Source organism: Cricetulus griseus, chromosome 3 (assembly GCF_003668045.3).
Source record: "Cricetulus griseus strain 17A/GY chromosome 3, alternate assembly CriGri-PICRH-1.0, whole genome shotgun sequence".
NCBI lineage: Eukaryota > Metazoa > Chordata > Mammalia > Rodentia > Cricetidae > Cricetulus > Cricetulus griseus.
Genome location: NC_048596.1, coordinates 211,973,326 through 212,261,683, shown reverse-complemented (window position 1 = coordinate 212,261,683; position 288,358 = coordinate 211,973,326). Strand labels below are relative to the sequence as shown.

At 39.1% G+C, this 288,358-nt stretch overlaps 1 protein-coding gene and 1 pseudogene across 1 annotated transcript; one reads left to right on the top strand and one right to left on the bottom strand.

The window, feature by feature from the left end:
* Positions 1-50,607: 50,607 nt before the first annotated feature.
* Positions 50,608-52,466, bottom strand: LOC113834611 (annotated as a pseudogene).
* A 48,266-nt stretch (positions 52,467-100,732) lies between these two features.
* Positions 100,733-283,503, top strand: Gpr158 (G protein-coupled receptor 158). Its single transcript, XM_035441709.1, has 10 exons — positions 100,733-100,786; positions 102,600-102,702; positions 121,153-121,376; positions 152,491-152,559; positions 222,819-222,928; positions 250,845-251,083; positions 266,002-266,140; positions 272,902-273,007; positions 278,226-278,372; positions 279,130-283,503. Exons 1-10 carry the CDS (start codon positions 100,733-100,735, stop codon positions 280,600-280,602), a joined length of 2,664 nt encoding a protein of 887 aa, XP_035297600.1. The 3' UTR covers positions 280,603-283,503.
* The last annotated feature ends 4,855 nt before the right edge of the window (positions 283,504-288,358 follow it).

The window sequence follows — 288,358 nt, the reverse complement described above, 5'->3', positions numbered from 1 at the left end:
CCTAATGGGTGTTTGTCACCTGCCAAGGCTTCTGCTTCTTATTTTCCAAAGTGTGTTATCAATTTTTCACAGATATCTCCGTTCCAGTGACTCACTTCTGCTATTTATATCATCCCTGCCCCTTGTTCTGTGTTTTGTACACTTAGTCTTGCCTACCTTTTTCAACCAATTGAGTAAAGCAGACTGATCTGGTACATCTTTCAGAGGTAGGATATAGTAAACCTCACAGCTTCTGCTCTGATTTCTTAGAATACTTCTTCTTAGGGAAGACACTTGTACTGTTAGAAGTTTACCCAACCTGTGGTTGGGTAAACTTGGGTTTCATGGGTGCTCAAACAACACAACACATTTGGAGAAGCTATGTGGTATGGGGTGGGGGCAGTCTTATACACCATAATTTCTGGTTATTCCAGGTGAAATGCCAGGCACATAAGTATCATTTTGGATATCTGGAAGAGGCAGGTCTTCGTATTACTCTAGGCCCAGTTGTCATCTGTCTGCATGAATTAACCCTAGCGAGTAGCCCAACTGGATCCAGTCCACATGGAGCTAGCTATAAGAACCAGAGTGAGGGGCAGTGAAGACTGACACTGCTTGCTGCACTGTTATCAGTGTTCATCTGCTTTCATGACATCTGTATATAGTAAGATGCAGATTCTGCACATGCCAAGATGATGCTCCAGGCCTCACCACAGTGGTGCCTGGCAGGAGCCTTTGCAATTTGCAGTGCTATCTATGCTCATGTTTGATGGGGGAAGTGCTTCTGTATATGTTTGTCTTATTGGTTGATGTTGGCCAATAAGGAAGCAAGTTAGGCAGGACTAGGAATTGAGGAAGATTCTGGGAAATGTAGTAAGGAGAAGTCTTGTGATCCAGGCAGGAAGTGACATAGCAGGCAGACTCAGAATATAAGCAGGGACAAGCAGGAAATAGCTCTCCTCCTCTTCCTCTCTTCTCTGTGGAACAGCCATATGATCCTGGAAAGATGGTGCATGCCGCTGACATCCTCCATAAGATAAGTCTTTATAAATATTTAGATTAATGGCTATGGTTGATACTTAAGACAGAGCAAGCATATAAGAAATCATAGTCAATGGCCAGCAGCATTGTACCTAATATAAGTCTCTGTGTGTTACTTGGGGCCCTAACGTGGCAGCAGGCAGAACTCAGGTGGCTGGCGGAAAGTTATCATTACACATGTTTGCTTGATGGTAAAATCAAGACTGTGGCCTGGTTCTAATTTCTCAAGGCCAATCAAAATTGCTATGTTGATAAGTCAGTACAGCTGTCATGCTTCTTTGCTTCTAGGTAGAGATGTCTTAGCTTGGGTCAATCATAGAAATCACACAGCAAGACACCAAGTGAGGAAACTTCCAGTTGGCTATAAGGAAAAAGGAATAGGTCATTAAATTGGATTCCACAGAAGGTAATCCCAGATTCAAGTTTTGATGGAAGAACTAGTAATATGAGGAATCTAAAAAGAAAACTCTCTGCTTTGGTCATGCTCAGAAATGTTTCTGAAATTTTTCTTATGTCATTCAACAGTATCATCTCCACTCTAGTGTTTGAGCAGTATTTTCAAAATGAAAGTTTGTTTGTTGTTGTGTTCAAATGCCTTTGTGGTTCCGCACCACTAATGGATTTCAGATACTGAGTGTATTAAGATTAACCCAGGGATGGGGTGAGTTACCAGGGCAGCCTCCAGTGTGTCTACACAAGTGCACTGTGTGCCTGAGAATATACTCCTCACTACATGGGCTCTTCTCTTCATTCCCCATTTGTCCAATCTCATGTGTCCTAATTGATCCTTCTTAGTCTCCAGCTCCCTCTTAATCAGAAATCTTATTCATTAAATTTATTTATGATAGAGTTTCATAGATGGGTTTCTTCTTTCAGAACAATCATCTATAATTTGCATGTTAAGTGCAAATATTTAGTTGATAGTTGTCAAATCTTGTTAGTAGTTTTTAGCTTTTTTGCTAGTGTCTCAGCAATCACCATTATATAGAGGATGGAATAAATGTCCTTCTGGGCCCTTTATTGCAAAGGATCCAGATGAGAGTCCTTTTGATGGAATTAAAAAAGAAGAGGAGAGGCTATTTCATACAAATAGATTGTTGTTTTGATTGCTGTGTTATATTCTACTCTCCCTGAGCACGGCAATTCTTTTTTATTTCTGTACAGAAGTGAAAGACAAGCATAGCACATAGACTGGCAGACAGACTATTTATGCAGTAACAGTTTCCACTGAATATGTATTAAGTGAGTGGATGATGATACTTCACTAGTGCTATGAGCAGTTCATAACCTTGTAAATAGTTGGTTATGATAACTAGGGGAATGATTCTTGGAAGGGTTCTAATTGATAAATTCCTTCTCTTTGAAAATATTAGTGATACAGAATATTATACCAAGAGTTGACAAATGAGATTGCAGGAATTGAAAATCTTCAGCAAAACAAAGGAAGCAATCAGTAGAATGAAAAGGCAGTCCATAGAATGAGAGAAAATCCTTGCTAACTTTTCATCTGACAGGGACCAGTATCTAGAATTTATAAAGATATCAAAAGTTCAACACCCAGAAAATCATTCGTGGCTGGGGTGATGGCTCAGGGGGTAAGAGCACTTGCCACACGAGGAGCATGAGGACCTGAATTTGGATTACTGTCACTGTGAAAAAGCTGGAGGGTGATCATACTTGCCCACGATCCCACTACAGGGGTAAGGGAGGCAATTGTGGAGACTTTTTTTTTTATAGTTGCTTATAGTGGTTATTTTTTATTTGAATTACAAACAAGATTGAATTACATGACAATCCCAGTTCCCTTCTCCCTCCCTTCCTCCCCAACCAACCCTCCAACTAAAAACCCTACCTATCACATATCCTTTCTTCATTGTGGAGACTTAATGGCTGTTAACTAAGCAAAAAAAAAAAAATATGGTGAGAAATTCTGTCTCAAGAGATTCAAATACAGAGTGATAGAAGAGGACACTTAACATTCTCCTTTGGCCTCTGCACACATGCATAGGTGCATACATTTGTACAAACCTGTGTATACACACAACACTCACAGAGAGACACACAGAGACACAGAAACACACACACACACACACACACACACACACACACACACACACACACACACACAGAGGATCCAATCTGTAAGTAAACAAATAAATTAAACATGCAACTTCCAGAAGAATTACCTATTCATGTAGAGATCAGAGGGCCATTTTCAGGAGTCAACTCTCCTTCCACCACATGGGGCAAGATGGAACTCAGGTTGTTAGACTTGTGTGGCTCCACAAAGAGCTTTATTTGTTGACCCACCTCCTTGCATCAGCCCAGTTTTTTGACCTCTTTTGATGTGGAAAAGAGTTCTGCTAGTTCAAGGACAAAGGCTTTTACAGAAATCTAGGCATATGCTGTTTGCTGTTGACCTTGAAAAGCCACAGGATCTTTATGAAGTGTGAAATAATGCACAGCAGGTGTGCTCCACTGTAGTCCCCAAAAGGTAAAGCCTGTTACTGCTCTTCAGAGAGTAGGGGAAAATTCTATTTGAAGTTCAAGCCTTTTGTGCAAGGTTATTCTGTGTAAGAACTCAGAAGATCCCTTGAGTTACTGAAGACTAGATGGTCTTATGTCTGACCTAAGTTACTTGATTCCTATGTGTAGGGGGAAGCTTAGAGCTGGGTTGGAAAGTAGGACTGGTGCAACTGAGAAATACAGAATAAACAGGTATTTGGAATTCCTGGAAAGCATGATTGAAATATCCGAGAAAAGGAAGTAGGAGAAAAGGAAAAGAGTTGGGACCTACAGACATCTAGTTGAACGGATCATGTCTGGATACCCCAAAGACACTCCAGAGTCAACACAGCCTGAATGTCTCACACTGCCTGTCAGATCAGTCTGCCCCCTCCATGCTCTCTATCTCAGAGAGTGACATCATTCACTCACACACATGAACCTGCAAGTCCTCTTGGGTGTCTCCTTCTTGGCCACCACTTTATCCAAGTCCTGTTGTTTTAGCGCATAAATATTTCTGTCTGCTTTTCTTAGTATCTATGGAGCAACACCATTGCTCAAATGAATCCAAACTCAGCATTACCAATGGAGCTCTTCACGCTCACCCTCAGTTCTCTTTTTTGCATTGTAGTTGAGGGAGTTGAGAAGATGTTCAGTGTTTGTTCTTTCTGGACCTATCAAGCCCTGCAAGCTGGGGTCCTGACTGTTCTTGCACCTTCACCTCCTTTGTCTCACATACCTGCCCTCTGCATACTAACACGACTTTCTTTTTCTTTTTGTTATAGTTACTTGTTCATTTTATTTATTCAATTGAAAACCTACTGATTGTTACTGTGGATAAGCATAAATAAAACCTTCTGCTACTTTTGCTTTGGAACACACAATGAAACCCAATAATTAAGCATGTAAGGGTATAATTTGATAAAAACTAACGACTTTCTTTTAGTTCCTCTGCTGAACTGTGTCCCTCTTTTTCAGAACAGCAGTGTGTCCAGTTAACCGTCTAGATTTGTCTATTGCTATGCAGTTCAGGGAGCTGTTTTGACAGCATTTTTTATTTATATATTTTTATTTAAATTAGAAACAATCTTATTTTATATATCAATCCTAGTTTCCTCTCCCTCCCATCCTCCTATGCCCCCCACCAACCCCCATGCCATCACTCTTCTGTTCCATAGTAAGGGCGAGGCCTTCCATGTGTATCATCAAAGTCTTCAACAGCATTTTTTTTGTTTTTTAGAGAGACTTGTGTGGCTTTTCACTAGGTTTGGCTTTGCTGTTGTCTGTTTTCATGGTATTGTATCCAATTTTGTTATGTGGGTTATAATAATCTCTAACTATGTCTTTGTATGATATTGTTAATTTGTGCAAGTCTTTTTTATTAGACTTCTTGGGATATATGTCTGTTTGAACCACAACGTTATCTGTAGCTCTCAGTAAAATGCTTATCAAAATAGTTGCTTGAATATTGAACAGATACAGTGCTGAACATTACAGGAAGTGATCCTATTTAGATACTGCATCATTTCCAGAGCCTTCTCTGTTTCAGGTTCTGTTTCTGGAGTGTTAATGTATACATTCTGTTCCATCCCTTGACCATATATTCCATAAGACAGGTGATGGTGACAGTTTTGACTTTAACATTTTTTTATTGTTGGAGAATTTCACACAAGCATATATGTTTTGATCAAATCTACTGCCATTCCCTCCCCTCCCCCCACTTTCTCCTTTACTTCCCCTATCACTATTACCTCATAATTTCATGTGTTCTTTATAAAAAAACCCCACATGGGTATATGACATCTACTGGAGCGTCTGTAGCCTCTCGGGGGCTGTATCCCTGAATAAATCAACCCCTGCCCTCCCCACTGCAGGCATCAGTTTTCAAGGGCTCCTCGGTTAGGAGTAGGACCTCATGATCTCTTCCCACATCCATGCTTGGGATTTCCTTCTGGCTTGATTTTGGGCATGTCTTGTGCATGTTAGTTAGAAACATGAAGCCCGGCATTGGTGGCGCATGCCTTTAATCCCAGCACTCTGGAGGCAGAGGCAGGCGGATCTCTGTGAGTTCGAGGCCAGCCTGATCTCCAGAGCGAGTGCCAGGGTAGGCTCCAAAGGTACACAGAGAAACCCTGTCTTGAAAAACCAAAGAAATAGAAACATGCTATTAGAGTATTTTTATTATTATTTCATTTTATTAGTTCAAATTAGGAACAAGCTTGCTTTACATGTCAATCCCTTCTCCCTTTCCCCCCCCTCCCTCCCAACATCCCACCTGCCCCTAGCCATCCCCCCTTCACTCCTCAGGCAGGGTAAGGCCCTCAAAAGGGGCTCCCCAAAGTCTCCCACATCATCCGGGGCCAGGCCTAGTCCCTTCCCCATGTGTCCAGGCCAAGAGAGCATCCCTTCACATGAGATGGGCTCTTAAAATCCCTTCTTTTTTTTAAAGACATTACATATTTAATACAGTGCATTACCCCTGTACAAATGGAAAAAAATTAAGCTCAACATTTCTAGACCAATATGGCTGTTGATTTTTCTACAATGCCAACTCAACACAGTAAACTGGGATACATTTTTTCCAAGGTTGACAGCACATCTAAAGTTTCCAAAAATTCAAATTATATATGTATATGTATATATATTTATATAAAAAGACCAATAATGGCAGTATGTTATGCATCAATAGCAGCAGCTGCTTTTCCAGGTTCTGCAGACATTTGAACAAAATTGTATAGACATCCAGCACTCTCCATTAAAAAAAAAAGTAAAAAACAAAATCTCAGAAAAACAGCACAGTTCTGTTACTCTTGTGGTACCTGGCACCATTTTTTTTTTAAATTAGCTTCTCAATCATCATCTGGAAGGAAGCCATTCTGAGCAACAGAGCTATTAAAAACAGCTCTGATAAAGCATGGTCACTACTATGTATCATAAAGCAGGTCCACATATGAGTGAGTACATATCATGTTTGTCTTTTTGTGATTGGGTTACCTTGCTCAGAATGGTTTCTTCGAGTTCCATCAGCGCTACATGGAACCTTCTCTAAAATTGACCACATACTTGGCAACATAGCAAACCTCAATAAGTACAAAAATGTTGAAATAACCCCCTGTGTCTTATCAGACCACCATGCTTTAAAATTAGAATTCAACAACAATAAGAACTACAGAAAACCTACAAACTCATGGAAATTAAGTAACATCCAATTGCACAATTCATGGGTCCAGGAAGAAATAAAAAAAAGAAATTAGATTTCCTAGAATTCAATGAGAATGAGGACACAACATATCCAAACATATGGGATACTCTGAAAGCAGTGCTAAGAGGAAAGTTCATAGCACTAAATGCCCACATGAAGAAACAGGAGAATAATCACACTAGAGAATTAACAGCACAACTGAAAGCTTTAGAAAACAAAGAAGCCAATACACACCGGAGAAGCAGACGCCAGGAAATAATCACATTGAGGGCTGAAGTCAATAAAATGGAAACTAGGAGAACAATACAAAGAATCAATATAACAAAAAGTTGGTTCTTTGAGAAAATTAACAAGATAGACAAACCTTTATCCAAACTTACCAAAATACAAAGAGTGAACATGAAAATTAATAAAATCAGGAATGATAAGGGGGAATTAACAACAGACACAGAGGAAATCCAGAGAATCATCAGGTCATACTTTGAAAACCTATATTCCTCAAAATTTGAAAATCTAAAGGAAATGGACAATTTTCTGGACAGATTTCACTTTCCAAAATTAAATCAAGAACAGATAAGCAACTTAAATAGACCTATGAACGCTATTAGAGTATTATCATGCATTTCTTTGTGGATGGACACGCCTAGAGATGCCACTGATTGGTTCTTTGGTGATAGCACATGTCTCTTGCATCATTATTAACTGCCTCACATTCTCCTCACTATCAGACAGTTCAGGACAGACTGTGTTGCTAGTGGGCCACTGATGCTCAGAGTCCAATGAATAATTCAGTAATGCCATTGAAGATCATTTGAGTTTTAAAAATTCTTATAGATTTCTTAAGTAAACATCCTTAGAAACATACTGTTTGTTATTTGCTGTTTTAGTGAGAAGAGTTTGTTTTTGGGGCTTATTTACATAATAGGGATGGCACATAGAACTTAGCTGTCTGGCTGGTAATATATGAACTCCTCCTTTCCTGTTGTCTGCCCTTTACCCTTCTCTACTCTCTTCTCTGTCCCCTTTCTTCTTTACCCTAACTCAAGACCTTGTCTGTTGTTTACATGCTTTCATGCTAAAGGGAACCCATAAATGTAGGCATAAAGACAAAAATGTCAGCTTTCTATTTTGAGCAGGAAATTACCTTCTCAGAATATTTATAAAAATGGATGACTTCCCTCAGGAGATTCATTCATCAGGACAGAAGTTGGTCCTCCTGTGCAAAACGAAATGGAAATAGAAGCAGTCAAAATACAGCAGGGTAAACACAGCAATCAGAGACCGAGGAGGGAGGGGAAGCCTAATTTGAAAGGAAAATGTTGGCTGCTTGCAAGGCAAAGAAATAGAAACAGCAAATGTTCCTTCAAATTACAGCAAGAGAGAAATGTTATCTAGGGATGTTCTGGACTTGAACATTTTATCCAGGACTTCTTTGAACCAAGGCTTACTACCTAGAATTATATGTGAGGTTCGTGCCAACGTCACCATCTCAGTTTCATGGGATTTTGGATCATAGGAGCTGGAGGGTACCCCAAGGCATGAAAAACTATCTCTCATCCCAAATCACATAACAGACTCACTTTTAGCACAAACCACTTTTTGTGGGTTTCAATATGGACAGTGTTTCTTATAAATCATCACCTATGTAGCACTCACACCCTTCCTTAGCCTCTTGAGTTTGCTCTACGAGATGTAGTCAGTCATCAAACACCTCTCTAGTCACACCCCTGTTCTGGCAACCTCACTATAAACACCAACACATGTTAAAACAGCACAGTTGATTAGACAATCTGACTAGGGTGGTGGTATGCTCTGAATGTGAAAGGTCTCCTATAGGCTCCTGGGTTTAATGCTTGGTCACTAGCTATTGGCATTATTTTGTGAGATTCTAGAAACTTCAGAATAGGACTGGAAAGAGCATATCTCAACATGATAAAAGCTTACGTGAAATAATCCAGTTAAAATCAGGAAGAAGACAGGGCTAGCGACTATCGACATTCCTTTTCAGTGTAGTACTTAAAACACTAGCTAGAGCAATAAGTCCAAAGAAGGAACTTAAAAGATACTAATAGGAAAAGAAAAATCAAATTGTTTTTGTTTGCAGAAACCTCAATAGAAAGCTTCTAGAAATGATTAACACTTTCAGCAAAGTGACAAGATATAAAATCAATTTATGAACGTTAGTAGTCTACCTAGATGCCAATGACAAGCATGCTAAGGAAGAGATCATACAGATATCCCTATTCACCCTTGCCTCAAAAAGAAAAATATCTGGGAATAAACCTAAACATGGTTTTGAGGGGAAAGACTTATGAGGTAATTTGTACCACCATAAGTACGTAAAGATTTATTGAAAAACAGGGCTGATATAGATTATAATTTGTGAAGGAGAAAACAATTGTTTCTTAATTCATTGTTACTCTTCTGCACCTTAATTGTTCTTGGAAGAAGATGCCGTTTGCTTGATGGACTCTCTGCAGTATGGTTTGGAAAAGACTGTTGTTGTCAATGTTAGGGTTATAATTGCCCTAGGCCATTGAGGTGTTTTATTTTCTACCTGGCCCATTTATGTTGACATTGCAGTCAGCATTTTTATTAAAGTTATTTACACAATGCCCACAGTTGTTTTGGTTCTATTGTTGCACTCTACAAATGTGTTTTCTTTAAGAGGTAGTAATTCTCCCTCTTACCTTCAGAAAACACATAGATCACATATTTGATTAAAATAGTTTATTGCTTCAAGTGGTCAAATCATATTCTATGTAACATGCAGAGGGTGAAGTAGGCTTCATTTTAAAGCAATTTAGTTATCGTCTTTCCAGATAGTCATGATAGGAAAAGAACAGAAGAGAGCTTTAGGGGAGAAAAGATGCTTATGCAGATTATCATGCCTGCTCCCCCCAAACCTCCGTCATCAGTTAACAGGGTAGGTGATGCCATCTTTTGCTAAGCAGCATACTCCTCAGCATTTAAAACATGTAGGCTCTCATGGCAAAATTGATGACAGCTGAAAAAAAAATGATCAGATTGCAAGTTGAGAGATGAATGAGATTTTGAGCTCATGATGTGACCCACACATTTGAGACATCTAAAAATTCATCAATACAATGTATGGAAAAATAACTTTGCATAACTATTAGGTAGGTGTGAAGTTCTTTGTTATACCAGACTGCTATGTTATCATGAGTTAACTAAACTCCAAGTTGTGGATATAAATTCTTCATTGTCCATATTTTAAGCTCTGCCTGTTTTTGTTTGTTTGTTTGCTTGTTTGTTTTTGTGTTTGGATCTGTGTTGTCCAGAAATAGGAATTAACTGTTGGGAAAGACTACCTGCAGAATTACATAAAATTATCCTTGTTTGAAAAAGTAGCTGGGGCCATTTGAGTGCCATAGACACCATTCTTTAGCTCTATAGGAAACTGTACAAGTCAAACATCATTTAGAGTTGACTTTCCAGTGCACAGTCCACATCTTTCTTCATCAGGATTGTCTGGGACACCCATAAAAATAAAGATTTTGAAGTGCTCCCAAAATGTCCTGGATTTTGACAATAAAATCTCATGTAATTTTAACACATCCTAAATAGTGAGAACACTGTTTTATTAAGTGGTTATCATTCTTCTTTTATGGACTTCATTCATTGAATGCTTGAACTCCTTGTTTGCTATTTAGCTCTTCCTCGATAGCTATAATTACAGATGAGACAAATGAATTTCATATTAACAACTGTTTTCAACATCCTTTCCCACAAGCCTGCCAGAAAGAGCTATTTGGAAGGTGTTCAGAGGGGAAACTGAATGCTTTGAATGCTTCTGTGCCTGATTTTATTGCCACAACTCAGATATAGCACCAAAGACCAATCCTTATGATAGGTCACCTTCATACTCTGCCACAGATAAAGCACTTATTATATATTTATTTGTTAAATTTTTATTTATGTATGAATGATCATGTAGGTGCAAGTGAGTGTTCAGGTATCCATGCACACAGGTTCACACAAGTGTGGAGGTCAAAAGTCAATTTTGTTGTTCTCCAGGAACCGCCCATCTTGCACCATCCAGCTCCAGGCAGCCACCTGTCTGTGACTTTCCAGTGTTGCAATTACAAGTGAATGCCACAAACTCAGATCCTCATACTCACAATATAACAAGTTAGCCAACTAACCTCTCTCCAGTCTTCACATATAATTTTTAAAAGTACATACAATTTGTAGCCAGAAGGAAATTCAAAGCATTTTTGCACAGTTATCTCATTTCACATGAAAAGAAAGTGATGTTGAGACAGGTTTTGTGATTTGTTCAAGATCATACTTCTAATTGTTGGCAGAGCTGGGGTAGTAACCTGTATATCCGATTCCCACCTCATTTCCTGAGGTGGGTTACACATTTCTAAAAATCCGTGTAACCATTTCCTTGAAGCACAGTGTTTTATACCTGAGATATCATGTCCGTTGTTATTCTCAATAGTCTCGCTGCTTCCCAGTTTCTTTGTATTTACTGTTCTTTTGTAGGAAATACACTTCCTTTTGAGTGAGCATTTGTGCAAATTATGCTTTACAGAGAGGGATTGGTTCCTGCTGCTTGGGGTTGGATTTGGTGACACTTTATTTTAGGTGTCAGGGCATGGTACATTTAATTAGCATTCAGGGTAATAGCACTGATCCCTGTGAATTCTGTTGATTAAATGTGGATGATAGTGTTACTGTACCCTGAGCAGCATCTTCCCCACAATTACAGTCACTAGGCTCCTCTTCCTCTCATGCTCAATTTTGATATAGAGAAACAAAAACTGCTTTCTGCTTCTTCCTTTGAAGTGTTTACATTTATGGCTATAAATACACTCATGGCATTCAGTAGAAGGGGTATAAGAGTGAACTCTCTTGTCTCCATCCTTTCCGTTTTTCTTCAATTGAGGAGCTATTGAAATCTGAATTTAGGATTTGTGCAGTATACTATGGTGGAAAAGATCATACTGCTCCAAGACAAAAGCCAGATAGAGCTAAGAAACAACAACTCAGGCTGCTCAGTGGAAATCCCTATCTTTGGAGGAGGAGCCACCATGTTCTGTGCATGAAAAACAGCAGTCCTGGAAAACAGAAGGTGCTGAGTCAAGAGATAACTTTTAAAAATTTAAATTATTTAATTACTACTCATATTTACATATCCATTCCTCCCATCCTCCCAAGTTCCCCATCCCCAACCCATCCCCCAAATCATCCCCAGGGATAGTGAGGCCCTCCACCAAGGATCTTCAAAGTCTGTCATAACATTTTGGGGAGGGCCTAGGCCCTCCTTTCTGTATCTGGGCTGCGATAGTATCCCTCCATAGGGAATGGGCTCAAAAAGTCCATTTGTCTCTAGGGATAAAGACTGGCTCCAATGTTAGAGGTCCCATAGACTGTCTTGGCCTCCTAGCTGGCACCCACATTCAGAGGGCTTGGTTTGGTCCAATACTGTTTCCCCAGCTTTATGACTAGGGTCTCTGGCTCTCACTAGGTCAGGTCAACTGTTTCTTCGGGCTTCTGTAGCACCATCTTGGCTCCTTTGCTCATCCCTCCTCCCTCTCCACAACTGGATTCCAGAAGTATGGTTCAGTGCTTAGCTGTGGGTATGAGTTTCTGCTTCGATCAGCTGCTGGATGAAGGCTCTAGGAATGGTAACCAAGGTACACATTAATCTCATTATAGGGGAAGGGCATCAATGGCATCTTCTTCACCTCTGCTTAGATTCTTAGTTGGGGTTATCCCTGTGGATCCCCTAACATTTCCCCTGTGCCAGACCTCTCTAAAAACCTGTACCATCTCCCTCTATCAAAGAGATCATTTTTTAATCAAGAAAATTATGTTGCCTATAACCAACTTAGACAAGAAACTCACCTGAGTCAATTCCAGAAGTTTTGAATCCAGAGAAGGCAGGTAGAATGATCAGGGAACAGATGTGTCAAGAACAGTAAGGACCAACAAAAGAAGAGTGGAAATTTACCCAGAGAATGTTTTCATGCTTAGAGAATCATAAAAGCATCTACTTGTTAATTTAATCTTAATCAAGCCACAACACCAACAACAAAACATAAAAAGCAAAGGAGTTGTTTAGGGGCGGCTGTAATAGTACTGTTAGCTCCTCCAGGGGAAACCACCAGTACACAGATGTGTGGTCTTGGTAGAATGATAGATATGAGATCTTGAATAACTGGGTACAAGTAAACAAATATTTTCACTGACCACTGAGTATGAACTAAAACCAAATATTTAAAATGCAAAGTTTCCCTACTGTAGAAAACAAGAGGAGGACATGAGGGAGCAGAAAGGTTGAGTCGGGGGAAGAATAGAAGAAAACAAGAAAGGAGATACCATAATAGAGGGAGACATTATAGGTTTAAAGAGAAATCAGGCACTAGGGAAATGTCTGGAGATCTACAAAGATGACACCAGCTAACAATCTAAGCAACAGAGGAGAGGCTACCTTAAATGCCCTCCCCTGATAATGAGATTGATGACTGACTTATATGCCATCCTATAGCCTTCATCCAGCAGCTGGTGGAAGTAGAAGCAGACACCCACAACTAATCACTGAACTGAACTGGAATCCAGTTGCAGAGGAGTGATGAGCAAAGGGGTCCAGACCAGGCTGGTGAAACCCACAGAAACAGCTGACCTGAACAATGGGGAGCTCTTGGTCCCCAGACTGATAGCTGGGAAACCAGCATGGGACTGATCCAGATCCCAGGAACATGGGTGTCAGTGAGGAGACCTCAGAAATCTATGAGGCCTCCTGTAGTAGATCAGTACTTATCCCTAGCACAGGAGTGGACTTTGGGAGCCCATTCCACATAGAGGGATACTCCCTGAGCCAAGACACACGGGGGTGGACCTAGGCCCTATCCCAAAGGCTATGATAGACTTTGAGGACCCCCTATGGAAGACCTCACCCTCCCTGGGGAGCAGAAAGAGTATATGATAGGTAGGGTTTTAGTTGGGGGGCGAGATAGGGGAGGACGGGAGGGGGAGATGGAACTGGGATTGTCATGTAAAACAATCTTGTTTCTAATTCAAATAAAAAATATTTAAAAAGAGAAAATCTGAACCCAGAACAAGTAAGTTGAAATTAAGCTTGGTGGTGGGGCTGGAAGGCTGGTTCAGTGAATAAAAGCTCTTGCTGGGCAAGGATGATGGCCTGAGTTGGACTTGTACCATCCATGGCAAAAGTTGGGCTGGTGGCACAGGTGCCTATAACCTCCAGGTTGTGGAGACATTAAATGAGAGGCTCTCAAAGGCAGACGGTGATAGAGAAGGATACCCAATGTCCTCCTCTAGTCTCTATATGGGCATTGCACACATGGATATACACACCCCATACATATGTCCACCTCCTGCACACGTGGTGTGCAGAGGGAGGGAGAAATCTAGCTTGGGTATTTGGTCTGTTGTAGAAGGATACCAGGATGCTTCTCTTGGGTATTAATGGATTTCTAGTAGAAATCTCTATGAAGACCAGACCTAAAGCTATCCAAAAGTGGCTAAACTTAAGCGTTCAAAGAGGCAGCACTATTCAGAGAAAATGACATCAAAAAATGGTACTCGACAGGTAAATAAAACAAAGAAACCCTTCCTTGGTACCTGTATTAATTACTTTTCTGTAGCTGTGATAAAACAGCATGACAAAGGCAACTTACAGAAGTATATTAGGGCTTATAGCTCCAGGAGATAAGTGCCTGCCATGGCAGGAGGGTGACAGCCATGCAAGCTGAAAAAGAAGCTGAAGGCTCAACATCTTGAACTGCAGACATGAAGCAGGCAGATTGAACACAAGATGGCAGTGAGAATTTAAACCCTGAAAGCCTGCCTCCTGTGATGAACGTCCTCCATCAAGGCCATGGCTCCTAAATCTCCCAAACAGCACCATCAATTGGGGACCAGGTGTTTAAATGTCTCAGACTATGGGGTATATTTCTCCTTCCAACCACCATAATGCCTCTGGTTAGGGGGCAGCCAGTAGGGTTTTTCTATAGAGTTTGCAGTTGTAAGCTTCAGGCCTGTGAGTATGTAGATCTAGAGTGTTATTTAAATGGAATGACTAGTAGACGAAATTTAAACTGAGACATGATTTCAAAGTGGTCCTTGTTTGGAGAATCTTTTGTGGTACCCAACCAAGTCAACTGCTTATTTTCCCTGAAAATCCACTTATGACTCAAGATTTTGGAATTCCCAGAAACTGAATTTGGTCAAATAGTGTAAGATAAAACATGGCAAGCATGTTCGGAAATTGCAAGCTAGTTAATGAAAATAAAATTAACTGTTTTACATGCCCAGATACTCGTGAACATGATCATCAACAAAATAGTATATGTAACAAATATGCACTCCTTCATACATTTTTAATAAACTTTATTTATTCTGTGTGTTTTCACATCATATATGTTGATCCCATTCATTCTTTGTCCCTTTGCATCTGCCTTCTGCCTCTCTACCCCCCCAATGAAACAAAATTCTAGAGAAAAAAGTGAAGAAAATAAAATGAGAAAAATTTTTCAAAAGGAAAGGAATTAAAAATCTTGTCATTTAAGCTGCAGTGTGACCCAGCAAGTCACGACATATAGCCCTTGGCTCATACATCTGTACTTGCAAATGTTCATTGCAAAGAGTCCTTGATCTGGTTCGAGGCCCCTGGTCTCTACTACACGTTTGATGTTGAGTCCCCACTAGGACTTATCCTTGACATCCTGCTTGTGTCCTGTGTTGTGGAGATCATGCAGCTTTGTCTGTGGGTCAGGTCTCTTCATATGCTTCAGCAGATCATAGATAGGGTGGATGTTGGGGCAGGCCAAGTCATAACCCTGGGTCTGGACCTGGGCATCTGTAGGGTTGGTCTGCCAGATGGGAAATGGGGACAGCTGTCCCATGTTCATGATTTCGGGGATGGCTCACGCATACCTCTGCTAACAAGGTTAGATCTGTTGATTTGCCCAGGCATGGTACAGGGTCTGAATGTTGCAGCTGGTGGGGATTTGGAATGGCTCTCCCACTCTATGACTACAGGGTCAGCTCTCCTACCTGCCTCAGAAATTGATGTGTGTGGGAGAAGTGCTCCCTCGCCCATGTTGTCAGAAGACAGATGGGTAATGTGGATAGCTCTCCCATGACCACCAATTCAGGGCTGGCTCTCCCACACTTGTACCAACAGTGTTGGCTCAATTGCGCTGCCCTGGTGAGGTGCAGGGCTTGCCCTCCCAGACTGTTGTAGCTGGTGGGGGTCAGGGATAGTTCTCCCACAGTTATGACCACAGGATCAGCTCTCCTACCTGCCTCAGGCATTAACGCACAGGACATGGGTGGATTCTCCTCTGCCAGTGCCGCCACAAGGTAGGTGGGTAATAGGAAAAGCTGTCCCATGCTCACAATTTCAGAGCTGGCTCAAGGACACTTCCTTGAGGCTCTGTTGTGCTGCCCTGGTGGGGTGCAGTTCCTTCGTATTTTAATGGGAGAAGTATAAAAGTGTGGGCCATATATACATGGCTTATATTCACAAAACTTGAATGATTCACCATGTTATGATTTACTAACTGGTCTAAAATAGGGCTCAACAAGACACATGGGGGTGGGCCTAGGCCCTATCCCAAAGCATACGATAGACTCCGATGACACCCTATGGAAGGCCTCACCATCCAGAGGGAGCAGAAAGGATATGTGATAGGTAGGGTTTTAGTTGGAGGGTGGTAGTAGGGGAGGACGGGAGGGAGAAGGGAACTGGGATTGTCATGTAAAACAATCCTGTTTCTAATTCAAATAAAAAAATCTGAAGAAAAAAATAAAATAGGGCTCAAATTAGCTGTGACAGAGCTCCCATTGTAATGGTTTCCAGTTTCCTGAATCTGTCTTTCCACCATTAGGTCAGGTTAGAATGGGAAAAGAATAGTTAAAGTGTACACACTGCAAGCTTTGTGCCAAACCTGTATCACACATGTCTCCCATCTCAATGTAATCCTCAAAAATTTTTGTCTCTCTTAAGGAAAATGAGACACAATGAGAATAAATCACTTGCCTATGGTAACATACTTTGTAAATGGTAGATTTTAGTTTCTGAGTTGAGTGTTTTACTCACTGTTTTATTGCTTCTCAGGTAAAATGATAAAAGGATGATGAATGAGGGTAATTTAGAATTCTGAAGAGCACATAGTTCACTTTTTCATTTTACAAATGAGAACAGATGAGTGGAATGACTTACCCAGGGATAACCACATAGTTGTGGCTCATCCAATGTAGAATGAAGAACTTCAATTTCCCTTCCTATTTTTACTTAATAATAGCACTTGATTACAGAGTGTTAGTGTTCCAGGCCTAGAGATTAATTTTTAAACCATTTCTTATTTGTGCTGGGGTTTATTTATAGGTTCCGTTTGCACAATGGGAATGAGGGCAATTTTCAGATTGCTATTTAATTATATCACAGCCATTTATACATGCCCTAAGCTGAACATGTCCACAGTCAAAATAACCCTCTATGCTCAGGCAGGGGAAAGTTGGGAATTTCTGTTCCTTTCTGTTCCTTTCATTTATTATTTATTTTAAAAAACATTTATTAACATCAGTCTTGGTTGTAGTGATGCTTTAACATTATTTTTAACAGTTCTAAAATCCTGCCCAGTATTCCAGGTTTCTCTCATCAGTCTCAGACCAAGGCATTATAAAAAGTTTGGTAGTCATCCAAAGAAAGAGGCTTGCCATAGCAAACTGAGGTTTGATAATGGAAAAAGTTAACAACTTTCTAGATTTTTCCCACAGTTGCCACTACTTCAGGAAGTTGGTCATTAATAACCATAGTCCATTTTCTTACCTGTGCTCTTTATCAGTGACCTAGACCTTTTCCTGTTGTGATTTCTCTTGTTCAACTTACATGTTACTTCTTCCTTACCCCACTCCTGTGTAAAATTGCCTACAATTATTTTCTTTCCCATGTTCTTTTTTCTGTCTTTTAAAAATGAGTCACTGGAGAATTTGTTTCAGTGTGTTCTGTTTATATTCATGCCCCTCTGCAAGCTTTTCCAAATATATCCTTTCCCCTACTCACCTAAATTTTGTGTCCTTATGCTAACTTCATGTCTTTATGTCAACTTGGCAATAGCTAGAGTCATATGGGAAGAAGAAACTTTAATTGAGAACCTTAATGCTACCACCTGATTGGCGTGTGGGCAAGCCTGAGGTGCACTTTCTTGATTGTTGATGGATATCGGAGGTCCCAGCTCACTATGTTCAATGCCACTCCTGGACTGGTGGTCCTCGATGCTATAAGAAAGCAGGTTGTGAAAACTACAAAGAGTAAGCTGGTAAGCAATGTTCCTCCATGGTCTCTGCTTCAGTTCCTGCCTCCGGTTCCTGCTTTGAGGCTAATCAGTAAAAGGATAGATAACTCAAATTATACAAACCTGAGCCAAGTATCCACGGAAAGCAGTGCATCTGTGCCTGTCTTACACATTTGTCTGCACATGCATGCATGCACACACAGGAACATTCACACACACACATGGCACTTGCATGCACACATATGACACATGCATGCACACACATGACACATGCATGCACACACATGACACATGCATGCACACACATGACATAGGCACACAAGCGGATTCCCTAGACAAAACTCTCCAGTTTTTAACTAAACTGGATTATTCTACTCAAGAATTTCTGTATTATTTACAACACAGGTACATATTTGCCCAGAATTATGTGGTTCATGAAGAAAGTAGTTAATGAGTGACGATTAAAAGTCATAAGAATTATAATTCAGCTGGCGAAGTTGGTCACAGTGAGTTGGGTATGATTTTTTCACAAGGAATGGATGAAAGATTATATCAATTATGAAGTCTGCAGCAAAAGTATATTTTGCAATTCTTTGAAAAATTTCTTCCACCCGTCTTGACCAGGGGCACAAGTTCATTGATTTCTAAAACACATTTGAGATTTTTACACCCTTTTCCTTTGTGGATTAATTATGAAAAGAAATATCCTTTGTACACCACTGTAGCCTTAATGAGTTCATAATTCCTTTTTCTAGTAGATAACAGAAGTTTTACTTGTATTCATTCTTTTCTCCATAAGAGGGAAACATAACGTGACTGCTATGCAGAGTCGGTGGAGAATGCTCCTCTGGATTGTGCCATGACCTGACTCTGGGATAGGGACTTCAAAGAATGTTCCCTAACTTGACAACTTCTTCTGGGTTAAAATTGTGTAGATTAACTTATAAATTGATTTCCTTTATCTTGCCATTTTTTTTGTGCCAGCTGTTTTTGTTGCTACTTTATAGTCAATTCACTAATAAAAGATGAATGAGATTGAAATTATTTAAGCAAAGGGAAGAAATGCCGATTAAAGTGATTAAATGAACATGTTTAAATGGGTGACAGTAGGAAGAAACTCAAGAGCCAAATTATTGAACAGAATTTTAATCAATATTAAAATCATATCTTAATTTTAATGCTTTTAAAAATAAAAGGAGTAGAATTTCTTTTTTAATCAACTTAGTTTGCACAGCAAGACACTTTTAGTTTATAAATTCATGTTCTTTGCAATTGCATGAGTCATGCTTATGACTCACTGGGCTGACTTTGAGAATGAGAAGTCGTTTAAGAATTTCTGGGAATAAGGCTGATGACCATCATTTTTGCACTCAGTGATCAGTAGAGAAAATAGATCACAGAGATAAAATAGTGGTATGGAAAGCAAGCCATTCATGTGGATGCCTTCATTTCAGTCTGCTGAAAGGTAGGCAAATGACTTCAATGTTACAAGTGGAACTGCAGTAGTGTATCCTATAGTCACTAGGAACTTCGTGCTTTACCTCAAAAGAACACAGAAACAGAGTGCCCTGTAGACACTGACATTTTCTTTGCTGTTGAAAACATAGGGTTACTTGTTAATCCCAAGTTAATGGCTCCCTCTATCAAGGTATCTAGGAAAATTCTCAGGAATCCACAAGGATGACCCCAACTAAGAATCTAAGCAATAGTGCAAATGGTACTTTAACTGCCCTTCCGCTATAATCAGATTGATGACTATCTTAAATGACATCATAGAGCCTTCATCCAGTAGCTGATGGAAGCAGAAGCAGAGATTTACAGCTAAGCACGGAGTCAAACTCCTGTAGCCCAGTTGTAAAGAGGGAGATATGATGAACAAAGAGGTCAAGACCATGTTGGGGAAACTCACAGAAATAGCTGTCCTGAACAAGTGGGAGCTCACTGACTCCAGACTGACAGCTGGGGAACCTGCATAAGCTGAACTAGGCCCCCTGAACATGGGTGTCAATTGGGGGGGCCTGGGCAATTTATGGGGCCTCTGGCAGTGAAAGCAGTAATTATCCCTAGTGCATGAACTGGCTTTTTGGAGTCTATTCCCTATGGAGGGATACCTTGCTCAGCCTAGATACAGGGGAGAGGGCCTAAGTCCTACCACAAAGGATGTGACAGACTTTAATGATTCCCCATGGGAGGCCTCACTCTCTCTAAGGAGTGGATGGGGGTGGGGTGGGGAGATGGTGAGGGGAAATGGGAGGACAGGAGGGAGAGGGAACTGGGATTGATATATAAAATAAGATTGTTTTAAAAAGAGATTAATCCATCTGATTGGGCAAGAGATTGATTTGCTACTGATGTGATGTTTTAAAATGGAGTGAAATTGATTGCCTTACCACTTCATTTGGAAATTTATTTCCTTTCCAAATCTATTCCTTTCCCTAGTCTTCCTCATGTTTGTACCTGCTCATGTTGGCTCCCATACACCCTAACATGAAGACAAAATCCAGAGTTATCCATGTTTTGTTTCTGATTATTGACACTAATTTCACTATTAACTAATAGTTCTAAATATATCTTATATCCATCTTTTATTATGACAGTCAACATTAAATCCAGCATCTGAACTGTCTTGTGACTTGCAATCTTTTGTAGTAGTCTCCTAATTGGCCCCTTTACTTATTTGTGTCCTCTCTATGCCTCTCTCAACATTGTAAAATAACTTTCATCCTTATATAGAAACACAAAAGACCCAGCATAGGTAAAACAATCCTGGATAATAAAAGAATTGTTAGAGGTATACTGTAGGGGAAGCTGTAGCCACGCCTTCTTAGGGGCTGGCTACAAGAGTACCTGAGGGCTTGTGAGGGCGTGGTCAGAGTGAGTAGGGGGACTGCGTTTTCGGTTTCGGTTTCTCTTTGCTTCTTGCTGTACAGACTACCACCGGCTGGCTGGTTCGCTCTGTAAGTAAGGCTTTTCCCTATTAAATACCCTTATATTTCTACCTGACTCCGTATTGGTAATTTCTTACTATAGTATACCACCTCTGATTTCAAATTGTATTAGGAGCTATAGTACAAACAGCGTGACATTGACATAAAAATAGATACTATGGCCAGTAGAATCAGATTGAAGACCCAGACATAAAACTACACAGCTATGGATACCTGATTTTTGATAAAGAGGCCAAAATATATACAGTGGATAAAAGATAGCATTTTCAACAGATGGTGCTAGTCAAACTGGATGGCTGCATGTAGAAGAGATCCATACTTATCACCCCAGACAAAACTCATCTCCGAATGGATCAAGGATCTCACTATAAGATCAGATACCCTGAATCTGATAGAGGAAAAAGTAGGGATAGGATTGAACTCATTGGCAAAGGAAAAGACTTTTTAAACAGAACACTGATTGCATAGGCACCAAGAACAACAGTTCAAAAATGAGACCTCATGAAACTGAAAGGCTTCTGTATGGGAAAGGACACCACCATTTGGACAACGCTTCAAGATACAGAATTGGAAAATATTTTTACCAATTGCACATCTAATAGAGAGTATGAATCTAAAGTATATAAAGAACTAAAAAAATTGGACACCAAGAAAACAACCCAATTAAAAATGGGGTATAGAACTAGACAAGAGATGTAAAAGGATGAAGCACAAATAGCTGAGACACAAGTGTTCAACATCCTTAGTTATCAGGGAAATACAAATCAAAACTATATTGAGATTTCATCTTTTACCTGACAAAATGGTCAAGATCAATTAAATAGATGAAAGCTCATGCTGACCCTCATGTGAGGGTGTGGAGAGAGGGAAACACTTATTTAGTGCTTGTGGAGGGCAAACTTGTACAGCCACTATGGGAAGTAGTGTGGTGGTTCACCAAGAAGCTGGGACTAGATCAACATCATTACTCAGCTATACCACTCTTGGGCATATACACAAAGGAATCTACAGCCTACTGCAGGAATGCTTGCTCATCAGATCTGTACCCCATTTTATAATTGGATTATTTGGGTTTTATTGGTATCTACTTTCTTTAGTTCTTTATATATTTATGATATTATTCATCTTTTGGATATGGAGTTGGTAAAGATATTTTCCCACTTTGTAGGCTGCCACTTTATCAGACTGGCAGTGTCCTTTGCTTTACAGAAGCTTTTCAGTTTCGTGAGGTCCTATTTATTAATTGTTGATCTTGGTGCCTGTGTTATCAGTGTTCTGCTCAGAAAATTGTCTCCTGTGCCAGTGCATTCAAGGCTATTCCCCACCTTTTCTTCTATCAGCTTCAATGTATCTGGTTTTATGTTGAGGTCTTTGATCCATCTGGACTTGAGTTTTGTGCAGTGTGATAGACATGGATCTATCTGCATTCTTCTACATGCAGCCATCCAGTTTGACAAGCACCATTTATTGAAGATGCTGTCTTCTTTTCCACTGTATATTTCTGGCTTCTTTATAGAAAATCAGGTATCCAGAGGTGTGTGGATTTATATCTGGGTCTTCAATTTGATTCATTCATCAAAATGTCTGTTCTTATGATAGTACCATGCATGTTTGTTATTCTTAAATTTTTTTGTGGGTGTTGGTTCTCTCCGTTTTAAAATTTTTATTTTTTATTAATTAATAATTACTTTTTTCCCAGCCTGAAAATATTTTCCCATCCTTCCCTTCTCTCTATCAAGTCCCTCCCCCCAACTTTGGTACCATCTACTCATCCTCCTTTCTCTTCAGAAAAGGGCAGGCCTTCCATGTACATCATCCCGTCATGGCATATCAAGTTGCAGTAATACTAGGTATCTCCTCTCCTATTAATGTTGGATGAGGCAACCCAATAGGAGAAAGGGTCCCAAAAGGAAGTAACAGAGTCAGAGACAGCCATGGTCCCACTGTTAGGAGTGCCACAAGAAGACAAGTTACACAACTGTAGCATATGTTCATAGGGCATAGGTCAGTCCCATGCAAGCTCTCTGGTTGGTGGTTCAATCTTGGTAAGCCCCTATGAGCCCAAGTTAGTTGATTCTATGGATTCTCCTATGGTGACATTGGCTCTCATAATCCTTCCCCTCTTCCACAGGATTCCCTGTAGTCCATCTAATGCTTATCCGTGGGTCTCTGTATCTGTTTCCATCAGTTGCTGTGTGAAGCCTCTCTGGTGACAATTAGGCTAGGCAACCATCCATGAATATAGTCTAATACCCTTAGGAATCATTTCATTGACTTTGTTTTATTTTATTTTCCAGTCATGTTTGGTTCTATCCTAGGTCTCTAGGCTGTCCAGATGGTTTTTATTATTATATCTCTGTAGTATAACTCAGGGATGGTGATACCTCCAGCAGTACTTCTATTGTTAAGAATTTAGTTATCCTGTTTTGTTTTGTTTTGTTTTTTGCTTCCTCTGGCAGGAGATGGGTGTACCAAGTTTTTCCTTTTGGGCTGCCAACCAGCTCCAAAATCATGATATAGGCACTTGTTACTAGTTACAAATGCTTGGCCTTATTTTATGCCCATTTCTTGCTAGTTCTTATAACTTAACCTGTTTCTCTTTATTTTTGCCTCTTTTTCCCTTCCTTCCTTCCTTCCCTCTATCTTCCTTCCTTCCTTCCTTCCTTCCTTCCTTCCTTCCTTCCTTCCTTCTCTCTCTCTCTCTTTCTCTTTCTTTCTTTCTTTCTTTCTTTCTTTCTTTCTTTCTTTCTTTCTTTCTTTCTTTCTTTCTTTTACTTTCCTGCTGTCTCCATGTTGGCTGGTGGCTGCCTGGCTTATGGCCCCAGGCTTGTCCCTCTCTTTCTTCCTCATTCTCTCTCCTTCTCTCAAGCCTAGATTTCTCCTCCTACTTAATCTCTCTGCCCACCAGCCCCAACTATCCCTATCCTGCCTACCTACCAAATGTTTAGCTCTTTATGAGACCAATCAGGTGCCTTAGGCAGGCAAGGTGGAACAAATGCAGCTCACCTTTACATAATTAAACAAATGCAGCATAAACAAATGGAACATGCCATTGTACATTCAAAGTAGTATTCCACAGCATAAACAAACATAACACATCTTTACATAATTGAAGTGATATTCCACAAAGATGTGGGCAGATTCAGAGACCCACAATCAGACATCGTGCTGAGAGGAAGTCTAAATCTGAGGTCTTCATGGGGTACCTTCCTTGGGAGCTTGGGGAACCCTGTGGAAGAGAGGGGCAGAAGAATTCTAGGAGTCAAAGGAGATGCAGGACACCATGAGAACATGGCACACTGAACCAACTAAGCAGGGCACATATGGGCTCACAGAGACTTAAGTGGCAACACATGGTCTGCGCCATGTCCTTGACATATATGTTGTGGTTTTTATCTTGGTGTTTTTGTGGGATTCCTAATTGTGGGGGTGAGTGTGTCTTTGATTCTTTTGCCTGCTCTTGGGACTCTTTTCCTGGTGTTAGGTTGTGTTGTCCAGCTTCTGTGTGAGGGCTCTTGCCTTGCCTGACTTTTTTGTTTTATTGTCTCCTAGAGTCTGCTCTCTTCTAATGGAAGATGGAGGGGGAATGGACCTGGGTAAAAGGAGACATCATGGGGGAGCTTGGAGGAGTTGAGAGAGGGGGAGCTTTGGTCAGGATGTATTATATGAGAGAATAATTTATTTACAATAAAAATATAAAAAAGTACGAAACTTTCGGGTGACAATGAATAGAGCTAGAAAAAAAAATCATTCTGAGTGTTATAGCCCAGATCACAAAAGACAAATATTGTATGTATTCTCTTATAGGTAGTTGCTAACATTTAAGCCTTTGATATTTGTGTTACAATCCACATACCCATAGAGGTTATATATCGAGTAAGGTACTGGTGAGGAGGGGGATCGAGGATCTCCCAAGGAAGGGGAAGTAGAAAATACAGTTATGGAGAGAAAGCATTAAATGGGGAGGGAGATGGAAGAGATGGGTAAAGAAGAGGGTATGGGAAGGGACAACAAACATTAAGGGGCATTTGAGGGGTCCTATGGAAACCTACTATTGAAGAAGCTTCCTAAAATATATACATATATGAAGGAAATCTAAACAGAGTCACCAAATAACGGAGGTGACAATGTTCTAACTAGAATCTTTTAACATTGTGGTCGTTTGAATGATAATGCCTCTCTCCCCCCTAGATTTGTTTGTTTGAATGCTTGGTCTCCAGTGAGTTGAACTGTTTGGGAAGGAAATAAAGAGGTAAGACCTTGTTGGAGTAGATGCAGATGCAGTCTTGTTGGAAGAGATGTGTCACTAGGGGTTAGCTTTGGGGTTTCAAAAAGCCTATGCCCTCTCTCTCTCTCTCTCTCTCTCTCTCTCTGACTGCTGCTTCTGGATCGGGATGTAAATCTTGAAGCTACTGCTCTAGCACCACTGTCTGTCTGCTTCTTGCCATGATGATAATGAACTTAAACCTCTGAAAGTATAAGCAAAAAAATCTCTTCCCTGGTCATGATATCTCTTCACAATAATAGAATAGCAGTTAAAGGCAACTACCCAGTGAAACCTCTAGTGCCATGAATGGGTTATATCTAATTGAGCCATTGGTTAAAAGGACTATATGAAAACCCTCAAATATTCAGGCTATTGCCAAGTCTATTGATTACTCTCTAAAAACTGATGACAAGGCCCTATTGCTGAGGATAGCACTTAATGAACACAGAGAAGTTGTGCTGACTACTCTTCATGGTATTGGAAATTACTGGGCATGCTATCAGAGGAGAAAGGTAACCAACAACCCAACTCTAAACCCTGTGATCTATAGTGGTGACCTGCCCTGAAAAGTATGCTGGTACAATACTGGCACAAATGTTGTAGTGGTAACCAATCACTCTCTGACTGGATTTAAGGCACACTCTATGAGGTTGAATCCATACCTTCCTAAGTAGCCAAGAACTTTAGACTAGGTAGGTCATGGGCCTGGGGAGAACCAAATACAATTGTTCTGCTGATGGAACAGAACAGTAAAATGGCTCTTAATGACATATTTCATACACATAGACCATTGTCTCATTCAGCCATCATTAGAGAAGCTTCCTCTTGTAGTAGACGAGAACTAAAAAAGAGACACAAGTGGACAATGTGAGAGAGTGAGAGACTTTGCAACACTTAGTCCTAACTGGAATGTCTTCATTAAATCTTCCCCTTGGGTCTTTGTAAGCTATGTGAAAAAGTAGGTGGAAAGATCGTAAGAGCTAGAGGAAATGGATGACACCAAAGAAACAGTCTCTTCCAGACATAGCAGGACTGATGTACACATAAACTGACAAAGACTGTGGCAACATGCCCAGGGCCTGCACAGGTTTAAGCCAGAAAGGGTCCCAGTGGTGAGAGGAGGAAGTGGACACAGGCTCCAACCCCTAACTACAAATCCATCTGCAATTGACATTTTCTTGCAATGGGAAAGTTAATTTTCTCCAATAGAATCTCACCATGTATATTAACCACACCTAAGGGTAGACCTTATGCCCAGCAGAAGATGGAAAGCCAAGCTCAATGATATTTTTGTAGACATTTTGTTTCATACTGATTTGTCTGGCATTTTTTGTTTGTTCATTTCACTGGTCTTTTCTTGTAGATTATGGTTTCCTAGTTGTGTGTGTGCATGCGTGTGTGTGTGTGTGTGTGTGTGTGTGTGTGTGTGTGTGTGTATGTGTGTGTGTGTATGTGTTCCTTGTGTTTTACTTTTGTTTGTTTGCCTATTTATTTACTAATGAGAAGAGAAAGAAAACACATGGAGTTGGGTGATGTGGGAAGGACCTGGGAAGAGTTTGGAGAGGGGAAAGTATGATAAGAATAAATTGCCTGAAAATTTTCTTCTTAATAAAAATGAGCAAAAATTAAAAAAGAAAAATCAGATGCTCTTTTTCTCCTGTCCAGAACAAAGCAAAGAATGTTGCTTTTTTTCTCTTTTACTCTTCAAATAAAATCTAAATAAACTCTGTGGGATATTTTACCTCTTGAAAGTGTCAAACTCTCTACAACAGAGGCATTTATTTCCCTTTCCCCTACACTATTCTCCCAAACCTTTATAAAGCTCTCTTCTTTAGATCTCTGCTTCAATGTCATTTCTACAAAGAGATTTGCTTTAAAAAAAATGGCTTAGGTCAGGGACCATGGACACAGAGACTCCCATATATATTCTTGGAGAAATTTTAAGAGCATACTTCGAGAAGAAGAGAAATGAAACATTTCAGGGCAGAAGGCAAAATCTCAGCAGGATGTTTGCACACAGGACAATCCCTCATGCTCTTAGTGTCCAGGCCATTTGTGAACCACACTAATTAATCATTAGCTGTCCCCAGGATGGTAATGATGGGGAAGGTATCTGGGTGAGGCCATTTCTATTCAGTTGAGGGAACTCTCCAGAGAAAGGTTAGCTTTGGACCCATAGAGGACAATATAAACTAATAGTGAGAAATATCTTTGAAGTATTATCAGTGTTTACTGCAAGTATTCTCCCCATTGAGGAGTCCTGCTTAACTTTCCACTGTGACATGTAAGTTATTGTGTTGTTGTTTAGCTGCCTGTCATCTGTATATCATCTCTGTCTCTCTGTCTATCTATCTATCCATCCATCTATCTATCTATCTTCCATCTTTATCATCTATCTATCTATCTATCTATCTATCTACCTATCTATCTATCTACCATCTGTCTACCTACCTATCATCTCTCTGTCTCTCTGTCTATCATCTTTTCATCTATGAAAAGTTCTTTTCCAAGGTTAAAGTGAAATTTTGATAAGGAGAGAGATTTTTTTCTGCTGCAATGTTCCTAACAGAAGATAAATACCTGTATATTGAAAGTATCAAATAAAGATTCAGACTGAAAGTTATGTGCTTACAACATGCCGGGTGCCGAGAATTCTAAATAATCTTACCAAGTAGCACTTCATCTAATTGTCAGAACAGTTTACAGGAAATGTATCATTACTATCTCTTCTTAGCAGATGAGAAAATTGAGATGTGGGCTAAGTTACTTGCCCATGGTTACATGTAAGGAATTGTGGGTCTGGGATTTAGCTCAGGATGGGTTTTCAACCTCCACATGGAAGCAACTGTGTTAGTTAGATTCTTCAAGTATTTCATATGTAGTCCCATTTTTCATTTGTAAGATTTATTTTAAATTATGTGTCTGTGTGTATCAGCTAAGCTTCTTTAGAGGAACAGAACTTACAGCATGAATCTCTCTCATGCTCCCCCCCTCTATATAAACACACACACACATACACACACACACACACACACACACACACACACACACACACACACACACACACACAGTTATTTAGTTAGTTCCAGATGTAGTCAAGTTTGTAACTTTACTATGTCTATGTCTATGTCTATGTCTATGTCTATGTCTATGTCTATGTCTATGTCTATGTCTATGTCTATGTCTATGTCTATATGTCTATGTCTATGTGAATGTGAGTGTATTCCTGAGAAGGACAGAGTTAGAGGTCATTGTGAGCCAACTAATGGGGTTTGGGGAATCAAATTCTGGTCCTCTGCTGGCATCTGTGACCATGACCTGTATTTTAATTAGTTTTCCATGACTTAGTCTTTTGTCGTCACCTGAAGAATTCCCTTTCATACAGATACAACCAAATTTCGAAAGTTTAGATTCTGCTCTACATCTGACATCTTTGTGGACTGGAGCAGTTTTCTTACTCTGTGTGAGCCTTCTGTTCCTTGAATTTTAAAGTGAGGGGTTTGGACTAGGTGAACAAATTTATAGGCCTGCACTATAGTAATGCTTGTTACTAATCTTAAGATGGTATTATATGAAAGAATCAAAATGTAAGTAAGTGGAGCAAATGTGTAAGTAACCCAGCTACCTAGGAACTGTTTGAAAAGCAAACATAGACACAGCCAGAAAAACGGATATTTCTGTTATATTGCTCTTAATAAGTGGCACCTGTGTTCCAGTCCCGTCGTCACTCTGGAAACAAAATGTGTCCATTTTGTCTTTTCCCTTTTTTCCCTTCCGCACACGTGCACACTTGTGTGTGTGTGTGTGTGTGTGTGTGTGTGTGTGTGTGTGTGTGTGTGTGTGTGTGTGCATGTGCGCGTGTGCTTTCTCTCTCTCTCTCTCTCTCATGAAGTAAGAGGACCACCTCTTGTGTTGCCTTGATTGAGACAAAGCCTCTCTTTTGTTATGGTTAATCACCAAATGCACACCAGCCTGACTGTCCTGTGTGCTTCTTGGGATTTCCCTGTCTTCACCACCTATCACATCATAGGATAACAAGGATTACAGCTGCATGTGTGTGGTTTTGCATAGGTTCTGGGGATCAGAACTCAGGGCTTCATGCTTGCACAGTGAATGCTTTTACACCAGGCATCTCACCAATCTTCTCTTTGGTCCTTTGCTCTGCACTTCCTCTGTTTACCATGCTTGATAAGACTCAAATGGAGAATAGTTTCTTGGTTGAAATTAGTTAACCATCAGGCAACACAGATATTAGATGTAGTTTTAAATGCTATAATCCCTTGAAACAATCCTGGATTTTGGGGGTGAGCTATTTTGAGGCTGGGTGGACTAGAATATCACTGCAGAATCTGAAATCACCCCAGGGTTGGGAAAATGTACTGATTTACCCTGAGAGTTTGTAAGCACTCTGGAGCTGAGAGCATATGCTAACTATTGATTGACTGAGGAGCTAAGCAAGGTGCTGTGTGTTCTGAGCCTCTGATTTCATATGTCAGTATGGGAATCTGATGAGGCAGTTGAACAGATGGACACTGTACAGATACAAGTTAATGGCAACATCATGTCGTCCTGGCATGTTCATGGGTTACATATGCCTGGAAATCTTCCTGGAGTTGCAATTTGTTTTAATTTAGCTCTGATTATTTTCTCTAACTTGTTTATTGTAATATGGGATATTGGGGTTCAAGCTGGAGATCAGAAAAGCAAAGCAGCCAAGCTATCAGAGAGCTCTTACCTCTACTAGGGCTGGAGCTATCCTGAACTCAATGTGGCTGGAGACTAATTGCCCAAATACTGAATGCCCTGCTCTTATCTTATATACCTCTCTAGTGCTGGGATTAAAAGTGTGAGCTCTATTTCTCTTTTAGATTGATTCACTCTCATGTAGCCCTGGGTGGCCTTGAACTCACAGAGATTCATCTGCCTCTGTCTCCTGATTCCTGGGATTAAAAGTGCATGCCACCACCACCCAGCTTCTATGGCTGTGACTAGTTTTGTATTCTGATCCCCAGGAAAACTTTTATTAGATCATAAACAATATCTCACTACAGTTTATTACTAAATACTTTTAAAATAAATGTCACAAGCTTCCAGCCTTAAATAAGATTACTCAGCAAAATACAAAAATTTCAGAGCAATTTTTAAATGGTTATCTTCAGAGATATTTAAAATTCTTTCACTAGTTTACAAACAGTAGAATTTGTGACTATACTGGCAAAATATATTTTAGAAAGTTTGCTTTATTAAAAGAGAGTCATTATAATGCAACACATCAATGTCTATTTTAAGTCTAAAATGCTGTTCCTAGTTTTCAGTGTGAGCTGGTCCTCCTACACATCATAGACTCTATTCTTATCTTTCCATTACGTTTTCTTTTACTTTTGCCTTTATTAATTCATCTTGAATCCTGGCTTTGGATGTGAAAGATCTTTTGCCCACATCTCTCGATGAATCATATCTTAAGCACTCTGGTTCTTGTGTTCACAGAAGTTTTTGTTTTTGTTTTTGTTTTAATTTTTCAGTTACAAGTCTTCCTTTTCCTTGCTTAAGCATCTGAACTTAGGAAAAAGCCTTGGTTGCTTCCGTTTCTCTGTCACACCCTTTAATAAAGCAGGTTAGGAGGTGAGCCCTGCATCTTAAATTACACTGATCATTTTGCCTTCTGTGTCCACTCTTGGCTTGGACTCTTTGATGGGGCTTCTATGTGACTGCGTGTTCAGACAGTTGTTCATTTTTCAGACTGACTTGTCAATAATGACTTGATGCTGTGATCTTCATCATTTGTTTGTTTTCTAAGATTGTTTAGAAGTTTGTTTTCTGAAGTTTGTTTTCTAAGAGAGCTGTATTCTTTCCTTAGACTAGATTGAATACATTTCCAGAACAATTTCTAAATTTATTATTGTATATTTTAAAGTGTTCAACATGATATTTTGGTGTCTGTTTACAAAGTGATCACTAGAGGCAAGTACATTAATACCTCCATCATTTTAGTAGTTTTCTCTGTGTGTGTTTAATGTACCTCAAATCTATTCTCAGGATTCAATACTATATTATTATCCATTGCCATTATGCTGTATGCTACATGTCTAGATTTATTTATCCAAGTACTGTTATCTTTGTGCTGGTATCTCTTTATTCTTGCTGTTCTCTTTCTCCTAGCAAGACATTTCTATTCTACAGTCTGTGTATTTAATTTTCTTTTTAAGATTCTACATGTAAGTAAGGACATGAAATGTTTTCTTTGTGTAGTTTTTTCATTTAATGTAGTGTCCTCTAAATTTACCCACTTTGATATACATGGTTGAATCTCCTTTAAAAATCGTCAAAGCTGAGTACAGTTTTGCTTCATGTACATCTCATTTTCTTTACTATTCATTCACCAGGAAGGGCTATTTCCATATCCTGGCAGCTGTTTCTATTGTTGCAATGAGCACAGGAGTGTAAGTGTCTTTGTATTAGTGTTTCTCTTTGGGCTGCATCATTTGACTTTTACTTCAGTACATAGTAGGAGCATTCTACTTTTAATTTTATTTTTAACTTTTTAAAGATGAGATGTTTTATGTAGCACAGGTGGCTTAGACACTCTATAGTTCACCCACCTCAGTCTCACAAATTGTGGCATGACAAGGATGTGCAACACCAGGCACTAGAATCAGTCAGCAACAGTGATCAGCTCCTTGTCAAACTACCTTCATTTTAGTGGCTCAAGACAACACTGAGACATTATCTTATACACCTGTGTGTCAGATGTGCTGACACGATGTGTTCAGAGCCATCTCCCTTCCTAGGAGTTTCAGGTGAGAATCTGTTTCTTTCTCTTTGCAGGAATTCATTCACATTCTTCTATCTTTGAATCAGAAAGTCACATCCTCTTGACCATTACTTCACAACCACATGACTCATTTTCTGCCTTCTTCTTTTACATTCAAGAACATTTTGGATTGCTGTGTGCCCACCTGCTGAATTCCACTAGCAATCTTATTCTTTTCTGTATAAGTTAACGTGACTTCTGGGGATTAGGATATGGGCCATGCTGGCTGGGATGGGGCACTGTTTTGCCTACCACATGTTCCTAAATAAATTTTCCTTCCTTTATTTGCATATGAATCAGCAAAGAGGATATTGTTTGAAAACAACTTGCAGTAGGGACCCAAATTCCTGCAAAAGAGTCAGAGTCAGTCCCTGCTCCCACAGTTAGGATTTCTACAAGAAGATGAAGCTACACAACTGTAACTTATAAGCAGAGGGTGTAGTTCAGTCTCACTCAGGCTCCCTGGTTGTTGGTTCTGTAAGCCTCTATTCACCTAGGTTATTTGATTCTATGGGTTTTCTTGTGGTGTCCTTGACAACTCTGGCTCCAACAATCCTTTCCCCCATCTTCTGCAGGAATCCCTGAGCTCCACTTAATGTTTAGCTGTGGGTCTCTGCATCTGTTTCTATCAGTTACTGTATGAGGTTTCTCTAATGACAGTTAGGGTTAGGCACCAATCTATGAGTATAGCAGAACATCATTAGGCATCATTACATTGAATTATTTTTGCCAGTCATGTTTGGGTGTATCCTAGGTCTCTGGGCCGTCCAGCCTCTGGGTCCTGGCACTCCTGGCAGTATCAGGGGTGGGCTCCCTCTTGTTGAATGGGTCTCAGGCTAGACCAGTCCTGGGTTGGCCACTCCCACAATTTCTGTGCCACCCATACCCAGTACATCTCGTAGGAGGATAATTTGTAGGTTAAAGATCATGTAGCTTGTTTGGTGTCCTAATTTCTCCATTGGAAGTCTTGACTGGTCACAGGAGATGGCCAGTTTGGGTTATGTTTCTCCTAATGATAGGAGTCTTAGCTGGGGTCATCCTTGTAGATTCTTGGGAGTTTTCATTGCACTAGCTTTCTACTTCACTCTGAAATGTCCTTTTTTCCAGTCATCTTTTCGAGTACTGTTTTCATTTACCACCTCCCCCAAGTTGATCCCCCCGTTCCCATCCCTGCTAGCTACCAGTCCACCAGGAAATCTATTCTATTTGCCCTTTCCAGGAGATTCAAGTGTTCCCACTTGAGCCACACCCTCATTTCTTAGTTTCTTTGGGTCTGTGGGTTATCCTTTACTTTACAGCTAATATCCTCTTATAAGCAAGTACATGCCATATTTATCTTTCTGGGTCTGGGTTACCTTATGAAGGATGATTTATTCTAGTTCCATCCATTTGCCTGAAAATTTTATGATGTCATTGTTTTTAACATTTGAGTAATACTCCATATTTTGGTTGAGGGACATTTAGGTTGTTTCCAATTTCTGGCTATTACAACTAAAGCTGTTATGAACATAGATGAGCGAGTATTCTTGTAGTATGATGGAACATCCGTTGGGTATATGCCAAAGAGTGCTATAGATGGGTCTTGATATGGTAGATCAACTTCCAGTTTTATGAGAAACTGCCATATTGGTTTTCAAAATGGCTGTACCAGGTTGCACTCCCACCAGCAGTGGAGAAACATTCCCCTTACTCCACATCCTCCCCAGCATGAGCTGTGACTCTTAAAAGAACTTTTTAGTGTTTGCAGTTGTTTCCCAGGCTTTGTGTCAGGAAACTCTGATTTGGTGTCTGTCAGAACAGATTTAATTGCTCTAGGCTTTCATATATGTGAAGCCACCCAGAAGGTCATGGATAGAGTACTGCCCATGATTTAGAAACAGTTGATTTTTAAATATGGTTTTCCTTTTCCCAGTTCCTTCCAGAACCTCCCTATCAACCTCCCTAGTAAACTTTGTGATTTTTATATGTCTCTTTCAAAAAGAAAAAGAAAAGAGAAAAACCACAAAAATGAAAACAAACAAGCAAAAGACCAATTAGGAAAAAAAAAAACAAAACAACCAACCAAACAAACAAAAGACAAAACCAAAACCCCCAAAACAAAATGAAACAAAAAGTTCAGAAAATCCTCTCCACAAAACTGTGGAGTTGGCCAGCTATATACATCTGACAGAAACAGTTCCTTAGTTTTTAGTGTAGGGTGATAAATACTCCATTGTGGAATCCAAGATACTCCTAATCTATTTGACTTTGGCCCAGCCTCTAAACTCTTCCTGTGGATCTTATTAGGGACTTGGGTCTTGGTTTTAGGCTTCACTAGGTGGTGGCTAGAATATATCTTATGCTTGGACAGTGTTCAAAGACTTATTCTTTTGCTATCAACATACAGGTAGCAAGTGCTGGGGGAGCTGTGAGCCTCATGTTGTCACTGTCCCATAGCTTTTGTAGTTTCTTAAACAACTACCTAAATATGTAAAAACAGTTCTTAGTTTTGTAGGCATACAGAAGTAGAGGGGCAGGTGGGACACAGCTCACAGGCTACATTTGCTAGTTCCTGCCCAGGCTCAGTACTGGCAGTAGACCTTTGTGTGATTGTATGTGTGTGTCTGTCATTTCCATTACATGACACAAGTCATTATGGTGGTCATAGCAATATGTGGTATCAAGACAGAGTTTGAAATGAATTTTACACATGATTTGTGCACCTCATGAAGAGGAAACAGTAGCCAAAGGCAGCATAACAGATTCGGAGTGAAGTGTCTAGGCTACTACAATTCATTTCCGTGGTTCCTCTTATAGTACGGGAGCAAAATGCAGCAAATGTACCATATGACTTTGATAATGTCTTTATTGGGCCTTCGGTAAATAGAGATAAATTGCACTGGAAGACAACTGAAGATTCTGAATATTTAAAAATTTTATCCATGTATATGTGCACGTGTCTCTATGTGCACATGGGTATAAATGCCTGTGGAGCCCCCAGTCTCAGTTCCCTTTGAGTTGGAGTTATAGGTGGTTGTGAGCTGACTAATGTGAATGCTGGGAACCAAACTCAGGTCCACTACAAGAGCAATACCAGCTGTTAACCACTTAGCCATCTCCCCAGCTTCCTAAAATTTCTTAATAGGTAAATGGTTATAGAAGTTAGGCCAAAGCATTCGTACTGCAAATACCAGTTCATAATATATTGTTAGTGGTTGTGTTGTCAAATAAGAAAACACTAGCCAATACAACAATATCAATAAACATATAATTAAATTTTAATGAGAAATTTTAGCCCTCACATTCCAAATGCTATGAAGTTGGATGACACAGGTGTAGAAGGCTTCTACTAGAAAATTCCCTGGCCAGGCCCAGTAGAGGGAGATTTCTTGCACATGGGTTAGAATTGTCCCTAATCTTGCATAGTTCAGCCTTCTTTGGTGATTTTAAGATGGAGAATGTGACTGACCTGTTTATAGACAAGACAATGCTGTGAAGGTAAATAATGTGTGAAAATGACTGAGTGAGCTTCCCAAAAGATGGTGAATTATAGTGCCAAGCTGAATAGGTTAATATCCATGTTAAATGGAAATTGGCTTTCTCAGCTAATGAGTGTGGTAACTAATCCTTTCTTTGTGAGTCACAGTGCAGCTCAGCATGGTAGAGAAACCCTGAAATCAGTCTACATTAGCCCAGAGAGATGGATTAGATTCAAGAAGATAATCTAATGATGATAAAAGGAAATCATTGTCTTGTGGGTCTCCATATGCTCACACGAACACACAATAAGAGGAGTCCCATGCTTTCAAAGGGTTTGGGTTCTTAGTTAATCATTAGTTAATCATTGATGTTAATAGTGTGCATTCCTGCCCCCACACTCCAACAAGAAGCTCCTGGGATGTATCTGATGTGCCAATGTATGGAGAAGTGATAGCATACTATTAAGTCAGTTGTGAGGGCTGTATTGAAATTCTCTAAGCAGCTTCACATTAATGTACTCCATAAATATGAGATTTATAAGTTTTCAATATGAGTATAGTTAGATATTTCCAAATCCACTATATAGCCAAGTGATCTTCAGTGTGAAATACCTGGATTTTGATTTCAAATTCATACCCACTAAAGCTGTATCACAAATCAAACTTCTTCTCAACCAGTTATGAGTTTCCTCAACTTTAATATTAGGTATTGTTATAGTGCATGAGTATCCCTTGGAAACTCACGTAGAATATCCATCAGAGACCAAAAAGGACCTGGGACCAAACCCACAGGCCAAACTTGCTGAGCCAGTGAGGTTTTATTTTTTAAAGATTTATTTATTATGTACACATTGTTCTGTCTCCATGTTTCCCTACATGACAGAAGAGGGTACCAGGTCTCATTACAGATGGTCGTGAGCCACCATGTGGTTGCTGGAAATTGAACTCAGGAGCTCTGGAAGAGCAGTCAGTGCTCTTAACCTCTGAGCCATCTCTTCAGCCCCAGTGAGTTCCTTATGGGAGCACTGGTGTTCTCTAAATGGCTACATCATCAAAAAGCCTCATGCACCATCGGTGATGATCTCCCGAAAGCTGTATAGGTGGAGCCTTTCCTCCAGCTAACCTTCTTCTGCCTACATAAACTAGCACCTGCCTAAAGCATGTATGTCTGGGAAAAATGTTCAACTGGAGTGGGGGCAAGAGGGAGGGCGTGGGGGTCATCTGAGATGAAGGTCTGTTAATCTTCCCAGCACTCCTTCTATGAGGAAAACTCAACAAGCTTAATATTATTGAAGGTCTGTGTAAGATTAGTAGTAATGGTCATGTTTTGCTTGGAGGACAGTGCTCCACCAGAGGATTTAAGCTCAGTATTACTGAAGGGTTATGTGAGTATAAAATGCTTCTTATATACAAGCTGGGAGGGCAGAATGGAAAGCTGCAGTGAAATAAGACATTTCAGCCCTTGACTAACACAGAAGCTCTACTAAACCTATTTTAACCTTGCTACACAGGCTTTCACTGTTGCAATTCTCTTATGAGTAGGATGAGGATGGAACTCACCCAGAATGCTATGCTAAGGAGATGGGAGGCTTACACTGGCATGCACAGCACTGCACACCTATGAACTCTAGCCATCAAGGTCTTGGACTTCTTCCTTGGCTGAGTGATTATGCACAGGGCAGGATTAATGGACAGCTGAACTAGTAAGGTTTTAGGTCATCATATAATTTACCAGAAATACAGTTGGTTAGTGCTCTGGTCTCCTGACATTGCTGGAGGTAAAATGCTCATGGAGAAGAGGTGCTTTGAGTATTGAATCTTTATTCCTTAATGTCATGGGAAAGTCTCAAAATAAGTGAAGTTAAGTTACAAGTGATTTAAAAGATGGCATCAAAACTTTGCTTTCAAAGCTCATAGTCTCAGGTGTCTCTTTTCCCTCAAACTTTCACATTCAGTCCTAAGTGGGACATCTTCATAAAGCCCTTCCCCTTGTGACTCAGGGAGCTATGCACTGAAGAGGAGGTAGAAAGATTGGAAGAGCTAGAGAAGATGGATGACACCAAGGAAACAGTCTCTTCCAGACACAACAGGACTGATAGACAGAAGAACTCACAGAGATTATGGCAGCATGTACAGGGCCTACACATATTTAAGCCAGAGTCCCAGTGCTAGGAGGGGAAGTGGACATGGGTTCCCACACCTAACCACATATATATCTACAACTGACATCAGCTTTCAAAGGGAAAATTAGTTTTCTTTGGTGGAATTGCATTAGATAACATAAACCATACTTAATGGTACATCCCATTCCCAGCAGTAGATGTCCAACACAAAATCAACTCAATGGTATTTCTATCAATTTTTTTGTGTCATAATGCTTTATCTGAGATTTTTTGTCTTACTTAGCTTTTGCTTTTTATTATGGTTTACAATTTTGTTTTATGAGTTGTGTGTTTATGTGTATTGTGGAGTTTTCTTGTTTTGCCAGCCTGGTCCCAGAGCTGTTTTGCCCCAAATAATCACACAAAGACTTATATTAATTATGAAACTATTTGCCAATGAATAGGAATTCTTATTGGCTATCTCTGTCTTAATTATTAACCCATTTCTATTAATCTAAGTATTTCCATGTGGTCTTATCTTACCAGAGAAAGGTTTGGACTTCTAATTTCTTTGGTGGCTCACATGGCGACTGCTCTCTACCTATACTTCCAAGAATTCTCTTCATCTCCTAGCCCTGTTCATCTTCTCGCCTCATTGGACCAGTAAGAGGAACATATATACAGAAGGACAACTCCTATCATATGTGTTTCTCTTTTTTTCTCTTTTCAATTTTATTTTTGCCTGTAAGTTTTCTAATGAGAGAGAAAGGGCATGAAGTTGGATGGGTGTGTATACAGAGAGGGCTGGGAGGCCTTACAGAAGGTGAAGTTATGATCAGAATGTAGTGTATGAAATTTACTTTCCGTAAGAATATGTTTTAAAAAATCCTGTGAACAAAAGATACATAGGCCCCTGTCACTATTGACATTTAGGGTCTTGCCTCCCATCCCATCCATTTTCCTTCTCTTCCACCTCCATCTTAGTAATTTGCAAAAGTAGTATAAACTCCTTTTATCTGCCACCATTCTTTACAAAGCCATTGCCAGTTCATGGGATGTGGTCCAGAACTTACATTTACACCTTCCAATATTGTTGCCCATCTTTGAAACTACCAAGCATGTCTAGTTTGTAGTCTACATGCTGTGTAAACCCTGGGTAGCTATGAATGGTAAAACTGGAGCTACTCCTGACCACTTTCATCAAGTGGTAATGTGTCCTTCTTGCCGGTGCAGCAATCTTTCTTTAGGGTGATATCATCAACCATGATAACAAGGTACCCCAGGTCACCTCCAACTTCCTCTTCTAGAGTCCCAGAGTCAGCAACTTATCTACAGAGTCCTGGTTTCTCAGAGAGTTCAAGAAAATGTGCTGTGCATGCTCATTGCTGCTAGGGTAGGGTTAGTGCTCTGGTCTCAGGAAATCTTTTTATTTCACAGTCTCTTTCTCAGCTCTGTCTCTATGTACATGTATGATTATACACCTGAAGGTCACATTGTCACCCTTTGTTCCAATGTCAAACCATAGGATACACTCTCATCTCCCCACTTTCCATACATCTAGGATAATGAGAAAGTTGCTCTCTGCAATCTCATTTCTAGTGTACAAATCTATTTCACCGATCAGGAAACCTACTAAATCCTGTTCAGTGTTTCCTGCTAGCTTTCTGGAACTTCATTCCCTCTTACTTCAGAGCTTTATCCACATTCATTTCCATTTTCACTCCTCTCCTCCCCTCTCCTTTCCATTCTTCTCATGATTGTCTTGCTGTGCTGCATATGATGACGTTGAACTTGTAATCCTCCTGTCTTAGCTTTCCAGTTGCCAGATTATAGTACATGCCACCACCATGCCTACTGACACTTTCTTTTTTGGCTACTAAAATATTAATGGTTCAATAGGAAAATCATTGCACAAATGATATCCTGTGTAGAAAAATGTCATAGTTGGCAAGTTTTCCTATCTAAATTCCACCTAGACCTGGAGGTAACCAATTTCATTTGTGTATGAAATTTATCTTAACCTGCTCTTCTTTTGCCCAGAAATGGGTAAATTTGTACATACATAAACACACACAAACACTTAATTTAAAGACTATTTTTAGAGAAGTTTTAGACTAGCAGTAAAATGTGCAGCCTGCCCCATTGTTAGTATTCCCCATCAGAATAGTATGTCCTACAATTACATAGACACTTAATTTTTGTATAAAACCCATAGGTGAAATTAGAACCCATCGCATTTTGTAATGATAAATCTTTCCGCCAAGCTGCCTGAGCCCTGCCGCTACGTGGATGCCCAAAATAACAGACAGAGGCTTATATTAGGTACAATGCTGCTGGCTAGTGACTAGGATTTCTTACTTGCTAGCTCAGTCTTAATTATCAACCATAACTACTAATCTATATATTTTGTAAGAACTTATAGAGGACACCATATAGAGGGCCATATGGGCCCTCTCTTGCCAGCGATCACATGACAACCACAGAGAAGAGAGGAGGAGGAGGAAGAGAGCAATTTCCTGCTTGTCCTGCTTATATTTTGAGTCTGCCTGCTATGTCACTTCCTTCCTGGATCACAAGACTTCTCTTTACTACATTTCCAAGAATCCTCCTTGACTCCTAGTCCCGCCTAACTTGCTTCCTTATTGGCCAACAGTACTTTATTTATCAACCAGTAAGACAAATAGAAGGACTTCCCCATCAACATTCTATGAGTTTGTGCACATTATAATGGCTATAATAATATCTATTATTCCATCATGTAGTGTCCCATTCAGTCAAGCGTCCTTCCTCCTAGTCTCTGACAACAATTTGACTTTTGTATTGCTTCCAAAGTCTTACCTTTTCCAAAGGAACATGTTGTCGGTATGTAGTTATAACTAGATCCTTTCTTGTTACTAACTGCAAGTGATATTCTTTTCAAATTTAGTTTTTTTTTTTTTTGAGACAGGGTTTCTCTGTGTAGCTTTGTAGACTAGGTTGGCCTCAAACTCACAAAGATCCACCTGCCTCTGCTTCCCAAGTGCTGGGACTAAAGGCATGTGCCACCACTGCCCAGCTTCGAATTTAATTGTTTATCAACAGTATATAAGAAAGCAATTGGCATTTGAGTTTTAGCCTTGTATCCTAGAGTCTTGATATCATTGCTTACCAGTGGCCAAGACTTTTTCTTGCTTTTTTCAGATTGTCTTATAAATGATTATGTTATCTATAAGCAGAGCTTTATTTCTTCACTTCTCAATTGGCATGCCTTTATTTCCTGTTTTTAGTTTGCTGTACTGGCTGGAACTCTAGGTATATTATTGACAAAGATGGTGAGAGGCATGTCCTGGCCTTCTTTCTGATTTTAGCAAGAGATCTGCTTTGCACTGCTGAATATCTTTTCCATAGATGCTTTGGAGTGTTGCTTTTTTGAGAAAGAGTCTCAACTTGTAGCACAGTTTGGCTGGGAATTTATTTTGTGGCCCAGGATGGTCTTGAGTTCTTTGAACATTTGACTTAGCCTTCCAAGGGTTGGAATTACATATGGCCACTACCATAACTTGCTGAAGTAAAATGTTTTATTGTTATTTGGGAAAGGAGTACAGCTAGTTTTTAAATAGGATTAAATTTGTTTTGCTTATTTTTGTGATTGTAATTTACATCTCTCCCTTCCCTTTTCTCCCTCTAAACCTTTCCATATACCCGTTCTTAATAATATCTTAAATTAGCTTGTGCTAAAAAATTATATCATCTTGGTATTGTTCTTTCCTGTGCAAAAATAAGAGACATCTTCCTATTTATTTGTTCAGTGCTGTTTTTTCTCTAACTACTAGAGATGTGTTTAAAATATTTTCTCATGTAGACCTTGTATTTTTATATTATTTGAGATATTTTATTTTCTGTTTTTCTATGTAAGTATCTTTATTAGGTATAATCTACAAGCTATTGTTATAAAGAAGCTATTGATTTTTGTGATGGTTTTCTAAATTATTTTATTTCTTTGTTTTGGCATTTATGCTGTGGTTTGTTCCCCCAGAAACTCTGCAAATAGAGATTGTTTTACTTACTTTCCTACTAAAATGCTCTAATTGGCTTTGGGGTTTGTCACCTTACTTGGCCTGCTAAATGTTTTTAATAACCCAAGATAATTTGCTTATGTGAGTTATGGCAATCACAAATTATACTGTCATAAATTAAAATTAGAAATATTTGTCAATTAATGTTTCAACAATAATGCCATACATTTCATATTAGCCTAGAATTTTTAAGTAAAAAGTAGGCATAAATGGTTTATGTTTCCATATAACATAAAAAGCTACTGAGAGTTAAATTGATTCTTATCCATCTTTAAAATCTCTCTGACATCAGGCTTAGTGTAAGACTTGAATATGTTTCTGCATTTAATGTATTGCAGAATTTATTTTGGTTGAACTATGTGAGATTATCTGGACTCAAACAGATATAGGTAGGTAGAAAACTAAATAAAACATGTTTTAGGGAAAGTTGACATTCTTTATATTCCAAAACATGAGGTTATACTTAGATGTTTAAAGATTTACTTTTGTTTTTAGCCGGGCGTTGGTGGCACATGCCTTTAATCCCAGCACTCAGGAGGCAGAGGCAGGTGGATCCCTGTGAGTTCGAGGCCAGTCTGGTCTCCAGAGCGAGTGCCAGGAAAAGCTACACAGAGAAACCCTGTCTCGAAAAACAAAAAACAAAACAAAAAAAACAAACAAAAAAAGATTTACTTTTGTTTTTTAAAATTTATGTGCACATGTGACCTCAGAGGCCAGAAGAAGGTATCGTATCTCCTAAAGTTGGAGATTAAGGGGCAGTCTGGGGACTGAACTGGTCCTCTGGCAGAGTGCCAGGTGAGCTTAACTGCTGAATGGTGTTACAGGCCTATACATTCTTAAATATTATCTAAAATGTGTAGGCTGGAACCACTTCAATGTATATTCATGTACTGTTATATGTGTCTTTCAGGTTGAAAAGGCTTTTAACATATTCACAATTTTCTTATTTAGTGTATTAAAGATATTGTCTTTACAAGGTTCTTTTATATTTATTATGTATACAACATTCTGTTTCCATGTATATCTGCACATCAGAAGAGGGCACCAGATCTCCTAATGGATGGTTGTGAGCCATCCATTAGGGAATTGAATTCAGGATCTCTTGAAGAGCAGTCAGTGCTCTTATCTTCTGAGCCATCTCTCCAGCCCCACTAGGTTCTTTATATATTCCAAATGATTACACATCACCGCCTATCTCATCAGAAATGCACTTGATTTTGGGAAGCTGTCAAAATTATGGTAGTATATACTGGTTTTCTTACACTTGAATTTTGTCATCGACAGAAAATCTTGGCAGTTGTTTTCTCTGAAGTGTTTTTTCCCTTCATTTTCAAGAAAATGCCCACCAGATAACCAACCAATCTGAACAGCCATAATTTGTCTGTCAATTTTTCTTTCATGGAAATTATGATCTACAAGTAAGTGCTAAATCAGCATACAACTGAAACCATTGTACAACTTTCCTTGAAGTAAACATGAAGTTTGGTGTGCAGCACAAGCTATGCATACTCACTCCTTCCTTGAACCAAATGCAAAATGTGCTCAAGGTACATATCTGGTAACATCAATTTAAATAAAGAAGGATACTCAGGATTGAGGCTTTTTCATATGTGATCATTTTATTTTGCTTTGTTTTTCAAAACAGGGTTTCTCTATAGCTTTGGAGCCTGTCCTGGAACTTGATCTGTAGACTAGGCTGGCCTTGAACACACAGGGATCTGCCTGCCTTTTCCTCCCTAGTGCTGGGATTAAAGGTGTATACCACAACCACTCAGCGTGATGCTTTATCAAGTCCATTCTTAAGTAAACTTTAATTCTTTTCTTCTATTGACTGACAGTGAGGAATACATTTATTAGTCAAGTTCATTGCCAGTGCCTTGGTTCATATGAAGATGCCAGTAGTTTTAATTCAGGTATTTTTTGTGTCATTAGTACCAATTTTGGTTCAGCTGACTGGTGTTTCCTTGTTCAGTTGGCTACTGATGAATGTTTGGGTTATATTTAGTTGTTATTAAGCATAAAACTGTTCTAAATATACAATACAAGTATTAATATTTACATAGAAGTATGCTTCAACTTCTCTTGAATAAGTAGTAAAGAGTACAGTGGATGGTATAGAATTACTTTTATCTTTTTAAGAAATTGTCTTTTGCCTTACAGAAGCTTCTCAGTTTCAGGAGGTCCCATTTACTAATTATCAATTTCAGTGTCTGTGCTACTGGTGTTATGTTCAGGAAGTGGTCTCCTGTGCCAATTCATTCAAGGGTACCTCCCACTTTCTCTTCTAAGAGGTTAGTGTGGCTGGATTTATGTTGATGTCTTTGATCTATTTGGACTTAAGTTTTGTGCATGGTGAAAAATACAGATCTGCAATCTTTTACATGTGCGGCATCCAGTTATGCCAGCACCATTTATTGAAGATGCTTTCTTTTTCCATTGTATAGTTTTAGCTTCTTTGTCAAAAATCAGGTGTTCATAGGGGTGTTGGTTAATATCAGGGTCTTCAATTTGATTCCATTGGTCTACCTGTCTGTTTTTGTGCCAATACCAAGCTGTTTTCCTTACTATAGTTCTATAGTAGAACCCAAAGTCAGGGATGGTGATGCCTCCAGAAGTTCCTTTATTGTACATGATTATTTTGGCTATCCTGGGCTTTTTGTTTTTCCATATAAAGTTGAAACTTCTGTTGGGCAAAAGACACAGTCAACAAGACAAAATGGCAGCCCAAAGAATGGAAAAAGATCTTCACCAACCCCACATCTGACAGAGGGCTGATATCCAAAATATACAAAGAACTCAAGAAGCTAGTCACCAAAACACCAAATGATTCAATTAAAAAGTTGGATATTGAACTAAATAGAGAATTCTCAATAGAGGAATCCAAAATGGCTGAAAGACATTTAAGAAGGTGCTCAACATCCTTAGCCATCAGGGAAATGCAAATCAAAACAACTCTGAGATACCATCTTACTCCTGTCAGAATGTCTAAAATCAAAAACACCAATGACAGTTTATGCTGGAGAGGATGTGAAGAAAGGGGAACACTCCTCTACTGCTGGTGGGAATTCAAACTTGTACAGCCACTTTGGAAATTAGTGTGGCAGTTCCTCAGAATATTGGGAATCAGTCTACCTCAAGATCCAGCAATTCCACTCTTAGGCATATACACAAAGGATGTACATTCATACAATAAGGACATCTGTTCAACTATGCTTATAGCAGCATTATTTGTAATAGCTAGAACCTGAAAGCAACCTAGTTGCCCCTCAACTGAAGAATGGATAAAGAAAATGTGGTACATTTACTCAGTGGAGTACTACTCAGCAGGGAAAAATAACAATGAAATCTTGAAATTTGCAGACAAATGGATGGAATGACAAGAAACCATCCTGAGTAAGGTAACCCAGTCACAGAAAGACAAACATGGTATGTACTCACTCATATATGGATGTTAGACATAGAATAAAGGATTAGCAGCCTACAATCCACACCTCCAGAGAAGCTAGGAAACAGGGAGAGCCAGGCTGACCTCTAACTAACAGAGATCCACTTGCCTCTGCCTCTTGAGTGCTGGGATTAAAGGTGTGCTCCACCAGGGACCAGCAAACCTGTCAGTTTTTAAATCTCTCTCCATAGCAAAGAATCAACTTTCGGAGAGACACACATAGTCCCCTGGTGAAGGGGAAAGGGACAAGAGCTCCTGAACAAATTGGGAGCATGGGGGGCTGCGGGAGGGAGTTAGGAGAAAGAGGAGAGGAGGAGGGGGGTAGATCATGAGGGATCAGGAAGATTAAGTCAGGAGATGAATAAAAGGAAAGCAAAACAACAATAGAGGGAGCAATTATAGGTTTAAAGAGAAATCTGGCACTAGGGAGTTGTACAGAGGTCCACAAGGATGACCCCAACTAGGAATCTAAGCAAGAGTGGAGAGGCTACCTTAAATGCCCTTCCCCTATAATTAGAATGACAACTACCTTAAATGCCATCCTAGAGCTTTCATCCAGTAGCTGATGGAAGCAGAGGCAGACACCCATAGCTAAGTGCTGATCTGAACTCCTGGAATCCAGGTGTAGAGAGGAATGAGTGATGAGCAAAGGGTTCAAGATGGTGCTGGGAAAACTCACAGAAATAGCTGACCTGAGCAAATGGGAACCCCAATCTGACAGCTGGGGAAGCAATATAAGACTAAACCAGGCTCCCTGAACATGAGTGTCAGCTAGGAGATCTGGGCAGTCTATAGGGCCTCTGGCAGTGGACCAGGATGTATCCCTACTGCACTTCTAGAGCCCATTACCCATGGAGGGATACTCTCTTAGCCTAGATACATGGGGGAGGGCCTAGGCCCTGCCCCAAATGACTTGACCAATTTTGATGATCCTTCATGGAAGGCCTCACCCTCCCTGGGGAGTGGATGGGGGATGAGATGGGAGGGTTGTTTGGGGGAATTCGAGGATGGGAGGATGGGAGTAAGAGGAAACTGGAATTGATATGTAAAATAAGATTGTTTCTAACTTAAATAAAATTTATAAAAAAAGAAATTGTCAAAGTATTTTCAACAATGGCTGTGCTGTGTGACACTCATGACCAACCAAGTTCTCACAGAATAATGGAATGTATTCAACAGTTTTAGAACCTAGATTCCTACTCTCTAAATGTGGTTTAGTTTACCCTCAGAATATATAATAGCAGTTGTTGTTTTAACTCATCACATTATATAATAAAGCAACCAGTTAATGGGAAGTGTCTATTTTAAGCAGATTTGAGGTGTTTGGGCTCTATCAGAACTTTGAAGGAACAATGGAAGGGTGGGAGTTTGATTTTCTTGGCTTCAAATAATTGTTAAGCACAGAAATAAAACATCTGGCTCCTCATTTTCAAACAGAGTCTAAAAGTGTTTTATAACTTGATACTGTATCCCAGTGATTTAACAGCTCTGGTCTTGTTTCTCCTGCTTAAAATGAATGAGTTAACTAGAAGTGCATTGCAGTTCTGGCACTTGTACTGTCAGCCTTGATGCCATGCAAAAATATTGTCAACATAAACTAAACTCCTTAGCAACAGAAAGTATAGTCTGCAGTGTGAAATTCTAATCCTTCAGCCTATTACATTAGATCAAGATAGTGTTGTAAACACCGTCCTTTTAGAGTTGTGGATATATATATATATATATATATATATATATATATATATATTTGCCAAATACACAAGAAAACTCTAGGCTAAACAAAGTTAAATAAACCTCTTTTACTTTGAAATTCTGAAATGTAAAATTGGAAGATGCGTGTGATTGTATAAGCATGTGATTGTTTCTCACATTTAGCTCCTAAGTCAATTTTAAAAGAGCCCTGTTGTGGTTTAAATATGAAAATTGTTCTACGAATTCATGTGCTGGAATACCTAGTCCCTGTGTGGGATCAAGTGGAACCTTTAGGAGATGAATTGAGCCTTGTCGGAAGAGCAAGGCACCAGGGGCAGGACTAGTTATGTAGCTCCACCCCACTTACAGTTATCTCTTTATTTCCTAACTGGCAGTCCACTAGCCAGCTGCCTCCTGTGCCTAGTCTTCCCCATTGTGGATCACAGGTATGGCTTGTGCCCACAGAAATCAGAAGAAGGCATCAGATCCCCTGGAACTGGAGTTATAGACTGTTATGAGCTGCCTGGTGGTTACTGGGACTCAAACCTGGATTCCATGGAAAAGAAGGTAGCATCAAGGATGACCCATATTTCAATGCCCTATAGTTCTGCTTTTTTGTATATATCTGGGGTAATAATATTTTGTTAGATTTACTGCTTCCAAGCATTTCCCCTCATTTCATAGTTTCTTCACACTGCGTTGTTTTCTTCTTTCACTTTGCATTGTTTCATTCATATGTGTGGAATTCTTAAAAAGTGGAACTGACCATAGAGTAGAAAAGCAGACAGTTGTGAGGAGTCAGGGATAAGAGAGGGATGTTTGCTAAATAAATAACCATAAATAATTTCAGTTTCCTAGGATGAATAATCAGTAGAGCTGTGTTATATAGTATAACGAGGCTTAAAGTATTATGTACCTGGAAATTACTAAGAAATCTTACATTCTCACATCACAGAAATTATTTGAGGTGATGTATAGGTTAATTAGTTAAATTACTTTTGGATTGTATATGTACATTAAAACATGTCCAAATTTTGTCAGTTATACTTTAATGGAAATTCTCAGGAGTGAAGAAAATCTCAGTACAATGTGCATCAATCTGTCTACGGACCTGCAGTTTTTAAAGGCTGATATCCAGAAGCTTTGACTCTGAGACACCTAGAGAACCTATTTCCAGAGAGTTCTCCAGCTTTTGTCATGCCCTTACCTTTTCGATAGCACCATGCCTCACCACGGCTGACATATTGCTTTGCTCAGCAGCACTATTGCTGTCAGCAGTGCACCAGAGAGTGAAATATCTCACAGGGGAGCTATTGAATTTAGTGGTGCACACTGGACCGGCTCTGCTCTCTTGTGTCTTGGAATGACTTTCCCCTCTCAGTTTCCAAGTGAGGAAAAATATCTTCTCTCTGGGGATACACTTGATTCTGAGGAGTTTGTGACTTAGGAGTCTTAGAAATGGAAGCAGGTCACAGGGGTGGGGGGATGCTTTAACCGCACAGGCTCTTATAGCTGTTAATGTTGAGGGGACAACTTATTGTCTGTGTTGTTCCCTTTTAACTATTGGGCTTAAGGCTAAAAGATGATAAATGTAGGGAAGGTTTGAAGAGAGACCAAGAGAGGATGGATGTCAAAAGGATCTCACTGGACACCAAATCTTCAATCATGACTACAGTGGCTGGAATTTTTTTCAGAATTTGTAGAAGTCTGTATATATTAGTAAAAGAAATCTAGTAAATATTTGTGCTGACCTCCTCTTCTAAATTAACTGAAAATTTAGTTGCTAGGGAAATCATTTTCAAAAACTGAGGACACAGACTTAAAGAATAACAGAATTAATAGTGTACCCTACAAACGATGCTACTGCAGACAGCTTTTTCTCAGAATTTGGCTAGTGCATTGAGTTAGTTTACTTGGGATGTGCTTGTAAGGAGGTACAATAACTATCTTGTATTGTACAGACAGAATATGTACAGCCAGGGCTTGATGTTAGATACCATTGTGGTTTGGATGTAAGATGTTCCCCAAAGGATCCTACATTTGTCCAACTGCCACCAGCTAGTGGTGCTTTATTGGGAGGTTGTAGAATTGTAGGAGGTGAGGTTACAAGCTGAAGGAAGTTGGGTCACTAAGGGCAGGCTCTGTGTGTCATAAACTACCTGCTTCCAGCTTGAGCTGTCTCTTTCCTGGTCTGCTGGGATATGGCAAGTTGTGTCACAAGCTTCTGCCCAAACATGGCTCTATTTCCTAAAGTTGCTTCTTCCATGTATTTTTATCATAGTGACTAACTAGGAAAGTAATTGATTAGCAGAGATAACAAGGCATCCTTTGGTTTGTGATCCAAGGATAGCCCTGTGTTAGTACTTGAAACTAGCTGAGGAAGAAGTCCCACAGAGAGATGAACTCACTAAATACATGTGATACTATAGATAGAAGACCTCACTAAACATGCACTGTCCTATATAAATATATGTGAATAATAATTATTTTGTTAGAGTAGTTTCTTAGTATCTAGAAACCCTGAAGAATGTATTAATAGTATAACATAATCATTAATGATTTAGAAGTTCAGTGTGTTAAGTAAACCAACAAAAGCTATTTATATATGTCCACAGAAATGAAATAATGAAAGTGCTATATGACATTTGTAAGATACACCTATGGCATTTTATTCCTTCATTTAGTGGTATCTCTGTATAATTCTGCTATGCATCTAGGATCTCAAGCTTATAGAAACAGACTAGAAATGATTTGCCTTGTCATTCGATTGACATACTACATGTTTGTTTTTCTTTGCTGTACATAATATACATACTAAGATGCATCCTAGATCATTACTCAGTCTGCCATACTAATATCTAGTGGGTCTCAGATTTTATGCTTTGCGTTTTTAAATCTAGCCCAGGATGTAATTCTCTATCCTGAGGCATAATCCTAAAAGACAAACTCTTCTCTGTCATGCAAGATTGGCCTCCCACTGTTGTGATGAATGTGATTGTGTAATGCCTCTACTTTAACCATTTTCTTCCATCTAAGCTATCATCTTACTTCTGTTTTCTATTCCTAACTTTTTACATTTTTGTAATTGTCAAAATTGTAATTTTGCAATTTTGTAATTTACATTTTGTAATTTTTGAATTTTGTAGCAGTAATGACTTACATTGATTGAAGCTAGAGTGTTTTTTACAGAGATGAAGTTACACCCACCCAATATATCTTGAGGAAACTCAGCCTTAGGGGAAGCATTTCAGAGCAGAGAAATGGGTTTTGATGAAGTTAAGAAATGGCAAAACTGACAAATTTGGTGAAATGGACAGAGTTTCTTATGACAGAGCTCAGGGACTTTCTTTTACCCTGAGATTGATTTAGAATAGGATATAGCAACAATTCATAGAACATTAGAGCTGGAATTTGGCTGAGTTTAAAAAAAAAAACAAAAAGACCCAGAATAATTGATGCCATGTAACACTTCTGTTTATGCCTTTAAACTTCAGGAACTCTTTTTATCCCAGCTAAACTATCCTACTTTTCTGTCTGCTGTTGTTGCTTTTCTCCTTCTCTTTCTCCCTCCCCATCCACTCTTCTGGTTCTTGGTATTTTAATTTAATTTGCAGGTGATTAGGTAATTTAGGTCCTGACATATCTTAATTGTTTATAAGAAAAGCTACTCTCACCCATGTCATTTTCTTTTCACACAGTAACAAAACAATGACACCATAGTTACCAAACAGGAAATAGGATTGATTAAACATGTAAAAGGCACAGAAAGGACAACTTGGGAAAGAAGCTTCCAGTGTCTGTCCTGTCAAGAAAAGAACACTCTGGTCCCTAGCATTGGTTCCTGGCTGAGCTGAAGGCCTCTCTTCAGCTTGCTGCTGGGGATCTGCATGGCTGACAAGATGAAAAGAGCTGCCTCAAAAGTCCTCTGTAAGTTGATGTAGGTCTTTTCATCCTTGAAAGGGTTTCTACGGTTGGTGTGCTGGTCAACAGAGGGTCACTCCTGGTGTGCTCCTCACAGTAGGGCAAGAGCTCCACTGCTGCCTTTGAGACTTCTATTATTTTGATGGAGGACTCCAGTTGTACCCACTGCACAGTGCTCTGCCTGGGTTGTGTGGTTGGTGCTCACTGTTTCACTGGATACTCTCCATGATTACTCTTTCCCAAAATCTGTACTGTCTGTCTATCTTCCCCACTGCCCCTCTGTTTATAATTGTCCCCCAAAGTAGTGACTGACATTGATTCAAACTTGAGTTTTTATGCCTCACTCCCAAGAAACATGATATCTAGAAGCAGAGTTATATATGGGACTTATAAGACATACAAGAAGAGTGGGACTTCAACCTTAATGATTAATGGAATTGATTTATCCAAATAGTTCAGGGAGTCTTTTCTAAGTACATATTTTGGTTCCTGTTCATAGAGACAGAAATCTAGGACAAGGAATTTCTTTCTTTTATTGTAAAGAAGTTGAGGCCTAGAGACAACATAGGCCAAATTCACCCGTGTTTAGTGAATGTTTATTGGGAATGATGTAAGGATCCACACACAGACCCAAACATCCTGTGTTTGAATAGCTTGGTACCCAGAATGTACTAATTGTTGACCTGGGGAAACATTTGCCTTCTTCCTCTCATCTCATTGTCCTCCTGTTACAACACACTGCCTCTTCTCTCAGTCATTTCTATAAGAAGCCTATTAGGCTTAAATATTTTAAGTTTTAAGCATTTATATTCTTACATTATTTTTATTATTTTATATTAATTTCCAATATTTGGAATCACTTCTTTTAATTTTAAAAATGACACTAATCCTCAAAATGATTTCTCACTAGGGAAGGACAGTTATTCTCCATATTAGAGTGGTGTACATTTGCTTCAGTCTCCCTAGAATGAGCATTGCATGAAAGATACCTTCAGCAGCAGGAGAAAGAGGGTGAACTGAGTTACTGATGCTTGCTTCACCTTGAGTGGTCTTCAGAGAACTGAGTCCCTGAGAGCAACTTTAGACAAATGTTCCAGAACTGAACATTACATTCTTTTTTTTTGTTTCATTTATTTATTTATTTATTTATTTATTTATTTATTTATTTATTTATTTGTTTATTTATTTATTTATTAGTTCTAGTTAGGGAACAAGCTTGTTTCACATGTAAGTCCCTTCTCCCTCTCCCTCCTCTCATCCCCATCTTCCTCCCACCCCCAACCTACCCCCCACCCCATCCACCCACCACTCCCCAGGCAGGGTAGGGCCCTCAACAGGGGCTCTGCAAAGTCCACCAAATCTTCCTGTGCTGGTCCTGGGCCCTTCCCCATGTGTCCAGGGCCAGAGTGTAACCCTTCACGTGGGATGGGCTCTCAAAGTCCCTTCTTGCACCAGGGAAAAATACTAATCCACCACCAGAGGCTCCCTGGAGTGCAGAGGCCTCCTTATTGACATCCATTGAACATTACATTCTTAAGTTGAACATGATCATAGGGTCTTAAGAAAAGAGAACAAAAAGAATGGCAGACTAGTTTGAGTTTTGCTTGTTTCATTTATTTTCTGTTTCACTTTTAACTTTTACTATATCTGTTCTTTGAAAATTTCACACACTCAAACAATATATTTTGATCATACCATTTCTCACTCACCTCCTCCAACTTCTCCCAGAACTCCTTTCCTCATATCCCCCTCCCAACCCCATATCTTCCTTTTGTCCCTTTACAAACCATAGAGTCTAATCCATGCTGTCTGTGTGTGCATGAGAGTCTGCCTATGGTCACCCCTAGAAAAAATGGACTTTCACGTCCCCGGCAGCTGTCAACTGTCAAAAGTCTTGTGAGCACTTCCCACACCCACACTGGAATATTGATTGGCTTGGTCTTGTATAGGTCCTGTGCGGGCAGCCACAGCTGTGGTGAGTTTATGAGCCCACGAACCTTTGCCCTGCTGTGCCCAGAAGACAGTTTCCCCCTAGTCTTCTCTGACCCCTGGTTCTTACAAAGACTGTTCCATGGTGTCCTCTGAGTCTTGGGTTGATGGATGTGATACAGATAACCTGTTTATAGCTGAGCATTCTATAGTCACCTATTTCCCAAACTTTGTCTAATTGTGAGTCTTTATGTTGACCACTTTTCTTGCACTAACAAGCTTTTCTGATGAGTGAAAATTGCACAAATTAATTAATGTGAGGATGAATATTTAGAAAGCAGTTTGGTGTTAATGATCATTTAACAAAAATAACAGTTTTAAGTTCTCCCCCAGAGTATATGACCTCCCTAGCTATGGGCTTTTGGCCAGGCTCATAGTACCTGGTGAGTCTTCTGCAGTGAAAAAGACCTTAAATCCATCAGAAAGCTGTGGGTTACTCCCTAACATTCACAGCTACTACTCTGTGAGTGGGTGTGTCGTGCTAGTTTAGTTGTTACTGTAGTTGCAGGGCTCACATCAGCCTTTTCCCACAGCAGCTTGTACAGCACTGCCTACATCCATGAAGGATAGCATGTAGGGAAGAAGCTTCCAGGTCAGTATGTGTGAAAAAGCCATATGCAAACCTGTTTTATCTTTTAAAAATTTAAATTTAGATTTAGAATGAAATTCTTCACCACATTTCAACTTATTCTGATTTCTATAACAGCAACTAAATATGCTATGGCTCTGAGGTCACAGAGGGCTGTGTCCAAACAGAATGTTGTAAACATGTAGACCTCCGGAAGACATTAGATTTATTTACCCATTGCCAATTATCTAAGTCTTTAAGGGTAGAATGGTTTAAATGGCCATGTTTTGGCACACAGTCTATCTCATTTTTTAGGTATCCAAATGGTTCTGAAGTTTAATGTATAGACATGTACCCACACAGTGCAGCTTGTACACATCAATTTAATAATGTTGAGAATTTTCATTTATTTCAGCAGCATAACATTGACTGCAGGTGACGTTAGAATTCATCTTGAGTGTAAGAGTTATTGCTACCCTTTGTCCATTGCAAAGAGTAGAAAGAGATCAAATGACTCAACATAGATTGTCATTCAAGAGGAAAAGTGTCATTCCTTACTATTTTTTAAACATCTACCGAATGGGAAGAAAATAAAGCCAAGATATATAAACAGAAGTTACACATCAGAATTCTTCATTTGTAAAGGGCAGCGCCACTGTTCTTTTTTCCCCTCCTATTGTCAATAATAGCAATCCTCCAAAGGTCAGTGGATGGCCTGGAGCATTGATGGAGCACATATGATGGGCCAGAGCTCCTTATCTTCTCTCACTCGGGTTTAATTCAAGTCCTGAGCCAAAAGCACATGGCCCACAGGCAGTCTGCCCCCTCCACTCTTGACAGAGTGTCTCCAGACATTGCATTATTTTTTAAGTTGATAGATTATAGACAAATGTATTATAGATCCTTTAGAGGAAATGCATTGGTCCTATTTATAAAAACACTAAGTGGATCAGAAGAAATGGCTCAGAAGTTAAGAGAACTAGTTACTCTTCCAGAGTTCAGTTTCCATATGGTGGCTCACAGTTACAGAGGAACCCAAGACTTTCTTTGGACCTCTGTGGGCACTGCAAGCATGTGGTGCCCAGGCATACATGCTGGAAAAACATCCCGTACTCATTAAATAAAAACTTAAGAAATCAATAAAAGAAGTGCACTTTCCAATGAAAAGCGAGGGGGATAGTTTAATTTATAAGTGCTAGGATAGACAGTAGCTGACACATATAAAATGACAGGAAGTTAGGGTAGATTTATCTGAAGGGTTTTAAAGTCACCTTGCAGCTAGCATTTTTTTTTAAAACTTTATATGCAGAAAATATCATGAGTAGAATTTGGAACAATTATTAGAATAAGAAAGCAAAGAATGCACTGTCAGCCTAATCTATTATTGTCACTTCTACAGAGTATATAATTATTCAGCACGCCCTACTGGAAACACACCCTACCCCTTTGCTCAGTTCTCTGTTATTGTGAAGTCTCAGGGTCCCTGACAGCATGGTTGATATAAAGAGCTCTGAAAAGTCAAAAGGTACTGTGACAGTCCAGTTTCAGTTTCAAATAGGCATGCATTTTCTGTCACACTGTGTAATCAGAGCTGGAAGCTATGACGTCTGAAGGAACTGAGGTCTCCATGATGTCTGACAGAGCTGAGGTCTGAGTGGGAAAACCTTGAGAACCAGATTGCAATTATGTTGTGTCTGAAAAACTGGGTCACCTGGCATTCACTTCCATATGACCAAGTTCTCCTATAAAGGAGTATACATTATTGTTTCCTTTATCTCCTCATAAAGCTCTTGTGAGAATAAATACACAAAAGAAAGTAAAGACAAACATAAAGTCAGACTTTGACTTAACTCACTGCATCCATCTACTTTATATTTTCATCTCAAACTACCCCCCTATTCTTTAAAAAGTTGAAAACTTCTTTTAAAAAGTGTCTTCATTGCAAATGTACCATCCAGGGAATGGATTGGAACCCATGTGGAGTTAAGAAAACTTTAAAACAGAAGGATTTCCTGGTAAACAACCAGCTAGATGGAAACAGTCAGTGAACATCTTTTATTTTTTAAAAGTAGTTTCTCTCCATATCTTATATTTGGAATGAATAGTATATAAATCTCTAGAATACTGACAGGACCTCATGTATTACAAATAATTTATTACACACAACACAGTTGCCATCTCATTATATAATGTTTCCAGAATCCTAACACAAACTTAGAAGTTATTACTAAAGGGAGGGGAACAAAATAACTATTCCACTTGGATTTTTTTTACAGGCAATTGGATTATTTTACTGGCACATATACTTTATTTACTAATGGCTGAAACTTGCTCAGATGCCAAGGATGCAACGATATTCGATATTCTTACTATTAATATTTTATTACTCACTAATAGCTTTTTGCATAGGAATAGGAATTTCTAGTGTTATAAAGAGGTGCTGTCATATAGATATAAAGAATTGGTAGTGTTATTATAAATAACTTGTTGACTTTAAATTCTACCCCTAACTCTGATCTAAAGTAACTCAGCATAGTTACTGCAATTCTCCATGACTTGCATATTAGTTTTTAAAAGTTTCTCAGCTGTTGGTTTGTGAGCCTGTGGAATTTTCCAAAATACTGGAGTTTATCCTTATTATTTCATTCACTAAGACCTTTCTCCAAATAACTCCTTCCTTTTTCTGCCAAGGAAGCTGCAGAGACAGACAGAAGTAATAACCATTCCAATACAAGCCTCCATTTTCCTCTGGAAGTTTATAGAGTTACTGTTTTGTTTATGGTTTACAGTAATTCAGTACCTTGGGTACATAATGCTTCTTTCTCCAAGACTAAGCCATGGCATTGTTAATTCCTAGTAAGATGTGGCAGGAGTTACTTGTTATGCCAAACATTTTCTTAATGGGTTTTAAAACTTTCCTGTTCCAAATACAACTAAATGGCTCCACCCTTGACCAACTGTGGGAAACTTAAGAAATGTTCCATGGTAATGTTCCATCCCTGGTAAAAGGAAATCTAATAGTAAACAGTGATGCCTATGAACCAAAATAATGATCAGCATGGCAAAATAACCCTAAAGGTGTCATAGTGGTATTCATATCTGGGTTGCAACCAACAGTTAATTAGATTTAAGGCCTACTCAATAGAAGATAAATCATGCTTGATACTACAAACCTGGCTAATTGCCCAGGGCTAGTGAGGTCATTAACCTTGGAGAACCTACTGTTGCCACTTTACTAGACCAACATAATTCCTAATTGCTTTGTAAAACTTATTCTTACACTAATAGATATGTTTAGCTTTCACCCCACAACACAGTCTATTTGCAGTAAACAGAGACCATCACAGAAAACCAGTTGGTCATAGTGCAATATCAACTGATCATGGAGAGCTCAACCCCAAATGATATATCTACAAAGCAATTCCTGCACCTAAGACTCAGTGAGCATCACAGAAGAAGGGAAGGCAAGAGTGTAAAAACCAGAGGACCAGGGAGTCTCCTATGAGATTGTGTCTCCTAGAAATGACAGGGAAGCTGTACCCATGATACTGAAACAGTATGGCTGCCTAAACAAGAGTTGAACAACAATGCCAAAAGACATGCTGACTCAGAAGGGGGAAAATTATTAGGCTTCCACTCCTAGACAAAGAACTATGGGCAATTAATAACTACCAAGATAGAGTGGAATAGTCTCTGCCAGAGATGAGCCCCCTAACTGATTATCCTACACCAAGTTGTCAGCCTTGAAGTGATATGCATACAAACAACACTAAATGTACCCACTTATGAGTTTATATATGTGGTGATAATAACCAGAGAAAAAGAGGCCATGAATTTGAGAGAGTGATGGAGGGACACAGGAGGGGTTGAAGGAAGGGGACATAGAAGGGGTTGGACAGAAGAAAGGGTGGGGAGAAATGAAGTAATTAGGTTTTAATTAAAATAGAAAAGGGTAAAAGATCTGTGTGAAATACTGAAAAAGCTAACAAATATTTTTAAAAAATATAGAAGATGAATCCTCATATTTAATTTATTAGCCCTCAAGAAATAATGCACTAGAAAAAGGCAAACAAATATCTCACTTGAAGTTTTACATTATTTAATTTTAAATAATTCTTGAGATTCAAAGAAATGGGACCAAAAAGAACATTTAAAAATTACTAGCATTGAAAATGCTATGAATGACACAAATTTATCTTGTGCTTCCTTTATCGTGATTCTGATGTTTGCTTGACATGAACTTTTGGTTGTCTTCCCATGTCCCTCTGTCCTTCTAATTCTGTTCTGGTGTCTGCCTCTTCCGCAGAGCCTTTAGTTGGTGAGACTCTGATAGATTTCATATAATTTACTCCACTCCCCTGTTTCCCTTTCCTGTAATCCATTTAAGGGGAGGCATGTTACATAACTGAAACTAATGAAACCTGTGGGAGTCTGCCTTAGGACTTCAGAGAACCATTTGCTCAGCAATGGAAAAGACCTTCCTTTATGCATGTGGACACTGCTACAAGATGTGGGTAAACTGTTGGCAGACATCTTGTTATTGCTGTGGTAATTGTCAAGCCAAAACTGATTCATGAAGGTAGAAAATCAGTAAGAGAAACCAACATTGAAGATAGTGGCCTGGTGCTAGGTAAACCAACTTTAGGTTGTCAACCCTCTTACATTCTTTTTTAGACATTATAGTCTTTACTTGTATAATTCAGTTGAGTCAGGTTTTAAAATTTTCCTTTATTAGCATGAATAATGGGTTTCATTGTGGCACTTAATAATACACATAATAAATCTTAATGCACCAAAAGCATTCTAAATGGTATTCTTTACTATATATTTTTGTGGCTTTATATATTATATTGATGATCATGCAAATGGAAAAGTTAGTAATTTACAAGTATGCAGCACAAATTTTTATATGCAGTATTTTCTGAAGATAGGCAGCATTTAATGAACCTTTCAATAGAAATAGAATCATTTCCTCTAGTCCTTACCAATATTTTGATATTTAATATTTAAGAATCACATATATTGAGTAAGCTGGCCTATATTGACATAGATCTCATGTGACATTTGTTGGGCTTTTGTACAATGAGTACATCTAGGTTCCACCATTCATACCAGGAACAGATTAATACCATTTCCCATAGTTCCCTGCATGTAACACCATTTCCCATAGTTCCTGCCCATAATACCATTCCCTTCAGACTCACTGCTTTTCTAATGGCAAATACATTTTCCTGGTGTTGAATATTATATTCTTGAATTATGTAGCATGCATCCTTCGCACCTGGCTTCTTTTGCTTAATAATAGTTAATGTGAGGTTTATTCACAGTATGTCCAAGAAGAACAATTCATTTTCATTTTCATATAGAAGAATTCTATTTGGGGAATATATCAGAATGTATCCAGAATATTACAAAGGACACTTGGATTGTTTATGTCCATGGGCAATGTAATCAGGAAAATTTTCAAACATGTCTTCTAATGAGTATGCATACATATTTCTGTCAGATATATACTTATATGTGGGATTGCTGAGTCACAGAGGAGGCAGATAACCTCTTAGTTATATTTTAAAGAAGCCTTGCAAAGTGGTTATATAGACAAACACTTCTACTTATCACATACAGTTGTGACACTTGCTTCCTGGGATTGACAATGTGTGATCTTGTTCATTGTAATTATAGCTTATGGGATATGTAGTGATAATTTATTTTAGCTTCAGTTTCATTTTTCTTGATTAGTAATGAGGTTGAACATCTTTTGGGCAACTTTATTTTTGAAGTTCATTCTTGAGTCTCTTGACTTATTTTTCAAACATATATTTTCTTGACATTACTGATTTATAAGATATAGTCTGCACATATGTCCCTTGTCAAGGTAAATATTAGAATATATTCTCATTCTGGTAATTATATCTTGTTGAAGGAAATTTTCCTTTATAAATTTTTTTAATGTATGCTGTGACTGAGAGACTTTTCTGTTACTTTTTGACCCACATACAGTTGAGTTTTGTGCAGATAAGAAACACAGTAAAATATGTTTATTTCTTCATATGTTCAGCTGATTATACTCCCTGTCTCATACAGCTTTGTGATCAATCTGATTTATTTCTTAATCTTGGTCAATATTACCCATTAGCTTATATTCTGTCTTTGTGACAATACATCAGAGCTTCAACAATGTTTTGTATTGACAATCCAACTTTCTCTCAATTGTTTTAAGTATTCCTCACATTTCTATAAATTATAAGTTGAGATTTTAAATTTTCCAAGTTAGAATAAAAGAACCATGCTAGGCTTTCACATTTACTTTGATTTTCTTTAATTTCTATCAGTGGCACACTGTGAATTCCTGTGAGGGTCCTACACAGACTCTGCTGCGTTAATTTCTAGTTCTGTGGTGGAGAGATGGGAGAGACAGATAAGTGGAGTCATTTGTGCACTATGAAGAGAGGCGAACTGCAGATGCAATGGTGGTGACAAACAGCCTGGTCTTAGAGGTCTGTGGTACCACCTGAGTCCACGGAGATGTCTGGGCCTGTGGCTCTTCCACGGCCTGAGTCAATTTTGATGTCTGCGGCCCATGTTATCAACAGAAGTCATGGCCCTGGTGGTAGTCTGGGCTTCTCCCTGAAGCCATGTTGAAATCAGAGGGCCAGGCTGAGCTGGTCCCACCCCTCCCTTGGGCAGCACAGAAGAGCTGGCTCTGGTGGCATGCATAAAGGAGAGCTGGTGGACAGATCAACTCAGCTACTACCCAGACCCAGATCTAGGGCTCTGAGTTAGCCCACCCAACATCTCCCCCATCTATGAGCTACTGGCGTACATGAAGGAGCCAGTCATACAGAACCATAGCTTCAGGATCTCCATGACTCAGGACAACTGCAGGGTATCCTAGAGGAGTGTCCAGTATTGATGGTGTACCAGAACCCAGAGGCCTTGAACAGGCCAATGATTCATTGTAATAAATATTTGCAAGTAAAGATGTGGGGCAAAAGGGTTACCCTTTATGACATACCACAGCTTCCAATGCCACTGTGACCAATGACTATGTGATGGAGAGGTAGGAATATGGAAGAGCAGAGTGGTACCTGCACAGCAGAACTGGAGACTCAACAGCTGTGATGGGATTGAGAAGGTGGGGGTTGATAGAGGAGCAGGTAATACCCAGAGGGGTCAGGAAGATGTTTTTTTTTTAATTTTTGTTTATTTTTAAGCGGGAGGTTACAAGGATGGATGCTAGATATGCAAGGAATGGGAAATGAGTAGGATTAGGGTACATGATGTGAAATTCCCAAAGAATCAATACAAAAATTATATTTAAAAAGAATTTCTATCAGGGACTATGTTTCTGGGATGCTTGTTCTGAATTTGCTGTACTGCTTCTGTGATTGTACACTTTTTCTATTGTGTTCTGCCAGTGTGGAGAACTACATTGGACAGTTAATGCAATATTTATCCTTCTGCCTTTGGAATAATTCCAACATTATAATAAAGATTTGTCATTTTATATATAACTGGCTGCATCTTGCTTTACACCTGCAGTTCAGAAATCAGAACTGCTTTTGGGAAAAGCCATATTTCGATTCCAGTCTTTCACATGGTGCTTGCCTTAGTAGCACTGAACTCCCGCCTTTTCCTCTCTTGCTAGTGAGACCAATATTCATATTAGGGTATGTGTTCTACATGGACACTGTGATCTTGACAATGATTTGGAGGGGGAATCTGTTGATGGGGGAGGTCCTACTGTATGTGGTGAATATATGTTTCTCTTATTGGTTGATGAATAAAGCTGTTTCACCAAAGGTTAGGCAGGATGTAGCCAGGCAGGAAGTATAGGTGGGGCAACCAGATGAAGAGAATTCTGGGAAGAGGAACACGGAGAGTAAGTCTCAAAAGAGATGCCATGTAGCTGCTGAGGGAGCAAGAGGGCCAGGTATCACTGGTAAGCCAAGACAACATAAAGATACACAGATTAATAGAAATGGGTTAACAATTAAGAGAGTGCTAGCTAATAAGAAGCCCTAGCCATAAGCCAAACAGTTTATAATTAATATAAGCCTCTGTGTGTTTATTTGGGACTGAATGGCAGCAGGACCAGGTGGGACAGAAACTTCTATCTACACCTGAGCTGACAGAGTGCTCTCCTCTGGGTTTTCTCTCTGAATCCAGCTGGCCAGATCCTGGCTGTTCAAACTGCTCTTCAAAGCTTTCCAAAGATTAAGACTTTCTTTTTGTTTTGCTTTGTTTGATAGGGATCTTAGGACTGAACACTGTTAATTTGAAACAGATACCATTTAATCGTCAGAAGAGTTCCCCATAATATGAAAAGCCCATAAGCAGGGTTCATCCATTTCACCAGGAAACAATTGTCCATACATGGGTTAAACAAAAGCATTGTAGTTAGAACAATTGTTTAAAGGACTTTGTCTACAATGTTCAGGGAAATAAATATGATGGAGCTAGTGTGTATCCCACAGAAAAGGACAGCCTCTATGGCCTGTTCAGAACACAAAGACATCTCATCTTTTCTCTTCAGGTTTAAGTGGTTTGAACAAAGTGAAACAAGCCAGAAGCCTTATCAGGGCTCAGCAATCTGTTTCTTCTTCAGCCTTCAACTCACTCCAAAATTAGAGGCAAAGGAGTCACAGTTTCTTTTACCTCTGAAAATTCCTGAAAACCAAGGCTATGTTCATCAACACGGTAAACTACACTAAATAGTTGATCAGTATGCAATGAATGCTGTGCCCTGCCCCCGGCTCATGTTTGGACACTTGTTTTCAATGGGTGGTGCTATTTTTGGAGGCTGTATGGCCCGTTGAATGTGGGATGTGCCTTTGAAGACAATAGCAAGTCCCTATTTGCAGCACTGCTCTTTCTCTGCTCCCTGGCATATCACCGAGTCATGCCTCTTCCTCATGGAACTGAACTGGTCAACCATGTCTCCACCATGATGCCCTGGAATCCTCTGCAATCATGAGCCAAAATGACTCTTTCCTCTCCAAAGTTGCTTCTGTTACACGCTCTCTCAGTGATGTAAAACCGCTCAGTTACTTTTGGAAATGTTCAATATTAGGTGGTAGGTGGTATCTCAAAGATATAACAATAGTCTCTCTCTCTCTCTCTCTCTCTCTCTCTCTCTCTCTCTCTCTCTTTCTGTTTCTGAAAGTGCTCTAGGATATAGCCTCCCCACATAGGTGTATCTTTAGGTTTTGAGGCAGAGTCTCACTAAATTGTCCAAGTTGTCTTTGCAAGACATCTAATGGAAACTCATTTGCTTAGATCACAAACTTTATTTAATGCTTCATTTGACCTGAGGTGTGCTTTGTTTAGCAGAAAGCTGGGCATTACATTTAGCACTCTTGTTATTTGTCTGACATTGGCAATAGGAACATTAATATAGCCAGAGGCTTGAGTGTCTGTGACGCTATTAGAACAAGTGCATGCAAAACTGTGAGTTATGTGGAATAGCAGCAAAATCTTGCTTTTCCTTCTGTGATTCTGTGTGTGCCTGTGGAGATCAGAGGCCAATATTTGTGTCTTTCTTGGTTTTTATACACCATATTTTTAAGACGGTTTTGCTCACTGAATTTGAAGCATATAGATTTAGTTGGGCAGGCTGGTCAGTGAGTTCTGTCTCTCTGTCTTCCCAGTGCTGGAATTACAGATGCAGGCTGCTGCACCTAGCCTTTCTGTGAGTGCTGGAGATATGAACTCAGGTCGTCATGCTTGTGTGGCAAGCACTTTACACACTGAGCTATCTCCCCATCCCCTGTTCATGCCTTACAGTTTACACTCAATACAGCCTGGAAAGAGAAGGGAACACCCACCATGAGTTACATGATTTTCTCAAGATGGTAAGACTAAGGTGCTGTTTCTTTTCAGTGATTTTCTGTGACTTCCATACATTTTACAGCAAAGATAAATTACTTTTCCTCTAAAAAACAACAGCACAGTCATTCCCGTAAGAGTTGAAATGATGGTTAGAAAAATTCACATATGGATTACTGAAGAAAAAGTACCAAGGAGGAGGCTCCAGAGCAAGGAGACTACAGAGCTGAATAAGCCAGAGCTAGAAAGCAGCTGGACAGCAAACATGGGTGCCATTGCTAGTGAACATTTAGGCTCTAAAGGAAGCTTTCTTCAGAATTTAAATGACCAGAGACAGCATACACATTTCTTTCGGGGGCTTAATGATACAAGCAAATGGGAAGACATCAGAATCCTGAAAGCAATCTAGCATGCTATTTTAAAGGGTTATTACCCAGGAAATATGATCAATTACTGTAAGACAGATGTGTGTATTGCGTTTTACAAATAGAGGCACTATACATTTTTATCTCCCAAGAAGAGACAAGAGAAAATAACCCAAGAACAGTAATTACCAGGAGCTTTCAATTAACTCAGAGCTGGCTGTGAAGAAAAGCAGAGCAGGATGAATAGGTGGGGCAAACCCACCAAAACACTTTCTTAGTTTTTTTTTTTTTTTAGATTGTTATCTGCTACTGTCTTTTTAAAGATCATTTGTTAAATGTAGACAAAAGACCAGCACAGGTCTTTAAGGTGGAGATGGGTAAAAATCCAAAGCAAAAGTTGTTATTATTAGTGTTATCCTATAAGAAATTGAAATCTGTGGGTTTGTGTTGACCTTCACTATGGCTTGCACATCAACTATAGGAGCTACCTTAATAAGAGCTTGCCTCCTAGGCCCTATCCCAAAGGATATGATAGACTCTAATGACCCCCTATGGAAGGCCTCACCCTCCCTGGGGGGCAGAAAGGATATGTGATAGGTAGGGTTTTAGGTGTGTGGGGGGGTGGTAGGGGAGGAGTAGAGGGAGAGGGAACTCGGATTGACATGTAAAACAATCTTGTTTCTAATCCAAATAAAAAATCTGCAAAAAAACCATAAAAAACAAACAAACAAACAAAAAACAAAGTAAGAGCTTGCCTCTGTTTCCAGCTAGAGGAACTAATACAAAATAACAGTGTACACATCAGATCCTATTGTAGAAATGAGAAATGGACAGCATCTATTTTGGCAGTATGAGTTCATCAGGCATCATGGTATTTGCATGGCTGTGGCAGATGGTGGCCTCTGCAGATCAGTGAGATTGTACCCCTCACCGTAGTGTGTGGTGCCCATAGCGTGTACTGAGCACAAGGCACCAAGAAAATGAGGAAACTCAATGAAATGTGGCTTAAGCCCAGGCCTGGGTCTTTGCTACCCCTCCAAGCCATTCTTATGTGCACTTAGTGAAACGGTCCTGCAAACCCCGTGTAATGAATGCCCACTCTTCACTGAGTTCCCCTGAGGAGCAGCCACATGTGAGGCTCCCTCAAAGCTCTATAGCTGTGGATGCTCCCAGAACAGTAAAGCTGTGGAAAGGCAAAATCAGCAGTTATGTCCACTTTCATTCTAGTTCTGATGCACATAGAGTCACCTTGACAGTTCCTCCTTTCCCACCCAAAAGACCAAAGCAAATTTGACACCCATCTGGGAACTATCCCTAGTTCCTCAAAATTGCAAGTGTCAGTTTTAATCAGTTGCCTCCTTTTTACATATCTGAAACACTCTGTGATTTTAAAGGTGTTTTTAAGTCTATAGAATGAAGATTTGACCCATACTGAGGCCCATGATAACCTGACCGTTTCTAGGCCTTTTCTCAAGGTATTCTTCATAAGGTTCCCATAGTTCAAAGATGAAAACAAAATGAAACTTAGAATTGATCATCTAGATACTTTGTTTTGTGTCCTTCATTATGGTTATTCAGAGCCTGGGAATATGCTTGGCTCTAACATGCTAGTTATCAAAACTCTGAATTATTTTTCTTCTGAGTTATCTATGGCATCTTCTAGAATTGTATTCTCATATTTCTTGTATTCTGTAAATGATGTAGTCTCCAAATTTTCATGTAGAAATGAAGAAATCTTGTTGGAATTTTATAGTGTGGAACTTGAACTTAGCTGTTTTTAGTCACTGGCAAAAGATCTGTGCTCTGTTCCATGATCTCCTTCAGTGTCTGGTCATGGAGCAGAGGCTCCTGAGCAGGACCAGAAGAACACAGTGGGGCAGTCAGAGCTTCCCTGGTTCACACAGGAGCGTGAAGCATAGGCAAGCCTGGAATACATAGCAGAACAAACAAAAGGCACAAATCAACCACCAAGAAAAGACTATAAAAAAATTGAAGAAAAATCTTCTTGGGGTAGAGCTCTTGTTTGTGTTTTCATGTTGAGAAAGAGTCATAGTGTAGGACAACCCCAGACTCAGGATCCTTCTGCTTGGGCTCCCTGAGTGATGGGATTATAAATACATGGCATCACATCCAGGCCGTATCCTTTAATAATTATTTCATTCACATATTATATTTTTATGATATTTTGATGATTTTCATCCACCATTTAAACCTTCCCAGAAGAATTATAGCACTTGGAAACTGACAGTGATGTTAGTGACCATATAGTCAACTCATTTTGCAGAAAGCAGGAGAGTGGCTAGCTCAGTCACCTCACTACAGTTTCTAGTTTGTTAGCACAAGTGACAGTGTGAGATGCTTAGTCCCTGGCCCACTCCACCGTGTGCCACCACCATCACTGTTTGCACAGCCAGCTTCTCTGTGACTACAACAGGGATAAAGCCTTTCGTAACAATGTCTGTTATGTCTAGGAAACAAATGCATGCAGATAGTAGAAACGGACAATAAAGGCTGTGTATACTGTTGCTGTGAGTATTGCCCAGAACTGGTATTTTAAGAAGAAAGACAACTACATTGTGTATTTTTCATATGATAGAAGAAACATTACACTGGTTATAATAGTGACAACACTAGGAAGTGACAAATTGTACATTGGTGTTAAAAGCGAGTGGGGTGGGAGGGGGTTGATGGGATTGGCTTTACCTTGCATTTCACATAGCCAAGGAAATGAAAATGGATCATTATTTCCTTTTGTGGAGGTAAAAGCATATTGTTATTGGAAAACACAAACAGTGAGTCTATAGTTTCCCCTTGAAATCCCCCAGAAGAATGGTTGAAGTTATTGGAATGGGAAGCTGTTGTGTATGGGGTGGGAGGTGGGAAGTTTGATAATACGTTCTCTACCCAGATGAAATTGCTTTGAAGAATCATTCTAGGCGGGCAGCAGTTTATAAAATGTTGAAGTTTATTTTGGATTCTAGAGAAAATCAGCAGCCTAATGTCTGATGTTTACTATTGTTTCATCACTTATAAGCCAAGTCTATGCCTCTGAAGAAACTATAGTTATATTAGTCAATTATCCAGACTCTGACTTAAAATGACCTGGATTTATTATTTTAGTCATTTTAGTCTTCTGAATGTCAGAATTCTGAAATTAGTCTCCTTGGAGAGTAGTCAAGGGGATTCAGGGCTAGCAACCTCTATGGAAGTCTCAGGAGAAATCTCTTCCCTGGTCTTTGTAGTTTCTAGAGACTGCCTGTATTCGTTGGCTCCAGGACTTTAGGGCAACACCTTAACTTCCATTTTTGATGTCTCTTCTTCTCTGCCCTTGGCATCCTCTTAGGAAAGGGTCCTTGGGACTCATATTGAGGCCACCTGGATTCTGAGTTGCACTCTGCATATCAAGATCCTTGTCTCGCTCACATCTGCAAAGTTCCTTCTTTTAAATGTAAGACGACAATGTTACTGTAGCAAAGGTGCTAAGATTTATTTAAACAGCTGTAGGGTAGATGTTACTTGGCACATGGAAAGAAGGACCACAGGATCCAGCAAAGCCATCCTGGTGAATGCTTTTTGATAAGACTGAAGGGTACCTGACCTTACCAAATTTTTGGAAATTTTACTAATGGTAGCATAATATTGTGGAAATGGGGCTTGCCTACTTGGTTAAGTCATTATTGCAAAGATTCTTATGGCGAAGATGATGCCAAGGCAATAGAAGTTGGATGAAGTTCATCTGTGAGTGGTAGTGGCTATTTTGCCACCTTTAACTAGTGAAATGCACAGATGTCTGGCATATGGAAAGGTGAAGCACAATAGGTTGCATTTTAGTTGGACCGACTCTAACTTACCAGGACCAGTGGGACTCAGAAGGGTGATGTTTGCCATTTCTGATTATCTACTGTGAATTTTTAGATATCTAGTTTTTCAAAATTTATAATATTGTATATAAAATGGAGTGAATGAATGTGTTATAAAAGTGCATCATAAAAATTTTGAGGTAGAGTTACAGTCACAAGAAGATCTCAGTCAAACATGAAGAAAAGAGAATAAAGGCTAAATACAAGGGGATAAGGAAGGCCTGATGCAGGTACTGAGCATGGGTTATAAAAGGATATGAAGCTAATTGTTTTCTAATTGCACTTGTCATGGATTTTTTGTTTGTTTTGGTGGTGGGTAAGTGCATAAAATATATTTGTTACTAAAAAGTATAAAAATTTAATGTGAAGCTCTAAGCTTCCATCCAAAATGCCTATTCTAACTATACAGATGTTTGTTGAGTTGTATAGACTTTAAGTCTAGTGAATTTTGGTTTATGATGTTTTTGTTTATTTGGAATATTTTATGACTAAGTTTGTAAAATTAAAAGAAAACAGAATCTCTGGGAGAATGGTTTAAAATGGCCCTTGGCAGGGTCAATACTCTTAACTAGATCAGTTGGTGTTCTTATGAATTGCTATCTTTTCTTTTCTTCTCTCAAATCTGTCCTTTGCCTGTGAACCTGGTATTGGAGATTGTATTTGTAGAGCAATGGCACAGTTTGCTTGCCTTGGCCACACTGGCTAAATCTATATACTAATTTAAAAAGGATTAAGCCAGACTCTGAAGTAGGGATTGTGAAAAAGGAAAGAAATAGAATCTCTCTTTGTGGTCAGTATCCAGGGAGGGTCGGTTAGGAGGGAGACCATTCTCTTATTTCTTTACTGTTCTCTGACATTCAGTTGCCTTGGAGACAGGATGATTGTTTCAGGATTAGGCCTGAATGTCAGCGAGTCAGTTGTCAGTGTGTGGCCATTCTTACCCTTGCTAGGAGATCCGTCTGCTCTTCTGTATCGAGTGGAAGTACATGCTAGTACATATTTGTTGTACTGTGGATTTTTATTTCCTGGACTTGAGTTTACTATTGGTTGATTCATTCATTTACTCATGCAGTCTACAAATAATTTGGTTGTCAGTCATTCCCATCCTATTTGACTATATATAAATGATTTTAAATGAGAATTATGAGACAGTTGGTGAAGCTTCTAAAATAAGGGATTTAACATATGAGGAGTCAAAGAAAGAAGAAAATATCTCTAATTTGTCTTCAAAAACCATGTGATTAACCAGCATACTAGCAAGCGGAAGACTGAGAAAAGCAAACACAAAGGAAAAATAAACAAAGATTTTGTTAAAGAAAATTGTTAATCTGACATCACGTAGAAATAATTTAGCTTCCCTGATCAAGTATATGAAGACAATCTTAATTATCTGGCTCTAAAAGACTGTGGGCTGGGATACTCAAGTGTATTACAGAATTACAATATTCTGTAATAATTTTTACTATATTATAATAATTTAAAAAATCACACCCCAATGCAGGAATTTATGCTTATTGTAAGACATGCAATATACAAAGCAGTGATTGAAGGGAGCCGTACAATGTCTGTGTGTGATGAGGACCCAGGGGAGCAGGTCATGACCACTTGGGAAACACCATCGTAGTTCTCTCATTTTAGTCAGTTGGGGGATTTGCTCTCTCCTAGCACTGGTCCTTTATGTTGGAGTATAATATTATAGGGTTTTGTTCCTGCAAACTGTGCCTCTGTCTGATTCAGAACCCACAGAGTTTTATAAGAGTTTCATAGAAATGCAGCCAAAATGATAAATAAAAATAGTCAACCCTCCCCAGGTAACATTGTGATCCCTTGCTGTGGTACTGAAGCTTGAGTTCAGGACTTCCTATAGGTTAGGGCTAGTGTGTGCCACTGAACTACAGCCCTAGCCTCATGCCTCTAATCTCACTCTAAATCTCTCCCTGTGAAGGGAGGATATTCTAGTGATTCTGTTTATAATTTAGTCTTCTTTGTTCCACATAGGATGTCTAACATTCACAATGAAAATGTGACATTTCTTCAAGAATCTACCACTGAGACAGACTGATAAGGCAGAAGTCAATCTGTGTGGTAGCTTCCAAAGAAGGCAGTGGGTGGTGAAACAAGTAAACAGCTTTATTTTCAAGATGGCCTATTCTGAAGTACTGGTACAGGGTTCCAGTCAGTCCCGGCCCAGGGTCTAGGCTAACAGGTTGAATTTGGGCAGTCCTGGACAAGATGAAAACCTGAAAGGATCTCAGACTTTCTTCCTAGACCAAAGGAAATCCTGTGAAACAAGGACATGGGATATAGGTAAAGAAAAAGATAGATACTTCGTATTGAATTTGTGGTTCCAGATTTTACTTGAACCAGGTGACTTGCTTTTTATAAGAGTTATACCCTAGCCTGGTAAATCAGTGTCAACCACCACCACCCCCCCCCACACAGAGTGGGTACATAGCCACTGCTCACAACTACACAGGTACCTCACAGTATTGGCTCAATAGTCCACCCTAGATACAGGATGGCTGAATCTGTACAGATTTTCTTGATACCCATGCCTGACTAGTCATTCAGTATTGTAAATATACTACAGTGGCATCCACAGGCTAAAGTTAAGACAATGCATTTAGTTAATGAACAATTAATATTGCTAGAAGTATGACTGTGCATGATTATAATCCTAGTACTCATGAGGCTGAAGCAGGAAGATAGCAAGGTCAAGGAAACCTAGAATGCATCCTAACAAGCACAAAACCAGCTAATTACTGCCAGTACATTTCAAGTTCAGTAATGTCCCATGACGTAGTAGAATATGTTACAAATTGCTTACATGAAAGGAGAATCTTTGGAGAAGCAATTTAAAATAAACAGAGAAAGGAATTCATGTTTCTTGCTCTAAAATATATTTAAAATTCTGCAATATTTCTTTCAGCATGTAAAAATTTTTACATAACTTGCATTGGTATGTATGCATTATATATGATGACCTAGATAAAGACATTTTTAACAAATACGTCATGCTCTGTAACCATATTTACCCTGCTTCCCCTTTACCCCTCTACTCTCTCCTTCTATTCCCTGTGTTTCCCTAGACAATTATCATTTCTACTTTCAGGTCACATATGCAAATGGTAAAATATTGGAACTACAGATGAGAGAAAAATGTGATTTGTTTTGCTCAATATGATGACTTCCAGTTGCCTTGATTATGGTTTCATTCTTCTTTATGGCTGGATAGCATTTCATTGAACACACACACACACACACACACACACACACACACACACCATAGTTTCTTTATGTATTCATATGTCAAAAAATACCCAAGATGATTCTATAAATTATTTTTGCAACTCATAAGGCAGCAAACATTTATCTCTAATATGTTCACTTAAGATATACCTAGGCCTACATTAATTATTTTTGAGGAAACTCCATGTTGATTTCCACAGGGACTGCACCAGCTTATATACCATCATCTGTGTATAAAGTTCCTCTTCTTGATGTTCTCCCCAGCATTTGTTGTCATTAGTGTTCATAACAGTCATTCTAACTAGGGTAGTTGGAATCTTAAAGCCACTGTTGTAAGATATAGTGGATTATCTTTTTGATGTGTTCTTGGATTTGGTTTGCAAGTATTTTATTGATATTTTTGCATCTATATTCAGAAAGAAAATTGGTCTGTAATTCTCTTTCTTTGTTGGGTCTTTATGTGGTTTGGGTATGAGGGTAACTGTGGTACTGTAAAACAAATTGAGAGATGTTCTTTCTGTTTCTGATTATTTTATTGTTGTTTTGGTTGGGAGACATAAATTACTGCCTGTATTTCATTAGAGTTATGTCTGTTTAAATTGCTTATCTGATCTTGATTCAACTTTGGCAATTGGTATGTATGGAGAAAGCTATCCATTTCTTTTATATTTTTTTAATTGGTGGACTACAAGATTTTAAAGTATGTCCTTATGATTTTCTGTTGTTATATCACCCTTTTCATTTCTGATTTTGTTAATTTGGATATTCTCACTCCACCTTTTAGTTAATTTGGATAAGGGTTTGTCAACCTTACTGGTTTTCTCAAAGAACCAACTCTTTATTTCATTGGTTCTTTGAATTGGTTTTGTTCGTATGTGTGTTTCTATTTTATTGATTTCAACCTCAAGTTTGATTTTTCTTGCTGTCTACTTCTTTTGGATATGATTTCTTCTTTTTGTTCTAGAGCTTTCAGGTGTGCTGCTATGTTACTAGAATGAGATCTCCAATTTCTTTGTGTTGCTACTTAGTGAAATGAACATGCCTCTTAGAACCACCTTAATTATGTACCATAAGTTTGGATATGTTGTGTATTCATTTTCATTCAATTCTAATTTCTTTTGTAATTTATGTCCTGACCCACTTTTTATTCGGTAGAGAATCATTTAGTTTCCATGAGTTTGTAAGTTTGTTGTTTCTGTTGTTGTTGAAATCCAGTTTTAATAAGCGGTGGTCATATAGGATGCAGGGTGTTATTCCAATATTTTTGAATCAGTTGAGGCTTCCTTTGGGTCTGAGTATGTCATCAGTTTTGGAAAAAGTTACATGAGGTACTGTGAAGGTGCATTCATTTGTGTTTGGGAGAAATGTTCTGAAATATCTGTTAGGTCCATTTACTCTAGACTAGACTTTCTCTGTTTAGTGTTTGTCTGGATTACCTGTCTGTTCATGAGAGTGGGATATTGAAGTCTCCCACTATCAGTCTGTGAGGGTCAATATATGATTTAAGCTGTATTACTGTTTCTTTTGTAAAACTGGGTGCCCTTGTGTTTGAGACATAGATGTTAAGAATTGAAATGTCCCCCTGGTGGATTTTTCCCTTGGTTAGTTTTTGTTTGATGTCTGTTTTGTCAGATATTAAAAGGGCTATACCAACTAGCTTCTTAGGTCCATTTGCTTGGAATAGATGAATTTTCTTAATCAGAGATGGCGTTTATCCTTGATGTTAAGGTGCGATTTTTGGTGCAGCAGAAAGATAGATCCTGTTTTTTCATCCATTCTGTTAGTCTGTGTCTTTTTTAATTGGGAAATTGAAACAATTGATGTTGAGAGTTATCAATGACCAGTGTTTGCAGATTCCTGTTATTTTTTCATTGTGGTATTTTTTTTTTGATTTGCTGGTCTAGGATTATTTATTCACCTTATTTTTTAAAGGAATAGTTAGTCTCTACAAGTTGAAGTTTTCCTTTTGGCCCCTTCTTTAGGACTGGATATGTAGATAGTATAAATTTGGATTGAAAGTGCTGCTGAGTATAGTAGTCTAGGCTGTCATCTGTGGCCTATTAGAATCTGCAGCACATTTGTACAGGTCCTTCTGGCTTTTGGAGTCTCCATTGAGAAGTCAGGTGTTATTCAAATATATCTGCCTTTATATGTTCTCAGTCTTTCCCCCTTACAGCTGTTAATATTCTTTGTTGTTGTTGTTTAGTGTTTTGACTATTATGTGCCAAGGGGTATTTCTTTCCTGGTTCATTCTATTTGGTGTTCTAGATGCTTCCTGTACCTCCATAGGAACCTCCACCATTAGTTTATGGAATTTTTTCTATGATTTTGTTGAAAATATTTTCTGTGCCTTTGACATGGGTTTCTTCTTCTTTTCTATTACTGTTATTCATAGACTTGGTCTTTTCATTGTGTCCCAGATTTTAATGTTCCTTTAACTGAGGTATCCATTTCTTCATTCACGCCTTCAATACCTGAGATTCTCTCTTCCATATCTTGTATTCTATTGGTGAGGCTTACTTTGGAGGTTCTTGTTTGAATTCCTAAATTTTCTATTTCCCAATTTCCCTCAGTTCAGGTTTTCTTTATTAATTCTATTTTCACTTCCAGGTCTTGCTTATTCTGTTTTCAAGTGTTTGCATTCTCATAGACTGCTTTAAGGGATCTATTCATTTCCTCTTTAAAACCTGTATCATATTTATAAAGGCTGTGTTATGATCTTTGTCTTGTGCTTCAGCTGTATTGTGATTCTCAGGACCTACTATAGTAGGGTTGCTGGCCTCTATTGTCCTGGTTGTTATTGATTGTGTTTTTATCCTGGTATCTAGACATCTGGGTTTGGGAACATTGTAATTCTAGTGCTGATATCTAGTCTTGTCTATTGTTAGGTCAATGTTTAGTTCCTTGGTTTCTTTTACCCTCTCTAGTTCTTAGGAGAGTGTGTTGCCTGATAGGGAATTCTCTGGGATTCTGATAGGTATGGCCACTGATGGTACTGGAACAATGTGTTTCTATGTATTGGGAGTTGATATTTAGGAATGTGTGTTCTGCCAGGATCTGTTTAGTCCCCTGAGAATGGGAGCAGAGAATGAGAAGAGACCACAGCAGGTAGTTTGCTACCAAGCTGGGGATGAGACTGGGGGATTAACATAGAGAAGAATAGGAAGAGTGACAATCTGAGGCTAGCCTACCTGCTTTGCTGGCCTATTCGCTTCTCTGGCTGGCTGGTGGGTTCCCAGGAAATGTCTGCTGTTGGTGTTGGGGGCTGGGATAATGAAATGAGTTGGGGAGAGGGAGTTGGAGGGGAAGATCTATGTGATCCACTTGAGATGGGGTCAGGTGGAGAGGAGAGGCAGCCGCAAGTGGTCTGCTGCAAACTGGGGATGAGACCAGGGGAGTAGATTTGGAAGAGAGGAAGAAGACATAAAGATCTTGCATTAGACTAATTGCTCCCCAGGCCAGAGTGGCTTGTGAGTTTCCAAGGAATGCCTGTGGGAGTTGGGGGCTGGGTAATGGGATGAGTTCCATGCCTGCCTGTATCTTAGAGTGCTTTCCTTATACTTTCTCATAGCAATTGCAACATTTCAGGCTTTTGTAAAATTAATTTTTTATTTAAATAAAGAACCATCTTAGTTTATATACCAATCCCAGTTCCCTCTCCCTTCCATCCTACTATGCTCCCCAATATCTCCCCATCCCACACCCCCATCCACTTTTCAGAGAAGGTGAGGCCTCCCATGGGGGATCATCAAAGTCTGACACATCATTTGGGGCAGGACTGAGGCCATCCCTCATGTATCTAGGCTGAAAGAGTATCCCTCCATAAGGATTAGGCTCCAAAAGCCCATTCATACACTAGGAATAAATACTGGTTCCAATGCCAATAGCCCCATAGTCTTCCCAAGCCCCCAACTCACACCCACATTCAGGAAGCCTGGTTTGGTCTTATGCAGGTTCTCCAGCTGTCAGTCCAGAGTCAGTGAGCTCCCACTTGCTCAGGTCAGCTGTTTCTGTGGGTTTCCCCAGCATGGTCTTGACCCCTTTGCTCATCCTTCCTTCCTCTCTATAACTGGATTCCAGGAGTTTGGCTCAGTGCTTAGCTGTGAATCTCTGCTTCTGCTTCCGTCATCTACTGGATGAAGGATCTATGATGGCGTTTAACATCATTCTTTAAATTAATTTTTCCTATTAACTCTGGATTGATTTTTGTGCACAGTGAAAGTATGGATCTATTTCATCAGAGGGGATGATAAGATAATTCTTGGGGGTAGTACAGACATTACGATTGGCTAGTTGGTGTTATATATAGTTTCATAGAATGTACAAGGCAGGCTGGTTCTATTTAAATTTCTAAAAGTGGGACTATTTGGGAAACATTTAAAGTAGTTGGAAATGTAAAACTTTTTGTGGTGGTAAGCAATGAGCTAATGGAGGAACCTGCTATTACAAAGAAGTAAATAATATGGAGCTATTTTAGATAATTTATTTAAAACTATTGTAGATGATTAGAAAATACATATATACATAATCCAGATACTATTGTCTCAGCATGTTTTAAAGTGTTTTAGATAGAATTAATGTTGTTAACGAGCCTATACTTTCATCTTAAGTATTTCTGATCTCTTCAAATGAATTTATATACTATCATCATGGTTATTACTTTTTCTTTTTGTAATGTTTAATTTTTTTAGGGGTCCCACTTTTTTGTATATTCACAAAGATGTAAAACCATAACAAGTATCTTGTCCAAGAACGTTCTTGCCACATCCAAAGGCAACTGTATATCTCTATGTGGCTCCTTCCCAGCTTCTTTGCCAGCATGTGGAAACTACCATTTATTCTCTATTTTATGGATTTGCCAGATTCAGGCATCCCATTCAAATTGGAATTATGCTATATATGGCATTTCATATCTATCTAATCTCACTTATAGACTCTGTTGTAATATGTATCACTATTTCCTTGTTTTATGGTTGAATATTCTGTTGTGTGGATGTGCCCATCTTTTGTCCACAGTGAGTACTTGCAGGATGTTAGGACTAACCTGCTGTGGCCACGGCAGCTTTGCAGTAAGTTTTCAAATTAGGAATTGTGACTCTTCTGCTTTTTTCTTTTCAGAATTATTTAGACTAGTGGTTCTTAACCTATGATTTGTGACTCCCTTTGGGGGGTCAAACAACCCTTTCACAGGCATCTCCTAAGAGCATCAGAAAACACATATATTGACAATGTGATTCATAACAGTGCCAAGATTACAGTTATGATGTAGCAACAAAATAATTTTATGGTTGGGGGTCATTACAATATGGGGAACTGTATTAAAGGGTATCAGGAAAATTGGAAACCTCTGGTTTAGATTATTCTAGATTACTTGCATTTCCTTGGGAATTTTAAGATTAGCTAGTTCATTCTTCAAAAATGGTAGATTTTTTTCATGTTACTGCAGATGGAACCCAATGACATATGCAAAATAGGCAAGTGATCAAACTGAACTATGTATCTTGCTGATAGTTTGGATTTTGATAGGGACTGTGTTGACTATATATTAATCTGAGCAATATTGAAATTTTAAAACAGTATTTAGATTGAGAGTATTGCTCAGTAGTAGATCATCTGCCTAGCTATCATAAGGCCCTGTGCTTAACCCTGAACACCAAATACACACATACACACATACATACATGTACACATACCATACATACATACATACACCACAATACAACATATACATGTATACACATACATACACCTACATGGACACACTGTTCATATAACACACACATGCACATATATACACCATACTGCATACATTAACATATTACACACACATGCAATACACCACACACATACACCACATACACATACAACACACACATCATGCACCTGCATACACAAACACACACATAACCACACACATGCACACATACATATATATGCATAATGCATACACATGTACACTCCTCCCTACACACATGTACACAGCTTTCCACACAATACACTTGTGCACACATACACATATGTGCACACACATACAAACTGTCGTGCTTGCAAGTATATATTGACTATTTTAATTCATAGATACAGGAGGACTCACATTTATTTAAGTCTTATTTTTTTTAACAATGATTTCTGGTTTTAGGAATATAAGTTTTATTTTGTTGTATTTGTTTCTAAGTTTTTGCTCTTTATCGATGGCATTTCAATGGATGCTTTTCTTATGATTTTGTATCCTTGATGAATTTATTAGTTCTAATAGACTTTTGTGATTTTATTAGGGTTTCTCATATATGAAATATATATGAAACATATTTGAGATTATAACTTTTCAATTACTTGATGTCCCCTCTTGCCTTCCTGTTTGCCTATTTCACTCTTGCTGTCTGCTTCCTCTTTCTTACCTTTTCTTTTTCCTTCCCATTCTCCTCTCCTTCTAAATTTTTAAAATAAAAATAAATAATGCTTTGGTAGAGCTCATATACATGCAAATGCCTGGCAGTCCCATCTTCAAAGGGGGCTTTAAAGTTGCTCCTTCTCAGAAATGTTTGATCACTCCTATGAAGTTCATGCCACTATTGTATCATTAGTTGCGTCTTTCTGGGCAATCCATCACTGTAGCTTGCAGGGTTTACAGCTTGGTATGATTGATGATGACTTTTTTCCTCCAGTAGTAGACATAGTGGCTTTCATGGTTACAAAAGCTGGACAAAACGGATGAAGCTTCGAGGCCAGTGCCAGCTTAACTTATCTATGTACCATCCTGATTATGTGGGGTCTACAGTAATAGGCATTTACTGTCAAGTTCTGGCAGTAGCCTGTAATGTTTGGGAATCTATGGGACCTCACTGGCCTACAACTCCAAAAGAAGCAATAGCACCCACAAGACCTATGCAAACCCAAGACAGACTAATATCCAGCATGGAAATGGGCATTGAACATGAAATCTCACCTCTAGCTTTGGGGCTATTGGCAATTGTTAGCTGCTGGAAGACAGAGATTTGATTTTTCTCTGAGAATATAGCCCCTGGACAGCACAAGTAGTCTTGATAGGTTAAAAACAAAACCAGAATTCAAATTCAGGTGGATATGGAAGTGGGGGATGGGGAGATGAATATAATTAAAATACATTGGGCAAAAATTTTATACAGCTGACACTGTTTTAAAAGGTCATTCCCTGATTGAATTGGGAGAATAGAGGAGAATAAGAAAAGAGATACAATAATAGAGGGAGCCATTATAGGTTTAAAGAGAAATCTGGCATTAGGGAAATGTCCAGAGATCTATAAGGATGATACCAACTAACAACCTAAGCAATAGTGGAGAGGCTACCTTAAAAGCTCTTCCCCGATAATGAGATTGATGACTACCTTATATGTCATCCTAGAGCCTTCATCCAGTAGCTGATGGAAGCAGAAGCAGACACCCACAGCAAAACACTGAGCTGAACTCTGGAATCCAGTTGTAGAGAGGGAGGAGTGATGAGCAATGGGGGTCAAAACCAGGCTGGAGAAACTCACAGAAACAGCTGACCTGAGCAAGTGGGGGCGGCTCAGGGACCCCAGACTGATAGCTGGGAAACCAGCATAGGACCGACCCAGACTCCCTGGTGGGTGTCAGTTAGGAGCCCTGCATTCCTCAAGGGGACGTTTTCTCTCTGATTCTGTAGATTGACTAGTACTTTTGAGAGATTCTCAGAGTTCTGAATACCTTACGTTTATGAATGCCATGTGTATTTCATTGAATAACATTTTCTGTTTTTCTTTTATAAATTGTTCTTCATAAAGCCTAGGGCACCTGTCAAATGTCTGCAATCTTCTCACTTATGGCTTGGAGAAACACAAAGGGAGACATAGCTGCTTTCCCTAAAATTTATGTTGCACCCAAATGTTTGCTTTATTGCTCAGAGACTTAATGTAACACAGGAAGGGAAGCATCCATAAAAGCTCACACTGGAAGAGCAAGTCCTGGACTTTGGATCTGATAACCATAGAGCTTATTTAGAAGAACCTGCTTTAATGCTCAGTAGGAAAGTCAATCACTAATATTTCAACTCTGCGTGCAATTGCCATTTTGAAAGCATTTTGTATGGTAAACACATTTTTTGCTATCCTAAAAAACACTTTGTATTTGGATGGTGACCTAAGGACAAATGCATCTTGAAGCTTTTTGTAGAATTACAAGATGAATTTTTAAAAATACAATTTTCATATTTTTAACCGGAGAATGATGGTAATTATACCAATTAAGATGCTTTTCTATACAAATGGTAAATAGTATTTTATTTTCTGCCCACAATAAAAGAAAAGCTCAGTGCCTCTTGGAAATACAGCATTTGGTTTTAATGTAGCATTTAGTAGGCAGTACAGTCCTTGCCTTTTGGTTTAGCCCTGTACCCTTTATTCTTTAGCTGATTTGCTAATTACATTGAAAAACTCTCCAAAATCTCACTGGGGATATGCAAATGCATCTTCCATTTCTTAATACTTGAGAGGCAGCCAAGAATTTAGTGCATGCAAATCCATTCTGAGTTTGATGTGATGTTTGTAGAATTGCTTTTATTATCCAGAAGCCGTGGCCTTCTATTTTAGTACACGGATCTCTTCTCTGTCACCAGAATTAGAATAGATGTTATGTTATGATTCTTTCAACTCAGTTTTAAAAAGCAGAATTGATATCACAGGTAAAAGGAGAAAGGAACTAAAAATATTTGGGGGGAGTGGGAGGCTGCAGTATAATGTTATGTTTTCCAATGAGTTGTAAAACATTGCATAAAGGCACATAGCCATGGGATGGAGCACAGCAATTTGTTTCAAAGACAATATTCCTACACGCCATTCCTACATAGATGCTACCATGCTCAAGAAATAAGGAAAGAATTACCAGAACTTTAAAAAGCTTTTCAGTGTTCCCTCAATTCAGCAAATATTCTGATTTTTAACAGTATATAGTACAATTTCCCCACTTTAGATTTTATTACAAATAAAATAATTCAGAATGTATGATGATATTTATTCTGCATTATTTGTGCAATTGGGAGACACATCCAAATTGCTGCTTGTAATACTAGACTAGTTTCATTGTATATTACTCTGTTATATGGACCTAACATAATTTATTTCCCCATTGTCATATAGGTGAACATTTAATTTTATTATAGCTTTTAGTGCTAATAGTATAGTTATTTGTATCTACATTGGGACACATATACACATTTTTCAGTTGAACAAATATATGTATATGTACCTTGGTTTGAAATAATTGGAAATAAGATATGTTATTTGCTTTTTTTATGTTAAGGTTTTTACAATAGTTGTTACTGAAGGAGGAAATTCTCGATGAGTGAGCTATGTCCTTAGCCTGTGTTAGCTTTTACTTTGAGATGGCTTCTTTCCAAGTTACCCAGGCTGACTAAAACTCACACTGTAGCCCAGGAAATCTTTGAATTTGTGATCTTCTTGCTTCAGCTTTCTAAGTGGATAGTGTCACAGGCCTAGGCTGTATGTTATTTTTGTATTTAGAAGATATGCCATAATTGTTTCTAGTTGATATCCATTTACATATCTGTGAGTTCTTTTTTAGACTTTAAAAATTCTATATTCTTACTTGCATTTAGATTGACAGTTAAATTTTACCTATTTTGTTGGACACATCAGTTATTTTATTTTAATTTTTGAGTTTTAATTGAAAACTATATATTAATGGTTTGTAAAATGTTGCAAACCATTAATGAATGACCAAATCAAGCTAATTAAAATAACCATTTCATCCATCCCTCACATTTTTTCATTTTTTATTAATTTTCATTAAATTATACATCAGTTCTGGTTCCCTCTCCCTCCCATCCTCTGACGGCCCCCACCAACCCCCATCGCACCTGTTACATGAGATTTTTCTGACCCAGCTGGTCCACTGCCCTTCAGCCCCAAGTGAATGTACCACACTTACATTAATTATGAAACTGTTGGCCAGTGACTAGGGTTTCTTATTTGCTAGCTCTGTCTTAATTATTAACCCATTTTTTAAAAATCCAAGTGTTTCCATGTGGTCTTCTCTTACTGGAGAAAAGGTCTGGACCTGTTACACCTCTCACATCCTACATGGTGACTGACTCTGCCTATGTTTTCCAGAATCCTCCACCTCTCGTAGTTCCACCTATCTTGCTTCCCTATTGATCAACAGTGCTTTATTCATCAACCAATAAGAGAAACATATTTACAGAATGACATTTCCCATCAGCTGACCCATCTACTCCCCAGGCAGAGTAAGCCCTTCAATGGGGGTATCATCAAAGTCTGTCACATCATTTGGGGCAGAACCCAGGCCCTCCCCCATGTATCTAGGCTGAGAGAGTGTCCCTTCATAGGGAATGGGCTCCCAAAGCCCATTTGGGGGCCAGGGATAAATACTGGTTTCACTGCCAGAGGCCCCATAGACGGCCCAGGCCCCCCCAACTGACAACCACATTCAGTGTGCCTGGTTCAGTCTTATGCTGGTTCCCTACTGTCATACTGGGGTCTGTATCACTCACATATTTTGTGCATTGAGTACATATGAAACCTTTAAATCATTTTCAAGTTTATGTTACCTTGTCATTAGCTAAGCATGTCAATACCCTGCTGTGTAAAGATCTGAATTTATTCCTCCTAATTAAAAGACCATATCTTTGGATCAACATTTCCCCCAATATCCCCATCTCCTCTGCCTAGGCCCTTGTAACTATCTTGTCTTCTATTTTTGGTTGTAAGCTTAGCCTTTAACAGCTGAGCCATCTCTCCAGCCTATTTTCTTCTTTTACAAATTTGATTTTTTAGGTTGTATATTTGTTACTTAAGAGTTATTTTCTCCACTGGGTATGGTAGTGCATGAGTGCAATCACCATAGTTGGGATGGAGAGGCAGAGGATCAGGAGTTCAAGGTTATTTCCAGCTGCATAGTGAGTTCTAGGCCAGTCTGGACCACATGAGACCGCGTTTCAAAAGCAAACAAAAATAATTATTTTTCTCTGATCTCTAATGAGATTGAAAATGCTATATATGTTTATATAACATAATGTTATATATGTTCTTTGCTCAGTTTTACAGTAAGATTTTCATCTTTTCTTTATTCATGTTTAAGAGTTCTTTGGTATTATTCATATGAATTCTTTTACATTGTATGTATTAAGGTACCTATCCTTATCCTGAAATTTAACTGTTTTTCTTTATGATTTCTTCTAATCAAATGTTATGTTTAATTTTTAATGCCTTTTATAGTTAATAGCATGTACTTTATGGATATGTTCTTTTATATGCTAGGTGCTTGAATGCCTTATCATATATATATATATCATATATATATATATGCTGCTATCTAGTTAACAAACAGACTATTAATATAGGGGATCTTCCAAGGAAGGGGAATTATAATGTCATAATGAGATAAAGGTGAAACTAGAATAGGAGGATTAAATAGGGAGACTGATAGAAGGGCAGAGTAAAGGAAGGAATATGGGAGAGACAGTTAATACTAAAGCCCCTCTGAAAAGCCATATGAAAGCTTACTATTTTAGAAGCTTCCTACAATATATGTACATATATGAAAAGAACTTGAAAGAGGTCACCATATGTTGGGGCAGACAATGACCCAACTAGACATCTTTGTGATCAAATAAAACCTCCTGTGTCAGAAATGGTTATATCTGTTGAGTTATTGGCCAAGGGAGCCCCATAGATCACCCACAGGTTATTGCCAAAGATAACCCCACTACCTAACTGTAAGACACTACTGCTGTAAAAATTAACAGATATAGAGAAGTCAATCTGGTGCCTAACTTGATTCTTCACCCCTACTGACAAGTGTTCCTGGTGCTAGAAAATACTTGACATGCTGCCAAATGAAAAAACTAATCATCAGTGCCATCGAGCTACAAACCCTGAAACAACAGTAACCTGCCTGCAAAATACACTGGTGCATTAGTGGCACAAATATTATGGGAGTAACCAACCACCTTTTGCTTAGATATAAGGCCTACTCTGTAAGATGGAATCCATACCTAACATTGTGAAAGTGGCTAAGAACTCACAGACACTATGGCAGTATGCAAAAACTTGAACGAGTTCAAACCAGGCAAAGTCCCAGTACTAAGAAGAGGAAATAAACACAAAGTCCCACTCCAAGAAGCTATTTGCAATCTATACATTTTGGGAAAGGGAAAAAAAAACAGATTACTCCAATGAAGTGTCACTAGTTATATTAACCATACTTCAGGACAGGTATTATACCCAGGTTCAGATGGCCAACACAAAACAGACTCCATGTTTTTACATTGGTTTGCTTGGAGAGAGAGAGAGAGAGGGAAAGAGAGAGAGAGAGAGAGAGAGAGAGAGAGAGAGAGAGAGAGAGAGAGAGTGTGTGTGTGTGTGATGTTGTTTTGGTATTTTTTATTTTATTGTTTTCTTTTTAGTTTGAGTTGATTTTTAATTAGTTTTTAATTTTAATTAGAAAGAAAATTATTTTCCGTGTCAATCCCAGGTCCCTCTCCTTCCCCTTTTCCCCTGTCCCAACCCCCAACTAACACCTTACCTATCCCAAACCCTTAATGCTCCCCAGGGAGGGTGAAGCCTTCCATAGGGGGGTCTTCAAAATCTGTCATATTCTTTGGAATAGGCCTAGGCCAACCCCTTGTGTCTAGACTCAGGGAGTATCCCTCCATGTGGGATGGGCTCCTAAAGTCCATTCCTATGGTAGCAATAAGTACTGATCCACTACAAAAGGCTCCATAGATTCCCAAGGTCTCCTCACATTCAGGGAGTCTGGATCAGTCCCATGTTGGTTTCCCAGCTATCCATCTGGGGACCTAGAGTTTTCCCTTGTTGTTCAGGTCAGCTGTTTCTGTGGGTTTCACCAGCCTGGTATGGACCACTTTGCTCATCAGTCCTCCTTCTTTGCAACTGGATTTCAGTTCAGTTCAAGGTTTAGCTGTGGGTGTCTGCTTCTACTTCCACCAGCTGCTGGATGAAGGCAATAGGATGGCATATAAGTTAGTCATCAATCTCATTATCAGGGGAGGGCATTTAAGGTAACTTCTCCTCTGTTGCTTAGATTGTTAGTTGGTGTTATCCTTGTAGATCTCTGGACATCTCCCTAGTGCCTGATTTCTCTTTAAACCTATAATGTCTCCCTCTAGTATATTATCTCTTATCTTGCTCTCTTCTGTTCTTCCCTCAACTCAACCTCCCTGCCTCATCATGTCTTCCTCACCTCTTCTCTTCTCACCTCTCATTCTCCTCGTTCCCTCTCCTCTCCCCCATGCTCCCAATTTGCTCATGAGATCTTGTCCCTTTCCCCTTTTCCAGGGGGCCATGTTTGTGTTTCTTAGGGTCCTCCTTGTTTACTAGCTTCTCTGGCAGTATGGATTGTAGGTTGGTAATCCTTTATATGTCTAAAATCCACATATGAGTGAATACATACTATGTTTGTCTTTTTGTGACTGAGTTACCTCCCTCAGAATGGTTTCTTCTAGTTCCATCCATTTGCCTGCAAATTTCAAGATTCCATTGCCCCACACCCCTGCTGAGTAGTACTCCATTGTGTTAATGAACCACATTTTCTCTATCCATTCTTTAGTTGAGGGGCATCTAGGTTGTTTCGAGGTTCTGGCTATTACAAATAATGCTTCGATGAACATCGTTAAACAAATGTCCTTGCTGTATGAATGTGCTTCTTTTGTGTATATGCCTAAGAGTGGAATTGCTGGATCTTGTGGTAGACTGATTCCCAATTTCCTGAGGAACTGTAATACTGATTTCCAAAGTGGCTGTACAAGTTGGCACTCCCACCAGCAGTGGAGGAGTGTTCCCCTTTCTCCACATCCTCTCCAGCATAAACTGTCATTGGTGTTTTTGATTTTAGCCATTGTGACAGGTAAAAGAGGGTATCTCAGAGTTGTTTTGATTTGTATTTCCCTGATGGCTAAGGAAGTTGAGCACTTTCTTATGTGTCTTTTAGCCATTTTATATTCCTCTTTTGAGAATTGTCTATTTAGTTCTGTACCCCACTTTTTAATTGGGTTGTTTGGTGTTTTGGAGACTAGCTTCTTGAGTTCTTTGTAAATTTTGGAGATCAGTCCTCTGTCAGAAGTGGGGTTGGTGAATATCTTTTCCCAATCCGTGGGCTGTCATTTTGTCTTGTTGACTGTGTCCCTTGCTTTACAGAAGCTTCTCAGTTTTAAGAGGTCCCATTTATCAATTGTTGATCTCAGTGTCTGTGCTACTGGTGTTATGTTCAGGAAGCAGTCTCCTGTACCAATTCATTCAAGGATATTTTCTACTTTCTCTTCTAATAAGTTCAGTGTGGCTGGGATTATGTTAAGGTCTTTGATCCTTTTGGACTTAAGTTTTATGCATGGAAATAGATATCAATCTATATGCCATCTTCTACATCCCAGAATTTAGTTATGCAACACTGTTTGTTGAAGATAATTTCTTTATTCCATTGTATAGCTTTAGCTTCTTTGTCAAAAATCAGGTGTTCATAGGTGTGTGGGCTAATATCAAGGTTTTCAACTCAATTCCATTAGTCTACCTATCTATTTGTGTGCCAGTACCAAGCTGTTTTCAGGACTGTAACTCTATAATAAAGCTTGAAATCAGGGATGGTGATGCCTCCAGTAGTTCTTTTATTGTACTGGATTGTTTTGGTCTTTTGTTTTTCCATATAAAGTTGAGAATTGTTTTTTCAAGGTCTGTGAAGAATTGTGCTAGGATTTTGATGGGGATTGCATTGAATCTGTAGATTGCTTTTGGCAAGACTGCCATTTTTACTATGTTGATCCTACCTATTCAACAACATGGGATATCCTTCCATTTTCTGGTATCTTCTTTAATTTATTTCTTTAAAGACTCAAAATTTTTATGATACAGGTCTTTCACTTTTTTGGTTGGCATTACCTCAAGGTATTTTATGTTGTTTGTGGCAATTGTAAAGGGTGATGTTTCTCTGATTTCTTTCCCAGCAATTTATCATCCATATATAGTAGGGCTACTGATTTTTTTTTGAGTTAATCTTGTATCCTGCCACTTTGCTGAAGGTGTTTATCAGCTGTAGGAGTTCCCTGATAGAGTTTGTTGGTTCACTTATGTAGACTTTCATATCATCTGCAAACAGTGAAAGCTTGACTTCTTCCTTTCCAATTTGTATCCGCTTGATCTCCTTTTTGTTGTCTTATTGCTCTAGCTAGAACTTCAAGGACAATATTGAAGAGACATGTAGAGAGTGGAAAGCCTTGTCTTGTTCCCGATTTTAGAGGAATAGCTTTGAGTTTCTCTCCATTTAGTTTGATATTGGCTGTTGGCTTACTGTATATTGTTTTTATTATGTTCAGGTACATTCCTGTTATTCCTGATCTCTCCAGGACCTTTATCATGAAGGGGTATTGGATTTTGTCAAAGGCGTTTTCAGCATCTAGTGAGATGATCATGTGGTTTTTCTTCTTCAGTTAGTTTATATGGTGGATTACATTGATAGATTTTCTTTTTTTCATTCATTTATTTAGCTCATAAATAAAGTCATGCACAATTATGATACATAATACAGTATGTTCACAATGGCATGGCTAAATTAAACCAATTAACATGTTATATCACACATATCGAATGTTGAACCAACCCTGCATCCTGGGGATGAAGCCTAGTTGATCATAATGGATGATTTTTCTGATGTGTTCTTGGATTTGATTTGCCAATATTTTGTTGAGTGTTTTGCATTCATGTTCATGAGGGATATTGGATGTAGTTCTCTTTTTTAGTTGTATCTTTGTGTGGCTTGGGTTTCAAAGTGATTGTAGTCTCGTAAAGAGAGTTTGGCAATGAATCTTCTGCTTCTATTGTGCGGAACAATTTGAGGAGTACTGGTATTAGCTCTTCTTTGAATTTCTGGTAGAATTCTGCACTGAAGCCTGGGCTTTTTTTGGTTGGGAGACTTTTGATGACTGCTTCTATTTCCTTAGAGGTTATAGGTCTGTTTAAGTTGCTTATTTGTTCTGGATTCAATTTTGTTAAGTGATATCTGTCAAGAAAATTGTCCATTTCCTTTTAATTTTCCAATTTTGTGGAGTACAGATTTTCAAAGTACTGGATTTTCTGGATTTCCTCAGTGTCAGTTGTTATGTCCCCTTTTTCATTGCTGATTTTGTTATTTTGTATGTTCTCTCTGCCTTTAGGTTAGTTTGGATAAAGGTTTGTCTATCTTGTTGATTTTCTTGAAGAACCAACACTTTGTTACATTGATTCTTTGAATAGTTTTCTTTGTTTCTACTTTATTGATTTCTGCCATCAGGTTGATTATTTCCTGGTGTCTACTCCTGGGGGGGGGTGAACTTTCTTGCATTTGTTCTAGGGCTTTCAGCTGTGATGTCAACCTCTGGTGTGACTATTATCTAGTTTCTTCATGGGAACACTTAGAGCTATTTACTTTCCTCTTATTACTGCTTTCCAAGTGTCCCATAAGTTTGGGTATGTAGTGTCTTCATTTTCATTGAATTCTAGGAAGTCTGTAATTTCTTTCTTTATTTCTTCCTTGACCCAGGAATGGTGCAATTTCGTGTTGTTCAATTTCCATGAGTTGGTAGGTTTTCTGCAATTTGTGCTGTTTTTGAATTCTAACTTTAATGCATGGGGGTCTGATAAGACACAGGGGGTTATTCCATTTTTTTGTACCTGTTGAGTTTTGCTATGTTGCTAAGTATGTGGTTGATTTTTGAGAATGTTCCATGTGATGCTGAAAAGAAGGTATATTCTTTTGTGTTTGGATGGGAAGTTCTATAGATGTCTGTTAATCACAATTGGTCATAACTTCTGTTAGTTCCTTTGACCCATTGTTAAGTTTCTGTTTGGTGGTCCTGTACAGTGGTGAGAGTGGGGTGTTGAAGTCTCCCACTATAACTGTGTGAGTTCTTATTTGTGATTTGAGTTTTAATAATGTTTCTTTTATGAATGTTGGTGCCTTTGTATTTGGGGCATAGATGTTTAGAATTGAGATTTCTTTCTGATGGATTTTTCCTGTGATGAATATGAAATGACCGTCTTCATCTGTTTTGATTGATTTTAATTGTTGGGGGAGGATAAAGAATATCATCAAAATACATTGTGTGGGGGGACAAAAGAAATCTACATTTTCCTTACACTAACCCAACAAAAAGTATCCAAAACCCTGAATTTTATATTGTTTATTTACATTGTTTTACAGATTTATATGTTCTTAATCATATACTATAAGTTTATATATTGTTGGTTTTCATAAAATAGAAATCATATATATTATTCCACAATTTTCATCTTTCTTTTTCTTTATGTCTGTGCACATTTCACCAACATGGATATCTATGTACTACATGTGTGCCTGGTGCCCACAGAGGGTGTTGAATACACTGGAACTGGAGTTAGAGATGGTTGTGAGCCACCATTTGTATGCTAGGAACTGAACATAGAGCCTCTACAAGAGCAGCCAGTGTATGATCCACTGAATCATTTCTCCATCTCCAATTTGAGTGTTTCTTAATATTGTCTTAGTTTGATCTAAATTGATGTATGATGTAGATTATTTACGTCTCCTGAGTTTTAGCTTTATGCTTATTATATTGTAATTTCATATACCTTCTATTAAACAAATATTCTGAATATTTTAGTCTGAATATTTAGTTTGTGAAAGCAATTGCTTGGTTGTAAGATATACTCATTGTAAACTGTTTCTGCAATTAATAAATCATTTCCAATATGTGTTCCAGAGACTTTTTTATTATTTTAACCTTTATAATAACAACCTTTATGTAGTCTGTGAAACTGAGAGGAATTACAAAGTCTATAGGAAATGACTGAAGGGATGCAAACTTGAAAAACCATGAAAGCGGCAGTTGTACTAATGCCATGAAGTGGTTACAGAGGTTTCCTGAGCATTATAGTAGGAATGGCAAAGACAAGTATCTACTTCCCATTTGAATAGTTTTTTTTTTTTAATTTTAGAGGCACTCATATTTACATATCCATTCCCATTCCCTTGCCCTCCCATCCCCCCACCCCATGTTCCCCAACTGCTGGAGAGGAACTTAGAACTGACAGAAGGCTTGCCGAAATCATTCTTTTTATGAGTGAAATATTTTACAGAATCAATAGTGAGGGACGTTGCCAGTCAAATTTAGAAAACTGAACAAGAAAGTAGTCATTATTGCTTACGAGTGTCATTGGGAGCATGTTTTAGAAGACTTATCTCGAAGAGGGAGATTGTCTAGCTTTGAGGAAGAGGAGAGACAACATTTTTATCAAGAGACTGGGCACAGATCAGAGAGATTGAATTATCAAAGGCCATTGAGGAAGTTCCTGTATCACGATTTCTATCCACATTTGAGAATATCTCATTTAAATTAATATGAATCCCATTGTATTATTCACAATAATTTCTACTGTTTTGTGTTATTTTGCATTCTAAAGACTAAGTTGCCCCAGGATGCCCTGCTTAGAAGCAAAGAACACATGATGCGTGAGTTGTGGCCAGCTAAAGCAGAGCACAGGTTTTAGTGACTTATGTTTGTGTCTTTTTTGTCTTGTGGTTGGTGAACTGAAGCCCAGGCCATATCTTCATTTTTTCTTACTCCATCAAATTGTATAGCATAGGGCTTAATATGCAGGAACAAAATTAAGTGAAGAATGAAAAAAATGTCTCTGTTGCTTGTGAACTATTACCTCAGGGGAACAGGCTATCCAGTATAAGCATGAGATGTCATGAGTTTGCAGGGTAGTGGAAAGAAGCATTTCAGTTTTAAAAGTAACAAACATTAAGGATTTCTGTTTAGCAATTTGTTGAAAAAATTAACCAGGGTTCTCCTTAGCTTTACTATTCTGTCTGGGATATTTGTATATACACAGAAACAATCACAATCTGTGGGAAATTATTCATTGTTAGAGTAGTAAGAGATTATTTTTGTGTTCTTTCAACCTTGGCCATTAAATTATATTCAAATTATAAAATAATAGAAAAATGAATTTCTGTTTAGCAAGCTTCTGGGCCTGTTGGTGCCAATGGATCTGGAAAGTTGGGTTCCCTCACTTTGAGATGCCATTCATTTCCCTGGTGAGATCAAGCCCTGAGAGCATTCTGCTCCATCTACATTTTTATGATATGTGCGTTTGTTTATGTACACGTATATGCCAAATGTTCCATGCTCATCTGGAACCCTGGTTTTTGAGGGTTGGACTCACTGACTATAGCAAGAACACAAGTACTAATGATAGAAATAGTTTATTTTAAAGTTGAAATAGATCATAAATGGAAATACCTTCATCCCTGTCCCTGCCCCAAGCAATCATGGTTTTTAAGTGAGTTTAGGCAGCTACTACATGATAGTGAAAGGTGTTATACAAGGCTTTCTTCCAAGCCAAGTAACTGGCATCTTTAGGAGTTTAGCTATGGTCACTTGCAACTGATCAGCCAAATTGGGCTTGTTGACTGTTTACACCCCCTCACAGAGAGACAGACAGGGTCATGGGAGCCTCACATAGGTATACAGCCACTCCATCCAACCTGTTTGGTGTAATTTTGCCCCAGGTGTACATGGCCTGGGTTAGGGCCTAGGGAAGACTAGGGGAGGAGGGCTCCATCTATTGAGGGGAACAGCTATGGACAAGGCATCCTCTCTGCTGGGTAAAGACTCTTTGGTGCTGTCTTTTGTCAGGGAGCAAGGACAATCCAGTAAGTAATCCCTCACTAATGCTCTATAAAGATGCCCTAAAAACTCATTTGCTCCCAGAGTGAACTTTGGGGGAGTCATAACTCAGTTTGTCTTTGGGACCATAGGAGGAGGGGTGGATTTTGCTTATGTCTCCCCTAAGAAGGGATTTTTAGCAACAGGTGCAGTCCATTTTCTCATCAGTGACATGCTTCATTGTCTGCTGTTGGTGGATTCTTGCTTCCCTGGGTGATGGCGTGATGGCATATATGGTGTTGTGTGCACTCTCACTGCCTGGAGGCCTTTCAGACTTCCTCCCATTACCCAAGTCTCCCGTTACCTCTGTACAATGGCTAACTAACCATTGGAGGAAAGAAGCCACTGGATTCTCATCATAATTTGATCTGTTTTAGTAACATGTTCTCCCAAAACCATTCTCAAATTGGCAGATTCACCATTTTACAGTATTTCTACAAAGACAAACTTGAAAGCAAGGAAGCAAGCAAAGCTGCTATCTTTTTCAAATCCAGGAGACTGGGTTACTACTTCATCTTGCCAGCATCAAGCTTTCCCTTTCTTCTTGCTTCTGTGGCATTGCCATCTGCTTTTGAATGAGGCTTAGTAAATTCATCACAGCAGGAAACTTTCTGGAAGTGGCTCTTCTTTCAAAGCAGAGAAGTCATTATTTGCCATCCAAGAGGGGGGAAAGTGGCAAAACTGGCTACCATGGAAACCCTGAAGCTTCCATCACTGCAGCAGCTCTCACTGCCGCTCTGGCTTCCATTGCCGGGTATACTTGCTTTGCACCACCACCATCCCTTGCTGCATTAGGCTCTATTACTGCGTCAGTGCCCACTGCTAGATATGCTTCCATTGCTGCACTTGTTTGACTTGTTTGGGATTATGTATCTGAACAGGCCTTGTAATACATTAGAGACAAAAAAGGTCTTGTGTTATAAATATGTATATATATATATATATATATATTATATATGTGTGTGTGTGTGTGTGTGTGTGTGTGTGTGTGTGTGTGTGTGTGTGTGTGTGTGTGTGTGTGCATTGTACATGTGTGTGATGCATATCACAGTATATGTAGGCATGCATGCAGTGGCCAGAGGAGGAATTTGGATGCCCTGCTCTGTCACTCTCTGCTTTATCTCCTTGAGGAAGGGTGTCTCATTGAACTTAGAGCTAGCATACTGATAAGCAAGCTCCAACGATACTGTGCTTGCCCCACCCCTATGTCCATTGCTGGGGTTAGAGGTGCACATGACCCCACCTGGCTGATGCATGGATACTGGTGATCTAAATCAGAGTTTACCACCCCCCTCCCCAGGCCAGGCTTCCATGTTCAGGAAATCTAGGTAGAGAACCAACACTCTCTTTGTATGGCTACCAAGTGAATATTTATTTCTGAAGATCCAAGTTGAGGAATTCTGCACTAGAAGCTGATCAATTTAGATAGAATATTCCCTGAAAACAAGAAAAACAGAAAAATAAAGCTTTGGAACAATCAAAACAGATGTTAGAGGCACCATGTGCTAGTGCCAGCTGCCCCTTTATGGAATACAGCATACTGCAAGCTGCACTTCCTGGCGAGCAGTCCTTGCTCTCTGTGGAGCAGGGCCCTGGATAAGGTCCAGCATTGCCACATGCTGAGTGTGTTGCTTTGGGAAAGTTACTTTAGTTTTCTGTGCTTTGATCTTATTTTCAAAGTAGAGATAGTAGCAGGCCATCTATGGGGTGAGCTGGGACTTGTGCAGCACTTACAACAGTGTTTGGTGTTCAATAAACACACAGGGAATGTTAGCTATTTGTTCTTTTAGTACATAAATTATTATTTATCTCCATTACTCTTACTTTGCATGTGCAGTAGACCCATTTATGCAGGGAATTACAGTCATAACACAGAGGGGAAAGCATATGCAGAAGTAAAGTCCCTTTTGAGATTAATGTATAATGGCTAGTAGCTCAAAACTGTAAAAGCCTAGCATAAGGGCTCCAAAAGCACAACTGTCGGTGCTACTTAGTGTTGAAGAAAATTGTCAGACGCCTCCAGGAGTTCTAGAACTTATTAAAGCACATCAGCACAATTTGCTTCCATTGCTCAGTGATTTGGAATCAAGAAGAAATGTGTATATTCAAGTCAGGGAAGACAGAAAATGGGTTACATTTTGAAAGTGCCAAAGAAAAAAGAAAAAAAAGTAATAAATAAATAAAAGGCATCAAATGTCCATTTTTTGGGGGAATTTTATTTTGTTGCATTTTTGCTTCCTCTTTGCATTTCAGATTAGTGTTTCTTCAGAATTACTTGTAAATGTGATTCTTACACGAAAGTATTATTTCTGTTAAATGTCAAACAAGGTTTATATATACCTCATTTTGGCTTTCACATTAGCTATCCCCATGCTTAGTATTTATCTACATAGAAACAGTCATGTCTGTCATGCTGGCCATGTTTTCTATTAGGGTCTGCTGACCAGGAGTTGACAGTGTGACTTGTGAGATAAGTCACATGTCAGCCACTTTCAGCATGACCTATAATGTACTCATCCTGGAGAATGAGAGACTGTTTTCTTCTAAACCATTTAAAACATAATGTTTAAATGCATTAGCATCTCATCCTACTTGGGTGAATGGCTCAGCAGCATTAGATGTATTCACAGAATTGTATGGCTGTTATCTAGATTGTTTTCATCTTACAAGTTGAATCTCCGTGCCCCTAAACAACTCCATGTTTCCTGTCTTCTCTTTGGGTGCTGGTAGCCACTAGTCTGCTTCCTGTTCCAGTGAGTTGAGTTTCCTTCTATAGCATGATCATATGGTATCTATCATTTTGTCTCTAGATTACTTTACATCGCATAATGTCCCTAAGTTTCAGCCAGGTTGTGGCAAATGATAGCATTTCCTTCCTTTCTAGTTTGAAAATTATCTATTATTTCTATGTAACCCTTTTCATTAGCTATTTATTTACTGATGGCCATTCGGGTGAATTTCATTCTGGCTGAGTAATGCTACTGTGAACATGTGTTAACAAACGCTTCATTGAGATCTTACTTTCAGTTCTTTCGTCTACACATGCAGAAATAGGATTTCAAGATAACACAATTCAACTTTTCATTCTTAAAGAAAACTTCATTTGTTTTCCACAATAGCAGCCCTGGTTTATATCCCCACTGAGAGCACACACATTTCTAATTTTCCCTCATCATCATAAATATTTTCCATAATCTGACAGTGACTTTAATGTTGGATATGAAGTGTAACTTCACTGTCAGTTTAATTATGTTTCTCTTATGATTAGGGATGCTGAACATCATTTTGTCTGCTTGTTTGCTGTTTGCATAACATCAGAGAAATGTCTATTTAAGGATTTTTGCCTATTTTTGGCTGGATGGCTTGTGGCCTTCTTTTTGTTGTGGTGGGTGCTGAACTGTAGAGGTTCTTTAGATATTTTGTATGTTATCTTCATTGTATAACATAGCATGCATGATTACCAAATATTTTCTTTTGTTCTGTAGATTTCATTTCCATTTTGTCATTGCTTTCTTTGCTACACAGTTGATAGAAGCTTGCTAGAATCACAATGTCTATTTTGGCTTCCTCAGCTAGGGCTTTGAGGGTGATACTCAAGAAAAACCTCCAAATCCAATGTCACAAAGATTTTTCTGTATGTATTTTTTCTAGAAATTTTGTGGTTATAGTCCATATGTTTTGGTCTTAATCATTTTGAACCAACATTTATAATATTTTTATAGATAAATGCTTAATTAATTTACTACCTTTCTTTGTAGATACAAAGTTTTTCCAGTTAAAGTTAAAGGGATTGACCTGAAATCATCGCCTATGTCAAAGACTGCATCATATGTATGGGTTTGTTTCTAGCTTACACCCAGTCATTCTATCAGACTCCAAGTGTGCCTTCCTGCTGTGCTCTGGCTGTCACTACCTAGCTGTGGACTGTGTTTGGAAATCAGGACAGCCCAGCCCGGCTTTGTATTATGTTTTGGAGATAGTGGAGATTCTACATATATTTTGTATTTTTTTCATTATTTATTGAAAGTGCTTTTGGGATTTTTATATGGGTGGCCATTGAATCTTTCAAACAGTTTAGATGACATAAATATTTTAATAATATGAAACTGCTTAAATAGATGTCTGGTGAATAACAGATATCAACCTTTTTTTGAGATTATAATTACAACATTTCTCCCTTTCCTGTCTTCCCTCCAAACCCTTTTTTATATTGCTCGCTGCTCCTCTTCAAGTTCATAGCCTCTTTTCACTAGCTTTTATTACATGGATATGCATATTAATATAACCTGTTCAGTCCATATAGTGGTACTTATCTGTATAATTTGGGGGCTGATCATTTAATTTGATTAATGTTTATAGTTTTAATGATATGACTTTCCCCATACTTGTTAATTTTATTTGTAGTTATTTTACTCTTGACATTATTATAAGAAAATATTTGACTTTTTTCCCTTTCCTATTGATTATATAAAAACAGCTGGGTTTATTCTGAGTCATAGAATTCTCTATTGATGGCATATGGTTTTGGGAATATTTTTCATTGAGGGATTTTTTATTTTTTATTTATTTTTTTATTTTTTGGTTTTTCGAGATGGGGTTTCTCTGTGTAGCTTTGGAGCCTATCCTGGCACTCACTCTGGAGACCAGGCTGGCCTCAAACTCACAGAAATCCACCTGCCTCTGCCTCCTGAGTGCTGGGATTAAAGGCGTGCACCACCAATGCCTGGCTGAGATTTTCGATTATTGATTCAATCTCCTTACAAGTTACTGGTCTATTCAGATTTTAAATTTATCTACAAACCAATCTTGAAATCTAGGAAGGTTTTCATTCTACAGCAAATTCTTGGTAACTGTGTCTATTCATCTGTTTCTAGGTCACTCTTAGCAAGGTTTTTTAGTGTAGAGTGCTCTATAGTAAATCCCTGAACTGCCACATTCAGGGTGCAGGCAGGGTAAGTATTGTACCACGGGAGCTACATCCCCAGCCTGCCATAGTAAAGCTTAACAGATGGCTGAGTGAGCTTCATCAAGGAGCGCTTCCTCAGTCACCAAATGACTTCCAGTCTTAGATAGAAGCTCACTGTCTGTCAAAGGTTGCTCACAGAACAGCTGCCTCATGTGTGACAGGCTGCTTTCCTTTATCCACTCTTTCTGACATTCAAAGATGTACTAGGAAGGTTTAGACTTTAATATCTCAAATAAACACCACCAATTTCTAAAGGGAAGTTCTTGCATGAGTATTGGAATACAGCTTGGAAGGTTTTACTCTGTGTTAAATTAGCATCTGTGTTTATAATCTACATTCCCAAGGAGAAAAAAAGTCAAAAAGGCATCTCCTCAGTTCCCAAAGGAGGAGAATCAGTTACACATCCTCCATGTTACAGGGGGCTTTCAGAGCCAGAGTTGTCATGTGATTTCCTACTCTGGAAAATGTGTGATTTTTAGTTGGGACGCAAACAGAGAAATGGCTGTGGTAGATAGAATAGAAAAGTGATGCAATTCGGCTGCAAAGTCATAATCCTTACTAGAAACATAAGCAAAGGTGGGGACTGCAGCACATCCAGCCCCTGTAGGCACTGCCATCTTGGAGGTGGAGCTGGAACAAGAGGATGAGACATTTTATAGATTCAACTAACTAAAAGTTGCTTCTCTCCATTGAGATTCAAGTAAGAACAGACAGGCGGAGCACTCAGAAGGCAGAGGCAGGTAGATCTCTGTGAGTTCGAGGCCAGCCTGTTCTATAGAACAAGTGCCAGAACACAAATACCCTGCTTCAAAGAACCAAAAAAAAAAAAAAAGTAAAAAAAAATAAAGTAAGAACAGAATAGAGCTTGAGATAATTAAGGATCAATGTTGCTGTGTTTTCTATAACAAAATTAGGGTGCTTTTTTGTTGTTGTTGTCCAAGGGCTTTTTCATTTGGCATTATTTATCTAATCGACTAGATTTTAAAATACCTCCAATGATCTGTCAACTCTGAAATTAGCCTAATAGTCAAGAAATACTTTTATTGCAAAAAACTTTCAAGTTTGCCCTAAGCATTAACAATTCTCCATGGAGTTGCTGTTCTACTGTTGGGTAATAACATCAAGAAATTAGTACTATATTAATAAATACCATTAACCTACAAATTCCAGTAGAGAAAATGTTTTTTCTCCAGTGAAGAAAGTTGTTTTAGTCTACTTGGAAGCTTCTTTGGGGGTGGGAACACATGGAGTTTTGAGGCAGGAAAGGGGTATACACACTGTTAGCCCAGTCAGCTCACTGACCCTGATCAGTGAGTAAACAGCAGGCCAAGGGATTGAGTGCTGGTGTTTCTGTCTTATTTCCTTCATTGCCTGTGTGTACTCCATTAGTGATTCAGGCTTACTTGATCTTATTGCTTTAGGTATCCCCTTTATGCAATTTACTTACAAATTGCACAGACTAGACACCTTTCCTAAATGCCATGCTATTTTGTGTTTCTTCCTATTCAAGAATTTGTGATCCAAAATTAAATTTCAAATAAATACTTCCATAGTTAGCATTGCTAAACTGAAGTAATCTTTTCCCCAGCCCACTCTATCTACCTTTACTAGGTCAGTTGATGACAATTATTATTATTATTATTATTATTATTATTATTATTATTATTGTAGTATTAGGGTCCAACTCATGGTCTTGTGTCTTCTAGGTGGGTGATCTAACGTATCTGCCTTCTTTTTACTTTTTATTTTGAGTCAGTTTCATTAAGTTGCCTAGACAACCTTTAAACATGATCTATAGTCCAGCAAGCCTTGATATCTCCATCTTCTTGCATCAGTTTTGCTGGTAGCAGAGATCACAGGTTTGTGGCATGAGCACCAGCTGGAAACTCTATTTTTAGTATTTCTCTGGCCAAAAGATTTGTCATAATTATTTTTTCCTCTTCCTCTTAGTTGATTGGAATATTTTGGTTGCTCCACCTCCTTCAAACTGTGTACGTCTTACTGAATGATCTCACAAATTAAAACTAGAATTACTGGTGAGAGAGTTTAGAGATCAAGCTTAAGTTCACGTGGTTAGGACATGATCAAGTCAGAATTCAAATCTCCACTTTATGACTGACCATGTATCATACACTATTTCCAGAATTCTTCTAAGTCTCCAAAGTAAATGTTGTGCTTGTTCTTTTATTTATAAAGTTCAGAAATCCAATTTGGCCTATTCTATAGCTGCCTGGAATATGATTGGATCATTGCAAACAGTATGTAATTGCCCATTGGGTCCTATGGGAGGTCTCTGTGTGCACAGCAGTTATTTTGTAAATACTGGTTAACTCAATTGAATTGCCTGGCACTGGCCTGAGGTTTTATTTTTCCTCTGAGCCAAGAACCTATGTTTTGTGTACTTGAGGCTGAGCCTTGGCCCCTGTGCATGCTTGGCAAGTGTTGCACTACTGAGCTATATCCACAGGCCTTTGTATCTTTTATTTGATGCAAGGAGTTGCCAACTTATCTACACTGACCCTGAACTGACTGTGTAGAATCAGCCTACTCTGAAAATACTCTGAAAATTGGATATAACTGTGTATTCAGAGGGAAAAAAGAGGGTTGGGGGACCTCATGGGATAATAATCAAGAAAAGTGTCAAAGGGGGTGCTCATGAAGTAACATGTTCCTGGAGGCCCTTTCAGGATGTTTTTGCTCTACCTCTGACTTAGAAGATCAAAATACATAAACACATTTCACTTACTGAAGTTTTTATGACACACAGAATTGGTCTTGATGCTCATAAGTTTTAAGCTCAGACTACAGAATTATTATTTAAATTATTTAGTAGTTTCTTTTAAAAACCTCTGTGACAGAAATCCATTCTGGAACTTTTAATTCTCAAAAGTTTTAACTTCGTCTAAAGTATTATAATGGAAAAAAAAGGAGAAAGGTTGAGATCTTGGCAGAGAGTTATAAGAAAAGAAATAATAGTAAGAGTGTTTATTAAATTCTTGAAACACCTCTTATACTGATGCATGTTCACAAAGATAAAGTATTCCAAGCTTCAGTTTGCTCAGGTCCATGGTACTTTTCAAAGGAGACCAGATGTCTTTTCTGGGGTGCTCATTGTCTATTGGTGAGGCATATCTGCACAGCTCGTCACTTATCTTTTATTGAATATGTAGAATATTTATCTATAAAATGAATTTTAGATACAGAACCTCTGGAATCATTATTTTATCTAGATTCTTCTCTGTAATGTTTACATCTTAAAAATTTACTGTTTCCCCGAAACCATTTGTGTTAGTTTGACCCAAGGATGAAAACGAATGAATATTGAAGTCAGAGAAGTGATTAATCGATCTCAACTTTTCCAAATCTATCTACTCACCTACCTACATTTGCTTTGATAGGAATATCCAGTGTGGTTTTTTGAGACAGGGTTTCTCCATGTAGAACAACTTGTAAAATATTCATATGGGTTTTGAAATAGTTCTTGAAGCACTAAGATACTTTGAGAGATTTAAACAAACAAACAAACAAAAAAACATGATTCAGAATGATTGAGTGAGACAACTGAATGAGTAAAAAGTTGGCTCCAACAGTGACTGTAACAGTGTAGGCTTAACTTCTCTGGAGGTGTGGATTGTAGGCTGGTAATCCTTTGCACTATGTCTAATATCCATATATGAGTGAGTGCATACCATGTTTGTCTTTTTGTAGCTTGGTTACCTCATGCAGGATGGTTTCTTCAAGTTCCATCCATTTTCCTGCAAATCTCATGACTCCATTGTTTTTTCTTCTGAGTATTACTCCATTGTGTAAATGTACAACATTTCTTTATCTTTTTCTTCAGTTGAGGGACATCTAGGTTGCTTCCAGGTTCTGGATATTACAAATAATGCTGTGATGAACATAGCTGAACAAATGTCCTTTTGTATGAATGTGCATCCTTTGGGTATATGCCTAAGAGTGGAATTGTTGGATCTTGTGGTAGACTGATTCCCAATTTCCTGAGGAACTGCCATACTGATTTCCAAAGTGGCTGTCCAAGTTTGCACTCCCACCAGCAGTGGAGGAGTGTTCCCCTTTCTCAACATCCTCTCCAGCATAAACTGTAATTGGTGTTTTTTATTTTAGCCATTCTGACAGGTGCAAGATGGTATCTCAGAGTTGTTATGATTTGTATTTTCCTGATGTCTAAGGATGTTGAGCACCTTCTTAAATGTCTTTCAGCCATTTTAGATTCCTCTATTGAGAATTCTCTATTTAATTCTGTATCCCACTTTTTAATTGGATTGTTTGGTGTTTTGGTGGCTAGCTTCTTGAGTTCTTTGTATATTTTGGAAATCAGCCCTCTGTCAGATATGGGGTTGGTGAATATCTTTTCCCATTCTGTGGGCTGCCGTTTTGTATTGTTGACTGTGTCCTTTGCCTTACAGAAGCCTCTCAGTTTCACGAGGTCCCATTTATTAATTGTTGATCTCAGTGTCTGTGCTACTGGTATTACATTCAGGACGCGGTCTCCTGTGCCAGTTTGTTCAAGGGTACATCCCACTTTCTCTTCTAAGAGGTTCAGTGTGGCTGAATTTATGTTGAGGTTTTTGATCCATTTGGACTTAAGCTTTGTGCATGGTGATAGAGCTTGAAGTCAGGGGTGGCGATGCCTCCAGGGTTGTTTTGGCTATCTTGAGTCTTTTGTTTTTCCATATAAAGTTAAGTGTTCTTTCAAGGTCTGTGAAGAATTGTGTTGGTATTTTGATAGGGATTGCATTGAATCTATAGATTGCTTTTTGGCAAGATATCCATTTTTACTATGTTGAACCTACCTATCCAAGAGCATGAAGATCTTTCCATTTTCTGGTATCTTCTTTTAATTTCTTTCTTTAAAGACTCAAAGTTATTGTTATACAGGTCTTTCACTTGCTTGGTTATTATTACCCCAAGATATTTTATGTTGTTTGTAGCTATTGTAAAGGGTGATGTTTCTCTGATTTCTTTCTCAGCACATTTATCGACTGTATTGTGGCTGCAGCAATCTCAATTCGAACCCGAGTCACAGCACCAATGTTAGCATAAAGCTTTAGGGGGACCTTGGTTGGGGGACAATAGCACATTCCATGGCAGGTGAGGTTGACTGAGTCAAAGGGAGAAACATGCCAGGCAGACAGAGCTTAAGTGAGAAGTTTTATTAGAAAGGGGAGGGAGAAAGAAGGAAAGAGAAAAGAGGTCAAGAGACACAGAAAAAGAACTGTAGAGTAGAGGGAGACAGGAAAGGTCCTGTCTGCCCAGGGGAACAGTGGAAAGAGAGCGGAGAGAGAGGAAAGAGCAGAAGAGAGCAGAGAGAGAGGAGAGCAGAGAGGGAGAGGAGCCAGAAAGAGCACAAAGATCAGAAAGAGAGTAAAGAGAGCATAGGGGGGTGGGGGTCTGTCTTTTAAAGGGGTTTGCACCTGCATGCAGACTAGTGCTCATGGAACCCTGGGATGACCAGAGTACTCAGGATGGCCTGAGTGCATTGTGCCAGGTGACGAGGTAGGGCAGCATAATGTCTGAATACCAACAATCCCACCTTTATTTATTATTGAAAATGTGAGGAGTTAGGCATGACAGGTTAGGAAATAAGGAGAAAGGGTCAAAATCTCCTGAGCAAATTGGGAGCACACTGGGAGGGGAGAGGTAGTTAGGAGCAAAATAAGGGGAGAATAGGAAGGGGCAGGAAGACATGAGGGAATAGGAAGATTGAGTTGAGGGAAGAATAGAGAGAGCAAAAAAAAAAGATTAAAGAGAAAATTGGCTCTAGGGAAATATCCACAGTTATACTACAATGACCCCAACTATGAATCTAAGCAATATTAGTTCAAGTTAGGGAACAAGCTTGTTTCACATGTAAGTCCCTTCTCCCTCTCCCTCCCTCACCCCCATCCCTCCTCCCCTACCCCCAACCTACCCCCCACCCCATCCACTCACCACTCCCCAGGCAGGGTAGGGCCCTCAACAGGGGCTCTGCAAAGTCCACCAAATCTTCCTGTGTTGGGCCTAGGCCCTGTCCCATGTGTCCAGGGTCAGAGTGTAACCATTCACGTGGGATGGGCTCTCAAAGTCCCTTCTTGCACCAGGGAAAAATACTAATCCACTACCTGAGGCTCCCTGGAGTGCAGAGGCCTCCTTATTGACATCCATGTTCAGGGGTCTGGATCAGTTTTGTACTGGCCTCCCAGACAGCATCTGGGGTCGATGTGCTCTCCCTTGTTCTCATGATAGGATAAGGGCAATTAAGATAGTCTCTCCCCAGGAAATAGAGGAGCAGAAATATTGACTTGGGGGAAGAATAGAGGAGAGAGAGCAGGATGAGAGATAGCATATCAGAGGGAGCCATTATAGGTCCGAGAAGAAATCTGGAACTAGGGAGATCTCCAGAGACCTACAAGGATGACACGATCTGACAATCCAGGCAATGGTGGAGAGGATAACCTAAAAGCCCTTCCCCTAAAATGATATTGATGACTTCTCTTTATGCCATCCTAGAGTCCTCATCCAGTGGCTGATGGAAGCAGAAGCAGAGACCCACAGCAAAACATTGAGCTGAATTCTTGGAATCTAGTTTGTAGAGAGGGAGGAGTGATGAGCGAAGGGGTCAAGACCATGGTGGGATAATCCACAGAAACAGCTGACCTGAACAAGGGGAAGCTCATGAACAGCTTAGGATGGAACCAGACACCCGGCATGTGGGTGTCAGTTAGGAGGCCTGGGCAGTCTATGGGGCCCTAGTATTGGAACAGCATTTATACCTAGTATTCAAATGAACATTGGGAGCCCATTCCCCATAGAGGGTCGTCTCAGCCTAGACACATGGGGGAGGGCCTAGGCAGAAGAGAGATGGGGTGGGGTTAGTGGGGGGGCATGGGAGGGAGAGGGAACTTGGATTGATATATAAGATTGTTTATAATTTAAATTTTAAAAAGGAAAAGGATGGTGTATGCTTAGAAATGGGGACTTTTGTTACTTTGTTGTTGTTGTTTCTCTGTAGCTTTGGAGCCTGTCCTGAAACTCACTCTGTATTCCAGGCTGGCCTCAAACTCACTGAGATCTGTCTGTCTCGGCCTCCCAAATGCTGGAATTAAAGGCGAGCGCCATCCCTGCCAGGCATAGAACTTTGTTACTTCTTAAAAAAAAATGTGGCTGCTAGCAAACAAACCTAAAACAAAAGTTCAAATTGGAAATATTTTATTGTTAGAAAATGTACTGGTTCTGATAACATTTGCAATGATAGATAAGTGAGTTTTCCTGTTGTGAGCAATACTGTGACCGATTATATTGCTGTCTTTTCTTCTCCGTAGTGTATGCCAATCAAAGGCCTAGGATTTGTTCTTGGAGCCTATCAGTGTATCTGCAAAGCAGGATTCTATCATCCCCGTGTCTTCTCAGTGAACAACTTTCAGAGTAAGTGTTCTTTGCCTCTAAACATGTGCATGTTACACACACACACACACACACACACACACACACACACACACACACACCATGCCTGCTGACAATCATTCAGATAATCATTTCACCTTGTTGAAGTTACAAGGTCAAATCCACATCGGCTTGGCTTTCTTAAAACACTTGCAAGTTTTTTGTTTGGGTTTGGCATTTTCAGTGCTGGGGTGGCTGTGCATGAAGACATGTGTGCTTGTATGTATTTTAGTCTTCAGAACATGTAAAAGCCTGAAGATGTTATAACTCTTGGAGATGACCTAAGTTTTAGCTTTTGAGAATTGTTACTTGTTCAGTCCAGCTAATGAGTTTGGTTCATACCTGAGAAGGGGAGTACGGATTGAGGAAAGAAACAGGCTAGAGACAGAAGATAATGTTGGGAGGGCGCCCAGTGAATACTGATATCTGCCCTAGTTTATTGCTCAAAGTTCTTATATGCCCCAACCAAAGGGGGAGGGGCAGAAAGACTTTCTTACCAATGATACAAGGAAAAAACAGATGTAATTACTTCCTTAATTCTCTAAGTATCTAGTAATCACACCTTAGATCAAACCTGTTGTTTGGCCTTGAAGATTAAGTCATCTTGTCAGCATATCTTAGATCAACTATTCGGTTATCTAGGGAAGGCATCATTGAGCACACCTTAAGCCACATGTTAGACCTTTAGGTCTTAGGCCTTTAACATTGAAAGAGCAAGGCTAGGTTTGAACTCTCTGACCTTTAGTCAATATTTAATGGAGTCATTTCTATGAGCCTGACAGTTACTGGAAAGTTTCTAAAACTTATTTTGCCCATTTATTTTATTTGTGCATTTTATTATAAGTTACTTTTCAATAGTGCATGGAAAGTTATCAGTGAGCAGCTTAGCAACACATATTTGTTATCATCCTATTTTTATTGTTCAGGTTGCCAGTTACAGATTAGTGGGATCTTCTACTCAGAGCCAAACTAAAGATGTCACCGGTGATTTCTGAGACTGAGGGTAATCCTTGAAGCCTTTAAGATTGTCTGGGGAATTCAGATCTTCACAGTAGGAGCTCCCCATTTTGTGGCTGAATGTTTGCCTGGAGTTACACTCAGTTCTAAAAGTTGCAACACAGTTTGTCATTTATTGCTCACATATTGCTACTCATTCCCTTACAGTCACCAAAGGACCCTCCCATCCTGCTCCTCCAACCTCCTCCTAACACAATGTAGTTGTGGGGGTGACTCTTCTCTCACTTTTGTAGACAATGTCCAGAGTCAAAGGAGAGAAGGAACCCTCCCATTCGCAGTCTCAGTTGTATCCAAAGTGGGGTATTTATATGGAGTTTGCACACCAGCAATGAAACTTCATCATGTGTTCATTTTATGGTTATTCCAGAGAATGTTAGTGTTGTAATATAGATACTAAGTTTTATTCTCTTTGTAATACAGAGAATTCCATGTGGCCACCTTGGCTTGTAGCTGGCTATTGGATGTATTACCTGACAAAAAGGAGTGTAGTTGGAAAACAAAACAAAACAAAACAACCCCAAAAAACAAATATGGGGATTTCGTGGGAAATTGGATTTAGAGGCTGCTAAAAATTAGGCATATGCCTCTTTCATACAGTTATCCATTAATCTCTGGCACTCTGTTACTGATATGTGTGGTAATTTGCATCTCTAGTAGGCAATATTAAAAGGTACATTGAGACTCTACTGGGCAGTCTACTTGGTAGACATTTATAGGTTTCTTAATAGACTGTTTTCTTCCCCTTAGGAAACCTCATTTTTGGGTCTTGAATCTATTTACATTTTACTTCTTGGTTCTCCAGTCATGTATAACCCTTGTTCTGAGTAATATGTATAGGCAGAATTTTGGATGGTTCCATCTTCCACATACACATTGCAAGTCCTGTGTTTATGTGCAATTGAGCCTGTAATGAGAGAGTCAGTCCCTTTGCTGAGAGATAAGGTGATGGTAGTGAAGCTACCTCATGGTTATACTGTGACATAAGACTGTCTCTGATGTAGAAGACAGAGAGGAAAGGAAGGAGGGTGTACACACACAAATATATATTGATACACACAGATAGAGAAAATAGAGGTGAGAGAGACAGAGACACACAGAGACAGAGACACACACAGAGAAAGAGAGAGACTTGTACTGACTTGAAGAAACAAGCTATCTTGCTATGGGAATGTAGGTTGGGACTTCAGGCAGACTTCACTGACAGCCTTCAAGAAGGCAGGAATAGAACTTGAGCACTCACTGAGTGACCTAACCAGATATCTTGATTCTAGCTTGCCCAGATCTGCAGCTGGAAACCCAGGTATACTGTGCTTGGATCCAATAATCAGAAACAAGGAAATAACAGGCAAACATTTCAAGCTCTTGGGTTTCTAGAAGCGGGTTTTTTTTATTGTTTGTTTGGTTTTTTTGTGATCATAGAAAACACACAACAGCCATGATGATGGTGTTTCTAGAATGTTGGTGCTTTTCTGTGTGTGTGTGTGTGTGTGTGTGTGTGTGTGTGTGTGTGTGTCTGTGTGTGTCTGTGTGTCTGTGTGTGTCTGTGTGTGTCTGTGTGTCTGTGTTTGTGCATGTATATGTGAGTGTATACCCAGCCACCAATAATGCCAGAGCTACCATGACATTCTTCACAGCTCTGGTCCAGACATAACTTATGATTCAGCACTGAAGGGAAAGAGGGAGGCCTGGATTGTGTCGTGTGAAGGTATTTGGTATTTTGTGTCTGGTTTACCCACGTTTGTTCTCAGCTCCCACTGTGTGACTGAAATAAAACATCTAAATATTGTGGGACCAGAGAATGACTGTGCCACTTGCTTATAACACTACCAGGAGAAACTGGCTAACCTTTAACAACTTAGCTTTATTTAATTTGCACATTCCTACTTTCCCCCTTATTCTAAAAGCTGGGATTTTGCTTCGTTTTTTTTTTTTTAAATGTAGACTGGACCCACTCTCTAAGAACAAGCTAATTTTATGTTTTTATCTCTACCTCCCATGTTGTGCACACTGTTTCTAGAGAGAGAGGGGGCCACAGTTGTCAGAGTTGAGTATTGTTTTGACCTCAGCATATTTTTTACTGTAACTGACTTTGCTTAGTGATGGCACAGGAAGCCAGTTATTGTTATAATTTGAAGTCCATAAAATACTTTTAGACCAAATATATCTTTCTTGTTGGCCTTGTCAGGTTACACAAAAATCCCACGTTTAGTCACTTTCTTTCCTAAAGAAAAAAATCTAGCACTCTTACCAGGAAAATCAGTGCTATCAACTAAGGTCTATGCAGGCATTCATTATACCCTTTATTAAGTATTAGAATATACCACATGACTGCACATTGTAATATGTTAATTATTTAATCATAGTAATTTAGAAAATTATAGGAGAAATTACTTTCATGCTTTAAAAATTGTATTAACTAAAAACCAGCACACAAAATATTGGGTTTCATTATAGCCCTTTCATACATGGACATCTATATCCATTACCCTCTTTTGTCCCCTCTGTTCCCACCTGTTCTCCTTTGCTTTAATGTTATATATAATATATTTGTATGTAAAATCTAGATTCTGCATATGACAAAATGTGACATTTGTCTTTTCCTCCATTACCCCCTTGCTTCTCCCTCTTCTCATTAGCTCCCCTTCATTCCCACAAATAGTACATTTTTTACTTTCATGTACACATATATTCTACATTCTACATATGAAAATATGGTATTCATCTTTCTGAATGTGGCTTTTTTCTATTTTCTCTTGGAGGGATATTCATTTGTTAAGGAATGCCCCTGTGTAATCTTTGGACCAAAAGCAAAGAAGGCATTGAAGACCCAAAATATGAGAGAACATGTGAAGTTTCCAGCCAAGTTCATGGAATATAATAAGTAGTGATGGGGGAGGTCCTTCTGTGTATATGTTTGTCTTATTGGTTGATAAATAAAGTACTGTTGGCCAATAGGGAAACAAGATAGGTGGGACTAGAAGTCAAGGAGGATTCTGGGAAATATAGTAAAGAAGTCTTGAGATCCACACAGGAAGTTACATAGCAGGCAGACTCATAAATAAGCAAGGACAAGAAGGAAATCATTCCCTTTTCTCTTGCTCTTCCTCCTGGTCTCTGCTCTGGAGTTGCCATGTGATCCACCAGCAAGAGAGGGTGCCAGCGAAAGGTATCCTCCATAAGATAAGTCTTATAAAATATATAGATTTATGATCATTAAGACTGAGCTAGCAGATGAGAAATCCTAGTCATTTGTACCTAATAAGTCTCTGTGTGTTATTTGGGACCTTATGTGGCAGCAGGCAGAACTCGGGTGGCCTGGTGGAAAGTGCCCATGTGGTGGCAGGGCTCGGGCAGCTTGGTGGAAATACTTATTGTTACAAAGTAGTCCATAGACATATGTGTGTGTGTGTGTGTGTGTGTGTGTGTGTGTGTGTACACCAATACTACTGGTGATACATATAATGAGATAATCCTTAAGGCTCATTAGCATTATCTTTGAAATTTTGTGTTATACTGGGATAATTAGTGACTTAAGCTAGAACTTTAGAGAATGAATTTTATCAGAAGGAAGGTATGGCCATCAAGTCTGTAACAATGATGGCCATGAGGGGAGTGCACTAAAAAGGAACGAGCAGGAGCAAATGAGCCCCAGAGAGCAGAATGACTGCACTGAACAGATAACATTTGCTGAAGTCTAGCAAAGGATTCCACATTCCCACATGCATTTGCTCTCTGGAGAGGAGAGCTAGAGAGTGGTCCTGATCCTTTGGAGATAATGAAAATGTAAGTGTTACAAACCCCTTCAAAATTTGAAGTGCTATAAGAACCTTTATTTAGACCTAAGCACACAGTAAACAGGGGCTTGTAAAGACCAACCAGGGTATGGCTAAATGACATGATTTGAAATTAAGCTGACAGCCCTGAGACCTGGGTCCAGGCATCTCTTTGGAAATCGGTAGTCATATGAGCTAATAGGAGCTGACATCTGGAGATAGCATGGTTTCAGAAAAAATCTAAGTCCTGATGAACAGCTGTCTCCTCAGATCCAGGCTGTTCACTTCCAGGTTGATGGAATGCAAACTCATGATGTTCTCACACCTTCCACCCCCAAATTCATCCATATTAGCATGGAGTCCATCTCCAAGAATATCTCCTTTCTGTGTGGATTACTACCAGCTTTTCAGTTATATTTCTTGTCTTTCAGATTGACTTCAGTTTGTGCATCTTTCCAAATGAATCCCAAGTTACCAGTGACCCATAACTAAAGATGGCAATCTGTAATTTTCCCCCTTCAGTGCTATTGATATGAAAAGCACATGGTACAGGAGACAGACAAGAAAGAAATTGGAGCCTTTAGATCAAGTTTTTCAGGAAGAAAAAAATTCTTTTCAAAAGACAAAATGCAGGAATGCTGAGTACTGAGGCAAAGGGCATCCGTGAGCTGAGCCTCTTGCTCTGTAAGAAGAGGCTGATGAGGGCAGCAGCTACATGTGTCTCTGGGTATGAGGATAAGCTTTAGAATGTAGTAAGGGATTATGTTGATCGAATAAAGCAGTAGCAGAGAGTCCTTTCTATGACTATGGTCCTTGTCTTCACTAACCCAGGTAAGGGGCTAGGTTTCCAGTACCAGGCATGATTTCCCTCTCACTTAGTGGACCTTAAATCAGATTAGACAGCTCCTGGTTGTCACAACATGTAAGTAGGATTTATTGCACTCTGATGCATATCTTGCCGTGCTGTTAATTTTTGTGGCTCATAGCTATTACAGCTAGTAGAACTGTTTAATTGCTTTCCTCCCTGGACACCTTACGTAGTATTTTCTGAGACTATGGAAACTAGACCACAGGAAAAAGGCTTCAGGTCAGAGCCAGCTCCACCAGTGGTACAAGTTTTACTTGAGACAGCTGCTTATTTTGTGGCTGTGTGGCTGTGCTACCAAGTTTGGGTGTATTTTCCTCCATTTAGGACTGCTCTGGTCACTCGTCTGAGGTGTGAGTTTCTACCTGTAGTGTCAGATAACAATTGAGCACATAGGCTTTGGAATGGGCCCTAGGTTTGAATCCCACCTCCATAATTTACTTGAACTGTGACCTTGGCCAAATTATTTAAGTTTGTTTACATCATATGTAAAATAGGATATCACTTCCCTTATGGAATTTATATAAGGATAAAAAATGAGATGATGAATACCACCATTCTAACCGTAGTGGATAGCGCCCAGAATGCTCAAAAACCTCTGTCAACGTTATTTGGAAATTTTCATTCTCTCCCTTTCTTCTCCTCTTCTACCCATGGTTGTCCCCATGAGCCAGTGTCAGTTCCTCCTCTCAGCATAGGAGCAAATTTCCTGGTCTCAGATGTTTTCAGGTTGCCCTGTCCTGTGACTCTGTGTTCTGAGGTGTAATGTCCTAGTCTACAAACATCTTCCTACTTGCCCATGGCCTAAAATTGTATGTTACTATGTCCTCCACCCAATTCATCTATTTTATTGTTTATATTATTGTACTTCAGTAAAACTGCTATTTAGGAATTCACATATGTTAACAGTTGTTTCTTAAGTAAATATAACTACCAGTAATTTACACAGCAGCTCATTGTACTAGACAATATACAAGTTTGTTTATAAATATTTTAGTGATCCTTCTCCTTGCATCCAGTAATCATTTTTGATTTTCATTTTCTATTTTCCTGTTTGATTTCTCTTTCTGTGTATAGATACATAATTACCTAACAAAAACCATAAGACTCTAAAAAGAAGGCATAGCATTCCGAATCTTAAGAATAAACCTTTTATAATTCAAATTTAGCAAAATTTTATGAGAAACAAGCTATTTAACATTTTTAAAAATGATTTATTTATTTATTACATATAAGTGTTTTGCTTGCATACATGCTGAATACCCACTGAGGTTCCTAATATCCACTGCAGTTCCTGGAACTGCAGCTGTGGATGGTTTTGACCTACCATGAGAGTCCTGAGAAGTGAACCCAAGTCCTCTGTAAAAATAACAAGTTCTCTTAACTGCTGAACTTTCTCTCTAACCATGGTATTTGATCATGTATGATTTTCAAAGTAAAACATAACCTACATTGCGGAAGCTTATAAGCCACAAACTTCTCAAAGTAAGAGTCCCCAGGTCCTGGCACCAGTTGATGACTTGTGACTCTTGCAGTGATGCACTGAGAAAGACCTACCTCCAGCTGTATGGCATCTCCATCAAGAATCAATAATCTTAACCTAGTCAAGAGGCAGCAGCAAGCAGCTACACACTGAGGGACCTTCTGTAAAAACTGACCTGTGTTCAAATATTTTGGGGATCCAGAAAGAGCTAGGGGTTAAAGAGGTCAAAGAAGTGCTGATTATTGTTCCAGACCAGAGACTGAAGGTGTGGCAAAGGAACCCATCACACCCTGTATTTCATCTTGGAGAGAAATAGCTACAAAGAGTATTGTTTTGACAAATGGTAGTATTTTGATATGGACCATGCAAAGATAATTACAGTAGGTCTGTATTAATTCTCTTAATTTGAAGTTGTACCCTGCTTTATAAAAGGAGAGGCCTCTCATTAGAACACAAAACTGGAATGTTTATGTATGAAGATACAGTGTATCTAGCCTACACCCAAAGTATCATGTGTATAACATCTTGAACTTCTATTAAAATAATACAGGAATGTTAGAATGTAAATAACTCACGACTCCGGGTAAAAATATGAAATTACTTTATACTCTTGTAACTTTTCTGTAAAAGCTCAATTACAACACAATTAAAAATAATAAAAATACGAGACAAAGAACATTGTCAGTCCAGAGGATAAAAGTTTTTCAAGGATTTTTAACAGTGGTAGATTTACTAGTTTTCTGTGATTTGGAACAAAATTTCACTTGACAAAGTCAACTTACTGTGTATAAAAAGTGTGTGTGTGTGTGTGTGTGTGTGTGTGTGTGTGTGTGTTGTGTGTTGTGTGTGATTTATGTATATTTGCCATGTGTGTGTAAGTTCGGTATGGTGTATGTGACCTGTGTATGGTGTATTGTATGTGTGGTATGTGTGTAGTGTATGTGTGGTTTAGGTGTGGTGTGTATTTGCATTTATGTGCACACACATGCTTGCAATGGAAATGTGGAGGATGGAGGCTGGCAAGGATGTCTCTCCTCCAGTGCAGTCCACCTTATGTTTTGAGGCAGGGTCTCTTACTGATCTGGGAGCTTGGCACTTTGAACAATAAGTCCCTGGGATCTCTTTGCATCACCCCACCCCTCAAGTTCTCAGCACGGGGGTTCCAAGCATATACCAGAATGCCTGCCTTCTGTGTGGGTGCTGAAGATATGAACTTAGGACTTTATGCTTGCCCAGTGAGCATGTTTCCTGACCCGAGAAGATATAATATTAAAACATTTTTACTACAGAAATGCTGCATACTTACTTAGGAAACTTTGGAACTTATATAAAATAAAAATTTGAAAAGGACCTTCTGAAGATTATAGTTTGCTAAATTCTTCCCATTTTGCGATTTCTGAACTGTGTCCATTTCTATGGTTTTCCTGGTATTGTAAGAATTAAGACAGTAGAAGAAAATAAAATAGACTCAGTTTGCCTTAAAACAGCAAAAGCAGACTTTTGGTCTGAGAGATTGGTGCCTTCAATACCTGGCTCAGTAACTGAGGGTCCAGGAGAATAGATTGTGGAGTTTGAGAATGGCTTTCATAGTCAAGGGCAGGGATAGAGAGGGTATGGCTTTGCCAGGCCCAGAAACTGCTTTTCAGGATAAACTGGTTTGATGGTGCAGGGTGGGAGGAAGCAGCTGTTTCTGTGCTCTGGGCTGCAGTCTAATAGCTTGGTTGGATGGTCTGCTTTACCACCTCTGGGCTCCAGGTTATGTGATGAGGTTGGCTGTTTTCTGGAACTCCATGGCAGGGGCAGTTTTCTTAAAGTCTTGGGCCTGTTTTATGCCCATGGATTTGGGGTGGGGAATACCCTTTAGGTATCAAATCCAATGTCAATGTCACTTTGAATAGGATGCTAATAATCCCATTGAAGAAATGTGCTATGCTTTGCCTATTAATGTATGTTTTTTAGTCTGTATCAGTAATACTATATATATATATATATATATATATATATATATATATATATGTGTGTGTGTGTGTGTGTGTGTCTGTGTGTGTGTGTGTGTGTGTGTGTGTAAAATGTATACATGGATGTATAAATTTCAAGCAGTTTAATGTTCCGTTGTCAAGGTAACAAAGTTAAAATTAGCAAATAGTTTACACAGTGTTCACACACTGACAATTTGTTTTGACAGGCTTGTTTACAGGTGAATATTTAATATTCTTCAAATATTCTATAAATGTAATGATAACTTTCTCCAAAAACCATTTTCTATATTTTTCCAAGACTCAGTATTTGCCATTTTCCTTCAGAACATATCCATTCTATTTGAAAGTTTCAAGTCCCTTAATCAAGGGAGTCTAAGCTTCAGCGCATCACATTAGCATTCTGTACCTGGAGGAGCTGAGATTTACAAATCAAACATCACTGGCATGGTTTGCACATATTTGCCTACAAGTGCCAAAGTCATCTGGAATCACATATTCTTAATGCGTTTTTATAGTTTGTGTCTAGCATCTAGAAAAATATCATTTGTATAAATTCTTAGATGTACATGGTTTGATAGCATGAAGAATTGCACATTGAGTGATCAGTTATTTCACTCTTTACAGAGAACACTTTCATCCTTAGTAAGTATTTACTGAGTGTCCTATGTGTGTAAACATTATCCCCAGTGCTGAGTGTAGAAGGATGCATAAATTCTGGCCTCTGTTCTCACAGAATGAAGAACATCAATGGCCATGAACTTAAGTAACTTGCAACAGTCTAACAATGAGCCCATTATTATTTGTTGGTAGCTATATGACTTAAACAAACTGTCTTTATTCTCTTGTCCTAAATAGAGAACATAGCACAAGTTGATAAATTTTGGGAGGAGGGGCTATATGATTTCATTAACTGTCCTTTATGTCCTGCAAAAAGCATTGAATATTTAAAGCATGACCTTAGATACTTTTAAGAGATTTAGTTTTCTTTATTTTTTATTTATGTTTCTTAGGTAATCTTGTGATTTTGTGTGCATATGCATGTATATTTTTAATGAACTCCTTGTGTGGATTTGTAGGTTTCTCTGTGACAATTCTATATACGTGTTCATTATTTAAATTCTCTGTCTTTGGCTCATCCATTTGACTGACCCTGGGCCTTTTATCCAAGTTTCTTTCTTTTAATCCATCACTTCTCATTATCTCCATGAGTGAAACAGAACATATAACAGGTGTCCTTGCTGACTCTAGGTTATGATGACCTCCTTTATTTGTACTTTATTTTATTTAAATTAGAAACAATCTTATTTTACATATCAATTCCAGTTTCCTCTCCCTCCCATCCTCCCATGCCCCCCCCACCAATTCCCCCATCCCACCTCCCATCCACTCCCCAGGGAGAGTGATGCCTTCCATGGGGGACCATCAATGTCTGTCACATCATTTGGGGCAGGGTCTAGCCCCCCCCCCAAGTCCATTCATACATTAAGGGATAAATACTGGTTCCACCACCAGGTTCATACACTGCTCAGGCCTCCTAGCTGACACCCACATTCGGGGGGCCTGGTTCGGTCCTATACTGGTTCCCCAGCTGTCTTGCTGGGGTCCATGAGCTCCCACTTGCTCAGGTCAGCTGTTTCTGTGGGTTTTTCCAGGATGGGCTTGACCCCTTTGCTCATCACTCCTCCCTCTCTACAACTGGATTCCAGGAGTTTGGCTCAGCTGTGGGTCTCTGCTTCTGGTTCCATCAGCTACTGGATGAAGGCTCTAGGATGGCATTTACCATAGTCATCAATCTCATTTCAGGGGAAGGGCATTTAAGGTAGCCTCTTCACTATTGCTTAGATTCTTAGTTGTGGTCATCATTGTGACCTCCATTTTTTTTTTGAGAATTACATATTCCTTATTTGTTGCTGGAAATTTAATTCTCTTCATCTCCTAGACCTGCCTATCTTCCTGACTCTATTGGACAAGCAGTGTTTTATTTATCAATCAATAAGAGAAACATATATACAGAAGAACATCCCCCATTGCATCTTTATGAGTTAATAATACTCAACTATATATATCGGCTATAAACCACACTTTCTCTATCCATGATGCTGATGGAAACTTAGCCTGATCTCCTAGACTTCAACAGAACCATAATAAACATGAATGTGTTGGTATTTCCATTGTATTCTGATTTCATTTCCTTTGAAAATAAACCCAGGAATTACCGCAAAGATTTTTGATAAACAAATGATGTTGAGGGAGTTGTAAAAGAGGCTTTGTATGACATCACTTTATTTGCCTTCTTTGACCTTGTTTTGATATTGTTTTTGAGCACAAAAGAATAAAAATTGGTTCTTTATTTTCTAACACATTGTCTCTTACCCATGAATAATGGAATCCATGAATCTGATAAATGCAAATTATTATTGTTCAAATTATTATTGTAGAGTGGTTTGGAGTTTCACTGCTAGTCTTGTATCTAGCTACTGTCATTTCATTTCTATATCCATAAATCCTTTATTGTTTTATTCTTATCTGAGGTGGAAAATGGAACATATGTGGTACTTTGTCCAGCCTAGGAGGTAGAGTATCTCACCTTCCAGGAATTGAGTTATAATCTGTGAAACAAGAATGAACAGAAGATTATCTCTCCCACTCTCAGTTTTTCCAAGTTGCCTGTGGTTCTTTGTCTGGGCTTGTGATCCATGAAATTTCTCTTTCCCATGTTAGCATGTCCAATAGTGTTTTCTTTACATAGGCAGTCATGTTGATGTACCTTGTGGATGCAGCTTCAAAAACATTTCTAGGAGACTCAGTCTCACAGAAACTTCCTGTTCTTCTAGTACCTACAATCTTTCTGCTCCATCTTACGCTATGATTCTTGAGCCTTCAATTCAGAAGCTGTCTTACAGACATATCAGTTGGAGCTGGTATTTTCATGTGTTCTCTGCAGTCTGATCAGCTGTGGTTTTCTGCAATGGTCTCGGTCTATTGCAAACAGATGCTTCCTTGAGAAGAATGAGACCCATATTCATCTGTGGATTAGTAAAAGATGTAGATGTAGGTTCTCCATGATCCGTGATTTCACTGGCCCCAAGTGCTTAGCTATGTTTCCAGTACCAAGAATGCTTTTCCTCTTGTTAGGGCAGACTTTGAGTCTATTTAGAGAGCTGTTGGCTATCACCAGAGTATAATATGCCACTACTGCATCCTTAGAGCTATTATGCCATGCGGGCCATCATGGTGGTTCATAGGCATCACACCTGGGCAGGGCCCCCTTATGCTTTCCTTCTTTAACAGCACTTTCTGGTACTATGAAAGCAAGTTCTCAGAGATGAGACTTCCAGCTCAGATCCAGCTCAGATCCTTGGAGTACATTTCTTAATGATATGGAAATCAACCTTAAACAGTGTCACTGCATAATCTTCTCCACATGTTTCTATGGTATTCTGTTACAGAAAAGCACAACACCTACATTAAACTCCCATGGTAGGTCATACTATCATATGCTGATTCTTCAAGTAGACCAATAAACCATACTGAATCATATTGATGCTTTAATTGTTCCTGATTTCTACCTTAAAACTGTCTCTATACAGTATTAATAAATTTAATGCCAGGCGTTGGTGGCTCATGCCTTTAATCCCAGCACTCAGGAGGCAGAGGCAGGTGGGTCTCTGTGAGTTCAAGCCCAGCGTGGTCTCCAGAATGAGTGCCAGGACACTCTCCAAAGCTATACAGAGAAACCCTGTCTCAAACAAACAAACAAACAAACAAAACAATATAAATAAATTTAAAGATAGAAAAATTATAGTTATTTCAATTATTCTCCAGGAGCATAGAGTATCTTTTCATTGTCTAATCTTGTCTGTTATTTTCTCTGTCAATATCTTGAACTTTCCACTATAGGAGTCTTTCACATCACAATTGGATATATTCCTAAACACTTAATTTTTGTAGCTATTTTCCATGGGGTATTTTTTCCAAATCTCTTTCTCTTAAGAGTACAATACTGATATAAATGATGGGTACTGTTTTTACATTTATCTTGGACCCTACTACTTTACTGTGTTTATTAATTCCAAGAGTTTTCTAGTAGAATCAAGTAAAGAATTACATTATCTGTAAATAGGGATAGTTTAATTTCTTCCTTTCCTATTTTTATTCCATTTATGTCTTTCTATTGTCTAGCTGGCATAGCTAAGACTTCAGGAACTATATTGAATAAAAGAGAATAGGTATCCTTGCCTAGTATTTTTATTTTAAATGAAATGCTTTTAGTTTGTATTAATTTAGTACAATATTGATTATAGGCTTGTTCATTACTGACTGTAACCTGTTCAGGGCAGCAGTATGCCTAACATAGTGAAAGTAATGAGAGCATACATCACACATACTCCCAGGGCCATGCCCAGAGTTATGCAGCAAACTGTGCAAAGGTCCTTGCCAAGTGGGTCAGGGTCTCTAGGGTCTTGCCTCAAATAGAGCCATTTTTGATAGTCTCAGGCCTTGTTTCCTGAAGAAGTCACATGACTTCTCCCACACCCCCTAAGTCTTGCCAAAAGGGACAAAAACACACATTGGAAAAAGTTAGCCTGCTCAACAAATGGTGCTGGCAAAACTGGATTTCTACTTTTGGAGAATGAAATTAGATTCTTTTTTTTGCCTTGTCAATTCCAAATGCACCAAAGACTCCATTTAAAAAACTGTAACACTGAAACATTTAGAAGAAAACATAAAATATAGACTTTGAGATATTGGGGTAGTCAAGAACTTTTTGAACAGAGCACCAGGAGCACAGGAAATAGCCACCAGTGCAGCAGATAGGCCTACATGAAAGTTAAACATTTGTGTCCAGCAAAGAAAACACTCAGTAGAGCACACAGACAGCCTGGGGAATGGCAAAAAACTTCACCAGCTACACTTCAGATAAGGGGCTAATATCCAGGATTAGCAAAAAATTGTACAAATTAAATACCAAGGGAATAAAACTGCCAATCAACAAATGGGCAAATGAACTGAATTCACAATTTTCAGATAAGAAACACAAATGTCCAGTAACTATTTTTAAAAGTGTTCAATATTCTTAGCCCTCAGGGAAAATTAAATTGAAACTTTGAGATACCACCTCACCTCTGTCAGAATGACTATTATTGAGAAATCTGATAACAAATGTTGGAAGGGATATGGAGAGAAAAGAACTCTTATTTGCTGTTGGTTGTGGTGCAAATTAACAGTCATTATGGAAATCAGTTTGGAAATTTCTCAAAACCTAAAATAGAGCTACCATATGACCTAGCTATTTCACTATTGAGTACATATAGAGGGAACTTCATACCCTACAATAGGGACATTTACACCACCATATTTATTGATGTTGGATTCATTAAAGCAAGAAATTGGAATCAACCTAGTTTTTTATTGATAGATGAATGGATAATGAAAATTTGTATACACACACACACACACACACACACACACACACACAAACACATTTCATTATTCTTTTTATTCTGAAGTACCACTGCTGCTTCAAAATGGCTGTTCTAACTGCAAAAAAGTTTATTGAAATGCTAGACTTTGTGTGTGAGCTTTTTTATTTCTACATTTTGAGTAATAAAGCTTACAAATATATATATAAAAAATACTTGTCCTCAATTTTCAACACATGTGCTTTGCTGAGATATAAAAGGCTTTATGAGATTGGTTTATGTACTTACTTTTTTCTTTACTTCAAAATATTTTAACTTTTAGTAAATATCTCTGCAAAACAAACAAAATTTGAAACTCTTTAGTTCATGTTGAGCTCTCTCTGTTAGAAGAGATGTAAAGTATTTCCAGAGTTGATTTCTTCAACTATGTTCTTGTTTGTGCTCTACCCTGACTTTGAAATTCTTCTTTGTTGTAAATCTCTTTTTTTTCCTTTTTGAAAATAGATTTTTTTCTAACATAACATATCATGATTGCCATTTCTCTTCCCTCTACTCTCCCCATTTCCCTCTCACCTTCCCTCTCATCTGGATCCATCCCCTTTCTGTCCCTTTAGAAAATAAACAGGCATCTAAGGGATAATAATTGATATGATATGATATATGATATAATAAAACAAAAACCCAACACATCTAATAGGCCAAAATAAATAGAAGGAAAAGGCACAAGAAACTGATATAGATGCAAAGACTCACTTGTTCACACACTCAGAAATCCCATAAAAACACTAAACTGGAAGCCATAATATATACTGAAAAGATGGGTAGGGTAGAAAGAAGGAAATATATGTAAATAAATAAAAATATATAAAATTAAAAATGAAAGCCCTGACATGACAGTATGAGACAAGGAACCTGTAAAGGTTCTGTTGAGTTTGCTTTCTGTTGGTTATCTACTCCGGGCATGCAGCCCATCCTCAAGAGTGGTTTGTTTTGCCAGTGAGACTCCTTTGGAGAAAATTAAATTTTCATTTGCAACTGCTTATCAGTTGTATATAGCTTCTGAGGTAAGGGTAGACTCATGTGTCCACTTCTCAGTTCTAGGACTCTATCTTGTGCAGACTTGTGCAGGTCCTGTGTGTGCTCCCTTATCTCTGTGAGTTCATATGCGCTTTGATCCTGTTGACTTACAGGGCCTTGTTTCCTTGGTGTCTTCCCCTCTGGATCTTATAGTCTTTCTGCCTCCAAGGTTCCCTGGACCCCAAGGAAAGAGATTTGTATGGAGATTTTTCAATTTAGGCATGAGTTTTCTAAGGTCTCTCACTCTCTTAATATTACTCTCTTCATACTGTATTTGTTCCCATCTGCTGCAGGAAGAAGTTTTCTGATGATGGTAGAGCAAGGCACTGATCTGCCTTCCTGGTCAGTGTCTGAAAGTCTTTCATCTTCCTTGATCTCTCCTAAACTTCCAGAGGCTCATTTTCTGACTCTTATTATAACAAAATCTTACTGATGTTGAAGAGAACACAACACAGAATCAAAGTCCATTTCATATCATTCTTATTTTCCTATTGAAAATTAGCTTTTCTTACTTTGTTCAACAGACTTTTATGGAAGTAATATTCTCTCTTATTATGTATTCAGTCTGGAAGCCTTGGTAGCCCATTTTCCAATCTGCACTAGTTTGAAAGGTGTCATCTTGAAGGTTACTTAAGATTAAAATCCTTAGTTATGGTATTATTTCCTAGGTCATCATACTTCAACAAATACTGACTTTATTTTTAGTAGATTCTAGTTTTCAGTTGTGGCTCTCCAAATGCTTCACTTGTCAAGGGCTTTCCTCTCTCTTCAAATTTCTCAATCCACTTCCAGAGCTTTCCATAATTTCTTCTCTAACACTGTTAGGGTTAATGTAATTGTTGGCTTAGCACAGTCTATAGTCACCGGAAAGGGATTCTCAAAGAGGGATTGTCTGGATCAGGTTGGTTTATATGAGATTATCTTGATTGTCTTGACTGATGTGTGATGTCCAAGCCTGAAAGTAGGTGGAACCATTTACTAATTTGGGGCTCTGAACTACAGAGGAATAGGGAAAATTATTTGAGTAGCAAATATGGGTGCACTCATTTCTCATTGTGACTGTGAATGTCATGTGACAGGCTGCTTTAAGTTCTTGCCATCTTGACTTCCCCACAACAGTGACTCTAACCTGGAAGTGTGAGCTAAAATAAACCATTTCTCCTTTAAGTCACTTTTGCTTTTGTTATCACAATTACAGGAAAGAAAGTAGGACAAATATTAACAAGCTTTTACACTTCAGTACTGAGTTATTTCTCAGATTTTTTTAGATCTGTATCCTGGACAATGAGTTGAGTCTCAAATTGAGTCATCTAAAATGTAACTCACCATTCCCTAATCAGGCCTTGCATACCATCCTTCTAATTTCCATGTTTTAGCATTTCCCATGTATGGAGAAGATGAGAAAACTGGTCATTGTGCTTTATATAAATCATTTATGTTAATCCCTAAAGTCATTTGTATTTCATCAATAAGTTCCTAAGACCAGAACTGGCCAATTGAGGTGTCTAATGAGTTTACCTAAGAACAGGAAATCAGTCTGCTTAAATCAGATGCTGAATCCATATATTTTCACACTATGTTGACAGAGTGGTAACTATTATTTACTTTATAATTTATTTATTATTTTTGTGTGTATGTATGTGTATGAATGCAGGTGTATGGGTGCCATGGCAAACAGGTGATGGTCAGAAGACAACTTCCAGAAGTCATTTCTCTTCTTCCCCTATAGGATTGAACTCACAGCACCAGGCTTACTTGGCAAGCACTTTACCTATTGAGCCAGCTTGCAGCTCCCAGAGTGATTACCAGCAACAGAATAATCAAATAATATTCAGTTATGTTTTTGTTGTTGCATTTACCGAGGGAGGAAAATAGACAAATATACTTTGGAAAGACTACAAACCTTTGACATGAGCTTGATACATAAAAGGTTTCCATTGAATTTGGTTACTAACAGTTAACAACAACAAAACCTCTCTCCAAATTCTGAATTTAACCAAGGTCATGTTACCTAATAAACTAGGTATTTACTTTTGTCTCTAATGTTGAGTTCATGGTTAATATAGTTTTTCTCAGTGTCTATTGTTATAGTCAACAATTGGTACTCTGAGTATTGGGCTTCAGTGTTAATGTAAGCTTGATAAGTTAGGCAGACAATTCTAGAATTAATCAGATGATCAATGGGAGCAGTAACCAAACAGCACAGAGATGTCTCATGGTGTGTCAAGTGGGGATTAAATGATAGGTTGTATGGATTGTTTCTAAGGATGCAGCATTGTTAAGCAATTACACACTTAACAACTGTTGTTTAAGTACCATTTTATATAATTTGGACTGAATGAACTTGATAGATGAAAGCCCCGCTGAATTAAGGAATGATGATAGTCTCATTTTGGATGCTGTGTCACCCAGGTCAATAAGTTCCAACAACAATGAATACATTTACTTGGTACATTAAACATATCCATTTTCCAGCACTTCTTGTTTCTTTAACAAGTGTGTCTGGAGTCTGACCTGTGCTTTAGGGAGTTTCATCAGCCATGTGTGGAAGATGATGATATCAAAGACATAGCAGACTGTTCTCTGAGGCATTTTTTTCCATTTTTGCTATTTTTCTCAATTACTCTGAATGACAAGTTTAAAATCAAAAGAATCAAGATTTTTAAGTCCAAAAGCAAAGTAGCTCTAGCTCTTAGCAGAGGATTTGATGAAAGGTCTGTACTCAGTAGAAAAGGGAATGAAGAGGGCCTAGCTTTCTCCTAGTTTACTTACCTTGGAGTACAAATGACATTGTGGTTTTATTTGGAACTTTCAGGAAGGGGTCCAGATCACCATTTTTCAGGAAGCACAAAAGATGGGCCAGAAGAAGCCCATGTCTGCCTGCCCTGCAGAGAAGGCTGCTCCTTCTGTGCTGATGACCGCCCGTGCTTTGTCCAGGAGGATAAATACCTTCGGCTCGCTATCATCTCCTTCCAAATCCTGTGCATGCTGTTGGACTTCGTCAGCATGATGGTGGTCTACCACTTTCGCAAAGCAAAGGTAAACCCAGGTATTCTGGTCATGGCCTTTCTTTATACTAACAGTAACTCTCTCTCTCCCTCTCTCTCTCTCTGGAAATTGAAATCCATTAGCTTCCCAAGGAAAGAAGGGTTAATGATATTTTGTGTTAGTATTTCATTATAGAGAAGGTGCTTTCTGTTTAGCCTGAGGCTCTAAAGCTCCACTGCCCTAAAGAACTCTCCTTAGTGTAATTTCTTGGTGACCAGAGGACTTTGTGTTACCTCTATCCAGTGTGTCTTAATTTTTCTTATCTAGAAAGCCCTGTTGTGTTTTAGTTTTGATTTATTTCTCTTGGTAATATTAAAAGGTGCAAAGAATCAACCTATTTATTTTTAGCACATTATACTCCAGAAAAGAATTTATGAATAGTCTTGTATTACTGTCTGGGGATGATAGAAATGCTAAAACATCCAGGGCGGAGTTTTCTGGGGGAGTTTTTCCAGTGGCCAGAAATCAGTCACATGAAGCAAGCATTGTGTTAGAATGTTTGATTCTGTTGCTTTATAATAAGTTCCTAGTGACACTAGAAAAGACAATAAGTTTCCACCATTCTTGAATTCAAATGATTTCATCTTGAAAAAAATTGTTCAGATTGCTGTAGATTATAGAGATTTTTAAAATTACATGTCTCCACTAGAAATTTAACAAGAAAAGAATCCCTTTTGGATAATGTCTGCTACAAAGCCACTAGTTAATATTTTTAAGGCACAGTTAAGATTCTAATAAATTGTATCCACTATGCTAATGTTATGGATATTATTAGTTACTTTTAATAGCAGGCAACACAGTTTAAATCAAGCTTTGAGTCAGCAAGAAAATGCAAACATGAAATTTGCTTCCATTTTACTAGTATTCATCTTTCTCTTGAAAACACTGTGTTGATTTTATGTATAGTAAAATAGTAGGCTAATAGGTTTCCAGATAACATTTTTAAAAAGCAAGTCAGTAGCAGAGCCAGAATTGAAAGATCAAGTTAACAAACTGCTCTGAAATCTCTCTGATGGAATAAATTCATTACACAGTGGATACCACAGTCTTTATGAATTTTAATTGATTTTAATCATTAATGATTGCTGTGTTAAATAAGTCAGCAGTAAATGTGGGCAGAATGCATCATTGGGTACTTAGAAGTTTCCTATAGATAGTTCTGGCTGGACGAATGTCTTAATCTACGATAATGTTATTTCACAGTTATTAACCTTTCAGATATCCCTAGACCTTCTGAGGAAATGGGAAGCAGCTGACCAGAACCCCCCTTTTTACAGGGCTGCCATGAGAATGCATATCTCTACATAAAATTTTGAAGATATTTCTTGCACATTATCTAGTTTGAAGATTTACCTTTTGAAATCAGTTCTCTTAGAATGAGACATAATGAAATGAGCCTAAGTTAATCAAAGCAAGGAACACAGATCTTGCATATTGAAGAAAGGAATTGTTTGGTGATGTTTCCTATAGTGATTTCTCTCACCAAACTGGATTAGCTATAAAAGTAATAATACATTTCCAGTACAGAGACTCCATATGTATAGCATGTGGACTTTGGAATTACTCTTTAAGCATTTTTGTGTATCTTGGCATCATTTCTTTACCTAGTAAGGAAACCCTATGGGGCAACACTAACACTTTAAGTATTTCTCATTGTATTTTCTATTCCTGATAATTAAAAGGAAAAATATACTATTTTACCAATTTCATCTATTTTGAGAATTGTAGCATAGATGTAGCATGACAATTGTCAGTCATATCATTTAAAATTAAATTCCATCTCAGTCTCTCCTTGACTGTTTTCCTCCTATGATACATTAAACCCCAAACATTGATCCAAAGTGTAACATAGATGTAAATGGAAGAGTCATACATAACTAAGAGTATTATTTTAGATGGAAACATGAGTGGAAATCTTCATGGCTTTGGGTTACTCAACTTTTTAAAGATATATCATAAAACTCACAAATATAGAAGAACAAAATGATGAATTATACTTCATGAAAATTGAGACTTTAGGCCATAAAAATAAACAACCCATAGAAGAGCAGAAAACTATTATAAAATGCATAAGCAATACTCATAAATTAATAATAAAAATAAACTTTAAAATGGAGAAAGTATCTGAATAGGCATTTCTTAAAAAATGTATGACATTCCAATGAACACATGAGAAGAAGCTCAATAATATTAGTTATTAGAAAAATACAAATCAAGTCTGTAATACCCACTAATGTAGCTAAAATATTTTTTTAAATTCTATTAACAAGTGATGAAAATATAGAAAAAAATTGAAAACATCCCATTTATTTCTACTGCAGATGCAAAAGTGTGCTCAGATTGGGAAGCATCTTGGTAATCTACAAAGTTTAAAATATTGTACAATATGATACAAGTATTGTATTCTTAATACATGTCTATACAGAAACGCAAATAAATGTTCATAAAAGTGTCATCCACAACAGCTAAATGATGAAAACCACCAAGATACCCATCAATTTATACAAATGAGTAATTAAGTATGATATTTTTGTATAATGGAATACCATTTGTCTTGACCCCTTTGCTCATCAATCTTCCCTTTCCGCAACTGAATTCTTAGTAGATCAGTATTTATCCCTAGCAAAAGAATGGACTTTGGGAGCCCATTCAACATAGAGGGATACTCTCTCAGCCTAGACACATGGGGAGGGCCTAGGCCCTGACCCAAATGATATGACAGACTTTGAAGATCTCCCATTGAAGGCCTCACCTTCCCTGGGTAGCAGAAAGGGGGTGGGATAAGGAGTTGGTAGGGGGCAGGGAAGAGGGGAGGAAGAGGGAACTGGGATTGACATGTAAAACAAGCTTGTTTCTAATTTAAATAAAAAAGAACTTTTAAAAAATTTTAAAAGGAATACAATTTGTCAAGGAAAAGGATTATTTATCAATACATGGAGTGATATGAATGAACTTTAAAATGCTAAGTAGGAAAACAGCTGTAAAAGACATTATGTTGTTCGATTGCATTCATCATAAATAAGCAAATTCATTGGCCCCAGAAGTAGATTAGTAGTTACCAGGGGCTACCAGAAAAGAAGAATGGAGAGGGACCTCTAATGAGATTAGAACTTCTTTCAAAGTGATACAAGATTCCAGAATTTTAAAGGCATTTATATATAACCCATCTCCAGAAACAGTGATGAGACAATTCATCAATTATTGTAGAATTAGCCTTAACTAGGTACTGATATTTCATTATTACACTTACAAGATATTTACAAGATTAGCAATTAATGTGTGTTTCTTACCTGTGGGTCTACATGTGACATTTAAACAGTTGAAAACAATAAGGATTTGGAAGGTGCAGTCCTGGCTCTGAAGCACACACATGAGGTTCATGGTCATTCACACACTAATTGATTCCAAAACCATAACTATTCATCTACTTCTACATGGCCTTTGTCTGAAAAGAGATATTAAATGTACAATTAAACTAAACTCAGAGTTATTTACCTATTTATAGCAGTGTCTTTTCTAGGAAGGTTTAATTTTCCTTCAAAATGAGAGCTATGGAGATCTCTCCTGGCTATCAATTGTTAAGCCATTGAGGATATTTAGAAACTAAAGCCATTGAGGATATTTAGAAACTAGACTCATGCTGTTCATAGTCTTCTTACTAAATAAACAATTTAAAAGTTCATAATATATGAATAAGTGTGTTTGCTCTTTTCCCAGTTTTCATTTGGAAAGAGAAACATTGTTTTTCAGAACTAGAATCATGTCATATAGAAAAATACCAAGACCCCAAGAGTTTGTTAGTTGCTCAAGTTAGTACAGCTGGGTTGGGAAATTATATATTTGTGGTTTATTGTGTTCTATGCAACGGCATATGCACTTTCAGGAGATGAATAGAATATAGTCATATTAAAATTAGAATAAAGATATTAGTGAAAGTAGCTGGTGAGGTTAAGATAGGAATTAGATTCTTTGAGGTCAGAGTTATGGCTTCAACCATTGTTGAAAAGACACTGAGCTGGAGAGATTGGTCAGAGGTTAAGAGCACCAGCTGCTCTTCCAGAGGACCCGGGTTCAATTCTCAGCACCCACATGGCAGCTCATAACAGTCTGTAACTCCAGTTCCAGGGGATCAGACACCCTCCCACAGACATACATGCAGGCAAAACACCAATGTACATAAAAAAACGAATCAATAAGAAAAAGGAGAAAGAAAAGTCAGAGACAACTGGGAATATTTTAGCAGCAGCATGGAATGAAAATGCGCAGTGTGCCCCAAACTACAAACCAACCAGGGCTCTGAGCACACACCTGAGCTCTACACTTATTCCCATGCTGATCGACTTCTTGAATAATGTCTCTTCTGTGGATCATCATATAGAGAGGTTATAAAATATAAAAAGTGGCCACACCCTTCCATGGAGCAGAACAGTAATCCCCACAGCCCTTTCTGCTTATTTGCCTTGATTGAAGTGTGAGTGTCTGAGCTCCACAGTGCACACTGCTCTTCAATGCTTAGTCTCTGTTAAACTTTTCCTCACTTGGTAAAACACTTGACAGAACATTTTAGGGGAGAGCATATGTGGCTGTGGGTCACATTTTCAGATGAGCAGTCAGTCATAGTGGAGAAGAGACCATGATGCTGGTGTGTGTTCATATGGTGGCAGACCAGGAAATGAAGAGGTATACCACAACTAAGGTCAGCATAATAACCTTCATGGGCTTGCCCCTCTCCTAATCTCCCTCTCCTAAAGGACTCATGGTCTCTGAGTAGTCCTTCAGCTGACTGCTGGGTGGTCAAAATCTAAACCTGTGGGGGGACACTTCATATTCAAACCATAACAGTAATGAATAGTGAGGAGTCTACTAAGAGACACACACCTTAAGAGAAACACACTGTTTCATCTATAGGAGCTACACTGAGGGAGAGATGGAGGTGCCTGGTTACAGAGGCACCTCAGTTTGTTTCCCACTACCTCTGTAGTTTACACCAAACACGATTTAACATGTCTTAATTGCTGGTAGTGTGTATTTGCAATATTTCATTTAGGGCCACTAGACATGGAACATCTTAGAGCTTCAGCCTCTCTTATTTAAAGTGGACCACTTTTGTGAACAAACAGAAATAACCACACTGAGAAGTCAAAAATACAGGAAAATGTTAGTTGTATCAAACCCAGCACAGACCAAATCACTGCAATGGTAGTGGTTGTGCTCTCAACTGAAGCAGTAAGTATTCACACTAAGAGACCCAATTCGGTTCAGAGACTAGACTTGACAGGTAGTCTGGTTCCAAGTACATTCATTTGAACAAAGTTAACCTTCTCCAAATTCAAAAGAACAGCTCTCCAGAATTCTCTATCAAATGACTAACAATCAGGGGTCAACAACTATTCTAACATCTTTTTTTATGGCATAACTGTGATTCTAATCTGCTCCTGGATAATGCTTACAGGCTAGGATCCTAAAGAGTTAATGAACTCTAACTCTCCAGAAACACTTGGGAAACAATTCATACATCTGTGCCTATATCTTTGCCTAAAGATTCAATGTGCCAGTAAAACATAAATGGTTTTGAAACTAGTGAATTCCTACAAAGCAATGGCAATATTACAACAGTTTTTGAAAAAGATCTTAATTTTAAATATTATTGAATTATTTCTTCTTCATTTTTACCAAACATTGTGACAAGTAACATATTTTCTTATTAGATATTCCACACAGAGAGTATGGTTGGTTACAGCTTAGTAATTTCAAATGTGCGTAGGATTTACTGAGTGGAGATTACAGTAGAAGAAGATACACTGGAAAGAAGGGTGGCTTAGACTTACTCTGCCAATCTCAGCATGCTCTTATTTTTTAGTACAACAAAGAAAGAAATAGGAAAGTTTAAAAAAAAAAGAGTGTACTGTGGTTGATACTTTCCCCTTCCTATAAAAGTTCTTTCTTAACTTAGAATTGACATGGGAATTGATAATGATGGCACTTTTTGATTTGGAAATTGAAGTGTTTAATATAACATGTTAACTGATTTTTGATGTTCTATTGCCTATCTTTATAAAATAAGGAGGGATAGAGATATCACTTAGTTGCTGTGAAATGTCTGAAAATTTACCTTTCAATGTGGTGACATGAAATATATGGGATGACTGTCACCTCTGTCCTCAGAAAACACACCTTCCATCCCTGCTCACAATGTGTATCCTGGTGGATTTTATCAACAAGAAATACTTCAGGAGCTCTGGGTGGAACTTAGTCCCACAGCTCCAGTGCAGAGTTTCATGTGGAAGCATTTGCAACTAACCTTTTCCTCAAGCTGTATTTAGTACTGACTGGGTTCTTTATATATACACAATATACAAACAGTTAAAAGAGAAGTTAGAAAAATTATCTGAACCATATCTAACAATAAAGGATTAGTAACCTTAATCTAAAAATATTCCCCCAAACATGTGGTGGTTTACTATTTATGATATATTAAAGTTTGCCTGAGAATTCAGAAAGCAAAGTCAGCCTCAAGCTATAGAGATCAGGCAGCAGTGGTGGTACATACCTTTAATCCCTGGATTAAGGAGACAAAGGCAGATGGATCTCTCTGAGTTCGAGGTCACCCAGAGGTACATGATATTGAATCAGTCTAAAAGAGTAACAGAGCTCACTCCTTTAATCCCGACACTAGAGAAGTATAAAAGATAGGATCAGGGTCTTCAGTAGTCAGACTCAGGTTTCTCCAGCCATGTTGAGGAGTGCATAGCAGTCTGGGATTGCAGTTTGGGGTTTGGTAGATCCAGGATTGCCTTTCAGTCTGACGTAGAGCATTGGCTGGCTGCTTTGCTTTTCTGATCTTCAGTTTGAAGCTTTAACCCCAATATCAGTCTCTGGGTCTTTTATTTATTGCGTTACACAAACAACTCAAACCAAAACACCCTTTAGGTTCAAGAAGAAAAGAAAATAAAGAAAAAACCTTCACCAGAATGTATTAAGAATATATAAGAATAAAATACAAAAATATATTCTTATTTTCATGAGTAGTTATTGAAATTCACTGAAAGAATTGCACTTTTTATGAACACAATTCTCTGAGTTGGTGACAGTATTAGGAGCTAGGATTTCCATCATTGGTGATAGTTGTATCAACTGTAGAGCATTTAGCTGAAATTGGGTGTCACTTAAAAATTCATAGTATTTTCAGTAAACTACTAAAATCTGCCCTAAAAATCATATATTTGCATAAATATTTCCCAAAATGTTCACACACACAATATACTTAATTTGACTTCTCATCCTATCAAGCAGACGAACTCTGGGTGAAATACTACTGCAACATTACATCATCACCTCCTGACACTGATGGTCATTGCAGGCTGTCCACTTCCTAGACACCATGCTTTAGCACAGGCTAGTGTTTAGCCTTATCCCTTCTCTTATGTCTGTCACAGTTCCTCACTGCTGTCATCCTGTTCCTTATTTCCATTCATAAGTTATTCTCTGAGCATCTATTGAGGGTTTAGGATTACTCATATTTGGAATACAGCAAGACCAAAGTAGGGTGTCATAAAATTAAATGATGTAATTTGACAGCAAATGACTTGGAGCCATGGAATTCTTAGTCATTTTAAGTGAGGAATCATTCTCAATTCATGTTTAGATAAATCTAAGTTTGAAAAACCAAGAAGTTGGTCCAAACTTGGAGAAGCTGGGATTTGTATTTACCTGTTTGAATTATAGCCCACTCTGTCTCTTTATTACTCAGTCAATATGTATACTGTCACTCATATACTTACAAGGAAATTTGATTTAAATTAAAAAGAAAACACAACCAGCCCTGGTCCCATTTAGAATGTGAATACATGAATTCTGTTTTTCTCATTTCATCTGTTCCTGCAAATGTTAAATGTCCTGCTATAAGTTTATGTCCGGTTCCTGCTATGTACATACTAATGAACTAAACAAATCAAATCTTTCCTTGGTAAGAACCATATTCATTGGCTCGACTCATTCATGTTGCATGCTTTATGCTTTAACCCAAGAGGAAGAAGATAAAATAGTTTGTGCATTTGTGTATGTGTATGTCAGAGTGGTGGTATGGTAAACATTATGAGAAGGGTAGCTCAAAATAGCTTACCCGAAGGATCTGTTTCTTTGTCTGCTTCTTTAAAAATATCATTTAAATAACCTCATACTCCATCTTGTGGCTGCAATACTAATTATGAATTATGAAGAGCAAGTAAAGTGATTATAACCTATTTGTATATGCCTTAAGAGATATATAAAATTCTTAGTGATTACCAAGGCTCCATTATCAGGTCTCTTGAGACATTTGTACTTATTAATGTTTATTTATAAAGCCAGTTGCTTATTAAATATGCTAAAAATAGCTTTTTAAAACTTAATGCACTAATATACTAAACTGCTTGTTAGTTGAAATATATTGTGAGAGATAAATCATTTGTATTATTTACAAATTCCTAGGGGCTTCTTCATTTTTAAGGCTTATTGAACATTTTGTAAATAAAAGACTGTAGAATTATAAAGAAATGCATGTGCATATTCAGAAATTAAAATTAGTTATGTGTCCATGAATATCTAAATAAGTTTACAAAAATGATTTAGATGCTATCGCGTGCGTGTGCATGTGTGTGTGTGTGTGTGTGTGTGTGAATATGCTGTAAAGTTTGTTGAAACCTTGGCAAGGCATTAATTAAAAGTGATTACATTCATAGACTCTACTTGTTTTGCCTACTGTTAAACAATAACTACCTTTTAAAGGTTTTTACTTTTAATTATGTATATGCCTGTGTGAATGAGAGTATGTGATATGTGTGAAGTTGCCTGAAGAAGCCAGAAAAGGGCATCAGCTCCACTAAAGCTGGAGTTACAGGCAGTTGTGAGCTGTTCGGTGTGGATTCTGGGAACTGAACTCATGTCCTCTGTAAGAACAGTGAGTGTTCTTCTCTGCTGAGCCATCTCTCCAGCTTGTAACATAGAGATAACAATAAATTTAACTTTTTGTGGCTACATGGAATATCAAAACAGGGAATATCTTTAAAATTGTAATTAATGGCTGAAAGAAATTGTTCAGCGGGGGGGGGGAGGTCAAGACCACAACAGGGAAACCCACAGAGACAGCTGTGGTCAGACCAAAAGGAGATAGGTGGAACTGTCCACCCGGAGGATACTTAAAGGCAAGTACATATTAAGAATTTAAAGATATCAGTGTGAATCCAGAAAAACCTAGTGCAGCATTTTGCTCTTTATCATCAGGGCAGCTGGGATACATTGTTGACCTGGCTAGAGCCATTACACATTGGGAGTGGCAGTACAGAAATAGGCTTACAAGTCATGTACTTACTCACTGTTTCCTGAGAAAGAATTAAGATAGACAGCAGTGGAGTTCTGAGCCCAAAGGCATGGGAAACTGAGTGGCAAGGATGGTATTATTGATAAGGTTTAGAGAGAAGGAAAGAGCAAGGATGCAGAGGACTGGAGTCCTCGGGGTGTTGGGGGTGAAGTAGAAGTGAGGCGCTCCCAAAGAGAAGAGAGGAAAGCCTCCTGTCATATTCCAGAATTCAGGAGACAGGGTTGCTTAAAAGGAGAGACAGCCAGTAGTGGGGACAGTAGTGAGCCACAGAATACGAGGAGAAACAAATGATTTGGCACTGCAGAGCTCACAGAGACCTTAGCACTGAAGGTTTAAATAATGATTGGGAAAGCAGGGGAAGAATGTATGCCCAAATTGTCTAAAATCTCTATTTCCACGAAAGACAGAAAGCACTGAGTAGATGGTAATGCTTCAAGACATGAATAGCTGAGAACACAACAAGTTTTTTTTTAGATTAAGAAGACACCTGAAACAGTCTTTGGAGTACAGAGAAGAAAAGAAAGAGGGGTGGAAGGCTGAGACCTGTGAGTCAAGTAGACTAGAGGGCTTTGGAGGAGACAAGGCCCAAAGAGAGACTGAGATTGAAGCACTGGGGCAGCGAACAGCACTGGAAGGCAGGGAGTTGAGAAGCATGGGATAGCTCATAGCTGTCCGCTCTCCACACTGTTATAATTAACACAGCATTACAGTATTACTTAATCTTAAAAACAAATTGGATATGTTCTACCTTTGCTATACAATTTATGGAAGTTGACTGACAGTGATTGAATTTATCAGTAAAAACACTATTGTCTATTTAAATTTAAAATTTAGACCACACCCTTTCACCTTGGCAGTAAATTCCAGATAGAAATGCCACCACTAGATTTGATGATTGTTGGTCACTGATCATCATAGATATGATAATTATTTAAGGAATTATTGATAAAGTTTCCAGGCAATTACCAAACAGAAGCCTGATTGTGGCTGGGTGAGATGTGAGTTGGAGACAGGAAGGCAAAGGTGGAGACAGAAAACACTCTTTCAAGAAGCCTCCTGTCTGCAGATGTGTGAACACTTGGCTGAAGGGGAGAGAGCCTGAGGGTTAGGAGACTTCCACTTATTTTTAAAGATAGCAACATATTTATCATTTTTAGAAGGTAGGATAAGGACGTGAAAAATACAGGGGAATGATAGAATAATACAGAACAGGGAAGACTGCCTCAGGAGAGGAGTTCTGAGTGTAGGGTGTTCATCAGGGATGGGGCAGTCTGCATTTTATCTGTGGCTTCAGAGGCTGTGAGGCTGATGCCGCAGATATGAAAAAGTTGTGGTTGAGACATGAAGTTGAAGAAATTCTGGCTGGGATCTGACATGGTCCTTATTTGGCTTGAATGGAGAGCTTTGAGGAGATTATTCAGATTTGTTATAGGTGCTGTTAGAGAAGGAAAGGGAAAGTACACACACACACACACACACACACACACACACACACACACACGGACTGCCGAGAGCAATTGGAGGCAGCAAGGACAGAGGTTTTATTAAAGTTTTCCCGAGAGATGGCTGGATATGATGCTTGAAACCCTTAATCCCAGCAATTACAGGCAAAGGCAGAGGCAGGAAGTTCTGAGTTCAAGGCCAGCTTGGTCTACACAGCAAGTTTCACAACAGCCAGGGCTAACAGAGTGAGACTGTCTTTAAAGCTTGTTCTGCTGAGAATTAAGACAGAAAGATGTAAAGACAGGAAATACTCACAGGCACTTGTGTTAACTAAGTGGTTATTGTCTAAGGAATTGTAAATATTTGTAGATAGCTTTATACTTTGTGTCATTTATTCATTTCATTAAAGCAGATTTATAAGAGGATCTGTTCAAGCTACTCGGGGCATTTATAGCATTAATATGTGTGACCATTAATTAACTTTAAATAATTCCACAGGGGAGAAAGAAATGACACTAATTAGCATCTTCAGTTACAAATGGATAAACTGATGCTGAAAGATACTCTAGAGTGACTTTATAATCCTTGGCTCCCTGATCATTAAATGACAGTGTCCTCTAAATACAACAGAGGCAGCAGATTTTCTATGACATCAGTGCAAGTGGTAAAGTTACCTGGCATCTTGAGCCTGTCATAGGATCTCAAGACATGAATTGCAGCCCATCTCGTTAAAGATGAACCCCAGAGGTTATTTCTTAAGTATGAATTTCTAGTATAGCAGAAATCAGTAACCAATTGCCTACTGCCCATTGTATAGAACACCAAAATCATATTTCATGGCATGAAATTTAAATCTCAGCATTCCTAAGATTTGATTGGAACACAGCCTTGTTTTCCTTTGTGCTGTGCCTTGATGGCTCCAGGACTGAGTGGTTGAAATAAAAATAGCATGGCCTGGAAAGCCTGAACTCCCCACTATCTATCTGCACATTACAGGAAAAGTTTTCTTCCTCCCAGAACTATGTTGTATAGTAGCCCACTTTGCATCCTCAGCTCTCTGGGTCCCAGCTCTTTCCTGGGATGTTCATGGTGTCCCTGAACTTTAGTGAAGCTTTCTAACTCTTCCTGTATCCATGTTTCTCAAACCAGAGATCAGCAGCCATCCTTTTAGGGTCCCAGACTCATTTACATCAACTCCTTTCCATATGTATGTTGGGGCCTAAGATGTTTCTATCCATCCAGTTGAAACCACAGGGCCTGTGGTTGCAGAAGGGCAGCAGCAGCTATGAGTTTCATGCTCTCCCTGTCAGCTAAGGATTTTTAGAGATGAGCTGGTGAAATTAGGCCTCTCTCTCTGCATCTTGTCTTTTCTTCTGCATTCATAAGTCAAGCTTTCATGTTTCGCTAAGGGCAAATGGTAGACCTCTTGTGCACAATTTTCTGGGGAGCAATATTTAGAAGTGATAGATTTCTCTGGGGGATCTAAACTTTGCCTCCAGGTTGTCTCACAGATCAAAGAGAAGACTCAACACTGGCTGAGTTCCTGAGCCTGTGTGGCCATCTTCAGAATGAACCCTCCATGCAGCCCTGAAATGGGGGTTCACTTGTTTATACAAAGGCAGTGTCAGCCCTGCTTTGAGTAGGTTCCATGAAAATAGCTAGGAAGAGAGAAAGGAGGGCCTCTCTGAGCAGTCTTCCATTAGCTGACTCTGATTCTGCAGAAGTGGAGTACAGCATCCCATCTTCTCTCTCAGAGATCCACAATATGATGTGACCAGTGCTGTCTGACACACATCTGCCTCGGCAATACTGGCTCATTAAACAAAACTTAAGTCAAGGAAATTCTCCCTGCCTTTTTTTTTGAAATTGTGGTTTGCACAATCTCTGGAGTTGAAATTACGTTTACAGTGATAATTAGCAAGGTCACCATTTTTATTTGCGGAGATAGAAACATACTGAAATTTTGAGAAACGAAAACATCCTTAAATGTATTTATTCACTTATACTACTTCCCAGTTTATTTTATCCTTTCTTCAGCTACCATTCTTAGATTGAAGCACGGAAATGTCTAGTGTCATTCTGAGGGCTGTTAAAGGTGATACACACTTCAGAGTGCATGCTACAGATAGGATTGCTTCTGATTTTTCAGTAGTGCATTCAGTCATCAAGCTTTAGTTCCCAGACCCACATTTAAAGTAGGCTCATGGTCTCATTTATAAAATGTTTGGCCTCTTTTTCTCCTTGAATAACAAATAAGGATAAGGAATCAATGTGCATAATAAGAGTAGAAAAGCTTTAAACAAATTTAAAGAGAAAGCACATAACCTTTGCTGACCTATGGCAATGGAAATTTAATGCATCATTGTGGAGGCTACCCTCACCCACAAGTACTGCTTATTTATTTCCCTGTATCTCTGAGCTTAGAGATGCTTTCTGGTCTTAGAGTTTCCTCACTTAACTCACTGTGCAAATGCTTTGCTGAAGCTCCAGTGTCATGCCCTGGCTACTAGCACCCCCAAACCAGAGTCAGTTAGTGTCTCAGCAGCATCAAGCCTGTCTGTGTCCTACTGTGCCCCTTTCAGCTTCAGAATTCATTGTAAAGCCCCCAGCTTCTTGGCATCTAGGTCCTCGTTGGCCTGATTAGACACTTACTTGGGCCTCAGTGCTCATGGGAGACTATGAGTTCCTTGATTCTTGGGTTTGGAAGGAAACTTCTGATTTTAGGATGAGCAGATCTAGTCTCAAACCCCAGGATTTCTCCATTAAGATCTCTCTCTCTCTCTCTCTCTCTCTCTCTCTCTCTCTCTCTCTCTCTCTCTCTCTCTCTCTCTCTCTCTCTCTCTGTCTGTGTGTGTGTGTGTGTGTGTGTGTGTGTGTGTGTGTAGATTTTTTTATTTTTATTTTCCTGGGTGTTTGTTGTGTACTTCCAAAATTGGGCAACATTATAGCTTGACAAAGATCTTTGCTATGACTAAAGGTAGAATGGAAAATCAGTATGTTGGATTGGATAGACTGTCAGTGCTCTGCCTGTCTGTCACAGGTACACCATGGATTTAATTACCATAATCCATTGCTTTCCTAGACAGAAAGAAACAATACCAAAGGGTGATGTGTTCCTCAAGGGCAGTGGACTGTAGGGGCTGTGGAGCTTGAGTGGAGAGAGATTCACTCAGTACCTTTATTAAATCCCCAAACTGGTTACTCCAGCCCATGCAATAGATAGCTGAAGGATGGAAGAAAGCCCCCATATAGAACTGCTCTGGTTTTTAGCAGCAGGAAGTAGCTGGGAAGGTCAGTGAGGGGTGTGTGAAAGGAGTTCTAGGTTGGTTTCACTTGGACACAAATAAGCAAATAGAGGAGTGCTTGCCTGAAAGCAAATGAGCAGTTAGGTACAAAAACAACAACAAATGAGTCAGTAGTGCAGAAGGCAAACATTGGTGGCTCACCAGTAAGATCAATAAGGGAAATAAGCAAGTTCTCTGAGCCCAGTGTCCACTGTTCTGTTGTCTCTGTCTGGGAAAGTCAGAGCATTTCCTCTGCTCTCCACATCCACAGTCTTGATTGCTCAATTGCTCACTCTGCTTATATATTGATGCATCAGTAAGTTTGAAACCAAAAGTTCTTCATCTTCCTCTGCTAAAGTTCATCTGCTTTCACTCTTTGACATCTCGTAGAATGGACCGGCACGCATCAGAGAGCCAGTTAGAAGCACAGCATGTACCAGAGAGTCTATCAATTTTACATCATCAAACTGATTCCCCTTCCCCTCTACTGCTTCCTTCCCAGTCTGGGATTTCAACATCCCTTTTGCCTTCATTGTTACAGCATCCTCCACCACCCATCCATGTCCCCTGTAGGCCGAAGCTGGAAAGCACTCTTATGAACTGAGTCTAATCAGTTCTTAGTCTCTTTTCCCTCAAATTCTTTGATAACTTTTCATTGACATGGGGTAGAGGCCCATGTGCTATGCCAAGCTCAGCAGAGCCACTATGATAGCCATGGATTATCTTTAAAACTTCAGCATTGACTTTGTTCCTCTTTCTTTTTCTCTACCCAAACTGCTGTATTCAACAAGCTCAAGATTGTTCCCCTCTTTGGAATGTTACTACTGTTCTTTCACTTACCCACCCAGCCAGTTCTTTTTTATTCTTCATATTTCTGGTCTCAAATCATCCAAAACTTTCAATGATGTCCATCCTGAGCCTTAATCCTGGTGAGGTTTCTTTTCTATTTCCTCCTGCAATTTGGGTCAGTTTTCCTGTAGAGTTTGTTAACAGAGCCCTGCACTGTTTCCATGAGTCCAAGAACATCTCAGTTGTAAAGAGCCATCCTGTGTATTGTACAAAGCATCTCTGACCTCCACCTATTAGAATACACTCATAGGATACAAACTGTCCCATTAAAATGTCATTAAGTGGTGGGAAAATTATATCTGGTAGTTAAAAAACACGTTTGGGTCAAATATTTCTCTCAGTCTAGATATCCTTCTCCTTAAAATGAGTACTATGAAATCGGGAACACTCATATGTTTCTCTCTCTCTCTCTCTCTCTCTCTCTCTCTCTCTCTCTCTCTCTCTCTCTCTCTGTGTGTGTGTGTGTGTGTGTGTGTGTGTGTGTGTGAGTGCATTGGCAATGATCAATACAATAATGGATAAAAAGCCACCAGTGGATAAAAAAATGTTAACAGTTTATTTGATTCTAATCTCTCACATTCACTTTCACATCCAGAAGGGAGAATTAAGAACTTTCTTGATATCATCAGGTTTCAAAGTAGTGTGATTTTGAGAAGGAGTTCACTAGAGGACATTTCTGGTTTACTGTGCAAAAGCTCCAGGCCATTGTTCTTTGAGTCTAAGTAGGAGCTTTAGAACCACTCATATGACAAGTTGGCTACTAATGACTGGAGGAAGACTGTACCTACACCATAGATAAAGATTGAGCTTGAAGTGGAAAAGGAGAACAAAGCCATGTTTAGACTTTTCAGGAAAGCATCCATTATTTTAGTAAGGCAGAGGCAGGTGACTAGTAAAAACATGTGGATGTGAGGATTAATAATAAATGAGAAAAAAACAAAGACAGGTGGTGGTCCAAGCCTATAATCTAAGCACTTGAAAGAGCCAGGGTGATAAGGAATTCAAAGCCAGCTTCTGCTACATGGTGAGTTCAAGGCCAGCTTGAACTGGAGGTGGGGGAGGGAGGATAGGAATGGGTGTACAGAGAAAGTAACTTGATGCTAAGTGGGAACATCAGGAATGTCTTCCCAGAGAAGGTGATGCTGAAGTACTGTGAAAGATGTGGAGGAGGTTTCTAGATAAGGGAACTGCATCTGTAAAGGTCTTGGTTAAAAAGAGCACAGTGTATTCAAAGAGTGGCTTGGCTGGAAGGAGCACAGTACATCATCTGCAGTGTTTGAGGAAGGGGGAAGGTTGTTAAGGCTAGAACACGGAAAGTTCTAAATGCTAACTTATGGGACTTGGCTCTATATATAGCATACCACTGCAGTGATTTATGAAGATTTATGAAAGGAAATGATATGGTGCAATTGTAGTTTGCTTCTGCAAACTCTCTCTAGCAAAATGTGGAAGGTAGCTTAGAAAGTGTGAAACTGGAAGTACAGAGAGCAGTTATGGATCTGTTATAATGCCTGGAAGAGAAGCAGTGAAAAACGTGACTGGAGGCAGCAACCCGAAGAGTAGATGTATGGGAGGATGCCCAAACACCAGAACAAGTGGAAATGGCTTTGTGTTAGCAACCATCATGAGAAAGCCAAAGAGACTAGGAGTATGTTAAGATTTCGAATCTCATTTTCTATCTGGGTTTTGAAGTCAGTAATGGAGAGCAAGTAGAAGAAACAAGGTTTGATAGAAAAGGTGAGTTTGGCTTACACAAGTTAAGGTTCAGTCATTTACAGAACATTAGTTGAATAAATCATGACTGGTATACAGGAGAGATCCAAAACAGAGATAGATTTGAGGTGATCCAAGAGAGTGGTCCTTGATGCTAGGCAATGAGAGAGGCATCCAAGGGAAGGACTGGAGAAAATAGATGAACTCCTGCTGTGTGTCACCAGGAGAGGGGTGAAAAACTTCACTATAAGAATTTGTATTTTAAGAATCAGAAGTATGCTCAGGTCACTCTCATGACCATTTGCACTGATTAATTTATTCTTATGTATCAGAACTCATCCTAAATGCCTTGAGACAAATAACTCTCTATTTGAAGCTTTCATGAGATAGTAAGTCATAAAATCTTGTCAAGTCCCTTAGTTTGAGAACAGCCCCCACAGTGTGTGCTTTCAGATCACAGGCAAAGCAGTGATCAGGCTTTGAATATAACTTAGTTAGACAAGTTCTGAACTGACTTAGTATTAATGAATCCATTCTGTTTATAATGACTATTTTTTAAATAATCCCTTGAGATCACACTTTATCTATGGCCTCCAGTATGTATCTATTTCAGATTTCAGAAGCTCTTATATTTTACCAGACATAAATAAAGTTCATCCATGTTAATGGCTAGATATGTAATTTTTCCTGTTTTAATTAGTTATACTTAAAGCATTTTACTTCATAATTTCATGGGTGACATGCTTAAATCAATTCTAACCTGTTTCCTAGCTATGTTGGCTTACTATAAAAATGTGTCTGCCTGAACCAGTTGCTATAGACACTACTTAATAGCAATTGATTAGGATGTAAATTAATTGGAATAGCTAACAGCCAATATAGACAACATTTATTTTTCTCCAACAACCATGAAACAAATCATTAATGTCTAGAGATGTTTTAGATCAACAGATAAGAAAAGGAAGATCAATCTAGGGAACCTGCTGCTGATTTTAAAGATGGTCTTAGGGTTTTGTTGTTCTGTTTTCATAGCACCCTTTAAGCTTAAAACACAACATTTGAAAAAGATCACTTACAAACCAGGTCATCAAATCCTATTTGAACTGTAAACAGTTAAAATATTGTAGGGGCAAAATCACTTGAGATTGATTTCAAGAAATAACTGAATAGAAATTAGAAGGCTTATACATAAGCAGGACAGGGTTAGAATTTAACCATAGTTTATAAACATTATTTCTAAATAATAATATGCTGGGAGAAACAGACATCCAGCTTTGTTTTATACACTTGGAGTATATAAACTTATATAAACACTTACTGTTCTTAAGAATTAGCCTTAAGTTAAATTTTCAATAGCTTTTAAAATATTAGTATGAAAATTTCTATTTACTAGTATTCTTTCTGGGTGATTGATCTTATCAGCCTCTTATTTTGTTTTCCAGTCCACTAGATTGGAAGGAAAATACAATTGGCTCATCCTATTTGTGTATTCTTCATCCATAGCTTAAAACTTATGCATGTAAAATATTTTTAAATATTGTATCTGTCCTGAATGCATAGAATTTATTCTGGTCATCAATTATATAATTTGTTGTGTAATTGTTCTTCTTGGGGAAGACATGAACAAATACCTATTCATATCAGGGGATTAAAAAGTATCAAAGAAATGATTTCACCCAAGGTTGGTTTGGTAAACCAATGAGTTAACTAGGGTTATTTACAGGAGCATGTGTGAGTGGTTACTTGCTGCATGTATTGACTGTTTTTCTGTTGTTGTGGTACAAAACCATGACCAGAAGCAACGTTAGAGAAAGAGTTTAGAGGGATAAGACTTCACCATGGAGGTACAGAGGCATAGCAGCACTTGACAAGCATGGCAGTAGGAGGAAGAAGCCAAGAGGTCACAGCTTTAATCACAAACATAAAACAGAGTGTGTGACCTGGAAGTGGCATGAGGCTTTAAACTCTCAAAGCCTGCCCCCAGTTGCATACTTCCATCAGGAAGGCCACACCTCCTAAACCTCACATACAGTGCTAGCAAATGGGGACCACATGTTCAAATGTCTAAGCCTATGGGGGAAAGTCTAATTGAAACCACCACACTGTTTTAGGGTCCTCCTTGTTTACTAGTTTCTCTGGCAGTGTGGATTGTAGGCTGGCAATCCCTTACTCTTTGTCCCCTAGAGAAGGGGAAAGGATTACCATCCCCTGAGCAAATTGAGAACATGGGAAGAGGGGGAAGGGAGCTACGAGAATGAGAAGGGAAAAAAAGGAAGAATGCAGAGGTCATGAGGGAGCAGAAAGGTTGAGTCAGGTGTAGAAAAGAAGAAAGGATATGTGATTGGTAGGGTTTTAGTTGGGGGGCGTGGTAGGGGACGAAGGAGGGAGAAGGGAACTGGGATTGTTACGTAATTCAATCTTATTTGTAATTCAAATAAAAAAAAGAAACCATGACACTGAGACATGGGCAGCTCAGAGGCAGCTGTATCACTGCAAACACCATCTGCTGTATTTTTCTTTCTGTTGCTGTGGTGAACACCATGATGAAAAGCCACCTGGGAAGGAAAGGACTCATTTTATCTTACAGGTTATAGTCCACTGTTGAAAGAAGTCAGAGAAGAAACTCCAGCAGGGCATGAACTTGATGCAGAGACCATGGAGGAAGGCTGTTTACTGGTTTGCTCCCTGGATCACTACTAGCTGTTTTATTCAGTCCAGGCCCACCTGCTAGGGATAGTGCCATCCGTAGGCCCCCCTTAAATCAATTATCAGCCAAGGAACTCTTTCATAGACTTGAACACAGGACAGTCTGATTGAGATAATTCTTCAGTTGGGATCTCTTTCCTAGGTGACTCTGGGTTTGTGTAAGTGGACAGTAAAAGATAATCAAAACTCAATCCCAGCATGATTGAAGGCTCATGAAAGCTGGAAATCTTCAAGTCCCCTGCTCAATTTTCAGGCAGCTCCACCAGGGAGATTATCCTCCCAGTAACTGTTTATTGTGTATATATAGACTTGGGGAGGGGCCTTGTAAGTCTTATAACTTTCTGAATTTCCCAAGCCTGATAAGTTTCATGGTCTTGATCCTTATATGTTGTACATTGTGAGACTCACTCCAGGGGTAATGTTTCCAGTTCAGAGACAATGGCTACACCACCTAAGCAGTGCACTTTACATTAAGCTATACAACCTTTACATTCAGTTTGTAGTGAGTGCCACGAGCAGTACAGAGATGATTTACTGTACATAGGAAGATTTGCATAGGTTTCATGCAAAAGTTACATCTTTTTATATAAAGGACTTGGCCATCATGGGCTCGGTGCCTGTGGTGAACCTTGGAACTAGTTCTCTGCAGATGTTGAAACAACTGTTGCTTAATTTTAATTTACATTTGCCAGTTGCTTGTGGAGGTCCCCACGATTTTCACACTTTCTGTTTCTGCTTTGAATTGGCAGTTCACAGCAGGGCTGCAGTTTCGTATTTCGTGCCTCTTTGTACTTGAGAGTGAGGTCAGGAGGGAGGCCTTCAGGAGCAGCTCTCAGATGCTATTTTAAATGACAGCTTTACAAAATTGGATTGTGAAAGTCTGAGGGCAAAGTTGAGCAACATTATGTGTAGCCTATATATGAGTTCTGTCAATTTCTTGCAAACATTTTAGCCTCCCTAAACCTCAGGCTCTTCATACAGAGCAGGGATGATGATTAGTAGCCACGTTTGTTGGGAGGGATGGCTGTTGCTGTGGGGGTTAATAGATGTGAAGAACTTGGAGTAATGGCTTCTACAGGAGCCCAGCTGACCTCCTCTTTGCAGGTGTCATCATGCTCCTTGTGGCCATCCTCTTTAACTTTCTGCAAAAGTGAAAATGGGTTTTCAATGGGGAAAACTTTTCAATGAATGAGTTGGCAATGATTGACTTTTTCTCTGTACACCGGTTCTGAGTTTTCCTATCCTTTCTCTGAAGTAAGCTTTTCATATATATATCTTGCATGCTTGGAGTGGAGGAGTGCTGCTACTCTGAACCACTTCTTCCTTGGCATGCTATGATACATATACAATCGGGGAAACTTGTTTTCAAAGGCAACTTTTTCATTAAACTAACTCTTGCTTCAAAGAAAGAAGAGAATAAGAAGTATGCCAGTTCATTTAGCTTGCTCTCAGCAAAGGCTTAACGTCTTGCTGCAGCACTGAAGTGTGACAGTGGCTTGCAATATTTATTTTAAGATATTTAATTATAAAGTAACAGTTATGTATATTCGAGGCACATGAAGCAAATGAGTTGGCACACACTATTCAGCACGGGTCACAATCACACAAATCCACTTCCAGCACAACCCATGCTGCATATCAGCTTCTTCAACTGTCCGTCCATTTCCTCTTCTCTCTGCCTGTTCGAAGTCACTGTCCTGTCCTTATCTGTTATCTGATGGTGGACACTTAGGCAATTCTGAATCTTGGCTATTGCCTCTACAACATGAAAATTTCATTTCTTTGGCTATAATTCAGAAGTGGGGTTTCTAGGCCATATGGTAATTCTCTTTTTAATTTTTTGGTGGAACCACTGCACAGTTGCCCATCATGGTTTCAGGAATATGCATTCCCACCAAAGGTGTGACAGAGCTCACAGGGGCTCCTTCTCTTCACACCTCCTTAAATCTTCTCTTTTTGGCAGCATCCATTCTAACAGATAGGAGATGATATTACATTGACTTTTTGTTGTTGTTGTTGTTGTATTTTTTAACATCTATTTGATGATTACTGATGTTGAGGGCCTTTTCAAATAGCAGTTGGCTGTTTATCTTATTTTCAAAAGTGTACATTGATAACTTTTGACTTTTTAAACCATATTATATATTATTGAATTATTTCTTCTTTTATATTTTGAATAGTAACCTCTTATGAGACATGGTTTTCAGATATTTTTCCCATTCTACAGGTTAGATATTTTGCATTCTGTTGATTGCTTCATCTGTTTCCTTGGATCTGGAGAAGCTCTCCATTTTGACAGTCACATTTGTCTATTTTTGCATTGGTTGCCTGTGTTTTGAGCATCATATCCCCAAAGTTGTCATACAGACCAGTTTCACAGTGTCTACCTTATTTTCTTCTGGATGTGTTATACTCCTTTGTTGTTTGAACGTTTCATCTGTTTGGGGTTGATTTTGTGTGTAAGATTTCATTCTTCCATTTTGGGATCTAACTTTGTTGAAGAAACTGTGAGGTCAAGAAGTAATATTATGTTGAGTCAGATATAAACAGACAGTTGCTTCTACTACCCACCCTATCCACCCTCCTTCTCCTGCCTTCTCCTTTTCCTCTTACCACTTAGCTACTTAACTTACTCACCAGACCATAAAGGAGTCATATATGAAAATGACAAGTTTCTTTTCCTAACTATGAGTCAGTTTGCATATAGCTACTCAGTGTTATCATTTGCTTAGTTGGCCATTTATTTATTTAGGGAAACAGTTGGCTCGAGAACTGAATAAAAATTAAATGTATGAATGGATTTATTTAATAAAATCCATTTCTTTCATTTACAGTATATAAGTGTATGTTGGTGATATAGCTTGAATGCAGTATTGGTAAATGATTGCTTGTCCATAATAAGGAGAAAGAACCTGAATAAAAACATGGTTGGAAAATTTAGTTTTTGGCATCTTAAATATGAGGTACCTTTAGGGAGGTGAGTAAGAATATGAATTTAGAGATTCAGAAAGCAGTTATGACTGAAGATATATATATATATATATATATATATATATATATATATATAGAGAGAGAGAGAGAGAGAGAGTTTGGCAGACACTAAGTAGCTTCTAACTTCCAGAAACCTGTTTAACTCACTAATGTTAAAACACAATAGATTTTAAAAATTTATCACATTGGAAAACTTTCTTTGGAGGCATTTTTGTTTGTTTGTTTCTTTTTTATTATATTTTTTGAGACAGGGTTTTTCTGTACCCACTTCTGCCTCCCAAGGGCTGAAATTAAAGGCATGTGTCAGCCACCACACCTGACTTTTTTGTTTGTTTCTTAACATTAATTTAACAATTCTCTATTGTCAAATCTCTCTATTGCCAAGTGTCTATATATATTCATTTATTTCACTTGAGTCTTTTTGAATCAATAGTCTGATCCTAATGCATAAAACAGTATATCTTAGAGCAAATGATCCATCACAGAGAAGAAAGAAACCAATTAAAACAACCACCAGTTAGTATGACTTTTTGAATTGTGTATGTAAGAGTTATTACCTTATTATCCACTTAAAACTTATGAATTAATTATTTGAAATCTTTCCTGAACAACATTCATGATATAAGACATAAAAATCTTAAAATATCAAGACAATTAGTTAATCACAAACATTTAGTTTGCTGATAAGCGCAAGATGGAAACATAAGAATTTAATGAAAGAGGTAAGAATTGACAAGGGAAATGTAAATAAGGCATACCTAATTAATTAGTCATTTAGCTAATTATTATTCTGAAATGGATGTCCTTTTATATGTTGTGAATATATGTTGTTTTTACTGGTGGATGAATAAAGCTGTTTTGACCAGTGACTAGGAAGAATATAGTTAGGTGGGAAGTCCAAACAGAGTTACAGAGAGAAAGAAAGCAGATTCTGGGAGATGAGATGTAGTCTCTGAAGGGAAAAGATGCCAGAAGATTATTGGTAAGCCACAGCTATGTGGTGATACATAGATTAATAAAAATGGGTTAATTTATATGTAGAGCTCACCTGTAAGAAGCCAGAGCCATTAGCCAAACAATTATAATTAATATTAAGTCTTAGAGTGGAGTATTATTTTATAAGTGGCTGCAGGAACTAATGGGCAGGACAGAAAACCTTCAACTACATTATTCCATTCTACTTTTAATTTTGTCTTTTGACAAACATTGTCAAGTTTTTATGTTCAAACCCATCTAGAGGGACAAGGGGGTCTAATAGGAGGGGAGGGGTGAAAATGGAGGATGGGCTTGGGAAAGAATATGTTCAACATATAATACACAGTTGTATTAAACATTGACAAACAAATTCTATAATACTCATTTGGTTCTTAATGCTCAGAAGTATTATGCAAGTAAGAGTCCAGCTTGCTCCACATCATCTAGAAGTTGGAAAACTGTTTTAGGGACTGATTTTTGAATTCTTGTCTTCATCATTTTTGCATCTGAAGTACATGGGGCTCTCCATGCCCTCCATTGTTATGATAAATCTTTCTGCCATAAGCCACGGAGCCCCACTGCCACATGTGCACTTTATGCCAGGCGCCCGCCCAAGTTAGGGCCCCAATTAATACACAGAGAGACTTGTATTAGGTTCAAAGCTCCTTGGCCAATGACTAGGATTCTCATCTGTTAGCTCAGTCTCAATTGTCATAAATCTATATATTTTATAAGACATCTATCGGACGCCTTATTGGCATCCCTCCTTGCTGATGGCTCACATCCCGCCACTGGAGGAGGCAAAGGGGAAAGGGGACATTTCCTGTGTCCTTTGCTTAAATGTGAGTCTCCTTGCTATGTCACTTCCTGCCTGGATCACCACTTCTTTACTTCATTTCCCAGAATCCTCTTTGACTCCTAGTCCTGTCTAACTTGCTGTCTCATTAGCCAAACAGTATTTTATTCAATAATCAATACAATAAACATACAAAGAAGTACATTCCCCATCACTCTATCACACACTTTTGCAGCTTACCAATCAACTACAAAATTACAATTACTGTTTCTAGGTTTCTCAAAGTGTATACAGTGACTAGAATGGTGCTAAGAATAAAGCTTGTGAGACAAGCTTAGCAGTTCTGAGAAGTTCCACCCCAAGTCTCAAATTCATTTCCTGCTGAGAATGACTACATTCCAGTCAACAGCTGATGACTTGTGGACATTAACATTTGAATAGAGTGTCTTGAAGACTGTAGTTCTGAGCACACCTAATTCAAAAACAAAAGCACTTGTGAGATTAAACAGAAATCAGATGAGATGGGTACATTCTGTGTGGTACAGTCCTAGACTAGATTAAGCAGAAATCAATGTTTAATTTTACTTAGATCTTTTGCTACTTAGTGATAGTGAAAATGAGTAAGAATTTGTGAAATCTCTTGAATTTTCTAATATAAAAGACATTTATGTTTTTAAAAGATGGCTATCAAATTGAACTGTGTTGGTTTGAAAGAAAATGGCTCCCAAAGGGAGTGGCACTATTAGGAGGTGTGGCATTTTTGGAATAGGTGTGGGCTTGTTGGAGGAAGTGTGTCACTGTGGAGGCAGGCTTTGAGGTCTCATATATGCTCAAGCCACACTCAGTGAGTTTACTTCCTGCTGCCTAGCCAGCACCACATCTGCCTGCATGCTGCCATGTTCCCTGTCATGATAATGGACTGAACCTCTGAAACTGTAAGCCACCACCTTAATTCAATGTTTTCTTTGTAAGAGTTGCCATAGTCATGGTGTCTCTTCACAGTAATATAGACATGAGTAACTAAGACAAGAATGATACCTGAGTTCATTTCAACATGGCAAATACTAATAGTTTTCAAAAGTAGTCAGTGCCTTACTATCATTTTTTTAGGACTTAATAGTCATTCATATTTTAATTTTGTTCTTTCCATTTAGAATATTTTTCAAAATGAAGAATTTGTTGTTTCAATGACCCAGTTTTTATTTCAAAAAAGTAATCATTAATCTCAGTGATTTTTTTTCCCGAGACAGGGTTTTTCTGTATTATTTTGGAGCCTGTCCTGGAACTTGCTCTGTAGACCAGGCTGGCCTCTAATTCAAAGAGATCTGCCTGCCTCTGCCTCCCAAGTGCTGAGATTAAAGGTGTGAGGCACCAACACCCAGCCTCAGTGATTTTTAATGAAACATAAAGTTGAACACACAATACATTTGGGGGATTGTCTGTCATCTTCCTTAGAGATATATAAGAAGCTATCTGAAGAAAGATGACCTCAATTGATAGTTCACCCTTTACTATTCACTTCTGTATGCTTTCTGGTCACTCAGGGAATGTATCTCAATTACATGAAGCATTTGTTACTTTGTTTAGTAGTTCCAAAAAAAAAAAAAAAAGAAAGAAAGAAAAGAAATCAGGGTGGGGGGATTGACGATTACAAAGAGATCACATAGAAGAAGCCAAAAGCTTAGGCCAATGAGTAGGGATCGGACATGGTCCTTAGTTGAAGAACACATTCAGGCAGCATCTTAGCAGGAAAGAGGGAGAGCTATCAGAAGGCCGACCAGGGTTATATCAGAGATGGGTTTCTTTGACAGCAGCATGGAGGTGGAGTGGCTTGAAGATTAACCAGAATGCTTGCTCTCCTGCATGTGAACTCTTCTGCATCTCTGCAGCATCAAATGTCCTTGGTGGATGCTTTGACTTAAAACAAAGCAAAGCAAATTGTCAAACATCTCATTGCTTAATTCGGCAAAAATAATAATGCCTGTAAAAAGTTTCTGCTTAGCAATCTGTGGTAAATCATGATTAATAATGCAGGGCCCATTGTTTCTAGTTTCATGTGAATGTAAAAATAATTTATTTTTTACTCTTTATTTAGTGTGTTATGCTGTTTTGAAGTTTACTAAGCTATGTATATATCACTGTGTACTTTATTTCAGATAAACTAATTCTTTCAGAAGTTAGTTGAAGTTTAACCAGAAAGTTCATATCATATGAAAAACAGACAGAGATTTAGAAGTTAAGCATCTGGCCCAGTGTCATGTGGCTAATAAACAACCAATATTGCCATTGCAAACCAGTTAGAGATCACTGAATTTCTCTGACCTACTCACATTTTCCTCTGGGAGTATCTGTCCTGGCCCTCACTCTTTTCTTTTCTTTTTTAACCCTTTTGTATTGCTGAATTTTTTTCTGAAAAGGGAAGTTTGATTTTAACAGACCCCATTTGGAACAACTGTTTCTTTACAAATATGTGTAACATTGGTTGAGTTTTCAGTATTTCTTTGCAGATATTCTTACCATAATTGAACTTCCCGAAGTCTTTCAAACAGGGTACTCTATTCTCATCCATTTATATAATTCCTAAAAGAATTAAACGATAACTTCTTCCGAATTGTCAGTGTTAACTATGCCTTTGTTATTACTTTTCATACTTAGTTTCCAACCTATGTTATATCATTACGTCAAGTGCTTGTCAAGAGTCATGGGAAGAAGTCTCCTCCTTTGTGGATTTCTCTGTGGAAACAGAGAGTTAAAAGGAAGGTCAATCTCTTGACCCCACGAATCTCTTATCCCAGTACAACTAAGTCACTCTGTAAATGAGGGATTTGTGGACTCTTGGTTTTCATCAAATCCTATGCTGATTCATCCTTTTGAAAATAAAACCCTATTTCTATCTCAGAGTTTGTGCATAGATTCTGAAATTGATCTGTTTGAAATGTTCCTTTTTAGAGATTTCTTTTGTAATTTAAGGGAAGTTTAAATACTGCAAGGTTGAAGACATTGGCAATGATCAAAAATAGCTGCATTGTGTTAGCAAGATGTGTTATTTCCCTAGAGGCTGAAACTGTTTAAAATGTAAAAATGAAATAGAGTTAGTTCTGTAGAGTCAGGCAGATAATAACAAGCCATTTTAATCATTTTCAAAAACTTAGCCTTCAGCATTCTTGTCCTCTTATTACTCTAATAGCTTAGGCTTCCTTGGGGCTGTTGCATGGGGGCAAATCTGCCTTTAAAGGCTGCAAATGTGCATTGAGCCATGCACCTCTGCACTTTACAGACTGGGGTGATGGGAGTCAAAAGCTGACTTTGACACAATTTGACAAAATTAGTGGAATGTTATTAGCCTTTTATTTGATCTACAGGTTTGATTTGCTCATATAATCTGTCATGTCTGTGAGGGCTTGGGAACAGGGAAAGGAATTCATGGTGAGAAGGGAAGAAGATGAATATCCCCCACCCTATTCAAAGATTTGTAATCATATTTATTTGTTAGAAGAAAGGTTCTGTTTAGACTTCTTGCATATTATAACTCAAAATCATAGAATTTTATAACAGCTGAGTTAATAGGTTTTATTTTCTTCAGTTAATTACTAAAAAGCTTATAATTCAGCAATATCAAATTACATCTCCTTCAACGCAAAAGATACTGTTAAGTTAGTTCTGCTGTGTTCAAATGTAATCTCTTCTTCAGAAGAGACCATTGCTATTGGGTTAGGATGAATGAATCCTCTGGACTAAGGGTGCCCCAGGCTTCTGACAATTTGATGTGGCATTGTTATCTACAGTGTGATAGCTGCATTCACAGCTATGCTGGGCTATGCTCAGCTGTGCGCAACTTGTTGTACACACCTATGAGTTTGGACTTTGTTTATGTAGACATACACATATGCTGGCTAGGTATTTCATATAATTTATCCATATATTGTTGGCTATATTTCAAGAAAGTACTCTCCTCCTCTGGATTTCCCATTTTACAACTCTAGTTAAAATTAATTCTATTTTACTATTTCTATCTCAAGCACAACTGTTTAGGAAATGAATTTTTATCTCAGCCTCTGTGAATCTGTTCGTTTTCTCCTTCATCAAACTTCATTTCTTAGTTCCTCCTCTCCCGTCACTAAGCATCTCTTCTCTCTTCACATCTTTCACACTTAATCAGTGGGTTGCTCATAGTAATCTTATGTGAGTCTTTGGTACCAATTATAAAGCAAAACTTTTGTCCGAGTTAAAATTTCTAGTGCCACCTCAGCAGTGGGGACAGTGATGGAATATTTTAGGTCACATGTGACTCTTTTTTTTTCTTTGTCATGAAGAATCACTCATTGTATTTGACTAATTCTGTTAGACTTTGGAGTTAGATCCACCACAGGTTATTTCAGAAGGAAAAAGTGCACATTTAGAATATACTTCACATTTGAAGATGGAACCAGTTGTTAGAGTTCCAGTTTAGAAGCTGGAATTCTGGGCTTCCCTATTTATCCAGGATGGAGGCTAAGCAAGAGGTACATACATTTCTAATGTAAAGGTAGTTGTGAGAATACACATAAACACATGTGACTGCTACTGCTGTGTTGTGTAAATGGCTGAAACACAGACATAGAGTGTACTGCTCCTAAAACAATCAAACATTGCAGAAGGGAAGATGCCAACACATCACAGCATGATCACACACCAAAGGACTTCTGGGTCCCCTAGCTCTGGTCTCTTTATTTTGGATTGTTACTTTTTATTATAGTTTATGTATTGTTTTAAAATTATGTGCATGTCTATGCAAATGAGTGCAGATGTCACCAGAGTCCAGAAGAGGGTGACAAGTCCCCTGGAGTTAGAATTACAGATGGTTATGTGCTGCTTGACATGGTCACTGGGAACCAAATTTGGGTCCAATGCAAGAGCAGTATATGCTCTTAACCACTGAGCCATCTCTTTGGTCTCTTCTGTAGTCATTTTCAGTACCAAACATAAAGCACTTTTTGTTCCTATCAATATACACATAGTTTTCAAATTTATCGGCCGGGTGCTGCATTATGGCCTTGAAACTAGATATACAATTATGTACCAAGTCCAATGTTTAATAACTTACTGGGTTTAATAAGGCATGTCTTTGGGTTTCTATTGTTGTGAAGAGACACTATGACCACTGCAACTCTTATAAGGAAAACATTTAATTGAGGTGGCAGCTTATAGTTGAGAAGTTCAGTCCATTATCATCATGTTTGGGAGCAATGGTGGCATGCAGGCCGACATGGTGCTGGCTACATCTTGATCAGAAGGGAAATAACACTGTGACACTGGGAAGTATCTTGAGCATAGGAAACCTCAAAGTCCATCTCCAGGGACCCAGTTCCTCCAACAAGGCTATACCTACTCCAAAAAAGTCATACCTCCTAATAGTGCCACTCCCTATGAGCTTATGGGTGTCAATTACATCCAAACTACCACAGCATGTTAGAATACTCATTTAGGGGGGTAAGGCCATTGAGGTAGCTTATTTCATCGCCTGCTTAAGTAGCTATTTCAGAATTCACAGTGGGACAGTGTTAACTGCAAAAACTTTCTTGCTATACTCTCCAGCCCCTTTCTTTGTTCCTTTGTCTGTCAACTTTGCATAGATTATTTTACAAGAAGTTTTGCATAATAGTTTGGAGTCTGAGTCTTAGTGTCATATTAAAAAAAGTAGAACATAAGCTATAAAACCATCCATAAATACATTATGTTTTGCCAAATGCAATTTGCCATTTTAGATTTTTACCATCCTCAACTCAAATACTGCTGATAGGAATTGTCTTTTCACCACACTGAAACAGCTACAAGGTAAAACACTGATCAATAGCAAAAACTATATAGAGGCAGAAGATATGTTGTAGAGGTACAATTACTTGTCTGGCATGTATAGCCCTTGGGCTCCATCCTTGGTACCACAGAAAAAGAAATGGGGGAAAGGAAGTCACTTAAATGATTGACACTATACACTCACTATTCTCAAACTCTTGGCTGTGAGCTCCTTTGAAGGATTACATAAAGCAGTTCTGTGTGTTTAATATCCTGCAAGGTCTTGAAAGAGGAATTAAAAATTTCTTATTCTGACTATCCAGTTATCATATCATTTTCAAAAAATATGAAGCACTGTCATAATTTGAATTCCTAGCATCCTTCTGTTGCTACAGAATTAATTTTCTTCACATAACTTTCCTGTAAAGTAAGACATCTATATGCTGGTAATTTGTATGCACATTTTATATCACATTTAATGAAAATGTAGAGATTCCAGAGTGACAAATTCCTTGTTTGATTTGGTAATTGACATAGTTTATCTTGAAACTTCAGCTCATTGAAACCAAACTTATTGTTATAAGCTAAGATTGTTTTTTCTTTTTGCCTCAACCCTGCTTTGTTATAGGAATTTGCTACTTTGCAGATTATAAAAAGAATCATAAGATTGTTGGATACATTCATGCTTAGAAACTACATATTAGGAAGTCTACTTGAAAACAACTCTGTAGGATAAATAGCATTTAAAGCAAGGAAGCTTTTACTTTTAATGTGATCCGTATTGTTTATACAATGAAGTTATGTTGTGGGGACTATATTACAGCATTGAAATTCCAGGCTTTTATACAGCTCACATACCAAGGCTTTGTTTTAACCCTCCACAGTAATGCAGCAGGTGTCCATGTTTTAGGGCACTGGTGTCTCAAAAATAGAAAAAAGATCTGTGTTGATTACAGTTTCTCATGTTGAAATTATCTTCAAGGAAGTGATCTTGGCTTCTCAGAATATGTCACTGATGACATTGTTAGGCCTGTCATCACTTCATAGCCAGGCTTCCCTCATGCTTACCCACCTGAACACCAGCTAGATTTTATTTATTTACTTTCTTAATTTTCCCCAGAAGAATGCTGTTTTAAGGACTTAAGCATTTGAACAGTAGCATAAATCCTCTCTGTCTGGAAATTAAGTTAGCAATGACATTCTCCATTTGTCTTTTAGAGTATCCGGGCATCCGGCCTCATCCTGTTGGAAACAATACTCTTTGGGTCTCTGCTCCTATACTTTCCGGTAAGTGGCAACCTGCTTTATTTTGATTTTTCCTATTGTATATATACTGCATATTACCAAGGAGTTGATATATATTTAAATCTGACTCCTATAATTGGAGTTACCTTGGCTATTTATCTATCATTTCTAAATCTTGTAGGGTTTTTCTTGTAAATTAGTTGTATTTTTCTTCCTAGTTTGGTGAAAAGGGTCAAATATTTAGGTAATGTAGCATAAGAAGGTCACATTTAGTGTATATGTTTAACATATGCAAAAGTATTACTTTCATTCTTCCTTCTCCCTTATATAAATCAGAACTGCAAACATGCCAACAAGGTAATGCTAGAAATTTTCCTATGACAAAAGTATAAAGAAAAATAAATTAAATGAAATGTATGTGTGGTACTGCTCTTACATAATTGTAACAGACTTATTGTAGTACAGAGTCTGCAATGATAAACACAAATTGCTAATTCAATTCAACTATTGGTGTTGTGAAGTTATCATGTGCTAAGCATGGAGGAAATTTCTGGGAATACTCTTAATTTCTTCTCTAAAGAGGCTCATGATTTACAGAAAGAAATGAGTCACTACAGACCCCTGTGATTCAGTATGATAAGACTTGGAGTACTGACAGCAGCAAGCCATTGGGACACTTAGGAAAGACTTACAGTCAAATCTAGGAAATGCAGTATCAGTAGAGCTGAAATCTGAAAGCTGAGATGGTGTCAGATGAAAAGGCAGGGTTGGCCCACATCATTTTTCTTTCTTCTTGTTTCTCTTGCTGATCTCTCTCTCTCTCTCTCTCTCTCTCTCTCTCTCTCTCTCTCTCTCTCTCTCTCTCTCTCTCTCTCTCTCTCTCTCTCTCTCTCTCTCTCTCTCTCTCTCTCTCTCTCTCTCTCCCCCCCCACCCCTGTCTCCAATAACCAAGTACCTCAGGATTCCATCCTTAGAGTTTTTCCTAGTGTATAGCATCACTAACTATCTAATCTAGCAACACAGTTTGAAATGGTACTGCTTATATGCCAATGGCTGCTACACTTGTATCTCCAGACATGACCTTTCTCCTCATCTCCATACTCATATTCAATAGGTTACTTTCACTTCCATTGGGGTCACAAGAAAATTCCATAGCTGAGGTTCTGATGTTTCCCAACACTCAATCTCTTCAATCTCTACCCAAGGCTACTTGATCCTTCTCATTACTGGGGTCAAAACACTACAAATGACTCTTGACACATCTTCTTCTCTCACACTAGCCAGCCAAGCTTTTAAAATGCAGCAGGAATGCAACTAGGTTCCACTATGCTGACTGCTACCACCCGGGTCTTACCCAAGAGTTATCATTGCTGGATTATTATGAGAGTCTGTCAGAGGCCTCTCTTAGATTCTGCCCCTCACAATCTATTTTCAGAACATTAACTACTTTTAGCACTTCAGTTAGACTGGCCATGTTACTCTTCTCAAACCTTGTAAAATGTTCCCCAATAAAAGCAAACTCCTTACAGTAAATTAGAAAACATTAGAAAGCCACATGTAATATGGGTTTTATGTCCTTTCCATTACTATTTTATTCCTCTCTTCTCAGTCAGTTTAGAGCAAGTGTTCTTGATCTATTTAGTTATTGAATCACATTTTCTGTTTCCTTCAAAATCCAAATGTATCCAGATAAAATCAGTGTTGTGATCAAATGTGTCCCCCAGACTCACGTGTTAGAAGCAAACCCCAGTGCAACTGTGTTGGGAGGTAGAACTTTCTCAAAGGGCTGTGCTCCCATACATGGACTGAAGAGCTAGATGGAGGAAATTCTCTTCCTTTTGTCTTTCTGTCTTCTACTGCTGGAGTTTCTATTGCTGTAACAAAAAATGATCAAAATCAACCTGGGAGGAAAGGGTTTGATTCATTTATACTTCTACACCACAGTCCATTATGGGAGGAACTCAAAGCAGAAAACCCGAGGTAGGAACTGATGCAAAAGCCATGAAGAAATGCTGTTTACTGGCTTGTTGTTAATGGTTTCTCAGTCTGCTTCCTTAGAATGTCTGGACCATCTGTCCAGAGGTAGCACAACCCACAATGAGCTGGACACTCTCACAGAAATCAGTAATCAAGAAAATGCCTGGCAGGCTTGCCTACAAGTCAATCAGTGAGGGCATTTTCTCAATTGAGGTTCCTTTTTCCCAAATGACTCTAGCTTGTGTCAAGTTGGCATGACACTAGCTGGCAATTTGCCATATTTTACTTATAAATCATCCAGTCTCAGGTATTTTGTCACAGTATCTCAAAGGAACTGAGGAAAACAGATTTTATTTCCCCACGGAAATCATCTATATTAACGTTTCTAATGTACATAGTAGTATGTGTTGCAACTAATAAAGAAATAGCATAGAGTTTACAGACTGGATATTTCTCATTCCTTGTAGTTGCCTCTATGTTTGGTATGTTATGCACCCTAATATTTAATTTTACCATAGAACTACCAGGCAGGTATTTGAACAGAATCACAGAATGACCTAATAAGCCAGTGAAAGATTCAAAATGACCTGACTAATCTGAAGATTTATCTTAAAAATGTGAATATATTTTGCATTATCTGTTTGTTTGGTTTTTTTGCATTAACCTCTGTTGTGTTTAAACCCATTATCTACCCAGTTATTAATAGGCCTTTAAAAATATCAGTTCTAATCTGTTGCCCTACTGGTGTCTCATCAGTCTTCATAGAAGAAAGTTAAAACTCTTGTCCTGGCTTTTGATGTGGTCTTTGCCTGCCTCTTCTGTCTCACTATGCACTATTTCTTCCTCCCTTTCTAATCTCCAGCTATATGACCTTCTTTCTGTTCTCAAATAAATGCAAACCCTCTCTTCTACACCCAGTTTCTGTCCTGTTGCAATGGTTTGCAAAGAGACTACTTGGTGGTATTAAAAATCATAGCCCCTTTATTATTTGTTTCTAGTGCCTATAGATAACTCATTCTATGATATGGGTAAAAGTTTGGCTCATTTTTATTAATAAGATGCATATTTCTGAGCATTACCAATAATCTATAGAAGAGTTGTAAAGTGTATTTCAGAGAAGAACTGTTATAGAACATTTGAAACAACAATGTCAGGTTGTTAAATATTGAATGAAATGATTTGGGGTCATTGAGTAAAAGACATGTCTGAAAATCATCTGATGGCCAGATGGTGACATTAGGTACAGAGAGATAGGAGAAACACTTGATAGTTAAAAATATAAAGACAACACTTTTCCATAATCTTCCATAAGAAGGGAAATTGATCATGAAAACTCTCCACCAGAGTAACCAATGTGGCTCACCCTGCTGGTTTCATCCTTAGCTGCCTCTTTCACCTTTTATAACCTAATTAATTTTTGTAACTCCTCGAGATCCAAGTTTATTCCCTGTATCTCGATCCTTAAGTTAGTGTCTGTTCTAGTTTTCTCTCTATTACTGTGATAAAACACTGACCAAAACCATGTTGAGGAGGAAATTATTTGTTTGGCTTACAAGTTATAGTCTGTCATCAAGGGAAGAAAGGCAGGAACTCCAGGCAGGAACCTGGAAGTAGGAACTGAGGCAGAGGCCATGGTGGAATGCTTCTTAGTGGCTTGCTTCTTCTGGCCTATGTTGTTACCTTTCTTCTACAGCTCAGGCCCACTTGCCTGGGAATGGTACCACCCATAGTGGGCTGGGCCCTCTTACATCAATTAGCAATCAAGAAAATGCCCCACAGACATGCCTTCATGATGCTCTGAGGAGGGAATTTTCTACCAAGGGTTACTCTTTTCCTGTATGTCAAGTTGATAACTGAAGCTAACTATGATGGAGTTCATATTCTGAAGACAGATGGGATCAAATTATTTAAGATGGATAAAACTAAGACGTGTAGCATAAGATTCTGGAGACAATGGAGATTAAATGAATAATTGATAGAGTCTAGAAAGGAGAATCATTTTACTCTACACAATAGATCAGGAAGTACTATTTTGGTAACTGATAGTGAAGTCCTTTGTGGGAGTAGATGCATGCCTGGATGTACATGTAGGAAAAAAATCTTGGTAAGAGTGATCTAGTCACTGGTGCAAAGTGACTTGGGTTGCTTAGAATTTGCAGATAAGAAGTTTAGGACTTTTAGATAGAGTTTTGCTTGTTTTGAATTCAATGTTAAAATAATCAGATAAACCAAATAGAGAGTTCATTATCTGGACTAGAAGTGTTTCAGATATTAGAATATAGCCATAGAATATACTAACTGAGCACCCCTAATCTGAAAATAAAAAAAGCTATAAGGCTCTAAATTAAGAAACCAGGTTTGGATTGGGGATTTTCAGCTTGTATAGTCAAAAGGTCTAGTTGATATAAATGTGACCAAAACCTCTCCTGCTTTTAAATATCTTGCCTGCTTTCTGAGCGCCTGCTGTGGACCATACCAGAACTACATGAGAAATTTGCTGGGAATTACAGCTTTTTAAAGTACACTTGAATAAAATAGACTGTTTCTAGGGCTGGGTTCTTCCATAGAAGGAGACTGGGCTGTTCCCTGCTTCCCTGTGTTATGCAATGAACTTTATATTCTCTTTATGCTGCATATTGTTGTCCAGATTTGCAAGAATTAAGGTTATTTTTTGCCATTTCTAAGCAATCTTGGACTACAGACGATTTCATAACAATGCTTACATTGGAAAGTCCAAATTAGGCATTATCATCATTGTGCAGACGAGGACAAACTGAAATCTGACTAAAGTTAGCATCGTTATAATTGGTAGCTCGAGCTGCAGCTTTTGACGCCTTTTCTTACAGATTCTCAAAAGAATCTTAGGGTTTGAGGCCCATGCATTGTGAGCAAATGATTTATCACCCATGATCACCCAAATACTTTTTGTATAACTATAAAATAAATGAATCAAACTTCCAAAAAAGAAAAGAGAGAAAAAAAAAACAACTAAAGCATATGTTTCTTGTTAAATTGCACCAAAGGGCATTTTCAATTTATAAAACTTGTGATTGATAATGCAAGTCTAGAAGTTTGTTTTGCTTTGACAAATGCATCCATTTCAGTTGAGTGTAGCTTCTTATCTTTTGGGTTCCTTAACTGGTTTGTAATGTGCCCATCAATAAAGGGCACCATACATGCGTCAAATATAATGCATATTTTTAAGCTCCTCTATAGAAAAGTTCTATAGAAAAGAATGGTAAAACACTTGGCCTTGAAGAGAGATCAAATACAATTTAGCATTTACCTAAACTCTTTATTTTGCAAATGAAAGAGGCGAGGCTGAGAGCTGTTCCTATGCCTACAACTTTCCCCAGCTACTTAATGACAAAGCCAAGAGGAGAAGACCTCTCTCCACTCTGTACCTGCCTCTTCACTATAGTGATAGCAAGATACTGAAACAACATCTGTATAGAGTCAGAGATACCTATGCATCCTCTTTGGTCAGTCAATAAACCTTCTTTACTTCATCTGGTGGAAATGGAAGATACAAAGAACAAAAGGGGACATTGAGTTGATACTTAAAGGTTTGGTTTGAGACCCAATATAAAATTCCATGCAAGTATGAATGGACCATTGCCACATCCTGCACAACTCCAGGGACAGATGTGAGTTGAGTAGGGAGGGAATGAGGAAAATACAGACACAGACATGCACAGTAAGTGGCATGTATGGAAGCAGGGTTTGGGTGCACTGAGCTGTCTACAGGAGAACCTGCGGCACCCCAGAACTTAGTGTTTATTACAGAGAGTTGAATAGAGAGATGGGGTTATAGAACATGACTGAACAAGGAGGCAGGGTTTATGGTATACAGCTTGATCAGGGAGATGGCTTTAGCTAATATCTTTAGGAGTACTTTCTATAGGGGAACTGTCTTTAGGCCAGAAACATCTTCGGGGAGAAAGTTCTAGTGGAAATTTTCTGCACACACTGTTCTTTCATACTTAGTTTCCCGAGGATGAAGTCTTTGCCATATCTCTGAGTCTGAGGCCACCAAGCCCTTGACATTGCCATACCTATGTCAAAAACACATACCTACTCACTTGGGGCTTTTTTTATACCATATGAAACATATAGTTGAATCATTTGGGGTTTCTGATTCTCAATTGTTTTACACAAAAAGTGGCCATTTTCAGTTCAGACTAACATCACTCAGGCTGGTTTGAATGGCACATAACCTAAACCAATTAGATCATTTCTGTTACAATCACCACAAACCTAACTAAAATTTGGCTTGTTTTGAAACTCTGAGAAAGCCACCCTGAGCATGTGACAGCCACAAGCAGAGGAAAGCAAAGAACATTACTTCCAGAACTTTACAGGAAGGAAGATAAAGGAAACAAAAATCCATCCTTTTTATAAGATTCCATCATTTGTTTGGCAGAATGTTCCAGAATAATTTCATCCTTCTCTTTCCTTTGCCCTGGGATCAGACTATTCTGCAAGGGTCTCTGGTTCTGGTTCCTTTTCAGGAAGAATGGTAGCAATCCAGTTCTGGAACATTCACTTCCATATATATATATATATATATATATATATATATATATATATATATGGGCTAGCATTTTAATGTCGATTTTATCTATTCTTTAAGTGTGTCCTATGTGAATATGGTGCATTTTGATCATCTCCACCCTCACTTGAGATACTTCCCTTTGGGCTAGTGTTTTTCAGCTGATCCAGAACCCATCTTATGTGAGGTCTTCAGACCCACTTGGTTTGATATCATCCAGGGTTGGTTTTAATGTCAACTTGCCACAAACTAGAATCACTTGAGTAGGGAGCCTCACCTGGAGAATTGTCCTGGCTGCTCTGATTGATACGGAACCCACCAAGACTGTGGAAGGCAACTTCTCGTGGTACCATAGATAAAAATGATATATCAGAGGGAAGAACACTCTCCATTCACCCTTGGCCTTCTGGTCTGCCCTGCTGCTGCTGCTGCTGCTGCTGCTGCTGCTGCTGCTGCTGCTGCTCTTTCACTGATAGCAGAACATGTCAGTGTTCCTAAATTTGCATCATGGATGTGAGACCAGTGGCTCTGCAGGAATCTGCCAGGCTTCTGGTGACAGATTTGGGATCATGTGGATGTTTTGCCTTGTGGAATGAGTAGCTATAGTCACCCCTAGTGACTGACAGGTATTATGGAGCTCCTCTGACAGCTGAGACACCCACCCCTGAAGACTGAGTGACACTGCTTCTCAGTTTCTCAGTGTTATTTAACTGTTGTTACTCTTTTAGAGATGGATTAATAAGTTCTGGTACCTATTTATTCCATTGGATGTGTTCTTCTAAAGAACCCATATAATAATATATTGTGTGGATTTATTATATTATATTTGCCAGAGCAGGTAAGAGAAAGCAATAGGGGGAATGAACGGAGGATAGTTATCAAATGGCAAACTAGCTTGAAAGCATGGGGCTAGGAGTCTGTTCACTTCCCGAAGATTAGACTGACTTGGAAGCATTGACTGTAGCACTAAGTGCAAAGTCTTAGCTGAGATATAGCACTCCTCCTTCAAAGTGGTTTGAAAAATCTCATTTGAGAACACTCTTGTCCTCCCTAGGCTGGTTATATGGTCAGAAGAAATGCCTAAGTGTCCAAAAACTGTGGTACCATTTATCCACTTGGCTTGTGCCCACATTCCTGTACAACACACGGACAGTTCAGTGATCAGAGTAGTTACCACCATGCAAGGGCACAGAGCTACCCAGGGAGTGTGTCCCACAAGAAACTGGCTAACGGTTTGGGTCATGGATAGGTTAGAGATCATCCAGCCATCATCTATTAATTGAAAGGTTTAATAGACTAAAATAGCCTTGACCATCTGAAATTTGGAACCTTTAGTTTTTAGTAAAAAACAATAGTATGATCTTTAATAAGACAAACATGAATTTGACTATATTACCTGTCATAAACAATATTTTTGGTTTTGTGAAATATAGTAATTATCACAGGCTAGAACAAAGTGAGAAAATAAAAAGAGGGTTTAATAACTCATTCTCATTGCCTCATATACAACACAGAATATAAGTTCTTTCTAATAAAGAAGCTCAAAGAAAAGAGAAAAAACAGAGATAAAATTGTTCCATAAGAGCAGAAATGAAAATAAAATCAGAACATGTAGATAGTTATAGAATTGGGAGAACCAGCTGAATAAACCAAACTGAGAGTACCACAGAGGCGATGGGGTAAGGACTGAGGGAGCCATAACAGAAAACAGATGAGGACCAGATATACAAGCCAGGAAGACCACAGACACAGAGGGAGAGGGAAGTGTAGATATAAGAAATTGAAGTTTCTGGAGAAGAGAAAAAGTAGCACATAAAATTATTGATGTAATTTTAGCTATTTCAGGAATAAACAGAGCCTTTAATCTTAAGAGGGCTGGAAGTAATGACAAAGGGGCAGTATGCTGAGCCTACTGGTGGGGATGCTGAGGGAGATGGACCCAGGGGCAGAGGTTTCTGGACTACTTGTTCTGCCCCACTAGGCTTTCCTGTTGCTGGCTTTCCTGGGTGACTTAGAGTAGGTAAGTTGCATCCCATGCTGCCATTCTGTGTTTGAGACTCATGCTATTCCTAGTCTCTGTGCATTCCATAGATTCATCGATCTGCTGTGTGGCAAGCATTTACCAGAAGGTGGCTATAGGAGGCAAGCTTCTGGGTTGACCACACTGAGGAACACAGAAAGGCAGAGAACTGGAAACTGACAAAGCGAGCCTCGTGTCTGTATATGGTATATAAAAATTAAACTTGTTCAAACTTAGGGTGTAGAGAATTTGTAGAAGTGATTAGGTCATGAGACCAAGTTCTCATGAACTTCTCAAACTACTGTTTTCAAAGTGAGTACACCCTTTCCATGCCCACTAGAAATACTCACTTCACCCCTACCCTCAGCAATCATTCTCATTTTCCATTGTTATTAATAAGTAAGAGCCATCTCAGTAGATGTGAAGTGTGGTTTTTATTTTCTAAAAGTCCTTCAAAGTACATCCAGAACCTACCCTCTTCCTCCCTCCCTCCCTCCCTCCCTCCCTCCTCCCTCCCTCCCTCCCTTCCTTCCTTTCTTCCCTACCTCCCTTTCTTCCTTTCCTCCCTCCTTCTTTTCTTGTTTTTGCTTTCTGTTGTTGTTGTTTTGAGAAAGAGTTTCTCTGTGTAGCTCTGGCTGAACTTGCTCTGTAGACCAGGCTGGTCTTGAACTCACAGAGATCTGCCTGCCTCTGCCTCCCAAGTGCTGGAGTTAAAGGTGTATGCCACCACTGCCTGATTCCAAGGTCCCATCATCACCCTCTTCTGAAGGACCATCAAGATGAATTCAATTGTTGCAGTAACTTCTAACTAGTATCGCTGTTTCTACTCTTGGCCTCTTAGAATCTCTTCTAAACACAGAAGCTGTAATCTGTTTAAACAGAAGTCGTGCAGTATTACTGATGCCCAAAGGCTGTCACAGCCAACTCCCCACTTTTTTCAGATTACCAGTGCTCTGTTCTTACACAGGTCAGGCAATGACACCTGAGCCCTTGCATTGGTGTCATCTTAGCATGGGACTTGTTTATTCCACCCACGTGACCTCTTCTTCCTGTCCATCATGTCCTGTTTGAAACATCGCAAAAGCCTTATGGAATCCAGCTTCTCTCCTTTTCTTCTTCAACACCAGTGTCCCCGTCTTCTGCCTTCTTCCACAATACTGACCTCCTTGGTGTTCTTGGAGTAGGCCTAACTTATTGGGATCTGGTGTGGGCTGTCTCCTGGAGTGACCTCAGCCAACAGGTCTCCTGGGGAACCCCCTGAATTTTCAAAATGTTTCTTATTAAATAATTGTCTATTTTGGAACAAATAAGAAGAGATTAATTCAAAAGCAGTGGTAGGAAAAAGGAAACTAAGCCATCACAACTGCAGAGGATCTGGAGTTGGATCACAGAGAGACGGAAGCAGCCACAGGGTAAGGCAGATCTTACAGGCACAGTTTGGCATTCCACTAAGGATATCCTGAAGGACCACAAGATTGCCTTCATGGAACAAATCAGGGGATGGAACAAATCAGGGGATGGATCATGGAACAAATCTTGCTCTGGCTACAAGAGAATTCATTAATCAGAGGGTTTCAGTTGAAGAAATGGGGTCTGCAGCACTGTTTCAGCTCTGATGCAGCTTGGCAGTTTAGCTCATAGTAAGAGAAGAACAAATCTGTTTCCAATTGACTTACTACAGTCTGGGGTTAAGACTTAATGGGTGATATGTGCAAGGGTGCATTTTCATTCCCCCTCTCTCTATATCTCTTTCTCTCCCTCTTTTCCTTCCTCCCTCCCCCTCTCTCTTTTACAAAAGCACACCTTGATTTTTGCTGTGGTGACCCAAATCATATATGTCATTTTCCACTACCGAAGTCCAATACATTATTTTAATTATTGTAAAGCTTAATTAAATTGGATTTTAGTTTTAGCCGTCCTCTGTCAGTATCTGAATTTAGATAATTTTAACCATCTCAAGGAAATATTCTCTGAGTGGAGTGGTCAGATTCATATACAATGGTGTCCAGGTTCATCTCTGTGGACCTAACACAGAAAGGCTGACACAAGCATCATGAAACACTTGGAGATGCTTGGGGAATAATTAAGAAAATAACTGCAGACAAAAGCAAATGAGCCCCAAGAAATGGTTTCTTCTTCAATGTCATTGCAGTAAAAAAGAAGAGCAAAAACACTTTAGATAGCTTAATAAATGATTATAAGTATATAGCTTATAAATGGTTACAAGTGGTCTTTAACAAAATGTAATGGCAGTTTTTTTATAATTTATTCTTTTAAATTTAATTTTATATTCAAACTACAGTTCTCCCTCCCATCCCTCCTCCTGCTCCCCCCAAGCCCACCCCCAGTCCACTCCTAGTCATGGGTAAGGGCTCCCATGAGGAGTCAACAAAGTCTGACACAATCAGTTGGGGCAAGGCCAAGGCCCTCTCCCATGCATTAAGGCTGAGCATGGCATCCCACCATAGGGAATGGGCTCCAACAAACTAGCTCACTTACCAGGTTTGTATCATAGTCCTACTACCAGAGGCCCCTCTGATAGTCCAAGCTTCATAACTGTCTCCCACATATGGAAGGCCTAGTTTGGTCCCCTGGAGTCTCTACCAATGTCAGTCTAGAGTTCATGAGTTTCCATGACCTTAGTTCAGCTGCCTCTGAGCTGAAACAAGCTCATGGAAACTCATTAATGGCAATTTTCACAAGGTAAATTCTACCTAAAGTGTCAGGGGCTACATGGGGTCTCTAAACTGTCACGAGTGAGTAAAGTAGATGTATTATTTAGAGAAAACTGGAAAGGAGAAAACATAAAGGCGTAACACTTCCATGGAATTGCATTGCAAAACCCAACTACAGAAGATACAGAGCCAGGTAAAGTGGCCTAGGGAGCATTCAGCACCTACCCCACCCCCACCCCTTGAGAGCCATGAGGACTCTGAGAGGAAGGGATGCATATAGAAGTATCTCTACTTATGATTGATTTCAGTTACATTTTCATCTAAAAACTTGAGTTGTAATGTGTTTAAAAGTTCTTTATGTTACAATTTCTGAGATAAGAGAAATAAGACTATGTTTCATGCAAGAATAGTCATTGCTGTCAGATATTTAGAGACAACATAAATAATATAACAGATAAGTTGTTTGTGGTTATATGTGTGTAATATCTTGATTGGCCCATCCTTAATTAGCCCATATTCACATTTTTTTCAATGGCATCACTGGGCTTTGGGACTGCTGTGGTCTGAATATGTCTGTCCCTTCTACCTGTAAGGGTGTAGAGACTTTGTAGAGGTGGTTAGGTCATGAGACTGAGTTTTCATGCATGTGGTTGCTGCCCTTACAAAATCATCCCAGAAATACCCCTTACCCCTTTCACATATCTACAATTAAGCGGGTCCACACTAGATACCAGTTCTGCCAGGGCCTTGATCTTGGAGCTATGAGAAATAAACAATTTTTTGTCTACTGGATTGTGATTCTTTAACTTAACAGCCATCAGCATTTGACATTTTTGTTATAGCAGATTAAACAACAGGGTGACCATACAAATATGACCAATTCAAATGCAGACATTATCTATATACCATTATAAAACAAATCTTTGGTCACACTGCTGTTTCTGTAGACAGTGTCTGCCTCTCACCATGCTTTCTGAAATGTGGAAAAAGTGTGGTGGTGGTGGTGGTGATGGTGGTGATAGTAGTGATGGTGGTGATGGTGGTGGTGGAGGTGGTGGTGGTGATGGTGGCGGTGGAGGTGGTGGTGGTGGTGATGGTGGTGATGGTGGTGGTGATGGTGTGGTGGTGGTGGTGGTGATGGTGGTGATGGTGGTGGAGGTGGTAGTGGTGATGGTGGTGATGGTGGTGATGGTGGTGGTGATGGTGGTAGTGATGGTGGTGGTGATGGTGGTGGTGGTGATGGTGGTGATGGTGGTGGAGGTGATGGTGGTGATGATGGTGATGGTGGTGGTGGTGATGATGGTGTGGTGGTAGTGATGGTGGTGGTGGTGGTGGTGGTGGTGGTGGTGGTGGTGGTGCTGCTGATGCTGAATGGTCTTGTCCACTTCACTGTTCCACTATGACCAACAGGCAGCCCCCAACACATGGACATGAAAAGATCAAATTGCTTATATAGATCTCTCCCTAAACAATGGTACATTTGCCTTTGGTACAGCACTATGGTCCATCAAATATGATAAAATCAAAGATGATCTGTGAAAACAATGTCAAAGATGGTTGCTTGTATCTGGGAAATCATAGTCAATATTAACACACAAGAAAGGCTTCATTCATTAACTCTCTATCTCCCCATCTACGTATGTTATTATATATACCCCATTCCACATAGATCAATTTACAACTAATGCTATAATATAAATCCTATAATGTTTGCCTTAAGTTGTATACTTGAAGTCACATAATACTGTTGACATGCTTTGTACAAGTGTGTAGAATAAGTTTGTGTATGTGTTGGGGTATGGGAAGGTAATCTCCTGAGGTGTGTGTATGTATATGTTTATGTATTAGGGTGTGTATCGGGAGATGATTTCCTGAGGTATGTGTGTGTTGGGATGTGGGGAGATGACATCCTGAGGGTGTGTGTGTGTGTGTGTGTGTGTGTGTTGGAGTGTGTAAGGGTAGATGACTTCTTGAGGTAGATAAGGAAAGAAGAGAAGAACACACAAAATTCAGGAAGGAAGTTGGTTGCTGCTAAGAGGGAAGGGAAAAATATGACACCAAAAGGAGACAAAATGAGAAATTTTACCTAATAGTAATATCCTTAATCTGAGGGGTACATAAGTGGAACATAAATCTATTGTATCACAATGAATATTTTTGCCTCCATCTCTCAATTGATTTAGCCTTTGAGATGTGTTAGCTGCTTTAATGATGGTGATGCCTAGATGAACAGGATCCAGAGAAAGGGAATGAGATGGCCTGGTGGGGAAGTTACCTAACTGACTGAAAGGGGGAGTGGTCAGCTCCTGATGTTACTGGCTCATCTCCCAAGATGCAGCAAGAGAATCGCCACTGCATTGCAGTGTCAAGATGATCCTGGTGGGAGCACAGGCAAATGACCCGTATGATTGACAAGAGTGACTGAAGGTGATGATGGGAAGACAGCAGGTAGAAACAGCCCTTTCCAGAAATGTTGCAGAGAACTGGGGCACAAGAGGATAAGTTAAGTTAGCTGAGCACCAAGTCTTATATAGCCAAACCCAGACAAGGTCATCAAGGCCCAAGGTCGTTTTAGAAGTCTTCTCTGTGACATTTGCTCAGTTAGGGTTATCAATGTATAAAGCAAACACTGGATAGTTAGCTAGATATTCTGAATTGTGTGGACTGAAAAATCCTCAGCATGAAAGTTGAACTAATCTGTGACATGAGTTCACATAGAATTTTAACAAAACCTTTTCAGTTGTAAAAAATCTCTGGTGGCTCTTAATGAGACAGTAGGATGTTTTAGCATCCTTTCCCTTTTTTTTCACTTGGTAACCTTTGGCCTTTTCATCCCACCTGGTTCTCCTACACTGTTTCAATGAGGTATTGACCGCAGACACTGGAAGCTGAGTACTGAAAATCCTCCTGATTTAGGTATCATGAAAAATGACATCATCTTCACCCTGGCAGTCCTGGCTCCAGGGAAATAGAACATTTATCTTCAGGTGTCTCCTCAGTTCTTCCTTAAGGAAAGTCGATTTTATTTCTGTTTGAGAGAAACGGGCCCATGATTTAGTTCTACCTAACACTTTAGGAGGATGGAGAAGACTAGAGGGGTGTGTGCTGACCTCAGTTAGCACTATCACAGACTTAGAAGGAAGGTACAGCCGCACAGCTTTTGTTCCATTACAGCATCAGTTATGGCTGTGTGACCTCATGGTCCTGTTCTCCTGCCCCTCTCATGTTACCTAAGGAATAGTAATGGCAGCTGGCATTTATCGGATATCTTCTTGGTTGTATCCCACATTCTATATCTAAATTGCTTTATATGTACTGTATTATTTCTTACTTAGCTGCTGCCCCTGATGTGCAGCATAGAATACGGCGTACATTAATAATTCAAGATAGGAGCTAGGGGAGATGACTCAGCGGTTAAGAGTACTGGCTGCTCTTCCCGAGGATCCAGGTTCACTTCCCAGCATCCACATGGAAGCTTACAAACATTTATAACTCCAGTTCCAGAGGATCTGGTGCCCTCTTCTAGTCTCTGCAAGTACCAGGCACACACAAGGTGCATAGATATACATGTGGGCAAATCATGCATACATAAGAAGGAAGGAAGGGAGGGAGGGAGAGGGAGGGAGGGAGGGAGGGAGGGAGGAGGGAGGAGAGAGGAGGGAGGAGAGGGAGGGAGGGAAGGAGAGAGGGAGGGAGGGAGAAATATGCCTTTGGGTATTTGCAGAAAAGAATTTGAATTGTCAGCTACACGGATTGTAGCAGGACAAAAAATGTTAAAATTGGCTGCCGAAGGCTCTGACAGAATCATATGACCAAAAATATGTGAGTAAACAAGCCTGTTACTTAAGAATTTTCTGGCGATGTATGACTAAAATGTATTAAAGTAACTGTTTTCTGAGAGGTTTAACACTTCATCTGGTAAACTCTTATTACTTCACTAATCAATTTTGGGCTCTAGAGGTCAAGCATATGGACTATGGCACCTGCTTGACATTCCCATATATTCATGACCTGTAAGATGGAATGATAAACATACTATATGAAATTGAATGATTACATGCAAGCACAGCCCCTAGACACTGCTGGACACATCTTCCAGGTGCTTCAAGGTAGTAGAGTTAAGCAGTGTGTCTTAGGGAAGCAACTCCCCATCTGTAGCCAAAATCTCTAGGATGTATGAGCACAGGTGGCTGGCCTCACCCCTCACCTTTGGCTTCTGTGGATCTACAACAGACCTACTATGAAATTTGTATTTCTAAGAAGCTCCAAAGAGATGCCAAGGAACTCTTTTGAAAACCATAATGTTTTTTTGATGTATGTGTGGAGGTGTAGTTGCTTCTTCTCGTGTCTACTTTATTTGACTCTATCATGGAATAGGGCTTTTTCTGTACATTTAAAAATACAGTAAATATGAAATACCAGGAAAACATACAAATCTTTTCTATCCTTTGTGCTTTCTAGTTGGTTCATTTCCACATAAATAGAATGCTCTATTCAAACGGAGAAAAGGGGGACAATCTATTCATCCAAAGAACTTAGTATGTGCACTTGCATTATGTGTTGGGTTAGCCCCATTTTGGTAACTGTTAACTTACTAACCAACCAGCCATTTTTTTCACACAAGGTCTTGCAGTGTTGCACACTTTGAATTTGGCATCCTCCTGCTTCTGCTTTTTATACCTGGAATTGCAAGTGTGTGCCATGTTGGTTATTAAGAACTTTCATTTTAATTCCTTTTAAATATGGATGAAGACTAACAGCCAGCTTCCTGGGACTAAGATGGAGATATCTTTCTGCAGTGTTTTCTGACTACAATACCGATCATTCTCATGCTCTGGCTATACCTAGAATCACCACACAGTTCAGAGATGGCTCAATACCCAAGCCCCACGTTCAATGCAGTCCACCTACAAGACAAATACTCCAGCTTAACCGCTCCCTGAACCTGCACTTCAAAGACATTGGCTCTTCCACTTTTACTAGGTGCCAACATCAGTTAAGAATTAGAAAATTCACACCCACACCCAGAATCTATTTTATACCTGCTTGGCTATAAATACCAGGCCCTCTTTTGCTTGGTGCTTAACTATCTATTGCGTTTCTCAGTACCTGGCATGGGGAATGTATTCTGATTTCACAGTCCAAACCCACACTTTTTATTCATATGGAAGAGTCCATTTTCTGACCTTCCAGTATAAGTTTAATTTTACTGCCCCAATAGCAATTGTGAAAGTTTGCTGAGAAGACAAATCATCCCTTCTCTGAAAGAACACAAGATTTACATGGCTTTTTTATTTCAAGAAGTCTCCTGTATGCTACTTCCATTGAACTAAACAACTGGTCACAAAATAAAGGTGATTTTAAAAAATCACTATGATTATTTAAAAGCTCAAAATACAGGTCATAAAATAGGTGCTAGGAAGCAGTGTTAGGATGCAATACATACCATGACACAGAAGAGTGGAAGCTTTCAAATGCCAGGCATTCTTCCTCTAATAGGAACAAGCATGGACACAAACAGCCTAAAGTGTGTCATATTTCACAATGGCAGGAGGAACATCAGATGATTTTCATTCCCTGAGACACCCACACCCCACTACTGCTCTAGTGTGTTTTCTGTTGCTTATTTACTTTCTTTGTGTGGGGACTGTTGTTATTTTGAGACAGGGTCTCACTCTGTAGCTCAGGCTAGCCTGAATATAGCAAACTTAATGGTGATCTTGCCTCAGCCTCCCTGGTGCTGTGTTTGAAGACATGAACCACCCAGTCCAGCCCTACCTGACTCCATGCAGTGAAGAGGGAGTAGGAAGAGCAAAGTTGGGAGGATTAGTAAACTTCCTTCCACCTAACCTCATCACTGAGAATGATGTCTCATGTGGCTTTGAGAGAGGCTAGGAAATAGTCATTCGTCCAGAGGACAATGCATGGATCTAGGAAGCTGGGGTAAAAGAGGATCCCAACTCTTGGTCCTGGGCATTTCCTGCTATTTACAGAAAAGCACAATTTTCAACTCAGAAGAGATAAGAGATAGTTTTCTGGAGCCAAGCAGGATCCATCATGGCCTGGGACCACAGATTCCAGCTACCCCCCAGGTCCATGCTACAACACAGTAGCATTTGCATGAAATTTTACAGTAACAGAACAAAGAATGTCATAGATCAGAATACTTTACAATACATTGGTGGGTACAGCAGGTAGGTGGGTTACAGAGAAATAGAAACCTCAGTGAGAAACCTCAGATGTTCTCTGACACTCTTGGCCATAATGGCTAACAGAACCTAGGGGTTTGTTTGATGTTCCAAAGGATTTACCTCATAGTCACAAAGGTGTCAGATCACATACAGTGTTGGGTAGTAAATGACTATTAAAAGGCCAGCATAGTCCAGGGTAGTTTGTAACTTGGCCCTGGACCTGCAACATTCCAACCTCTCCACAGTCATTGAGTTTCTCATCATCCTGTGGCCAAGCATGTGTGTCTCTCTACATGAGTTTTATTTGCACTCCAATGCATGTGTGTTATCTTCAGGAAACGGGAAAACACAGAGCAGTCCTGTCTCCCACTCTGCTCAGCCATTACTTCAGGGAAGAAAACACAAGTTGCCGAGGAACTAATTATGCAACTGCCAACACAGACCTGATTTTGTGGAAAAATGCCTGTCATTATTAATTGTAGCCTTTACATAGCTCCTCCCACTTGTTTCTTCCATTTGCGTGGAAAGAAAGAAATTATGTAACAGACGTGATCAAGGCAGAAGAGAAAGAGCTTATTTAACCCACAAGACTATTAGGTAACTACCGAATAGGGATTCACCTCAGGTGAATTTTTCATAGTTATTTTTTTCTTGGTGACAGTTCAATCCTTTTAGAGTGCACTACTTTCAAAACTCTTTGGAAGTTATTTTAAGGTAGAGTGTAGGCACACTAAGTATAGCAAGCTAAAGCTGGTGGGATAAATGGGGAAAACCCATTGTTTTACTTGGATCTTATTCCCTTTGACATGGATTATGTTTTTTTTTCAAAAAGGTAATAGTTATAAAAATTGCCTACTTTGATGAATAACAAAATGCCTAGACGAAAGGAACAGAATTAAAACTTGTGTTCTGCCTGAAGTACTAATCAGAAGAAAAATATGGAAGCAAAAATGTTTTCTTCCAAATGATTTTTTTTCTAATTGGAACAAAGTAAATATTGACTAAAGTATCTAGAAACTGAAGCTATCTGAAGCCATTTCAGGAAGTTTCCTTCACTGGCTCCCCCCCCCCCGAAACTGTGGATGTCCCCTGTGAGTGGGAATGGCCTGGGGTTCAGCAAGTGGTCCCAATCACTATTTACATGCATCTTTTATCCACATCCAGTCCACAACACAGTTTCTCCACAGTACACCAGGTAGAAGGACCAGTAACATTTCACGTCGCATAGAGGACTTGTAGGAATTTAAAAGTATTGGGAAGACATGTAGCCCTGGGAAGCATGCACAGACTGTCTCATAAATACAGAGTGCTGAATGAAACCACAAGACTTCAAGAATGCAAGTCTCACATATAAATGGTTCTTGCCTCTACTTTGCAACCCTAGGCACATCATGCCCTCTTCACCTGCATAATGACACCTCATATGTAACATCAGGTCCCCAGGGAAGACTTCTGTCAACTGCGGCTCTATTTTCAGTCATTCGCCCTTCCATCACTTTCTATAACACGCACTGTATGGAACCTTGCTGTGTGCACAGACCAACATAAAACAGTGGCGTGAAGAAAGGAGAAACTCTCCAGTGAATACAGCAGTAATGAGGCAGGGTCTTCTGCTGGCCTGGATCTCACCAAGTAGTCTAGGGCAGCTGCCTACTGAGCAGCAGAAACCCACCTGTCTGCCCTGCCCAGCACTTAGGCTGCATAAGAACTATAGGGATTTTATTTGTTTTGGTGGCTAGCTAATAGTATGATTACAGGTAGCTTTTTTTTTTCAGACATTCTTATTGTTATTTTACCCACTCCTTTCTTCTTCTGTATTGACCTCCCTCCCCTTTCCATAAGCATCCCCCTGCTTTTCTCATGTTCCCTATAATATCATGTGTATCCTGCTAGTCCACTTTACCCTCTCCAATATACTGAAGTAGACAGAGAAAAGCCCATGGGGGCCCAACCCTCCACAACCGAGAAAGCTGAGAACAGAAGTGGTGGCCTTCCCCAGGAAGAGCATATCAACTGGTTGTTTGGTGCCAAGCAGTCAGCCCCGTAAACAAGCATATAGGTATCATTGTAGACTGAATGGGCTATATTTAGGAATGTGTGTGTAAATACATATGCAAATATGCATGCAATAACAATTATTAAAGATAGGCCATGAATTTGAAGAACTGGCGGGGGGGGGGGGCGACAAATGAGAGAGTTTGGAGGAGGAAATGCTGTAATTTAATTATAATCTCAAAAATAAAATTAAGGAAAAGAACTATAAACGGCTGTCTATAAAAATTAAAATCATTTAAAATATAGTCCAAAGGCAAATGACATTTAACTTTGACACCATTTTATTGCTGAAGCAGATCATGCACAGTAAGGTAAGAGGATTGTTGCACATCAGAGAGAAAAGAGGAAGATGTGTATGGGGAACCTCAATATCAGGATGCTAATTTGAAAGATGGGGGAAGGAGAAAGAGGCTGAGTAATATCTAGCAGGCACTGCGCAAGAGGAATCGAGATGACTGTATAATCGTATTGCTAAATATTTGTTTTGTATAGCAAAGAACTTTTATTACTCTTTTGAGTTACTTTCAACTCAAGTACTTGCTAAGTGATGCATCCCAGGTGATGTAGGTTTTCATATTTCCAAGTGTAAAGTATTCTATTTTAATTTAGAAATTTACTAAGTGTAAATGTATGTGGAGCAAAGAATGTAGATCATCCCCATCATTTCCCTTCCAGTTAGCTGTTCTTAGCATGAGCATACATTTGGAATTGCTCTTATTTAAATATGCAAACTAGAAATCTATGATAGAATCCACACTCATCCTATATTTTAGTTCTTATAGCAGCAATCAGCCTTCGCTAACATTATGATTTATAAAAGCCGCGTGGTAATATCTAGTTTTATATTTTTTGCTTATTCTTGGACTTTCTTTTTATTTTATTTGTTTTTAAAATTTTTATTATTTTATGTGTATGAGTGTCTTGCCTACATATACATCTGTGTTCCACGTGCATGTCTGGTGCCCAGGGAGGCCAGAAGAGGACATCAGATTCCCTAGAGCTGAAGTTATAGACGGTTGTAAGCCACTGGGAATAGAACCTAGGTCCTCTGCAAGAGCAAGTGTGATTGGCTGCTGAGATATCTCCCCAGCCCTGAGCTGCCTTTAAAAAACAAACAAATGACAAAATCACATTCAAGACTATCTCAAACCTTTCCACAACAAAGTTCTATGTGACTATGTGAACTTTGAGTTATTTCTATAAAGTGCACATTATATGCTAAAGAGTTTGTACTCCTTTACATTTAAAATGAAAATTATTTTCAAAATAATTTACCATGCTTTAAATTTCCATATATTTATTCTATGCGTATGCATGTTTATCTACACGAATGTCTGTACATCATGTGTTTGTAGAAGCTAGAAGAAGGTAGTAGTACCCCTAGCACTGAAGTTACAGGTGATTGATATGCCATGTGGGTACTGGGAGCCACACCTGATCCTCTGGGAGAGCAGCAAGTGCTCTTAACCCTGTAGCCCCCATTTGCCATTTTAGCCTGGGGATTTATTTGCCTATGGAAGCTCACACCTGTAGTCTGAGCACTGGTAAGCCTGACACAGGAGAATTGTCACTAATTTGAGTCTGACCTAGACCAAACTGGGTTAATTAGTGATACCCTGAATCAAAAAATAACAACAAAACTAAGAGAAATTACTTTAAATGTATATTTAATTAAACACTATTTAAGAATACATTTTATTATTTACTGTCATAGCCTAAAATTGTGAAAAACCCATAGGTAAACATGTATGTTCACCCCAATCCGAACATATTGCCACTAAAAAAGCACACATCCATTGTGATTCCATTTGTCAGAAAGCCCTGGGGGAAAGTGAGCGCACTACAGGTGCTGGAAACCATAGTTTCTGAAGCCAGAGCCATTGTAGCAGATTTGTGAAGTACAGGTGAGTGAAGAGAAGGAGTTTGTGTTGTTTAGGGATGTATGTAATCTACAGCTACTACAAAGACACATGAGAAGCAGGCCAGGTGCAGTGGGGTTTATAACACTGAATATTGTTTATCAGATAGGAAGATTGCTAAGCATTTATAAGGCAACACTTCTGCTTTTGCTACCCTGGGAATTATATTAAGCTATCATTCTTTTCTGGTATTTTAATGTTTTTCTTAATGTTGTGTGCTGTCCTATCACTTAGAGAAATTGCCCAACAGTGAATTGTATGTTGTTGGTAAATTTTCTATTAAATCTTTCCACAGCTTTGTTTTCTATTTATCAGAGAAAACATAAGTTTTTAATATTATCACCAGTGTGCATCATAAAATTCCTAATATGCATTTTATTAAACAAGTTTCTTTTCTTCACTAGCCAGGGGATTTTGTCTGCTCCATTAGCTTCTGCTGTTTCCCTCAGAGCAAGCTTTCTCTGTCCAGCGTTATTGGCATTCTGGGCTGGCTCACTCTGTTGGAGGTCCTGCCTAGTACACTGAGGATGTTTAGTATATTGGTCTCAGCCAAACTGCATGCCAGTATCACCCTGATCCCATTTATAACAGTTGACGGAGTCTCTGGGTCTTTCCAAATGTTCCCTGGGGGATGAAAATGACTTGTGATTGAGAACCCACTTGTTAAAGATAATGCAATACTTTGCTGCCTTGAAAGTATTCCCACAGTTACAGTTCCCACCACTTTAACTGCCTGAACTTTCTTTGCATGATCAAACACTGCCCTTTCTGCTTCCCAGGGATTTCAGTTTGGTGAAGTAGATTTGGAAAACCTTGAAATGAAATGCAGTAGGTTCTCATCTTAGTGTATGCAAAGGCAAAAGCAAACATGGCCAAAAGAGCAGAGAAATATTTATTTCCTGCTGCAGGTGAGAAGAGCCCAAGAGCTATATCCAAAGCAATGCCCTTGGACAAAGGAAATATGCAGGGTTTATTTGCAGAGCCTGTGTATATTCACGAGAGGAAATATCTTAGAGTATATTACTGAGCATATTCAGTTTAAGATCAAGTTTCTATACGGAAAACTAGCAGGCACATTTTTGGGCAAGCTTAGCTCAAGGTCATAGGGTACATTGCCAAAGTTAAAACAGCAGAAAGGGTTACTTTTGGAAATGTTCAGCTTGTGTCACAAAGATGGTGGATGGGAACACCTCTGGGCATGTCCATTTTCTCCAAAAGTTTTACCTGAAACAAAAGGTTGCTTAAAAGATGCCATTAATATAACAGTTCCCCTAAAGGGGCTTCCTTCACTGAGAAGCTAACAAACAAACACCCTTAGCTGTCAAATATCTATACAACACTCTATTTCTGAAAGTACGCTCTGCAAAGACTGTCTTTGGAATGACACCATCTTACAACATGAGATATGGAGAGATACTGCAAGTATGGTCCCCTTACAATGTAGGGCTAGGGCTTAGTGACACAAGACTATGTTGGATCTCACTCCAAACAAATTAAGCAGACTTGATTTTACTTCTGCAGCTAACCATGTGCTTAATAAGGTGAAAGGTTAAGTTCAAGTTAGTGTTCAAGTTAGTTCCAAATCTTCGAGTTAGTGAGAACTGTTGGTGCTTTCCCAGTTAGCTAGGGAAGGATGCTTGGAGGAGAAATGAAGCATCTGAAAGGCAGGGAAGGATTGCTGACAGTGGAAGCAGCTGTCCTCACTCTCATCTTGTGCTAAAGGTTAAGTTCCAAGAGAGGCAAGAGCTTACATTGAAGAAACAATTAACCGGTGTTCGGTATTCACTCTACCGAGGGAACTGCAGCCAGATCACTTAAAAAGGACAGAGCTCTGGTCCTCATGGAATTGAAGTCTAGAAGAGATGATACACTGTTTACATCTGAGAAATATAATTAGATGAGAAATGGTCACTCCAGCCATAGGCAGTTTTGTTGTTGTTGTTGTTTGTTTGTTTTGGTTTTTGTTTGTTTGTTTGTTTGTTTGTTTTTGCCAGATGCCTGTTGAGTAGAACACACAGCAGTAATGGGAGTCTGAGAGTGAGAATCCTGAAGACTGGAAGAGAGCAACAGGTTTTGAAAAGTTGATGTGTGAGTTTGGAGTAGAGACAGATATAGGAGGTGGGGAAATAGCCTCATTATGGATGATAAGAATCACTAATGAGGCAATGGCTCTAAGTGTATGTGATAGATACTAAGTAGATCCAAGAAGTAAGGCCATAGGAGAGACACATGGATCTTTAAAGTTCTTGAACATCAGACTAAAGAATTTTGGTGGTACAATGGAAGCTAGTGTTCTCCAAACTGAGTTCAATGAAACAGTGATTCCAGAAGACCTTCAATTTAAATTGTTCCTTGACTAAATAAATGAGAAGTATTACACACTCAGTACAAATTTAAACATGTATTGAAACATAAAAGCCATGATTAACCTTGTTTAAACAGTATTTCCAAATGTATTTGCCCCAAAAGTGCACATTGGGGAGAATTTTAAGAAATAAGGACACATAGCTCTCAACAGTCAGTGAATAACCCAGAGAAATTTGCCAATGATAATATTAGCCTTGATTTTTGTTTTTAAAGCACAAAGCGTTATCAAGATATATCTTTGTTCACTATCAGTAAAGCATCCACACTCACCTGATGTGTCTAAAACATCCAGGAGCTAAGTTCCATAAGGAGACCTTTCCTGGCATTCTGCCATTACATTTGTTCACCCACTCATGAAATAGCTGTTAAGCAAGCAATATATGCTGTGTGCTGCACTCAGTAAATACCAAGGCATAGAGAGCATGGAGACATGACACCTGCCCTCAGGAAGATCAGAATATAAATGGGATGAAACATGTAGAATTACATTCTTAAAAGTACTGGAAAAATGAAGAAAAAAAGAGACCTTTCTATCTTTAGTTGAACAATTATAATGAAAGAGACATTTTCATCTCCTTTTGAATGTATCATAAAAAGAACCATTTTAACCCAGATGTGGCTGTACACTTCTTAATTCCAGAACATTGAAGGTTGAAAGCAGGAGGATTACAATGAGTTTGAGACAATCTGGGATAGATAGTGAATTCCAGTCCAACCTGAAGGAAAAGAGAGAGAGAGAGAGAGAGAGAGAGAGAGACAGAGAGAGAGACAGAGAGACAGAGAGAGAGACAGAGAGAGAGACAGAGAGACAGAGAGAGAAGAGAAAGAACCATTTAATTTTAATAGTATCCCTAAACTTGTCACAATAATTTGACTTCATTATACTCTAATTATGGCTTTGTTTGAAACTAGACTAGTGGTTTTTCAACCTGTGGATCAAGACCTCTTTGTGGGATCGAAAAACACTCTCCCAGGGGTTGCATATCAGATATCCTACATATCAGATATTTACATTATGATTCATAACAGTAGCAAAATTACAGTTATGAAGTAGCAATGAAAACAATTTTCTGATTGGGGGGTCACCACACATGAGAAACTAACTGTATTAAAAAGTCCCAGCAGCAAGGCAGTGGTGGTACACACCTTTAATCCCAACACTCAGGAAGCAGAGACAGGCAGGTCTCTGAGTTCCAGGCCTTTCTGGATAGCCAGAGCTACACAGATAAACCAAAAAAACAAAACAAAACAAACAAAAAACCTCCCCAAAACAAAAGGTGGCTGTAGCCCCAGTATTATGAATGTTGAGAACTGCTGTTCTAGAATATTTTAATATTTTGTAAATAACACTTGAAAATATTGAGACTTCTGGTTACCCAACCCCAAGTGGTCAACCCTAAGTACAAACATATGTGAACAACCCTAAATTGGACTCAGTGGGTTGTATACATTTGGTGGTTTGAAAGAAAATGGCCCCCAAAGAGGGTGGCACTATTAGGAGTAGGTGTGGTCTTGTTGGAGGAAGTGTGTCACTTTAGAGGTGGACTTTGAGGTTTCATATATGCTCAAGCCACACCCAGTGTCTCAGTTCGCTTCTGGTTGCCTGCAAGATATAGAGTGCTCAGCTCCTTGAGCACCATGTCTGCCTTCATGCTGCCATATCCCACCATGATGATAATGGACTAAACTTCTAAACCTGTAAGCCAGCCCCAATGAAATGTTTTCCTTTATAAGAGCTTCTGTGACCATGGTGTCTCTTCACAGCAATGGAAACCTATATATAATATTAAAGAAGAGGTCATGAATTTGAGATCTGGACACAGGAAGAGTTGGAGTGGGGAGAAGGAAGAGTGGAAATGATGGAAATAGTAGTCTTTCTTAGAATCCTAACGAAAATATGGAAACATATTGATTTGGTAATGAAAAGAAAGTAAGGAATAGAGATTGAAAGACTTAGTTAACTTTCATTTTTATTTTTACTTGATATAAAGAAATGGATATACATCACAATGTTCAACTTAATGTTTGTGACTGAGACACTGATGTAACAATGTTCTATACCAGTCTCCTGAATACCCCCTTAATTCTCCTACAATCACATACACGGTTATAGCCACTGTCTTTCACATAAAATCTGTTTATTGCCGTGTGTGTGTGTGTGTGTGTGTGTGTGTGTGTGTGTGTGTGTGTGTGTGTGTGTGTGTGTTGGCAGCAGTCAATGTGGCCATGTTTATGGATGCTAATGGAGGAAAAAGTCCAGCAGGCTGGATGCAATCATTAGTTACTTAAGTTTAAAGGAAGCCCAGAAGTTACCCTCATGGTTGAATGCAGATCTTTCTGAAATGCAGTAGTTCTCAAACTCTGCCACACATTACCAGCAACACCACACATTACAGCCACCCTAGGTCTGTGAACATTTCTGGTGCCCAAGTCTTCCCAGTCCCCCAAGTCCCACCCCCAGCCCCCCAAAAGCTAGTTACTGTAACTGGTCTGAACATAACCAGAGAATCAACTTGTTCAAACCTCCCTGGATGATTCTCATGTGCACCTAGGGTGGACAATTTCTTCTGCAATGTGTGGAAGACAAAGTCATACACGCTTACATAATATTGGTGCTAGCTGGAGGCCAAGCTGTCTGACTAGTATTTGTAAACCTGGCTTTCCATGTCTACATTTGGGTTGTAGTTTGGCAGTAGAAGAAGGTACTGCATATGACTAATATTACTCCCACAGTTTCCCCCCTGAGCAGCAAACTGCATTGGGCTCAGGACTGTGTGGGAGGTGAATGAGATTGTCTTACTTTAAACAGCTTGGGCTCAGAGGGTGTTGGTGTGGCATGGGTTAGATGCTGCCTGGAATTCTCAGGCTCCCAGGAAAGAATATAATTATTCAGGCATTGAGACTTCAGAGGCAGGCATTATTTGTTTTAGGGCTTTAGGATGCCTGGCAGCCATAGGGCCTTCTTCAGTTATCAGATCTAAAGGAAGCCTACAGAGGCTTCAGATTTGGAAGCACACACCGTTGAATTCCTAGGCATTTGGTTAACAAGAAAGATGCGGAAAAACTGCATTCAAGTAGGCTCTTTTCCTTTTAGACTGACTATTGACTTAGGAGCACACCAACAGTAGTTGATGTCTTTCCTTTTCTTTCCCCAAATTTCTCTGATTTTAGTTAAAATTCGGAAGAATTTTAAGAAATTTGTGAAAGGAGAGTTTAGCTTCCCTGAAATGCCATGGGGGAGCTTGATGTTCATACAGGGTGTGCTCAACTGTGCTGAGGTTCCTAGTGAGTGCTCAGCCCACCATTCAAAGGAGCTCTAGAAGAAACCCAGGGATGTCTTTACCACAATGACATGAACACCCACAGCAACAATGTATAAAGAGTACCTCCTAACCCACAGCAACAATGAATAAAGAGTACCTCCCAACCCACAGCAACAATGAATAAAGAGTATCACCCAACCCACAGCAACAATGAATAAAGAGTACCTCCTAACCCACAGCAACAATGAATAAAGAGTACCTCCCAACCCACAGCAACAATGAATAAAGAGTACCTCCCAACCCACAGCAACAATGAATAAAGAGTACCTCCCAACCCACAGCAACAATATACAAAGAACACCTTCTAAGGCAGCAGTCAATGTGGCCATGTTTATGGATGCTAATGGAGGAAAAAGTCCAGCAGGCTGGGATTGTGATGAGACAGGAGTAGCAGGAGCCAGAGCAAAGCAGGACTCCATTCTGAAGGGACTTGGAGGCCATATCAGAGTTCAGAGTTTGCTATAATTTCAAAGTAAAGCCTTTGAGCCCATTGGATTTAAATTTCCTTTACTCAGTTTGATTTCAGCATGTGATTGATTTCCTCTTTTGAAATAAGCACAATGAATTAATTCTTCTCACACCCAGCGTTTGTGAATTTCTTTTCAGTTACACATTAACTTGATGACTAGTCCCATGCCATCAAAGGAAGATATGAGAGAGATGAGGTGTTGGAATTCTTGCCCTTAGCCCTGCTAATAATTGAGCTTGTGGTCTGTGACAACCATTGCTTTTATTTAATTTGGTTTGCTGAGCACAGAGTACCTCTGTGAAAACCTACATTTTACAAATTAGAATTTCTATGTACGATGGATAAATATGGAATGAATCACTGGTATGAGGATCATGTTCACTTTGGGAATGACATTTGCTTTTAAATTAATGAGCTACTTTGACTTTTTCAAAATACCTTAGAATGCTGCCTGCTTTTTTTTTTTTTTTTTTGTAGAATAAGCAGGAAAGGTGAAAGTATCCACTGGACCCCCTCACCTTGAAATCCTGAAAGAAAGGCCAACAAGGCTTTTATTACATTGCTCTATAATGCAACATGGCTTCAGAATATGACACATGTAACCTTCACACAGTGATTTGACATGATCAATGTTGACTAAGTAAACACATTGTATTCATTTGGAATTGAAACACGAAGGCTAGGAGATGTTCTATACCCTTTGCTAACCAATAAAAGTGGGTAAGCTTATATTGAAGCAAATTCATGAACTTAAAACTTGGTGAGGTGCATGCAGCATGAAGTGGATGATAATCAACAGAGTTCCCAGCCACGAAATTATTACACAGGGCAGCTTATTGGCATATAAATTACACTGCTGCAAGGTAGAAAGAATGGGGGAAACAGATTGCTGTGTGCAATCAAATTAATTTAGGAATCATTTGGACATTTTATTCCTCTACAAACAGTTTGCTTGGAGGTCTCCAGCTGTGTTTGGCATCAAGCACACCACAGCGAAGAACAATGTTCTGGAGCGTTGAAAGTTATGCAATGCCCGTTGACATCCGTCTGTCTAGTGTATGGCTGAATGAATGGATGCTTTAATGGAGATCATTTCTAGTAGGATGTGGAAGCCAGAAGGGAGCACAGAAAAGTGCAAGGTTGCACACCAACTGAGGGTATGGCAGGCAGAAGAAATCCCCCCAGTCTTACATAAACAGAAATATAGAGGCTGCCCTAGGTAGAGAATTGCTAGGGAGCAGTGGGGAGCAATTTGGGGCAACAGGACTCTTCAAGAGGGTGGGCACTAGTCTCCACAGAGGGTACACATGTTTCTTGCTTCTCTACCTTCAGTCATGGCACGGCACCATTGCCTTTAAAAAAATTCTTTTGTTGTGGTTGTTTTTGTTTGTTTGTTTTGTTTTGTTTTTTGAAACAGGGTTTCTCTGTTTGACAGTTCTAGCAGTCCTGGAACTCATTTTATAGACCAGGCTAGCCTTGAACTCATAGAGATCCACCTGATTCTGCCTCCTGAGTACTGGGATTAAAAGCACACACTAGCACCACCTGGCACAGGATCCTTCTTAACCACCTTACAAAATCTCCCTTCCATTATTTCCTATAATCAGATCTTGTCTCTTTTATTGTTGTGATCCTTTGAAATTATATTTTTGTGTATAGTTTGCCAATTGTCTCTGCCTCACCGAGTTAACCACAATTTCATTAGAACATGGGTTCCCTAGCCCTGTTGTCTGCTTGGCAGATAGTAGCCATATACAGACTGTTGGATGAAAATACAGAGCCTGGAAGGTCACTTAGAGATGCTGAGGACTGGTGGTATCCCATGAAGATGACCTTGGAAATGTAGCACTGGCCAGCTCACATAGCTGGGAAAGAAAAGCCTTAGAAACCTTCCTCAGAGTCTGTGGACTAGACAGGAGAATGTTGTCGTTTCCACAGCAGCTGTAGACAGGATCTGTATGGTAAAAGAAAGTAAGCCAGGCATGGTGGCACATGCCTATGATCCTAGCATTTGGGAGACTGAGGCAGAAGGATTCTCAGTTCTAGAAAGAATCAGGTACAGGAAGGCCCAGTCTCTTAGGGCTGGGGGAGACCAATTTGCATTGTTCATGAACAGCAGAGTTACAGTGTGAGCCCCAGTCCCTAGCTCCAGCTTCTTCTCCTCATCTCCTGTTAGTTTCTCTTGCTCTTTGACTCTCTGTAGTGTGGATAAAGCACCAGGGACTGTGTCTCAGTTCTGTAGAGCTCTTGCCTCTGGAGAAATCTCCTGCTTTCTTCACAGAACACCCGCTGTGGCCTAGAAGATTACTGGCTCTCTCTCTCTCTCTCTCTCTCTCTCTCTCTCTCTCTCTCTCTCTCTCTCTCTCTGTGTGTGTGTGTGTGTGTGTGTGTGTGTGTGTGTGTATGTGACAGCCTAGCACAGGGATAGTCCCACACCAGGAATGTCTAAGTCTGATACTATTTTAGGCTACCTCTGAGACAGAGATGGGCTTTATATAACCTCACGCCAGTCATGATTTCCAAGACTGACAACAGAGCAGATTAAAGTGATGTGGCCAGGATATTTCTACAATGAGTGACCCTCCCCAGAGTATTAGCACAGGACCTACAGTGTGCCAGAGCTTTATGTAGATTGTCCTAGATAAGATGAATGAGGTAACCAGAAGCTATGCTTGAAGCCCAAAATGATACTCTAATTAGAACCATGAATATAGAGCTTCCCCAGAGCTGGCACTGTGAGTAGGGGTCAAAGTAGGACCTCACAAATGTCTGATAGTCCTCCATAAATCAAACATAAACAGACTCATGTCCTCAAGCATCAGTGATCTCACTGAGACGCTCAGGCTGCCTGGAGCCCATGATCCTGCCTCAACCTGCCAAGTGCTAGGATTATAGGTGTGTGCCACCATGTCTGACTTATACAGCTATTTATTTATTTTGCTTGCTTTTGAGTGAGAATTGTATATAGGTGGTATGTTTTATGCTCTGGTAAGTTACGCTTTAAAAGCACAGCATGCAAGCTTAAAGCCTGGAAAGTGGCCAGTTCCAAGGCCAGGCAAAGCCACCTCTGCCATCAAGGATGGACAAGGCTCTCAGGTGCGTGCACATCTTTACCCAAAATGTGCACCCTTCACACGAAAGGTTGCTGTGGTGTTTGTAAGCTCCGTCCTATAGGTACTTATATGACATGTTAGTGTTTTGTCTGTATTATGACACAGAGTAAGATCATTAATTCATAAAGTGTAAAGATTCATTTTGAAAGTTCCAGTCTGTGATCAGTCATCTCTGTAGCTCTAGGAGGACAGAAGGTAGATCTAAACCACTTACAGCCCAAACCAGGACACAAGGAAGAGAGGACAGCCAGAGGCCTGGCAGCTCTCTTTTAGTACACACCTCCAGTGACCTAGGACTTCTTGCAAGGCTCTACCTCCCTGAAGGTTCCACCAACTCCCAGTAGCAACACTTTGTTCACCAAGTGCTACATTGAATTATAATGTTCTCATATGGTCATGATTTGAGTGTTTGGTCTAGCCGGTGGAAACTTTAGCAGGGGGTCCCAATGACATGAAGCAGGTCACTGGAGGCATGTCCTAGAGGGTACCTGTTCTTGGCTTCCTGCCTCTTTCTTTGCTTCACATCCACATGAGGAGAGAAGTTCCCCTGCTGCCCACACTGGCCACACTGGTATTCTGCCCCAGTACATGGAGGTAATCAACTGTGGACTAACGAACTCTTCCTAAGTTTGAACCAAAATCCTTTATAAAAGATTATTTATGTCAGAGACTTTGGTTATGCCTATAAAAACAAATTCATCTACAAAGCCTCTGAAACATGGGCTTTGGGGAATTTAGCATACAAACTGTAACATATAGCAAAAATGATAAACACACGCCGTAAGTCAACCAGTTTCTTCACGACAAGAGCACCCGGTCAGAATTGCTAAGCAATTTCTCAGCAAGGTTCCCTAGCCACCATCTCTCTTTCTCCCCCCTCTCCCTTTTTAATTTAGCTATAGTTATTGTTATCTATAAAGTTGCTACTGTTTTTATTTATGTATATATACATAGTATATGTGCATGCATGTATGTGTATAGAGTGATTTTAAAGTTCTTAGCCTGAAGTCATGACTACTACCTTACAGTTGTGGATAAAAATCTTAAAAAACATATGAAATCAAAATCTTACTCAGTCTTATGTCAACACTAATAAAAGCATCTGCATCTTTCCCATAGAGGTATCTCTATATCCATCTACACGATTCTGCATTGTTGTGAGTAGAAAAACTAGAAGTTGACAAAAAGGCAGTCAGCATGGGTGAAGGAAGTTAGTTACCGTTTCACATTCTTTACTGTCTCAGTTTAGTGGAGTATCTCTGGGTATTTCCAACCCTGCTCTGTTTCCTCGGAACATACCTAATCTGCCATGTACACAAACATGTAGAGATTCTAGGCTTAGGTTGGGCCCACCAAACAGCTCATAACATAACAAAGACAAATTTTCCAACCTGCCTCTTGGTCATGTCCCCAGAGGGGCATAATGGTCAATCCTTAAGACTATATTCTTTCTTTTGTTTTGTTGTTTTACTGGCCATATTTATGTCTTATAATTAATGCCATTTCATTTCTTCTTCATCTGAGTTAAATTCCATGATTTCAGAATATATTTTTGTTGTTTCTGTTTTTTGGGGACAGGGTTTCTCAGTGCAACTCTGGCTATTCTGAAACTCACTCTATAGAGCAGGCTGGCCTCGAACTCACAGAGATCTACCTCTGCCTCCTGGGTGCTGAGATTAAGGGAGTGCTCCACCACTGCCCAACCAGAATACATTTTTATTTCCTAATGCACTGTCCTGTGACAGTGCCTGTCACATGAAATCAAATATTTGTTGAGTAAATGGGTGAGTGAATGACAGAATAAATGAACCACTGAAGCAGAATAGCTGACCAAGTACCTCTTCCTTTTTCTAAAACTCATCAGTTCTTCCACTTAACCTTCTTTGGTCCTCATTAGCTACAAAGGACCAATTGCTTTCATCTATAGCCAAAGCACAGGCCCTAACTTATCAGTATTACTTGTTTACTCCCTAGCTTTGGCCAGGTTCCACAAGGTGACACATTTGTAAATTAGCCTCTGAGAGATGTCCTTAGATACCTTGTCGCTTACAGATAAAGTTCAACCAAGGCAAGCCTCCCATATACTATCTATCATTCAGAGCTACTGAGACCCCCTCAGAGGGGTCTTCATTACAGACCATCATAATTGAGGACCCCTTACCTCATGCAGGAGTGTGTCTTTTCGCCAGTGACTCATGCCATTTATGATAGATAAAGTCTAATTCAGAAAGACATGTTTCTATCCTTCATTGTTAATTTTTTAATACTCTGACATGCCCTTGGTGGACATCCCGGCATTCATTCTGGATCATGGGCTGTGTGATTAGAGGAAGTCATGTGTAAAGTTGACAGCATGACATCTCAAGCATTGCTATCCAGAACCCAATATCACCCCTACAGTTTATCAGCTGCACAATATTAGGAAATTGATTCTTTATATGCCTCAGTTTCTCGATCTGTTAAATGGAATGATAGTATGTATCCGTTAAAATTAGGATCAAGACTAAATAAGAACACATTTTTAAAAATATATTTTCATACTTGTCACATCAATGTTGGCTCATGTTTTCTGAGATCTCAGTCCATCTCTATGAAGAAGACATGACATCTCACATCATGGAAGCCTGGGCAGGGTGGGATAGGGCAGGACTTGGGGAAGGGAGAGGGAGAGACTAATAGTGAGAGAATGAGATGCATCTCTGAAAATGCCATCCTAGACACATCCAGAGGTTTATGTAGTTGGTTGTTTTTTTTTATTCTTTGCTCTTTGGGGGCCCATCACCCAGCTCCTAAATAAATTGCTCACAGAGTCTTATTATTACCTATAAATGCCTGGTCTTGTCTTGTTTCTATCCAGCTTTTCTTAACTTAACCCACCTACCTTTTGCATATGGGTTTTTCCCTTTTCTTACTTCTTTTTTAAATTTAATTTTGTTTTACTTATTTCACATACTAACCACAGTTTCATCTTACTTTCACTCTTATTCCATGGCTGGCTGGGTGGCTGGACCCTGGCATTCTCCTGTCCTTGTTCAATCTTGCTCCTTCCTCCTCTCTTCTCAGATTTCTCCTTCTATTTATTCTCTCTGCCTGCCAGCCCTGCCTATCCCTCTCCTGCCTTGCTATTGGCCATTCAGCTCTTTATTAGACCATTGGGTGTTTTTAGACAGAGAATCAAAGCTACACAGAGCTAAACAAATGCAACATAAAATAATGCAACACATCTTTGCATCATTAAAAAAAATGTTTCAGAGCATAAACAAATGTAACACACCTTAAAATAATATTCTACAACAGGTATGGTTTTACTATTCTACATGGACCTCAATCTAATCAAGTCAACAACCAAGAGTAAACATCAGCTGTGTAAACTTTAAGGCAATGCCTAAAACATACAGATATCCACTAAACATGCTCTCTTATTTTGATGGTAACAGTGACAACTCTATACCATCCATATATTTTCTATAAAGTAAAGGAACTATATGAGGTTAGTTCTGAGGGCCCTTTTCCATTCAACCAGACTGGAGAGGGCACTAATTTGTCCTCCAGATTCTAAGCCTGTGGAATAAATATTTATCCTGAATGGAAACAAATTCTTAACAGACTTTAAGCAAACAAGGCATTAATACTCTAGGATTGTGCTTTAAATATAACCATTTCCTTCCAGGAGAAGTTCTCTCTTTTCCTGTCCCCTCCCCTCCTCTCCTCTTTGCTCCCATCCCCTCTCCTCCTTCCCTCCTCCCCTTCATCTTCCCAGTTCCAAACTTAGATGCCCCCCCTGTGTCTCCAGCTTCTAATTCTCCGTGTCCTTAGGCATCTCTCACCACTGGATTTCTTTAATACTTTTAAATCTATTCATGCCACCACCAGGCTAAAAATTAAAGGGTTTAAATGTAGTTACGCTATTTTGTTGCCTGAAACTTCCCAGGATTTCATAATAACTGGGATAAAAGGTTGGTCTTCTTGCTGTGGTGTCCATAACCCACAATAGCTTGACGCCTTCTTCATATCTGACCTCCTTCTCCCATCTTCAGCATTGTGCATCAGTGAGTAGGTGGTATTTGTTCTCCTAAACTCACAGTGCTGTCCTAGTGTTGGGCCAACCCTTCCCTCTCCAGCTGAATCCTTATGTAATTTAAAGCTTATACCAAGCTGCATCTCACCAGGGTCTTTCTCTGTCTCATTTCCTTCCCTGTTCACATTTCTCAACCAAAACCCCTTTGCCAATATTTTGAAATGATTCTAGCTGAGTTTTCTCTCTCCTTTAGAGTCTATATTTCTCTATCACAAAAGCAGATCTAGTTGTCTCCATGTTCCACAATATTTAAAATGTGTATTTAAATGCTAAGCTAAGTCGAATCCTTTTAAGAATCTGATGCCAAGTTCTCCACATATCATAAGCTAGTGTTTTAAGTGTTGTAACCCCACCACAGCCAGTCAGCCACAGGACACCACAGCCAGTCACAGGACAGTTTGCATTTTCATGACTTACATATTTCTAAAAGTAAGCCCCAAAGAGGAGTCACAGAAAATGTCTACAGCAATAATAGCTTTAACATAGTTACACCTTCCATCATATCACCATCAAGAGTGACTCTCCATGAAGATCCAGTATCAACCACATAGCTCATGTGAAGATATCCTACAGAAAGTAGGGAGTGACTTCAGCTGATCTCTCATACTGGAAGAATAGATTTCCATCAATCAATTCCTGGTCTATCCAAATGGGAAGAGAGCTAAATAAACACATGCACATATAAGGAAGTGAGGAGGCAATTTTTGAATATCCTATGCTATTTTTGTAGCCAATAGGCTACATAAAAGTTAAACTAGTTTCAAAGTACTGTTTGTTGATAGGAAGTTTTAAATTATGGACAGAATGATATCCCCAAATATATCAAATATATGCCAAGTAACAATAAAAGAGCCATACTGCTGACTGACCTAGTTATTATACTGTGAAATGCATAAAGCAGGATTTTGAAAAAAATGAAGTAAATCTTTTCTAAAGTGTGTGCTCATTACACACACACACACACACACACACACACACACACACACACACGCACACACACACACACATAATACATATACATACATGTACACACACATTCACATAATACATACATGTAACATACCATTTTAAAAGAGTTTGTGGAGATAACTATAGAAAAACAAAGTATCAAAAATAGTTTTTAAATTAAAACATAGCAATTTAATGTAGAAATGAAAAAGAGAAGAATTTTTGTAGTAAAAGAAAATTGCTAACAACTAGGTAGTAGTCTCCTGGATACACCTTGTAAGGTTCTGTAGTTTCTCATAGTATGGCCAATATCACAAACCAGACGTGGAGCTTGCTAACAACTGACATAACAGTTTCATGACTTAGAGCCTGCCCGAAATGAATGCCACCTGTTTAGCATAGGTGTTCTTCATGCTGAGTACCACAGAGTCTCGTGGAGATTGCTCTGCCAAGTTTTTAGATCTTGCAGTGATTTTCTAGGGTGTATCCTGAAACAGTCATCAGGGAGGGCTGGATACATGGCACTAAAATCCATTCACCAGACTCTAGCCAGCACTGCCCAAGAATTGTAAGCTTGTAGCACACTCGTGTGCCCTTTTCAGACATTTAGAAGTAGCTGCAAGTATCTGTGACTGTGGTTTCCTGCAACTTAGCTTTTGATGCTTACTTGGGAGCATAAAATTATGTGCTCCTCAGAGCACAGATATTTTCTGTTATTTGAACATGAACTTCATAAAATTTTCCCTAAATGTCTATCAAAGTATGTCACACAGACAGAACATTTTGTGGTAATGAACAACTCTAGACTCTCCATGGCTGAAAACAAGAATGAGTCTTTCTGGTGCATGTCTCATGTCAATCAAGAGTCATCAGGCTCCAGCCCACATACTTACAGTCATCATTCATCACTAGCCATGGGGACAGCCATAAAAGAGAATGTGCCAAAGCACACACTGGCTCTTACAGCTCCCACCAAAAGTTACATGATCATTCCTAACTTCTGAAGACTTAGACGAGTAATCTTATTGTTGTCTGGAAGGAGAGAAAGAGAAAGGATTTTGTGAATGTCACTAATAAATACTGAACAAAGTTGTCAAACCCCATTGCACATTCCCACCTTTCAGAAATAAGATACAGGAAATGCACACACCTATTCTCTAACATACCTATGGAACCTGAGTGACTGAAGGTCTCAAAGTATGAACTACAAAATTGCATTCTAATGTTGAATTTTAAAAATTCAAGAAATCCATGTCATGATTATATTTTAAAATTTCAACAAGAGAAAGAAAACCTTTTCATATCTGTTGAGAAACGTGCTTGCAGTAGTCTTCGGTATACATATACATGACAAAATAAAAAGAATGCATCATATTAGGGACAGTCCTTTAGAACTCTGTCTAAGGATATTATAGCAATTATCTGACATGATGATCATTCAGAAATATTATTTTAAGGTAAAACTGTTGAATTGTCAGTTATTTCATGTTTATGGCAAAGAGGTAAAGGGAAAATTCCAAAATTTCTTTGACTTGCAAATGTTTTCAAATATTTATAATTTTAGAAATCTAAGATTCTTGTCTGCATATTATTACTAAATGCAATTGGTTTGCATGCTTAATAAGGAAGAATTGATTAAACTAAAACTATATCCCATGGGATGTGAGTAAAATTTCTGATGCACAACTTTCTTTAATTCAGTCTCCCTTATTGCCAAAACTTTGTATGGTCAGCTTTTAAGACAATAATAAACATCCAGTTATTGTCACCAGAATGCTCCTTTCAGGCAAATAGGGTTAGGCGACACATTTATGACCATTCTAGCCTTCATTTTCATCACAATGTTCAGAATTAGACTCTAGATGTGGTGAATATTCTAATTAATTAATATCTAGTCCTGATAGTAATAAACAAAATGAATTTTGTTTGGACTAACAACTCAAACATGTACATCTTATATAGTAATATAGTAGTCCCACAGTCTCCATTATGTAGTAAATCCTTCCATGTTACTTATTTTAGTATAATCTATAAATTGATGAAAGATGATAGTAATATTGTTTGGTAATTTGAACCAATAAAATGGCATCTGGCTGATGCTGTAAAGATGATAGAAGAAAACATCCCACAAATAAAATCTTGTGTGAAATCCTGCTGAAATACATTCACTGAGCCATTGCACCCCACATAGACAAATAGCAATGTATGACAGTGGTCCTGAGTGCTGAAGTTCACCCTGGGAGAAAGGAAATAGGGGCCCAGAGACCAACTTCCTTTATATTTTCCTTTGATCCTTAGAAATAATCCCTGGGATATTACCACGGTGCCCAGTTTAATAACCAGTAGTTAGTATGAAAAGTGGTGAAATTAGAAGATTTGAATTTTAGTACTGGTTTGACCAGTCATGTATCTTGTACATGGAGTCTCAATTATATATCTTAGTACAAGTAAGACTATATATTATTGATTGACACATACAAATGGAATGAAAGTAGAAAACACACTGAATAGTATACATCAAATACATTTGGAAAGGGATAAGACTACAAAGGAAAAATAGGAAGCTTCCACTTAATATACATAAACTATTAAATTTTATTTCCAAATGGGAAATAATAATGATAAAAATTAATGTATATTTATACATTTGTGTACTGTGAAAATGGCAACATTTATTATTTGTAGTCAATTTCTGTCTATTTTTGGACCTCAAAAAACAAAAGTAATAAAAATAAGTGGCAATAAAGCATAGTATCGGGAGTTGAGCTTGAACTGGAGCAGGCAAAGCTGCCAAGCACCAGAGTAGATGATTAAGGCAAGGATTCAAAATCACAGCCAGGACTTAAGTGCTTGGAGTGATCAGGGGCTAACTTGAATCAAGTACCAGGAAAGCACTGGTGTCCCACAGTTTTCCCTAATGGGTGCCACTAGGCACTGAGGTCATGTAGATCAACACAAGTACTCACTGCATAGGGAAGATTGAACAAAAGACCCTCAAAGCTTTAAGAGCCCAATGCCAGAAGAAGGACTAGAAATGGAATAGTGATGGTTACTGACTGACAATGAGACAAGGTCTTCAGCATCTTCTAAGTGGGAAACCTCAAGAAGGGGACACAGCAAAGCACAGATAGAGATAAAGAACAATCTTCCAGGGGACAAGAAGCTCTGCAGTGTCTGCAATGCATCAGGACTGGGCACAAGGGAAAGTGAAGCAGCATGTCACCCCACAAGCCCTGCCAACGAAAGCCTTCATTATTGCCTGTGGCCATGTCTGAAGTAACTTACCACGGTTTTCATCCTGAGCAGGACTCCTTAGATTCTCAGTTTGCTTGCTTTTTGGAAATCATATGAGTGATATTCCACTTAATTTTACATTTGGAGGCTTCAGATTTTAGTACTTGTCGTGATCAATGACAAGAGCTAAACAGAAGAGCAGCAAAGTGCTGTCAACTCCTGTGACCTAGCAGATATCCGTAGAATATGTCCCTGCAATCAGAAATGCACAATGGCATTAACCAACAGCACGTCTCTTCAACAATGTGCTAGAAGCTCTAGTCAGACCCAGTAGGTAAGAAAACTAAGAAGGAAAAAAGGTGTTTTCTTTTTTTTCTTTTTTAGAAAGCCAGGGGTAAAACTATTTTACTCACTGATAAGATGATGTCACATATTGAGACCCCTAAGAAGGAATCTGTGGGGAAAAAACACATGAGAAACAACAAGCATGCTCAGCACGGGTATATGATACAGGTCAGTGTATAAATCATGTTTAGTTCCATGAACCAGCAGTGGTGGTTTGAAAGAAAATGGCCCCTAAAGGGAGTATCACTATTGGGAGGTGTGGCCTTGTTAAGAAATGTGTCACTATGAAGGTGGGTTTTGAGGTATCATATATGCTCAAAATACTGCCCAGTGTCTCAGACCACTTCCTGTTGCATGCAAGATGTAGGACTCTCAGCCACTTCTTCAGCACCATGTCTACCTGCATGCTGCTATGACCTGCCATGATGATAATGGACTGAACCTCTGAACTGTAAGTGAGCCACTCCCAATAAATATTTTTCCTTTATAAGAGTTTCTGTGGTCGTCAGGCATTGGTGGCACACGCCTTTAATCCCAGCACTCAGGAGGCAGAGGCAGGCGGATCTCTGTGAGTTCGAGGCCAGCCTGGTCTCCAGAGCAAGTGCCAGGATAGGCTGCAAAGCTACACAGAGAAACCCTGTCTTGAAAAAACAACAACAACAACAAAAAAGAGTTTCATGATGTCTCTTCACAGCAATAGAAACCCTAAGACACCAGCTACGGATAGTCTTCAAGAGAAATCAATAAAATGCTTTTATTTAAAATATTAAACTATTTACAAACAAATTTAGCCACCCCTCCAAAAAAACCACACCTAAAAATGCACATTATAAATCACTGAAGGGCACCACAGGGCTGTACTAATGTAGTCCATGCTTGTAGAACTTGAGTTTCAATGTCCTGGCTGATGCACAGATTTGATACAAGCATTCGGAAAGCTCAGAGTTCCCTTTGCTAGTATTCAAAAGCTCACCCTATAATTTATGTGAACATGCAAGAGGCCCAGAATATCTAAACTCTTTTGAAAAAGGAGAATAAATGTGGAGAGTTACACTAGCAAGCCATTAAACTTGCTACAAAGCCATACCCAAAAGAGTGGTGTTGGTAAAATGATAGACCATAGATCAACTGAATAAAATTGAAGAGCTCCATGAGAAACCCTGACATTTATGAGCAATTCCTAAGGATAGTTTAATGGAGAAAAATAGTATATTGACTACATGGTTCTGGATGGTTGAGACTACCAAGTCCAGAATAATGAAGTTGTACACTTTGTGCATACTGTATCTAAACACTCTGAAACAAATGGAAGAGCTAAATGCTGAACAACTCTTAAAAGGAAATGAGGATATTAATCTTTTAAAGTAAGAGTTTGGAAATGATTTCCTCTTTTGATGCAAGCCAGAAGTAATAAAAGATAAAATAAACAAGTTGGACTGCATCAAAATGAGAAGAATAGGAGGAGAAGGAAGAGACGTGTTGCAAATTATACCATTAAGAAGTGAAAAGAACCAGGCACACACATTTAGTTTCAGCACTCGGGAGGCAGAGGCAGATTGATCTCTGAGTTCAAGGCCAGCCTGGCCTACAAAATGAGTTTCAAGACAGCTGGGGCTATTACACAAAGAAACGCCACCTTGAAAAATCAAAAGAGGAGGAAGAGAAGGAGGACAAGGAAGAGAAGGAGGAAGAGGAAGAGGAGGAAGAAAGTGAAAAGAGCCGCTGGAGAAATGGATCAGTAGTCAAGGGCATTTCCTGCTTTTTCAGAGGAACAGAGTTCAGGTCTTAGTATCCACACCACTTGGCTCACAACAGCCTGTAACTCCAGGCCATCTTCTTTTGGACCCTGCATGAACATCACACACACACACACACACACACACACACACACACACACACTTTTAACAAAAGAAAGTGAAAAGAAAATAATGTATGTGAAAGTGCATAACATATCTGATAAAGGACTTCTATATAGAATTCATGTTGAACACTCACAGCCTAGTAATAAGAGAAACAACCCATTAAAATAGCAAATATATACAAATATATGCTGGACAATAAATACAGGTAACTGGCAAGCACATGAAAAGATGAGCAACGTTATTACTTACTAGGGCAATGTAGAAAAAACCCACAAAGCTAATCCATTTAATATCCATGAAGATGGCTATCATAGAAAGTGGGCAATAACAGATTTTGATAAGGGGGTAGAAAAATTGGAGAGCTTACAGATTGCTGGTTGGAATCTACAGTATAGTATTCCCTAAAAATGTTAGTGATTTCTGAAATTAGTAATGTCAAATATAGAGTTACCATATGGCTTGGCTATTGCACACCTAGGTATAGAATCAAGAGAAATGTAAACACATGTTTTCATATAGTTAACCTTGAAAGCACTATGCTAAATTAGAGAAAACAATTACAAAAGATGGGGAGTTGCATTATCCTATTATATGGATTGATTTAATTGATTTAAGAGATAAAAATACATTAGTTTTTTTGCCTATGGCAATGAAGGATTGTGGAAGGACAGCTCCTCTTTCTGGAGTGTGTTCTGGATATAAAAATTGAAAAATAATTGTGGTAGTGACTCTATGGCATATCGTAAAATACTGAATTGCATTCTTTAAATGAAAATGTGGCGTGCAAATTACATTGTAATGTAATGTAATGTAATAATTATGATCCTAGTAACAGTTGCTTATATTCAATTAACCTTCTAACAGATAGTGATCACAGAAGCTGCAAAACATATAAAGTCACAACTAAAAACAAACAAACAAAACAAAACTGGAAATAGACAAGAGAGCCAGAAAGTTAAGGGAGTTTAATCTCTAAATAAAGGGACAGGAGAACATGGGGGTCCCCTGAACCCTCTGCTCCCAACAGGTAAGAGCTTGACAAAGTCTGGCACATTAAGTTGGGGCTGGACCAAACCCACCCCTCCCCCTCCCCCATGTTAAGGATGAGCATGGCATCCCCTCATAGGGAATGGGCTCCAACAAGCTAGCCCATGCACTGGGATCAGAAAGATTTTTTTAAAGATAAAAATACTTAACAAGATAGGGACATTTTATGTAATGACAAAGTTTAATCATCTAGAAGCCATGAAAATCCTCAACATGTGCCCATAACAGTAGACTTCAAGTGAGTAAGAAGTGAAGTATAGTAGTTTAAAGCTAAAAGGATAGATAAATATACATAAGATTAGAGGGCTTTTAATAGCTTTCTTTATAATAAAAGATACCAGCATACTAAGAAAATGAACAGTTATGTAGAAGATTGGAAGAGCTGGGGAGATGGCTCAGCAGGTAAGACCAGTAACTGATTTTTCAGAGGACCTAGATTCAATTCCCAGCACCCACATGACCGGTAACAACTGCCTATAACTCCAATATCTGACACCCTCACATAGACATATATGTAGGCAAAGCACCAATACACATAAAATAAGAATAAATATATTATTTTTTAAAAGTAGAAAATATGAAAGAGCTTGGCTTAATTATAATTTGTAGCCCATGATGCCTAACAACAGAACAATGTATATTCTTTTAAAGTGCCCATGTAGTGTTTACAAAGGTAACAATCAATTTGGTGTACCATAAAGTTGCATACCAATCAGTTAAAGGTACCAATTATAATAAATATTCTATTAGTTCAAATAGAACTTAATCAGCAGTCAATAGTATATTAGGTAGAAAAGCCTCATGTAATTGGAAATTAAATGTAACAACGTTGTGGAACTTGGTAGGATCACTACCTTGTGCTCCAAGTCAGATCCAGCCATCTGTCTTCAATAAGCCAATTAATAGAGCCAAATAAATGCAGGAAGCAGAAAAAGGAGATTTCTTCAATGTGACCACATTGGGACGAAGGCCAAAGAGATCCAAGTAAACTCCTGAGTCCCTTCTATAGGATCATGAAGTGAGATCAAAGTTTAAATAGAGGACCAAGGATATGCACATCTAAGCATCAGCTCAGGATGTGATCCCGCCCGCGCCCGCCATTAACCCATCGTTGTCTGGTTTTTGGGTGAAAACTCTTCCAGGGAGACAAGTCCCTACTTTGGCTGCTACATTTTCTTTCTCCCACAATGAGATGCCTGGGGGAAAGTCCCATTTCTTTGGGTCCATTTTTTTAAGTAGTCAGATTGTCATATTGAAAGACACCAGGTGTTTCTTTAAAGTATCTTAATTTGTGCCAGACAAGTTACAAAATCATAATAGACATAAGTAAATATTTCAAATAAAACAATAAAAAAATACAAGGTTTCTAAATTTGTGGGATATGATAAAAAGCAGTGTTTTTAGGGGACTGTGTAGAGTTAATGCAGTGTTAAAAATATGAGCTATGGCTTATCTTACAAATTGAGAAAAAGAACAAATGAAGCTCAAAATAATTTGGAGAAAAATAAAGGTAAGAATATCTTCGAAGGCTAAAACTAGTAGACATAATTAAAACCAAGCTTTTTTCTAAACCGCAGAGTTCATAAATCAAGGAAAAGGGAACATACAAATTGCCGATATTGGGAACAAATTCTGCAGACACTGAACGATGATGAGGCAGTACTGTAATAAAACCTCATGCCAGGAACCACACAATGGATATGCAAGGAATAAGCTCACCCAAACCGACAGAAGATGAGCTAGAAAATCTGAACTGGTACTCACATTTCGTAAACAACATTTAATTTTAAAACTTCCCCGGAAGAAAACTGTGTAGATGTTTTTGATCACTGTGTTACCTGTTTAAGGAACAATGGCATTCTTATGTAACTCTTAAAAGTCTATACAAAGGGTTAGCCTTCCTAGATCTTACAAATGCACCCTGTGAAAGATGACTCGAGTGTGAATGACCTCACCCAACAAGATCCTGGTGAAGAGAAACTCAGGTTTCCCCCAAAAGTATTAGCAGATTAAATCTAGAAATACATTAAAGAGATTACATATTGGAGCCAAGTTTAAGGTTAATGGCATTTCTTTTAACTAATAATGTGCTTTCCCCAAAGAGAGGATGAGGTAGAAAATTCTTATGATTAGATGCAAGATGCATCTGTGATTAAAACTGAACTCTCAGTAAAATGACTAGGAGGACCCTCTCTCAGGTGATGGAGTACACCGATCTAAAATCATAAAACACCATGCCACATGATATGTTTAGCTTTTCTTTGATCAGGGATAAGAGATGAACACCTGTTCAAATTATTTTTGTTAAACATTATATTGGAAGTCCTGGCTAATGGAATAGGCAAAAAATTAATTAAAAGGTAGTAAATTAGAAAGAAATATTCAAGTGCTTTTTATTTGCAGACAACATAGTTACTTTAAAAGTTGGAGCAAGTAACAGTGGTTTAACCTCTGTTAAGTTGCTCCTGCCCCTTAATAAGTGCTGCTGCAAGCAACTGAATTAAGTAAGTTATTCCCCCAAAAAGAAAGGAAGGGGGAAAGAAATAGAATCCTTGTAAAAAAGGAAGGGGATCAACAGGAATGGGAATGGTTGAGGGACAAGAGAAGGTAATGGGGTAATTCACACAATCAAAATACACGTGTACTTGTGTGAAAATGTCACAATGAAAGACATGTAATGAAAACATATTAATAAAAACCTTAGTAATACAAAATTAGGAGAAATCTTTAACTCTAGAATTAACCAATAAATTCATGAATTGTAGAATACAAAGTTAATATAGAAAAATATTAATTGCTATGTATACAAGCAAACAAGTAAAATAGTATTTTTAAAATAATATGTGGAAATAAGTTTATCAAAAATTTATGGGAGATATCTATGCTGAAGATATTGTTGATTAAAGAAAATCTGGATAGAGAAGCACATGATAAAGTGAATTAATTACTCTAGCGTCACTGCTGCTGTAATCCAGAGCCCCACTGGCTCAAGTCGCAGTGCTTGGCAAACTGAAAAGTTGTAAGGAAGAGAAAAGTGTCTTGATGCTCTGAGTCAATACTCCACAAGAACAAAGCTAGAGAGCTGTACTATCAGATTCTGGAGTTACTCTAAAGTGTAGGACTTTGTAGGGTGTTAATTGGTCTAAGAGAAGATAAATAGATCAATGGAACAAAAGGAAGCAGCCAGAAGTAGATCCACATATATCAATTGCTTTTTTTTTTCCTTTAAAGAAAGGCTTCAAGGCAGCTCATCAGAGAGAAAACTCTATTAATAAAGGCCCTGGAAATACCTGGGTAAATGTATTGGAGATGGGAAAAGTGACAGCCTTGAGTCAGGAAAAAAAATTTTTGAAAGGGCACATAAATCACTGATCATAAAAGACAAAAGTGGATAATTTTGGATTTATGAAAACTAAAGACTCTCATTGGTCAGAAGCCCTTATTTAGGAAGCCTTCCCTTGCAGAGAGGAAGGGTGGCCTGGATGCAGTCATGGCTTCTCAGGTGTTTGTCACCTTCTCTTCTAGATGATTCATTTAGCAATGGCTAGAAGTAGAAAATAAAAGCACAGTGGGGGAGCCGTTAACACAGGAGCAATAGCTAAACGTTACACAGTCACCCAAACAGCACCACCCGCTACCAAGTGGCCAAGCACAAGAACCTGTAGGGACATTCCACTACAGTCATGGCAAGTTGAGTAAAGACGATTCAGGCAGCAGGTAGAAAAGGGATGCCTGAGGCCAGGGAGGCTTTGGAAATTTCTACCATGGACTCAGACTCAGGTAAAGCAGGGATGGAAGGTAATAGTGCAGGGAACAGATGCAGTTAGTGTGCAAAGTCAAAGAAATCTATCAAGGGGTTGAATAGCTTCATTTAATTAATCATGGGGCAGTTGAAATCAAGGCATAAAAAAAAATGGGGTAAAGTGACCTCTTGTGTGTGTGAGAGAGATTTCAATGATAGGACTTTCCAGGTGGTGTTAGGATCTAAGACATGGCAGAAGGGGTGACATCTAAGCCTGAGGAAGAGGGCAGACACAGTAAAGGTTTGGAGGAATTGTGAAGTGAGGGTGCACAGTGGAGGAAAGAACAGGCACTGAGGGAGGGAGACGTGGAAGGGGCGTGCCTTGGACATGCCATGTTATGGATGTGTAAGGAGCGAGATTTTGCATGAATCTCAATACAGAGAGGGAGAGCATTTGTCTACACGTATCTAAATCTCGTCTTGAAATCCTCAGGTTCCAGGACATCTGCTATGCTGCCTAGCTTTTATTGCCAATTTTGACATCAAGGTAAAATCACCTGCGCAGAGGGAACCTTCACTGAGGAATTTTCCAGGTCACATTGGCCTGTGACCAGGTCTGTGTGAGACTGTCTTGATGGATGTGGGAGGACCCAGGCCACTGTGAGCTCCACCATCCATATGCAGATTGGCCCTGGGCTGTGTAATAAAGTTAGACAGATGAGCATGTGCCAGTGAGGGAGCCAGCAAGCACCATTCCTGCCTCCAGCTTCTTGCCTTGAGTTCCCATCCTGACTTCCCTAAGTGATGGACGATTAACTGGATGTATAAAGCTGAAATAAACCCTTTCCTCCCCTAAGTTGTGTTTATTCATGGTGTTTATCACAGCAACAAAAATTCAACCAGAATACCTACCAATTTGACTTTTGCCAATAAGCCAACTCTTTTTCATGACTAGATGATTTTTATTACCAAAAAATATATATAAGAAAAATAGGTCAAGCCGTCTGTGTAAATGATACTTATTTAAGCAAATTCACCTCTGAATGGTATAAGATGTCCTGGTGGTCAAGTCATTTGCCCTTAGTATCTCCTTAAGAAAAAGAGAAAGCTGCGTATATAACAAAACAGTAAAAGCATATGCCTGTTGGTCTCTATAAGTGACAACGCTCATGTGTTAAGAAGAACCCTTCTCCAAAAGATGGCAGGAGGATAGAAACATACTGAGAAAACCCATTTGTCACTGCCTCCTGAGGAATTCTGCAGAGTTCTATGGCAAGCCCCTTTGATTCAGGCTGAGTAATAAGGGCATGCCAGCTCAGATGGGATGAGAAGTGAGTCAGTCTGAGGCAGCTGGCAGAGAACTCCCTGTCAGAGGATTTTGATGTTATTTATGTTATTTACTGTCAGAGTGAACTTATGAGGATATGCAGAATCACCCAATGTTCACTTTAAATGGGGATAGAAATGATTTTATACCAGTAGTAGATACTAAGAGATAAATACAGAGGTGAGGGGGAAATTATACTGCTTTACTGAGCATATTGATCTCAAAGCCATTTCTTCTGTGAGAGAAGACCACCAGTTCTGATTTCCAAATGAGGGAGGAGAGGGCAGAATAAATAGCAAAAGATTATATATTTATTAAGCTGTCGAGCAGGTCACTGTGTCTCCAAATTCTAAAGTCTCTTCAGTGTCCCACCCGACCTGAGAAATACATCCCTTACTGGTATAGATAGCAAAATCCATTGCAGTACTCAGGCGTTTGCCTGTAAACAGCACACATCCTCCTGCCACCTCTCCAGGTTGCTTGCACTACCTAGTGCGGTACTAGTGCTGTCTGAGTATCTATGATGCCCAACTTTAGAAAATGTTGGTAAGAGAAGCATTGGTATGTTCAATGCAGATGCTGTTTGCTGGCTTTTTGTTTGTGATGACAGGACTGAGAGATGGGGCCTCTGCATCCACGAAGAGACTTTACCACTGAGTTTCATCCTAGGCCCAGACGCAGTTTTCTTTTACAGATTGTTCAGTCAGCAATTGATTGAATATCCAGGGTTACCTGTGTCTTCCTTTTTCTTTCCAGAGCTGTGAACACTGTATTTGCAGTGATCACATCCCATAGAGGAAAACTTGCGCTAAAGGGCCATTGTCAACCTCATTTGTGAGTGTGGTTTGCATGGTTATAATAATTTCGGGCTTTAGTTTAAACTGTGATTTATGGAGCCTATTGTTTTTATGTTTTGCAATTTTCTTTCAATCAATTTGGGGAGAAGAATCATTGATATTAGTCTTTGGAGTGTGAGCAAAATGATGGTTTGTTTATTTGTTTTTCCTCCGGTAAGTGGGATATTCGAGGCTCAGTGAAAAAGACAGGTCATACGCTAAACTAAGCATTTGGGCCACTGCTGGGGACAAACCTGTCAGGAAATGAGGAAAGGTTCACTAATTGACCACTGTGTACTCTATTCTGGATTTTAAAATAACTTTTGCTAATTTATATAATCCTTTTATCTTATACTGTGTCTGTTCATCAATTTCTCCCTACCTGGTACAGGTTGACTCTTTCTGTGAGTTCTGTTGCCCCCTTGTCTGTTGAGGTCTGTGGTTCGTAAGATGTGTTACCTTCTCTTAAGTAATTTTCTCTACCTTTTTCACAGCACCAAACTTGGTACTTTCTATTTTGCTTTCTGACCCCAAGTCCTTAGAAAATATCATCTGTAAGTAGTTTTAAGAGCTAAATATTGATAGAGACCATAATGAAGCAATGAGGCAATTGGAAATCCATTCATGTATTCGTGTGTGTGTGTGTGTGTGTGTGTGTGTGTGTGTGTGTGTATGTGGTAGCTAAAGGTGAATATTAGGTGTTTTCTTCCACAGCTCTCCATATTATTCTCTGGAACGTAGTTTCTCATTGAACCAGGAACTTGATGATTTTGCTAGGCTGGCTGGGGCAGCTAGAAAGCCTTGGGGATCAGCTGACTCTGGCTCCCCAGTACTGGGGTAATGGATATGCATTTCCACTCATAGGTTTTAATGGGTGCTGGGTATTGAACTCAGGTCCTGACAGTAATAGTCACTATCCTTTCCAAGACACTCCCCTCAGCCCCTTTTCATGCATTTTACAATTGCTTCATTTAAAGATGATATATCCTCATGGGGGCATGGAAAGTACCAAAGCATATGATTTTAAGACTAGAAATCCAGTTGTCTCCTTGACTCTTCAATGCTCCAATCACCTACTCCAAAATGACCTTAGTAGTTCATTGACTGTGTATCCAAATGTTTTTCTTAGCAGATGACAGGCAGTCAGGCTGCTCTCTGGAACTTCTTGTCATTTGACAGTTTCTCTTAAAGTTTCAGTTAAGGGTGTTTTCACAGGAACAGACCAGTCCCATCTTCGTAATTATTTTAAGTCCCATGGTTTTCTATTGTGTGTCAGTAATAAGGATGGCACCATTGAATCTGCCCTCCATCTGTGAAGAATACTTTCTCTTGCAAACACTGTTTCCATAAATATCCTTGGACGGACATCTTTGTATATTTTATAATGAATGTGTATGTAGGGCACTTTTGCAGAAATAGAACTGCTGCTATATTTTATACTTCTGTCTTTCTCTTCACTCTTACCAGGCTTCCTGAGCCCTGGCTCTACACTGCCCACTGGGCTTGCTTCTGGTGTACGAAGTATCACCTGCTGCCCCTAACCCCTATGAACTTCAAATAACCCATGGGTTCTTAAGAAACAAAGGGGGAGAAATTGACTTTGTCCATTAGGCACTACTGAATCCCAAGTTTTCTGGACTTCTTTGTGTTTTGCAATTGGTACAGGAGCTGAAAGATGGAGCAGCAACTCAGAGCTCTCACTGCTCTTGTACAGGACCCACCTTTAGTTTCTAGCATCCACATGTTGCTCACAACTGTCTGGGGGATCCACTCTGGCTTCCACAAGCTCTTAAATACACATGGTATACATAAACTCATGCAAGCGTGTATACATGCAGACAAAAAGCAACAACAACCACCATAGATGGAGCTGAGGTTCAGGGTTGAAGATGACTAAGGTGGTCCCCTGGATTCTCAGTCTTCCAACAATTAGGGTTCATCTTCCAACTCTAAAGTTCTGTATCTGAAACAGCAATCATTTTTACAGTTTCTTTTCATGAATTAATCCAGTTTGTTTTTAACACTTGTTCACCCATTTATTAACTGCATTCTTTGTCTTTAGTCATATTTTTCATTTGCTCTTCTTGAAAAAATATTTTTCCATATAAATAATGTTACAATTTTTCAACTCATCTGCTTGAACTTTGAATGTTGGCTAAGTCTTCAGGCATTCTAAAACACCCAGCTTACACTGAAGGCCACCTCATTTTGTGTTCCATCTTTCCTCTGTAATGGGAGACAGAAATGGGGCTGAAGCTCCAAATGTAGACTGAGCGCAAAACACAGTTCTGCCATCTACTAGCTGTGAGACTTGTGGACATAAATCTCCTCTGCATTCCCATGAGTAAAATGAGGAGAACAAACTCAGAATCAGTCATCTTTCCATCACTGCATCAAAATACCTGAAATAACCAACTTATAAACATGAAATTTTTATTAGATCTGATGGTTCAGGCATTTTCAGTCCATGGCAAGAACTCTGGCAGAACAAAGGCACCCACTTCGTAGCCTGGACTTGAAAGAGAAAGGGATAAGTGCAGCTGGAATCCCACTTCAGTGCCCTGGCTCTTACAGACTTCCCACTAGCCCCACTTCTTAGTTCCTACCACCTCCCAGTAGCACCAAGCGAGGGACTAACCCTGTAATACATGGGCCCCTGGAGAAAGGGTCCAAATCCAGACTCTCACATTCTGACCTTGGTCACCCAAGGCCCAAGCTCATTTTATAACACGAAATGCATTTAGAGTCAGTATTCCTTCTTAAGGGTTGTACTGTTATTCAAAAGTACAAGTTCAAAGTCTTCTCTGTGGGTCTAGACAAACTCAGGTACGGGACCTTGAAAGCACAAGTTATGTACTTTCTACTTACTGTACATCGAGTGAACGGTCTTATTCCAAAAGAGATGAGTAGGAATATGAAGACCTGAAGGCCAGTTGGGCAAACATTACACCTTCCCACCCCATGTTTGACACCCAGGAAACACCAGTTTCCAGTTCAGTGCTCCAGTATTGATACAGCATAACTTCCATAATGGATTTCCAAAGATGCAACTTCTATCTTCCTGGCTTTTTAGAAGTAAGATGACAAATTTAGAGGGTCTACCTGGCAAGGAACTGAGAGCAGCCTACAACCAAAGGCAGCAAGGATAGAGAGCCTCCTTGCCCCAGGCAACTGAACTCCCAGCAACAACCCCATGTATATAGGGTTGTTTTATGTGTGTATCACCTCCTCACTTGAGCTTTCAGATAAAGTCTGGTCATAACAGGGTATGAACACACTCATGCAAAGGACTCTGAGATTGGTAGGATCTGGATTCTGAATGACTGAAGATGAGACTGAGATAAGGAGTGAGTGTTGTTTAAGATGATCGGTTTATAGTAACTGATCATACACAGATAAGTAACAAACCTGCCTAGGTTCCCTGCATTTGTCCATCATGTTGATTGTTCTTCTGCCTTAAAGATGCAGAAGGTCTGCTTGTATTTCTTTCCCTTTACCTACTCATTCTACTCTACAGGATGCAGTATCTTCTCTGTTGGTATTTGCAGATACGTGTCATTTAGAAGACTCAGTTGTCAATTACAATGTGGCAAGTATCAAGAATGATTTCTTCTGGGCTGTGGTGGCGCATGCCTTTAATCCCAGTACTCAGGAGCAGAGGCAGTCAGATGGATCTCTGTGAGTTCAAGGCCAGCTTAGTCTACAGATTGAGTTCCAGGACAGCCAGAGCTGTTACACAGAGACACCCTGGAGAGAGAGACAGAGAGAGAAAGAGAGAAACAGAGAGAGAAAGAGAGAGACACACAGAGAGAGCACTCCTAGTCCCTGTGAGTATTAAGTACTTCCACAGCACTGCACCTTCATTAAGATGCTGAGGAAACCAAGACAAGACAAACTTAGAAGCTTTGCTTCACCAGTGATGAAGCCTAGGCTGGCCTTGGCCACTTCCCTTTATCCAACAAAGTATGCTCAGCTCCGCTCTTCTAAATTGTCTGTTTGAATAACTTTGCAAGTGAATTTAAAAATAGTTCTTGTTCTGTTAAAGCTCTTCAGATTCCTTGAGGTAGTTAATTTGTTGTGTGCATTGTATTTTTATTCAGTTCTAAACCATGCATATCACCATGGCAGCACTCCACACATCTCTTACAGATGTTTGTATTCTGGACAGAGAAGTGCATGGTCTCCAGGTTTGCAATGGTCTTCTGGCAGCATGTAGTCAGCACTCTTGTGCTGTTTTAGTCCATGGTAAAGATGGCAAAACCCAAACCAGTAAAGTTCTGATTGTGTTCTGAGCTCACTTGCTCCTGAACTGTACATTTCCCAAAAGAGATATTTCCCCCCCTGACAAATATTTTAGCTCACAGATAAACGATATTTTTGAGTCACTTTAAGAGAAGATTCAAAACTTTAAAGTTATGTTTCCATTAGTGCAAGAATAATATAGAAAGATGGGGTAAATACAGCTGATAAAACAAGCAAGCAGACAACAACAAAGCAGTTTTCAGCCTCCTCCCAAATCTGCTGAAACCCATTTTGCTTTTTAATGAGACTTTTCCAGGTGATTCTCAGGGACAGAAATGTTCTAAAAGCATTGTTCCCAACCCTCTTCATGGCAGAGATATAAGACACATATAAGGACATTGCTTCTCACCCAGAATGCACTGTTTTCCCAACCTACTTTGATGTCCTCTGGCAGAATATGATTGTAGTGAGTGGGTATAAGGTAGCTATTGACAGGTACTGAGAGCATCCATGTTGGTTGCACAGTGCACAGGCACTGCAGTCACACGCCTCTAACCAAGGCAAACCCATCCCCAGGCATTATTCTATTGCATTAACTACATTTCTTCCCTTTTGAGGACTCAATTATTTATTGATTTCAGCCTTAATATGTGGGGCCTGACAAAATCACTTCATTCCTAAAGTTTGAGGTCTTATACTTGTTCAACGGTATCACGATATAAATTTATAATTTAAATTTAAAAAAGAAAAATAAATGAATATGTTATGTACCATCTATTGAGCACTGACAATCAGTATTGGTTAGTTGTTTTAGATTAACTTTTTCTCTGATTATATTTAACACATACATTATTGTTGTTTGAATGAACAACTGATAATATGAATACTGTATCAATACCAATGTTAAGCCTTGTAAGATATGTATAGGTATACACTCACAGATGCAACTGTTGTTCATTTATATTGTTATAAAGTAATGCTTTCTTCCTGAAAAAAACATACAATGTATTATTTTTAAAATTTTTTATATTTTATTGTTTTTTATTTGAATTAGAAACAAGATTGTTTTACATGTCAATCCCAGTTCCCACTCCCTCCCCTCCTCCCCTACCACCCTCTCCCAACTAAAACCCCAGTATCACATATCCTTTCTGCTCCCCAGGGAGGGTGAGGCCTTCCATAGGGGTCATCAGAGTCTATCATATCCTTTAGGGTAGGACCTAGGCCCACCCCCGTGTGTCTTGGCTCAGGGAGTATCCCTGTATGTGGATTGGGCTCCCAAAGTCCACACCTATGTTATGGATAAGTACTGAACTACTACAGGAGGTCCTGTAGATTTCTGAGGTCTCCTCACTGAAACCCATGTTCCTGGGGTCTGGATCAGTCCCATGCTGGTTTCCCAGCTATCAGTCTTGGGACCAAGAGCTCCCCATTGTTCAGGTCAGCTGTTTCTGTGGGTTTCACCAGCCTGGTCTGGACGCCTTTGCCCATCACTTGTTCTTCTCTGCAACTGGATTCCAGTTCATTTCAGTGATTAGCTGTGGATCTCTGCTTCTACTTCCATCAGCTGCTAGATGAAGGCTACTCCTGTTAGAATGGCTAAAATCAAAAACACCAATGATAGTTTATGCTAGAGATGATGTGGAGAAAGGGGACACTCCTCCACTGCTAGTGGGAGTGCCAACTTGTATGGCCACTTTGGAAATCAGTATGGCAACTTCTCAGGAAAATGGGAATCAATCTACCACAACATCCAGCAATTCCACTCTTAGGCATACACCCAAAAGATGCACATTCGTACAACAAGGACATCTGTTCAACTATGTTCATAGCAGCACTATTTGTAATAGTCAGAACCTGGAAGCAACCTAGATGCCCCTCAACTGAAGAATGGATAGAGAAAATGTGGTACATTTACACAATGGAATACTACTCAGCAGAAAAAAAAAAAACAATGGAATCTTGAAATTTGCAGGAAAATAGATAGAACTAGAAGAAACCAATCTGAGTGAGGTAACCCAATCACAAAAAGACAAACATGGTATGCACTCACACATATGTGGATTTTAGACATAGAGTAAATGAATACCAGCCTACAATCCACACAGCCGGAGAAGCTAGTAAACAAGGAGGACCCTAAGAGAGACATACATGGAGAAGGGGAAAGGGACAAGATCTCCTGAGCAAATTGGGAGCAAGAGAGGAGGGGAGAGCTAGGAGAATGAGAAGGGGAGAAGAGGAGAGGTGAGGAGGACATGAGGGAGCAGAAAGGTTAAGTCAGTGGGAGAATAGAAGAAAAGAAGAAAAGAGATACCATAATAAAGGAGACATTTTAGGTTTACAGAGAAATCAGGCACTAGGGAAATGTCTGGAGATCTACAAAGATGACACCAACTAACAATCTAAGCAACAGAGGAGAGGCGACCTTAAATGCCCTCCACTGATAATGAGATTGATGACTGTCTTATATGCAATCCTATGTGCTATTTTAACATTTTTATCTTTGAGATTATAATTACAACACTTCTTCCTTTCCTTTCCTCTCTTTGAATCCTCCCATATACTCCTCCCAAGTCACCTTCAAATTCATGGCCTTTTTTTTTTTCACTAATTGTTATTGCATGTTTATATGCATATACTTATATATTCTTAAGTATGATTTGATCGGTTTGTATAATGTTACTTGCATGTTTTCAGGGATGATCAGTTGACACTGGACAACCAACTGGTATGTTCTTCCCACTACCAGCTTTCCTCAGTTGCCTATGGATCTTTGTGTAGGATTGAGACCCCAGACACACTGACATGTCCATTGGTGTCTTCCTTGTTCAGCTCATGTTTGGGAGGTCATGCTGATGAGACTTAAGTGTAGTTTATGACATTACTAGGAGAGGCAATGTCACAGCAAACTCCATGATCCTCAGGATCTTGCAGTCTTTTTTACCCCCTCTTCCACAAGGTTTCCTGAGCCTTCATTGTTGGAGCGTTTTGAGATGTTTCCACTGGGACGAGATTCCATGTCTCTGCATTTTGATTGGTTGTGGTTTTCTGTAGTGGTCTCTGTGTCCTGCAAAGTTTCTCAATGAAGGGCAAAGATTATACCTATCTGTATGTGTGACTAGATAGATAGACAGACAGACAGACAGACAGACAGATGATAGATATACAAAATATTAAATTTTGTTTTAGTAAGAAAAAGAAAGCACTACTTTATAACAATATAAATACATGAAGGAAATAAAGACAAACATTTATAGATTTTTGGTGGGTATTATGCTGCTTTGGTAAATCAGTGGTTGTGGATTCTCCTCCAATATCCATGGCTTCTTTAGCATGAGTATAGTTAGCTAGGTTTTCAGTACCAGGCATGGTCCCCCTCTTGCTGACTGGGTCCTAAGTCCAATTACAGAGCTGTTGGTTACTGCCACTACTGCACCCTCATTGATGTGATTTGTAGGCATCATAGCTGGACTCACTCCTTTGGAAGACTGCATGGTAATTTCTGGCACCATGAAAGCTAGTCCTCAGGGACTGGGTGTTGAGGAGCTCAGCAGCCTCTGTGTCTTGTATGTGAAGTGTATGGGGTCTTCAGAAATACAGACTTCTATCTCTGGGGTGTCAACCAAGGGCAACAGCAATGAGCTGTATGTTTTGAGAGTCTCTTGGAAAGCCCTGGCCAACAACTCAAAAGAGGGCTTCTCATGTCTGTTATTAGGGTTTTGTCACATGGTCTTTGGTTCTCCTAGGGAGTGCCATCAGCCCAAGTGAAAATAGTTCATTAAAACTATATATGTATATTATATACATAATTATATGTATTTTAGATTATTGTTTAGATAAGTAATAATAGTATGATTCCTTGAGGCTTTTAAGAATCTTTATTGTGATTTTACCTTCCTCTCTCCTTCTGTATTTACTTTTCTCTCCCTTCCCAAAGAGCCCCTTTCTCCATTCCCTCTTTTGATTATATGTATCCTGCTGTTTCCACTTATCCTTCTCCCACCTTCTTCTGCATTTCCCTCCCTCTGTCTTCCCATTTTCCCTATTTACTATATTCTTGTCATATTTTCCCCTACCCCAGCTCCTCCCAACTCTCCAGCCACCCAACTCCACACTGTCTCCTCTCTTTTTGAAAAACAACAAGTAGGCAATAAAACAAACCAAAAGAAGCAATACAAAACAAGAATCTCTCTCTCTCTCTCTCTCTCTCTCTCTCTCTCTCTCTCTCTCTCTGTCACACACACACACAGATAGAGAGAGAGAACTCACAGAAACAAAATCTGAAACCATAATATACAAGCAAAAAACCAATGAGACAGAGAATGCCAAAATAAAGAATTATACAAAAAGTACTGCTTTCTTTAGTGTGTGTGTGTGTGTGTGTGTGTGTGTGTGTGTGTGTGTGTAACTATTTATTTGAAGTGGGGAAGTACTCATGCTGTGTCTTGAATATAGAGGTAGAGAACAACTTGTAGGAATTGTTTCTCTTCCACTACATGGGTGGGTCCTGCCATTGAACTCATGTCATCGTGGCTGCAAGATAGTGAATTTACCAACTTACCAGCTGAGCCACCTTGCCATCCTCTAACACTTTCTTGGTGCACATTTAGTCATTTTAATGAATGTCCAACTTCCTATTTTAGCATTCTCAAATTTTCATATTTAAGAAGCTAATCATAAACTTCATTCCTTGATGTGATATCTTCTTCTTTTGATGAACTGGTGGTTAGCATGTTAGAGCATCCAAAGGGAACCTAGGATGCAAATCCAAAGTTGCAGGTTTTTATTAACCTTTTCTTTGTAACTAAGAAATGTATAATCTTTGGGTGAAATTTTTTTTAAATTTTTTTATTAGTTCAAATTAGGAACAAGCTTGCATCACATGTCAATCCCTTCTCCCTCTCCCCCTCCCCCTCCCAATTACCCCCCCCACCTACCCCCACACCCGACCCACCTTCCACTCCCCTGGCAGGGTGGGGCCCTCACTGGGGGCTCCCCAAAGTCCACCACATCATCCTGGGCCATGCCTAGGCCCTCCCTCATGTTTCCAGGCTGAGAGTTCATCCCTTCACCTGGAGTGGGCTCTCAAAGTCCCTTCTTACAACAGGGAAAAATACTAATCAACTACCAGGGGCCCTCTAGAGTGCAGAGGCCTCCTAATTGACATCCATGTTCATGGGTCTGGATCAGTCTTGTACTGGCCTCCCAGACAGCAGTCTGGGGTTGATGTGCTCCCCCTTGTACAGGCCAGCTGTTTCTGTGGGTTTCACCAGCCTGGTCCCAACCCCTTTGATCTTTATTCCTCCCTCTCTGCAACTGGGTTCCAGAGTTCAGTTCAGTGTACATCTGTGGGTGTCTGCCTCTGCTTCCATCAGCCACTAGATGAGGGCTCTAGGACGGCATAAAAAGTAGTCATCAGTCTCATTATAGGGGAAGGGCATTTAGGTTATCCTCTCCACCTTTGCCTAGATTGTCAGTTCCTGTCATCCTTGTAGGTCTCTGGAAATCTCCCTAGTGCAGATCTCTCCTCGGACCTATAATGGCTCCCTCTAATATGGTATCTCTCGTCCTGCTCTCCTCTATTCTTCCTCCAACTCAACATTTCTGCTACTCCATTTCCTCCTCTCCTCTCCTCATCTCCTCCTCTCATTCTGGAAGCTCTCTCCCCTACCCTCATGCTCCCAATTAGCTCAGGAGTTCCTGCCCCTTGCTATTCCTGGGCTCCACGCATTTTTTCCTTTAGAATCCTTCTTGTTTCCTAGTTTTTTGGTGAAGAGGATTGTAGGCTGGTAATCCTTTGCTTTATGTCTAAAATTCATATATGAATGAGTACATACCATGTTTGTCTTTTTGTGACTGGGTTACCTCACTCAGGATGGTTTCTTCTAGTTCCATCTATTTGCCTACAAATTTCAAGATTCCATTACTTTTTTCTGCTGAGTAGTACTCCATTGTATAAATGTACCACATTTTCTCTATCCATTCTTCAGTTGAGGGGCATCTAGGTTGCTTCCAGATTCTGGCTATTACAAATAATGCTGCTATAAACATGGTTTGAACATATGTCCTCGTTGTATGAATGTGTATTATTTGGGTATATGCCCAAGAGAGGAATTGCTGGATGTTGTGGTAGACTGATTCCCATTTTTCTGAGCAACCACCATACTGATTTCCAAAGTAGTCTTACAAGTTTGCACTCCCTCCAGCAATGGAGGAGTGTTCCTTTTTCTCCACATCCTCTCCAGCATAGATTGTCATTGGTATTTTTGATTTTAGGCATTCTGACAGGTGTGAGGTGATATCTCAGAGTTGTTTTGAGTTGCATTTCTCTGATGGCCAAGGATTTTGAGTACTTTCTTAAGTGTCTTTCAGCCATTACAGATTCCTCTGTTGAGAAATCTCTATTAAGTTCTGCACCCCACTTTTTAATTTCATTGTTTGGTGTTTTAGAGACTAGCTTCTTGAGGTCTTTGTATATTTTGGAGATCATCCCTCTATCAGATCTGGGGTTGGTGAATATCTTTTCCCAGTCTATGGGCTGTCGTTTTTGTCTTGCTGACTGTGTCCTTTGCCTTACAGAAGCTTCTCAGTTTCAGGAGGTCCCATTTATTAATTGCAGATCTCAATGTCTGTGCTACTGGTGTAATGTTCAGGAAGTGGTCTCCTGTGCCAATTTGTTCAAGGGTATCTCCCACTTTCTCTTCTAGAAGATTCAGTGTGGCTGTATTTATGTTGCGATCTTTGATCCATTTGCACTAAAATTTTGTGCATGGTGACAGATACGAATCTATCTGCAATCTTCTTCATGTCTGAATCCAGTTGTCCAAGCACCATTTATTGAAGATGCTTTCTTTATTCCATTGTAAAGATTTGGCATCTTTGTCAAAAATAAGGTGTTCAAAGATGTGTGGGTTAATATCAGGGTTTTCAATTCCATTCCATTGGTCTGTCTATTTTTGTGCCAATACCAAGCTGTTTTCAGAACTGTGGTTCTTTAATAGAGCTTGAAGTCAGGGATGGTGATGCCTTCAGAAGATCCTTTATTGTACAGGGTTGTTTTGGCTATCCTGGGTTTTTTGTCTTTCCATATAAAGTTGAGAATTGTTCTTTCAATGTCTGTGAGGAACTGTGTTGGGATTGTGATGCCGATTGCATTGAATCTGTAGATTACTTTGGGCAAGATTGCCATTTTTACTATGTTGATTCTACCTATCCAAAGCATGGGGGATCTTTACATTTTCTGGTATCTTCTTTAATTTCTTTATTTAAAGACTCAAAGTTCTTAATGTACAGGTCTTTCACTTTTTTGGTTAATGTTACTCCAGGATATTTTATGTTGCTTGTGGATATGGTGAAGGGTGATGTTTCTCTGATTTCTTTCTCATTCTGTTTATTATCTGTATATAGTAGGGCTACTGATTTTTTTTTTTTAGTTAATTTTGTATCCTGCTACTTTCCTGAAGATGTTTGTCAGCTGTAGGAGTTCCCTGGTAGAATTTTTCGGGTCACTTATGTAGACTATCATATCATCTGCAAATAGTGAAAATTTGACTTCTTCCTTTCCAATTTGTATCCCTTTGATATTCTTTTCTTGTCTTATTGCTCTAGCTAGGACTTCAAGTACAATATTGAAGAGACAGGGACAGAGTGGACAGCCTTGTCTTGTTCCTGATTTTAGAGGAATCACTTTGAGTTTCTCTCCATTTAGTTTGATGTTGGTTGTTGATTTGGTGTATATTGCTTTAACCATGTTTAGATATGTTTCTGTTATGCCTGTTCTCTCTAAGATCTTTATCATGAAGGGATGCTGGATTTTGTCAAAGGCTTTTTCAGCATCTAGTGAGATGATCATATGGTTTTTCTTTTTCAGTTTGTTTATATGGTGGATTACATTGATGGATTTTTGTATGTTGAACCATCCTTGCATTTCCTGGGATGAAGCCTACTTGATCATAGTTGATGATTTTTCTGATGTGTTTTTGGATTCGATTTGCCAATATTTTGTTGAATATTTTCGCATCAATGTTCATGAAGGATATTGGTCTGTAGTTCTCTTTTTTAGTTGTATCTTTGTGGGGCTTGGGTATCAAAGTGATTGTAGCCTCAGAAAAAGAGTTTGTCAATATCCCTTCTGCTTCTATTGTGTGGAACAATTTGAGGAGTACTGGTATTAGCTCTTGTTTGAATTTCTGGTAGAATTCTGCAGTGAAGCTGTCTAGCCATGGGCTTTTTTTGGTTGGGAGCCTTTAGATGACTGCTTCTATTTTATTGGGGGTTATAGGTCGATTTAAACTGCTTATTTGTTCTTGGTTTAATTTTGGTAAGTGATATCTATCCAGAACATTGTCCATTTCCTTTAGATTTTCGAATTTTGTGGAGTACAGGTTTTCAAAGTATGACCTGATGATTCTCTGGATTTCCTCAGTGTCCATTATTATAACCCCCTTTTCTGGTTTTGTTAATTAGCATGCTCTCTCTCTCTCTCTCTCTCTCTCTCTGTCTCTCTCTCTCTCTCTCTCTGCCTTTTGGTTAGTTTGGATGGAGGTTGTCTATCTTGTTGATCTTCTCAAAGAACCAACTCTTTGTTTCATTGATTCTTTGTAACGTTTTTCCTAGTTTCTACTTTATTGATTTCAGCTCTCAGTTTGATTATTTCCTGGTGTCTTCTCCTCCGTGGTGAGTTTGCTTCTTTTTGCTCTAAAGCTTTCAGTTGTTCTGTCAATTCTCTAGTGTGACTTTTCTCCAGTTTCTTCATGTGGGCACTTAGTGCTATGAACTTGCCTCTTAGCACTCCTTTCAGAGTGTCCCATTAAGTTTGGGTATGTGTCTACATTCTTATTAAATTCTAGGAAGTCTTTAATTTCTTTTCTTATTTCTTCTTCAACCCAGTAATGGTGCAATTGAGTGTTATTCAATTTCCACGAGTTTGTAGGTTTTCTGAAATTTGCATTACTGTTGAATTCTAGCTTTAAAGCATGGTGATCTGATAAGATACAGGGGGTTATTTCAATTCTTTTGTATCTGTGGAGTTTTGCTTCGTTGATAAATATGTGGTCAATTTTTGAGAAGGTGCCATGTGGTGCTGAGAAGAAGGTATATTCTTTTGTGTTTGGATGGAATGTTCTATAGATATCTGTTGAACCTAGTTGGGTCATAAGTTTTGTTAGATCCTTTGTTTCTTTGTTAACTTTCTGCCTGGTGGTCCTGTCTAGTAGTGAAAGCAGGGTGTTGAAGTCTCCTACTATAAGTGTGTGTGGTTTTATGTGTGGTTTGAGCTTTAGTAATGTTTCTTTTACAAATGTGGGCGTCTTCATATTTGGGGCATAGATGTTCAGGATTGAGACTTCATCTTGATGGACTTTTCCTGTGATGAGTATGAAATGCCCTTCTTCATCTCTTTTGATTGATTTTAGTTTAAAGTCTAATTTGTTAGATATTAGGATTGCTACACCAGCTTGTTTCTTGAGCCCATTTGATTGGAAAATCTTTTCCCATCCTTTTACTCTGAGGTATTGCCTGTCTTTGAAGTTGAGGTGTGTTTCTTGTAAACAGCAGAAGGATGGATTCTGTCTTCGTATCCATTCTGTTAGCCTATATCTTTTTATGAGTAAGTTAAGACCATTGACGTTTAGGGATATTAATGTCCATTGTTCGTTGGCTCTTGTTTGTTTTGGATTTATTGTTGGTGGTGTCATTGTGTGTGGATTTCACCCTCCTGTTTCTTTTTCTGTTTGGTAAAGTGGATTATCTATTACCCATGTTTTTGTGAGTGTAGTTATCTTCATTGGGTTGGGGTTTTCCCTCTAGGACTTTCTGTAGTGCTGGATTTGTGGATATGTATTGTTTAAATTTCATTTTGTCATGGAATATCTTGTTTTCTCCATCTATATTAATTGAAAACTTTGCTGGATACAGTAGTCTGGGTTTGCATCAATGTTCCCTTAGTGTTTGTAGGATATCTATCCAGGACCTTCTGGCTTTCAAAGTTTCCATTGAGAAATCAAGTGTGATTCTGATAGGTCTGCCTTTATATGTTACTTGAACATTTTCCTTTGCTGCTCTTCATATTTTCTCTTTATTCTGTAGGTTTGGTGTTTTGATTATTATGTGTTGAGGGGACTTCTTTTTGTGGTCCAGTCTGTTTGGTGTTCTGTAATTTTCTTGTACTTTTGTAGGCATATCCTTCTCTAGGTTGGGGAAGTTTTCTTCTATGATTTTGTTGAATATGTTTTCTGTACCTTTGAGCTGTATTTCTTCACCTTCTTCTATACCTATTATTCTTAGTTCGGCCTTTTCACAGAGTCCCATATTTCCTGGATATTTTGTGTTAGGGATTTGTTGGACTTGAGATTTTCTTTGGTCGATGACTAGAGAGTCTTCAGCAACTGAGAATCTCTCTTCCATCTCTTGAATTCTATTGGTTATACTGGCATCTTTAGATCCCAATTATTTATCCAGCCTTTCTCTTTCCAGAATGCCCTCATTCTGTGTTTTCTTTATTGTGTCTATTTCAGCTTTCATGCCTTGAACTATTTCAAGTGCTTCCTTCACTTGTTTGGTTGTTTTTTTTCTTGGCTTTCTTTACATTCTTTAAGAGGTTTGTTTATTTCTTGAATTTTTTGGTTTGTCTTTCCCTCCATTTCATGCAATTTTTTGCTTGTTTTTTTTTCTTCTATTTCTTTAAGGGATTTTCTTGTTTCCTCTTTAAAGGTCTCTATTATCTTTCTAAGGTAATTTTTGAGGTCCATCTTTTCTTCATCCTTTGTGTTGGGCTTTTCAGATCTTGTTGGTGTGGAGTCCCTAGATTTTGGTGGTGTCATATTGGTTTTTCTGTTGTTGAGTGTGTTCTTACTCTGTCTTCTTCCCACCCCTTCTTCCAGTGAGTGCAGGTGGGGGTCTTTCCTTCTCTGCAGTGGCAAGTGGAGGGCTCAGCCTCTGGCGGCAGCCAGATGGCAAATGGCGGTGGTTGGACAAGGCTGGGGTGTGTCTGGACTCAGGGTGGGCCTTCCCAGTCTGGGCAGGTCCACTCTTGCCCGAGTGGGCTCAGGCAGAAGCAAGCAGGGGTTGATGGGGGAGGTTTGGGGGGCAGAGCATCGCCCAGACTTACCTGAGGCTCGGGCGCCCGCCGCAGGACCAGGTGAAATTCTGAAGAGGAATAAATAATAAAATATATTCTCTGTGCACCATTTATGCTTGTTCTCTTTTTTGCCTTGTTTTCTGGAATAAAATAAGGGTGCTATATTTAGTGTAATAGTCAAATATACTTTCATTTCTGTACATGGATATGGATCTGTAGATACATACAGACATGTGAATTCTAAGCATGTCTAAAACCACATCAGGTACTTCATGCATGTTGTTTACTGGCTATTTTTTTCACTAAATGTATCTCCAGAAAGCTTTTCTGTACTCACCCATATTGTGAGAACATGATTGGGAAGGATGAGGTGACCATCTTTCATAAAGTATGCATCACAATTAATTTTTGATCAAAACATTTCTTTTGAACCTGGAATCTGAGGCTGTGAATTCTCAAGACAGTCACTTGTGTGCAATACAAACAAGACAGTGATGTGTTTGTGTGTTTGTTCTGTTTGTTAGGTTGGACTGTTTCCATGAAGAACCTTTCCCTGGGGGGAAATTGGGAAACTGAGCCCAGGAAGGAGGCCTGTCCTTCCCAGCACTCATCCCAGTACTGACTCCCCCCACTTTGCAGTGCTCTTTCCCAGCTGAGGGTCCACAGCTGCCTCCACCTCTTGGCACTCTGGTCCTTGAATGGCCTGAGAGAGGAAAAGCCGATGAGGTTGGGAAGTCCTGGACAGAAGGTTCCCATGCTCACTGATGTACAAACAGTTCAGTGGAATTGGATATGACCAAGGAGTTTGAAGATGTTTATCTTGTAAAAAGCTTCTGGTCTCAGGGTTAGACTGTGCTTCTTAATTGGACACACCCTACCAAACTGCAAGTATAGTCACTACTAAGGCTTTGCCATCCTGTCATATTTATCTTTAGTTTTTAGTTTCTTTTTGTATTTTCAGGGATATTTGGGATTTTTAAAGGAATTACCAGGTGCATTATATACTGACACAGAGTGACCTCCAAGTATTTTATAATTTTGAAGTTATCTCTATATTTTATATTTTAGACAATTTATTCCTTCTTGTAATTTTGGAGTAATAGGAGCCAAGAACAAAGTAAGAAGCTGTAACCCATGGCTGTGTGGGTGTGTGATCATATTAATGGTCCTGTCACATGCATGGTCTTTGTGCAAATGTAAAGCTGCATCAAGTACCTTGTGTTTCTATTTTTTGGAGTTTGAATGAAACTTTAAATAATTAATTTACAACTATGACCATTATTATGCCTTCTATTAACAAGTAATGTTGTTATAAGCCAAACTGTCCTCTCAACTCCTGCTAATAGAAACCCCAAAGCACGTAACACTTCATTCACTCACAAAAGTAGTTTAATTCACAACTTATTTCTCTGAACTGAAGCAACTGACATTTGTTGTGTTAATTAGGAAAGCAGGGCTGCTGTTTAACACTAGTGCTCAAGTCTCCAAAGCACTGGGCTAAAACCCAGTAATGAGCATCACACAGCTACCTCTCAGAGTTCCTCTGGGATGGCTGTCAGGCCATGCTGGCTTCTGACCAATGTATCTCTAAGATTTTGTCTGCTGAGCCAACATGGATCATGTTTCTGCTTCTAAAGTTATGATTTTCCTTTAAAAATACATATTCTATTCAAAATCATTCTTCTGTTTTGTGCACATTTGAGAGGGCTAATAAATATTATTTTTCTTTCTGGTTCTCTTTTTCCCACTATTAGCTGTTTTGAGTATCAAAGGAGGATTGTAACCCAACAGACTTCAATCAGCATACTTTAAAGCCATAACTTATTGCATGCTGTCATCTCAGAATGTAGGAGGTATGAGGCAGAAGGAGCTCAAGTTCAGGCCATCCTGAGATAGGACACAAGTTCAAGGCCACCCAGAGCTATATAGGGAGACCCTATATAGCTATATAGGGCTGAGGATACCTAAGTGGTAGAAGTCTTGCATGCTCAAGGTCCTGGGTTCAATCCCTGGCACTACACATAAAAAATGTCATAACTTAAGGAATGGAATAATTACCTGTGTAGACTTACTGGAACATGAGGGAAAGACTATTTTTAAAAGAATGAAAAATTTAAAATTAGTGCCCAAAGTGTCCACTCCCACCAGTAAGATCAGCTGGCATGTGTTCTTCAGTACTTGGATTACTCAGTAGATGGAGTTGAACATTTTCATCATTCTTCATATTTGATGTATCTTTATGGCTCTAATTATTCTCTAGTGTTAGGGAAAGAGTGGAGACAGTTTTCCCGTGTAGTGGTAATTTGGAATTCTGCCTTCAGCATGTCTTCCAATAAAGGAACTTTCTGTGGGTTGAGATTCTAAAAGTGATAATTTTGATAACATGAAGCAAATTAGGTATTGCCATCATTGACATGTAATCTCTTCTCCCTTAAAACAAAGATGGTGAGGTGCACTTGGACCCAAAACATGGGTGATGAAAGATGAATATGAGCATAGAGATCAATACATGGCATATCTGGGTCCATTTTCTGTTCTTATAACAGAACACCATAGGCTGGCCAATTATTTAACAAGAGAAGTTTATTCTGCTAATGGATTTGCATGATGGGAAACACAAGCATCCAGTGAGAGCAGAACCAGCATCCAATGAGGACAAATGGCATGAGAATAACACAAAACTCTCATATGGGATGTCCTTCTGTACAGTGCAAATATGTTTTGCTTTTATTGGTTAATGAATAAAGCCATTTTGACATCAGTTATGGAGAGCTACACTTCATCCTCTTTATCACAGTTTTTAAGAGTTCTCGATAGCTTTCTGTCTAGGCGTTTACTTTTGGAGGGGGTAGGGTTTGTTGCGGAGGCCTTCCATGTTCCTGTTTCTAAGCTGTGAGTCTTCAGTCATCAATATCCTTGCAAAAGTAGCTTCCTTGCCCTTTACAGTCAGCAGGAACATGGATCATGGACTGATCTTTAATACATTATGTCACAGCAAGGAAGAAACGTTAAACAACTGAGTTGCAGAAATAATTACTTTAAAATAGAGCTGTTGAGTGAATGAAGGAAGCCTAGCATTAAACAAGAGTAAATAATGTACAAATAAGATGGAACTCTGATGTTGTGTGGGAGGAGTGGGAAGTGTCATAGATGCCAAGCCTGAGCTGAGTCATGAAGGATGTGACAGGGAAGTGCCTAGGTTGAAGTCTCATAATTTACTCCATCATTTCCTTTTATCTGATTCATTTCAAACACAACCATCCTTCTCTCAGTCAACCAGGCTTAAACTCTGTACATGTCTTTAATATTTATTTTCCTTTGCCTCAAGGAATAATCAGATGTTTTCTTGAGTCAGATATTCTTTTCTTTGTTCTAGCAAATGACTGAATTCTTGGTCTCTCAACATTGATTACATTAAGTGGTACTTTTTCCCTTTATAGCTTTGTTTGCTTTATTTCATTCAAAGTACCATGACTGAGACATTTCTGGCATGCCAGCATTCATTCTCAGTGTCCCAGAAGCAGACAAGATGAACATGACTGTCACAGAGCCTGTTCCTGATAGAGGAGAGAGGTGATGAACAAGTAGAGATCTTGAGTAATCCAACAGAAAGTCCTCTTCCTCAGAAAGGAAGGAGTATTCTGGTCAAAGCCAAAGGGGATGGACAGAAATAACCCATGGACAGGTGAGGCATGGGATAGTGCAAGGAACATCCATAGAAAGAAGCCACACATGCAAGGGTCTGCAGGCTTGGGTGGGAACAAGATAACAGCACAGCAGCGATGAGTGGGATTCTGTGGTGCTGAGCCTTGCCAACCATTTGAAAGACTTTGAATTTTCTTCTAAGAGTCTGAGAGCCACTCAAGTCCTAAGCTGGATAGTGATGTGAGCAGAAACATTCCTACAGTTGTTTGGGGCCTGCAATGAACACCATGGACTAAAACAAAGAGAAGTAATCTGTCTACAAGATGAATCACCCCAGCTTATTCTCCCTCCCAACCAATCTTGCCTTCGGTTTCTTCCTGCTCTGTAGTCCAACCAATCCTTTGACCGTCTGTTGCTAGATGAGTTCTCTAACAAATATTCAAATCTCAGCCGGAAGAATCTTAATAGGGTGCCCATGGAATAATTCTGAACCTGTCACCCTGTTATTCAAAGCTTCCAGCGCTCTGGCCCCTGTTTCAGAGCTGTGTCATCCATGCTTCTCTTTGTTTATTCTTCCTCACTGTGGCCACACGAGATAGACTTTTCCACAACACCTCAGTCTCATCACCCCCAGCTGTGCTTTGACCTGCACACAGACACCTGCTCCTCCTTAGGTCCTTGCTCAGATGCCCACCCTCCCAGCTGAAATAAATTCAAGTCCCCTGAAATTATTTGCCCTTCCTCCAAATCCTCCTCGTGCTTTAGTTCAAAGGTTAATGACCTCAGTCCCTTCCCACTAAGAGAGTATCTAGAGAGGCTGGTGGGCAGAGCTCTTATAAGCATGAACTCTGCACAAAATGCCTGCATTCAGACCCTGTCACCAACATCTCCAAGTCTGAGACCCTGGGCACTTGACTTCGGCTCTCCGTGCCCCACTTCTCTGTTATAAAGTTGCATAGGTACAAAGTGTTGTGAGAATGAAAAAGGCCTAAGTGTGTGAAACATACCCAACTCCTATGTAGTATTTCATATGAACATGCCATTATTTTTGTCATATGCTTAACATCTGCTCTGTGCATTTATAACATCTTTGAAGACCAATTACACATCTAATTTGCATTTAGGGTTTCTAAATTCCTTTCTGAGTTAATAAATGTTGAATATGTCAATTAAAATAACAATTATTGGTAAGTACTAGTGGTTTTCAAATAGTTTATTTTTAAAATAACATTTTCTTTAAAAAAAAACCTCTAAATAGGTTGTTAAGGAAACATTGTAATTTTTTTTTCTATTTGTAAAGTACATGAACATAGAGACCCACAGCTTTCTATAATTCTACTTTTGGTTTAGAGATTAAAAGATGTAAGATGTGGAGAAGCTATACAGCCAAACATGAAGACAGAAACTCAAAAGAACTATGGCTGGAAGGGCAGAAAAATCATCCATGGAAACAATGGGGTGTAACTATAAGACTATGAAAACTGTGACTTCTACAACAAGGAATAAACAAAGCAACTCTCCTACTAAAATTAGCCAATATTTACTGGATGTTCTTTGCACTAGGTGCTATTTAACTACTTACCCCTCTGTCTATTTCTTTCTCTGACAGAACTTACTGTACAGTGGGAAGCTATCTTATAACTCAGAACTGTGTACCCCAGGAATCCATGTTGCCAGAATAATTTCAAAATCCATTTCTAATGCTAATAGTCAAGATTTAAGTGTTGTCATTTTCTACTCTGGTGTCTCCAGTCTCCTATTTGCTATTTCCTTTTGCTGTGAGAAGAAACAAGGTGGTCCCCAAATCCCTTAGTCTTGCATCAACAGCTCTCCCCTGCCCCAAGTTCTCTCTTCCTCATTTAGCATCAAATCCTTACTTAACAATGGCACTTGCTTTTTGGAACTGATAATTACTACTGCTTTCATATGCAGAGACAATATTTCTAAAATTAATGAGATAAATTCATTGTACAAATTTACAAATGGTTTTTGTGTTTATATCTTTTTCTTATAAATCTTAAAGGCAAAGATTTATGTGTATATTCTCTCTCTCTCCACACACACACACACAAAGTTGGAAAATTAATAATTTGATAATACATTTTTTGTAAGTGAAAGAATAGAGCTGAAAGTTATCACATGGCTTCCAGAACACACAATGTGGCAATTTCTTGGGTATGTGCCTACTTTTAGCCTGAAAAAGGTCTCCCTAAGACTTTTGTCTTGCTCATTTCCAATCCCCTAAAATAGTTGAGAAGCATGAATAAGTTGTAATTAATGTCATTCTAGAGACACTGAGGAAAGGGATTGTATTTGTGCAGTGGTGGAGAGAAATGTTAGCTGACCACAGTAGACATGCTTCTAGTTTAAAAAGCCAAAGGTAACACTCAGGCTTTTGGCCACCACCAGAGTTCCTGTGATGATCGCCTTGACTTTAGCAAAGTTAATACCTGTTGACACAGGTAATTGTAAGTCCCTCCTTGCAACATCATTCATTCATCCTTTAGCACTACCCAAGGCTCCCTGGCAGAGTCAGACCTATTTTTCCATGAGTACTTACGAAATTTACATAGGAGTGTATGAAAGACATTGGAGTATCTTGTACATGGCTTTTGTCTGTCCCATAGAATTGGTCACTTGTTCTGTGGACTCACTGAAGCTGTTCAGACACCTTCTGTAGCTCCTGTGTTATGTCACTGCAATCTTTGGCATACGTCTCTCTCTCCTGATGCTTTTTTGCCTCAACAGCACATCGGCAAACATCTGTAATATTTCATTTCTGTTTATTGAAACTCTGAAGTGAGATGCAAGGATTTAGTGAAATCATTGGTCCATGTTCTGAGTTGAGTGGTGGATGGATGCTGAGAGGTATATAGTATGGAAAACCTGTTAGACTGCCTTACACAGGGGGAGGGGATAGGAGAATGGAAAGGCTGTAGTAGAGGAAGGCAGAGAGAAGCACCCTGCAAAGTTGTGTGGAAAAGAAAGAGACAAATGTTTGCATACTACAAACTTGGAAGCAGGTGATCGGAACTCCTTGAAATTAGATTTCAAGATTTCAGGTTTCACTGAAATCAATAGAGAGATTCCCATAGTTCTTCAGTGTCAGTAATGAATTAAGAGAGCATTTTAAATAACTATTTCAGTGAGTGTATGTTTATGTCAAAATTAACACATACTAAGCACCCAGGTATAAACTACTAACCATGGTGGGGCAGCAATTGATGCTGAAGGTCTCTCTCTGTCTCATCCTGCAGGTTGTTATTCTGTACTTTGAGCCAAGTACCTTCCGTTGTATTCTCCTAAGGTGGGTCCGTCTTCTCGGTTTTGCCACTGTTTACGGAACTGTGACTCTCAAGCTTCACAGGTATGTTATTATGCTTCACCAGTTCTCATTTCCACAGAGGGACCGACTTGTTTGGTTTTCAACTAATTGTAAACTGAGCTGGCCATTATGCACCAATGTAAATAGCAAGTTGATAGACACACATGTATTTCACACATCTGGTTAGGTTTTTTTTCTTCTTCTTCTTCACTTGACAACAGCTAGAGTGCTCTAGAAGGTGAACCTACACTGAAGAATTGCCTCCATTAGACTAGCCCATAAGCAAGTCTCAGGAAGCATTTTCTTGATTAATAACAGTGTGGGAGGGCCCAGCCCACTGTGGGTGGTACCACTCCTGAGAAGTTGGTGCTGAGTTGCATAAGAAAACAGGTTGAGCAAGCCACAGGGAGCATGCCAATAAGCAGCATTCTTCTATGGCCCCTATTTCAGTTCCTTTCTCCAGGTTTTTGACCTGCTTGAGTTCCTGCCCTGCCGTTCAGGGACGGAATGGACTGTATGCTGCAAGTGTCAGATGAAATGAACCGTTTCCTTCACAAGATGTTTTTGGTCAAGGGTTTATCACAGCAACAGGAACCTGAGACATCCTCTAGAAATATTTGTTACATTCTTCGGAAAACTTTAAAGAACTGTACTGTTCAAACAAGGTGCTTTAAGAAACTGTTTCTATTAGAGGATGGAGTTGCTTTGAAAAAAAAAAAAACATAACACTGCTGGGATGTTAACAGCATTTACTCACTGAAACAGGATGGAAAGACAGTGCAGCTCAAGTAATGGTTACTGTCACTCCTATAGAAGTCAGCAATTGTACAAAAATGCTGCCTTCCCTTCCCAAATTCCATGCCCCAGGATAACCCTGCTGACATTCCAAGATAGTCATTTTTAAAATGGTTTGGGATAACAAATTAGGAGGCTCTTCCCTGGGGAAGACTGACGGATTTTCCTGCTCTAATAACTTCTTAGTTACCTGTAGGTTTTTGTCTAGGGTTCGGGCCCCATGAAATTTCCCCTTCCATGTTAGTATATCTATTGATGTCATCCTTGTTCAGGTTGAAGTTACAGATGATTAAGTTACATTATACAGAATAAATGTGTTGTATTGTACATTTTGGAATATATTTCATATAGTATTTGTCTTATATATGTAGTGACAATTAAAGAAAAAAGAGGTTATGAATTAGAGAGAGTAAGGGAGTTTTAGAAGGATTTGAGGGAGGAAAATTATATATTTTTGTTATTTAAAAGAATAACAAAGTATTTAAAATTATTTTACCATTCCTTCAGGGTTTGTCAACATTGAAAAATGGAGGATATTGTTAAGTTCCCTTATATTTATTTCAAGGCCACCCAAATATGAAAACAGGACAATAAAATAAACTTCCTGTCTGTGGTGCTAGGGGGTGGCTGGAAATCCTGGGCTTTCCCTCCCTCTCATCTACAAGTATAAAGAAAACATTGGTGAAGTTGTGTCAGAGGGGAAAGGAGGGGAAATGCCTTCAGGAAGAAGCTGAAGCCCTGGTACTGATGAGCATGAGGCAGTTTGGATGACCATAGAGCATCCTGCTCTGTATCCACCTGGCTATAAGGATTTCTTAGTCAAGTTGTTCTACCGAGGCTCATGCAGGCTTACTTTCAATGGTATGTGGTGTGTTTCTTTTCTTTAATCTCTTTCATTACACTCTTTTTGAAAATATGATAATTACTGTATCTCCCACACAAGCCCAACCCTCCCTCCTACCTTTCTCTCTTATGTTTCCCTCCATCTTTCTCTCCCTTCCTCCCTCTCTTCCTGTTTCCCTCCATCTTCCCCCCTCCTTCCCTTCTTTCCTGATTCCTTCATCTTTCTGTCCCATCTTTCCTTTCTAGTATTTAATTGCTGAGAATTATCCAGATCATCTATGAATCTCAGGATTTCTTGTGTGTGTGTGTGTGTGTGTGTGTGTGTGTGTGTGTGTGTGTGTGTGTGTGTGTGTGTAGTGAAGTTAGAAACATTATGGTACTGGATTTCAGGAGAGCAAATATCAATGTGAATTTAGCTTCAAATGCTAAGAAATCATAGGCCAATAAATCTTACAAATGAAAAGGAAAAGACAATCGGTGTACTCTTCCTGGCTTTCCCTTTACCATGTCAGTACACTGTGTCATACTGTAATGCCCTCCAGGTTTCCATTCCATACATAACTGCTATTTGTCTACTGATACTCACCAAAAGGTATAAGACATCAGTGGCAATCTACAATGGGTAGTAAGACTTGCCTATTTGAGACTTGATCAAGACCTCCCTTGCTACTAGACTAGCACTTGCTGTCCGTTATAATCTTTTCACTGCTTTAACATTTTGTAATTTAGTGGTAATCTTCATTGTCATTTATCTTCTTGAGGTGAGTGAAAGTCTAGCCACTGAATCCCAGGCGGTCTTGTGACCTACATATAGAAGTGTTTAACTCATTAGTGGATAAATGAACAAATGAATGAATGAAAATGAATGGCTGACTGAATGAACAAAAAAAAGTAAATTGCAGATCTCTAAACTTCTTTCCATAGTTCATTCATATCCCCAGTCTCACCATATGATACCTCAGGGTGACCCACGCACTTGGAACACATAACACTGTGGCCTGCAGAAAGATATTTGATGTAATTTGAGGACATCATTAAATAGCACAAAATCATAAAGTAAGAAGATCACTTCTTCTTTGGTTCACTTTTCAATCCTCCTGATTATTTCCAGGAGAAGGATTAGTTTGGAGCGTCTCAGTTTTTCTTAACACCTGTCACACCACTGCTAATCTTCGTCTGGAAGAGAGCAGGCCAACCTTCAGGCTTGGAGCTTTTCACTGCAGTGTCATGTTCTTAAGAGTCATCATTCTGTTCTACTATATTTATTTCCGTAGCTGCTAATAATTTATGGGATGTATTAGCTGGTTTATTTTAAATTTATAGTAACAATATGGTGTTCCCTTTAAAATACTTTAAAAGCAACAAATGGAAACTGCTTTAAAGAGGATATTAACTGATTCTGATACAGCAGCAATCATAAGGGCTTATGAAATAATTAGAATTTTGGAAACTGGTTTCTTTAATCATCTTTTGCTTATTTTAAAGACTGAAATGGAAGTTATTTCCTCTGTGAGGCTCTAGAAATCACTTCAGGGAAGAAGAATTGCTTTGTTGAAGGCTTAAAATTGGTAGAAACTTTTTTCCAAGTTACTGAGTAAAATTATTCTAATCCTGTATGAATCTCATGGCCTTACTCTTGTATTTGGTTTTTTCTTTATTGCCTAAATTTAACCAATTATTGTATTGTTCACCTATAAATGAAGCCTTTAGCATTTCTAGAAAAAACAAAAAACAAAAAAACAAAAAAACGTGAGCACTCTAAGAGTATGACTGGCTATTCTAGGTTTGTGCTCCTGCTCTGGTGGTGTCAGAAAACACCATGACCAAAACCAACTTGGTGGGGAGTGGGAGGTCATTTGCTTACCTTTCCTCCTCATCACAGTTTATCCATGAAGAATATGAGGCAGGAATTCAAGCAGAAAAGCAGCAGAAGCAGAAAACACAAAGGAATGCTGCTAACCAGCTTGCTCCCCTAGACCATACCCAGCGATTTATTTTATACAAGCTAGGCCCCCCTGCCCTGCTTGGTGCTGTCTGCAGTGGGCTAGGTTCTCCCACATCAATCATCAATCAAGACAATGTTCCTACAGGCCTGCCCATAGGTCAATCTGATGGAGTCAATTCCTCACCTGAGGTTCCTTCTCTAATATCTCTAGTGTGTGCCAGCTTGACAAACATTAACAAGCAGAGCTCCCATCTTCAATGATATACTGTATCTGCTGGGTGGTGGATGTACTGCATTTGATACACTGTATTGTTTGGTGATGGGGTCACTGTATTTTATATACTGTATTTGTAGGACGCTAGTGTTGGGGATACTATATGTGTTGTACTGCATTTGTTGGAGGGTAGATGATTTTAGTGAATGAAACTTCAGCAGATGCTTTCTGACTAGATTTGAGTCAAAGAAAGACCTTCTTTTATAATGTTACAATGTAGAAGAGTGACACAGAGTGACAATTCTAAACTCGAATTTTAGTTTTCCCATTATCTTCTTACATAATTAAAAGTTGGAATTTTCTTTGGATCACAAACCAGCTTCCCAAATACAGACACTGAGACCTGTTATTAATTATGAATGCTCGGCCTTAACTTAGGCTTGTCTCACTAACTCTTTTAACTTAATTTAACCTGTTTCTATTCATCTATGTTTTGCCTTGGAGCTTTTTATTTTCTTTCATTCTGTATGCTCAGCTTCCCTGCTTCCTCCCTATCTGGCTGTCTGGCCCCTGGTGTCTCCCTGTTATCTTCTTTTCTTTCTCCCTCCTCAGCCTAAATTCCTCCTACTTACTCTCCCTGCCCTGAAGCCCTGCCTATGCCTCCTCCCTCACTATTGACTGTTCAGTTTTTTATTAGACCGTTCAGGTGTTTTGAGAAGGCATGGTAAAACAATAACACATCTTTACACAATTAAACAAATATTCCACAACAAAAAACAAATAATTTTAACATCTAAGAATCATTCTTATCAACTATAAATGGTTACCTCACTTGTGAGATTATCAGGATGGCATGCAGTTTGAATATGTCAGGTAAGGGTTTTTAGTTGGAAGCCACAGAAACTGAGTTTGAAACAATTAAGCTGAAGGATCGATCATTGAATCAATATGGGCAAGGACTCAGAATTATAGGCAAGGCAGAAAACCAGGCCCCAGGAGGACCATGTCCATGATCTTACAGGCCAAATTAGTCTGTGCTGGGGGACAGTATATTCTGAACATCATAGCCCCATTTACATGGGAACTTCATTTTCATATCTCCATCCCCCCTTTTAACAAAAAGAAGAGAAAATCATGCTTCTGTAATCAAAACATTCTAGGAAACTGTGAGTGTGATTATATGAAATGGCTTTGTAGACTTTGGAACATAGGGTAAACAAGAAAGACTAAAGGATGTATCTCAGCCTTTCCCTCAAGGATTCAGCATTTCTTTCTCTGTTGCCTGCTCTCTTGCTGACTGATTGTCATGTCTATAGGATCTCTAGAGCACCAAATACTTGGAAAAAACTGGGAAAAAATAAAACCTCCCTGGATCTGCTCTAGAAATACTACCTTTAGTCTGTGTTGACTTTCAGGATCCTTTTTTATACATAGGGTAAAGCCAAAAATGGCATGGAACTGGATTTCAGGACTAATTTAAATCTGAATTTAGCCTCTTACACTAAAAAAGAAAATCATAAGGCCTATTTATTCTATGAAGGAAAAGAAGTAGACCAATTGGTGAGCTCTTCTTGGCTCTCCCTTTACCATGTCAGTACACTATGTCCTTGGGACTGGAAAGTTCATGCACATTTAGCAAATCTCTCTTTTCTCTGATGGCTTTTTCTCATGGATAGGCATCACAAAGACAAAGACACCAAAACAATCAAGAGTAGAATTGTAAGATCTCTGAGATTATTAACCCTGCAGTACAGGATTAGGTAGATGTGGGGTAGAGGTACCATGGTCTCTCCTGGGGGTGGGGGGGTTGTGTCACATACATTGTTTGGAATTACCAACATCTACAGTAATACAAAGTAGACAGCCATCTCTGTACTCACCATTCATTCACCCATCTATTTATTTGTGGAGCTGGGAATTGAACATGAGGCCTCACACATCCAACTCACAGACTCTACCACTTCAACTATACTCCCAACCCCAGACCAGATTTTAACCATCTTTTTCATTTGATTAAGTTCTCTACTTGGCAGGCAGTCCATGCAGTGCAATTTATTTGAACCTGAAACTCTTTATTCTTTAGAAAATCAGAAAGAGAGTGAGGGGGCAATTTTAGCTAGATCAGGAGAACTGAAGTAACTAAAAAACAAAGAATCATCATGTATTAAAAAGAGCTTCCTTCAATGGACCATGGATTCACTTGTGTTAGTCCATGAATGATGCAGGCGGGATGGAAAAGCACAACTAGCAGCTCCGTGGGGGCTAGTTTTCTCTATTTGTTTATGAAATGTGGATTATCTGAGCACTCGGGAGGCCGAGGCAGGAGAATTATGAGTTTGAAGTCGGCATTCAGATTGAGTTTGAGGCTATCCTGGATAACAGGGTAATAGTCTTAAAACAAGCACATAAGCAGAAAACTGGGACAGCACTGTCTCTAGGCTTACAAAGGCCAGGTATGATTTCAGGAAGCAAAGCAAGGGGATAGAGATTTTAAAAAACAATGCTTAAAGAAATTTTTATTCCCCATAATAAATGTTTCTGAAAATACATTAGTGGTTTGGTAGTAGAAAATAACAAAAGGGCCTTTTTATGCTGTTTAAAATACAGATTTGAGAGAGCTGTGGAAAGCCCTGTCCTGACTGTGGCCTGGGATTTGTCCCTTCATGCATTATTCAGCTCCCTGGAAAATCCAGAGCACTTTTCTACACTGTGCTCATTAGTACCAAATATTTACAGTTGTGGGAAAGTTTATTTTTTATACGTTTTAGTTCGTCTCCTAGTAAAATTTAAGGAGTGAGTGGGTGGTATTTATTTCTATTTCTTTATGAAGTCTTTGAATATTAAATTACAGCTATGTATCTTAAATTGTTAGAAGAAAAGAAAAGCAAGTTCATGGGTATCTACAGGGACAGTGCTCAAATGTGATGAAGTTTGGCTCAGCATAACTTGCAGCTGTCATTGGTGGCAGAGAACTTTAAACAGGGTTTTACATACATGTTTGAAGAATGGTTATTTCATTTTATTGCTAAATTACACCCATCTTTCTTAAAAGACAAGTGAAAAGGGTGCTGTTGTTCATGTCTCATTTACACAAAGAAATGCCAACCTTCATTGCTGAGTGACTGCTCAAGTACCTGTGACTTTCCACAGGTTTCTCTGCAAATCTTCCTGTGTTTACTCTTGCTATTTAAGGTCTATATAGCTTGTTACTATAACAATGCACTGAAGTCAGGCTAACTTTATTAAGAAAAAGAATTTGTCTCACAGTTTTAAAGCCTGAACATCCAAATAGCAGAAGGGTATTGCTGGCCATTAAGAATATCATGTTTCATTACAAAACAAAAGGCCAGGAGGGATTCTAGAGACCAGGCATTGTCTGTTTTCAAGAAGGAACTAAGGAGCTGAGCATAGTGGTCCAGATCATTGAACCCAGTGCCGGGAAGGCTCAGGTAGGAAACTGGTGAGTCCAAGTAAGAACTTGTTGAAGGGGAGGAAGAGCAAGAAGAGAAAGAAGCAGGTAACTCAGGCATCCCAAGATAATTGAATTAATCCATCCATCCAGAGACAGTGACCCCAATAAGCTTAGGGCTCACAGACTAGAGTCCCCAACTTTAAAGTTCTACACTTAAGACTTGGCTTCTGAAGGGACCCGACTTCCCACACACAAACCTTTGTGAAATAGCCTCTCTCATATCCAAACCACATCAAGGTGCCAAGTCATGACCAAGGGATTTTCTTTCACATGAGGCATTTCTAAACAGCTTTAGCTGTTAGAGCACTCACCTCAGCCAAAATCATATACCATTGACAGCACCCTTGGAGCATGGGTCTGTGATCACTGCATCTTGACTAGGGAGAGGGAGAACTTACTTTGTGGAATTATTCGTTTTGTAGCACGAATTCTCTTTGGTCTTAATAATAAAAACTCAGTCAGATATTGGGTTTAATGCTGAAGATCAGAGAAGCAAAGTAGCCAGCCACTAGAGAGCTCTTACCTCTACCAATGCTCTGACCAAAGGGGTGATCCTGTCCTCGGAGTATATCATTAGACTGCTTAGATGGCCCTGCTCTTCAGACACCATTGCTCCTCAGACTGCCCTGCTTTCCTGTCTCCTCCTTCATTATATTCCTTTCTAGTGCTGGGATTAAAGGTGTGTCACTCCAAGTGCTGAGATCATCTTTGTGAGAGCTCTGCTTCTCTATTAGACTAGATCAATTTTGTGTAGCCCAGGGTGGCCTTGAATTTACAGAGAACCATCTGCCTCTGTCTCCCTCATGCTGGGATTAAAGGTGTGCACCACCACTTCCTGACTCCTGTGGCTAAGTAGCGTGGCTAGCTTTGCACTCTGATCTTCAGGCAAGCTATAGATCATAAACAAATATTCCCACACTAGCCTGTTTCTGCAGTGCTCCCTGTGACTTCACATCTCTACTGGCCAGTGCCCTGCATTCAGAACACCCTTGGGTGAAGTACAGCTCATGGTGGTGTTTCCTAAAGGTCACATAGCTCACCAGAGAAAAAGATCTGTTGTTCTCTGCCTCTAAGAATGGTCTCTTGCCTTGTCAATGATAAATATGGTCAGGAAGCACTACAACTTCAAAGCCTAAGGAAGTCATTAGGGATGAACAGAAAGTTACCCAAGACTTTCATCACCCTTTGTTTGCCACACACTGGGGGAGTAACTAGATGCCTTCTAGAAAAGAGGCGTGCTAAAGGAGAAACAGGATGGTGGCAGTACAGAACTCTAAAACTGGCTTCTCAGAAAATGGAAACGGATTTTAAAGGACTTAGTCTCTCTTTTCCTGTTTCATAGCTCATTACCTGATAGCCTGGGTTCTCTTTAGGCCAATGGTTCCCAACCTCTCTATTGCTGCGACCCTTTATTACAGTTCCTCATGTTGTGCTAAGCCCCAACCAAAAAATCATTTTCATTGCTACTTCATAGCTGTGATTTTGCTACCGTTGTGAATCACAATGTAAATATCCATGTTTTCTGATGGTCTTAGGCAATCCCTGTAAAAGGGTCATTCAGCCCCACAGGGATCATGATGATCCACAGGTTGAGAAACTGTTCTAGACTAAATCACTAGTGGTGCTTATCATTTTAAATGGCATTTAATGAATCAGGAAGGCTTCAAGGACAGTTGGCTCTTAACAAATAGAGCTTTACTTCATATGTTCACTAGTTGAAGGCATCAGTGTGGAGCACACCAGGGACCCATGCTCGGGTACAGCCTATTCAGATTCAGGACAATCCTCAGAAACTCTGTGTGGCTATACCCCATAGCTCTGCATACCCCACATTTTGCAAAACCCACCCCCAGACTTAAGATCACCTACCAGAAGGAAAGGAGGGCTTTGTGAACCCAAGAGCTGGGCAGGATGTTCATTTTCTCTCCTCCCTACTCTCATCCCCCTTTCTTGGCATATTTGCAGTCTGTCTGGAGCTACTCTGAAACCACATCCCTGTGACCTTGTACACAGTGAGCTATTGTGAATGGCTCCCCCATGAGCCATGAAAACAAGCCCCCTACCCTTTAAAGAGTTACTCCTTAATTGTAAAATGTCCAAAAAGCTGAAAGATATCCATCTCCGCTCATTCCTACCACTCTGCCTCCTCCAGGTACTATTTAGACACTGGCCTGTCAAACACACTGAAGGTTCCCAGCAGAAAGGCCAAGGTTGTTGATTGTGTTGATGTATATATGTTATTTGCAGAAACTTATTAAGGGGTGCTGTCTTGAAATACACTGTTGATAAATAAGAATGATCTGTTATGTCTTCTCTTATGAAGAACAAAACTCAGATAATGCATTCATATTGACAAAAAGGTGTCTTTTATTAACTAAAATACATAAACCAAATCCTGACCATCTATAATTACCTTTTGAATAAGAATTGAAATAAAAGTGAAATTTGTCTTGATTATTCCTTCTTTCAGATATACTGTTAAATGTGACTAAGACAGGAATTCAGGCTATCCTGAAAGCCAATGAGGCTTAAAACTTTGCTTATTTTGTCTGGTTCAGTTGTTCCATTTACTTTTTTATATGAGACTTAACTTTGAAGTGTACTTTATAAAATGTGCACTCATGGCCTTTCCATTTTGAGTTCTACTTTTAAAATATTTCATCTATGCTCTAATTCCTAATGATAGCATCAATATTTTAATGTCTAAGTCTCAACAAAGACCCTTGTATTCACATATGATTTCATGACTATGCACCTTGTTTAAATGAGTTTTCATTGCCTACTTTCAACTTACTGCATATCTGTGTGTATATGTGTGTTCCAACCACTTTTGAAACAACAAATAAAACCCATTTGGTAATTCAGAATTAGTATTCTCATACTATAGCCTCCAAATATATTATTATCCTAATGTTCTTTGTTCATATTCTTATGTCCACATATAAGATGTCCTTGAGTAGAAATATCTCTTTTATGTAAATAAGAGAGTGTGAAGCAAGATTAATTTATTCCATGCAGCAAAGCTAGAAGAAGCCAGGCTTTTTTTTAAGGCCAAAGTAATCCAGTCTGTTCCTGCAAGCTGTCTGTCTTCATGCTGTCCATTGTTGTCACCTGTACTGCTACCTAAGCCCAGAGCTAGAGCCTTGGCATCTTTGTGGGTAGATACACCTGTGATCATTGTGCTACAGCTCACCTGGCTTCTGAACACTCTGCTGCCTGTCACTCACAACTGGCACATGCCAAACCCAAAGCAATAGAATTGTATACACAGATAACTTAATACTAAAATGCCCCTATTCTGGGTACTCCTGGAAAGGAAAAACCTGAGAGCAACTGGAGAGAAACCAGAAAATCTCAACAGAGCTGTAGTAAGAAATAAAACATTTAATTAATGATCAAAAGAGATTCCCAGGGAAAAGAACTCCAAAGCCTCAATAGCTTTGATGATGAATTACACCACAGATTTCACAATAATACTTCACAGACCACTCTAAAAATAGAAGACCAGCAATATTCCCAACTCATGGAAGAAACTAGTATTGCTTTAATTACAAAATCGTAACTGTACCATGAGAAAGGATGACACCAAACAAAATCCATTGTAGAGACAGAAAAGTAAAACCTTAACAAAATATTTCAACAGAACTTGGCTTAAAAAAAAACAAAATAAAAAAAACCTCAAAAAACAAAAAAACGATAGGCCATGACTCAGAATCTAACCCAACAAATCAAGAGTGTGTCAATATAGAAAGACATCAATCAGAGTTAATAGGGCAAGCACATTAATATAATATAGGGCAGAACATCTCAACAAATGCAGAAAAGACATTTGACAAAATTGAACACACAATCATGATTAAAAAAAAAAAACCTCCAATAAGGTAGAAATGGAAGAAAATTCATAGTGGGATGATGTCATCTACAAAATACTACAGCTGACACAATGCTTAATGGTGGAAGGCTGAGATTACCTCTTAAGGTTGGGAGCATTCAGCACTTCTTTCAATGTTCTTTTGAAAGTCCTTACCCAGAGACTTGGGCCACAGAGAGAAATGGTAGTTTCACAGACAGAAAGAGTGAAACTGTCTCTATTGCAGATAGCATAGTTCTCTGTAGGACAGCATTTTAAATATTGCTGAGAAGAGAGACTCTTAGAACTAATAAATGAGTCTCCAATATTACAGGAGGCAAGCTCAATATCCGAAATCAATTCTATTTCTACATATGAGCAAACAAAACCTCAAAGTAAGAAGAAATTTCATATTAAAGTAGTACAAAATAAGCTTGCAGAAATAAATGTGAGTAGCACTGCAAGGCAACTAGTGGAAACTATTACTCACCATTGAAAGAAATTGAGGACCAGATAAATGGAGAGATGTCTATATTACCTTTTAAGAAGACTTAGCAGCACTGTTAAGAAGCAATACATTACTCACTAATGAACTCCACTTTCTATCAACGATTCCAGGCCTCATTTTTTTCTCAGACTGATCCTACACTCCCTATAGAAATAGAAAAAGCCCAGAGTGGACAAACCAATACTGCAAAAGAAAAAAGTTGAAGGAGTCATAATTCTTGATGTCAGCACTCATTCCAAAGGAGCTGAAGAGACAGCTCAAAGGTTTAGAACACTGACTACTCTTTCCAGAAGACCTGGACTCAATTTCCAGCACCCACAAGGCAGTTCACAATAATATGCAGAGGCAGTCCCAGGGATCTTCTGTCTCCTGGTCTCTTCTGGCCTCCTTGGGCAAAGCATGCACATGGTACACAGACACACATGCAAGCAAAACACCCAACACATAATTTTCATTAATTAACAGGGAAAAACCTTTTAAAGAATTTACTCCAAGGCAACTGCAAGCAACAGAATATAGTGTTAGAATAAGAAAATGTATATCAATGAAATAGAAATGAGAGACAGAAGCTAAATCCATGAGTTAATTATTAACCAACATTTGATAAATGGAGAAAAATAATGTAATGGAGAAAGACAGTCTTTCTAATAATGCTACTGGAAAATTACTGTCTACATGTGGGGCAGAAGGATAACCCCAGTAAAAGAATGAGGCTATATTTCTACTGGACACTGTGCAAGAATTTATCTCAAATGAATCAAATCCCCAAATATAAGAACCAATCATATAAAACTCTTGGGAAGACATACAGGTATAGTTATTCATACCCTTGGGTTGATAGCAAAAACACAAATAATAAGAAAAATATTGAACTTCAAATTTGCAGATTTGGGGAGGCTAGGTAGATGACGTACTAGGAAATGTACTTGCTACACAGCACAAAGAACAGAGTTTAGGTCCCTAGCACCCAGGTAAAAAGACAGGCATAGCTGTGTACATCTGTAACCCCATTGCAAGGGAGCAGGAATGGCGGAGTCCCAGAGTTGTTGTCTAAAATGGCTAGCTGTAGGTTCAATGAAGAGATCCTTTCTTAGCAAATAAGTTTAGCAGTGATTGAAGAAAACATTCCACTGTCAACCTGCACAGGTTGTATACATGTGCATACACACACAAACATACATACATCATTCTCTCTCTCTCTCTCTCTCTCTCTCTCTCTCTCTCTCTCTCTCTGACACACACACACACACACACACACACACACACACACACACACACACATTTTTGTGCGTCGGGGGATACTATAAAGAAAGTGAAAAGTAAACCTAAAGTTGTGAGAAAATATTTGAAGTAATGTTTCTTATAAACACTTGGAATCCAGAAGACTTAAAGACTTACTAAAGTGTAAAAATTGAAGTACAATCTAATTTTTAAGGTGAGAAATAAATATACAATTTTCTAAAGTCAATATGTAATTGACCTGTTTTGTTTGGTTTTGGTTTGGATTTTTAAGACAGAGTTTCTCTGTGTAACTTTGGAGCCTGTCCTGGAACTCACTCTGTAGACCAGGCTGGCCTCCAATTCACAGAGATCCACCTGCCTCTGCTTCCCAAGTGCTAGGATTAAAGGCATGAGCACCACCGCCTGGCATAACTGACCTTTACTCATGAAAAAATATTCAAAATGTAATAATTAAAGCAGAGAAAATGTTGACTGGAAAGGGTTTATGCTAGAACATATAATTGCCATTATATCAGGTATCCACTGAGACAAGACACCTGTGACAAAAAGTGAGAACAATCTAGCTGTATTTTATCCCATGTATTAAGAACTTTTTAGAGAAAAAAACTAAACTATTTTACTTTCTAAAATCAACATTACAGATATGTCCAAAACTTAATGTCAAAATTAAACATATGCCCAAAATCTAAAGTAAAAACTAAATGTATGTCCAAAGATTTAGCCATAAGAATAGTCATTGAAATATCAAAGAAACAGTTGGATTGAGCAGTGTGTGCTACCAGCAACCATGTCATTTATAAGTACAGGTTTCATGGCAGTGCTAAGAACATTACTAATGAAGGAGGCAATAGAAACATTAAATAACCTTATAAATATGTATGTATAGAAAACACACTAGCAGGTAAAATTCACCCAAACTCTAATAGTGTTTCTATATGACTAGTGCAGGTGTGGATGGCTTTCAATTTCTTTCTTTGTATTTGTTTATGCTTTAACAAGCTTTTCTTTTCATCATGTATTCTATCTTCAATGGAGGACATTCTGTCTTCCACAGAGGAATCAACTTGCATGTCAATAGGCAAGTATTTGCTACATCGAACTTACTACACAGAATTGTAAATCAAGTGTCAACAGAAAGCATGAACAAATCACTACCCAAAGAGCAACCACAGTGGTACTTTATAACTAATTTCTAAAAGCTTCATTAACCATGACTAAAAGATCTGTGTGTCAGCATCAATGACCCTCTGATCAGGTGAAAGCATTATGAACCCCAGCAGCTGTTATGTTCTTGATGTACATAGCACACATTGTTCCCCCATTACACCTGAGGATGTATATACCCTTCCTGTTAGTTCATGTATCCTGTGTGTTTTACTGTGGATAGGCTAAGGGATGCAAAGGTCAGTTTAACAAACAAAAAATATTGTTTGTTAAAATGCCTTCAGTATGGGATTACTAACAGATAAAAGGTGTTAGTACAGAAATGCTCTTTCTGTACTATAAGCACAGATATAAGCACATCCGTTAAATGGCAGGCTTCTTCTTGCAAAGAACTGTTTCATCACTCATTGGTTCCCTGGTAGCTCAATAACTTTCATTTTCTGTACAGTTCTGTTATGGAGACTGAAAGAGTGAAGGCAACTAGGTCTCATACACTATATCAAAACTGTATTTAGAAAGAAAAAATACATGTTTGCTGATATTTTTCTGTCACACTTTAGTCTGGATAGTCTTGATTGAAAATGCTTTGCCTCATGATATACATTTATGTGAGAAGAGGTGAACGTTTTCTGTACGTTGTTAAGCTAAGTCTTGAGTTACAAGAATAGATCCATTTAAATATTGACAGCTCAAACGCTTTCTATTATTAAATACCATTTGAAGAAGCTATGAGACTGAACCTGTGCCCTGGGACCAACCCCAAACCAATGTAGCTGGTACTCAGTCAGGAGCCTCAACAAGCAGCAGAAGACCTCACAGGTAATTAGCTACCTGGGCTCAAACGACCTTTGCATGTAGCTAATTGACTGCTTGACTGGCTGTAGCTGATTAAGTGCTTTGTCTGCTTCAGTTCTCTCTTCCTGGGAATGCTGGCTGATCACTTTGTTGCTAAGAGTTCTCTGGAACATTTTTGCGTTTGTAGTCCAGACATCGTTCTTGTTCTGATGAACTACCCTGCATTTGGCTTGTCTAAGGAATTCTCATAATGCTGTCTACAAAACCATGCAATTAGTGATGCTCCCCCTTTGAGACTGTAAAATAATTGTTCATTTAAATGGCTCTATTAAGCAGCCATTCTAATTTTTTGTTATTTATATAAATCAAATTGTGTAATAACATGGCACATTAAGTGGATAAAAATGTTAAAATTTAGGAATAACCATGTAACAAAAATATTTTAGAGTATTTTTTTCTGATTAATCAGCGCTAAATAATTGACCTGTGATGACAGAACCTATTTTAAGAGACACTTGGTAGAAAATGATCCAACTGAAAATTACTGTAGATATAAGGCAAGGAAGAAACGCCAAAGTCCCACAGGATCTGGTTTCCTTGGTCTTCAGGAGGACTGACAATCCTAACAGTGTTTGAAGTATTTTTCTCCTAGTAAGTTTGAAGAGGAAGAGGGGTAGGAGGGACCAATTGTGTCAGCATTTCAGTGTGTTTCTCTCTAAGCTTTTGTGATAGCCCTTAATGCCAAACAGTTTTGCAGCAGACCTGGTTTCTTTATAATAATATTAAAATGTCTTAATTGAAATAGCTTCAAGGGAGCAGTTTAAAAAATAGGCATGTATGCCAATTTCAAAGAAAGGTCTGTTCTGAGGTCAGTTATTTATTATTATGATGATGATGATGATGATGATGATGATGATGATGATGATGATGTGATGGAATTGAACGAGGTATATGATCATATTTCCTCCATCATTTCTTAGGAATCTATGATTCAATGATGAATTCTGAGGATGAAGAAGGCTTTATAGCATCTTCAAGTGGTCTCACCACTGACAAACTAGTGTAGAGCTCAGGTTTGGAGCCTGGGGAATCTCACAGGCAACCTTGGGAGGAGGAAGAAGCACAGGGTGGCAGTTGGCAGATAATACTCTAGGATTCTAATAGGCAGGACACACACCACCACCACCACAACAACAACAACCTGCTTTTCTGAAAGAATAAGAACCATTGTGTTTCTCACTAAAGTTAGAGTCACATAACATACCATTTGTAGCTTTTAACTTCTCTTACAGCCATCTTTATTTGTGTAAGGTCGGAAGCAGTATCTCCACTTTCAGTCACAATTCTGAGATTGACTTGCCTCATTTTCTGGTCTTTTTTGTCTAATTAAAGGTTTGTCGGTTTTGCCTCTGCTTTTTATGTTCTCCTTTTTATTTATTTCTACCCCAGTTATTTCCTTCCTTCAGATGCTTTGTGTTTAGTTTGGTCTTTGCTTTCCTACTATTGATTATTGATTTCTTTGTTCTTTTATTATACAATCATCATTTGCAGTTATAAATCCCTCCACACTCGTAAACTTTGCTATAGCACTCAAGTTTCAACATGTTGAGTTTTAATTTATTCATCACAAATTACTTTCTAACTGTCCTTGTTATGTCTTCTTAACTCATTGGCTAAGAATTTTTTTTAATTTCCATGTAGTTAATTTTACAGGTCTTCTTTCTTTATTAATTTCTAATTAAATCCCCTGGGTCTGAGATGGTAGTTTGCATGGTTTCAGTAGTGTTAAGTTTACTGGGATTTGTCTGGTGTGTTCTGAGTGGTTGTCCATGTGCTCTGGGGAGTGTTCTGCTGTGCCGGCTATTCTGTGAGTGCCTACAAGGCACATCTAGCCTTTGGAAGCTTTAATTAGGTTCTGATTTTGTGTTGGGCTGCATTTATAAGTATCCTGGGGCATATGGCTGGACACACCTTGTTGGTTAATAGTCTGTTTTCTTGTTAATGTCTGGGCATTATTTTTACTCTTCAGTTATGTTAGAATTTGCTTCATATGGGATGAGGCTCTACTATTTGATAGATATGAATTACCTAGAGATCGATTGTATGCGTGTTATGTAATGTATGTGTATGTGCATGCCTTGTATGTGCAGATGTACTCATCATGCAGGTGCATGTGGAAGTCGGAGGTTGACCTCAGGCTGTCTTCTTCAGTTACTTCTTAACCTTACCTTTGAAAATAGGATTCTTGCTAAACCTAGTGGCCTAGGATTGTCTTCCTCCACAGCACTGGTGTTACAAATGCAAGCCTTTACATTGGCTTTTGCATAGGTGCCAGGGATCCAAAACCAGATCCTCATGCTTCTGCAGCAAGCACTTTTCCCCTGAGCATCTTCTCATCACCCTACAAATTGACCCATGTTCATCCTGATGGAGTAACAGTCTTTCAGTATTATAATGGCATTCTTTGTCTCTTACCAAGTACTGTCTTAGAGTGCATTTGCTCCAATACTATTCTAGCTAGCCTCACTCTCACTTAGTTGTTATGTGTATAGATGATCTTTTTCAATTTCAATCTGTTTCTTTGGACCCAAAGTGAGTCAATTTACATTTAGCCTAGCAATAAGTAAAGTAATATTCCTTCCATTTGGAAATTCGTTTTTACATAAAATAGCAAATTTTTTTTTGCCCTTCCACCATGACTATCTACATTTGTAAGAAATCAATACTTTGTACAGTGTCATTCTGGTGTCATCTAACTATGCATGCTTTAGTTGTCTTAATGACTCCTCTGGGGATTATAATTGTATCCTAATTTTATAACAATTTAATTCTGATTAATCCAATGTGGTTTAGGTAATATAGAAAAACATGCTCATATATATTTGTGTCATCTCTGCCATTGTTCATATTGAAAATTACATCTCATATCAAAGCAGACTTATATTTGCTTTACACTGTGTCTGAAATCACATAGGTAAAAAGAGTCACTACCTAAAGTTCATTGATACTATATATATTTACTGACTAAGTTTTACCAGTGGTATCATATCTCCATGTGCTTTTGAGTTTCTATATTGTGTGCTTTTGAGTTTCTATAGTGTGTCATTTTATTTCTGTGTAAAACCTCCCTTTAACATCTCACAGAGGGTATTCTCAATAGGGACAAACTTTAATTTTTTATTTATTTAATAATATTCTTATTTTATCTTCATTTCTAAGGGAGAATTTTACCAGACATGGGGTGTTGGTTAGCAAAGTCATCCTGTCTTCTCTATTTTTCTCTTTAGACAATTTGAATATGTCATCCTGCTGTGTGCCCTAACCTTCATGATTCTGGTTAGAAATCTGCTTTTCCTCATAATGAGGATCCACTGTACATGATGAGATTCTCTTCTCCATTTGTTTCAAGCTTATTTCTCTGTATCTACCTCATAACTATAGGATAATAATGTGCTAATGTTTCATATGTGAGGATCTCTAGCTCACCCCACCTGGGATTTCAAAAGCTCCTTTAATGTGTGGGTTCATGTCTACTGTCGTATTAGGGCTGGGTCAATCATTATTTCTTCAGATATTCTTTCATTTCCCTATTTTTAGACTCCTGTTATATTTTTGTTGATATGTTTGACCATATACCATAGGTCTCTTAAGTTCTATTCACTTTTCTTTATTTCCCCTCTTTCTGTTCCCAGCCTCGATAATATTTCATTCATGAGCTAAATGTACAAAGATAAGTAAGGATTTCAATCAGTAGATAGATATGTTGGTTTCAAACTATGGGTATCTAGATTAGAGGGTAAAACACACAGGAAAATGAGGGAGATATTTCATGTTCAGAGAGGCCAAGTCATGTTGTGCTTTATAAGATCAATACAGTTCTGAACAGGCTACTGATTTCCCTTTGGTAAAATACTAAAATCTAAGACAGTAAATGTTTGTTGTGATTATGCCACTTTCTAGTTGTTAATCTGGATAGATGACTCTCCTCACTGGGCCTTCATATGTCCTCTACACAAGAATAGGATTACAATAGATGGTCCTCCAGGTTTTTCCCAACCCTAACCATCTAGGATGACACAGAAGAGTTCTGTGTTCTTCTCCCTTTGTCCCTTCTTTCCCTATGTCACTATTCCTCCTTACCCTACCTAGATGAGATAAGTTGAGAAGAAAGGAAGGATGATGTGAACTTCAAGTTCAAGACCATTCTGAGACTGACAAAGCATGTGATTGTTCTCTCTTATAGTAGCAGTGTGTGTAACCGTCTTGGGAAGTTGCATGTTTGGCAAGGCTGAAACTTATTTTCATCCACATAGTGCCAATCTTTTTTATTCATCTCTAATCCTTATCTAAAAATCCATTTAGTGACCAAATCAGTATCCTTTAGTTCTGAAAATGAAGTTCTAAAAAATTGATGAAAATGAAATGATCATGGGGATTCGTCACCACTGAAATAGAAAGGCAGGCAGCAACTCCAGCTCACAGCTTCTTTTGCATGCTTCATTTCCCCAGGAGACTAGTAGAAATTAAAGGCAAAGGAAAACCTTCATGATGTTGGGTTACTATGGTTATACACACGGAGCAGAAGCCGGGGTGGCTTCAGGATGAATAGGTTTATTCTTTTTTTGTAAATAAAAGAGATGTTGCAAAATCACAAATATATGCACATGTTGTAAGCATAGAAACTTTCTTTTACTGGAGGCATTAAATTTTGACCTTTTCATAATAAAAGGTGAAGATCTATTTTGCAGGCCTGAGAAATCTATTTGGAAAATCACCTGTACCCTTCTAAAGCCTGCTGGAAATAATTGTTCAGATAAACGACCCATGCAGGTCATCCAGAGGGAGCTGCAGGAATGTAGGAAGGAGAAAATGGAGAGATGGCTTCTGGGAGAGGAGGAGCCACTGTTCAGATGTCTTTTTACCATCAGAGAGAGAAGCTAGGATTTGGGTAAAGAACCACTAAAGAATTGTAAATAGGAGAACTTTGCCAGAAGAAAGATACAGACCGTGCAGTCTCCCTGTATGCTGTGCATTGGAGATGGTCAAGATCAGGAAGAAGACAAGTTAGGACATTGCTGTGGGAGAAATTAATGGACAAGAGCTGTATGATGGCAGTGCAGATGGAGAAAAACAGGAGGTTTTGAAAGACAGGGTAGACATAGAAATTAAGTCCTTAATGATTCATTTGATTGCTGAAGTGTGGATGAAGAAAATACACCAAAGTTCATTCCTAGGTCTCTGCATTGTACAATTAGGTCACAGTATCCATGGAGATGAGAAACATACAGCCAAGTGGATTGGAGGGCAGAGTGAGGGAAGATTTTAATTGGGAATCTACTTGTCTTTTTTTATCTCGTTACATTCCAATTACAGTTCTCTCTCCCACCCCTCCTCCCATCTACCCCAGCCTCCCTCCCAGCCCACCCCCATCCTCTCCTCCCAAAGGGTAAGTGTTCCCATGGGGGTCAACAAAACCTGGCCAATTAAGTTGAGGCAGGACCAAGCTCCTCCCCCACTGCATTAAGGCTGAGCAAGGCATCCCACCATAGGGAATGGGCTCCCACAAGCAAGCTCACGAACTAGGGATGGATCCTTGTCATACTGCTAGAGGCCCCTCAGATAGTCCAAGCTACACAACTGTCTCCCACATATAGAGGGCTTAACTCGGTCCCATGGAGTCTCCATAGCTGTTGGTTCAGAGTTCATGAGTTCCCACAAGCTTGGTTCAGCTGTCTGTGTAGATTTCTCCTTCATGATCTTGACCTCCCTTACTTGTATAGTCCCTCCCCACTCTCTTCAACTGGATTCCTGGAGCTCTGCCTGGTGTTTGGTTGTGGATCACTACATCTGTTTCCATCAATTACTGGATGGGGACTCTATGATGACAGTTGGGGTGTTCACAAATCTGATTGCAGGGACAGGCCAGTTCTGGCACCCTCTCCACTATTGCTGAGTGTCATAACTGGGGTCATCCTTTTGGATTACTGGGAATTTCCCCAGTACCAGTTTTCTCCCCAACCCCATAATAGCTCTCCCTATCAAAATATCTCTTTCATTGTCCTCCTACTCCACCCCTCCTCCAACTCAACCATCCTGTTCTCTCATATTCTTATCTCCCATCCCCTCACCTTTACCTCCCCACCCCCAGTTAACCAGGAGATCTCATCCAATTCCCCTTCCCAGGGACATCTATGTGTCTCTCTTAGCTTATTACCAAGCTTCTCTAGTGCTGTGATTGTAACCTGGTTATCCTTTGCTTTACATTTAGTATGCACTTATGAGTGAGTACAAACGGTGTTTGTGTTTCTGAGTCTGGATTACCTCATTCAGGATGTTTTTTTCAAGTTCTATTCATTTCCCTGAAAATTTAATGATGTCATCGTTTCTTACAGCTGAGTAACACTCCATTGTGTAAATGTACCACATTGTCTTTATCCATTCTTCAATTGAGGGGCATCTAGGTTGTTTCTAGTTTCTGACCATTATGAATAATGCTGCTATGAACATAGTTGATCAAGTATCTTTGTGGTACAATTGAGCATCCTTTGGGTATATGCCCAAGAGTGGGTCTTGAGAAACCATCATGCTGACTTCCAAAGTGGCTGTACAAGTTTGCACTCCCACCTGCAGTTCCCCTTACTCCACAATCCTCTACAACCTAAGCTGTCCTCAGTATTTTTCATCTTAGCCATTCTGACAGGTGTAAGATGGTATCTCAGAATTGTTTTAATTTTCATTTCCCTGATGCTTAAGGACATTGAGCAATTCCTTAAATGTGTTTCAGCCATTTGGGATTCTTCTGCTGAAAATTCTCTGTTTAGCTCTGTATCCCAGCTTTTAATTGTATTATTTAGTATTTTGATGTCTGGTTTCTTGAGTTCTTTGTATGTCTTTGATAGACTATTGAGTTACAGATCTTGGGCTCAGGAGAGTGTTCTGAGCTGAATATATAAATGTGGGACTTGCTGGTAGCTGACAAGTGAAACAGGAGTAAATGCAATTAATTGCCCAGGTATGCTGTGTAGAATAGAAATCTAAGGGGTGACATTTAGAAGGTCATTGAAAAACACTGCCACCTGAAAGGAAGGCTGAGGAGGGAGATGGCTTTCAAGACTGAAAAGGAAATGACAGAAAGAGAGGAAAATCAGGGTACCATACACAGTGGAGCCTATGCCCCATGCATAACCCACATAGTGAGGAGAGAAAATTATCACCTAGATCTTGGAAGGATGGGATGGTAACATAAATATAAGCTCTGACAAATTCATTGTGTGAGCACAAACTAGAAATGTGGACAGTGAGGAAATAGGGACACTTTATCTTCAAGATTACATGTTTTTTCATACACATGTGATCCAGCAATGATGAACAGCAAAATCCTGCTTTATGTATTCCTTTTTCATTCTAAATTCTTATTTCCTTTACAATGGTTAAAAAAAAAAAAAATCCCCGAGAAGACAGTTGCCTAAACATTTGCCTACACCCATGAAATTTCAGATGAGATCAGGCATGTTCAGGGTGGTATGACTGTAGACTACCCATGAAATTTCAACCATGTGACTGTTTAAACCAGTAGACCTGCCACTGTGGATGGGGGAAATGCCCTGGGGTCCCACCCCTACATAAAGGAAAGCTACAGACAATTTAGACTACTAAGAATCTCCCTCAGGGATGAGCTCCCTAAAGGGTTATCCAATACAGTACTAGAATATACGTGCATATCAGCAACAATATACACATATAAGCAACACTAAAAGGATTCAGTAAGTTGCATTTATACATCTATTTACACACACACACACACACACACACACACACACACACACACACACAAAGAATAATAATCAAAAAGAGGCCATGAATTTGAGAGGGAATGGAGGAGGGGTAACAGGAAAAGAGAGGGAGGAAAAAAAAGGAAGGGATGCTGTAATTATCTTTTAATTTAAAAATTTAAAGTAGTCAGGTGTGGTGGTACACGCCTTTAATCCCTGCACTCGGGAGGGAGGCAGAAACAGGGGGATCTCTGTGCATTCCAGGTCAGTTTGGTCTACAAAGCAAGTTCCAGAACAGCCAGAACTGTTACACAGAGAAACTCTATCTCAAAAATAAAATTTTATTAAGTCTATGAAAGATCATAGAAATTTCATTTACATTAGAAACTTTGTGTGTGTGTATATGTGACCGTGTATGTGTATGTGTATGTGTATGTGTATGTGTATGTGTATGTGTATGTGTTATGTGTACATGCATGTATGTATGTGTGTATGTATCTGCTTGGGTATGGGTGTTTGTATGTGTATACATGTGTGTGTGTGTGTGTGTGTGTGTGCATGTATATGTGTGTATAAATGTACTTCCATTGTATGAATACAAATATGTGTCTAGGAAATCATGTTTAGATTTTGGTTTCTAGGGGCCAACTAGTACAAACTAACAAGAGCTCAGGTTTTAAAAGACAGACCAAGATTTCCTCACTTTGTTCTAAGGCATGTCTAGAAATGCATCTTATGCCATTTAAGAAACCCAACATTCTAAAGTGTTTATACTTTGTTGTTATGATTTGTTTTACTTGAAAGTTGTAAAACCAGGGGTGGGAGAATGCTGGGCTTTGTTTTGCTGTTTGTTTTTTCCGCTATAGAAATGAGATTATGGGATTTATAGCAATCTAGAGTTATCAGGTTGTACAATAAGTACCCAAGGGTCATCTGGAAAACATAAGCATTTCTGGTAAGATTTAGAAATTGGATTTCTTTATTAAAAGATGTCCAAATTCACATCCTATTGATTTCCTTGGCAATCCAAATCCATATGATTAGTAGGGCTGGGGAGACGACGCTGTGGTAGATAGAGCCTTGATACTCTACCACATGAGGACATGAGTTCAGATCCATCCATTAGCACCTGTTCGGAAGTCAGGTGTGTGCCTGTAACTCCTGTGCTGAGAGGCAGGGTGGGAGGGCAGATCCTGGAGGCTCAGTGGGCAGTCATTCTAGCCAATTGATTTGCTCCAGATTGAGTGAGAACCCTTTCTATAGCAGCAGCAACAACACAATGGAGAGCGACACCCAACAATACCTCTGGCCTGTACACACACCTGCACTTTCCAACACAAACACACACACACACACACACACACACACACACACACACACACACACACACACACAAGGGGATGAGAAGAGATTAAGAAATATTTTGAAAGAGACATTCACTATTCAGTCTCTGAACTTCTGAGCTTATGAACATTTGGTATCATAAAAGTATCGTTCTATACACCTTTGTCACAGAAATAAGGCATCAGTAACAAGTAATTTTCTTCAAAGCAGCATTCCTCCATCTGATAAAAACAAAACAAAAATTCCTACAGGAACTTGAAAAGCACCCAGGAGTCCTAGGCAATGCTAGGAAGCAAACAGCTCCTCCTGCAAAGCAGTTCCATCAGCTGCTCTCAGGATAACTCACCTATCTCTGCTTTCTCCTCTATGTTGCTCCCTTGATGCAGACACCTCCTTACATCCTGTCACTGTCTACCATTTCTAAGTATGCATTTCCAGCAAGGCTTGGGTCCAACACCATGTTTTTCACTAGATTAATAGACTTACCAGCTACACATAGTACACGATAATTATTGTTTCATATGGTAACAATTTCTTTATTACTTCCATTGATTTTACTTTTAATATAAACTAATAAAATATTACTTTATATACAATAGTATTACTTTCATGCAAGACTATCAGTTTCAGACTTATTTCTAATTACCATGTAAGCTTTAAAACCAGAGAGCTACTTAAACTTTTTCTATGCATGGCCTCTTTCTATATGGGGAATTCTTATACAAACCTAGGTATAGGTATGTAAAATAGATACACCATTAATTTACTTATAATGAGTCATAGTGAAATTAGATTGGGAAGGGTAGAATCATGCCTCAGCAATAAGGGAAAACCTTGTATACCTGAGGTCCCACATTCTATCCCTAGCACCAAACAAAAAATGTATGTATGTATGTATGTATGTATGTATGTATGTATGTATGTGTGTATTGTTTATTTATTCATTTTGTCTGTTCATATGTGTGTATGTTACATGGGCATGCACATGCCACAAGGTGTATGTGGAGATCAGAGGACAGTTTGGGGGACTAGGTTCCCTCCTTTCACCATGTGGGTCGTCCCGGGGATGGAACTCATGTCATCAGGAATGGTGGCCAACACCCTTTCTTGCTGACCCATCTCACTGGCCCCAAGAATTTTTATTAAAACAGCTATTTGATATACATATAATCTTACAATTTATTAAAGATGAAATCGGGGTTTAAGAGACTCCCAAAACAATATAAGCTATTGCTGATGCCATTGGTTGCCTCCCAGAAATTTAAGGTAAGACCCTATTGCTGAAGACATGGTACGCTTCAGACAAGGACTTGAAGAATCAAGCTGGAAATGACCAGGAAGCCTCCTTTCTAAGGCTAGTACTCATAGTACCCAAACGTGCTATGCAAGCTACCAAGGGAGAAAAGCAATCAACGGACCTCCCCAGCTATGAAGCCTACAATCCATAACAATGACCAGCTAACATATCCCCAGTGGTGCCATACTGGCAGGATTATCCTGAAAGCTCAGCAGCAGCTGCTTAATTGGATTTAAGTCCTGTTAGACTTGAGGAAAGTCATGCCTGGTACTGAAAACCCAGGCAACTACCTGTGGCTATGACAGTCATGGATCCTAGAAGAGAATACTGCCACTTTCCTAACCCACTGTAATTCCTAACTGCATTCTAAATACATATCTTTATATCCACAGACAAGTGTATGTCTCGCCCTTCATCAAAGAAGCTGCTTTTTGCAGCAGGTGGAGGTTATTACAGAGCTCTATAATTGGTCACACTGCAAAGAATAATTACAGGTGCCCAGCCATCATTAATACATCTACAACATAACCATTACACCTAAGATTCAGGGAAGCTTGCAGAAGAGGGGGCACCAGGTTTGTAAGAGCCAGGGAACTATGTACTGTCTTCTAGACATGACAGGAAAACGGTACCCATGAAATCTCAACAATATGCTCACCTAAAGAAAACCTGCATAATCATGACACAAGTTGATATGCCAGTATGGGTGGGAAATTTCACAAGGCCCCACCCCATACAACAAGCTACAGGCAATGATGGCTGAGAAAGGGAGATCTGGTCTTTTCCAGAGATGAGCTATTTGGTAGGTTATCTGAATCCAAGTGGTTAGCTATAAATGAATGTACTAAATGAACTTAGTGCAGTCAGTGTGTGTGTGTGTGTGTGTGTGTGTGTGTGTGTGTGTGTGTGTAACATTAACAAAGAACGAATAAGAGATCATTAATTTGAGAGGAAATGATGGAGATGGGAGAAACTGGAGATAGGGAGAGGGAGGGGTAGAAACGATGTAAATCCAGTATTGTGTATGAACTTCTCAAAAGAGTAAAAACAAGTGAAAAATAAAGAAAATTCACATAGTACTACAAATTAAATTAATATACTAGCTTGTTGTTTATGTGAAGAATTAAATCTTGATGACATATTTGATAATGTAATAAATAGAGCTTATTCAGCATTTTTTCCAGGTTGATTATTGTCTTATTTTTGAATTGTCAATGCTAAAATGCAACTTTTCATAAATATGTACTAAAGTAGAAAATAGCAAAAGTGTGTTTGTGGGCCATTTCAGAAATTCTGTCCTAATCTCAAGAAAAAAAAGGTCACTTTATGATTTTCACGTAAAGTTCAAGTCAGCAGCTCAAAAATGAATTTTTAAAATATTCTAAGACAGCAACCCAAGGTTTACTAATGTTATACATGCAGAGAAATGACAGCAGAAAATTGTATTCGTTTTTGTTTTCCATATCTAGGTCATTGTTTCTATAAGAGCAAAAAACTAAGTGTGCAGTAAAAACTCTGCAGAAGTTTTGCCTGAGCCCATGTTTCTGGCAACACTGATCCATGTTATGTGGTGTGACGGTATTCACAGTGCTCTGTGTTTGGAACCAGTGCTGAAGCTACCTCAACCATGCTGTGCAACATGGGCAAGCATGTCCAGAAGCAACTCAAATTCAATATACATTTGACTTTGAATTAATTTTTTAAATTTTGGTTGTTCAGAAATCTTGTGCTCTTACCAAATTTTCACAACTGCCACAGATACAGGATCCTGCAGGGACTCCTGAGCTCTGACTGGAAGCTGTATCCTAGAAGACAGAAATCATATCCTGTAAACCACATAGTCTTGCATGAAGCCTAATACAATCTTTCTACTGTTTCCCCTTAAAGTTAGTTTCAGATGTTAAAAATGAAGAGTAAGCTAGAGTTTGGAGTTAATTTTCTCCTTTTCTACCCTAGTTAAAATATAGACCAGCAAACAAGGCAGGATTGCCATTCGGAAGATATAGTCATTCTCAGTTTAGACTTCACCCTGCTATAATGAGAAGCAATTCTGTATACTTAGTGGCCGCAAGTTTCTTTTATTAAAAAATAGAATTAGAAAAATATTAATTTTCCAAAAGCTTCCAACCCTTGTAACACAGAGTTCTTTTGAGGCTGTTCACTTGCTAATTGGAATGGAAGGTTTTTCAATCTAAAGTGGTTGGAATTCAAAATGGTTCACATATTGGTAAAGTTATTTAAAGGCATGAGGAAATGCATAAATGCTGGACTTACCATGCACAAATAACCATTCACCAGTCTTTTTGAAGTAAAATCCCTTCTTTGACTATGGGGCTGACATGTAGTCTATTGTTCTTCTGGCATAAGTCATCAGATGCCTTATCTCCTACATTGTCACAGGAGCTACACTGTGTTCACAATATTGGTTTTAAAGATGAGAATAAGAACTTAAAGTTTTGGAATTCACCCTAGTATAGAATAACTTTAGATATATGTTTAATGACTGCCTCTATATTCTATAGTCTCCTCACTTCCCCTAAGATAACATCATATTTTAGCAGTTGTTAGATTCATTCCAGTCAGACTTTATAAAAATATTTATGGTAGTATGTCATAATCATATATAATTATATGAATGTTTAATTCTATCCTATTTAAAGATTTTTCCTTCTGGCCATTTGATTTATCTTTACATTTTTGATCTTCTTCATTTTCAGGGTTTTGAAGGTGTTTCTCTCAAGAACAGCCCAAAGAATTCCATACATGACTGGTGGTAGGGTCATGAGGATGCTGGGAGTAATACTCTTAGTAGTGTTTTGGTTTCTCGTTGGCTGGACTTCTTCTATGTGCCAGAACTTGGAGAAGGATATTTCACTTGTTGGCCAAGGGCAAACATCTGATAACCTCACCTTCAACATGTGCCTCATTGACCGCTGGGATTACATGACAGCAGTTGGTATGTGGTCACCTCGTGCTTTGCATGAGTATCTCATCTTTTTCTCATCAGCATCAAAACTGGTCTAATGAAAAGCATTTTCAAGTCTGAACTTTAAGTTTAAAGAACTTTTGATGTTATTTTGGTAACAGCAACATTACAAAAATGGTAATGATATGTGCAGGGCAAACAAAAACTTTCATTTTTTCCAAAGGTTCATTTCTTTATTGAAAAAACTAAGAAATACCAAGAACAAAGGCAACATCTATGTACAGAGAAATTATCAATTGGTCTCTAGATGATCAACAGTAGCCATTTTGATTTATGTTCTCAGGTGGTAGGAGGTAAGAAGAATGCTGTTATTTTTCTGTACAGAGGTCTTATGATATTGATCTGACCCCACTCTTGGTGAATAGTTAACTGTCTAAAATCTATGATCAATGTATCTTCCTTCTATTTATCTCTAAAGAAAATTCTCTGGGAGTTCAGGATCAAATGACAAAATCATGTTACTTAGATATGGTAAAGTTATGTGACAGAAAAACAGGATGGCTATATCATGACTCAGACCCAAAGCACAAGTTACTTGTTTGACCCTTTAACCCATGCCTCTTTTTAAAGGGAAATATATAGGACATTTTAGCAATCAACTATTTTTATACTAAGTTTCCAAAGATATAAAAAACAAACAAAAAAATCGAGGAAAGCCTTCATTATTTTGTTGTTGGTCCCATTTGTAAGCCAAACAAACAAACCAACATTGTTTTAAGGGCATATGAAAAGAAGTAAAAACACAATATTCTCATTTTCTGTCTCCTTGCCAATATTTGCTGAATATTGTTAGTTTTTTTTTCTAGAAGCCAACAAGGTATGTCCTTATCAGTTCATAATTTAAATAGAGAGTATTCTCCTAGGTGAGATATTTCAGGACATTTATAACCCTGATGCTTTAGTGATGCAACCATGTGGCTGTGGACATGACTATAGTGAGAATATATTTTAAGTAATTTAACTTTCAGAGGACAAACAAACAGCAAAGATAGAAAACAATTCTGGGTTTTGCTCAAGTATGGGTATGAGAAGGAAGACATTGCATAAATATCATTTTTTTTACTCAGTAGAAGCTTTAAATGGTTTATTTGACACTTTTCAAGGTAACCAAAGCAGAAAAAGTCATTTCCTTATATTCATATGAAGAAAATTCCACTATGTTTATGTTTAACAAAAGAAAATTGTAACACTGAGAATACATGAGATTACAAACAGGGAGGTAGCACAGACAACTCATGCAGCATTTTTGCATCCTTTGCACACAACCTTTATGATGCAATCAAGACTTTTTAAGATGCTTTTTTTTTGTACTCTGCAGAAATAAATGGGGGATATATGCTAGAAAATTGCAATTCATTTAATAAACCTTATTGGAAAGTGAGAATTACATGCTACCAGTAAGATTCACTTCGTTACTTTTAACTTCTCTACTGCTGTGATGAACACTATTGGGGAGATATGAAATGTATAAAGCCTATGCTACTGGTCAAGTGTTTACTCTTAGTTACCATAAAGAAATGGGAATTAATAAATTATCAAAAAGCAAAGCACAGTGAAAAGCTTTTTGGTACAATAATTGTTAGTGAAGGAAGATAAAATATTTTGGACAAGACCCCAAGAATCTTTATGTAGAAGCACTTTGAGCCATGGGTAATGTTTGGGTTATTATAAAGATATGTAGGTAGCATTCCATTTGATAGGAACAGTGACAGATGGAGGTGGGTGGGAATTATGTCAAACATGAAGGAGATATCTCAGTAGAAAGAGTTGGAATACATTATGTTGGAACACATTATGAATGATGCTTGGTGGTAAGTTTATTGAAAACATCAGAAAATTAGAGAACTAGGAAAATGATATGAGGATCTAACTAATTCAGCTTTGATAGCTTTCATTGTGTGCTTTTATAGAAAATGCAGTGTGCCAAATTCAGGGACTTCTGGGTTGGAACATTTATATGAGAGAGATTTTAGAACAGTGGTCCCAGTGTGTCATCCCTTGGGAATTTGTTAGGAATGTATAGTTTGGGTCCACTCCAAATCTTTTCACTCAATACTCTGGGACCTGAGCGGAGTACTTCATGCTTAATATGACTCCAGCTGAACATGGTTTTATGCTGTCCTGTGTAATCAGATGGGCTTGCTGGAGCATTGTGACAAGAAACCCCACCTATGCTCTGGCCATTTCATACTGCTCATCAGAATCTCAGAGCACTGGAGCCCCCTTCCTACTGGTCATTTCCAATTTGATTTAATTTCCTTCTGCTCCACACTTCCATGCTTCACTTTCCTATTCATATACAACACCAAAGCATGAACAGGTGACACCAGATAGAGGATTCTTAACATTCTTGCCTACCCATCTATAAATCTCCCAGGTCCACACTCATGTTGATCTTTTATTGCCCACACCATATTAGTGGATAGCCATCTTAACCTATGCACACTTAATCAACACATCACCTCATTTCCCATGGCCTTCCTCACTTTGTAAGACCTTTGTGTCATCTGAAACTCCCCTGCTTTCAAAATCATAGAAGTCCACTCTGACTATACTTTCCTAGCTCTTTTGTGACTCTCGCACATAGCTGTTTTATATAATAGACTGTTTTTATTGTTCAATCATGCCCACACAATAACATTTTGGCTAATAGTAATCTCTATATACAATGGTGGTTCCATAAAATTATAATGAAACTGAACGTTCTTAGCACACAGTGGCAGCATAGCCATTGTTATGCCACCATATAATGCATTAGTCAGTGTGTTTTGGGGGTGCTGGTGTGAATGAGCATAGTTCTGTGCCACTTTTATGAAAGTACAGCAATATAGTGCCTAACACCTGATATGACAGTAAGAGGCTGTACTGCACGCTTACACACTATGCTAAACCATCCATCATTGTTTGAGAGCAGTGGTTATCAATCTTCCTAGTTCTATGACCTCTTCATACAACCCCCCCTGTTGTGGTGACCCCAGCCATAAAATTATTTTCATTGCCACTTCATAACTATAATTACTGTTATGCTACTGTTATGACTAGTAATGTAAATATCTGATATGCAGAGTATCTTATATGGGACCCCCCCAAAAGGGGTTACAACCCACAGGTTAATAGCCACTGTTTAAAGTGTACTCCTACCTAGAAAAGCTTTACTATAAAACATGATGCTGTGTTACTAGAGAAGCAGCTCATACTTCTCACATTCATGGAATGACAGACCTACAGCATCTACACTGATGAAACTGTACTTTGTGATGTGCACACAGGACAAAACTGTTATGTGGGTCACATTTCTGAGCATATCCTCATTATTAAGGGACACACAACTGTCCAATTGCTATGCTCTTCATATCCAGAAAAAAAAATGCTCATTAAGTAGCAAATATCCCCCTAGCAGGAAGGGGATGTGCAGAGTGATTTCTACAGTGATTCTAGAAAATAGAACATGTAAAGCAACTAGGTCTGAGTTCTAGCTGGCCCCAAAGTGGGATTTTTTGAAAGCAGAATATAATTCCTCTAAGTCTCCATGCCTCTGAGGATTATAGCTATAAGAATAATATTCTGATGTACTTATACTGATTATCATCATTTTAAACTTTCTTGAATGCATTTTAACACACTCTGTACATTATTAGAAGTGAACAAATGCACCATTCCACCCTTCTCAGCATTACTGCTGTAAAGCTCTGTGGTTCACACTGTTCTCCTGATACCCAACAAACCAGTTGGCATTTACAGAATCCTGATAAATATTTGCTGGAAGAAATAAGCCCAGCTCTCTCTCTCTCTCTCTCTCTCTCTCTCTCTCTCTCTCTCTCTCTCTCTCTCTCTTTGTAGTTTCTGTGACAACAATTAGATGAGGAGGAAGGAACTTGCTAAAGCTAAAAATCCAGAAATTACACAACTGTCCTCATTTCATTTTAAATATAAACATGTATGCTCAAATTTTAGAATACATTTTGAGGCTTCTAAACTAAATTAGTACTCCTTAGCCTTTTTCTTTGGTTCATTTTTTATTATACCTTTGATTCAGGGTCTCATGGAGAATAAGTTAGCTCCATACTTGCTAACTGAGGCTAGACCTGGATTTCTCATTCTCCTACTTCTATCTTCCTAGGACTGGGATTACAGGAATGCCCCCAGCACACCTGGCAGCCACAGCCATTTTTATAAGGCTTGGTTGCATCTGACTTTTCCAGTAGTCCACATAAAAAGCTGGCATGACAAGTAGAAATTATAATCTTAAAAAGCATTAAATGCTATAATTATAAATGTTAAAGATGTGGAGAATTTATTTACTTTTAATGCAAGTTTCAATTATTTCACTGTCCTTTAAGAGCTCTGAATAAAGATTTGAAACTGGGAAGTATTCTCTTAAGTTAGTGGGAAAAATCCAACTAAATAAAAACCAGTTAGACTCATTGAAGAAAAAGTTTCTCTTCTAAATGTAACTGCTCCAGTGGGAAATCAGTTGTCCATCATTGGTGCTTTTCACAATGGCTTTAAGATTTGTCCTACTGAGAAATCAAAACTCTGTTCTGTGAATTTCCTACCTCCCTACCTGGTAAAATTTAAGACATGAAAAGAGTTGACTTCCCAAGTCTGAATTAACCTTTATCACACCTCACCAACCAGACAATCTTTGTACTTACATTTACATACCCCACACCAGGTGCTTCACTATGGAGCCTCTATATTGGGAGAATGAGCATAGCCAAGGTGGTCTTGTGATGCACTTTATTCTTTGGTGCAAACAAACTAACAAAAAGAAACCAGTTTATAGGTGATATTATCATGGGCATTTATATATTCTAGTCCACACGCCAGACTTCAGTGCAGACTTGGGCAAGCACTGAACTATTTCTTTAGTTTCTTCCAGAATTTAGGTTATGCAAGTCAAATGTGGTACAAAGTGACATAATTGAGAAATATTTTTCTGCCTTTCCTTATCTAGCACAAGAGCAGTAAGAAAAGCCTACTCTGGCTTACTTCCTCTTCTGTTCTTCCGTGCTGTTCCACCAATCTACATCACTAATTCAGCAACTCCTTTTAGTAGTATCCCTATGAAATAATCACCATACCAGACAATGACCTCTTAGAAAGTAAGTAAGTCCACCATTTCCTGGCATGTGTCCTAGCTCTGGAAATGCTTCGGAGCTTGGTATTCTTGCTATGAATTTTAATTCACCAAATTTAAAAAGGCATCAGGGTACTCAGCTCATTCAATAAAATGCTTGCTATGCAAACATGACAATCTGAGTCTATGTTCCCAATACCTGTTTGACAATCTGACTGTGGCTGTGTTTCTGATCCCAGTGCTAGGGAGGTGGAGACAGGAGGATCCTTGGTTGGTGCTTCTAGCTGAGTCTGTGAAATCCACAGACAAAGCAAGACCCTATCTCTAAAGATAAGGTGGAAACTGACTGAAGATATCCAATGTTGACCTCTAACCTCCATTTACCCCCACTGCACAGACAGACAGACAGACAGACAGACACACACACACACACACACACACACACACACACACACAGAGAGAGAGAGAGAGAGAGAGAGAGAGAGAGAGAGAGAGAGAGAGAGAGAGAGAGAGGACTGTTTACTATGTCATGAGTAAATAGGTGTAATATGCCTGGATTCATGTTCCAGTGGGGATTTTTTTTTTGAAGTATCACTCTTTCAATGAATTCTGACACTGATCAGTCTCCTTTCTGTCCAAAATACCACACGGTATCATCTCATGACAGGAAACATGATCTTTACTTCCCTCCCCCTCGCTGACATGCTCATCTCTGCTCTCCTCCTTCCTCATGTCTTTTTAAGTTCACAAAACAGACAATGTGTTCTGTAATTCAATTAGTCCTATGCAAATGTTTAAAAGGGATTGAGAAAATACAGGAACTCTTTCATTGAGCTATATAGAGAAATTCCAAAGTAGCAATTGTTTCTGAGGATTTAAACAATTATCCTAGAAGACTGGGTGTCATTATGACAGGTGAGATGTTGAAGACGTGCATTTAATGAGCATTGAAGAAAGTGGGCGAGGCTTCCTCTCATCTGACTCAGAACAATATTTTTGAATTAGGCTCTGTATATAAATTTGCTTTTATTCTAATACACCATATTTCTTAATCCATGCTTCATTTCTTGTTTCAGCTTTTAAAATGTGGTTTCCATTTTCAGTCAAAGATAAAAGCTTGTCCTGGTTTACACTTCATTAGAAACTATGGCTACGTTTTCAGGAGCTGCTCATGTGTTTTCAGAACAACTGAAGCAGGGTTTTATTCTTATTTATCACCTCTTATGAAACATACTCTACTCCTCTGAGCAGTAATCAACTATATAGTATCAAGAACATAAAGCTAGAAAAAGTATTCCTGCCTTAACTTTAGACATTGGAGATGCTGAGTTATAGAAACTTGAGGGATAGTTCAAATGGTAAGATACTTGTTATGCAAGCATGAAGCCCTGATTTCTACCTTCAGGGTCCACATAACTAGCCAGGCATGGTGGCATATGCTGTAATCTCAATACTGAGAAGCGAGAGAGAGAGGGATATCACTAGGGTTCACTGGCTTGCAGCCTAGCCTACTAAGGAAGTTCCCTACCAGTGAGAGATAGGGTGCCTAAGGAAAGAAACCCAAGGTTGTCATCTGGCTCCTAACATACATGCATGCGAACATACATGAAAACAAATGTACACACACACACACACACACACACACACACACACACACACACACACACTGTATCATAACGGAAGATACAGCCTTGGAACACCACTTGAGGGACAGAGAGACTTAAGCTGGCAATGATGACCACCATTTCTTCTAAGACGTTTCAGTTCTTCTTAGATTTTTGTTGCACAATCAACTATATAAGACAGTGTATTACAACACAAAGGAAAAGGAAAAGGTCAGTCAGATGTGGTAGCTCATAACTGCAATCTAGCACTTGGGAGGCTGAGGCGAAAGACTCAAGTATCAGGTCAGTTTGCGTGACATAGCCAGTTAGCTCAACTATGTAGGGAGACTAGGTTTCAACAAATGAAGCAGGAAGGGTGGTATAATTTGGATCCCAGTTTTGGAGCTTTGGGTCCAAAATCAGTTGACCCATTACTATTGGGTCTGTAGAGAGGGAGTGAGTACATTATGATGGGAGCCCATAATGGGAGAAGTTACTCACCTCGTGGCAGTTAGAAAGCAAAAGAAGGAGAGCGGGGTCCTTCTCCAGGACTTATTCCTAATGAGTAGGCCTTCCCCACAAACCCAGTTCTTAAAGATTCCACCACCTCCCACTGTGCCATGATCTAAGGACAAAGACTTTAACAGGAGTCTACCCCAGAATAAGAATGCTTAAGGGTAGCACAGAATGTGAGAAACCGAACATCCTGGAAGACACAGCTCACTGTGCTAATCCCAACCTTGTAGCCCCAAATTCTCTCACCTCATTCTGTTTCATGAGGTCTTATATGTGTCATAGGCTCTGATGTCTCGGGATTCTCTGAGGGCTTTGCTGCCTCCTGTGAATCTCTGAAATTTGTAAATGTATTTGTCAAAAATGGGGGGAAATTCACTTTTACTTTTTTCACCGGAGATGCAAGAGATGGTGTAAAAAAAAAAATTGATCCAGGTTCTAGAGATATGGAAAGGGAAGCAATTAAGTAGAAATGAGGGTGAAGGTTTTTGGCTATTCAGAGAGATGCCTAGTAATGGATGGGCAAGAGAATTAAACAGTCAGTTCGCCACATGATCTGTCAGTGTTCATTTGCACAATTATATGGCCTGTTAGTGTTGGTGTGGATACCAATATGATCTGTTAATGTGGATGGCAACATAAACTGTTGTTAGTATGGATAGCCACATAGACTGCTGTTAGTGTTTGTGCGGACAGCCACATAAACTGTTAGTGTTAGTATGGATAGCCCCATTATAGTCTTCATCACTCCCATCATTCTTTGAACCCAAGCTTGAAAATTGACACTCGGAAGTTGTTCTCCAGACTTCTTCAGGAGCCACTGTTACTCTGATAAAACTTGAAAAAGCATAGTTAATCTATAACATTCATTTAGCACAATTCTTGGTACATTCAACAGATGTAGGCTATGAAATCAGATCAGCGGAGGGCACAAATGTCCTTCTGAGTGGGACTCTGATCACCACAATATGTTCAACCTTAAAAACATATTAATTTTTCTAACATACAAGTGACTGCTGCTTGGTAGATTCACTTGGAATGCTCTGTCTATTCCTCTATTAATAACAGAGCAAAAGGAAACCTGGGTCTAGGGTATAATCTAGAGATCACTGCTCAACGTCCAAGGGCCGGCACTCCTGCTCACTGAGTACATGTGGACAGGGTGGAATTATTGCAGGCAAGTCCTACAGTTCTGCTGAGGCTTGCAGTTCCTTGCTTCCAGAGTGTGGACATCCCAGCCTCCTAGGTCCAGCTGTGAAATGTATTGCAATATTTCCTTGTTTCTGGGTATTTCTTTTAATAAAGCTTAATAAACCCAGTCCAGGACCCCAAGAATATCAGGAGCCCACCATGCACCATTTCCCCAACACACAGACATGCAGAAAGGCTCCCTCACTACATGGTCACATGGAGCCATTTCTAACTTTAAAATGTGTCAGAGCAGCCACATTTGTTCTTTAACCCATGTAACCTCCTATTTTAATCAAAGGAATGGAAGACAAGCATCCAAAATACAAGTTTCTTGTGCGTATTGAACCCCATAATTCTGGGATTTCAGATGATCTCAAGAATTTTTTTTCTTTTCATCAGTATGTGTGTGGTATGTATGTGGGAAGGGGTGTGTGTGTGTGTGTGTGTGTGTGTGTGTGTGTGTGTGTGTGTGAGCGCGCATGCTTTGTAGAGTCCCAAGGTTGATGTCTAGAATCTCCCTTCAGTGTGCTACCATCTTATTCATGGAGGCAGGGTCTCTCTGTCAATCACCAAGCCAGCTTGCTCCTGAGATGAGGACCTCTTGCTTGCCTTGATTGTCAGACTGAGATTTAAGTTGGTTCTGGGGATGCAAGCACCCACACACTTGCTTGTGTGGCAAGTGCTTTAACCAAAGACACACCTCCCCAAGTTAATCTCAAGAATAACTGATGCGGTTTGATTTTATACGTAATAACGACTTCTGAGCTGTCCACTCTGGGTTCCTCCTGGCAGAGTCATAAATGTTTTCTACTTTGATCATAAATTATTCTAAGTGAATCCGATTTCCAGAGGAAAGAGGGCATTAAAAGAAACACTCAGGAAACAAAACCTGGATGTTTTATTAATTATGTATTTATTTCTCCCATTTGAAATCACTTGATGTAGCCAACAGAGGTAGCATGTTGTTAACACAGAAGCCTGCCCAGCTTGGCTAAGAGGCACCACAGTTTGAGCAGTGTTTGTACTTTGAAGCTGTTATCCTTTTAGCCTTTGTGGGGGTTCTCAGATCACAGAGCTGGGACATCTTTGGTGTCACAGAACTGATAGGAATTCTCTGTTTTCCCTAGCCTTTTGAAAAAGCAGCTTGGAATATTTTTTTCTGATTATTAATCTTTAAGGACTATGGCACTTCAATGTTGTTACCTCAGTTTTCTTTGAACCATATTTAGATATTTAAATATAAAGGCAATTCTCTTTTTAACCACACTCCTTCCTCTTGTAGAGATCACTTACCACAAGAAACTATTTTTGAAAGCAGAAGCCCAGCACATATTTCAACTCCCACGTAATATCTGCAGAATTCAGTAACATCTGCATATTTTCTCTACTAATTGCAGTGTTAGTCTGAAGTTAATTATATGAAACTGATTTTTTTGTCTAAGCACAACTCTTATATATCACATTTAGTTTAATTGGTACTTTGAATAATAAATTGTTTTTAAGCGAGAGTGTATTGTTTGATACTGCTAATGAAATGATTTTAATGTTTAGTTCAGCTATTATGAGAAATCTTATGTTGTCTTATGTTTTTAAATGTAATTCTCCATGTGGCATCCTAATTAAACCAATGACTACCTTTAAAATCCTCATTATGGGGATACATGAAAACATTGCAGTGAGTGGCAGCAAATGCTACTTTTATCAGACATGCGAATGCTTCAACTGCAGCAGAGTATTTTCCGTGTGTTGCAGTTGTTCAGTATTTAGGCATCTCACACTCTTTTGTTCCAAACCCTAGTACACATGTTGCATGTGTTGATAAGTAGAAGTCGCCACTGTTAATAGCAATGCTAAACTAGTTTCTAGATCATTTACAGGCCTGTTAAAAAAAATGAGGCAAAATCGAATTCAACAGAGATTGTCTTAGCATAGAAGGTTCGAGGATCAGGAAGCATCAGCAAGAAAGGAGGTTATGGGCTTCCCTAGAGGAATCAGCACAGAAGTTTTATGGGCAGACAAAGAGGAGGAAGAAGAGGAGGAGGAAAATGGGGAGCAGGAGGAAAAAAACCAAAAACAAAAACAAAACACTCTTCCCTGGCTATACCAGATGCCTGCCTTATTTTCAGAGTGTCCAGAGGGAGGGCCCATGGCACAGTCCAATCACCTAGTTGGTCAGATGAAACTAGATTGTAAATTAATCAGTTGGAAGAGTGCTTCTAAGTTTCTGTTTACTTCTGATAGGGTGTGTAAGCAAACAGAACAAACGGTGCAGCAGGGGCTCCAGCCTAGACCTCCTGCCTATTTGCTTCAGCAGAACCAGCAGTGTTAGATGGAGTGGCAGGTAACAGAACATTGCATCTCTAATGAAGCTGATAGCATTGAAGTCATGCAGTTCAACAAATACTACTGAATCTCATGTGTGTGGGCTCAGTGCTGCTGCTATCACTTAAAGAAGGGCAGGGGTGCCATTATAGATCTGAGAAGAGATCTAGCACTAGGGAGATTTCCAGAGATCTACAAGGATGACACCAACTGACAATCTAGGCAATGGCAGAGAGGCTAGCCTAAATGCCCTTCCCCTATATTGAGACTGATGACTACTTTATATGCCATCCTAGAGCCCTCATCCAGTGGCTGATGGAAGCAGAGGCAGACACCCACAGCTATACACTGAACTGAACTCTGGAACCCAGTTGTAGAGAGGGAGGAATGAAGATCAAGGGGGTCAGTACCAGGCTGGTGAATCCCACAGAAACAGCTGACCTAAACAAGGGAGAGTACATGGCCCCCAGTCTGCTGTCTGGGAGGCCTTCACTGGACTGATCCAGACCCCTGAAAGTGGATGTCAAGGAGGAGGCCTCGGTACCCTATGGGGCCTCTGGCAGTGGATCAGTATTTTTCCCTGGTATAAGAAGGGAATTTGAGAGCCCATTCCACGTGAAGGGATGCTCTCTAGGCCTGGACACATGAGGGAGGGCCTAGGCCTGGCCCAGGATGATGTTGTAGAATTTGGGGAGCCCCTGTGGAGGGCCCTACCCTCTATGGGGAGCGGAGCTGGAAGGGGGAGGGGGTTAGTGGGGGGAGAGAGGGAGAAGGGATTGACATGTGAAATTATAATTTGATAAAAATAAAAAAAAAGAAGGGCAGGGGTGAACAGTCAGCCTAGGAAGACTAAGGCCTTGGCTGTGCCTGGTGGTGTCCCCCTGAACCTCCAGCTGCTTAGGACTTTGGGGCAAGAGGATTGCAAATTTAAAGCATGCCTAGGTTACAAAGGAAATCAAAGCTAGCATGGCTGCTTTAGTGAGACTTTGTATCAAAATAGAGAAAGTAAGAAGACATTGGAGATGTGGCTCCAAGGGAGAGTGCTTTCAGGGCACATGTGGGGTTTCAGTTCCCCAGAACCCGAGTGGGGATAGGGATGGGACATGAACATGTCCCAGTTATGAATTGTGTGACATGATTCTCCATATTAAAATTATAAAGTATTAATGGAAAGAAAATTTAGTGTAATTTCATGAGGCTTAGTGATAGGGGCAGAACTTGAACTGGACATTTTAAAACTATTTAAGAATTTTTAAGTGGGTGAGTAGGTGACTGTGTCACATCCATCCACAAGTGAGGTATTAGTAGCACTACCCCTACACCAAAGTTTCCAGGGGACATCGTGGGAAAGTAGGCAGAAAGATGGTAGGGGATGGAGGACCAATGTGACTGGTATGAAAGAATATCTGATTTTGCACTCATGAATGCTCAGCAATACGGTTGCTGCCACAAGACCAGACCAATGGATATGCCAACATGGATAGGAACTAACTTCCCAAGACCCTACACATAGAAGAATAGCTATAGTCTGTGACTTTTGAGAGAGGGAGAATCAGCTTCTTTCAAGGATGAAACTCCTGCTAGGTTGCCCAATCCTTAGTAGTCAGCCCTAAACACATCTCTACACATGGGCAGCACTAATTGGGCTCAGTAAGTTGTGCATGCGTGTGTGTGTGTGTGTGTGTGTGTGTGTGTGTGTGTGTGTGTGTGTGTGTTGCATACAATGTGCATGTACTTACATATATGCAAAACAAAAATTATAAAAGGAAATGTCATGATTTTGAGAGAGAGAGAGGACATGGGATGAATCAGAAGACATGATGTAAATACAGTGTAGCCTTATAGAAATTCTCAAAAAATATTAAATTTAACATTTACAAAATAAGAGAAAGAAGAGTTGGAATGTGGAGAAGGGGAAATTTTCAGTGGGATTAATAATGCAAATGAGGACTCAGAAGGAGATCTTTTTTATCACTGGCTAATATGTGCCCACCACTGCACAGGTGTGGGGATCAGAAGGCAAGATGCAGGCTTCAGTTCTTTCCTTCCACCTTGTGGGTTACAGGGATTGAACACACATAGCCAGGCTTTGTGGCATACACCTTTACCCAACAAGCCATCTTGCCAGTCTGAGGATCAATCTCTGTAGTGTTCAGAGGACAAAGGGACAGTGGGTGAGCTCAGAGGGCTTATGTTGGGAGCATGGTGGGAAGGACACTGGGTGTCATGTTACGGAAAGTGATAAGTGCCAGGATGAAGAATAAAGACAATAATAGTGAACCACTCAAAGTTTCTGAATGGAGATGTGATGGATGCCTATCAAATGTGTGGCTGTTCAGAGACCAGACAATAAAGAAGTTAGCCTAAGATGTAAATAGACAAAAAAGAACATGAAGCAGTGTGGGTACTGAACATGAAAGTGGGCAGCAAAAACATCTTAAAATGAAGAATATGTTTGCCCTGCAGGAGGACCTGGAAATCTCCTCTTGGGGACAGGAATCATTTCTGGTGTTTCAAAGACTTGAAGAAATTTTTCAGGAGAGATGTGAATAGGTTAACCCAAAATCATTGGCAGAGACTTAGGCAAATTCTGGTTTGATTAAAATGGCATTTTAAAATAGCTTGCCTGTCCTTGTAATATGGTGAAAGAATTTACACTGTGTAGATTCAACAAGCAGGCAGCGATAGAGACAATAGAGGCTCTGGCAGTGAGCATTGAGAGCCTTGAATACATGTGAATGCTTAATATGTAGACTGTAATGAACTCTGAGCTTTCAAACTCAGTGACAAAGGTTATGTGGTGCTATGAAGATGGTGTTATTTCCGGCTCTACACCTGCTGATGGCGGGGATGGTGTTCACACACATAGCCAGCCAGCAGCCATCAAGCTGAATAATTCGGATTTACCTTAAATCTCGCTGAGGGTTTGAAGTGAAGCTTATTTTCTTTCTTTGGCTTTCGTCCATGTCAGGGTTTTAAGCACATCTCCTGGCAGATTGGTTTATTTAAAGGATTTCCAGTAATTGGAGAGCTGTTTAATGTTTAGATTCTGCTAGAAATAAGCTGAAGTGCTGGCAGAGAGAACAGCTTGGCATGGGGATGGACAGTCATTGCTTTGAATAGAGACCAGCGTTTCAGGTGCAAGGTCACATCTGGGTGACCTAGCATGCAGGGTGTCTCCACGTGAGAGCGATCCCTCTTAGCAGTTAGATGCTATTTTCTAGTAAGGTCATGTTACTAAGAGAGATGAAGTCAAAGTGGCTTCAAATTGCAGTGCTCAAACAGGCCATGGTGTCACCTGTCTGTAATTGCTGAATTCCGGCGATTTGGGCTGGAGCAAGACCTGGTATCAAAACAACAACTAAAAGGAGCAATGATTGGTTTGAAAAACTGACAAATGAGTATGAAGTATGGAGAAAAAGTTGAGTTGAATCAAAAACCATGTTAAGTGCTTTGTGTATGCTAGCTCATCTAGTTAGCAAATAATCCCCCAAGTGTGCAGTTCCATGAGTCTTGTTTTCCAGATGAAGAACCTGCATCTTCATAGCATTTAACTGTGGTTATGCCAAGTTAGGGAGAGCCGGGCTCAGACTTAGGCACTCTTATCTGATACATTGTGCCTGCCCCTGCTGGCAACAAAGATCCAACAAGGTGATTACAGATTTTATGGTGCTTTCCATACTCCACCCACAAAGGACAGGATTTCTGTCATGTGTGAAGAAACAACTTTTCATTTGGAAAATATGCCACTGAGTGTTTAGCAACCTGTGCTCCCACAGCTCTGACAGTGGCTATTTTTACTCTCTGAATTGGGCTTGGTGGAGCAGGAAATTCCATTTCCAGAAGCTGTGTAGGCTTCTTGTCTTGATACTTTGCTAGGACCCAGACTCCTGTGAACACCATAAACTTGGATTGAGAAAGAGGAAAATCATTTCACAGTCATTCTAGGGGGGGAAGGCTATATATTAGCAAAACAATGAGAATATCCATTGTACTATAAACAATGGCAGAAAACATGTACACTGAATAAAGTTTGAAAATGGCATCTGTATCTTTATGTGAATGGAAATTTGCAAGCATCTAAGATTATGAACCTGTAATGAAACATTTTAAAGAAGTTAAATTTTCTACTTTTTTAACCTATGAAACTAATGGGGAATTGTTTGTTCCTCTCACAGCTGAATTTTTATTCCTCTTGTGGGGCATTTATCTCTGCTATGCAGTTCGAACAGTCCCTTCAGCATTTCACGAGCCTCGATACATGGCTGTTGCAGTTCACAATGAGCTCATTATCACGGCTATATTCCATACAATTAGGTAAGTGATCTGTCATTGTTAGGGTTTCTATTGCTGCTACAAAACACCATGACCAAAAAGCAAGTTGGGGAGGAGAGAATTTATTTGGTTTATATTTCAACATTGCTGTTCAATGCTTGAAGAAGTCAGGACAGGACCTCAAACAGGGCAAGAACCTGGAAGCAGGAGCTGATGCAGAGACCATGAAGGGGAGTTGCTTACCGACTTGCTTCCCATTGCTTGCCCAACCCAGCTTCTTATAGAACCCAGGACCAGAAGTCCAGGGATGGCACCAACCACCATGTGCTGGGCTCTTCCCCACTGATCACTAAATGAGAAAATGCCTTACAGCTGGATCTCATCGAGGCATTTCTTCAACTGAGGCTCCTTCCTCTCTAGCTTGTATAAAATTGACACACAAAATCAACCAGTACAACTGACCCCTTGTCAACTTGGCACACAAACACATCACCATTAAGCCACACCCCTTGTTTTCTTATTCATCCCCAAGACCCCATTAAAATCATAAATAAATTTGAAAGTCCCACAGTCTTTACATATTTCAGTCGCTTTAAAATATCCAATCTCTTAAAAGAGATTCAAATCTTTCATCTGTGGGAGCCTTTTAAAATCTCAAAATTAAATACCCTTTTCAGGAGGGAAGAACTAGGGAACTGTCATAATCTTAACTAAGCCAAGCCAAACTCCAACAGTATAAATAAGTTGATGTCCAATTATCTGGATTCCATTTGTGATCTGCTGAACTCCTGCAGAGGGCTTTGGTGACTTCTCTGGCCCTGCCCTCTGAAGCACATGCAGTTTGTCTTTTATGCTCCAGCTGGCTCCACTCAACTGCTGCTGCTATTCATGGTGGTCATCCCATGGTACCTGAATCTCCAAAGTGCTGGTGTCTTCTGCTGCAACTGGGCTGTACTTTCACCAATAGCCTCTCATAGGTTCTCTTCATGGTTCCACCACTCAACTTCTCTGCATGGCCCCTTCGGACCTAGACCTTCAACTGCCACCAATGGCCTTTCCTGGCCTCTCACAGTGCCAAGTCTCAGTTTTTCACCATGATCCCTGCATGCCTTCAAAACCAGTACCACCTGGGTGACTGTTGCACATTACCAAGTCTGGCTGCCAGCTTGAGGTACAACCTTGACCATCTCTGGAAAACAACTTCTCTGTGCTATCAGGAAACAAATCCCAGATGATTTTACCTCAGTGATGTTGGTCTCTTCTTAATCACCACTAGTTTCTTATCTCCAGTGGACCAGTATCAAGTATCCCAGCAAAGTTTTGCTTTAGTAGTTCTGGTATCTTGTTAATCACAGCTGATTCTTCAGTCCCAGCTAACCAGAACCACAGAATCTTAATTCAAAATAACAAATGGCCATGGTTGATTCTCTAAACTTTCCCCTGAGACTTTGTGCAAGCCAGGCTTCCATCCTCTGCACTTCTTTCAATATTCTTATCTTCCAAGTTCCTATAGAACATCCCACTGAGGTCCCAACACACAATGGCATTTCTAGCCTAAAGTTCCAAAGTCCTTCCACAATCTTCCCAAAAACATGATCAGGTCTGTCACAGCAATACCCCATTCCTGGTACCAATTTGTCTTTGTTAGGGTTTATATTGCTAAGATGAAACACCACGACAAAAAGCAAGTTGGGTAGGAGAGGATTTATTTCAACATTGCTGTTCATCACTTAAGGAAGTCATGGCAGGAACTCAAACAGGGGCATCTCAGAGGCGGGAGCTGATGCAGAGGCCATGGTTAAGAGCTGCTTACTGGTTTGGTCCTCATGGCTTACTCATCCCACCTTCTTTTGGAACCTAGAATCAGCAACCCAGGGATGACACCACCCACTATGGGCTGGCCACTTCCCCATTGATCACTAAATGAGAAAATTTGGATCTCATTGAGGAATTTCTTCAGCTGAAGCTCTTTCCTCTGATGACTCTAACTTCTGTCAAGTTGACACACAAAAAGAGCCAGTACATGATCCTTGGAGGTAGCACAAACACTGTTGTATTTGGGGGGCATGTTGTAGTTTAATATAAATAGCTAAGCGGGAAAAGTGAGAAGTGGAAACATTTAAACAGAGGAGTAGGAGGGGCGAAGAGTAGCCACATGAGACAGGCTACTGGCTTTTGAGGCCTTCCTCATGCATCATAATAAAAAATGAAAAGAAAATCGCAGGGACCAGATAGTAAAAGGAATCCTAGCATTTTAATGATAACAAAAAATGCCATCCAAATGCTTGAAGAATACTGAAAGGATGCACTTGGGACTGTAATTGGAAAAGTTGGATATCATTGCTCCAGTGAAAGGGACAGGGCTCATTCCCCTTCTGCCATTCATACTTCCCTGGAGTTGGAATGGAATAGGAGGGTGAGGAATATGCAGAAGTGTCTCCGTGTGATTGTCTCTCAGAAAATACTAACTTCTAACTTTGCAAACAGATGATGCCAAAGAGCAGTTGGGACTCCGGGCAGATGCAGTGCTTTCTATCTTATATGCCATCCTAGAGCCTTCATCCAGTAGTTGATTGAAACAGAGGCAGACATCCACAGCTAAACACTGAACTGAACTCCTGGAAGCCAGTTACAGAGAGGGAGGAGTAATGAGCAAAGGGGTCAAGACCAGGCTGGAGAAACCCACAGAAACACCTGACCTGAGCAAGGGGGAGCTCATGGACCCCAGACTGATACCTGGGAAACCAGCGTAGGACTGACCCATACTCTCTGATCGTGGGTGTCAGTGAGGAGGCCTTGGCAATCTATGGGGCCTCTGGCAGTAGATCAGTATTTATCCCTAGCAAAAGAATGGACTTTCGGAGCCCACTCCACATAGAGGGATACTCTCTCAGCCTAGACACGTGGGGAGAGCCTAGGTCCTGCTCCAAATGATGACAGACTTTTAAGATACCCCATAGAAGGCCTCACCCTCCATGGGGAGCAGAAAGGGGATGGGATAGGGGGTTCGTTGGGGGCAGGAGAGGAGGAGAGAGGTAGGGAACTGGGATTGACATGTAAAACAAGCTTGATTCTAATTTAAATAAAAATAGAAAAAAAACTTTTAACCAATAAAGGAGGTTAACTATTGTCTAGTAGCCCTGGAAACTCCATAGGGTCAGGAGTTGGGGAACTGGCCCAGCTTTATCTTGCTGCAGCTCAATAGATGGAGAAAAAGAAGGTGAGAAGAAAATAAAAGATGTTGGAAAACTGAGAAGAATAGAACATGAGACTGAAAGCAAGCCAAGGGAGGGAGACTTCTTAAATCCACTTGGACTAGAGTGCCTAGATCTGAGAGCGAATGCCCTGGGTCCAGCATGTGGGAAAAGACAAAAGACCTAGCCATGGTCCTATGAATAACACTAAAAATTACCTTCCAAGTGAAGTCACTTTTTGTTACTGGTCTCCAGAAGGTCAAGAGTGTAAGTTTTAAAATTTAACAAGTTTGCTTCTCTGTAACCAATTGCAAGTCAAATGTTTTGTTCACAAGCCAGTAGTTAAAAGCCTACAAGGAGGCCCCTCATAGGTGATTTACCAAGCCTGCTATCATCACAATGGGACTAAGGAGTGAGAAAAGCTTATTTCCCTACAACAAACTGCCAACTTTCATAGAAACAAATTGCTCAAATTAAAGAAGTTCAAAGAAGTTGCATGAACGTACCTATCTGCTTTAGATGTTCTCTCTCTGGTCCCATACCAAATATGATTTTTTAATGGATTTGTAAATCTAAACTAGCCCAGGTCCTCTCATTAACATACAACTAAATTGTTTCTTAGATAAAATTTCAAAGATATTTCAGTAATAAGGCAATGTATAGTCACTACAGAAAAATTATGAAACAGTTAAGAAAGAAGTAAACCCTCATTCATACTCCCCAAAGATAAGCACTGATAACAGCAGTATATTACTTTGGGTATTTGTGTGTGTGTGTGTGTGTGTGTGTGTGTGTGTGTGTGTGTGTGTGTGTGTGTGTGTGATACATTTGAAGTTTTGGAATCTGTATTGCCAGAAAGGACCAATGAATGAAATTGTAGTTTCACAGAATAGGTCAATAGACCACTTATTTAGAGCATGGGTGGAAGAAAGTAATAGAAATAATATTTTAAATCACTAATTCTAATGTTTATAAAACACCAGGAAAAGAAGCAATAGCAATAATGTTAAATCAACAAAATACACTTAGTCCTTTTTTTCTTGAGTAAAATACTGTTGACTAAAGTTCTCAAATTAGGAGAAAAATGCTCTCAGTATGACACCTGTGTTTTACTTGTCTGCTTCAAACATGACATTTTATGTATACATGTATATATATATATATATATATATATATATATATATATATTGCATGTGCGTGGAAATTTACCAGACATATATTTACTTTCATTCTTACAAAACTGGGAGATTGCACAAAAATAAACCAATATCAAAAGACTAAATCTGTAGCAATAAGTGTGCAAAGGCCTTTCTCCCAGCCTGTTCTAATCCCTCGCTGACTTTTAGAGCTAGCACAAAGAAACCCTTTAGGAATCCACAAGATTTTTTGTTTGCTTTAGTTTTAAACACACATTCTCAAATATTGCTATGCTCCTGGATTTTAGATCTATTTTTGCTGAAATACCGTTTTAAAATTGAAGCTTTAAAACAACTGCAAAACTGCTTTTCTCAAGATATTTCCAGCCACAGCTACAACCTGGCAGTAATTTAGGGCTCATTAACTTGGAAGTAATTAATGTCAGCATTATTTCAAAGTAATTTTTGGAAGGTCACAATTTTCACTTAAAGTGAAAACTTACTAAGATAAATAAACTACACTCTTCAAGATGCAGAAGGAAACTTGCTATGTAGAACAACTTGTGTTGCCATATGAGATAGACTTTTTCCTACAAAAAGATACTTACAGGCACAAAACCATTTCCACTCATGTGCCTCTCCGTGACAGGTTTTGCAATGGCTACTAAATGACTGGGTTTGTATCATTTCTTTAGGGCACATCATTCATACATATACACATGTGTGCATGTAAATGCATGTATCATACATGCCTCAGAGACTGTCATCTGTTGCTTAGTAAGGCAGTCCCATTACAATGGTTTAAGAAATTTTCACATGACTCGAAGAAACAGATGGTGTCAAAAAGTTTATTGTCTTTGAATAAAGTACATGTTAAATACATTCAAATCTAGGGAAGGTCACTTTTTCTGACAAAGGAATTAGAGAACCTGGCAGTCTAGAGCAGCCAAGGACATGTGAGCTGTCATCCATGTTCTGAATGTCCACATATGCTGTGAGTCTGTTTTTTCATATCTCCAAAAGCATCTCCTTCCATTTTGGATGATCATGAACTTCAATTTCAGCTCAGTGTCATAAAAGGAAGAAGATAAGAAATGAGGAAGCAATACCCTTGGTGACACCCTTGCTATAAATATTAGTGATGTTAATTTACTTAGCAAAATTGTAATGAATGTGGTACCTTGTAGATTTTAAAATTGTTTTAGTTATGTCTAGTCATTAGTGCATTTGGTATGTAATTTTAATGTGAACCCTTGGGAAGAAATGCCTCAATAGCTAAGAGCACTGTTTTCCTGAGGAGCACGGCTCTGTTCCCAGAACCCACACTGAGTAATTCACAATTGCCCCTGTAATTCCAGCTCTAGGGGAATCCCATGCACTCTTCTGGCCTCCACACATTCCTACCCACAGATGCCCATACTCACAAACAGACTCACACATACACATAATTAACAATAAAATGAATCTTAATAATATGAAATTTATCAGTATTCTACATTTTAAATTTTGTGTTATATGACGTTGGAATAAAATTCTAATTCTTCCATTTCTAACTCAGTAGAAAAGCATATGGAGCTTTGGGGAATATACAATGTATGGGGAAAGTGGAAAGGAGATTATAATTACAATAAAACCTTTATAAGATCAGCCCCTGGTTTGGGTATGGGGATGAGTCCTTTGAAACAGAGCTCTGTTTGGGCATGCACCTGTGGATTACAGGAATTCTGGAGCAGACTTTAGTATTAAATCCTCCTCGCCAGCTTGAAGAAGAGCTTTATGAAAACCTCAGTTGGAGATTATTTCAAATATCATATTGTAAATTATATAAGACAATTTGACAATTTTTGAACACACCAAAGCTTTATTTTAGAAGGTTCCTCTTGCTGGGCATGCTGCTCCGTGGTGAAAAGAGTTTATACAGAATGGAGGAGTTTGATCCCCAGCACCACGAAATAAACATGGGGGCATCTCAAAAATTATTAACATATTCACTTATCTACCACTGCATTGTTCACTTTTTATGTTTTTTGAGACAAATAAGTAAATAATTAACTACTCCTTCCCACCTTCATTTTAATTGATGTTTATAAAATAAAGAACATTATAAGAATGTATTCAGGTATGATATGCAACTAAATTTGCCCAAACTATGGTCTATAGCTTCCATTTTGAACTCATGTGCAACCTTGCCTTTTTAGAATGAATATATATATATATATATATATATATATATATATATATGTCAACATAGAAGTATTATCATGGTCTATATGTAGGTACAACCTTAAATAATAAATTTATAGTCCTGCCAACCTAAAAGTCATACATACCTTTAATTTTCGGTGATGAAAATATTCGCTAAGAAGCAGCCTTTTTATTTTTTTAGTACATCGAGAGGAAATGTTTACAAACATGCTAGCTTTGAAGCAGAAATCTTTACCTTGACTGCTAACATGGAGAACTCTCTTTTCAGATTTGTGATGGCCTCAAAACTTCAGTCTGACTGGATGCTGATGCTCTATTTTGCACACACTCACTTGACTGTGACAGTCACCATCGGGCTACTTTTGATCCCAAAGGTATTCTTCTAGCATTGCATTTGTTTTTGCCAGGCAAGACAAATTGTCTGAAGGTGTGTGGAGTTCTTACTTCTCTTAAAAGTACCTGTCACTATGGACAAAGGGAGTGTGGGGATTTTCTTGATGTACCAAGAATTGTCTTTGACATTCCTCTTGAGGAAAGTGAAGGTCTGTTTCTTTGGGAATTTCTTAAACATCTTAAATAAAAAAAAAATCTTTATTTATACCAGAACCCACTATCTCTTTTAGTCCCTTTTCAAATATTTTCTATTTCTACTTCACTCTTAATCATTATGACTTATTCAAATCAATCTTGCTGAAGCTGGGAATATCAGCAATATTTTTTATTATTTTTGGTTGTGAGCCTAGCCTGGGTTAGGGTTAGGGTTAGGGTTGGGGTTATGGTTTGGGTTTAGAGGTTAGGGTTAGGGATGGGGTTGGGGTTAAGGTTAGGCTTAATGGTTGGGTAATCTCTCCTGCCCAGCAAGAATTTTTAAAGAGTTGTCATGCTAAGAACCTCTTCTCTATATTTGCCTTCTGAGGAGCCTTGTAGCAAAAATTCAGAGAATTTTTGTGTAAATAAAATTAGTGGGTATGCAAAATGTAGGCAATTGCTATTGCCATGGTTGCTTTCCAGAATTTGAAGGTAAGTCCCTATTGATGAAGACCCCAGACACTTTGGACATAGTACTCACAGGATTTGAAATGAGACTGATACAAAAGCCTCCTCCTCTAAGACTAGTTTCATAGTACCAGAAGTGATATGCAAGCTTCTAAGGGAAGAAAGCCATTATCAAGTCCTACCTGGCTCCAATGCCTATAGATCAAAACAATGACTAGAATGGCAGACATCTGAAAAGGTATCCTAGTAGTACTTTTATCTTGGCAGTAACCAACTGTTCTCAAATTGGTCTAAGGCCCACTCAACAGGATGGAAATCATACCTGCTACTGTAAACAGAGCCAGGTACTAGTGGATCATGGATCTCAGTGAGATCATAGATCTTAGAGGAGAACCTACTATTCACTTTCCTAGACAAGTACAATTATTAAATGTATTCTAAATAATGATACCCATAGATAAATATAAATGTAAGCCTTAGCCAAAGAAGCTTCATTCTGAGCCAGAAAGGGACTATTACAGAAATCTACAATTAGTCAAAATACAATAACCAATGTCAACTAGCACATCTATAACACAATTCCTATACTTAAGGAACAGGGAACATTATGTAAGATGTGACAGAAAGATTGTAAGAGCCAGAGAGCAGGAATTCAGCTGTGAGGCTGTGTCATCGGGAAAAGGCTTTGAGAGCATAAGGCCTTATTCTATAAGGCCCATTACTCTTTTTTTCTACTTCTCACTTGTGGGTTCAAGATGTGAGCTCTCAGCTTGGTGCTCTAGCCTCCATACCAACTACTTCCCCTTCATAGTGAACTTTTATCCCTCTAGAAACTTAAGTCTAAATAAACTCTTTGTTCTACAAATTAAAAAAAATAGTGAGTATGATATTATATATAGAGGAACCCCTATTGTGGTGTATGCTGGTTAAGATCTACCCAGGCTTAAAAAGGGAGGTGGATAAAGCATCCCAGGACTCAGCAGCAGACTTCTTCACCACAACTAGCTTTGTACTACCAAGATTCTGAGTAGTTTCAGTTTCCTCAGAAGTAAAAGTTCTCAGAATAAAAGAAGATGACATTAGAGTTTGGGCTAAAGGTCAGTTATACAAGTTACAGCATTATTAACTTGATATAATGATATTTATTTATATAATGATAATTATTATCACGACTCTTCTGTTGTACAGAGAAACATGGTATTACAGCCCCCAAACCCAGAGTTGTGGTTTCTTGTCTTTTACTCCTGACTTCATCTTACTTCTCACATTTAACCTTTAGGTTAAACCTGATTGAGAAGACCAAGCAATTATAAACAATAAAGTATCAGTTTTACTGGCTCCTGAGTTATGCTAACTGATCACACTATTTTCAGAGGTCACTTTGTTACTGTAGTTAATCCAAGGTCTTTTAAACCTTCATAATACAAATTACAGTTTTATTAGATTAATGGATACTCAGACTATTCCTTCTATAAATTATTACTTAACTACCAAGAGAATTTAGATCTATGATCATGCAAAAATCTTGTTCATGAATGTTCACAGCACCATTATTCATAACAATCTAGATGTTTAACAGCTGATAACTGTATAAGTAAAACATGGTACACCTTTATAATGAAAGATTATTTGTCAATAAAAATTTCAATGCAGGCTGGGGAAATCATCAGTCAATAATGTATTTGCCATGTAACCATGAGAACTTAAGTTAAACCCACAGAATCTGAGTGTGTGTGTGTGTGTGTGTGTGTGTGTGTGTATAAAGCCAGATGGAATAATACATAGCTGTAATCCTAGTGCTGAGGAGTCAGACACAGGTAGGTTTCTGGGGCTTGTAGACTGTTAGCTGGATAGACTGGCCAGCTAAGAAAATTCTATGCAAGTGAGAAACCCTGTCTCAAAAAATAAGGTGAGCAGCATGCCTCTGGCCTCCACATGCACACACATGGGTGCATGTGTACATGCATGAACACACACAGACAGAAAGATACACTCTCTTTCGTACATAGTACATTCCCCATCAATACACACACATGCATACATGCAAACACATGCACATACCCATGCACACACAGATACATTCCCCCAAATTAACCTGCAAATATGCATACACATGTACACACACACACACACACACACACACACACACACACACACACACACACACAAGATATATCTCCTACAGCCTGGGCAAATTATGAAAACATAATGCCAGGTGAAAAGGCCAAGTACAGAAAGCCAAAACATGTTACATGAATCCATCTGTAAGGAATGTCCAGAACTGTTAAATCTGAAAAGTAGACTAGTGGTTTGTATCATGCAGAAAGGGGATAGTAAAAATGATTGTGTTAATGGTTCCAGAGTTCTTTTGAGATGGTGAAAATATTCTGGGATTCAAGGGTGGCAATAGCTGCACAACCTTGTGACATACTAATACTATCACAAAAGATAGCTAAGTGTTATTGTGGGATTTTGCTAGGCACTTAGGATAAGTGTAGTACAGAGATGAGAAACTGTCTTCTGGCACCTGTACTGAGGAGTGGGGCTAGGGGAAACAAGATAAGTAAAATAAATATTAAAACTGGCGTTTTAGATAAACCCTAAGGAAAAAAGCCAAAGCAGAAAATGTATAGTATCTGACAAATGCCTGTTTGGGTTTGATTTTTGTGGTGCTGGGGATCAAATCCATTGCCTTGAGCATACTAAGCACAGATCCTACCACTTAGCCACAGCCCCACCTCCTGACTCTTAAACTTATACTTGTGTCAGAGATTTTGGTTGAGAACAATTCTGTTCATGTAAGTGGTATAACCAGTACCTTGTGAGACTTGGGTCTCTATGCTACCATATTTACCACTCATATCTTTAAGTCCATGATGCTTGTGGGTCTCACAGATAAGGGGGAAAGCAATATTTAGTCACCATAATTTTTCAATAAGTTCTAATTACAAAACACAAGTTGTTCTTAAATGGGAGATTGCTGCTTCCCATGTTATTGTGTACACATGGGTAATTGGTGTTCTAGTTTCATTCCTATTGGTGTGATAAAACATCCTGAGGAAAGAAGGTGTTCATTGGCTTATGATTCCAAGCCACAGCCCATTGCAAACAAGGGGAAGTTGAGACAAGAACTTAAGTGAGTAGTTACATCACATCCATAGACAAGAGCAGAGAAAAAAATGGATGTATTGATACTGCTCAATTCATCTAGCATTGTCTAGTCTTCTACGCCTAGGGAATGGTGACACCCACAGTAGTAGAGGCCTTCCTACATAAACTAATAACCAAGACAGTCTTACACAGAAATGCCCATGAACCAACCTGATAAAGACAATTAGTCAACTGAGAATCTTTTCCGAGTGATTTTAAGTTGTGGCAAGTTCACATTAAAAACTAACCAGCACAGCTGACTAGGCTAGTTGTTTAATGAAAACTATGTGTGAAAACCTTCCTGCCATAAAAGAAATGATTTCTTAAATTTTAAGTATAAATCCACTCTGAACATTACACAAGATTAAAGTCCCAAGTAATACTGAACACACACTTCATTGTGCGAAAACCTAAGTTCCATTTTGCTTTCCTTTGCATCCGTGTTTTCACTGTTGGGAACAGTTGACCAAGTCTGGTGGAGTTTTCGCTATGTGATCTACTAATTTTTAAAGAAATTTTGAACTATTAATAATCTGGATCAAGAGAACCCATGTTTTCTTCATAAACTGTTATTTCAATTTTCATAAAACACTGTCTAGATATTATTTAAGGTGTGGCTAGATTGTACTGTTTCTCTTTCTTGCCTTCTATCACTCATCAAACTCACTCTTCCTGACTTCAATCCCTAAGGAAAATGCAGACAAGCACACAAAACCAAACAATAACACAATGAAACTAATCAAAATGTGATAAAGGGAGAGCTTGGTTAAAAATTATGTGCTTCAGGAAGAATCTCAAGTATTGGTTAAATTTTCCATTTTAATTTAAATGTCATCTGGGTGAGATGCAGTTAAGCAAGATGGTACTGTGCCCTGTAGGAGTCCCATGTCGTACTCAAGAGCTCACCGATGACCAAGGTGTGACTGGATCACATATCCTGTCCACTGGGTTTCATCTAAAGCCACATGAAGTAGCTGGAAAGTCACATCCCTGTCTCTGGGGCTAATTAGCTATATAGATGAATAGATTCTCACTGAAGCAGAAATTATTGTATTATATGATATTATATCAAGATGGTTTTCATCCATATACAAATACAACAAATTGCTTCTCTTAGGGAGATTTTCTTATGATTCTTCTACTTACTTTCTTTTTCAAAAAGCAAATACATTATGGGAAATTAGTAAAAATTAACACTGGGATGCTAATAAAGAAATAAGGGTAAAGTTGGGGTCAGAGAGTGAATGGAGTTGATGATGCCTCACAAACAGCCCTAGCAAATTCCAGAGAAAGCCAATCACAAACACAGTCACAAATCATTGGTAAGTGTTGAGTGGACAAGTCTATCTAGATGAAGAAAATTAAGTTAGCATCAGAACCATAGAAGATGTTGTACTATCTAACAATGGGTTGAGGGCTATAGCTCATGCTGAATATCTTTTGCAGTTTTCACATTCAAGCAATAATCCCCGTGATGACATCGCTACTGAAGCATATGAGGATGAGTTGGACATGGGTCGTTCTGGATCCTACCTGAACAGCAGTATCAATTCAGCCTGGAGTGAGCACAGCCTAGACCCAGAAGACATTCGGGTAAGGACAGGAGGGGCCTTTTGTCTATGTCAGCTTAGTTCACTTTATGCCAGCGATACCAGCAAGCATGTGTGGATTGAGGCATACTATGTGCACCTGTGTGTGTTTCTGTCTGTTTTAAAGAAAAAGAGAATGTATGTGTGAGATGGAAGGCATCCATGAAGTAAGACTACAATGCAGAATCATGTTATAATTGTTCTGCACAAAACTGTCTCAGTTCTCACACTCACCTTGGTCACACTTCCTACTCTTGACTGGCATGTTGACATACCATGCTTTTAGCAAGGGAAGAAACACCTGTGAGCAGAGAGGCTGCCTTGTTTAATATAATGCATGAAAATGGATCAGCCTCTGAAAGAAGAAGATGCTTTGGACTGCTGTTGCCAGCCAGGTCCATCTAGTATCAGTCAGGACTGTATCAATGGCTACATTGCTCCCAGCATGCACAGGGTTACTGTTCATCAGCTCTTAGGGTACTGGGTTTTGTTATAGTCCAGACTCAGTCTTGGCCACACAAGTTGAAAATGCAATGAAGCAGAGGTAAAACCTATGAATTTGTGTCTTAAAGTTCAAAGTTTGATTAAGAAATAAAAAAACACACAAAATTAATAGAAAGTTAAGAACAGGGGGAAGTTGGTGAAAGCAGTCATTACAGTGGTCTGAGAAAGCTCAATCTTGTTTTGATAAGCTCCAGTCAGGTATTTTCTGTCTACAACACTAAATCTTTGCCTCTTTGAATGCCCTCTTGTCCTGGCAGGATGAGCTGAAAAAACTCTATGCCCAGTTAGAAATATACAAGCGCAAGAAGATGATCACAAACAACCCCCACCTACAGAAAAAGCGGTGCTCCAAGAAGGGCTTAGGCCGGTCCATCATGAGACGTATCACAGAGATCCCAGAGACTGTCAGCAGGCAGTGCTCCAAGGAGGACAAGGAGGGCACAGATCACAATGCAGCCAAAGGGACAGGCCTTGTCCGGAAGAACCCCGCTGACTCCTCAGGAAATACCGGGAGACCCAAGGAGGAGTCCCTGAAAAACCGAGTCTTCTCTCTCAAGAAGTCCCACAGCACTTATGATCATGTGAGAGACCAAACAGAAGAGTCTAGCAGCCTACCCACAGAGAGCCAGGAGGAGGAAGCCACAGAAAATTCGACCTTGGACTCACTGTCAAGTAAAAAACTGACACAGAAGCTCAAAGAAGACAGCGAGGCGGAGTCCACAGAGTCGGTGCCTTTGGTGTGCAAGTCAGCCAGTGCTCACAACCTCAGCTCAGAGAAGAAGCCTGGGCACCCACGCACGTCCATGTTACAGAAGTCACTCAGTGTCATTGCAAGTGCCAAGGAGAAGACACTTGGGCTAGCTGGGAAAACCCAGACTTCGTGTATGGAAGACCGATCTAAGTCCCAGAAACCTCTGCCAAAAGATAAAGAGTCAAACAGGAAGTTCTCAAATCCTGATAACACAGACAGGAAACATTCCGGCCTCCCAAACTCCAATCTCTTGGAGGAGCTAAGAAAGCCTCAGAAATCCGGGATTATGAAACAGCAGAGGAGCAACCTCCCCACTGCCAATTCTGACCTGAACCCCAGCACCACCCAGATAAAGGACAATTTTGACATTGGGGAAGTGTGCCCTTGGGAGGTTTATGACCTGACCCCTGGTCCTGTGCCTTCGGAACCAAAAGCTCAGAAACACGTATCAATTGCAGCTTCTGAAGTAGAGCAAAACCCAGCTTCATCCTCGAAGGAGAAGTCCCACCACAAGCCTAAGGCAGCTGAAGATCTTCAGCAACTCAACCACAAGAGTGTAGATAAGACAGAGGTGTGCCCCTGGGAGAGCCAAGGCCAGTCCCTTTTGGAAGATGAGAATCCACTGCTTTCTAAGACTCCCGTTCTCCCAGGGAAAGCCAGAGAGGAGAACGGAAGTCAGCTCTACACAACCAACACGTGTGCTGGGCAGCATGAAGAACTGCCCCCCAAAGCCGTGGCATCAAAAGTAGAGAATGAAAATCTCAACCTAATGGGAGACCAGGAGAAACAGACATCCTCAGGGGGTATCATTCCTGGCTCCTGTAACTCAAGTAATAACTCCCACCAACCATTAACATCACGAGCGGAAGTATGTCCTTGGGAGTTTGAGACCCTAGATCAACCAAATGCTGAAAGAAGTGTAGCTTTACCTGCCTCCTCTGCTCTAAGTGCAAATAAGATAGCAGGGCCTCAGAAATAGGAGGTCTGGGACACTTTCGAAGTGTCGCACCCTGGGAAGAAAAAGGGTAATCACCGGTGTATTAGAAAATAGATCTGAAAATCACAAATTACCAAGAAATTTTTTGTCAGCCTGGGGAAATTTGGCACATGGTGTGGTGAGGTGAAGGCTGGAGAAGGCTGGAAGCAGCTGTACGTCATAAGGAAGAAGTCTGGCTCAGCCGTGAAAAGCCGTTCCCAGAGCAACACTGGGGAAAGTTGGCATTTTAATTTGTTTAAGGGACATTGCCCCGTCAGTCTTTACCCATGGGAGTGAATGGTCCTAAGTAAAATTAACCAGGAGGCACAGAAGATGAAGACATGGATTTTAAGATGGGGGAAACTTAGATATATGTGACTGTAATTCTACGTAGCTGATTGAAAAGACCTACTTTACCTATTTAACCTTGGTAGCACTGCTAACTTAATGCACCCCAATACCTTTTATATAAATGATTGCTCTCATTTTCCTAAAATGTATGTTTCAGTACATTGTTGTGTCTCATATTCAAGCATTCCAGATTGTATAATTTTTGCAAATAACTTTGATATTATGTGACACAACACATTTATGCAATCCACAGCTACTCAATTGTCATTGCAAACTATCAAATACCTGCTATCTATCAACTGTAGTTGATTACGGAGTACAGTAAGCTTTCTCTGGCTTAGGAAGCCATAATTGTTATGATGCAAACTTTTAGTTTGGATCGTGGTTTATATAGTGTAAAGTTGGATTTGACTCTATTATTTCCCATCATGGTTTGTTGTAATGTCTGAATTTTTTTCATATAAGTTGAGTTACTTGTTCTGCACTTCTTGTAGGGACTCTGAAGCTTTATTAATCTTGGAGATCAAATGGTCCTGCTTAGTCATATGTCTCAGTAGGTTAAGGACAACTTATCCATTGTTTGTTCCAAGTCCGAGCTAGACCATCCCAATGCATTGTCCTTTTGAACTCTTTCAGTATTTCATATTAGCATTTCCTAAGGAAGAAGCCGAGTGAAGAAACTGTGCTGTGTTATTAGCAACGGAAGAAGGAAACTATGAATGATAGCATATTGCAGGCCCAGGAAATTGCCTTTCGAAACAAATACAGAAAGGTAGCTCCTAATAGCACTTTCAAGGGATTATTTTTATAAAGAGAAAAATTAATGATAGCATCAAGATCATTGTATGGATATATTTTTATTATGCATACTGAAAATATAATATTTTAAATTACCTTAAATTATTTATTCTCATAAACTTTTATTCATTGCTTCACCTAGGTGTAGAACTTGCTGGGCTCAAATCCCAAAGAAATTTTATAACCTGATTCACTCAAAGCCCATAATCTTATGGGCTCTTCATTCTCCCCAGCACCAGAATTTAGAAGTCCTGTAAACTATTATTGCAAGCTGCCTAGCTCAAAATGCACAGCATAAAATTTGTTCCAAATCCTTGAAGCATATCTTATAGAACTTGCTGCATTCCATACTGATCTCCTAGAGTGAACATCCTGAGTTGCTGACTTAGCTCTAAGGATGTTATCTTGAAATGAGATTCCAAAGTTCTGCCACATTTTATATAAAGATGAATTACTTAGAACTACAGGCTAGGCTTGCCTTTCTTCCATCACAAACACTGAACAACTGCTTATTTGGCCAAGACATTTCCAGCCAAAGGAACCATTCTTTCATTTGGTGAGCAACAAGGAGAATTTTCTAGCAGGATGGAAGGTGGGGATAAGGAATCAGAGGGTAGATACAAGGCTGTAATTACTCTCAGAGGAAGATAGAAACAGAATTTTTTGTATCTATCACCAAACTTTTCTCAGCGTTTATTTATTTTTTTATTCAGGAGTAAGCAAGCACTTGAAGAGTTGGCAGAGCCATGTATAAATTGCCCTCACCCATTTGCTTGCTTCATGCATTACTCAGGTTGGTGGGGTAGGTTTGGAGAGCTATAGAAATTTTATTTTTAACCACTGCCTTCATTCATTTTTATCATCCCCTCCTTTGGATCAAAACCTATCTGCTAGATGATTTTAGAATACTACCTTGAGGAGTATTTGTGAACTTGGTTTAGAGTTTCTAGACTCACATACTTGTTTCACTTGTGTCTGAGATCTGTTAGCACTTGATTCGCTTCTGAGAATTCAGTAGTCACCTGTCACTGGCTTTTATTACACTTCAGGATGATCCTGCTTGACATGTGGCTTACAGAAGATTTGCCAAATTATACTTTAGTGGCAGTCTGTGCCCCCCCCCATAGATTATTCTCCACTATCACAAATCAGTGCAAATACTTATGGTCTTTCCTAGCATTTCATTGTCATTACCTATCACCAAAAGAAATTGAACTCTGTTGTTCGGGAAGCTCCTTTTCCCAGGCTGAGAACAATTGAAAGTGCATATAATGTAAAGGTCTCACAAACATTTGCTAGGTTGTCCTTTTCAATGCATGTGCAGGCTGCATCCTGTCATTGTTTTAAGCCAGGGTTTATAAATAAGTAGATTTATATCAGTCTTAATAGAAGCGTATATTTTATGCAAGAATTAAATGCTTTACAACATAAATTATTACCCCACCCCTTGTAAGCTTCGGTGGCAATACGGATTGAAACCCGACAGTTGTCTTGTATTTGCTTCCTAGGTTTCTGCATGCAAGTGGTGATAGGTAGGACTGACAACACACTGCCTTTGACTTCTAGCATTTAGCAACCGAGAGTTGTAGAGTCAACAAAGCTGTAAGTCTCTTCACTTAACCTGTGGTTCTTCTAAAACTATTATCTGAATCTACAGCATCCCACCATGAAATATTTGGTAAATTTATGTTGTGATGTGTTGCAGCATGTAAATAACTATAACTTCTCTGCAATAAAACATTTATATGAAAATGATTGGTGTGTTCATCTATCAAAATTTGATTATATTTATTCAATTCATTCAAAGGAATTACATAAAGATCTGTGGCATTGGTTCTCTTTGTGTGTGGGGGGGTGGTGATTTTCTTGTTGCCTATCTTTAGCAATAAGTAATTAGGCAAGTGTGACTACAAATAAAAGGGTGATCATTTGGTACCAGTAAAACCCATAAGGCTAGTTGTTGAGATTTTTAAAAGTTTCTATTATTCAGTTAGACTTATTTGTTTATCCATTATGCCCACCAGTCTGTCTGCAAGATGTGATGATATAAAGGTAAATGAGGTTTCTAAGAACATTCAGCTCATAAGACTATCCAGCCATGTACATACAATACTGATGAGCATCACTAACTAGAAGAGTCAGGGGAATTAAACTCCTCTGGTTCCAAATCCCAGAAAAACATGGAATACAAAAGGGATAATGTAAAGCTGAACAGGTAACTGAGCATGGTCTTGAATTAAACACTCCTTTTCCCCACTGTACTGAATGAAAAAAAAAAAAACTTTAAGCAGGGTGTGGTCAAGTCATAGAGTAAAGGAATCATTAAGAACATCTGAGGGCCCAGCTTGGTGGCGCATGCCTTTAATCACAGCACTCAGAAGGCAGAGGCAGGCGGATCTCTGTGAGTTTGAGGCCAGCCTGGTCTCTAGAGCGAGTGCCAGGATAGGCTCCAAAGCTACACAGAGAAACCCTGTCTCGAAATACCAAAAAAAAAGAACATCTGAGGAATGTACCCCAGTGACTGAAGAGAAATAAGAAGCACCTGGGCCATTTAGAGGACAATTTAGAGGCATCTTACCATTTAGATGGTAAGATGAGGGCCTGGGTAGGAAATGGTAGGACTGTTACTACATCAAACTCACATCTTCAAGTGATGATACTGTTCTGTTATCCTTATGTAAAGAAAGAATCTAAATAATTAAACAGTTGTGACAAGCATCCATATTTGTTGTCATTTGGGCTAACATCATATGCTTTACACTCCCTCCCTGAGAGAACCTGTTCGGTCTGCTGTCCATGCTGTGGGATCTTGAAGTACTAGGCTGGAAATGGATGCAGCAGCTATGATATTGTATCAGAACAGTCTGTTTCTTACTGGAAGTTCGAAGCAACTCCAGAAAAAGAAGCAAGTGTCAAGAGGGCACAGAAGGGAGCTGCACCCACAGCATAACTCGGAGCTTCTTTTCTTAAATGAGGATCAGCTGTTGTCTCTTCCCATCTGTTCACACCGTGTATTCCATATGCGATGCCTACTACAAATGAGTCCGGTGAGTCTATAACCACAGCTCTTTGAACACGCCTATCAAGAGATAACACAAAAGTTAACAAGTAACAAAAATCAACTCTATAGTACATTCTCTTATGATAAAAGAGATGAGTTCACTACAGTTACTCGTGAAAATGCTCAATTGATAGCTGTGTTATATTTCATATGTATATTTATAGTTCTGGTCCTGGTTTCTTTGTTCTAAAGTTAGAACCTGTTAAAAATTCCTCAGTAAAGTATTCCTTTCATCAAAGTATCTCATCACACATAAAGCTCTGGAAGAGTGAAAGGTGGTCAGGATGTTATGTAGTATATGTAGTATATAGCATTCTTTCCCCAGGAATGTTTGCAAAGACAGAAATAACATTGTTCCAATTTTGTCTATTTTTCTCCTTAAACATTTGTTTGTAGTGAAGTACAAGGCCAAGTTCAGGAATACCATGTGTTCAAATTCAGTGTTAACTGGGTAGAAAGTGGATAATGGAATGTCTAAATGGGTTTCTAACTTTTCTCTCTTCTTATGTGGTGTGAAAGCTATAAAGTCCAGAAATGAAACTGTCTAATCAAATGAAAATGGAAGATAAATATAGGATAAGGTCTATGTTACTCAATAGTCATAAAAATAAACAAGGCAAGAATAAAAAGTTCATGACAGTCTCTGTAGAACATACGACTATTTCAATTCAATCAGCAACAGAAAATATAAACGTGTTTTGTTGCTGTTGCTGTTGTGTTTAAAGGAGAAAAGCTATACATTGTGCTAAGACAGAATAAACTTATTTCTTCCATGACATCTGTGGCTTTCCTTTGGCCCACTTCAAGTTCTCCCTTTTCTGTCTCAACATCTTTGCTTCAATGTGAGTGTGACCTTTATCAGACAATGAAAAAATGAGACTATAAATACAGTCTTAAAAACATACCTGGCTAGTAATCTACAGGATCAATCCCAGGGAACTAGAAGTGCTTGTTTTCTTTCTTGCTCTATTCAAACAATAGCATACATGTTTCTGCCTCTGAGGACCAGATGGAGTCCTCTGTCTTCTAGGCTTCTTCAAGAAGTCATCTAAGACTCCAACTGCACTCACTTGCCATTTAGTTGCGTACTGCTCTGAATCGTGGCTAAATTAAGGACTCTAGAGTTTGTTTCATTCATTGCTGTATTCTCATTTCCTAGCAGTGTGCTTTTCCATGAATTCAATAAATATTTCCCAAATTAAAGTATTTGATTTCTAATTATTGTTGAGAATACATATGAAAGGACAAACAGAACCTGAAGTAACTACATGTTCAGTATTAACAGATCTATATAAAATCTACCAGGTTTTAGGAAATCCTGTTTATAACTAAGCCAAAGGAATCTTAACTCTCTGGTTTTGTAAGTACTGGTTTGCCAGCATACAGAAAAAGAGGGCTAAAGCTTAGGACATGGTCCATGTTTTCAGACTTATAAAAGATATTTTTACATGTTATAAAAAAGTTTTAAAATGTTATCGGGCTGTAGGAACTAGCTGCTAGCGGTTTGACTGCTTGAACACTGTAAAACTGAGCCTTGGCTAGCTTTATATAGAGGATCTGCCAAGACTTTCATGCTAGGCAACAGACTTTCTGAGAAATGAGATAGCTGAAATAAACATTATTGATAGTTGACTGACTAGAGTTTTCACCCATGTGTCTAAGCTTTGTTATACAGAATTTTATATAGATGTAGTCATAACATGCATGCTAGATAGCTATAAATAATATGTGTCTGAGCCAAAACATATAGGTTACATGTAAACATATATGCACACCCAACTTACTGGCAATAAGAAAAAAATAGATTAAAAGCATGAAATTGTTCAACATAGTGCATATATTAAAAGATCAAGAGAAATAGTTTTCTCCCTTTTAAATCTTAAAGACTAACAGCTCTACATGCATATGGCGAATGATTTGACTTGTGAATTTGACTGTGCTTTTTCCAGTACTGGGTCTGTCTTTGGTATTCTTGACTGAGGAAGAGTCCTTCAATGTACTGTTTATGTTTTTCACCTGAGGCCCCTTCTAATTCTATAATTAAGATCATCTCTGTGTATGTATACAGTAAGATGAAGAACTTAGATCTATTTTGTGGTCCTCGGACCAAATTTAATACAAGAAACAGCTCTATAAATTAGGATGAAGCCAAAGTTAATGGATGTCCCAAAAGGAAAGTACTTCTTGGTATATGAGAAAAGCAGGAATTGTTGTTTAAGAACACTGAGTTATGGGCTGGAGAGATGGCTCAGTGGTTGAGAGTCCTGGTTGCTCTTCCAGTACTTGCATTCAATTCCCAGCACACACACAACAGCTTACAATCATCCATAACTCCAATTCCAGGTGATCCAATGCCCTTTTCTGGCCTCTTTGGGCACTAAGCACAAACATGGTGTACAGACATACATACACACAGTCAAACACTCATACACATAAAATAATAAAACAAACAAAAGAAGAGCACCAAGTTAAGAAAAAACTTAATTTCAGAACTACTTAATAAAAATTATCCAGGAGCCATTTTCTGGAACATTGGGAAGCTAGGTAGGCTGCAACTCAGACACACATAGGTTCTTGTCATCCTTGTCTCTGATAGTGTTCTGTCTATGCAGTCACCTGTAACCATGTAACATGACCAAGAGTGAAGGCCCAGGAAGCATGGAAAAGTTACAGCAAGGTACACCTTTTCTCTTGCCTTATGTAGATACCTGCCATCTTTCAATTTCTATAGCTTTTAATGATTAAGTTTGATGATAAATTTTAAAGCAAACAGAAATGAAACCTGCAAAGTATTTTTTTGAAAAGCATGTGTAAGTTGGAATAGTATTTAATGTATACAAACAGGAGTAAAAACTGCTGAGATGGAATAGACACATGAAAGAAATCAGGAGACCTGGGTCTGTCTTTGGTATTCTTGATTGAGGAAGAGTCCTTCAATGTACTGTTTATGCTTCTCACCTGAGGCCCCTTCTAATTCTATAATTAAGATAATCTCTTATGTATAGGAAATGGAGGAGCAGAAAGGTTGAGTTGGAGGAAGAATAGAGGAGAGCAGAATGAGAGATATCATAACAGAGGGAGCCATTATAGGTCCGAGGAGAGATCTGGCACTAGGGAGATTTCCAGAGATCTACAAGGATGACACCAACTGACAATCTAGGCAATGGCAGAGAGGCTAGCCTAAATGCCCTTTCCCTATAATGAGACTGATGACTACTTTATATGCCATCCTAGAGCCCTCATCCAGTGGCTGATGGAAGCAGAGGCAGACACCCACACCTATACACTGAATTGAACTCTGGAACCCAGTTGCAGAGAGGGAGGAATGAAGATCAAGGGGTCGGGACCAGGCTGGTGAATCCCACAGAAACAGCTGACCTGAACAAGAGGGAGCACATGGCCCCTAGTCTGCTGTCTGGGAGGCCATCACAGGACTGATCCAGACCCCTGAAAGTGGATGTCAAGGAGGAGGCCTCGGTACCCTATGGGGCCTCTGGCAGTGGATCAGTATTTTTCCCTGGTGTAAGAAGGGACTTTGAGAGCCCGTTC

What these genes read in the sequence shown, in the direction of transcription:
- Gpr158 (XM_035441709.1), top strand. Translation starts at nt 100,733, where the DNA reads ATGGAACCCTGGGATGACCAGAGTACTCAGGATGGCCTGAGTGCATTG. An exon ending in GGCTACTTTTGATCCCAAAG is followed by an intron (nt 273,008 to 278,225) that starts GTATTCTTCTAG and finishes TATCTTTTGCAG; the next exon opens with TTTTCACATTCAAGCAATAA. An exon ending in TAGACCCAGAAGACATTCGG is followed by an intron (nt 278,373 to 279,129) that starts GTAAGGACAGGA and finishes TTGTCCTGGCAG; the next exon opens with GATGAGCTGAAAAAACTCTA.